The 288,358-nt window shown below is 41.6% G+C and overlaps 1 pseudogene; it reads right to left on the bottom strand.

The window, feature by feature from the left end:
• Nucleotides 1-95,949: 95,949 nt before the first annotated feature.
• LOC133772180 (glyceraldehyde-3-phosphate dehydrogenase-like) lies at nt 95,950-96,644 on the bottom strand (annotated as a pseudogene).
• Between the last annotated feature and the right edge of the window lie 191,714 nt (nt 96,645-288,358).

The raw sequence follows: 288,358 nt of genomic DNA on the forward strand, positions 1-288,358 counted from the left end.
AAACCAAAACCACAATGAAATATCACCTCATGCCTGCTAGAATAGCTAAGATCCAAAACACAGAGAGTAACAAGTGCAGGTGAGGATGTGGACAAAGGGAACACTTATACACTGCTGGTGGGAATGTAAATTAGTGCAGCCACCATGGAAAACAGTGTAGAGATTTCTTAGAAAACTGGAAATAGACTTGCCATATGATGCAGCAATCCCACTACTATGCATATACCCAAAAGACTTGAACACAGTGTGAAAAAACAGATACCTGCACCACCATGGTTATAGCAACACTGTTGAGAATAGTCAAAATTCGGAATCAACTGAGGTGTCCATCATCAGATGAAAGGGTAGAGAAAATATGTTATATACACACAATGGAATATTATTCAGTTATTAAAACAAAAAGAATGAAATTCTAGCATTTGCAGCAAAATGGACACAACTGGAGGACATCATGTTGAGTGAAATAAGCGAGACCCAGAAATACAAATACTGTATGTCCTCCCTTATATGTGGTATCAAATATTTAAAAAATAAACCAAAAATAAAGAAAGAAAAAAAAAGAAATGTTTGTGTGTATTAGTATTGCTGCAAATAGTTTTGTAAAACTTTGTTTTGTACTTTTGTGAAACCAGTGGTTAAGAGTGTTGTAGTACTATAGTTTCAATGATCTGTGATGACTTTAAAATTTACTGTATATGGGTGAAATGGTCATTTTTACATTCAATTATTATTTATAGCCATTGTCTATATTGTCACTGAACTAGGATCTTTCTGCTTGTTACTTGTTAAACTTCTTACATATGGAAATATTAAGTCTTTTTACTGTAATGTAAATTTAAAGTAACTCATCTCAAAAACTAAGAAAAAAAAGGAGAAAGAGGAAGGGTAGGAGGAAGAGGGGGGAGAGGTGGAAGGACGGAGGAAAGCAGTATCATTATGTTCTTAAAATTTTATCTACAAAGCACATTGAACCTGTAAAAACTAATTTAAAAAGAAAAATTAAATTTTGTGTATCTATAAGCACTATATTTGAGTTATTTTAAAAGTTGTCACTTTCCTTCCCTTTTTTGAAGGTTGGGGAGAAAAAATTGAATTATGATTAATCAAGCTTTTATGGGCCAGAGAAATTATTCTCTTTGGCTCTTGAATCAATGGATGACAGAATAAAAGAAAGAAGGGGAAATGTGGATATTTACGTTAATTTCTTCTAGAGAGGAAAAGAATTTTAGTGTTTGAGAGAGATTATTTTCTTTGATTGCTTGTTCTATTTGCTTGTAACATGAAATCCATGATTGAATTTAATGAACTGCTGGCTTGTTTAAGTTTAATTCAAAGAATATTTTGTTTCAGATTTTTATAGTTCAGCAGTATGAAAAATATGTATAAGGTCAATGCTAACTGAACCAAAGGATGGCACCAGACCTGAAATTTGGGGAAGGCTATTTCAATTGGTGACTTCACTGCAAATATTGACATTTTCCTTTGCTACATTTTGTCCTATTTTTGTATTCTTATTTGGGTAGATTTAACTTCTTCATAATAAATAGTAGGAATGTTGGCTGGCGCTGTGGCTCACTTGGCTAATCTTCTGCCTGTGGTGCCGGCACCCCAGGTTCTAGTCCCAATTGGGGTGCCGGATTCTGTCCTGGTTGCTCCTCTTCCAGTCCAGCTCTCTGATGTGGCCTGGGAGGGCAGTGGAGGATGGCCCAAGTGCTTGGGCCCTGCACCTGCATGGGAGACCAGGAGGAAGCACCTGGCTCCTGGCTTCAGATCAGCGCAGTGCGCCCGCGGTAGCGGCCATTTAGGGGGTGAACCAATGGAAGGAAGACCTTTCTCTCTGTCTAACTCTGCCTGCCCACCCCCCAAAAAAAAGTAGGAATGTTGAAAATATAAATATGAAGCTATAATACACATGGAATTTACTGTACCCTGAAGTAAATGGTTTTGCTTTTGTTGGTATTTATCACACATCCTTAGTGCATTGCCACCTGTGTTTGTCCTTGACCACATGAGGTAGTCCCAGGTTTATTGGGCTAATCAAATTCCTTCTTACTCTTTAACCAACAAGAACCTGGGGCACTGAGTGTCACCTCCTGGTGCACTAGCAGCTACCTTCTTCAGATGACAACAGGGTTGGGGATAAATTATGTCTACCTATGTGGCATGGAATCTAGAGTGAATAGTCGGATAATAACTCGATCAGATCCATACACTTGACTCTGAGTAGCTTCTACGTAAGTATCTCACGAAACAGTGAAAGCTGCGAAGTCTCCTGAGTTCAGGCCATTGTGCCTCAATGACACGGAGGGAGAAAATTTATTATTAAAAGCCCAGTGCAGGCTTCAGCCTCTTTTTCGAGGAGTGGCCTCATTTGTAGTGATGGGGACAGGAATGTTGACACCACATTTGTCTTCTATTGTAGCCTAATGGGGACCAGAAAGGATGAGGCCCAGAGCAGATGCTCAAGGATGTGTAGGAGGCGTTGGGTGTGAGCAGAACCTGGCCTAGGGGCAGGGATTGTAGGCAGTGGAATTAGTCTGCAAAATGAACTGGAAAAACTTGGGAGAGGAGACTTGACTTCAGGGATACTGAGTGGAGAGAGGAGAGCCAAGTAACATGGAAAAGCAGTGAAAAGCCCTTCCAAAAATAAGAATCCAACGGTAAGATGCACATTATTTGCAATGGTAAACATCCCACATCACTGTTGATCTTGTGAAATCTATAATACGTACAAATTCCCTGTGAGATTGGTTTCTGGTTTTGTTTTTAACTTTGTAGCAATCAAGACAGTGCTGAGTTCCTTACCAGGGCTGAAGTGTGGAGAAGCAACAGCCACAGACTTGGAACTGGGGGGAGAGATTGAGCAGGAGCAATGTATAGGAACAGATAGGCCAGAAGTGCCACACAAAACTAGGGTATTCAGATTCGTTGGGGAGGACAGGAAATAGAAGTCCTGAGCCCCAGGTGTGTGTGTGTGTATGTGTGTGTGTTATGGATAGCTAGATATATAGATAGAATTTCCACTAATATGTGACTACCACACATTAATTAAGAACCCTCATTGTCCTTAGTCCCATGCAGTGACAGAAAATGTTTAGCACTTAGGCCCTTTCCTGAAAAGACCATGAGTCAAGCTGACAAAATGGATTTATCACCTGTGACATGGTAGCAATATCACTTCATGTTTTCTTATACAGTAAAAATAAAGTATTGAATGAAAAGCAGCTTGGAAAAAATAAAGATGGTAGTATCTTCATGGTTTTCTTCCAAGTAGAATGAAAGCACAACGATGAAACTCTGTGTAGGCTCATGAATAAGGCTTTCTATCTCTGCAGGACTTGCTGCTTTGCTAACACCTCCTTGACTCTAGAAAGATTACAGTGCTCAGAATTAGTGGTAGCTTCAAATTGAAGAGTGATGACTGAGAGCAACTGCTGTCTGATACCAACTCCACAACAACACAGAAAACCAATCAATGCTTGTTTGCAGCTTGGTCATCTAAATATGTTGCAATTGTTGATATATTTAATTTTTACAAAATACCTATAACGTAGGTACCACTGTTTCCTCATTTTACAGACTGAAGGGCTCGAAGAGGTCAAGTAGATCACACAAAGTTACACAGCCAGTTGAAGAAGTCGTTGGTGCCTTTGGTTGGTGAGTCTGTCCGTTGGTCTTGTGTAGAGTTTTGTGGGAGCAGTTTTGGTTGTCGCGGTGGGATGCAATGTGAGGATAGTCCTATGAGGCAGTCTTGTGCTACGTGGAACTTTCCAGTATTCCGTCTGAGTTAGAAATGTCCTACTGTACATTCAAGTCGCTGAAATACTTGCTCTTGGCTGTATCTGAGTCACCATTCAGAATACCTATATCACTCTGCATGCATAGCTTTGGAGTTCTCAGCTCCTTGCTATAAAGAGGCAGGGATCTGATGATTTTCTTGCGTCTTCTAGGGTAGTTGTCTCCTGATGTTTACCCATGGAAATGCTTAAATATTTATCATAAATTACCCAACTGATGGTTCACCAAACTCAGTCCACAGAATATTTCAAAAAGTATTCAATTTTGTTGTCAATATTCAGAACCAGAAATGATTTTAGAAAACTTACGCATTTTTTTTAGTTCTCTTTTAAATGTTGACAACCCAGCAATGCCGGCCCCTGGGCAGGGGAGGTCTTCGTGGTCCCATCCCCTTTGGAGGGATATCAGATCTCCTACTCAGCATGGTTTTATTCTGGTGGACTTGACCCATTAGTTTCCCTCTGGTTCATGTGGGTAAGCAGGGTGACGTGTTTGGTAAAGGTGGCCTTGCTGCCAGTCACCTTCTTTTTCTTCAGCATGATTTAAGTGGTGCTGACTTCATCCGCAGTGCAAGGGTACTCTGCAACAAGGCTGGGTCCCCTGGTGAATCCACCCAGCTCCTCCCAGGAACTGCCACCCACTGAGATCTGGCTGTGTGCTTGGGGTTCAGACATGAGCGGTTTTGCTCTCCACACCTCATCCTCCCCACCAAGACATCAGAGTAAACGCATTTTATTACTACCTGTCCACTTTGCTTCCCTTTGACATGCTGATTTGGTGTCTGGATTTTGAAGTTAATGTTGCAAGAGATGAAGCCAAATAGTTGAGGACTTTTTTTTTTTAATTAAGGGAGGCAATGCTTCTGAGAAAGACAACGTGTGATACCCTAAAATCATTTGCCATAATTTCCTCCTGTACCAGCTTCAGTGATTATGTTTTCTAGCTATACAGAATGAAGAAGTAACTAGAGTCCAACAAATAGACTGGGAAGAATTATGAATGCTACATGTCTATGATGAAACCGTATAAGTAATGAAGTCAAATGCATAGAGTATAAAAAAAGGCTCTGAAAGTTGAGGAAGTGAATAGCAATGGTCTTGAGTATCTCAGTGATGTTTTGTTCTCTTGGTGGCAGGCCCAGCTAGGGGATAGCCTCTCCACCTGCCCAAATCACCAGACAGAGGGGCTGGTGCTGTGGCCTGAAGCGCTGGCATCCCATATGGGCGCCGGTTCTAGTCATGGCTGCTCCTTTTCCGATCCAATTCTCTGCTGTGGCCTGGAATAGCAGTAGAAGATGACTCAAGTCCTTGGGCCCCTGCACCCACGTGGGAGACCCGGAAGAAGCTCCTGGCTCCTGGCTTTGGATCGGCACAGCTCCGGCTGTTGTGGCCAATTGGGGAGTGAACCAGTAGAAGGAAGATCTCTCTCTCTCTCTCTCTCTCTCTCTCTCTCTCTCTCTCTCTCTCTCTTTCTCTCTCTGCTTCTCCTCTCTCTGTGTAACTCTGACTCTCAAATAAATAAATAAATCTTTTAAAAAAATTATCAGACAGAATGGAATTATGCCCAAATTATCAGACAGGCTTGAGTAAAGACTTTCCCTCTGGCTAAGGAGAGTCTTGGTTGGTGCAGTAACCCACACCCCATGTTTTGTTAAGTCTTGTGGCTTGATCACCCCTGGGAGCATACACACTCCACCATGGTGGAGTGGAGGGGAAAGTACAGGGAGGAAAACGCACAGTTAGAGATAAAGTTAAAACCTCACTTCCATAAATGTTATGGTAACTTCTCACATTCCAAAAGATGCCCCTCCCTAACCAAATCATTGTAGTGAGCAACTGTTTTTTCTTATCATCTATACTAACTTGAGGCCTTTTATAAAATAACCCTTGATAAAATCTATACAAGAAATGATTGAGCAATTGAATTTTTGGTTAGCTCTAATCTACTCTCAAGATATTAATTTCATTACAGCTTTACTCATTGACCATCCAACAGATGCTAACCACCCCCTCCATACCAGGCACTGTTCTAACTGCTGAGGGTGGAGTGGTGGGGGACAGCTACAGTTTAAGGAGATGGAATAGACCAGGAAGCAAATACACAGGGTGAATACAGATAGGAAGAGGGTATGGAGAGAAATAAGACAGTGGCTGTGGGAGCAAATGAGTGGGAGATAGGGCCAGTTTGGGCTGGGAGGTTAGGGAAGGCTGCTGAGGTGAGATGAGATTGGCGAAGACTTGAACGATAAAGCAGGAATGCAAACATCTGGGGATGGAGAGGTCCAGAGAGATCCCTGTTTGTGTCCTAGGATAGAAGTAAGGTTGATGTGCTCAAGGAATCTAGAGTAAGCCAGAGAGGACAGTGGGGTGAAATGAGATGAGAGAGAAACAAGGGTGGACGATGGGGAAGAGTCAGATTTACTAACTACAAGCGGTAGCAGTGGAAGGCTCTGGGCAGGAACCAATAGGATAGAATTTACTCTTTCCTATAATCAATCTAAATATAACTGTGTGGACAAATTATAGTGTATTCATAGAGTGGAAGGCACTACAATAAGGACACAAATGCACCACCAGTCTGTACTCAGAACAATGCGGAAGAATTCCCTAAACATAATTTGGAGTGAAAGATCTAAGTCACAGAAGAACACACAAAACATTCATCTATTTATGTCACATTCACAGTCAGTATGGAACATAAACTTTGGTGGAGCAACTCAGGTTTACTAAAACTTAAAATAAATGGCATCTGTCTTCAGTGCTTTTGTGTATATAAGTGTGTAGAAAAAGGATTGTGCTGATAAAAACTCAAAACTTATGAAAACGATTTACCCCCAGAGGAAGGGAATGGAATGAGGTGGGAGGAGAGAGGATGCTCACAAGGTATCTGATACTAATTTATAATTTTTAAAAACTATTTTTTGAGAGAGATGGTGGAGGGGAAGAGAGAGAGAGAGAGAGAGAGAGAGAGAGAGAGAGAGAGAGATCCCACCTCCTGGTTCACTTCCTTAGTGTTTGCAATAGCCCAGCTATGGCCAAAGCCAGGACCTAAGAACTCAATCCAGGTCTCCTACAGGGGTGTGGCAGGAACCTACTTAAGCCATCATGGATGCCTCACCTGGTCTGCATTAGTGGGAAGCTGGAGTTGGGACTCAAATCCAGGTACACCATACAGTGTACCTAAACCTGTAGCATAAGTGCTAGACCAATGCCTGCCTGAATGCTGTAATTTTGGACTTTTATATTGACTATGCCTGTGCTGATTTCTTGTGACTCTTGTAACAAATTATACCTTGTTGGCTTCAACCAGTACTGATTTCTTTTCTCATAGTTCTGGAAGCCAGACCTGGAATCAGTTTCACTGGGTTGAAATCAAGGTGTTGGTAGTGCTTTGTCTGTAAGGAGAATTGGTTCCTTGCCTCTTCCAGCTTCTTGGGCCTGCCAGTATACCTAGATGCGTGTCTATATCCCAGTCTCTACCTCTGTGATCACAGTGTCTCCTCCTCTTGTGTGTGGGTCGTATCCCTCTGCCCCTCTCTCATGAGCACTTGTGATAGTATATTTTGCCTACCCAGAGAAGAGGGGACCATCTTCCCAATACAAGATCCTTAACATTATATACAAAATAACAGCATACTAGCATTTACAGGCCCAGAGGTTAATACATGGATTATTAAAAATTTTTCATTATGTCATAGTGTGTTTATGAACTTTCTCTTTCTTCACTTATAGTATTTATTATTTATTTTTAATAGAAAGCTTTTATTTAATAAATGTAAATTTCTTAAGTACAGCTTTTGGATTATAGCGATTCTTCCCCCCATACCCACCCACTCATCCCCAAACCATCCCACCTCCTACTCCCTCTCCCATCCCATTCTTCATTAAGGTTCATTTTTAATTATCTTTATATACAGAAGACCAACTCTATACTAAGTAAAGATTTCAACAGTTTGCACCCCCCCACACACACACACAAAGTATAAAGTACTGTTTGAAGACTGTTTTACTGTTAATTCACATAGTACAACACATTAAGGACAGAGGTCCTACATGGGGAGCAAGTGCACAGTGACTCCTGTTGTTGATTTAACAATTGACACTCTTATTTATGTACTTTCTAACTAAAAATAACTTTTTGATCAGTGGGTAGAAAACAATGACTTTGGCTGCTGTGAGAAGACCAGAAAAGAAGGAGGTTATTGAACTTTTCAGGATGAGAGATGACAATAGCCTAGACTTGAGAGGTGACAATGGAGTTGAGAAGAATGGGAGGAATTGAGATGCAGTCTGGAGGGAGTTTAGGAACAACTAGTGGGTTAGATGTAGAGGAGGTAGGACAGAATGGGAGGCAAGGATAATTTTCCCTTTTATGACTTGAGAAGCTGAGAGATGTACTGAGATGGAAAATGAAAGGGGAAGAGAAGGGCTCTAGGCAGAGAACATGGGCGGGAGATTTGGGAACTTCAGCTTTGTCATGCTATAATACTGTAAATACGTTTTCACCCTTTGGTAAAATAATCCAAATTACTGAGCCAAGAGTGTTTAAAATTTTAAGAATGGAGTGTGGTTTCTCATTTGGGATTAACAAGGACTGGGAAAGAGGTGTGGTGGGATCACACGGAGACAAAACGTGGAGGAGATGGTTTGCAGAGCACCTGGGTCCTTCTGCAACTTGTAGGACACAAAGAAGAATTACAGGTGATGGCCGTCTGCGTGACACAGATGTGAATGAACTGGAGCTGGGCTCTGAGGTCTGGTATTGTGGTGGGGCTCCCCTGCAGCTGGCTGCTGACATTTGCTCTCTCCCTGGTGACTAGGGCTCCAGTCTCACAGCTTCCACCTGTGTATGTAACCACCAGACAAAGAAGGTTCTACATGCATCTTTTCACTTTTCCACCCAATAGCAACAACACTGTTTATGGAAAACCAGTAGTTGTTTTACAGAGTCTGTCCTGGTAGGGGTGTCCGAGTCAGACAGAGGCTGCCAGCTCTGTCCCCTACCATGTGACCCTGGGCCCGTTACCCGGTCTCTCCACGCCGGTGCTTCCTCCCGAGATTGCTGTGAATGTTGCGGTGTGCGCCAGCAAATGTCTGCTATGATCATGATGCCCAGTTCAGCTTCAGAGCTTTGGAAATGCTGAACTATACCATTTCCTCCATAACAAAAGCAAACCAAAAGTAATTCAATGGCCTTTTTTTTCCTCCACCCCAGCAGAGGCTGCCTCTAAAGACTGCTTCTGAGCTCACAGTTGTGATGTTCCTTCCAAGTCCTTCAAACAGCATTTACTGTTTTCTGTTCTAATAGTTATTAAAAAAAAAAAACAAAAAAAAACCAAAAAAAAACCCTGTCCAGATACTACTCAGCTGCAGTTATCTGGGAAATTATTGCAAAACAAACCACTGCTTCAGCCCAAGTTCTCAAGATCCCTGAGGCAAAAATGGGGGTAATAACAGAGGGAGATCACCAGAAGACAAGTGCTATCATCACCTCACCCTTCTCAGAGTTTCCTTAGTTCAGACTTCACAAATGAATCAGCAGAGACCCTGTGAAATTCCATCTGGTGCGAGCTGTCTTTGCTTCTAAAGTGGAAAAATGTCTTAAGAATGCTTTTGGTCCCCATTTACCCCCCAACTTTTTTAAAGAAAGCAAATTCAGCAAACAAATTCTACTCTACTATTGTTGTTATGTTAAATACCAAGCAAGATCTGGCCCAGCTTTGCCAATGAAGATAATCCAAACTGAATTTGGAAACCTCATCTTTGCAGCTTAGTTGTAAAAGTTAGATGGTTGGTTGAAATATGTAAATACCAAGGAATTGTTTATGGATAAAAGACTTGGTCATAGGAAAAACTTGAACCATCTTGAGCTTTTTGTTGATATTTTTAAAGACTTATTTGAAAGGCAGAGGGACAAAGTGAGAAAGGGGGAGACAAAGAGCTCTTCCATCCTCTGGTTCACTCCTCAAGTGACTGCAATGGCTGAGGCTGAGCTGGATTGAAGCCAGGGGCCTGGAACTCCATCCAGGCCTCCAAGATGAGTGGCAGGGGCCCCATACTTAAGCCGTCTTCTGCTGTGTTCCTGACACATTATCAGGGAGGTGGATCAGAAACAGAGCAGCTGGACTTGAACCAGGGATTGAGCTCTTATTTTCGTTTGTTTTTTACTGCTGCTGCTACTGTTGTTCTCCTAGTGAGATGAGACTTTATTTCCCCACAAATTGGTTGACCTTAGCAAGTTGGTGTCTTGAGCTCCCTGGCCCTAACATACCTCAGTAAGAGCAGAATTGCTTTCTCCTAGTCCTGTGGGTGGAGGGCTCCTCCAACAGGGGATTGGTTTCTCGAAGTGAACTCTACATTTGGCCTTGGAGAGACATATCCCTCTCCCCTGACTCCCTCACCCTTACTTTCTAAGATAGCCTGGATGAAGACCTAGGTCTCAGGCTTCAGGTCACAATTTAACAGTGCCTAAGGCAATGGAAGTCATAGATTGAGCTCATGGGTTCTCTTCATGGAGCCTGTGGCCCAGCAGCATCACAGCACCTGAGTACTTGGTGGAAAGGTTCCTTCTCAGCCTCCATTCCAGATCCTCTACATCTGCAGGGGATTCTGACAAATGCTGAGGTTTGAGAGCTGCATGTCGATTTCTTGCAAAAATTCACATACATTCAATCAAAAGTTATTTGTTCTCTCACCTCCTCTGAGGTCTACTTTCAGAGACACACAAATCAGACTTGTAGAGTCAAAAGCCAGGCCAAGCATTTTGTTCTGCCAGGTCAGCAGGAGCTGTCAGAAATGTCCTCGTGGGCTCTGACCTCTCAGGGAGACAAATCTCTGGGATCTTGATTTCTGTGTCTTCAGCCCAGGACAGTGGGTGGCAGAGGGGAAAGTAACTATTCCTTTGCTGTTTGAAAATAATTAGCTTGAGTGATGCGAAGAGTTCAGTAGATCTGTGACAAGATCAAAGACCATAAATTATTTAACAGTGGTTCTACTTTTGTAGAATTATTTAAAGTATCATAATTGCAGTTCAGCTTCCCAGCCTTCATTTTAGATTCTGGAATTCTGTTGGGAGCTATCATAATCACTGAAGGGTATAATATTACAGGCTGGGTATAAAAATATCTTTTTAATGACTAGCAAATTAGTGAAGTGTGTTGACCTGGGTGGGGACCAAATAGAAGATGGTGTTTTTATGAAGAAGGGGAGAGGGAGCCGAAATTGTCACCATGTTGTTATTCTTGTTGGATTCTCCACTCCTTAAAATGTCAGTTGATTAGATAAAATTTGTGACACGGTGCATCAGAGTAAGTGAGGAAGGGCTGTGTGGCATACAGAGCCATCTGGGAACTTGTGCAGTTGTGTTCTGGTTTTAATTTTAGCAAGCACAATCTAAAAGTCGACCTCCGGTGATTCACTGCATGGGTCCCGTAACAAACAGGTCTGAGGACTCTTCCTGCCTGACCAGGACAGTGGGGCCAAGGCTGGTAGGCCCAAAAGAAAAATAAAACTTTCTAAAACTCTGAGCGACCCAGTGGGTCCTCTTACATTTTTCCTCTGTAAATCAAATAATTACTTGCTACACATATTTTCCAGTTTGTTATAACTTCTTAAACATTTAACCTAAGGAGTCATAAATTCACTTGTGTGGATCAAAAATGAGTTGTGCTCATGTGCTTTTTATATTCCAAAACAGCACATGTTGACAGCAGAGGCAGAACAGGTTTTACCAAGGATGTAACCTCACAGGTTAAGAGTTTTGAAATCAAAACTTGAAATTCATGCACTATCGAGTCCATTTTGTGTTTTAAAAGATTTGTTTATTTATTTGAAAGAGTTACAGAGAGGGAGAAAGAGGCAGAGGCTAAGAGAGGTCTTCCATTCACTGTTTCATTCCCCAAACAGTGGCAGCAGCCAGGGCTAGACCAGGCTGAAGCCAGGAGCTTCATCCGGGTCTGCCACATAGATGCAGGGGTTTCAGGACTTGGGCTTGCTTTCCCAGGCACATTAGCAGGGAGATGGACTGGAAGTGCAGCAGCTGGAGATGGGGGCCTAGAGAGGTGTGGGGACTTGAACCAGCTCTCATATGGGATGCTGGCCCTGCAGGTGGTGGTCTTACCAACCACAGTACCGGCCCCTATGGAGTCCATTTTCAAAGGCATCTTAGAGATAAGTCTTTTAACGACCCATTGATTCTCTTTGAACTAGAGTCTTAGTGAATTAATTTAGAAACCCAACTACAGATGCACCAGTTTCTTTGGAATACACAAGTGCTTAAAGTGAAAGACCAAGCACACCTAATTAACTTATGCAGTGCATTTGAGGTTTTGTTGACTCTGAATTCACATAACTATATATATATATATATATGTGTGTGTATGTGTGTGTGTATATCTATGTATATATATAACTAGAAATAAAATATTTGAAGCATGTCTCATGCTCAGTGGGCCAATGACAAGAAAGCAAGACTTTATCATAGAGGTTAGAAAGCGCTGTCTGTATAATCTTTTAGCCCACTCTGCCCATATGCCCTGTGTATATTTATTCAAGGAAGATACTCAAGGCTGACAGCTGAAACATCTTCTAGATTCCCCCTCAGTCTTTAGCCGACTTCCCTGACGCCTGCCCTGGCCCTGCAGACAGCCTGACTCTGAGAATGAAGAAGGGCGTCTCCCCTCCCGGCCCGCTCTCTTCTCTGTCAGGTAGTAACTCCTCTGTTAGCTACAAGTGGCCCCCTCGAGTCCCTGCACAGGTGGGTCTTGTTAATCCTGAGGCAGTCAGAGTTGGTCACGTGACTCCACACCCTAGACTCCCAGGAGAGGTGGGGCCTGGGAGCTGGAAGTTCACCTGGGTCATTCAGCTTATTTGAACTAGCTTACACAGATTATCCTGAGAGGCTTACAAAACCTTTGGTGACTCATTCCTGAAGAAGGACTTGCTTTTTGCCCCTTCCCATTATAGAAAAGTTGCTCTAAGGACTAAGACACCTTAACCCACATCATCTCAGTAAAGCCTTCTATTTACATATTTCAGCCGGCTAATGGAGCCCAGCCTTAGACCTAGAGACTGGTTCCAGTTTGATCTCTCACTGTTTGCTGCTGCCTCTCACTAGGGCCTAAAGAAGCACAACTTTGAGGATGTCTCCAGGTCACAGGTCATCTTTCTCGTAGAACTTGCTGTAACCCTCCTACTGGTGTTACAATGTGGGTGTATTGGGTCCATTTTACAGATTACAAACTGGAGGCCTGAGAGACTGAATTATCTGTGCAGTATCACGTGGCTGTGGAGTGAATATTTGAATTCAGCTTATTCTCAGGACAATTTGCAAAAAACAATTTTTCTTCTCCTGTTTATAGAGGAATCTCTCGATGGTGACCCAAAGCTCATCTCCGTTATTGTTTATTCCTATCCTTTCTTGTACAGTTGCAAGTGTGTTTAGGATGCAAGTGTTGGGGGCTGAATGTGGACCATTTGTTCATTCAGTACTTTTCTAAATTAGTGAATTTAACCTATTTAGTTTTGCATATCCATTCATTAAATAAATTAATATGTCATAGATATGTTAATACACTCAAGCGCTTAGAACAGTGCCTGGTGCATAGTACTTGCTCAGTAAATGGTATTAGTTTCCAAGTATTTGTTCTTATATGATTTATTGAGTTTCTTGCTCTGCGCTGTTTCACTGAGCAGTTTCTACCAGGAAACCAAAGTAAACATTTTACACCACTTTTTGCTTCCCTGACATTGCACTTGTCTGTCCTGTCTCCTAGGTTGTAGTTTTTTGGGGTTGGGAACATATTTTTATCATTCACCTTTGGATCCTCAGTACCTAGCACAAGGCCTGATGTATTTTAAACACCTAAAACCTCTTTGTCATTGTTGTTAGATGAATAAAGAAATGCTTGGTTATTGTAAATGTGCGAAATTTCTTTAATCATTTCAAGTTAGAAATCAAATCATACCGTTCAGGTTGGGTTGTCATCATTTCTTTATTTTGTTGGCTGTCTAAATGGTACCTATTCACACTGTAGCTGGTGAAGAACCCCTTCCTTCTGTGGCGCCACAGTCGCATCCAGGCATTGCCCAGGGAGGTTGTCTCCAAGCCCAAGCCTTGGAGGGGCAGGTGCTGCCCTGGCCTCCCCAGCTCTGTACCCTGCCAACATCTTGTTTTGTTGCTGTAGGCCAACAACAAGTAACTTTCATACATCTTAGTTTGTACTCTTGGAAGGGGTGCTGGTGTTTCTGGTTCTTGCAGACTGGTGAGAGATGAGGGCATGGAGGAAGGGGTATTTTTGAATGTTTTGACTATTGAGTGCCCAGTGAAGGATGTCCTGCAGTTGGGGGCTGGGTGTTAGGTCGGCTGAACTCTAACTCTAGCTTGTGTGCAGTACTTCTTGCTGCAGGTGCTCCGGCTTGGGTAACCGTGTGTGTCTGTATGCATTCCGCAGAACGTAGGTGGCTGAGATTGAAATTCAGCTAGAGGTTCCTCATCATATGTTGTACACTACAAGGAGTGTGGTTAGACAAAGAAGGTTTAAAGGAAACCAGATTATGTGCTGCTGAGAGACTATTTATAGTGAGGATATTAAGTTCAAGTTTTCAGAATTTATAATGAAAAAAAGAGAGGGATCAATGCCGTGGCTCACTAGGTTAATCCTCCGCCTGCAGTGCCGGCATCTCATAGGGGCGCCGGGTTCTAGTCCCGGTCGGAGTGCCAGATTCTGTCCTCGTTGCTCCTCTTCCAGTCCAGCTCTCTGCTGTGGCCCGGGAATGCAGTGGAGGATGGCCCAAGTGCTTGGACCCCTGTACCCGCATGGGAGACCAGAAAGAAGCACCTGGCTCCTGGCTTCGGATCGGTGCAGCGCTGGCCATAGCGGCCATTTGGGGGGTGAACCAGCGGAGGGAAGACCTTTCTCTCTGTCTGTCTCTCTCTCTCTCACTGTCTATCTGTCAAATAAAAAAAATTTTTTTTAAATGTATTTGAATTCCAAGTGGAGGCTGGGTGAGTTGTGACAACACTTGATTTAATGCAAAGAGTTACCAGATTTCATCATGCTACCCCAGTCAATCAGTAACTGATGTTAACTCCCTTCTTATGGTTTAACCATTTTATCATCACACTGACAACCTCACCTTCTGCAGCTCAAACTCTGAGGAAAATTAGAAAACTCTCAATCTTGTTTGCTTTAAGAAAGAAAATTCTGGTTACAACTGAGCTGACTGAAAAATCATCATGGAACCAGAAAACAATGTCAAATTCAAAACATTCCCTTCTCTTGCATAGTTGATTTAGCTTCCAGGTAGTGGAATTGTAAGGGAATAATTTGATCAAGGTATTGAATTTCTATCAGGACAGTAGAAGAGAGCAGAAATCCTGAAATGTCTACAGGTGATATGTGAGCCCACTATAGGGGGCAGATGGATGGTGAGAAGAGGGGGGTGGGGACAGCAGGGGTCTTTAGAAACAGATGTGGTACAAAGCTGAGTTTTGCTCTTTGCTCCCTGCAGCAAATTGAAAAAGTTACTTAAATTCTTTGAGTTCAGTTTCTTTGTGATATAGACGTGATGCCTACTTTGTAGGGCTTTGATGAAGGTTAAATAACATCACAAGGTGTAGTTTTGAAGCAAAGTGGATTTAAGAAACATAGTTTTTCCTCCTTTTACTTTGCGGTTCTACAGGATAAGCCAGCTCTGTCTGCTGGAGGAGAACCCGTCCAGAACCTAAGGGTTGCCATAACAAAGCATCACAGACTAAATGGATTACACAATACATTTGTTGTCTCCCCATGTGAGACAAGTCCAAGGTCAAGGGGCAGCAGTGCTGGCTCCTCCTGAGGCTGTGAGGGCGGGTCTGCTCTGTGCTTTCCCTAGGCTTCTGTGCTCTGCTGGCCATCTTTGGTGTTTCTCAACTTACAGAAACATCACCCTGATCTCTGCCTTCATCTCCCCATGGCATTCTGCCTGTGGGTTTGTCTCCAGATTTCTCCTTTGAGTAAGGGCACCACTCGTGCTGAACTCAGGTCCGCCCTAATGACCTCGTTTAATATGGTAACTTCTGTAAACATACTGTCTCCAAATAAGTGCACCTTTTGAGGTATTGAGAGTAAGACTTCAAGCATAGGAATGCTGGTGGTGAGGGCACAATTCAGTCTCTAATCCATGGCAGTTGGGTATGGTGGTGACAGAAGTAGTGATGATGTAGTGGATTGGAATTTGAATGTTGGTCTGGGGATTTTGTGAGTTAGCTGCGGGCTGATTAAGCTGCATTGTGACTTCCTTTATATCATGATCCCTTTGGGAACAATGGAGTTATGGCAACAAGAGTGGGAAATAAGCTTCTGGTGACCACGGGGACAAGTCTTGTCCCGGCATTCAGAGCACGAAGGTTGACTTTATACACGTACCTGAAAACGGGACAGCCAGAAAGAAAACTGCACGGCTTAAGAAGTGATTGAATGTAGGAAACTATACTTCTAGATGGCGGAGTAGTTAAAAACAGTTGGGTATAATTTTTGGTTGGCATGATAAGCTCTTTCCAACTTGATTGTGAAGTTAGGGCATTTTATAGTTGACACTCTTTTGTTGCTTTTTATAGAGATGCTTATGCTATTTCGTTTGTTGCTTGAAACAAGCTGTAATGTAACTTTGCAGGCACTCATTTTACAAATAAGTGAACTGAGGCACAAGAGAAGAAACTTGTGAACTGTGGGTTCTGGTTCCAGGTGCTCTTTCTTCTACCGCCATTGCCTTCACTGAGGTATTTTCCTGATGAGGGTCTAGGAAAAGCATGGTCAGAGACAGTAGCACTGGAATTTAGCCTGTCTTGCTGCCTTGACAAAAATTCAAGGCCTTTTGCATGTGGCAGTTGATCCCACTGGAGACCAGTTGCAACTGAGCCAATCTTATCATTCATGGTTTGTCTACACAGTAGCACAATTGGCAGAAAAACAGGAGTATTGGTTTCTCTGATTACAGCAACTTTGGGGACCATGACTGATCAGTTTAGACCAAAATTCCAGCCATGATAGTTCTGGAAACTTGCACTGCCGTGGCGAATGTAGAAAAAGTCACAGTCAGAAATAGTATTCATCACACAGGTTTTGTTTGTTATTGGAACCTGAATGGGCTTGCTATGGGGGGAACCATCCCTTTGGCCTTAGTCATGGCTTTGTTTCTAAATAGGGTGATCATTGATGACAGGTGTGGTAGGTGTCCTTTAGATTTCTAACTGAAGTTGTGGAACAAACACCTCCTGTGTTTTAAAGTATACTGGGCAATGAGAACTCTTGTTGTGTCTTTCTAGAGATTTTTGGATTTCTCCATTGTTTTAAGACTTAAATCCATGAGGTTCCTTTGAGAGGTCCTCATGCTCTTGCGGGAGAACTCTACAAAAATTTATCCCTGTAAAAAATAAGCAAGGGAAAGGAAGAGGGAGTAGAAAGAATGGTGGGCGTATGGGCAGGAGGGAGGTAGAGGGGGAAGAATAATCATGTTTCCAAATCTGTATATATTAAATGCATAAAGCTGTATTCCCTAAATAAAATAATTTTTAAAAATTGTCAGCTGAAGTTTGTAAAACCGCATCATTGAGTACTGACATGTTCAGTCCAACCCATCTTGTCCATGTCCCTGGGTAGAAGAAGAAGAAAGGGTGACAGACAAACAGACCTAAAGTCATTTTCCCTTTCTCAGATTTTAATTTTTCTTTCTAAAACTTTAAAGGGAAAACATGGCCTTAAACTTGGATCTACCCACAGAACTTACTTATTCAATTTCACTAGGGCAACATTTTAGAGTTTAGTTCCCAAATGTGGCATGGTGGCATTTTGCAACATTGTTATAGCTCTGCTATATATTAAATGTGTTGAGATTTGACAAAAGGACCAGGTAGGGTGACTACCTGGGGTGACTCAGGTACCTCATGGAATCCTGCCACTCCTCCGTATTTTCACTCAGTCTCAGATCGAAGTTGACATTCCTGGCTACATGAGATCCTTGTGGCAACTGCAAAGCCCAGTTGCCCAGCTAAAGAAATGGGGTCTGGATCCTGTTCAACTGAAAGACACGTGAGCCAGGGACAGAAAAAGTTGGCAGCTGAGTTGTCATTCCTCATATTCCTTTGAGTTTGTCACAAGTGGGTATGATGGGAGTTTCCAGGCTGTTTCTTTAATATCAAGGAAGATAATAGAAATTTGAATTGTCTTTTCAAACCTAGAAATCATTTGAGATGGTTTGCAAAGTGTTTTCTATTGGGGCAAAGGCCAATGGTGAAAAACAGAAGGAAGGTAATTTTTCCAGTAATTACTCACCATTTAAATGAGAAAGGACAGCTTTTAAATTAATTAAAAATTAAAATTAATGAGCAAGTATGATAGGCAGTAGATCTACACATTTAGAAATGATCAAGTATTTCTTTTTTTTTTCTTTTTTTTCTTTAGTAAATATAGATTTCCAAAGTACAGTTTATGGATTACAGTGGCTCCCCCCCCAATAATTTCCCTCCCACTCGCACCCCTCCCATCTCCCGATCCCTCTCCCCTTCCATTCACATCAAGATTCATTTTCAATTATCTTTATATACAGAAGATCAATTTAGTATATATTAAGTAAAGATTGCATCAGTTTGCACCCACACAGAAACACAAAGTGTAAAATACTGTTTCAGTACTAGTTATAGCATTACTTCACATTGGACAACACATTAAGGACAGATCCCACATGAGAAGTAAGTACACAGTGACTCCTGTTGTTGACTTAACAATTTGACACTCTTGTTTATGGCGTCAGTAATGTCCCTTTCTTTTTTTAAAATTTATTTTATTTATTTATTTGACAGTTATGGTTAAAGAGAGAGGGAGAGACAGAGAAAAAGGTCTTCTTCCATCCACTAGTTCACTCCCCAAATGGCCGCAATGGCCAGAGCTGGGCTGATCTGAAGCTGGAGCCAGGAGCTTCTTCCAGGTCACCCACTTGGGTGCAGGGGCCCAAGCACCTTGGGCCATCCTCTACTGCTTTCCCAGGTGCATTAGTAGGGAGCTGGATTGGAAGAGGAGCAGCCAGGCCTAGAACTGGCACGTACATGGAATGTCAGTGGCACAGGCATAAGTTCACCCACTATGCCACAGTGCCAGCCTCCAAATATTTCTATATGAACTAAGTTAAAGACCCAATCTTTCTCTTTTTTTTTTTTTTAAGATTTATTTATTTACTTGAAAGTCAGAGTTACACAGAGAGAAAGATAGGCGGGGGGGGGGGGGGGCGGGGGGGGTGTCTTCCTTCTACTGGTTCACTCCCTAATTGGCCACAACAGCCAGAGCTGTGCCAATCCAAAGCCAGGAGCCAGGAGCTTCTTCTCTGTCTCCCACATGGGTGCAGTGGCCCAAGGACCTGGGCCATCTTCCACTGCCTTCCAAGGCCATAGCAGAGAGCTGGATTGGAAGTGGAGTAGCCAAGTCTTGAACCAGCGCCCATATGGGATGCTAGCACCGCAGGCAGTGGCTTTAGCTGCTATGCCACAGCGCCGGCCCCAAGACCCAATCTCTTAAAAGAGATTCACTGCCACAGAAGCCAGAGACACCCCCAAAGTGGGAATTTTTTTCAACATTTGAAGCCCAGTAACACCCTTTCACTTTACCAGATTTCACTGCCTTCACAATTTGGATTTCACGTGTTGATCAAAAGGCATTTTCCATTACTGATGCTAAATTTATTTAGGTGCCTTTTTAGAAAGTATTTTTGAGATCTTTATGAATTTTGAGTCTGCTGCTATCTCTTAGTTATGTTAAAGTGTTTACTCTCTTAATAAGGTTCTACTGTCTGAGCTAACAGTCAGGAGGACACAGGAATTCAGATTATGATTTATAATTGTTCTATCCAATATGGTAACTAGTAGAAATATGTATTTAAGTAGAAAATAATTAAAATTAAAAATTCAATTCAAGAATACTAAACAGAAGAAACATAGAATCTTTACATCACTGTAAAAAATTCTGCCAGACAGCTCTGATCTAGAAATATTCTTTGCTTTTTTTTTTTTTTTTTGAATCTAGAATCTGAAAGCTGCCTTCCTTTGCCAGCCAGACATGTAAGTGCTGTCTGATCAGTCTAAGAGAAAATGGGAAAACATGTCTGTATTGTTAAATAGGAAAATACCAAGTAGCTTTTTTTGGTGGAAAACATGATTCTTCACTGTGACTCAACATGTGAATGTGTGGTAACAACTATTTGTTCCAGTCTGTATTGATTTTGAGAACTGGCATCTCTGATTCTTATGTGTGATTCCTGCTATCCTAAACCACAAGCTGGCCGTGTTTTTCTAATGGGGTAGTTAGTAAATATTTAAGGTTTTGTGGAATATACACTGTCTATTGGAACGACTCACCTCTACTATTAACAACAGTAACTATTAACAACAGTTAGAGAAAGACAAACCTGTGTCCCAATAAGACTTTGACAAAAATAGCTACATTGATAGTTTACCCATGCCTATCCTAAAATAATTTTAACTACTCGCTATGTTTCAGAATTTGTTTGGCAATTAATAATATATTGGGGAGACTAATGTTTTCTTTCTGTAGTGTTTTGATTACAATGCAGACAGCCACCAATTTTAAATTTGCCTGTTTTGTGATCTATCCAGATAAATGCATACCACTAGCTTCCCTACAGTGTCCATCTTTTGCATTAGATAAATTGTTTTATTTTTAGTTTTATAGGCATCTTAGATTATAAATATCAGGAGATTAAGAAACATTTAAAATATGGGCTCTGGGGCTAGTGTTTTGGCATAGCAGGTTAAGCCTCCACCTGCAATGCCAACATCCTGTAATGGCACTTTTTCGAGTCCTAGCTGCTCCACTTTTGATCCAGCTTCCTGTTAATGTGCCTGGGAAAGCAGTAGAAGATGGCCCAAGTGTTTCAGCCTCTGCTCCCATGTGGGAGACCAAGCACAAGCTCCTGGCTCCTGGATTTAGCCTGATCCAACCCCAGGTGTGTGTCCGTTTGGGAAGTGAACCAGCGAAAGGAAGATTCTCATATTCTCTCGCTCTCTCTTCCTCTCCCTCTCTCTCTTTCCATCTCTTTCTTTCCCTCTCCCTCTCCCTCTCTCCCTCTCTCCCTCTCCCTCTCTCCCTCTCTCCCTCTCTCCTTCTTTCCCTCTCCCTTCCTGCTCTTCTCCCTTTCAAATAAATAAATAAAAAAAAATACATAAAAATGTTTTGGCCGGCGCCACAGCTCAATAAGCTAATCCTCCGCCTGTGGTGCTGGTACACCGGGTTCTAGTCTCGGTCGGGGTGCTGGATTCTGTCCCGGTTGCCCCTCTTCCAGGCCAGCTCTCTGCTATGGCCCGGGAGAGCAGTGGAGGATGGCCCAGGTCCTTGGGCCCTGCACCCGCATGGGAAACCAGGAGAATCACCTGGCTCCTGGCTTCAGATCAGCACGGTGCGCCAGCTGCAGTGTGCTGGCCGCAGCGGCCATTGGAGGGTGAACCAACAGCAAAAGGAAGACCTTTCTCTCTGTCTCTTTCTCTCTCACTGTCCACTCTGCCTGTCAAAAAATTTTAAAAAATGTTTTTTTTAAAAAGCTATAAAAACACGCATGAGTATCAGGCTGAGGTGGGTGTGTTTGCTTTTTTTCTTTCATTTTTGTGGTTATCAAGGCCTACATCACATGAAGATTGTGATGTGGAAGAGTCAGATTAATTCTACCCAAAATGCTTTTTGAGTAGGTGGGTGATTGCCTTGCAGTAGGCCCCATTGTGCTTTTACATCATGCCTCTGTGTCTCAGCAGTGCTTGATTCTGGGAATGATGTCCAAATCCCAGCTCAGAGAACCTGCTCCTCCAGCCCTTCCCATATTTCTGGAAGCAGCTGATTCCCTGCCAGGTTCCTGTATTGCCCCTCTGCCTGCTTAAAACACCTAGAATATCTATTTCCTACACTGAATGCTAATTGATGGATGCCATGGTGCATGTAATTTTTATAAGTTCTGAAATGCATCTAGGTTGGTCATCTTTTCTAGAAGGCTGCTGTATTGCCAAGTGAGCCTCTAGATCTCTTCATCTGAACTCTAGGTTTATCTTTTTTTTTTTTTTTTTTGACAGGCAGAGTGGATAGTGAGAGAGAGAGAGAGAGAGAGAGAGAGAGAAAGGTCTTCCTTTTTGCCGTTGGTTCACTTTCCAATGGCCGCTGCAGCCGGCGCATCTCGCTGATCTGAAGCCAGGAGCCAGGTGCTTCTTCTGGTCTCCCATGTGGGTGCAGGGCCCAAGGACTTGGACCATCCTCCACTGCCTTCCCGGGCCACAGCAGAGAGCTGGCCTGGAAGAGGGGCAACTGGGATAGAATCCAGCTCCCCAACCGGGACTAGAACCCGGTGTGCTGGCGCCGCAAGGCGGAGGATTAGCCTGTTAAGCCACGGCGCTGGCCTCTAGGTTTATCTTGTCATCATTTTTTTTAAGCTTGAATTTTTAAAAATTTGATTTATTGGTTTGAGAGGTAGAGTTAGAGAGAGAGAGAGACAGAAAGGTCTTCCATCTGCTGGTTCACTCCCCAAATGGCCACAATGGCTGGAGCTGAGCTAATCCGAAGCCAGGAGCCAGGAGCTTCCTCCAGGTCTCTCACACGGGTACAGGGACCCAAGCACTTGGGCCATCTTCTGTTGCTTTCCCAGGTGCATTAGTAGGAAGCTGGATCAGAATTGGAAAAGCTAGGGGTTGAACCAGTGTCCATATGGGATGCTGGTGCCACAGGTGGTGGCTTAACCTACTATGCCACAGTGCTGGCCCCCATCATTCTTTTTGAAGTGTCTTGGATAGTGTGATATTGTGATATAATGAGAAATACGTATTTGATCATTATCTTTGATTCCTGGCCCCCAAACTTCTAAAACTCTTGGAATTTCCTGAAAGAGAGGGGTGAAAGAGTATCTTGTTATTCATAACAGCTCCTTTATGTTTATGTCATCCCTGTGTTTATGTGAATGAGGTGACTCTCAGTGGGCCCCTAGCTAGCATCAGGATGGGGGTCTGTTTGCCAAAGGAACCAATGATGGGATTAGAAGGCTGAAACTTTCAGCCCTATCTCCTGACCTGTAGGAGGAAAGGGCTGGTGGTTGAGATAATCACCAATGACAATGATTTGGTCAGTCACATCTACATAATGGAACCAACATAGAATTCCTAAATGAAATGGTTCAGAAAGCTATGCTGGCAAACACTTCAAAATACCGGGAGGGCAGAGTGCCCAGAGAGGCCCTCATATCTTGCACTGTGCATCTCTTCCATTGGCTGTTCCTGATTTATATCCTTTAGAATAAGCCAGTAAATACACATAAGCTGAATTTCTGAGTTCTGTGAGCCATGCTAGCAAAACTAGAGAAGGGATCATGGAAATCCCCTATTTATAGCCAGTTGGTCAGAAGTATGTGTTGGGGGGCAGGTATAAGTTGCACTTGGTGTCTGAGTGAAAGCAGGCAGGCATTGTCAGAACTGAATGGAATGGAATTGTAGGACACCCAGCTGGTATCAAAGAAGTGGTAGGTATGGAGGAAAAAACTACGGACACATTTGGTGCCTGATGTGTTCTGTTGGCAGACTTGGATCACAATGGATGGTAATCCTTATTCCCTTCTTCATGGGAAGCTTTTCACTGAGGTTGGGAACCTGAATGCCAGTCTCCCTTCATGAGAATCATTGCATTCTGTTACATCCTGTGAATGCTAACCTTAGACTAGAGAGGAATGATGCAAGTGAGCATGAAGGTGGTGGGATCTGAGAATACTGTTAAAACTGGAGGAGACCGGGATCTGTTTAAAGGAAGCACCTATCAATCTTCTGTATCATGATCCGATGCAGTCTCGTGGCACAATTATATGGTGAGCTTCAAAGCCTTTGCTATGTTTGCAAAATGCATTAAAGAGACATCTCATCACCTGACTTTTATGTTTTCAAATTAGATTTTTTTCGGTGCCCTGGGACCCAGTCAGCTCATGTGGGCCTTTCCTTTGATCTGCTTAACATTTCCCGAAATGCCATCTTGACCCCCTTATTTGGACCCCTGAAAGAGCAGAGGTTTTCAATGTGCTCCTTGTGCAGCAAGGATCCCCAGTCTGAATGGATAAGTGATATCCACAATGCACGGAGGAAAGCTTTCCCTTTTTAATTGTGATTCAGTGAAATGCCAACCAGAAGTTTAAAAAAAACACATTACAAAGCATAAAGCTTTATGATTAATTACCTTGAGTTCAGATATAATTTAAACATATTGACTTGTCTGAAATAAGTGCCAGACAGTGGAGCTGGGGAGACAGGAAGTGCCTGGTGAGACTGCTGAAACAGGCTGTAAGGGCAGTGCAGAGGGCCACGGCCATCATCATTTAACTGTTCTCCTCAGCCAGCCAGCCAGAAAATGGCCACAACTGCTGATGGTCAGTGGAATCAAAGAGATAAATTATGACCACGTCCTGCCTTTGAAATGAACAGAAAGTTAGTCGATACTTCAACTTTGCACAGTCCTAAAAATTGGATCTGAGACAATCCATTGCAAATGAGTTTTTTTCTTTCACACACATGATCTGTCTAGAGATTTCACTGAGGGCCCAGAGCTGCTTTTCTACTTCCCGGCCTTGGGTGAACTGCTGGGATTTCAGGCTCCCTGCCCTGCTGTGGCTTGAGAGCTTGAGGTAGAACAGCACTCACAGGGGCGAGGTGGAGGGGGGTGTCTGAATTCTTTAGCTTGAATGAAGACCGCAGGATGGCCCTTTATTTGGGGAGCCAGGCTGCTCCTGTGCTTTTTCTGTAGCCAACCCCGGTAAAAGAAAGAAATCGATTTCTTTACGGCAAACTGGGACCAGATGCATTCCTCTGTGTAGAAAGTTTAAAAACTTCAACCAGCTGCTTTCAGTTTTTGATAATGGATTATGGTGTTGAGGGGCCTGCACTTACTTTGATACTCATGCATAGGAAAGCAAAATGGGAGCATGTGGGCGAACCTCGCTCGTGGATTCTAACACACCCCGCGTGCACGTGATACGGCATCTCCTTGAAGCTGAACCTGTTTCTTGCCGTGTAGGCCACAGAGACATCATCCTGTTCACAGACGCCTACTCATCCCCCTGGACTGGCTCCATGGTCCTCGGGAGGCTCCTCAGCTCAGCACGAAGAGCTGGATTCTGATTCCAAGCTCTGAAATTTCTGGAAGGCCTGGGATCCAGCCTGCTGCTTCTCTTCCTCAAACGGAGGCCTCTTGACGCCTGCAGCTGTGCAAAAATTTCACACATGCGGCGCGAGTAGCAGCAGTTGCTCCTTGGCAAGCTTTTCAAATAAACTCCCTGTCTCCTTTCGGATGCTGACATGCAGGCTGCAGGCGGTGAGCGAGAAGATATGCTTGTGGGGGAATTCACCTTTTAGAAGGGATGAGGCAAGAAAAGGTTCAAGCCAGAGAGCCCAGGAAATTGTATATAACTCAGCAAAGATTCCCAAGAGGTTTCAGGAACTGATTACACAATATAAAATAGGATCTGGCCATCTTATTTTATCAATTATCTGTTAGGGTTTTCCACGGAAACAGAGCCAATGTGTGTGTGTGTGTGTGTGTGTTTATGCACAAATGCTTAAATATGTGTGCATGTGTGTGACAGGAGGAGAAGGAAGTAGATAAAGAAAGGAGGGAGGAAGGAAGAGAGAGGGAGAAAGAAAGAGATGTTAGTTTAAGGGTTGGCTCACACAAGTTCAAAGACTGGCAAGTCTGAGATTGACAGGGTAGACCAGGGATGCGATGATGTGATAGTTTGAGTCTGAAGGCAGTCTGCAGCAGAATTCCCTCTTCCTTGGGAGAACTTTGATCTTTTTTTCTTTTAAGACCTTCAATTGATTGGATAAAGCCCATCCACGTTATGGACAGCAATGTGCTTTATTCAGAGTCTAGCCACTTAGATGTTAAAGTCATCCAAAAAATGCTTTCACTGCAACATCTAGACTGGTATTTGACCAAACGTTAGGACACTGTGGTCTAGCTAAGTAGACACAGAAAAATCAGCCACCAAACAATCTTAGCGTGAAAATATTTATATTTGTGAAAAGCAAAAGAACTGTGGTGCAAAGGAAAAAAAAAATCTCCATATCATAGGAGATAGAGAAACCAAACACATTCATCACACATGTGCATGTGCCTATTCAGGCATTTTCACACATGTGCACATACCTGTATCTGCTCCAGGCACATACATGTAAACGAGAAAATGAGCCTCCAGGCAAAGTAGCAATCAGTAAAGAAAGGACACCAGAAGTCCACAGCCCCCCTAGGTCCCATACATTTCCTGTCTGGATAAGAAATAGAAAAAGGGGTCCTGAAAACTCTCCATATGCTTGGCTCTTTCCTGTTGGAATTTCCTAAGGTGAAAGTCTGATTTTTTTTTAAAATTGTTGTAGATCAAATATCAAGATGTCCAGAGAAGAAATCTTTGCACAGTGATAGTCACTTATGTTTTTGAAAGTCCAAGAGGATGATGGATCACCATAATGGGAATTCTCTTCAAAGAATTTCAGCTTACTTTTAAAGTGCAGTAGTGATCTTCATTACAATTCCAAGGTTTTCCAAGAAAGAAATCCTTGGTCTGAGAAATGAGCCAGATTGTATTTTTGAAGACATGTACATTTTTGTGGCATTCAATATATGTTATAGTAAAGCTCAATAATGAACAAAACATTTTTTTCTTTTATCCAAGCACCTAGAAGAAAGTGTAGTAAACATTGGACATTGGTGATGTTTAAAAAAAAAAAAAGCTACATGACGTTTTGTTTTCTTATTCTGACTTTTTTCAAGTTGTAGACTGCTGTTTGGTAGGGAACAGCCTCTGTATACTTCTTTGTCCAGGAACAAGACACATGTATAGAGATCCCTGTCCAGCCCTTGGTGCAATGACACTTTTCCCATCCGGTTACTATGAGCCACTGCTTGGCCATTTCTGTAAGTTGCTTTCAGGGACTGAGACAAGATGTGTTGCAGGGCACTCTCTCAGCCTCTGAGCCACTAACTGTGTTCTTAGACAGTTAAACTTAAGTCTTTTGATGGTTACAATATCACATCAGTCTTCACCATCAGAGATAGGCCACTAATTAGGGCATCTAAACCACTAATTTCCTTCTTCTGCATTAGAAAAATAAAAAATTGCCACCAGTTCACTGACCACTCATCCCTTGAGTAAGAGTACCAGATTTAGCAAGTAATAATCAATAACACCCAGTAAAATTTAAATTTCAGATAAACAGTGAACCATTTCTTAGTTTAAGTATGTCCTACACAACACATGGAATATACTTAAGCTAAAAAAGTATTTCTTATTTATTTGAAATTCAGATTTAACTGAACATTATATATTTTATATGAAATTCTGTTATTTTATATGAAATTCTGTCCCATTTAGAAGGTATCACAGGGTCCAGTTGATCAGAGATCTCAGTTTATTGCTTATGGGTTATATTCCCATGACAACATTTCTACTCCCTATTATTCCACAGGTATAACTGGAGTCTCCCCTGTTTCCTGATCTTGGCAGGTACTTTCTTGTCCCTTAGTTACTTCCTGGGCTTATCTCCACTGGCATAGTCACCACTTCTGTTATTTCTTGGTTTCTCCTGAATGTCATTGGATTTTCCAAACATCCGGGATGTGTGGTATGAAAAGGGACTGTAAATGTGAATGTGTGCAAGAGCCACTGGGCAATATTTAAATATTTGAATGTTTGAAGCAGGACCAGTGACATCCAATAGATAGTGGTGGGATCTGTGACCAACAGCAGAATGCAGACTCTTCCTCCATTCTAGCAATGTTATCAACCAGCATGGTGGCCAGTGAGAGTTGTCATCTTGTACCTCCTGGTTTAAGAAAAAGTACATCTGTAGCTCTTTTCCTTGGAACCTTTGAGTGTTGCAAGATATTACAATAAATTTAAGAAAAATATCCCATGCAATATGGCAGTAGTCAGGTCTGTTACATTAACTGCTTTAGCTGCAAGAGACTAGCATATAGAAGAGTCTCAATAAATATTTGTTAGGTGAATAAATGAAGAATGAAATCATGATCATTACCTATCTTTGTTCTTTCATTCATTATGAGAAACCAACATTTTAACTATAAATTTTGGATGAAAACCAAACTGCACAAGATTGTTAAATCTTTTTTTGTGGTTGAGAAATTAATTTAACATATGATACCTAAACTTTGAACTTAGGTCTTGCTAGATGAATCTGGCCCTGGAATGTATTTTATTTGGCTAGCAGAGCATTTTAGAAAAATGGGAATGTTTATGCCTTGAGACAGACATGAGTTGATAGCTCACCAATGTCTTCACTAGTCCCAGTTGTCTCATTAACTTTCTCCCCTTACCTCACTTACCTTGCCCTCTGAAGGCATATGAGTTTCAATGTCTGCTAGGGAATGATTCATCAACTTTGAGGACACAGACTTTGATGTAAGGCAGTTTTAGGTTTGAGTCCTAGATCTCCCACTGGTTAACTGTATAATTTTGGACGAGTTATTTACCTCTCTAAGCCTAAAGTTCCTCACTTAAAAAAAATATATATATATATATATATATATATATGTAGCTGGTTTTAATAGTATGCATTTCATAGAACTGTTAGAGTATCAAATGATATAATGTATACTACTAAGCATATTGGCCAACACTTAGTAGATGTCCAACAAATGTCATTTATGTAATAAGAATTGTTGATGTTGTTGTTGTTGCTTTAGCTTCACAAATATGAAAGCCAGGGTCTGGAATTAGCAGACTAACTTCTAGGAAATCCAGAAATTAGAAGATGTCAAACTTGTGCTACAAAATCTATAAAGAGGACAGCTGATGACTAGACGTATGTCTTAATCTGTTTGTGCCACCATAGTAAAATATCTGAGACTGGGTAACAACATAAATTTATTGCACATAGTTCTGGAGGCTCAGAAGTCCAAGATCAAAGTACTGGCAGGTTCAGTTTCTGGTGAGAGCTGTTCTGTGATTTCAAGATGGTGCCTTGTTGCTGCATTGTTACATGGGGAAGGGAGAAGGGCAAATAGAGATGGTTACTCTTCTTCAACTTCTCTTAAGGTTACCATTCCCATTCATGAAGGCTCTGCACTCAGGACATCCTGAAGGACCAAACTCTTATTGCTATCACATTGGCAATTAAGTTTCAACATATGAATTTCGGGGTACACAATCAGGTGGTACCAAAATACTTAGCTATTGTGTGTTTTTTAACACTGATATATTACTTGCATGTCTGAAATTGCTTTGCATACAGTAGATGCTCAAAAAGTATTTTAGTGAAATACATAAAAGAATTGCAGACTTGTGGAAGGTTCTGATTATGATAACATCAAGGACTGAAGTCGTTTGACTTTTTCTAACCAATCCTTAGGTGTGGGCAATCAGCTGGGTGGAAAGACAGCACCCTACTTTACAACTGGAACTAGAGCTGAAGGGTGAATGTAAGATACCTAGGAAAGCCTCTAAGGTGATCTCTGTTGATCCTTGTAATCCCTTTCAAAGCCCTCCCTCTTTGAATCAGGCTTGATCTATGTGACCCACTAGAAGACAGAAGATGTGACAGTGTGTGATGTCCAAGGCTTGGTCAAAAAAGATATATAGCAGCTTATGCCTTTAACTGTGGAAATGCCTGTTGCAAAAGAAGTCAGTCACCACATTGTGAACATATCCTTGCAACTGTGTGCAGAAGCCCCAGGGAAGTGGCACCTTCTTCCAATAGCCATAACCATTTGCCAGCCAAAAATAGGGGCATCACCTTGGGATCAAATCCTGCAGCTCCAGTTATGCTTTCAGATGACTGCAACCTAGGCTGACATCAGATGCAGCCTCAGGAGGGACCTCTGAGCCAGACCTGCTCAGCCAAGCCACAGCTAAATTCCTGACCCCAAGAAACCGTGAGCAATGCCAAGAAAAAAAAGTGACTGTGTTTCAAGCCATTAAATCTTAGAATAAATTTTTATGCCATGATGGATAACTAATACAAAAAGAATTTGATTCTGACTGGTGTTTCAGTATATTTTTCAGGTGGGTTATCATTGAAGTACAATGAACACTGACATAAAATAGTTTTATGTTCATTATTGACAAGTATTTCATAGCCCTTGTTATATTTAGTGCTATCCCCAAGACATACCAAGAACAAATAGCTTATCAGGAGTAGCGCTGTCATGCTGATCCCAGTTCCTCAGGCCTGTTGTTTGGAAAATGGTGAACATAAGAGGCCCTAATGAACGTAAGAAAAGAAGTATCAAGGAATACCACTGAACACTCTATTTGCAAGGCAGTGGGGTAAAAGGAGCAGCCAGTCATTTGGAATGAAGAATCTTCTAGAATCCAGGGAGGGAACTAAGACATGTGTAAGGAATTAATTAGCAATTCATGGAGCTCAATCTGTGACCAGCCCACACCTGCGGTACTGTCAACCATTTTGCCTGTGACATTATTGGAGGGTCACTGACAAGTAAGAGGACAGACAGAGGATGTGGTCTCTGAGAAAGTAGCAGTGTTGAGCATGGGGGAGAGAAGTTCAAGGGAAATGAAGAGCCCGCCCACCTACCTGTGTCTAAAGGCCATCAAAAGGAGGATGAGTGAAGCCCTGTGAATGCTCTTGAGTACAGAACGAATATCAGTGAGTCACCTTGCAGGAGGATAGATCACAGCTCCACACTGAGCTCTGTGTCAGTGAGCAGAATGGGGCCACCATCACAGGTGGGCTGCAAACAGTGGAGTTAGCCATCTTCAGGGATACTGTAAATGGATCTGCTGTCTAATATACAGGATCAGCTGACCTCTGAGTTTCCTCATAACTCCGTGATCTGAGGAGGCTGTGACTGAAAACAGTAAATAGACAAAGGAGAAGATAAAAACCTCTCGTGTCACATGACATCATAGAAAAGGCATGGACTTCAGAGTCAGGAAGAAGAAATTTAACTCCCAAATTCTGCTCGCCCAGTGAAATGCAGTGTGAACCCAGGCACGTTGCATACTGCCACGGGCCTCGGTTTCTCATCTGTAGCCAGAAATATAATACTGCCAGCACCCTGAGCTCACTGTGGAAGCTGAGACAGTGAGATAGCACACGCTGAGCATGTGATACACTTAAAGAGTTCACTAGATGCTGCTCTTCATTTGGTGTCATGAGATGCATTGAACTTGGACACTGCAAAATCACAGCCAAGTTACCAAACAGGCTGGTCCTTGGGACAACTGGGGAAAGCTGTGATTTTAAAACTTCAAAAAAAAACTACTCTGTGTTCTCCCCAAGTCTGCCTGTTGGTGCCATGTTGGCAGAGACCACTGATTTCTTTCTTTTTTTTTTTCTATTTTTCTTTTATTCAGTTTAAAATTTTATTCATCAACTTAAAAGGTGAACAAATGTTTATTTCAAATCTCACTAAACTTATCTGAAACATGTTTACATAGAGGACAGACAGATACAGGGTTTCAAATAAGACATGGTATAATCCATCATTCATTTAAAAATATTCTTTTTTCCACAAAATCTTCATTGAAAGACAAAACACATTCTTTCTAGTATACTACATATCAGCTAGATACACACTTCTAAGATATATTTATATTTAATACAGTATCTGTAGTGGCTTTCTCATTTTATACGTTGTTCTTCTCGTAATTCCTAGCACATAAAAAGGGCTCTGGGGCTAGAATTTGCCTTACAATTAAGCCAGGATGCCCCCATTGCATACTGGAGTGTCTGGGTTTGATGTCTGACTCTGGCTCCTGGTTTCAACTTCCGACTAACATGAACACTGGGAGGTGGCAGCGATGGCTCAATTGGATTCCTGCAAACAACATGGAAGACCTGGATTCAGTCCCTGGCACAGCTTCAGCTATCATTGGCATTTGAAGAATAAACCAGCAGATGGGAGTTCTCTGTCTCTCAAGTCAAAAAAAAAAAAAAAAAAGTGGGTGGACATCCTGTACTGGAGCATGAGTTCAAGTCCCCACTGTTTTGCTTCTGACTCACCTCCCTGCTAATGTGCCTAGGAAAGCAGCAGAAGATGGCCCAAGTGTTTAGGACCCTGCCATTCATGAGGGAGACAAATATGGACAGACAGCTGTCGCAGGAATTTGGGGAGTGAATCAGCAGATGGAAGCTCTCTCTCTCCCTTTGAGACCACTGATTTCTTCCACAAGATTGCCTTGCAACCAACTACTCCCTTCACTGGTCCCTGGGCTGTGACAGGTGGCCAGTGAGATCCTTTCTTGCTGGATCCTTGAATAGAGTTTACAAGAGCCCTGGTGTGGTGGAGGAGGTGCAGGGGGTGAATCAATGGGCAGAGCAGCAGGTTCAGCTGTTGTCCAGTCAGAAATACGATCAGAGGAGTTGTTTTAGGCTCAATCGAGTTCCCTCCAAAATTCATATGTTGATGCCCTAACCCCGGGACCTTAGACTGTGTCAGTGTTTGGCCTTTGAAAAGCCAAAGTTCAATGAGCTCATGCTGATGGGCCCTGATCTAATCTGATTGGTGTCCTTATAAGACGGGGGCATTTGGACACAGAGAGACACTGGGGACGTAAGCACACAGAAGGCTATGTGAGGACGCCACGGGAAGGCTGCCATCTGCAAGCCAAGGAGAGGCCTCAGGAGAAACCTGACCTGTCAGCACCTTGATTTTCTGGTGTCTGTGACTGTGATAAAATAAATGTCTGTTGTTTAAGTCCCCCAGTCTATGGTATTTTGTTTCAGTGATCCTGGGAAACTAGCACAGGAATGCTCTTATTTCCCACCCGTGGGAATAGGCCCTGGGGTGAAATGGGCTCCATCATCTGACCTGAGTAGCAGAGGCTTGCAGGGCAGAAAATCTTGAGCCATTGGTTGTAAAGACAAGGCATGTACAGATGAGCATATGGGCCAGAGTGTCCCTAGTTACTCTGACCTGGTAGTGAAAAGACAATACAGTGGTGTTAGGGATTGTTGTGTTGAAAATCCTTAGTATATTCAACTATTTCTTGAGTTTGAACTGGTCGCTACTACGTCTAGTGCTCAGGTGTTATCCTAGGAGCCCCATTTTATCATATTCCTGACCTTCTTAGAAGCCTGTGGGATCTATTTCCTGGCCCTGGTGTGAAATTTTCCAGTAGTAGCCAGATGTGGATCTATTTCCCCCAGCCAGTAGGTGCTTGGGGAGTGTCTCAGCCTCACAGCTTAACCTGTGGTTGTGGAATTTTCCTAGGGGTGTTTCATTGATGTCTTCCTCCCATCTGTTTTCTTTTTTCTCTGTCTGAGATTCTTACTATTAACATGTTCAGTTCCCAGAATTGCCTGTGATTATTTTTTGTTTGCTTTCCAACTCATTTTCTTTTTGCTCTGTTTTCTTCAACTTAACATTCCAGATTTGACTTTGAATGTTTAAAATTTCTGCTTAGAAATTTTTAATTTTCAAGAGTACATTTTTTCAATTTTCTTTCTTTTTGTAAAGATAGATTTATTTATTTATTTGCAAGTCTGAGTTACAGAGAGAGAAGGAGAGATGGATAGAGATCTTCCATCTACTTTTCATTCCGTAGATGGCAATAACGGCCAAGGCTGGCCAGGCCAAAACAGAAGCCAGTTGCTTCTTCCGGGTCTTGCACATGGGTGGCAGCATCCAAGCACTTGACCAAACTCCTTCTGTTTTTCTAGCCCATTAGCAGGGAGCTCAATTGAAAGTGGAATCACTGGGACTTGAATTGGCCTGCATAGCATATGTCAGCTATGCCACAGTGCTGGCCACGCCACAAGGCTGGCCTCATTTTTTTCCTGTTTTCTAAATGACCTTTTTAAAAATAATAATAATAATAATAACTCTCAAGGGACAAGCACAGTGGCATAGTGGGTAAAGCCTCTGCCTGCAGTGCCAGCATCCAATATGGGCACCGGTTCTAGTCCCAGCTGTTCCACTTCCAATCCAGCTCTCTGTTATGGCCTGGGAAAGCAGTACAAGATAGCCTAAGTCCTTAGGCCCCTGCACCCATGTGGGAGACCCAGCAGAAGCTCCTGGCTCCTAGCTTTGGATCAGTGCAGCTCCAGCTGTTGTGGTCAATTAGGGAGTGAACCAGTGGATGGAAGACTTTTTCTCTCTCTCTCTCTGCCTCTCCTTCTCTCTCTGTGTAACTCTGACTTTCAAGTAAAAATAAATGAATCTTTTAAAAAATAACTTTCTGGTTTGGCTTCATAGATATGTTCTCTTATCTCTGTGAGGACATTAATGATTTATTAAAAGTGTGTGTGTGTGTGTGTGTGTTGTATGTTAGTGGCCATCTTTCATTGTTCAAGCTTTTCATTAGATGTCTTATAACTCTTGTTCATCTGCTTTTGTCTTGGATTGGGGAGCCAAACAGATGATAGGAATTCTGGCGTGAGGATGTAGCCTGTCTACTTGGAGCTCCACTGTGAAGATATGTGGCCTGCTTTGTGTGAAAGGCCTGAAGTCAACATTTGTAGCTGTTTCTCCTTAAGTTGATGGGATCGCCTGGAGATTTTCTAATCTTGAGCATGGAGGATGAGAGTCTGGTTACCAGGTTCTGGGATCCAATGAGGGAAAAAGCCAGGATTCTCAGCAACTACAGCAAGTGCTTCCTTTATCACAGTACTCATGCTCTTCGCTGCCAAGGCATCCTCCAACCCAGAGACCCTCTGTTTTACCTTCTCCAGAGAACAGTCTTCCAGGCATAGCATCTTTGAGTGTGGAAAACAAATTAAGAATTAAAATGCATCATAAAAAGTAAAACCAGGGCAGTACTTTGGCTTACTGGTTAAGTTGCCTATATACCATATTGGAGTACCTGGGTTTGATTCTCAACTTTGATTCTTTATTCCAGCTTACTGCTAATGCAGATCCTGGGAGGCAGCAGCCAAACACACAAATGCACAGAGGCCGGCGCTGTGGCTCAACAGGCTAATCCTCCGCCTTGCGGCGCTGGCACACTGGGTTCTAGTCCCGGTTGGGGTGCCGGATTCTATCCCGGTTGCCCCTCTTCCAGGCCAGCTCTCTGCTATGGCCTGGGAAGGCAGTGAAGGATGGCCCAAGTCCTTGGGTCCTGCACCCACATGGGAGACCAGGAGAAACACCTGGCTCCTGGCTTCAGATCAGCGCCATGCACCGGCCGCAGTGGCCATTGGAGGGTGAACCAATGGCAAAAAGGAAGACCATTCTCTCTGTCTCTCTCTCTCTCACTATCCACTCTGCCTGTCAAAAAAAAAAAAAAAAAAAGAAAGAAATGCACCAAAGGCATGCCTTTGATGTTTATTGCCTCTTGATATTATTATCCCCTTCTTCACAGTGTTCTTTTAAAGCATGAGGGTCAATTGAACATGTCAGGCAGCAGGTGAATGTAATGTGTTGCGCGGTATCAGGGTAACTTTGTGACTTAGCTGGGTGCTCCCTAATGAGGGCTGCAGAGTGCCTTTCACATAGTAGGTGGTGTCTGGGAATATTTGTTGAATTGAATAAAATATGGCAGATCTATGGCCATAGCACCCTGAACATGCCCCACCTCATCTGAATAAAACACGAAGGTGTTGAGGGAGACGTACTATGCACAGGCACAGAGGCCAACTCATGCATCCAGTGTTTTGGTTACTAGAGAGATTGGTACATTCCGTCTGCTCCAGAATATTGAGAAAAATTACTTTTCTGTCAGGTTTAGCCTGTTTCCTTCCAAAGACATTACAACTGTAGGCTTTTGACTCAAAGATGTTAGTCCTGCAGACCCAGGAAAAGCAAGAAGTAGGTTTTGGTATAATCACGTCCAGAGGGAGCATGATGTCCTCCTGTTGTTTTAGATGCTTTATAAGCCTTGAAACACTGCAGACCATTTGCAAGTCTAAAAAACACCCTGTTGAGTCATAATGATCATTCGCTCCCTCTCCTATCATGTGTGTGTAATGCTCGGTATTTGTGTTTGCCTGTTTACATGAACACAAGCATTTTGCTGCTTAAGAACGCATCTTCTCTTGCTGCATATCCTTTACCTGTGATCTTAATTCTCAGTTCATGAACTCGGAGTTGGTTGCCAGGGAAGCAGCCATATATCACAAGCCAAGCACGGTAAGTTCAGGTAGGTGACCCACGGAAGGAGCAGATGGACTTTTAAGCAACAAAGAATTGGTTATCACATAAATGTTCTTACAGACCAAAATTACACAAGGAGGGAACTATCAAAACATTTGCACCCTGGCATATCAGCCTCCACTGTGTGGCTTGATGCAATTGTTCTCAAATATTTCCATGGAAGATCTGTGTCTTGTTAACAAAGCAGGTAAAAAGTAGCCAAGAATCCATTACAAAATGACCTTTCTTTCACAGCAGCAGAAATCCAAACAATGTTTTTTAAGGGTCTGATTAGTGAGTTGTAAAATAGCTTAAACCTCTCAAGTTGTTAATTTTAACTGTTGGTTTTATTTGTATGTCTTTTCTTTTTCCTACCATGCCTTGACTCATTGGCTCTCAAACTGAAATGTACACTTGTGTCAATACCTGGGGTACAGTTAAAAATACAGATTCTGAAGCAGCAGGTGTGGTGTGGGGCAGAACTCTGTAGTTCTAACAAGCTCCTAAGGTCCTTGGACCACACTGAGGAAACATCTTTGAAGTCAGAATCCAATTTTTAAGTCAAAATAAGGATCATATGGCTCAAAAGGTACCGGAACACTTTACCGCTGCTTACCAATAATACTGTTTCCCAAATTCTATGTCACATATTTTTTCTCATTTTGACTTTCCTGAAATTGGTATATGGCAATCATATCACAAAATTTTACAGGTGCTAGGCCAAGGAGTATGCTGTGACATATGGGCTGTTATCTGAACATGTGTGAAGTATGGTGTGTTGAAGCTGTTCAGCCATTTGTCACTTCTGTTATCAGCATTGGTTGCACCACATGGGGGTCAAATTGTAACTTACATTTGTTCACTAATGCTTTCCTAGAACACTTGGTTCCACATTAAGTTCATCTGGTAGACTTTTAAAATATTGATACCTAGGCCCCATGCCAAGAGACTTTTTTAAAGAATTATTTTATTTGAAAGGGAGGGTGATATAGGAAGAGGCAGGAAGAGAGAGATAGAGGGAAAGAGAAAAAGAGAGGGCAAGAGAGCACTCTTTTACCCACTGGTTCACTTTCCAAATGGCCACAGTGGATGGGGCTGGCCCAGACTGAAGCCAGGAGCCTGAAACTCCATCCAGATCTCCTACATGGATGGCAGGGGCCTAAGTACTTGAGACATCCTTTGCTGCTTCCCTAGGAATATTAGCAGGGAGCTGGCTCGGAAGTGGAGCAGCTGGGATGCCAACCCCCTTCTGATATGGGGTGCCAGTGTCACAGGCAGCAACCTAACCCACTGTGCCAGAACACAGGCCCTATCCAGACATTTTAATGCAGTTGCTCTCCCCCAATGATTCTTACATGCAGCAAAGTTTGAGAATCTTTGTGTGTTAAAATATCCTAAAAAAGATTTTGCATAATAAACACTGGAGCCATGACAAGGGTGAGAAACATCTGGCCTGTGGGCCATATAACAATCATGAAATTATTTGGTCTGGCCCTGCCAAGGCAATCATAGGTGACACTCAAAATTCGATAAATCTTTAGCAGGCTGATTTTTAAGTTGATAATTTTGTATGGCCCAGGAATGGTCCTTGGCAAAGTTTCCCCACTCCTGCAACATAGCATGGAATAAATCACCACTTGCTTTAGAAGATACCATAGACTTCTCAAAGTTTGGAGATCTTGGTGAGTTGGTCTGTGGGTTGAGCTGTCCTAGCAGTTGCCTCTCAATGGAGAACTTCCTGACTACTGAATGTGTCTTCACATCCATTGAGATATACTCTACTTAAATTGAGTGTACCCTATTTTTAAAACTACAGGTGAAATCTGAATTTCATTCAGTATGCCTCCAAATCATGACAACTCTGAGGAGTCAAAGGTCAAGTTGAAATACTAAGCATGGTTCCATATGTCTAAGAGTGCATCCTAAATGATAAAGTTGCATGTTATGATACAGAACTATATATATGTTAACATTTGTTAATAAAGCATTTCCTTTAAAAAAAATATGTTGAGAGGGGTATGTATGTGGGAATGCAAACAGAGGGAGACAGTGATCTCCCATCCAGTGGTTCACTCCCCAAATGCCCATAACACCACTGGCTAAGACTGAAGCTGGAATGAGACTGGGTGGCAAGGACTCAGTCACTTGAGCTATCACCAGTGGCTCAAAGGTCTGCATTAGCTGGGACCTGTAGTCAAGAGCGAAGCTGGGAATCAAACCCAGACATTCTAAAGTGGGATGCAGGCGTCTTAACTAGCATCTTAACTGCCAGGCCAAATGCTCACACCAAACATTTACTTTTTCTTAATCAACAGTATGTCTGAATAATCCTAGTATCTTAGATTTGAGGACAAAGCAAGGAATATAATGCAGCAACCGCAACATTTACTGTAGGGACCACGATAGTAATTTTATACTAAGGTATCTCATTTGAGTTCCATGATACCTCTGTAATATAAGTAAAATCCCTATTTCATAGATGCAAAAATCAGGACTCTGGGGATTCATTACCTTTCCTGTAAAACCTCTGGAAGCAAGCCATGTAGAAATTGTCTTTTCAGGGTCTGGGATTGACCAGCTGATCCCTAGAAATCTCACTAGGGTAAAAGCACTAGTAAAATCAGTGCTTTGCACATGATGTTCCCCTGGACTCTGAGATGTGGAGGAATCCCCTGGCATACGGAGAAGGGGCACATGGAATAGAGAAAGGGCATAGTTGCAAGTAGAGAGAGGAGAGCTTGCTTGCAATCACTTGAGAGTCACTGTCAGTGACTTAATCAACAGTGTCTGAATCCAGTAGTGATCCAGTCCAATCCAACAGTGGTCAATCCTCAGAAACCATTAGGCTTTTTCCAAGGCCGAGGATAATCAGTGCCTGGCATCTGTTAGCACTGTAATTGTTTTGAATGTGACCAGTTCAACTTGGTAAGTGTAAGAGAGGTTATCTTGGAACATATGCTTATAAAATTAATGCAAATAATTAATGATTTTAAAAGTATAGTATATGGAGCCAACAGGTATTTAACCTTGTTTTGAAATTTAATGCATATTTCAAACAACTCCTAGGTAGGATCCTGACAGACAAAAGCCATAAATCTGGTGGGATGCTTAACTCTTCTCTATTTCCACCTTACCATCTGTTTCCTCTATCTGAGTAGAGGAGGAGGATTCTTTCCCAAAGCACAGGTCTCCTTTCCTATTCTTGCTTGGTTCCCAAGGATTAAAAAATCTCTGTCACTTCTTCATGAAGCAAAAGTAACCATCCACCCACCTGATGAACCATAGAAAGTGTGGTCTCACTTATCACCAAAGAGCCCTGTTGCAGGAGGTATGCTTTGCGAGACAGCTGAAGACAAGGTTTTGACTGCTGCTTGAGGCATTAACTGAACACCCCTAGGCCCTGCCTCTCCATCCTTGTGATGCAAGCTGTGACAGTTTAGCCTCCAACCTCCAGAGAACAGCAAAGAAAAGGCAGTATAGGCTGGAGCTCCAGTGAGATAGCAGGCAAAGCTGGGTTCTCTGACCTTAGCAATCATAGTTTTTTTGGGTGATCAGGATTCTCTCTCTCTCTCTCTCTCTCTCTCTCTCTCTCTCTCTCTCTCTCTTTGTGTGTGTGTGTGTCTCTGTCTCTCTCCCCCTTACAAATAAATGACTAAATAAACACTTAAAAATAATAGTGTTGGTAGACACTAAGCCACTGATTCCATGGTCAATCTGAGCCTATGATACTGGGAGATGTCCTACCAGAAGGAACTGTCCACAACATAAATTAGGTCACCTCGTTCCTTTCTTTTAAGTCTCATGACCTGAAAGCCCTATACAATCCAATCTCTGTCATGTGTTAGACTTTACATAACCTGATTTTTGTTGGCATCTTGGTTTTGTTTTTGTTTTTTTTTTTTTTTTTTGTCTCCGCTTTTGGAGATTAATTGTCTAGAAGAACTTTTTCTGTTCCACTTAAACATTTTTATGCCATTATATTTTAGGGAGTATCTTGAAAATGGCACATATTGGATTTTTTTTTTTTTTGACAGGCAGAGTTAGACAGTGAGAGAGAGAGAGACAGAGAGAAAGGTCATCCTCTTCCGTTGGTTCACCCCCCAAATGGCCGCTATGGCTGGCGCACTGCGTCAGTCCGAAGCCAGGAGCCAGATGCCTCCTCCTGGTCTCCCATGCAGGTGCAGGGCCCAAGCACTTGGGCTATCCTCCACTGCCTTCCCAGGCCACAGCAGAGAGCTGAACTGGAAGAGGAGCAACCGGGACAGAATCCGGCACCCCAACCAGGACTAGAACCCAGAGTGCCAGCGCCGCAGGTGGAGGATTAGCCAAGTGAGCCACGGCACCGGCCGGATTTTGTTCTCTTTTAAACATTCAGTCTGCCACAGTCTATTTAAAACTGATTCATTTAATCTATTTCTTGCCATTATAAATGTACTTGTATTAATTTTCTACAGTCTTATGTTTGGCTTTTCATTTGTTCGATTTTCTTATGCATGGTTTTTGCCTTAGATTGCTTGAGTTGTTTTTGCTTGATTGTTTCATTTGGCCCTTAATAGTTTGGAAGCTAACCATTCAATGTCTGGATCACCTTAACATGTATTAGCAGTAAAATTTTTTGAGGTAAAATTTACCACTTGAAGGTATGCAGCTCTATGAATTTGGGTAAGGGTAGATAGTTGTGTAATGTCCTCTAAAATAAAGATGTGAAATAGTTTGCATTTCCATCCACAAATGGACCCTTTGTAGGTTCCATCCATTCCCCCTAGCTGTAACAGATCCATTTCTTTCACCTATAATTTTGCCTGTTCCAAAACATCACTTAAATGGAATCACAGAGAATGTTGCCATTTCATTCTGGCTTCTTTTACTTAGCAAGATAAATTTGAGATTCAGTCCTGTTGTTGCATGTGTCCATAACTTGTTCCTTGTTACCATTGTATAGTATTCCATTGTATAGTTGTACCACTGCTACGACCTAAATGTTTGGGTCTCTCTAAAATTCATATGTTGACATCCTAACTCTCAAAGTGATGGAATTAGGAGGTGGGGCCTTTGGGAGGTCAGTAGGTCATAGGAGCAGAACACTCATGACTGAGATGTGTTATTTTATTTATTTGAGAGAGAGACAGGGCAGACAGGGATCTCCTATTTGTTGGTTCATTTACCAAATGCCCCAATGGCAGGAGCTGGGCCAGGCCGATGCCAACAGCCAGAAACTCATAATAGGTCTCTTTGAGGGCAGAAATCCAATTAATTGAGCTGTCATCTGCTGTCTCCCAGGGTCTGCCTTGGCGGAAAACTAGAGTTGGGATCTGAACCAGAACTTGAACCCAGGTACTCTAAATGGCATGGTGGGAGGTCTCAAATAGCATCTTATTTTCTACATTAAATATCTGCCCCTAGAGCCTCTTTGAAAGAGGCCTGAAGAGTGGGCACTTGGCGGAATGGTTCAGCTGCTGCTTGGGATGCACACGTCCCACCTCAGAGAGCCTGCATTATGTTTTATTTAATTCAAGTCTGAATACTTCCTAGTTTCCCTTGTGCTTTCCACTTGGAATCATGATTTGGTTGGAAGTATATTGCTTAATGCCCAAACATTTGAGAATTTTCTCAATATCCGTCTTCTGTTAGTTTCTAGCTTAATTTCATTGATGTTGGAGAACAAATGTTATATAGCTTCAACTGTACAGTTAAATTTGTTGAGGTCTGTTTTATTGCTCAGAATATGGTCTATCTTGGTGAGTGTCCCACATTCACTGGAAAAGAATGTTTGTTCTGGCTCTTATATTTGAAAATTCATTTCTGCTGTTAATCATAACATGTTTTTCTCTTCCAAAATTTATTCTCTCACATCTACCAGAATATCTATAACCAAAAAGCTTGATAATAATAAGTATTGGCAAGGAGATAGGGAAATTGGAACCCTCTTTTATATCTGATGGTGCTGTAAAATGGTGTAGCATCTTTGGAAAATAGTTGAGCAGTTCCTCAAGTGATTAAACATAGAGCCACAGTATGACTCAGTAATTCCACTTGTGGATATATGCTCAAGAGAAATTAAATAATAAATCTACACCAAAAAGTGTATGTGAATTTTTGTAAGAGCATTAATCATAACAGCCCTCAAGAATGAAAGTGTCTATCAACTGATTTGTAGATAAATGAAATCTGGTATATTCAAACAATGGAATATTATTTGCCCATAAAAAGGAATGAAGTCCTAATACATGACACCATATAGATGAATCTTGAAAGCTTGCTTGTCTACAGGGATAGAAATTAGATTAGTGGTTGCTTAGGACTGGAGGAAGGGGGCAGCAGGGAATAGGGTGATAGCTAAAGTGTATGAGGCTTCTTTTTGAGATAATAAACAATAAAATGTCCTAAAATTGACTGTAGTCATGGGTTACATAGAACTGTGACTATACTAAAAACCATCAAGTGTACAGTTTAAACAGTTAAGTCATGTGGTATTCAAGCTGTATTTCAAAAAGCTGTTCCAGAAAATTATTCTCCCCTCTTTTTCTCTCCATCTGAAACTACAAATAGATATACTTGGTGAGGAATTAGTTTCATCATCTTAGTGGTTGTATCTTTCTAATAAGAGTGTTAAGAATATTTAATACTCTAATTTATAGTCCTTATTCTTAACTTCCTTTTGTCAGCATTTTTGAAATCCAGGATTCAATCAAGTTTCAAAAATTGTACTTGGTTATCATGTCTTTTTAGACTCAATCTAAAACAATCTCCTCTTTTTTTATTTTTTTTTGAAGATTTATTTATTTATTCAAAAGTCAGAATTACACACAGAGAAAAGGAGAGGCAGAGAGAGGGAGAGATATCTTCCATCTGCTGGTTCATGCTCCAACTGGCTGCAATGGCTGGAGATAACACCAAGCTGAAGCCAGGAGCTTCTTCCCAATCTCCAACACGGGTGCAGGGACCCAAGCATTTGTGCCATCTTCTACTGCTTTCCCAGGCCATGGCAGAGAGCTGGATCAGAAGTGGAGCAGCTGGGACATCAAATGGTGCTCATATGGGATGCTGGCACTGCAGCCCATGGCTTTACCTGCTGTGCCACAGCACTGCCCCCTGCCCTTTGTTTTATGTGTTATTAACCTTTCTGGAATTACACAGGCTGCTTGTTAATGGGCAATCATCTATTGAGCTCTGAATGTGGGCATTCAATTTTAATTTTTAGAAATTCTGTTTATTTTTTGTTTAATCGTTTGAAATGTGTGTTCTTTACTCCATTTTTCTAATATGTTTTTAGCTATTTAAATATTGTATACTCAGCTGTTTCATACTCTGTCTAGGAAGCCCATTGTCTGAAGTTCTTGGAAGTCTAAATGTTTGTTCTTTCGGGTGGCTCTTTCAGTCACTTGCTTCCTTGAGAATTTAGTAATTCTAAATCAAGAGCTCCTTACTCGCTGAAGTAGGACCCTGAGGGAATAGAGGGTACACTGCTCTAAGCAAGCTTGTGTTTCTGTTTATTGGGATCCAAAGCGACAGATACAGGGCCACTTTAATTTAATTTCTCATTTTGAGGCTTTCTTCCTATCCGAGATAAAATACATTTCAATGCAAACTATTCTTTTCTTCAACTGGAATTATAATTGGGAAATACAGATATCCGTTAGGGATGCTTTTTGTAGCACATTTTTTCACCCCAGCTCTGGGGGCCTCATGGTATTCTCCTCACACTGTCTGTGCCCAGTCTGTCTCCTGTTCCCCTATGGGGCCGTTTGTCCCCAGAGCTCTCTGACTCCTAACAGCATTTGCTCCAGGGCAGACCCATCTTTCCCATTAGCTCACCATTCTGGTTTCAGTTCACCAGGCAGCTTTTCACCCATGTGGATCTACCTTACTCTCATGCAGTTTCAGCTATGCATTAAAAAATATGTTGTAATTGATTCTGCACTAGGGGTCCTGCGGCAGGAGGCTTTTCAGAGCAGCTAATCTGCCACGCTGCTGGAAGCAAAACCCCTACCTAACTGGATGACCTCACCTCCCTGGAGCTTTAGCTTCTTCACTCTCCTCCAGCCACGCTGGCCTCCTTCTGTAACTCACGCACATAAAAGCCCACAACTGTCTCCGAGTCTTTTCACCTGTTATTTGTTTTCCTTAAAAGGCTCTTTCCTCCAATTCTTCACATGGTTGCCCTTGATCACCACTCAGGTCTCAGCTTGAATGTCCCACCCTTAGAGGCTTCCCTGATCACTCTCTGTTACTTTCTCTTATGTTAGCTTAATATGTCATTTTACATAGAGATTCCTAGAACCCAAACTTGTTTTGTTTATTGATTTGTTTGCGTTTCATCCTCTGGAATGTAAACCAGTTAAAAGAAAGGATCCTGGGGCTGGTGCTGTGGTGTAGCGGGTAAAGTTGCTGCCTGCAGTGCCAGCATCCCATATCGGCACCTATTCAAGTCCCAGCTGCTCCTCTTCCCATCCAGCTCTCTGCTATGGCCTGGGAAAGCAGTAGAAGATGGCCCAAGTCCTTGGGCCCCTGCACCCGCACGGGAGACCCAGAAGAAGCTCCTGGCTCCTGGCTTCGGATCAGCACAGCTCTGGCCATTGTAACCATTTGGGGAGTGAACCAGTAGATGCAAGACCTCTCTCTCTTATTCTCTCTCTCTCTCTCTGCCTCTGCCTCTTTGTAACTCTACCTTTCAAATAAAAGAATAAATCGTATTTTAAAAAAAGGAAGGAAGAAAGGGAGAGAGGGAGAAAGAGGAAGGAAGGAAAGAAGGAAGGAAGGATGGATAGATCCTCCTCTGGAAAAATGTTTGGCACACAGGGGCACTCTAAAAGTAAATATTCATTGAGTGGTGGGATAATATTCCTGCTCTTTATCTCCTGCTGGGACACTTCCCTGTTATCTCTTGGGGACTGGAAATAAGATCATGTTCACAGCCATAACAGCCAGCCTACTATAGAAGGGTCACCACAGAAGAGCTGTGATGTGTATTCTGAGGGGAGATACTCAACCTATGTGTAGGCGTGCCTGTGTGTAGGTGTGCCTGTGCATAGGTGTGCATGTAACTGTATTACAAGGCTAGAAATCACATCTGGTCGCACACCCCACACTGATGCCCCTTGAATCACCAAAACACAAACAAAAACTGTAATTTAATTTCTACCTTGACACTCCAGACTAACTTTAGGGAGAGCATGCAGTGGAATGATCTCTTCTTTAATTCATGGTTCAATACTACTCTATAGTGTGTTTCCCCCCAAAGAGACCTTTTATTTAAGGAATACAAACTTCATGCATTTCATGAATACAACTTTAAGAATATAGTTTTTTTAAATTCTGCAGCTACATCTGCAAAGGAATGTCCAAATTTCTCCCAATGCTCAAAATACTGGAAAGGATCTTTCTGGCTGTAGGCAAGCAATTAATTCACTTATGGAAGTCTCTTTGAAACTTAGAAATTTTATTTTTGACTATGAGTGAATAAGTGGTTACCCTTTCACTGAAAGTGCTAAATATTTTTGTAGGTTTGTAATATGACACCAATGATGTTGGTGATCAAAAGGCTGTTTGACTCTTATCTTATACAAGGCAATATTAAAAACATTTAACGTTCATCATGATGTGGGTGCTGGCCATCACATGGAAACAAGACTCTTCCTGCCATACCAGATCAGTTTGGTGTGGAGGCATTGGTAGATTCTAAGCAGTAACTGGCCAAAATCTGATACAGACATGTTTCTGAATTTTAAAAGAGCAATATATATTGGCAAAACAGCAGCCTTGATATTGTGGCGTCATGGCTGGTCTGAGCTTCGAGGGACCTTAGAAAGCACATAGCCCTGAGGTTTCCATCTTTATTCTTTTTTTTTTTTTGAGATTGTATTTATTTATTTGAGAGGTAGAGTGACAGACAGTGAGAGGGGGAGACATAGAGAAAGGTCTTTCTGTTGGTTCACTCCCCAGATGGCCGCAATGGCTGGAGCTGCACCCATCCAAAGCCAGGAGCCAGGAGCATCTTCTGGGTCTCCCACATGGGTGCAGGGGCCCAAGGACTTGAGCCATCTTCTACTGCTTTCCCAGGCCATAGCGGAGAGCTGGATTGGAAGAGGAGCAGCCAGGACTAGAACCGGCGCCCTTATGGGATACTAGCTCCCCAGTCGGAAGATTAACCTACTATGCCACAGCGCCGGCCCCTACCTCTATATTCTTTAACTGTGGAAGCTAACAAATTAGTGTTTATTTGTAAGTACTCTTAAACTTTGTCAATTCATGCCTATTATTCCCTTTCACACACAGTACAGTTGATTTCATCTCTGTATGACCGTGAATTTTAGAAGGCTGTTATAAACATTTTTCTCAGAAACCTGTTTCCCAAAAACCTTTCAAAAATGCCTGGCCATGGAAAACCCTGCAAAGGGTCTCCTATATTAAGTGGATTTTACTCCCCCTTTTGGGTGAACATAAGGCCTAGATAGTCCAAAAGCTTCATTTGAGTTTTTTTTTCTTTTTAATTATTTTTTTATTTTTTATTTCATAAATGTGAATTTACAAAGTGCAACTTTTGTATTGTTGTGGCTTCCCCCCACAACCTCCCTCCCTCCCGTGGCCCTCCCCTGTCCCTCTCCCATCCTGCCCTTTATCGAGTTTCATTTTCAATTACCTTCATATACTGAAGATCAACTTAGTATATACTAAGCAAGGATTTCAACAGGCTGCATTCACACAACCACACAAGGAATAGGGTATTGTTCGACTAGTAGTGTTTTTTAAGTTTCATAGTAAAATACATTAAGGACAGAGATCCTGCGTGGGGAGCATGTACCCAGTGACTCCCGTTGTTGATTTAACAATTGGCACTCTTATTTATGATGTCATCAATCACCCGAGACTCTTGCTATGAGCTGTCTAGGCTATGGAAGTCCCTTGAGTTCACCGATTCTGAACTTGTTTAGTCATTTGAGTTTTAATTTTCATTGTTCAAGACTTTGGCCAAAAGTGCACCTACATTCCTGGGAGGGTCATTCTGTTTCATCCTTTCTCTGACCATCTGGGCAAGGGTTGCTCTGATATGGTAGAAAAGAGATTGACTTTTAGAATCTGAAGACTTTTGAGGAAGCAAAGGGGGCAGTTCCTCGCAAGTATTTGCATTATAGGTGGTTGCTCAAAAATGTTTGTCGGGACTGAGGGATCAGTGAGTGGAGAAAGGTCAGCCAAGAGGAAATGAAAGAAGGCGGAAGCTCTCAGCAGCTCACCAGCTGAATGATGAGACACACACTCTGTCTACAAACTGGCTCTGTCTTTAGATGGTCTGCAGGTACATAGTAGGCCTACTGTAAGACTAGGTATATCAAATTGAGATACCTTTCCTGGGGACCTCTGGAGATCTTCCCCTAAATACTTTGAGGATTCCAATGATAGTTTCCATGAATAGTTGACCCCCAAATGATGCTAGAATTTGAACTTGCTTAACAGCCCTATGAAAGGGAAATAGATAGAAATATATTATAATTTAATTGGCCCTTCCGTTTAAAAGAGAAAGCGATGTTTCCACTTCATCAAGAAGCAAACTGTGTGTTGAGCAAAGGGGGTGAGGATACAGTTGGCATCTTGCAGCAGGAGACAAAGCATGAGCACAAATGTTACATTGGTGGTCAAATGTGCAAGGGTTGAAGTTGGGGAGCAGGTGTGCTAAGAAAAGGGCACGGAAAAAAACTGTTTTACAAGTGAGATTTCTGTAGCTTCCAGAAATAGAGAAAGTAGTTTACATACTCCTGCACATCTGTGTAGACTGGCAAGATGTGCTTTGCCTAATTCTTAGGTTGTACTGTTTATGCTATCAGTATGCAGGAGGCCAATGCTGTTTTAATATTTATGCTGTGAAGAAACCCCTCCCATCCCAGCCTCTGCTTTTCTTGGGGGTGGGGACAAGCACCCACATATAAAAAAATAGCACATTTAGAGTCAGAAAGGACATTAGTTACTAATTCCTATTCTTTGGGGTCAAGAGAGGGTACCTCTTCTAGCTTCTGCAGAAAATGCTTATAACTTTCTAGATTATGTCAGGAAAGTAGCTACAAATTGCATTGGTGGGAAAATTCTCTATTTGAAACTGCAGAATTCTGTAGTGGATGCTGAGCTTAGATATTCACATCCAGACACATGCCAGGTTATCACAGTGTATTCTGTGCAAGAAAAAGAAACTTCTAGATGAAAGATAGAGCCTATGTTTTTCCCACATTGTTTTTGTTATTGTTGGCATTTTCAAAGGTTTGAAATACTGCTGGCATTTCAAATTTTTCTTGAATTTCCCTCCTGCCTTTCATGATATCTTTTTTTAAAAAAAGAGAGATTTATTTATTCATTTGAAAGGTAGCTACAGAGAGACAAAGGCAGAGAGAAAGAGAGAGAGATCTTCCATCCACTGGTTCACTCCCCAATATGGCCACAACAGCCAGAACTTTGCTGATCTAGAGCCAGGAACTAGGAGTTTCTTCCAGGTCTCCCATGCAGGTGCAAGAGCCCCAAGGACTTGGGCCATCTTCTGCTTTCCCAGGCCATAGCAGAAAGCTGGATCAGAAATGGAGCAGCCGGGACTTGAACAGGCACCCAAATGGGATGCCAGCACTGCAGGTGGCAGCTTTTCCTGCTATGCCACAGCGCTGGCCTCTCAGGATAGCTAGACTGGGTACACACATCCAAGTACATGTGCACAGTCAGCTGTCATTAGTTGCTGTGTATGGAGGGGCTCTTTGCTCCATGTCTTCAGATCACAAAAGTTCTCTACCTTGACCTGCAGTTCCTTTGGTGGCAAAACCAGATCACCCAACTGCTGCCTCTGTGCACCCCAACGTGGATAAGGACCCCTCTGTGATACCTCCTGCCTCCTCTTCTTCTCCATTATCTCATGAGCCAACCAAATATTTGTATGATGATGCGGAGGCAAGGCTGCCACTCTCTTAAAAAAAGAGGACTGTGCAGATATGGTACCTGGATTTGATGCCTGCTTCTGACTCATAACTCCAGCCTCCTGTCAGTGCAGACCCTGGGAGGCAACAGGTAATGGCTTAAGTAGTTGAGTCCCTGTCCTGCACATGAAAGACCTGCATCAAGTTCCTGGCTCTTGGCTTCAACCTGGCCCAGTTTCTAATGCTACAGGTGTTTGGAGAGTGAGCAGCAGATAGGAGTCTCTCTTTCCCTCTGTCTCTAACTGCCTCTCAAATAATTTACAGAAAATGTAAACAAGAATTTTGCTCCATTTCTGAGTTTTTTTGGTGATTTCTTATGATATATGAGGGCTCCATTTCTTGTGAAAATAACTTGTGTGAAAAAGGAAAATATACTCAAATACTTTATGCATTTTACCAGTTCATTTCATTCTTGACCCAGCTATTCTCTGCACAATATAATGAGCCATATTACCTGTTCATAAAGAATTGTGTGGAGGGGAGGTTGCCTCTGGGTGTTGTGAGCCCAAGTTCTCAGCGCTGTGACCTAGAAGCCTTCATGGCATGCTCTCCCGCTACCGGCTGCCTCGGTAGTCCGAGCACCACACACTCTGCCTCCTTTGCATGGTTTCACTTGTTTCCCATTTTTGAGAAATGCACGTTTTCAGAGTTTCTCTTTCTAATCCTAATTCCCTTTCCCTGGAATCTCCCGCTAGTGTTCTACTTGGGAACAATTTTTAAATGAATAACAATAGCAGCAAGGCAAGGGTTTTCTTTTCCTTTTCTTCTTACCACTTCCCTCTCCTCTTGTTTCCTACTCCCTTTGCTTTTGCTTTATTTTATGTCTCCCTGTGTACAAAATGAAAAGCTCTGTAGGGCCATCAGTGGGAGGGAGACAGGAAACTGAGTTAGGAGGGTCCTTTTGCTGGGCCTAGGGCTCAAATGCAGGTGTTATATCCAAACTAGGCCAAATGCACACCACAGAGCCACACCAAAGGACTGAAAGAAGGCGTGACAGGTAATGACTCCTGCCCAGAGTGTGCTATTCCTCAATTTAAAAAACAAACAAACAAAAATCCCTAATTGCCTTGGAAAGAACATAGTTGAACTACAAATTTATAAAATACATGAAATTCTTGTGAACTTCCTTGGTATTTCTTCTTTTATTTATGTATTCCAAGCTCCCTGACCCCCTAGAAAAAGAAGGAAATGGAAGGAAAAAGAGCCAAGAGCCAAGTGCTGTCTGCTGTCTGCTCTGAGAGGCCCTGGCTGTGGAGTCAAAGGAACAAAAAGAGCTGGCCGACTCAGTGGTCCTCCTGGCTCTACACTGACCAGGCAGGGATGTTGGAGATGCGCCTCTCTGAGCCTTGCCGTACTCAGGTCTGCACTGAAGCGATGGACTGGAGGTCTTGATGGTCTCCTCCAGAGGTGGTGACTTTCCATAGTTCTGATGGACCCTGTGAGAAAGTGACATATGCAGAGCCAGGGCTTCGGGGAGCCAATGTTTAGCCTAGCAGTTAAGAAACCTACATCGCACATTGGAGTGCCTGGGTTTGGTTTCTAACTCTGGATCCTGTTTCCAGCTTTCCACCCATGCAGACCCTATAATTTCCCAAGTAATTGGGTTCCTGCCACCAGCGTGGGAGACATGGATTGAGTTCCCCATTCCTGGCTGCTGTGGGTATTTGGGGAGTGAACCTGTGGATAGGAGCACCCGCCTGTTTCTCTCTCTCGCTCGCTCGCTCTCTCTCTTCCTGACTCTCAAATAAATATAATTTTTAAATGTGAAAAAAACAAATGTATGGCTTCACACTCCAGAATTTTGTAGAAAAGGAAGAAAGGAATCAATGATTTTTCCATGCAGAACCCTGGAGAGAAAGCCCTTGTCAAACATCACTTGGCACAGCCAGTATAGCAATGTGGTAAAGTTAAGTGAAGAGTGAAGCCAAGCCATGGGTGGAGGACTTAACTGAATTCTCCAGCAGAGGCCAGGGAAACTTGGTCTTTTGAGAAGCATTGACTGTATCAGGAACTGAAATGAGCTGGAGAGGCTGGTGAAAGCAGGATTTTTCATGACAAATGCAGATGTGATCTGCAGGGGGTTTGCCTACAGGAAGAATACAGAAGCAGGTCCTTTGAGAGACATCCATCATACCCACAAATACTTCCTTAAAAGCTGCCTTTAAATAATGGAAAATGCATTTTAATATACGTAGACAGAGGAAACATGCAATGGACCTTCTACTTATAGTATGGAGGAAAAAAAAAGAAAAAAAAGGACTGAACCCAGTGTCCAATGAGAAGCCAGAAATCTGCAAGGACAGGTGCTTACTAGGAAATCCAGGTCCACTTTTCACTGTCCATCACAGCAGTTGTAACAATGAATCATTTCACATGGTCCCTCTAGGTTTTGGCAATTCTATACTTTTTATACATTCAACCAACAGTGGATTTCAGTATTCTGATCTGTCCTCAGCAGCCAGATGAGCTAGTCAAGCATCCTGGGACCAGGGCTACAAGAGGTGAACAGGTACAGGTGAAGGAGGTAGCAGTGGATGAGATGGTGTCATTTGAAATGCGTACTTTACTGCCGCATATTCCAGAGCGTTGATGCTGCCATACTACTTTATTATGTTGCCCATCCAGATATCCTGAAGTCAGAGCAAAACTTGATAACCAGAAAAAATTAGTGCCAAAGCAAGGGGTGATGTTGGTAGTCACTGTATCATCATAATCACCATGGGAGAGCTTCCTCTCTGATGGAAAACAGGAGCTGGGCTGGTGCTGTGGCGTAACAGGTAAAGCCACCACCTGCAGTGCTGGCATCCCATATGGGCTCTGGTTCAAGTCTCGGCTGCTCCACTCCCAATTCAGCTCTCTGCTATGGCCTGGGAAAGCAGTGAAAGATGGCCCAAATTGTTGGGCTCCTGCACTCGCATGGGAGACCTAGAAGAAGCTCCTGGCTCCTGGCTTCATATCAATGTAGCTCTGGCCATTGCAGCCATCTGGGGAGTGAACCACCAGATGGGAAACACCTCTCTCTCTATCTCTCTCTTTCTGTCCCTCCCTCCCTCCCTCTGCCTCTGCCTCTGCCTCTGCCTCTGCCTCTCTGTAACTCTGCCTATCAAATAAATAAAAATCTTTTTTTAAAAAAGAGCTGAGCTGGAAGGTATGCTGTGGTCCCTTAAAGATGATGATGTAAACATTCACCTCTATTCTTGAGCCAACCAGTGCAGAAGGACATTCATGTTTCATTTATCTAGGACTTCCCATGTGCCAAGTAAATTTTCCCATTTATCCCCCCTCATTCCTCAAAATAACTTTATAAACTAGAGTCAAGGGCACATCAAAAACTATGGTGGAAATGAGATTAAAAATTTTATTGGGGTGTAAAAATATTTTGAAATCCATGCATAGAGAGATCTTCAAAGAGTTCATGCAAAATGTATATTATGAAATAGCTATGTATAAGTTTCAAAAATTTTGCACCAAAATGTCTTTTAATTCCATCATTCCATGAATTTTAGAAGCATTCTTAAAGCTATTCTCTCCATCTGCAGGAGAGAATACTGAAGGTTTCTCACAGAGTTAGTAAGGGACAGACTCAGAATTCAGATTTGGGCCTGACCACAGGACTCTTGTTTCAACTGTCATGTATTCCCATCCAACCTGGAAATCTGGGTATTCTATCAGAGGAAAAGTGTGGAGAACAATCCAGAAGATTGACCGGTGCTGTGGCTCAATAGGCTAATCCTCTGCCTTGGGCACCAGCATACCAGGTTCTAGTCCCGTTCAGGGTGCTGGATTCTGTCCCGGTTGCTCCTCTTCCAGGCCAGCTCTCTGCTGTGGCCTGGGAGTGCAGTGGAGGATGGCCCAGGTCCTTGGGCCCTGCACCCGCATGGGGGACCAGGAAAAGCACCGGGCTCCTGGCTTCAGATCAGTGTGGTGTGCCAGTCACGGCGGCCATTGGGGGGTGAACCAACGGCAAAGGAAGACCTTTCTCTCTGTCTCTCTCTCTCACTGTCCACTCTGCCTGTCAAAAAAAAAAAAAAAAAAAAGAGAGAGAGAGAGAGAGACTATATTTCCAAAGTGTTGTGTTGTAATTAAATTTCATCTCTGGGATATCTGAGAAGGGAATGAAATGGCTCATTGGTCTTTTGTGGTTTTGATTCCATTCTCCAGAGTCTGTCTGTGGGAGTGACCATGCCATCAAGCCATCCTGAGGAGCTCGATCTTTAGAGCAGATAATCAGATGAACTGTCCACACTGGGCTTAGCTTTTCTGATGGCAACAAACATCAGAAAAGCATATAGCTGAAGTATCTCTGTGAGTGAGATCCCAGGGGAAAGAATGGGCCATCAAAGAAGGATGTACTTTTCTCTGAAGGGAGGAGAGAACTTTCACTTTGCTTATGGACCTGTCTAAATACTGATGGAGTGGACACCATAGCCTTGGTGACTCATGGCAAGAGCCTCGGGTGATCACTGATGTCATAAATAAGAGTGTCAATTGTTAAATCAACGAGTCACTGTGCACTTGTTCCCCATGTGGGACCTCTGTCTTTAATGAGTTGTATTATGAGAATTAACAGTAAAATTAATCTTCAAACAGTACTTTACACTTTGTGTGGGGGGGTTACAAACTGTTGAAATCTTTACTTAGTATAGAGTTGATCTTCTGTATATAAAGATAATTAAAAATGAATCTTAATGAAGAATGGGATGGGAGAGGGAGTAGGGGTGGGATGGTTTGGGGATGGGAGGGCAGGTATTGGGGGATGAACTGCTGTATTGATAAAGCTGTACCTATGAAATTTGTATTCATTAAATAAAAGCTTTCAAGAAAGAGAAAGGAAAAGGAAGGAAGGAAGGAAGAAAAGAAGGAAGGAAGGAAGGATGGAAGGGAGGGGGGAGGGAGGACGAATGAATGTAGCAATCACCCATCTAGATTCAGTCAATGTTTCAGAGGCTTCAAGTGGATGGCAGGAAGGAATTCATGGGTTGGGACTTATGGATGTGGACTCTCTGACTTAAAGTCTTTAAAAGGGGTAAGCTACTGCTGTGGTGTGAATGTGCCTCCACATTTGATGTGCTGGGAAGTTAATCCCTAAATCCATGTATTAATAGTGTCTGGAGGTGGGTCTCTTGGAAGGTGATTGCATCATGTAGGTTCTGCCCTAATGAGTAAATGAGCCCATTCCTGGATGAAGAGGTTATCTACAGAGTGGCTTTGTGATAATACTGCCCTCTCTGGCATCCTGGCTGTATCTGACACATGATGCCCTTCCCCATGCTGTGATGCAGCCAGAAAGCCCTTGGCAGGTGCCAGTGCAAGGCTCTTGGACTTCCTAGCCACCAAAAGCATGAGCTCCATAAACACCCATTCTTTTTAAATCATCCAATCTGTAGTGTTTAGTTACAGCAACAGAAAACAGACTAAGACCAATACCATCTCTTTGGAAGTTTATTGGGTCAGACATGCAAGTTCCCTTGGAGGTCAAGTGTTTTGTCAAAAAAAAAAAATGATAATAACAAAAAACAAAAACAAAACCTCCCTTTTGTGCTCTGAGATCTTCAGCAAAGTTTATTCTTCCCAAACACCTCTTAACTTGCTATTCATTGTTGAAGAGCCAGCAACAGTTGTTCATAATAACCTCATTTGTGAGACATTATCTTGACTGTTTTGTGAGGGGATCTTTGGTTTCACATACATTGTGAAAGGGCTATTTCTTAAATTACTTTGTAAATATTCCCCCATAACTAGCATTCATTCATTCAACAGATATTTATTGTCAACTAAGTGGCAGGCATTGGGCTTATAAAGCAGAACAAGTTTTGGTGAGTGGGAAACGGTGTGATTAGCATGATGAATGGAAAGTCCTTACAGGCGAGAGAGGAGGGAGTTTTGTATTGCGCAGAGAATAGATAGTCAATGAAATATTGGCTTTAGAAATAGAATCAGTAATGAAAGATGTGTTGTATTAGGGACGGGATTATTTTCTCAGAAAGTGTTCCTTTTGCATAGAGGATAAAAGGCTCTGAGCATGCTCATAACCCAGGTATCCTGTGCTGTATAGGATCTCATAAAGTTAGGAAGGGCTTTATAGTGTTTAGTTGGACTCCATTTTTACCAAGAAGCGAACTAAGACCCAGAGAGGTTGCGTGCCTCAGTTGACCACATCATCACAGCGTCAGTTGCATTTTTTCCATTCTCTCTAGCTCTTCTCTCCAGACAAGACTAACTCACAGGACCCCAGGCTAGTGCAGCATCCTTAATAACCCTGGTTATTGCCTTGATTGAGCTTTCCCTAATCAAAGCACAGCCCTCAGAGAAGGGAATTTCCAAAAAGCTGCCTGAGGCTGCTGATCAACAATTCATTTTTAGCATTTCTTTTTACATCGCTCTAAGTCGTTGCACCTGGGTCACAGTGACAGCTGAAAAAGGGAGCTGTGCAGCAACATTGCGGGCACCAGGTTGGTGAGCCCCCTCTGCCATGTATATGCATGAGCTCTCCATTTGCATAAAGTGAAAAAGCGTTGCTCCCATTAATCACTGCATTCATCTTAATAATTAGTGGCAATAATGTTGAAGAGCGGTGGTCTCCACATTGATCTCGGAGGCTCCATGGGCTATTTCTGCTGCAGATGAATGATCATCGAGAGTGACAAGTTGATGTCTTTGGATCGACCACCCCCGTTCCATGTGCTTTACTGTCTGGCAGCTGGTCAGGAAGTTCGGGTGATCTGTGGGGCCAATGCTGTGCCTCTAACAAGACCAGTGAAAAGGAGTGATGTGACACCTGGGAGAGGGATCGGGAAAAAGCCCCTGACCACTTTAAGGGGCCCTCTCAGCTCTATGCATAGTAAACTCACCATAACTGCAAAGCAAGAGGCTATTTGTCATAAAGATTATGACTCCATGGTTAAGCACTTGAAAGGCTACCACTTGCTCCCAGACCTTCTCCATAAAAGATTGGCTTGGGGTCTGTAATTTGCCAATACTTCTGGGTCAGGAGAAAGCCGTTTCAGATCAGGAATATAATAGAATGTTTTAAGGCCCCTGGTACAGTGCCAGAGAGGATGGAAGTATTAATAATTTTCATGAGGTTTTTAAAAAGGCCCTATCAGGAACAGAGAATGAGAGAGAGAGAGAGAGAGAGAGAGAGAGAGAGAGAGAGAGAGAGAGACTGAGAAGGAGAGAGAAAGAGAAGTCACAAAGGAATCCACTTGAAGATTTGAAGGGAAACTACAAAGGACTTCATTAATACAAAAGAAAAGATTAGAGAACAAAAGAATAAGGAAGGAGGCAGCTAATGGAAAGCCAGGGAAAGAATTATAATAATGTAAGACAGAGGGGACTGGCGAGAAAAACTCGGGAGGAATTAAAACAAAGACTCCTCAACTTTGTAGATCCACACCATCATCCTAGATATCTCCCCTCTGAGAGTGACAAGGAAATGTGGGTTTTAGGTGTAAATGTTTTTAAAAATGCAACAATTAAATTTCTCTTCAATCTGAGTTAGCTGAGAGCCATCAGCCCAGATATTGGGTTGATTTGAGAAGTTTAATAAGACTTCTTATGTTTTCTCAGTTTACATTCATCAGTAAAAGACTGAACTTACCGTGTGATCACTCATTCTGTCTTCATTAGAAGGTGAGGTTTATAGTGTCTATGTAAAATTGATTAAAAGCTCCTAAAGGGTGTACAGGTGTCGTAGGGGCATCATCAAACACAATCCCCTACCAATATGAGGTAGAGAGAATTCCCTATACTTCCTCCGGTGTTTGTTGAGTTTCTATTCTTTCCTTTGTTAAAATTTTGTGTATTTGTTTTAGAAGCAGGCAGAGAGAGAGAACTACCATCAGCTAGTACACTCCACAAATGCCCAGAACAGCCAGAGCTGGGCTGGAGCTGAAGCTGGAAGGCAGGAATGTGGTGGCCTCCCACGTGGGTGGCAGGAACCCAAGGATCGGAACGATGGCTCACCAGTGCCTTGGAGGATCCACATTAGTAGGAAGCTGGAGTCAGGAGCCAGAGCTGGGCCCAAACCCAGGCACTCCCGATGAGACATGGGCATCCTCACCCCTAGGCTAAATATGCTCACTCCCTGGGTTTTATGCTTGTACCTTCTCAGTGACTGGGGCAACACATTAAATCCCAGCCGTGTCTGCACGTACATCAGTCAGCTGGGGGAAAGTAAATGTTCAATTTACTTAAGCAAGTGGCTGTTTTGTCCACAATGAGTTGACCTCAGCAGTTCTTTTCCCGAGATCTGAATGGAGTGTTTGTGTCATGAACTGTTTTGTATCAAACAGCTGCTTTGACTTTCGTAACAAGCCTATGACTCTCAAAATTGAGCGCTTTGGGGGTTTTGTTTGTTGCTGCCATTCTTTTCTCCTCTTTGCAGCATTTTCTGGTTTGGGGCTATAGAGAATAGTTTCGTTAGACCCCTGTGCTGGGTTGGAAGGAACAGGGAGAGAACACTTCTGAAACACCTAATAAACATGTGCAACTCTTGTCTTCTTAAAGGAAGTCCCTATAGCATGGGCCTTGCATAAGCCTCTGAACAAGTTCCTGTTCCTCTGTGGAGATAAAAGATGCTGAAAGAAAGGGTCCCTTATGCACAGGTTTGGTCACAGGACACGGATGCTGGGATGAGAATAGCATATTCAGGAACCCTTGCTATGCGGTAGCAGGAAGGGAAAGGAAAAGTGTTAAGAATGGCCAGATCTGACATCTTTGACCTCAAGAATTACAGCATTTGAACCAATAAAGGAGGAATACAGTAGACCCCAACTGGGGGTCACTGGCCTGTCCTTGCGGATCTTAGAGTAGGTTGACCCTGATCATTCCAAATAGCCACATCCCCAGGGTGTGGAGGTGTGGAGGTGTGGATCCATGTGTGAACCACTAGACTTGTGTCTCCTCGGTGAGCTCTGGGCACGTTATAAGGCTAGATTTTCCCTTGTCACCTCCTTCCTAATGTCTGTCTGTGCGTGGCTCCTCTGTCCTATGCTCAGTGCCTGGCATGTGTGTGGGTGCTTTTAATCGGATCCTCTGAAACATTTCTAAGACTGATTTGGTTACATTATATCCTATTCTGTTATCAAACAAATTTGCTGTCAAACAAAAGATCAATGTTATTGTAATGTCCTACTTGATGGATTAAATAGGGTATTATTCAACTCTTATTAAACAATCAAGAAAAACACACTGGGACAAGCTTTCATTCCCGGCTGCTGACAAATACAGTGTATCTGATCTGTGATTAAGAAACAAAGCAGGAGCAGTTATTTTCAGATTAATTAAACAAACAAGTAGGATTTAGGGACCGGGATTTTTAAAACCCAGTACAATTCTTTGAAGCCTGTTTGGAAAGGGACATAATTTACTTTAACTACATGAGTGAACACTTAAGAATATAAAATCTTTCAGTGACGCAATTCTGGATTAATTGCCCAGAACTATCAGAGTGCCATAAACAAGACCGTCTCAGGGATGGACCTTTCAGAGGAGTGTTTTTTTTTTTTTTCCTTGTGAGTAAATGTCCATTTGGAGAGCTTTTCTAAATTTAGAAGCTATGTTCATCCATCATTTATAATAAGCACCAAACAACTGCGCTTGCCTGCCTGAGATGCTACTCCCCTTGAGAGAGTGCTCCCCACCGAGTGGTTTTGCTGCTGGACTGGCACCCACTCCATTACCAGAGTCTGACCTCTGTGTTTCTCCCACTTCACTCCCAGATGCCCAGGAAAGCAAATATTAAATCAGGAGAAATCTCTCTCTTATCTCAGCCTGCCTTCCTCTATATTATCTTTAGGCTCCCCTTCCATCCCCACCACCCAGCTTTACATACAGTCGGCTGCATTTTGGCTCCTTCTGTCTGATGCTGTTTCCGCTAATGGCTGAAGAAATGGAACATTACACCATTTAACGTGTGTGGGTCACATTAATCACCGAAAATTCTTTTAATGTCTCAGAAGGAACTGTCAAACTGGACATACTGAATCTATTTAAACTAAAGCATGCCATTTTTTATCTACAGTGATCTTTAATTCCCATAAAAGGGTCAAGAAAATGTGATTAAGTGACAGTTTTAAAATGTACTATAATATTAAATAGCTTGATTAAGTGACAACTATAAAATGTAATACAATATTAAGTATCTGGCTATGTCCCAAAAGAACTTTAAAGTATTTTTGAACGGTTTGGGAATTCACTAACCCATAATGGGTTACTAAAGAATGTGTGTGTGTGTTGGGGTGGGGGGAATATGGGACATGTTTAAGTTGAACTTAAGACACACTAAAAGCAAGAAAACAAAATAAACTGAAAAAAGCCCTCAGATTTACAGATAATGTAGGGTTGCTGACTTGCTTTTTGGAGCACCACAAACTAGGTTGGAATAACATGGAGGGGTCATTCTAGAATTTGCCAGTGCTTGACACAAAGAATAGAATCAAAGGTGTTGTGGTAGCTGAATGGGAAAGCCACAGACTGTTCAAGGAGCTCTCAGGTTATTTACAAGGAACTGGTCAACTCCACACGTGCCTGGCTTGCTTTGCGTATTACGTCTCATCTCCAGTGGAAGACAGAATAGACGTACCACCATGGCTGAGCTTAACACCTCCAGCTTGCCAGCCCTGTCCAGCAGAATAAGCCAGTGGAGACACTGAAATATAAGATCAAGTCTATACCTTCATGGGGGCCATCAGGGGGCCCCCACTGGGGGACTGCAGTTGGGAGGAGACAATTCCACACAATGCCTAAGATAAATGTCTGGTGCCCAGGACAAATGACTAAGACAATCATGCTTTTTTAGAGATAATTTAGTAACTCTTCTTTGGTCATATTTTAGCCTGGACTCCTGCAGAAAGTAGAGCTTGAAGCAAAGGTTCTGGTACCAGACTCTGGGGGATGGTTAGGAAGTGGGGTGTGTGCTTGTTTGGCTCTTGAGCATTCTGCTTCTCTGTGGCAATGGGGATGCTGTGGGTCAGGAGGAGATACAGTTCAAGTGGGAGCCAAGGAATGTGTGTTGGAGCCTTTGGAAAACTGGTCATTGTGGTGGCACCTGGATCCAGAAGAATCTGAGAGGACCCAAGTGGCACATAAGAGATTCCCTATTCGTGCAGAAGCAGATGGAGGCACTTGGAAGGAAGCATCACTAGAAGGTTTCTGCATGCCCCTGCTCGAAGTGTCTTCCTGGACTTTGTCCCAAATATTAGTCCTTCTGCCCCCCCTGCCCTGGGAAGACCTGGGTGGGTTACAGAATCTGTCTCTTCTAAAAATTGCCAAGTCGGTAGCAAGTTTTGGTGATGGTTAGCCTGGAATTTCAGTCGTGGGCTCCATGCCCTTTATGAGCGTCCCAGAGTCTTGCAGAGATCTCAGGAAAGGGTTGACTCTGATGTACAAGGACACTCTTCAAGAGAAATACGGAAAGCTGAGCTAGACGTCCGGACCAGTCCCATCGTGACAGAGACAAATGGCCTTGGTGCATTTATGTCGGCTCACTCTTTCTCAGAGTACACTTGAAGTCTCATTTGGAAGATTGGCTCATCTGTCTAATAAATCAGTGCACAAAGTTTCCCTGATATTTGCTCCGGACTTTCTTTCCCATTTTCATTTCATTCCCTGCCTGGAATTGCTCACCCTCAAACCAGGCTACATAAATCTCTTCTCTTTCTTCTGCCCCTTGGTCAACCATTAGCCTGCTCCCCCTCTGTCATTGTTTCACCAGACTATAGATGTAACTCTTCTAATCTTCCCTGATAAATCAGGCTCTCGGAATCACTCCTTGTTGCTCCCTCAAACTCCCTGGAGCCGGGATATAGGGCTCCGAGGGCCCAGTGCAGACGTTTCTTTTATGATGGGCCCTGAAAGGTTGTCAGCTGCAGATAATTAGGATCTCACTTCCCGCCATCATGCTGCATATATCTTTCATGCAAAGAACCCCCATCACCTTCAGAAGAATTAACACATGCACAGGAGATATATGAGGGGGCTGGGTGACCAGAGGATGCAGCCAGTTCTGCACAAGACCAAAGCTCTTCATGCTACATTCAAAACAGGGGCATTCTCCCTGAAGAGGAACCTAACCCTTTTCCTGCCACTCATGGCAAAAATCTCAGGCTGTGTGTCTGGATCGTTGCATCATGGAGTAGTGAGAAAAATATCTTTCTAAGGAAGCTATTTGATCATAGTGCTCCCTTTATACTTTAATCTCTCTGTGTTGAGATGATATTCAGTCTTACAGCGAGAACAGAAGTGTATGTACTTCCCTTTGGTTTCTATTTCCTAACTGTGATGATAATTGATGCATACCACTTCTAGACATCCCAATCTATTTTTTCTTTAACAATTTTTCAGAAATATCAGTGATGGTTGCTCCTGGAACAGGGTGAGCTCTCAAATGGATATGGCATTGGAACACCACGTGGGCCCCACATTCAGCCTGGTACAGAGAATTCTTCAGGCAGGTGATCTGTGAGAGCTCAAGGTCTGCCTACTTGAAGGAAGGGAGGGAGAGAGCAAGTAGAAAGGATCAGAGTCTCACAATTGGAGCAGAACAATTTTATTTTTTATCCATGTTACATATGGAATTCCATGTAAGATTGTATATTTTAAAAGAAGGGAATAAGTGTAAAAAGCGTAGAAATCATTACTTTGTACATGGGGAAAGAAGCCCAGAGACGTAAAGGTCACATTGCTTATTAGTGCTGAGCCAAGTGAAAATACAGGCCCTCCAATCTCGGTTTTGTCATTGATCTCTACCACTGTGCTGCAGCATAATCTTCATACTAATGTTCTTGGGTGTTGTATTGAAATCATTAGGACACAGGCTCAGACAAGCCCAAGGGCTGGTGTTAATGATCAAGGCATCTTCATGGGCTAGAAGCTCCCACTGACCTTTGCACTTGGAGCAATTTCTCTGGTGGTGGGGATGGATGTGCACTGACTGACTCTCACAGTTGCCATCATCTGGGAGATGATTGGTGAGTCTCAGGGTGTGATCTTTTGCGCCTCAAGGGAAAAAGCACAAATTAGCCTGGGCCTCATCTTGGTCATCACTGGGGCTGACCATAGAATTCCAGAGATAGATCAGCTCATAGCCATTCCCAGGCTAATTCCTTGTCTTAAAGATGAGGACACCGAAGCCCACAAAGGTCAAGCGCCTTTCCCACACACAGGAGGATGGAGTTCAAGACTGGAGGAAAACAAGCATTAGTTCTTGTTCACGGCTGGTTGGAGCTTAGCTTGTCTACTTTCCTTCTTCCCTGTCTGGTTGGACTAATACAAGACAGTGGTGTGGTAAAGGCATCTGTTGTGCAGAATAAAATGTCGCTTGGGCCAACAGTTCCAGTGTCAACATAGGTGACAAAAGGAGCCTGCAGGAAGTTATCAAGTCTGTGTCATACTCATTCTTTGTCTTCCTTTGGATAGTTTCAGCAATAAGGATGATCCCTCTGCCTTAATATGTTAAGTGTTTATTTGGTTTGGGACTGGTGATGGAGGGGGATGTTATTTATTGGGTGCCTCCATACTTCAAGTCTCAACATCCCACTTTCCAGAACTTACAGCAGTCTGCCTGCTGGCATCTCCATGGATCTAAACCAACTTCCCCGTGGAGCCAGTTGGAGTCATTCCTAATAAGAAACCTGGCAGTTGGCGTGACTCCTTGAGATGGGTGAAGACCAAAGTCTTAGTGTGTTTGAATGAGATTCCTTTCCTAAGTAGGGTTTTTATAAACATTTCTTAAGAGTAAAACTTGAAACAAATGGGATGCCTTGTTCCCACCAGGACTTAAAATACCAACATATGTATCAAGGAATCTACTCAATTTGATAAGTCAGTTCAAAGTGACCAGGAAATAGCAACAAGAAGCCAGGCATGAAAACCAGCATTTGGTGTTTAGAGAACATTAAACACCATCTGTATGTGGCTTGTTCTCCAAAATCCTCAAATTCTGGGACATTTCTCCTCCCCTTCTGTTTTGTGTTTCTTTCTTGTAAGACATTCATTTATTTTTAGAGATCTGAAGGATTTTCTCTGATCACATCAAGGTGTCACACCAACAAAGCACAACAGAGTGCACCTAACAAGAAAGCTTCCTGCCCATGGTTGGGCTGGCAAGGCAGGGATGGCCAGGAGGACAGGAGAGGAGGGAACGGTTAACCAGGAGGTTCAAGGTCTCTCTCTGAGAAAGCCATGCTGTGATGAAAAAAGAGTCACAGTTGAGAAAGGTAATGATTTAAATAAGTTTTCTTATCTGGGAGGATGTCGATAATACTTAACTCACAGAAGTGATGTCAGCGTAGCATGAGATGATCATGATTTAGCACTTTGTGAACTGGAAAATGCTTTAAAAACAAAGCATCGCATTGAGAGAGGTTGTACAAAACCCCACGGATAGTGCAGTAGCCCAGGAAGGAGGTTAATAGATGCTTGGCACGTAACAGGGAATTCTATTAGCTGATTTGCCACAAGTTTCTTGATCTGCTTTGCTTTTCAAACTTTTGAGAAAATACAAATCACCAATATAGCCCCCAGAAAGCAGGCACCAACTCTGATAGCTGTTATCTAAAAATAGTAACAGAGCACACAGTGTACCTGTCACTCACTGCCCAGTGCCTCACCTTCCACCATCCTCAGAGGAGCATTTCTAGGCCTGAAGGTGGGAAGGACCCCCTGTGCACCTGAATGGGCTGAAAGGTTCCAGCACCTCCTGTGCTGACTTCTTTCTCCAGGCAAGGAAAACTCAAAGAAGCAGAAGCTGAGAGATGGACAGAATAAGTGAGGAACGTTTCACTTGACTTGATGCCCCCATCAGATCAAAGCAGGCTGGGGAAGAGAGATTTCAGGGTTTTTGTCTAAAGACTAAAAATGGTGTTGGTTATAAGTGAGTTAAAATATGATTCACATTTAACAAAGATAAGGCACCTTCCAGAATACAGGTGTTTGTTCATTCCACAAACTTTCATGTTTTCTGTGATAGGAGCTGGGACAGACACAGCTATGGGTGAGGGCAGGAAGCATTGTCCCCTTCCCCCACCCCTAGTGGGCTTATTTCCCAGTAGGAAGACAAGAAGACAGACACTGCCTCAAACCAGGGCATGATTTGAGCTGCCCACAAACCCTAAAGGAAATTGTTCCCGGGTTCCGCTTAGGTCACATAGTCTGTGTGACTTGATTCTGAGATCTAAGGCAAATAAGATTTTTCACTTTTTCCTCTCATCCATTTGTTCTCTGTGTTCTTTTTGTTTGTTTGTTTTTAAAATCAAAGAAAATTGTTTACTTTCCAGTGCCATTTAGACTTGTTACTAGTGAGCATCTGGCCTGGGTGTTTTCCATTATCATGAAAATTCAGGAGTCTACAGAAGGAAATACCTACAACTGAGCAGCCTGGGAGCCACTTCTTTCCCTCCCAGGCAATGTGTCTTGCATTTCTCTAGTGTAAATAAAATGATGATTCAAAGAACGGTCCCTATTAATGAGTATCTGATTTAGAATAAGATAAAATCCATGCTGGGAAGTAGATGAGCTTGATTTTGCTGAATTGCTTCTAGCATGCAGTTCATATTTATTGGTCTTTTCTCTTGCACAATTGTCACCAGTTGTCTGCTGTTCTTTCTGCTGAGTGCAAAGGGAGAGGGCCTGCAGGTTGATTTTAGTTCCCCATAACTGGAGGTGACATTTGAAAGCACAAGGCTATTGAAAAGGTAGGTGATTATTGAAACGTAATGTGTTTCTATTTTCTTGATTGTGACCTCTTGGTCTTGCAATTTGCTGCCAAGCACGTGCCAAAGTGGGAACACAGGTGGCTATGCACAGGTCTTCCTGGTGTAGGCAGGGTTTTAGACCACATTCACCACCACCTTGCTCACCTTCCCTAATCCTTTTCCACAGTAGACGTGCTAGAAAATTAAGATACTTGGGGAGAGAGAGAGATACAAGCTGACTCTGGTGTCTTTAGTGAAGAGGGAGGAAAGGGTGGGGAGGAAAGGAAAAGAGGAAGAAAAGGAGGGAGGGAAAGAGGGTGGCAAAGATGGGAGGTAGAAAAAGAGACAAAATAATAAATAATCGGAAACAAAACATAAGACAACCCGTGTGGAAGGGCATTTTCCAGCAAAGCAATAGAGAGCCCTTTCTGAGCACATACTCCCCTTGTGTTAACACACATTATAATTAGGAGCAATTTGCTTCTGCACTGTCTCTCTTGGTTTCTTGTTAGGCTTCAACATACCACTCCAACGTGCTTGTTCAGATGAGAATAACTGGAGGAGGCGGCTCTGGCAGTACTGAGTGTCATATGTCACAGAGATCAGGAATCACAGTCAAGTGAGAAAACAGTTTGGAGATGAATTATGGGTCAAGGATTGGGGGTTGGGATCCTTAAGACATGGAACACAGTGCCTTCTAAAGAGCTGATAGAAACCAGCAGTGAATCAGAGGACTGTTAGAATTAGGCCAGCTGGGGCAATTAAATGATGGGGATCCATTGGTAGTTAGCGATGTGTGATGTTTCTTTGCCCTTGGAAGCCTTTGTTTTCTCATCTAGAAACTGGGACTAATACTTATGTGGAAGGGATAAATAAATAATATTCTCAGTACTATGTGAATTAATGGCCTAACTAGTACTCAAATAGTACTTTATACTTTGTGTTTCTGTATGGGTGCAAACTGTTGAAATCCTTACTTAATATATACTAAATTGATCTTCTGTGTATAAAGATAATTGAAAATGAATCTTGATGTGAATAGGATGGGAAAGGAAGTGGGAGATGGGATGGTTGCGGGTTGGTGGGAGGTTATGGGGGGAAAAACTGCTGTAATTCAAAAGTTTACTTTGGAAATTTAAATTTATTAAATAAAAGTTAAAAAAAATAATGTTCCCAGTTACTCCCAATAGTTCCTAGCACACTGCATGGGTGTAGAAAGCTGGTATTCATTAGGGGGTTCTCTCTGAGGAATATTTTTAAGGATATTTCATCAGTAGATAATTCAGATTTTGAAATTAAGGCAGATTCCAAGAGGGAAGGTGTAAGTTGTATCTGTAGAGACCAAACAAAAGAATTCATATTCCAACCTCTTGCTTCCTATTCTTATTCTTAGTCATCTGATGATTCATTTGGGTACATAAATCCCAGGCCCACCACCCCCTCCTAACCACCCAGCAAAGTAATATCACATTAAAAGCAAACAACTCATGATCTCTTCTTTGGAAGTGGACAAAGTGTATGAGGAACAAAGCCCTTTGTATAAGTGCACACAGAGAGCAAGGCCAAAATGACCTCATACTTTATCCACGTTGCTTCTTCCCATTTCAGGGACAGATGCTCTTCTCACGAGGAGCATGTGTGGCCCTTTAGGAGCCTGTTCTGCAGACCCGGGCATGGAGAAGTCTGCCCAGGTCCCTCAGTCCTCTCCACTGGCCACGGGGACTGTGCTGCAGGCTGGGCTGGAATCCCAGGAAAACAGCTTCACATAGGGCTCCAGGAGGAGAGACTCACACAACAAAAGCCATCCTCTCTTTTGAAATCAGAGCCAGCTCTGCCCCTCGGGGGCCAAGCCGCAGTTGAACATGCTTAGAGCATTTGCAGAAGCACAAGAAACAATATAGATTGAAAATAGCTGACAAGGTTTCACCTCCTTGCATGTTTACATCTTATCATTGCAATTTTAAGTTTCAAAAAAGAAAGGATTAAAATTGTTTCAGGCACCTAGTTTCAAGGAAGAGCCCCCCCTTAGCTATGGCATCTGTTTCATATGCTGAGCAATTTGAATACTCACAGGTTTGCCTTCTTAAAATAAATGTATATACCTACTCCACCCAGCATTAATAGATCCTCTGAGAGGTCAACCTTTAGATCAGGACAATGGGCTGCTCTAGAGAAAGATACATGGATAGTTGGATGGATTTGCAGATAGACTTTCCAAAAATGTCTTCCAGAAGGAAAACAGGATAGCAAGAGAGAAGACTTTCCATGTCTCTTTAAATCCATCCACAGCCCTGTGGCTGTGACTCGGCCACGGTCCAACATATGAAAATGTTGAGGGCTGAGAGCATTTCATTTTCCAAAGTATATGCTAAGAGTCATTCTCATTTTTTTTAAAAGGGCAAAAACTTTTTTATAATTATAGGAGCAATATAAATTTGCAGAAGGAAATTTGGAAATATAAACAGCAGTTTACACTAAGTCACTTTTAGGTCTACTTCCTGACATTTAAAAAAATTATGTATTTTTAAAATTTTATTTGGAAGGAAGAGAGAGACTGAGAGAGAGAGAGACTGAAGTCAGTAGTCTGGAGCTCAGGACTCCCACGTGGATGGCAGGGACCCAAGTACTTGAGCCATCACCTACTGTCTCCCAGGATGTACATTAGCAGAGAGCTGGTTCAGAAGCAGAGCCAGGACTCAAATCAGGCATTACAATATGGGATGTGGGTGTCCCAAGCAGCATCTTAACAATATGCCAAATACCTGGCCCTACTCCTTGACATCTGATACATTTCTTTCCAGCTGGAAAAGCCTCTGACACCACTGCAGTATGGAGGAAGCAGGAAGTGGGTTGCAACTTTCGGAGGACTGAGTGAGGCTCGGGATCCCAGGGCCCTTCTTCCTGTTACCCAGTTGAGCTTCCTCAAGGCTGGAGCCCAGGGTCTCAACACTGTTCATTTCTTCATCCAAAAGAGGATGCTTAAGTCACGTTCCACTCCAAGCCCTTAGGTTGTGCAGGTTTTTATAAGCAGTTGCCCTAGAGGTAGGGGAAAGCTGAATCCAATACTCAGTCTTTGGTTCGTTGATTTCCTCTCTATTTGTCATTACTTGCAAGTTCCTGTCTTATGATATGAGGAATGCCGTGGCAGAAAAAGTATGTTCAGTGTGCTCAGTTCCCCTCCATATCAGCTGTGTGAGATCTGAGCAAACTTTTCTGGGGGGTGAGCTGGGGTTGCAAGTAGAAGGTAGGTCGTGGCTCTTCTGTGCGGATGAAAGGTCAATGGCACTGAGCCCCCCGGCGAACTGTTTGCCAACTAAAAAGACGACATGATTTGTAAATGCTCTTCCAGGTCAAGCCCTTTGTGACTCATTGTGGGTGTGGAGAAATGGAGTGGAGAGGTAGCAGCAGGTGGAGCATGGCTGTGGAAACCACGAGCTTCAGGGGAAGGGCTCTTCTGAGACTGTCGAGTAACTATGTCACCAGGCACCCCTGAGTGCCAGCCAACTGAGAGGCACCTGGGGGAAGACAAGGAGTGACGATGCTGCTGTGAATCACTTAGGTGGGGGCAAAAGCCGGCTCTTATTCTGCTTTCTGTCTCTGTGCTGTCTACTGTAGAGACATGGACCATGAGGGAAGATGTGTGTCTTTTTCTCTCTCCTCTGGCTTTAGTGTCCATCAGGACAAACTATTTCTTGAGTCTGGTTTTTGAATTTCCTAGAAAAAAAGGAAGGCAGATCTCTGGAGTTTTCTTATTATTGTTGTTATCATTTCCTTGTGCTCTCCTAAGTTTTTAGAAGTCCTCCCTCTCCTTTCCTTATTCAGTAGAGTTGGCAGGATCTAAGTTTTGCAGAGCCTCCATAGCAAGCCAGATGAAAGCCCATGTGACATTACTTGATGTCCAGCCTTTGGGATGTAAGAAAGCCAGGAACACATGCATCATTGCCCACATTATTTGGAGGCCCAGTTGTAAAAGTCTAGGCCAGCTCAAGCTTCACAGTTAGTGTTCCATTTAAAAATATGAGATGCCTTCTATGTTCACAAGATATAACCTTATCACTTTCACTCAAATAATCACATCCTACCATTTAGTAGGTCTGTAAGAAAGGAGAAGAAACTTTTGGAACCTGTCTTGATTTTCATGGACATTTATGCTTTTTCTTCTTTGAGCCAGAAGAGTTCTTATTCTTTCAGCTCAGCAATAGGAATTGAGTACCTAGTGGCTACTTGGTGATATTCTGCCTGGAAATTTTATATTTGAATAAGAAATCTTTAACGTAGTTACTTACCTACATACCTTGTAATTGAAACCTCCCAATCCAGCAATTTGCATCAACAGTTACACAGGTAGAAATGTGAAATTGTGGTAAAAGCATCTAAACAGCTTCAAGATCTCCCTAAGCCAAGATACTGAGGTAATGTGAATGGCTCTGGTGAGTGAATGAATGAATGCCCTGTCCTTAGCATCAACGAAGAACAGACTTTTAAAGTGGATTTAGTAAGCCATTCATCACATTGTGCCGTCATAGTTCAAAAATGGAATGGAGATGTGTAAGGAACCAAATGAGTGTCAATTGAGCATGGGGGCTCCAACCCTATGTCTACCTCTGTTTGATCTTGAGCAAGTTACCTATCTGTGTTGAGATTAATATTCACCTACGAAGTGGTAATGCCTGCCTTAAAGAATGCCCTGAAGATAAAGTGGAATGACCAATGTTCTGCACTTGCCATCAAGTCTGGTCAACAGGTGCTCAATCAAGGCATCTATTATTGCTGTGGTTGCCACTGCTGATACCTGAGCTGCTCTTATTCTTCATTCCCAAAGGAGGATAGATGTTAATCATGATAGTCTTGCTTCAGAGAACTGGAAGAGTTTCAAGATTTCTTCTTTCCCAAACTGATAGAATTCCTTCCTGCCTTGTCTTCTACAAATGTAATGCTTCCAAAGATAGCTAAAAACCCCGTGCCAGCATGTTCCAGGTGCTGTGCATGCTTCCTTGCATGTTAAGTGAGTGTTGACTCCCAAGTCTTTGCTAATGTGTGAAGGGTATTCATATTATTCATGGAGGATGAATATTATGGAAGAACAATGAATGGATTTCAAAAATTTTTGCATCAATATTAACATGTTTTAGTTCTATTCCACAAACTTTTTGAAGTACCCTCATTCTATAGAAAACCTAAGTCCCTTTGTTTAATATGGTGAGAGCTGAATGTAGTCCCCAAGTAGAACGTAGCCTTGAAGGCTGGTTGCTTACTGTGTCTCAGAATGTCATCCACAAAAGGGAGCTATGTTAAAAGCAGTAAAGAAGCTCCACCTTTTCTTAAGCAGCTGTCAGTGTTTCATCACCTCCTGGGATGGTGTCTTTAGGAGTTGAACATCTAGAGTAAGTTTTTTAATATGTTTGTTTTGCTTTGCTTTGTTTGAATGATTTTTCTTAAGAGAAAGCTTTTCATTTTTTAAAATAATTTTTTAAAGATTTATTTATTTATTTCAATGGCAGAGTTACACAGGGGGAGAGACAGAGAGCGCAAGCTTCCTTTCACTTATTCACTTCCCAAATGGCCACAATGACCAGGGTTGGGCTAGGTCAAAGCCAGGAGCTTCATCCAGGTTTCCTCCATGGTGCAAGGGCCCAAGCCCTTGGGCCATCTTCTGCTGCTTTCCTAGGCACATTAGCAGAAAGCTGGATCAGAAGTGGAGCAGCTGTGACATGAACCGGCATCCCTATGGGATGCCTGTGTCACAGGCAGTGGCTTAACTGACTGTACCACAATGCCAGCCCTGAGAAAGCTCTCCTTTTTAGTTTTTCACTGTGGACTGGATGTTACGTGTCTTTTGCTGGTAAATAAACTTATCTTAGCCATATTTGTTCTTCTTTGGGATGGAAACAGTGGTTAATTTTACAGACTTTACATTATAATCACTTTTAAGAAAAGTGACTGAGAAGTCTACTTTAAATGTTCATACCAATTCTTCAAGGCATCTCAAGGAACATAAATTTTTATTATGGTAGAAATGTTTTACAACATGGCTTTAAGAAATCCTAGTTGGGGCAAGCATTTGGAACAGCAGGTAGGATGCTACTTGGAATGTCTGTATCTCATATCAGAATACCTGGTTTCAAGTCCTGGTTCTATTCCCAATTGCGGCTGCTTGCTAATGAACACCGGGGGTGGCAGCAATCATTGCTCAAGTATTTGGGTTCCTGCCACCAATGTGGGAGACTCAGATTGAGTTCCTAGATCCTGGCTTTAGTGTAGCACAACCACAGCTATTGGTGGGCACTGGGAAATGAGCCAGCAACTGGAAGAATGATTCTTTCTCTCTCTCCCTCCCTCCCTCCCTCCCTCCCTCCTTCCTTCCCTCCCTCCCTCCTTCCCTCCATTCCTCTCTCCTTCCCTCCCTTCCTCCCTCCTTCTCCCCCACCTCATCTCTCAAATATATAAAATCAATCAGAAAAATTAGGAACTGCTGGTTGCATCACATTGAGCCTGGAGTAGACTTTGGCTCATGCTTGATTTGCATTTGTCTCATTGAACTTAGGAGATTTGTAGTTAGGGACCTTATCTAAGTTTTCACTACCACACCTCATCGACTTCAGGAAGATGGACAATTTGAAGGGGAAAAATAATGTTTCGGTAATCAGGTTCCAAAAGAGAGCTAATTGACAAAACATTTTGCCCAAGTGTCTTGTCATCAACATTCTAGATTCCATGAAATGAATCAGTTCTGTCAAATTAACGCTGACTTATGACTTCTCTTGACCATCTCTCATCAGATAGGATGAGGACTTAAAAACAAAGGGTGTTTTTAGAATGAGCTTTAGACCTAGTGCATATATGTGTGTGTGCAGATTTTTTACAAATAATCTGTCAGAACAAGGTCCTGCTACTTGGAGCAAGGTGAATGTGTCTGAGATATGCCTGGCAGACAGAGTAGTCTATTCCTATTGGTCACCATTAAACCTCTTTATCCTAAGGTGGCAGGGTAGGCACACAGTCATGAGAGGAGCCCATTGGCATTGCTTGCACAGCTATACAGTCTACAAGTCCTTTGGGGTCAAAAAGAAAAGGAAATAGAAATCTAATCTGACCTCCACAAATGCTACAGTGCTGTCACTTGCTGTTTTGACATGCATTCATCAAGTAGTTCTGAACCTAAGAGGGAATCAGAGTCTTTGGGGTGACACATTGATAACAGGAGAGTCCGTGTGCTCCCCAGGAGAGATTTCAACATAGCAAGCCTGAGATAGAGCCTAGGAACTTGGAATTTTAATAAGACCCAGGAGTATTTTTTTATGCATGTAGCACATGGACCATGCTTTTGGAACCCTCAGCCCAGCACAGTGTTTCTCAAATCTGAGGGTGCATCACTGGCTTGTAAAACACAGATTTCTGGGTCTACCTTCAGAATGTCTCCTTGGGTAGGTCTGGAGTGTGCCCAAGAATTTGTATTTTGAACAAGCTGCTGCCAGTTGTTGCTGTTGACCTGAAGACCATGCTTTGAGAAGCACCAAACTAATAAAACAGAGAAGGCATGCCTCTTCAAAAAGACTGCTGGCTAAGAAGCCAGGATAGTCTTTGAGAAATGCAGAAAAGCAAACAGCCATTGCTGAGTATCTACTTGGAGAAAGTAGCTGGTACTGTGCAATAATATTTATTTTCCTGGTAACTGTTTTTTCATGGTTTTTAAAGAAAAAAAGCCCAAAGTTTGGAGCAGTTATTACCTTGTTAAAGATCACAGGGCCAGCTAAAAAATTTTTTTCCTTTGAGTTCTTTTAGTTAAACATGCATCAGTTGAGATTAGCCTTTGGCCCAGTTAGGAGGCTGCTTTTTATTATTGCTTGACTCAGGCCAGACATAGCCAGTCTTGCCCTGTGGAAGGCAAGTGGCATTCTTGCTACACATTCCCCATACTCAGGGAACATCCCTTCTGGAAGGATGGCTGGATTGCATTGCTTACATTTACCATTGCAGGGGCCCGGGAGCTCCCTCAGGGCAGAGCCACCATACAACTGGAAAGTCAAGCCATAGGCATTGACTTCATTAGTTTATCATTTATTTGTTTATTGGTTTACTTAAATATTTACTGAGAATAACTGTATTTGCTGGGTATTGTGCAAGGCACTACTAATAGAGTTCTGGAGTGAATACAGGACATTGGAATGGTGGTGCTGTGCCCTATGATTGTAAGCTGTGTTCCTGGACAAGTCCCCTTAGCTTCTAGTTCTCAATCATCTATCTCCCTATTAACAAACTTGCTGATTGAGATAGATGATCTTTTATATACTCCTCAATTTATGATTTACCTCTCACAATGTTCTTAACCTCTGTGCTGTGGGATGGATGTGTGTGGTATACAGAGGAAGCAAAAGAAGGAAGAGTCCCTGTCTTTGAGAACTAAAAATTGAAAACATGTGCACACAATATCATTGAAGAAAGTTGCAGCTAGGCATCTATCCCCACAGGAAGTCAGAGAGCACAGCTTCCACTGGTTAAGGATGGTAGGATAGGAACTAGGGAGTGAAGAATGGTGAGGAGGTGGATAAGTGGGAAGGGAAAGGGAGTAAATACAGCAAGTGCAAGAGTGCAGAAGCAGGGATGGCCATGATGGTGCTCCCCTTCGTGGGTTGGATTCCTCTTCTCTTTGCTGGGCACATCATCCATTGTGTTTGGGGTTGGGTGTGTATCTGCTGGTGGTTAAGGCTGCCAGATTTAGTACATAAGAAAATGCAGAGGGCCTAGTGAAATCTCAATGTCAGATCAACAGCACATTTTTAAAGTGTAAGTATATGCCAAATATTATTTGTATTATTGTATGGAACATACTTATACATAACAATTGTGAGTAACTGACCTGTAATTCAAATTTCAAAACTGAGTGTCCTCTGTTTTATCTGGCGACTCTATAAGAAAGATCTTTATTTTTATTTTTATTTTTTGACAGGCAGAGTTAGACAGTGAGAGAGACAGAGAGGAAGGTCTTCCTTCATTGGTTCAGTCCCCAAATGGCCGCTATGGCCAATGCGCTGTGGCCAGCGCACTGCGCTGATCTGAAGCCAGGAGCCAAATTCTTCTCCTGGTCCCCATGCGGGTGCAGGGCCCAAGCACCTGGGCCATCCTACACTGCCTTCCTGGGCCACAGCAGAGAGTTGGACTGGAAGAGGAGCAACCGGAACAGAATCCGGCACCCCAACCAGGACTAGAACCCGGTGTGCCAGCACCGCAGGTGGAGGATTAGCCAAGTGGGCCGCGGTGCCGGCCAAGAAAGATATTATAACTTGGGTATGGACAGTGAGAGGACAGCAGCCCCATCTGTTATTACACTTTGTATTTTCCTTACTTCTTGACAGGTGGCTGACTGAATCCCCAAAAAGAGTGTGTAGGCCAAACAGGCAAGGACCTCAAGTAGTGATGGAACAAAATGCCAGCAGGTGCTTCTCTCTTCTGAACTCCTGGAGTCAGCAGCAAAGAGCCAGCTGTGTCCCTGTGATGAGTGGCTATCACCAAGTACTCCAGAGCATGGAGTTATCTGAGCGGAAAGATCAGTCTATAGTTGAGTGCAGGTGAAGCACAATTGTAGGGTGACCAGTAATAGCTTGTAGGCCTGTGTTAAGGCCAAACAGGAAGGATGGTAGATGTCTGCAGTTTCTTTCTGAAAGGAGAGAGAGGATAACAGGGCTGGAGGAAACTCCTTGGCTTCAAAGGCCATGGACAGCAAGAAGGCTTGCAAACATGTTTATGAAGACAGTCCTTGGTATCCTCTGGTTGTGCTCTGCCTACTCTGACCCAGTCACAGGGTCCTGGGTCAGACGAGTCCCTAAGCTTTTACACCCTTTTAAGACTCCTAAATTAATGCTTAAGGCAAAGTTTTCCTTTAGGTCCAGGATTACAACCAACCTGGTTCAGAAAGATTCTGAAAATGTATCCTGAGTGTTCTATACACTCATTCCACATCCTGGGAAGAAGAGCTACACCAGATAAACACCCTCGCTCAGCCTGGCCCGTGCCATGCTCAGGGCTGTGTTCTGCAGCTCCAGGATTGGGAGGCAACAGACTCTTCAGTGTGAAATTCTGGAAGGCCGGCCCACTCCTCTTCATCCTCTCATGCTGAACTACCTCCATGCTCCAGGCTGGAAAATGTTAATGTGCAATGTCAAAAGATGCTTAGACTGGGAGAAGATAATAAGGTAATAATCCGGAACACCTGTGTAAAGTCTTCTGCCTTTTTAAAACTATAATGACACCTAATAGCTGCACTTGAATCCCACAACAATCCCATGGAGGAAGTTGAGTCGTTATTATCTTAATCATTGGAGTGAGGGAACTGAGACCCAGAGGGGTTTAGTGGCTTGCCTGAGGCCACACAGCTAACACAGTTCAGTGCTCCTCTCTGCTCACTGGGGAGGCTCCTAAGACAAGGCATGCATCTGACACCTGGTCCAGGGCTTGTTTGGTTTGTTCTGTGCATTCTCTCCTGTGGTCATTAACTGAGGCAAGCAAGACTGTCTGCCTAGTTGCCTGGATTGAAGCGCTCATTCTAATTCTCCCCAAGGATTTTATTTTCTTGGTGCTGCAAGTCTAGGATTGTATGTGCCTGAGTCTCTTCTTTACTTCACTCCCAGCTCTAATCCTCAGCAAGAGCCTTCATTTTTCTTTAAGCTCTCACTCTCTTTAAGATGCTGTTATTATATTCAGTACTAATTGGAACACATTCATTCCTTATAATAACCCTAGGAGGGGAAAACTACTGTCATCACCCCTTCATAAATATAAACCAAGACCCAGGGCATTAAGCCATTGTCCAAGATCACACAGCCAGGAAATGGCACAGGTGGGATTTGAATTAAATTATTGGGCTTCAGAGTCTGCCATCTTAATCACTACACTGTCACCTTCTTTAATGCAAAACAGTGGTTCTCCAGTCATGGTGTGCATTAGGTTTCTGGAGGGCTTGTTACAGCCTAGATTCTTCACAGATCGCGATTTGGAGTGAGGCATTTCTAACAGGTGCTTCTGCTGATGCTGCTGTGTGGAGCCCACACTGAGAACCAGTGACTTAGGAGTTCTCTGTGTTGCTGCTTGTGAATCAACTGGGAGAATTCCTGAAAAGGGAGACCCCATGGCCCCGTTCCTGGATATTTTGATTTAATAGGAGAGTCTGTGTGGTGAGTGTGGCCAGGGAGCTCTGGTTAGTGCTCCGGGGCAGGGGAGGGGAGCAAGTATCCAAGGTTGGGGTGGTAGATCTCTGTTGTCAGCAGGAGATAGGGTATGATCACCTCTGTTGGCATAATCACACCCTCACCTCCTCTCTTCCTAGGTGATCAGTGTCCAGAGTTAGCCCACAGGGGATGCAGCACTCACCCGCACTGTTGCATGAACCAAACAAGGATCTGTGCAGTCCTCAGTGTAAGCTCAGATCTCTCTGCAATGACCTACCCAGGCAATCAGGAAGCTCGGAGCCACTCACATTGATTGCCCCAAGTCCCAGCTGCACCCTGGCACAGAGTTCCCACAGTCACAGCACGCAGGGCTCCTAGAGTCACGGGGTGCGGAGGATCTGCTCTGCTCCCTAGCCTGTCCATGGGGAGAGCAGAGATGTCCCCAGAGCCGGTTGCCTGTGTGTGTTTTGCCTTGACAGTTGAGCCCTGGAGTGTGTGCTATGTTGAGAGGGATGGAGGCAGCTCACAGTTCTACATGGGTGTCCAGCCACCTGTCAGCCCTCCCAGCCACTCAAATTCAGTGGAGAAGGTGGATTTTCCTATCTGGTAAACCCTTGATCACATGTGTGCACAAGAGCCGCTGCAGCTTCTACTGGTGTCAAAATGGTGCCTTCTCCCTGCCAGTTGCCAGGCTTTGGGGGGATGGGTTGAAAGAAGTGGGCTTTTCTTTCACTGGGTTAGATGGGTACCCCATCCTCATTAGGGCTCCAGGCTGTACCCAAAGACAGTGTTGTCTGCAAGGCTCTCCCCACTGACAACGTCACCAGTGGCACAGGCTGCCACAGTCTGCTCTCACCTGGCTATCCAAAGCTGGTGTATCCTCCAGCTCTCGGCTGCAGGGTCATGTGTGGAGTCCAGGTGTCTGCTCATTCCACGCTGCTCCATAGCATCTCTCTTCCTTCTGTAGAATTTCTACGGTAAGTTTCTCTCCAACTCTCCCCTGGGAAATGCACGTTCTCTGCTTTTTTTTCCTGCTAGTGTCCTCTCATCTAAAGCAGCAGGTCTTTCCCCTATTCAGCCATCTTGGAATCTCTCTACAATAATTCAGACTAAACTATTACTTTATTGCTCTGATGTGGCTACTTCAGTAAAATCTGAGACAATGAGAAACTTGGATTAAGTTTTTTCTTTTCTTTTAAGATTTTATTTATTTATTTGAGAGGCAGAGCCACAGACAGAACTGTCTTCCATCTGCTGGTTCACTCCCCAGATGGCCACAATGGCCAGAGCTGAGCCAATCCAAAGCCAGAAGCCAGGAGCTTCTTCTGGGTCTCTCACATGGGTGCAGGGGCCCAAAGACTTGGGCCATCTTCCACTGCCTTCCCAGGCCACATCAGAGAGCTGGATCGGAAGAGGAGCAGCTAGGACATGAACTGGCACCCATATGGGATTCCAGTGCTGCAGACAGAGGCCTAGCCCACTACACCACAGCACTGGCTCCTATTTTTCTTTTTTAAAAAAGGCTTATTTTGGTTTTTTTGGAAGGCAAATGGCAAAGAGAGACAGAGGAAGAGAAAGATCTTCCACCCTACGGTTCACTCCCCATATGGTCACAAGCCAGGAGTTAAGAATGCCATCCTTGTTTCCATTGTCAGTGGCAGGGGCCCAAGCACTTGAGCCATATTCTGCTGCTTTCCCAGGTGCATTAGCAGGGAGCTGGATTGGAAATGGAGCAGCTGGGATCAAACAAGCACTCTGATATAGTTTGCTAGTATAGCAGTGACTTAACCCGCTATGCCACAATGCTGCCCCTAGGTTTATTTTTTATTGGCAAAACCAGTCCTGTTTAGCTCCTAAGTTTAAGGCACATGAATAGACTTAAGCTTCATATGTTATTGACTGTCTTTAAAGCAAGAATTTTGGAAAGTTATCATTTAATTGATGTCTAAGTATATGATTTCTTAAGTTTAGTCAATATTAAGCAGCAAACAAAGCAATTTCTAGGTTTAGGTAGCCAGTTGTGTGGCTTGATTGCAGGAAAACTAGCAACAGTCATTTCTGGAAGCACCAAAATAAATTTCACCAAGTGAACTGAATTTACTAACTGAAAATAAATTCACTAACAGTGAATATGATTGAGTTTTCCTGTTCTTTTGCATTGATAATAATCAGTACATTTTTGTGAATGACTGTGTAGCATTTTGTTTTTCACATTCATTGGTACCAGACTTATGACAGCCCAACTTATTTCTTTTTTTTAATTTTTAAAATTTATTTATTTATTTATTTTTTATTTCATAAATGTGAATTTACAAAGTGCAACGTTTGTATTGTTGTGGCTTCCCCCCCAACCTCCCTCCTTCCCATGGCCCCCCCCCTCCCTCTCCCTCTCCCATCCCGCCCTTTATCGAGTTTCATTTTCAATTACCTTCATATACTGAAGATCAACTTAGTATATACTAAGCAAGGATTTCAACAGGGACAGCCCAACTTATAAAAGAATCATTAAGTTTGTTGATAAGAAATATCTATGTATATAAAGTATTAATGAATATAAAAGTAGAAGTTTAGTACTTGAAAGGTTAGCGTTTACATGAGGAACTGAGGCCTAGCTAGAGAGCTGAAATAACTTACAAGTTCACCTAAGCAGAAGTAGTAGCAGAGCAGAACTAAAAACCAGATTTCTAGACTCTCTAAATTTATCCATATTTGGATAATTTCTGAAGCATGCCTTGTTGATAATTGCCATTTTTATATACATTTGAAGTATGGTCAATTGCACGAATCATCATTGATACTCCCCAGTCTTGCTGAATCCTCATGACCTCAAGCTGCCAGTATTTCATAGATCATTGTGCTTAGAATTACATTTGAGTTGCCAGGGTGAACTTCAGGAGGAAACTTCAGCCTCTGTTCTTCGGATCATACAGGTGCACATCTCTTCCTCTCAGGGGTCACGATGCAGGAAAGTCTATCCCCATTAATCTTAGGACAAATATGATGGTGTAGGAGGAACCACCCTTCTCCCCAAGTCACAGCTGGGAACCGTCTATAGGTCAGTTCATCTTGCCTGTCTTTGAGAAGAACACAATAGTGTTGTAAGTGTGATTACTAGCTACCTTTCAGAAACACTGTATTAATCTCAGAGAAAGAAGCCAAAGGTTTTCTACTTTTACTTTAGATCAATAAGTAGCTTCCAGATATGCATTTTATTTAATAATTCTTACAGCAGACATGGTTGGTTAGATCAATCAACACCTACTCCAACTTTTTTTTAGTTTGTTCTTTTCTACCATCACCACCCCCACTATGTGGGGGAGCTGGAAAGCTAACAACTTGCATTTAAGATATGGGCACATAGCCATGGCTGTGCCGATTAGACCCAACCCACCTATGATTTAGAGAAATGAGAGGAAGTAGCTGGGAAAAGGGAGATTGGCTCTTCTGAGGCAGCAGCAGCAAAACTCAGGGAGCCAATCTCAGAGGTGATCAGCGCCTAGAGGTGGGCAGAGATGCTTTGCTGTCACAGTCCTAAGTGTCCTTCCTGGCTGTTGTGGTTCTTGCTGATCACAAATGAGCCTAGGTCTTTGATTATTCTGAAGTCTGTGATCTTCTTAATAAGCTTTAATTTCCCTTTCTACTTAAATTGGCTAGGCTAGACTCCCTTGACTTTAAGAAATATAATTTATATAATCTTAGCAGGTAGAAATAATGGCTAACATTACAATATAAAATATAATGTTCCTCTGTAGCATTATTATATATACAAAACAGTAGTAACATGATTGTAATGTAACTGTGTACTAGGTATTCTGCTAAATATTTTACATGCATTCATTTATTTAATCCTCACTTCCATCCTTAGGAGTTGAGAACTGTAAGTCTCATTAGAAGATGAGAAACACAAACGTAGTGATAAGAAGGTGCCTAAGGTCACAGAGCAAACTAGGAGGGAAGTTTGATTTAAATCTAGGCAATTTGTCTCTGCAGTCCATGACTTGATGCCCCAGGGCTCTGCTGCCTGCCAGGCTTATGAAATAGGTATTATCATTATTGCTATTTTATCGAAGCAGAGGTGAGGTATATTCAGAGCGGTTCAATGACGACGTTTGTACAGCTAGTAAGTGACAGGGCGTAAGTAGACCCAAGATCTCCGGAGTCAACATCCAGGGCTGTTTCTGCCACACCTCACTGCTGGTCACTCAGAGTTCCACTCTATTATTTGTCCATTCATTTATTCATACTTTCAATTATTCATGCATCTCTCCATTCATTCAGCTGTATTATTCCTTTGAAAGTACTCTGGTCTTTTCTATTTGTGGAAGAATATGGGGCTCATGGTCCCAAGGCTGCTTCTTTATAATATGCTGAGACCCACACCTCATTTCCTTTGGGGTCCTATAGAGGTGTAGCATGGCCCATAAAAACACCATCTCTGCTCATATCTCATGATTTTTGCAAATTAATGATCTAAGTAAAATGGACCATTGCCTTTAAAAGTGTGCAATAAAAAATCATAATAAATGCCAGGCTGAGGATAATAATGGAAAAACAACTGTTTGGTGTATTTTGCTATGGTACAGTTCCCCAGCCTGAGTGCTTTCGGTAGAGCTGGCAGGGTCTTTTGGCGAGGGGGGTCGGGGGGAGGGGAGTGGTTCGTGTTCAATGCCTCAAGTCTTCACACATGGCCGAGTACAGAATAAGAAATGTCTGTGAAGTCAGAAGAGGCTTAAATCTGAGGCCTGCCAATAGGCCTATCAATTAGACAGTGACCCAGAAATTCTTGAAAGAGTGATTTTTTTAGTTTCCCTCAGTCTCCGTAAGGGTTTCTTCCGTTCCTTCCTCCCTGCCATAACTCCTCCGTAGAAAGTAAGAAGAGCTGGGATTTTTGCCAAGAGAGGTTTAGGAAAACAAAAGTTAACTGCTGTAGATTTGAGAAATAAATTGTTCCATGAAGCAAAGGGAAAATGAAAGATCTTAGGAGAAAATGAAGACACAGTTTCAATTATAACTGTTACCAGGTTGAGATCCGACTTAAGGCCAAAGTGTCAACCAGACAGATGTTCTTGTGATTTAGTTTCCATAATAAATGTTGTACTTGTGAAAATATTTTAATGACATCTCGGCACTCTCCTAGCCCTCAAATTCTAGAAGATTTTCCAGGTCAGGCAAGGACCATTTGCTGCTTCCCACCCAGTGACCTCTTTCATTCTGCTGGGGCTCTCGTTGAGAACATTAAACTTGCAGATGCAATTATTGCATAATAAAGTATTGATTTCCTAAGAAACACTACTATAACGTTTTCTCCTTCATAATTAGCATTTACAAGGAATACATCCAAGCACTTTTATAGAGGATTAGCCACCTATGGCCACTTCAATGAGACACTTGCTACTTTAGTTAAAGGATAAACACCATTAGAAAGTAGCTTCGATTGCAGAACTGAACATCAGAAGCAAATCATATGTAACAGTTTTTACAATGTCCTAGCTCATATTTTAAAATAGTTTCATATATGATATAAGCCATTCTGAAAATGTCACTTAAAGGCAAATTTAATTGTCACACCTGATAGGGACTTTAGTTTTAATTGGTAGGAAATAACTTATTCACTTCTCATGTGACATTTCCAGTTATTTATAAGACAACAAAAAATACAAAATTTGAAATGAAAGTCTCCCTAAAATCAAAGAAAATTTCGAGTAAATTCAAAGATAATTCCTGCTCTGTAGATAACTGAGGTTATGTAATATCTCAAATGAATGAAAGCTATGACGACTGAATACATTTGTGGAAGGACAGAGAAGATTCATAAATAAGCCATCTGGACAAGATGTTTTCCACGTGTTTCTGGTTTGCCTCTGTTGAAGTTAGAGGAGTATTTTCGTGTCCTTCAAATGCTGTGGTGAAATTGTCTCTTGAATGTGTTGAAGTTAGTGATGGGGGAACCTCCGACACTACTGTATCTTGAGAAATGTGACTTAACATTATGGGAACAAGAGCCAGCCTGGACTCGGTTTCCAATTACAGCAATAATGAGATCTGTTACTTAAAATATTGCCTGTCTTTAACACTGTGCTTCAACACCACCGGTGACAGGGCAGCAACTTGGCAGTGACCTTACTATCAGAGACACAGGGTGAAGATTTGAGTTCCTCCTATGTTCTCAGGACTGTATTAAATGGGGTTGGATAGGAAACAGATAGCTCTGTCCTCGGGTTACTGGCAGTAACAATATGACAAGTCTGTGTGCTCAGATGGCCAATTGCAGGACTGTGTAGGCAGAGATTCTGCTCATGTTGCTATCTTTGCCTGTAAGACCTCCTCTTATTTCTCCAATCAACAAACTTGAATCATATTTCAATATACAGCCCTAATCCTCTTCCCTCCAGGACTTTTTCTCAAAATCTAAGACTTAGAGCTTCAGTATTTTCCAGATTATGTTAAATTATCATTTCATAGGTCTGACTCAGTTATTAGAAACTGATTCCACCAAACCAGGATTAGTTATGCTCCTCTTCTTATCCCAGGGTCTAGAAACTATGTTTTAATGGTATTGGATAAACACCTGTCAGGAAGCCATGGTCATCTTCTCTGCATGCCTATAGAACACAGTTTTCCTAATGATAGGGCACACATAACTGCCTTGATTATGTACATCTGCTTGTATGTTACCCTTCCAATAGACTCACGGACTTGTGGTGCTTATCAGCCAAAGACGACACAAGTTTAAACACTGGCACTACCATTTATTAACCAAAGTACTTGGATATCTTATTGGAAGAATGGTATTTATTTCATAGGATTATGATGCCTAAATGATACTGAATGTTTCTAACAGTGTTTGACAAGTGATGTATATTCAACAGCTCTTATTCTCTATCCCCACATCCTCATGATAGAAGGAAAAATATCTAGACTATGTACCTTGTACTTAGTAGATATTTAAGAACAATGAACGAAAAGATCTGAGGCCAAATTAGTAATACAGACAGCTCGGAGCTCAGAGAAAGGCCAGCAATGTGGAGCTGAAGTACTTATCAAATATGTCATGCATGAGGAGAAAGCTGGGTAAACACTGAAGGCTGCACAGGATTTCCAATGGCAGTAAGCTAAGCAAAAGCACCACTGTGTATTGAGCACTAATTTTGTGCCAGGCAGTATGCAGACCACTATATAACTTATTTATTTTCACACATACACACACACAAACCTCATAAAACAAGTATTATTATAATTACTACCATTTTACAGAGAAGGGAACTGAAGCTTTGAGAAGTTAAATAATTTTTTCTGGTTTACATAGGTAATGTATTCATCAGTTAATGCCACAGTAATGCTGCCTAACAAACCACACCAAACTCAGTGGCACGAATAATGAGCATGTGTTTTCATGCTCATGGGTGTGTAACTTGCCTGGGCTGGGCTCCAGACTGTGGTCCCTGGGCTTCAGCTGCTGATCCTATCGTATCCTCCTTGGAGCAGCAACTGCATAGAGCATGCGGTCTGACCCACGGGATTCCTTCTGGGGTTGAGGCTGAAGGAATCACAATTAACTAGGGTGTGTTTTTCTTGTGGTGCAGCATGAAAGTACAAATGAGCAACCTGAACTATGCCAGTGTACGTCAAGTGTCTCCCATGTCACTTATGCTGATATGCCATTAGTCAAAGTGAGTCACCTAGCCGGCCCCAAGTTAGGGGGTGAGGAAGTTCATGCTACCTGCATGAGGTCATAGAAGGGGTGTAGTTGTATTTTTCTATTGCAAAAAGAATGGGGAATTGAAGCCCATAATTAAATTCCCCAGGTAATAACTAACAGTCAGTACATTGTCTCTATCTGTCTGACTTCAGAGCACATCTTAGTCTTTACCATCCACCATCTCCACAAACAGATCAAAGTAGTTTCAGTGGAGGAATAGCACACAAAAAGGGATATTAGGAGAGCAATGAGCTACTCAGCCCAGAGCCTGAAGTGAATGGTAAAATCAAAATCTAATAAACACTTGTGATTTTATCAGTGAGCCAGTCCTGAAATCTCAAGGATCCCTAAGTGACAAGGCAATATTTGCTCTGGTCCAAGTGCCATTTGCAGGCTCTCTGCTAGCCTGTATGGTTGATCTCTGCTGGTCTGCCAACGTCTACCAACCAGAAAGTGATGGCAGAGCTGAAAGGGTCTAACTGAAAACAAGTGAATAAAAGAATCATTTACAGAGGCATGTCCAGGGAAAAGGGGACCCCCAAAACATGACAAGGCATCTAGGGACTAGTGACAGTGAGGGCCATCATCACCACTGAGCTGGAAGGAACAAGGGGAGGCAACAGCCTTGCTTGAACCCAGGGAGAGCTATGGAGGGTGGGTGGGCTGTCTAGTGGGGCCACAGCCACTGCCGGAGCCAAAATGGGGCAGAGGGCATAGCAGCCGGGAGAGAGAAGAAATAACAGCCTGGCCCCTTTTTTCCTTCCCCCCCTTCTGTTGTCCTCTTAGAAATTCTACTTGGCTGAACCCAACTAGGGGCCAGAAGATAAGGCAGCCTCAGGTGTATAGACGATACCATCTGTGCACAAGGCAGATCACAGAAAAACAATGAATGTATCTGGGGAAGAGAAAATGGAGAATAATCAGTATATAACCCCTGCCCTGCCAGATGAGAACAGGAAACACTACCTCTAGGAAGTTACAGCTCCAAGTCAAGTAGCCTGGCACTAGGGAACCACATCACCAGCATGGGGGCCTGTGACTTTGTGAGTGGAGAGTACATTAGGTGGGAGATAGTGGGAAATCAGTCCCCAACCACCCTCTAGACTGAGTGCCATGGTATCAAGCTGCACAATGTTTGCAGTAGCTCTGTCTATACCAATCCTGGCCTGTGAGATATGACTATTAGCATAGGAAAGAAGTGACATCAAATATGGTTGAGCAGGAAGTTGATAAATAAGGTCCCCCAAGGGACCTCTGAAATAGCTGAGCTTCTGTCACTAGCAGAGTGAGATATACTTTGCTATCTTACCTCTCATTTTCCCAGGAAAGACCCTTGTTCCTTGAACTTCTCTGGAACCCATGTGACTCCACAGGTGATAGTCAAGCCCCTATGCCCACCACAGACCACAGCTCCAAGCACCTCCCAACACTGCATCTTCCCCTGATGGTTTTGTGCCTAAATCACATATAAATTCTCCTTGGTCTGGGAATGAGGAAATGTATCTTTCATCTGATATTATAGGGTCATCATTGATTTAAGAGGTTTGAAGAAGGAGAAGTCAGGTTCACACCTACAAAATGAGCATTTCAGATGACTTAAAGTCTTTGCTAATCTGCACAAACAGGACAACCTTGCTTTTCTGGGAGTGATTGCATACCTACCCACATTCCCATCTACCAAACCCTACGAAAGGTAGGAGTGTCCCCACCTGTCCTTTTTCTCACTGCTCCTAAAACTCTTGGCTGGGCCCCTTGGAATGCAGAACTGTCTGAATTGCATTCTTTAAAAAAATATTAATAATATAGCTACACTGCGAGTTATGTAAAAGAAAGATTTTCTTGAACAATATAATTATACTTACTTAATTATTTATTTAATTCAGCATGAATAAGTCTCTACATGTACCAAGTATTGAGGTTCCTGAAATAAAATCAAGGTCTTTGCCCTCAGGAACACACAAAAAGCACACTTGAACCATGGATCTTTGATCTGGGAATAACTTAATAGTCCTACAAGCTAGGCCCTTTTCATCAGCTGAACTGTTATATCCACTTCATAGATAACCTGGGGGAAGGGCAGAGACTTAGCAGTCTACCTAACCCAAAGACTCATAGCTGGTTAATGGTAGAAAGGAAACCAGAATACTGTTCTTTCTCCCTTGCCACAATGTCAGCGTTAGCAAGCAAAGGCATTGCCCTTGGATGTGCTAGAAATTCCTACTACCTGGAGGGCAGTTACTAGAGGCTGTATCACCTCATTCACAAGTGGAACCATGAACAGGCCATTCTTGTTTGACATTGCATTGAAGTGCCTGTAACACTTCGAGACTAAATGGGAAAATCTGAAAATCTGAACTTGGTAGTGACCTCATTTTCAAAGCCAGCCCTAAGGCCTGCAGTAAAAGGTTTTGACTTAGAAGTGCTTCATACACCTCACTTTTGGGGCTAGAGGGGAAATGGCTTTTGGCTCATGTGGTAGACAAGTTGTCTGTTGGCTGCCAGGCATGATTCACTTCTTGTCCAAGGAGAGGAACCTGACAACCACGGGCCTAGAATGAGACTCTGGGCTAAGTGTTACAGCCCTTACCCAGTGATAGCCAACAGAGTCTGGCCTCTCCACCCTACAGCCACGAGCTCATCCTCCCAGACCCCTGGGATGAGAGTAGAACCCTGATCTGAGACTGTGTGGTTATACTAAGTTACATAGCAGTGTAATTAATGCCACTTAATGTAAAGGAAAACAGAATTTCTGCAGCTGCCAACTTCCTCTGGCTCAGCAAGCACTATATGCTGACTTCATTTATAAGCAGTATTTTCTTTTTCATCATGCTGATTGCAGAAAGAAAATGAGTTCAAGAAAGAGAAACAGACATCAAACTTCAACTGACAACACACCAAATACAAATTTCAGATTGCATGTATTGATTTCCGTCTAGCATCATGCCAAGTGCTCCATAAACTGAAGCCCTGCTGACATCTTAGTCAATGGCCAATTTGAATGCATCAGGCTTCTGAGCTCTGGTGGACCCCAGATAGGAGTCTGGTTTGAGCATAGCGTTCCTTATTTCTTTGATTCATTCCTACCCTCATTCCAGATTCTCTGATAAATGTCTGGGAAAAGTTTTGTGAAAATAAATGGACTTTTGATTTCCTAGTCATTTAGTTATTGCCATGGTTTCATTACCAAAGGTCTGGCTGCCCCGAAGGCATTTTCCTGCATTCCTATTCTTGAGTTTGGGACTTGTGAGTCAGCAAGACCTGAATGGAACATGGTCTGCTGGGCCACCTGGAAGGCATTGCTGGCTGTGGGAGTCTTTGGCTTGAAAGCAAAGCCATTCAATGTTGGGAAAATAAAGGCTTTCCCTAATCTTGCTTGATGATAATAGAGAAGACATTAGCCTTTACATAACCTTATGATTTTTGTTCTTAGCCAAGCTGCTAACTAGTGTGTATAGTTTGGTAATAAAAGGATGGAAGGGAAAGGCTTCAAATTTGAAATATTTGTATAAAGCAATGCTGTTTCAAAAATAGGAGAGCTCTAATTACTCTGATTGGACCCTGTACAATGCATTCCACATTGAAACATGACATAAATATGTATAATTCACATTTACATGTTATAATTTTAATTAAAAGTAAATTATCAAAAATAAAAATGAGAAAGATTCTTTAAAAAATACTGTCTCAGAAAATAGATGAGATCTCATCAGACACCATGTTTAGCCATGAAATTCCTCTTGCAGTCAACATTGGAGACCCAAGTCTCATTCTTTTGAGCAATTCTTGATATATCAGTTGCCCAGAAGCAACTTGCTCTCTGCAGTGGTGACACAGACTTGGGGAAGATGATAAAAAAAAAAAATCACGAATCGTATTTGACTCTAGCCTTCAATATCTTTGCTCTACTCTCTATACCCTTTGAAGCCAGGAAGGGCATCCCAGTGGATTGGAAATCAGGCCCTCCCTGGAAATGAAATACCACCAACAATTAAATTAAATTCTTTGTCAATGCACATTTTCCAAAAGTACTGGAAATCTCTGAAGAGCGCAATTAGAGAACTCTGCTCTTCAGCAATTGAATTTCCCACATCTTGCTTTAACTTTCAAGACATATGAAAATGCTAATGTCTATTGTTATATATAGAGAGAAAGATGGGAAAATTCCAAAGCAGGCTTCAGAAAATAACAGCAAAAAATTCCCTCTGCCCTCTCGCTCAGCTCCTGGCACCCTAATTGGTGCATCATTAGAGTCGTACCGTTTACAGCCTCAGGAGTCAGTTACATTCCAGCCTTCATCATGTGCACCCCACACCCAGGCAGGGCAGAACCAGAACAGGCTCCCAGGACAGCTGAGACACGTGCAGGGGCAGCCACAGATTTCCTCGCAGTCGTCTCCAAATCAAAGCAGGATTTCCCTTCTCTTCTTAAATATGTGCTCCCGAGGATCCAACTACATACTCATGCTACACCTGAAATGAAGTCCTGCCCCAGGCAAAACAGACATATGCCCTCTCTAAGCTCTCCCATCCTCAGTATTGAGTTTTGCATTTTTCCTGTCCACCCATCCACCTTGTTTCATCTTCTTGTTGGATTGTATCGGCTTCACGTCCCTATCTCCCAAAAACTTCCCCCCTGTGCTTTCTCTTTGGCCTTCTCTCCCAACAAAACATGTTTTCCTTGTTTTGTGTTGCCTTGGTTCTTTCTCCTATCAACTCTTAATCTGATTAAGTGATTTAAGTTTAACTATCAGTGGATGAAAATGACTTAAAGTGATAATCCACCCAGATAATATGTGTATAGGAGAGTGAAAATTTTGTCATGTTAGCTACTGCCATAATTTCTCTTCTTAGGAAAGTTTTTTGTGGAAAGTGACATATTTAACCATTTGGAGTAGAAGGTGAGACTCTCTTGACAATAATTTCAACAATAGCACAAGTTTTGGAAAAGATCCTTAACATATTTTGCATGAGAGATTAAAAGAAACTTGTGTTTTGTTCCTGAGAGCAGTGGGAGAGAAGAGACAGAGAAGTTTGGTGGAGGAAAAAGGATAAGCATGAACTTGAACTCTTAGCAAGGTAAAGAAAAAAGAATTCCTCATGAGAATGGAGCAAAGCAATGCCATCTCACTAGTCCAAGTGATCAATTTCAGTTCTCAACTGATCACACCAATAAGTCTAAGAATCAAAGGGATCACACAAACAAGACTAGTGTCTGCTAATACTAACTGATGGAATCAAAAAGGGAGAGAACGATCCAACATGGGTAGTGGGATACACAGCAGACTCATAGAATGGCAGATGTCCTAAATAGCACTCTGGCCTCAGAATCAGCCCTTAAGGCATTTGGATCTGGCTGAAGGGCCCATGAGAGTATTTTAGGCATGGAAAGCCAAGACACTCTGGAAAAAAAAAAAAAGAAGACCTAAATGAAAGATCTCTGTGAGTGAGATCCCAGTGGAAAGAACAGGGCCATCAAAGAAGGAGGTACCTTTCTCTGAAGAGAGGAGAGAACTTCCACTTTGAATATGACCCTGTCTGAATAAGATCGAAATTGGCGAACTCAAAAAGCTTCCATAGCCTTGGCAACTCATGACTAGAGCCTAGGGAGATTACTGACGCCATAAACAAGAGTGTCAAATTGTTAAGTCAACAACAGGAGTCACTGTGTACTTACTCCTCGTGTGGGATCTGTCCTTAATGTGTTGTCCAATGTGAAGTAATGCTATAACTAGTACTGAAACAGTATTTTTCACTTTGTGTTTCTGTGTGGGTGCAAACTGATGAAATCTTTACTTAATATATGCTAAATCAATCTTATGTATATAAAGAGAATTGAAAATGAATCTTGATGTGAATGGAATGGGAGAGTGAGCAGGAGATGGGAGCGGTGAGAGTGGGGGGAAAGTTATGGGGAGGGAAAGCCATTGTAATCCATAAACTGTACTTTGGAAATTTATATTTACTAAATAAAAGTTAAAAAAAAGAATGAGACTCTAATACTCAAGCTGACATGTGCCATTGTTGCAATGAAACACTCTCCTCTGATATCTCCCAAAGTTTTATTTATATCTTTTCAAGATGCACAGTTAATTCTGTAAATGGATTTATATATGCATCTGTGTTTGTGTGTGTGTGACAAAAAAAACGGTAGTATTGCAAAAGTAGAGGCTTCTTCTAGGAGTTTGAATTTATGGCCTGAAGACAATAGATCGCAAATGGGCCTACAGATAAGCTTAGGGGTGGTCATTTCTCCAAAGTTATGAACTTTGCATGTAGAGCTGACCTGGGAAGAACATCGAGAGGCATCTCCCTGGGTGCCAAGCGAGGCCCTTTTCTCTGCTCAGTGCGTAGTTCTTCTCTAAACAGTCCCATCCACATCCATAGCTCCTTGCACGATCCAGATATATTCTCCTTTGATCCAGAGTCTACAGCCAATGCCCATCTTTGAAACTCCACTGGGATAGGTCAGCTTACCAAGTGCCCAGAGGAAGCTCTGTGTCTTTCCTCCATGCTTAGGTATATATATGTATATATACACACACATACAATGGAATATTATTCAGCTATAAAAAAGAGTGAAATTCTGCTATTTGCATCAAAATGAATGCAGCTGGAGGATATTATGTTGTATGAAATAGGCCAGACATGGAAAGACAAATACCACATGTTGTCCCTTATATGTGGGAACTAAAGTTTTTTAAAAAGGAAAAAGGAAAAATCAAGCAGAAAGAAAGAAATAATTGCTTATATGTATCAGTATTGCTGCAAACAAAACTTTGTTTCATACTTTTATCAATTAGTGGTTAATAATGTTATAGTACTATAGTTTAAATGATCTGTGACTATTTTAAAACTTACTGTATGTGGGTGAAATGATCATTTTTTCTATTCAAGTACTCTTTATAGCCACTGTCTATGTTCCCACTAAACTAGAATCTTTTGCTTTTTACTTGTTAAACTTCTTATTCGGTGAAGCATTAAGCTTTTTTACTGTAATGTAAATTAAAATTTTTTTTCTCAATAATTGAAAGAAAGGAAGAGGGAGGGAGGGTTGGAAAGAAGGAAGAAAGGAGAAAGTGAATACCATTAAATTCTTAGAACTGTATCTATGAACTTTATTGAATGTTAAAAACTAATCAAAGACTTAAAAAATAAGTCTTACAAACAGTCACTGAGTTGGGTCTCAAAGAAAAACTTCAAATAGATTGATGGATTAAATCTAATTAGGCAAGAGTTTTAAAAAGAATTTGAGCAATTCCCAGAGGTATCTATTAACTGTAGATTAAAAATAGTAAACTAGTAATAACTGTTTTATTAATATTTGAAAAAGAAAAATTGATAATGACTCAATTTTGATTTAAAAAATGCTATGAAATAGATTCATAAATTTTGAGGGATGTTAAATGTAACAAATTTCCTGGAAACAATTGGGAAATATGAATAAATAGACTTGAAATAGTCTCTCTTTCTTTTACATGCACACACACACACACAAAATCCTACATGATACCAAATAATCAGTTTACCAGGTGTCTTTTTTTATTTTATTTTATTTTTTTGCATTTCATGCAATTGCTTTAACATTATGGAGATGCAGTCTCTACTCCATCCAGATGTCCCCACCCCACCCCTGAGTCCACATTACATGGCAGAGAGAGTGAGAGAAAACATGCAGAAGAAAGGAGGTTGAGTCACAAGGTATATTTCCAGGCTTAAGTTCAGAGAACAATGACTTGGAATCCTGGGGCATAATTCAGCAATCAGGCAACACATGCAAATGAGAGTACCCTGACTTGTTCAAAAGAGTTCCGTAAATAATATTATTCATCTCCTAGAAGCAAGCCATATTTTTACTGGACTTTTTACTTCAGCCCTGCATTACTAATGAGAATATATATATTTAAACCCTGTTATTTATTTCCCTTCTACTTAATATTTCAATCAAACATGCACTTACTATATTAATCACAGAACACGATGGTTTTAAAACCTCAGAAATCATTTTAATTGAATACCTGAAGTCTGTTTAATCTAAAGTTAATAAAACTTTTTTTTTAAAAAATCATTGTATCCAATTTTAATTTCTAGTTGTAGGACATTGTCCCATCCCCTTCCTGAATCTTTTTTCAGAGTCAGTCTTAGAAGGAATTCATATTTTATTTTGAAATCAAGGTTAGATTCTTCTTACGTGAATAATGCTAACCTGTTATTTACTAAAAGCAAAGCAATGACCAGTAAAATACAGAATTGTCTCAATTATAAACTTTATGATATATTGACTCAAAGTATATTTTTGAAATAAAATCTCAGCTTATATCAATCATATTTAGATATGAAAACAATTAGAAGAAAAAATCCTGTTAAAAGACCTTGATGTGTCTGTACACTGATGGAAGTTCTGGAATGTAGGGAACTGGAGAATTGCACTTGGCACCAAATGGCATTTCTTTCATTAATTTGGCTAAAAATAGCACAGATGTGACAGTTTTGGATTTACATATTCAAGCAATGAAATTAATTTTCATACACATCTGCAGTGTCTCCAATTCTTACCATTTACTTTAGAGTTGTATATGGTTCTTTACCTACAGAGAAGAGGTAACTAATGGATGGCTCTCCAGATTTTCCTTTAGTGACAATTCCCTGGCTCCATGTGCATGTTATAAAATGAAGAGAAATGTACATCAAGAAAATTTTGTCTCCTTTGGCATGCATTTCCTAGTGCTTCAGATTTTGGGACCCAGTTAACAGGATTCAAATTGTCTCTCTTTTGTATTTTGTAATCAGTATTGCCTAATAGAGGGCTGTACTTAGGGCTCTTCCTACACAAACACATGCCTTGCCTGGCTAACCATGTGTGAGGCCGGTGAACCTATTCCTTTTGGAGAGTAATATCCAAATGGAACACTTTTTCAGCATGAAATGGGAAGTCCTAATAAGCTAGGCAGCAAGTCCAAACCGCGAGCATCCACAGAGAAAGAGCACAAATAGTCAATCTACCTATAGTTTACCTGCAGCACTGACATCTTTTTAAGCACAGAACCTACTTTGCTTGAAAACTCCTCTGCAAAACAAGTTTAATTCATCTGTGCCTTATAACCACAGCCTGACACAGATTCTTAAAATCACTTGAACCTATTAAATCATAAATGTGATATTGTGGGAAGTTCTGAAACTCCAATAAATGGCCTGATCTATAGTCGATATTGGGTTCACCTTAAAATCTCCCTGGGCTCACCATCTCAGAGACCCAGAACTCAGAGACTCAGAGACCTGCAGCTGTAGAACTGTGATGCTGACCAAATCATCGTTACCAACTTTCTGTATGGTGACACAGTGGCTCATTCTGGGGCTAGATCATCTTTGTTGCTCATTCTAGATATTTTCTGTTTTCCGGAGGCTAGAACTAACTTCCTCCAGGGATACAATGATCCCAAGGAAAGATATTACAAAGAAGTGTCAGATCTGTAACAATCTGACCCTTCCTCCCTAAGAGAATAGCAATGAGCCAACTTGAGGAAGGGCACAGCTGGTGGAGTATGTGCCTTACCTATCGCATTGTCATTCATCCAGTTCTTGAAGAGACAAATCTGGGAAAACAGATCTGCTCAAGGCTGTGTTTCCTAACGTGACACAATCTTGATATCTTTCCCAGAAGTCAAATAATATCATCTTGGTGTTTTTTTTTTTTTTTTTTGAGGGATACATTGTTTAGGAATTTTTCTTCCTGAGAGAATCCTTTGTTTGGAGGTGGCTAGAAAGGATGAGTTATTGAACAACTCTTCTGTTATGGTCCAATAAACAGAGAAAAAGCAGTGCTCTTATTACCAATGGACATTCGTGAAGGCAAGTGCAACGACTTGCAGATAATTAACTTGTTCATAATCCAAATACTGGAGACCAATCTCATCATCCTGGAGCCTTGGGGCAGAGGGAGTGCATTTTCCAAACAGCTCTGAAAAGAAAGTAGAAAATTAGAGAAGAAATGTCTTGGGCAATATTTTATGTGATTCTTCAACCAAGGAAACCTCAGGCCATCAACAGAACCTTTACATATTGAGCATGAGATAATTAAATTGCTTTGTCCTTGAACTGCTTCTGAGCAACAGGTACCAGGAGTGAGTTCCATGGTGTTATAAGAGGTGATATGGTGCAGTGCAAGGAGGCGTATTTATCATGTGGTACTTCAAGCAGGAAAGAACTCTTTGTATGAAGAGACTTGAGCTGTTCCTCCTCATATTGCTTAGCAGAGATGACATTGAATGGGGGGAAGGAGGCAGACTTCACAAGTTGGGGTTTGAGAGATGTAAGATATCATGCCACCATTTTTATTAACAAGTAGTCAGACTGTCACTAATCATTTGCAAAGTGTGTTGAAGGAAAGTAGAATTTCTCACAGGTGTAAATTGGTAAAGTTTTTGATCTTGAAAGTGGCAAGTGTAGACAGACCATTATTTTTCTTTAATTAATAAGAGATTCTGTAGCAAAAACCCATCCTCTTACTTCAGAAGGCTTGGAACAGTGAGATCTGGGACATGGAGAAGAACCTAACAGAAAATTCGTTTTGTTGTATTCATTAAAAGTTATCACTAGTTCTTTAATGATTACAAAGTGAAGATTAGATTCAGAATCCTTTTTAGTTCATTCTATATAAATATTTATATAATTCTCTCATTACTGATTATTATCTAATTATTCTCAGATGATTTTATTTTTTAGAGCCCTTTTAGATTCAATGCAAAATTGAGGGGAAAATGCAGAGAATCCCCATATACCTACTGCTTCCATGCATGCAATAGCCTTTTCCATTATCAGCATCCCTCACATTTGTTGAAACTGATAGACTTACATTGACACATCATTATTACTCAAAGTCCATAGTTTACATCAGGGTTCCCTCTCAGTGGTGTACATTCTGTGGATTTGGACAAATAGATAGTGACATGCAGTATGCTACAGAGTAGTTACCCTTCCCTAAACAAACCTCTGAGCACTACTGTTTGTCTCCCCTCAACACACACTGATCCCTAACCCATTGCAGCCACTTATCTTTTCAGTGTCATCATGTTTTTGCCTTTCCCAGAATATCACGTTGTTGGACTCATATAGTATGTAACTTTTCCAAATTGGTTTCTTCCACTTGGTAACATGCACCTACAATTCTTTTGATTATACAACCTAGATTTATTATCTTTAGATAACAATAGTTTAAAAGACAAAAGAGAGTCTCATAGGAATTTAAAAGAACTTCCACTTTGCTTATGGCCTTGTCTAAATACTGACAGAGTTTGTGGATTCAAAAGGCTTCCATAGCCTAGGCAGCTCATCTCAAGAGCCTCAGGTGGTCACTGATGTCATACATAAGAGTGTTAATTGTTAAATTAACAATAGGAGTCACTGTGCACTAACTCCCCATGCAGGACCTCTGTTCTCAATGAATTGTATTATGAGAGTTACCTGTGGTCCTTGTTCTCAAACATTTGCGTATGTGTGTGAAAGTTATTGAAATCTTTACTTAGTATAGAGTTAGTCTTCTGTGTGCAAAGTTAATTGAAAATGAATCTTAATAGATAATGGTACTAGGAAGAGGAGAGAGAGGAGGTGGGGTGGGAGTATGGATGGAATGGTAGGTATAGTGGGAAGAATCACTATATTCCTGAAGTTGTACATATAAAATTTGTATTCTTTAAAAAATAAATTAATTTTATAAAGGAACCATAAACTGAAATGAAAAAAGTCAATTATTTCTAGAGTAAATAATGAAGAAAACTGATCAGTGCTCAAGCAGCCAATATGTAGCACAATTAGTTAACCAGAGGGGCAAAAGTATCAGTGTATAGTATACATCATCTTCTATATAGCATTTTCCCAAGCATAAAGACAGATTAATTCAAACTAGCTGTGTCCCTACATGTCTTTTCATAGCTTGGAAAGTGAATTTTCCAATATTGGATATATTGTCTGGTTGTACCACAGTTTATTTATCTTTTTGCCTACCCAAGGACAATTATAAATAAAGCTGCTGCAAACATCCAAGTGCAGGTTTTTGTGTGGACATAAGTTTTCTCTTCTTTTGTCTGGGTATAGTGGACTTTATTGATGGTACATAATAAGGCATGGCTCCCTAAGACCTTCTCCTTCTCCAGGGGGTCTAGGATGGAAACTGTGAGGAGGGGAGATTCTCAGTGTGTTGGGGAATGAGTAGGGCAGAGACTTCTGTCTCTTTTCTGTGGTCCTCTTACTGGGGCTGGTGGTCCAGGGTTTCTTATTCCTTAGATTGTTACCATAGCTAAATTCGTTGTCATATCAGAAAATGAGCATGACAAAGTAATCGCTGAGGTCAATGCCAGCCCCAGCTTTGAAGGTGAAGGAGTGGGTTCCATAGTTAAAATCACAGGAGACAGCCTGGTCCTCAGTGTAGCTGAGGCTGCTCTTGTGGGGACCCTCTGATACCTGCCTCACCACCTTCTTGATGTCATCATATTTGGCAGCTTTCATCAGACAGACAGCAGGTCAGATCTATGACTGTCACAATGTGGGTGGGTGAGTACTCAAAAGGCCATATGTTTTAATTTCTCGTTAAACTCAGGAATGACCTTGCCCACAGCCTTGAAAGTAACAGTAGATGCAGGGATAATGATCTGAGCAGTCCAATGGCTGTCACATCACCATTTCCTGGAGGGGCTGCCCCTGGTCTTCTATTTGGAAATGATGGTATGGACAAAGAGTTATGAGTTCCTCCATGATGCCAAAGTTGTTATGGATGACCTTGGTCAGCAAGGCAAAGTGATTGGTGGTGCAAAAGGCATTGCTGATGATTGTGAGAGACTCATTGCCCTTCTTATGGTTCATGCCCATCACAAATATTGAGGCATCAACAGAAAGGGAAGAGATGATGACCCTCTTGGTTCTACCCTTCAAAAGTGAGCTACAGTCTTCTCCATAGCGGTGAAGACACTTGCAGATGCCACAACATATTCAGTACCAGCATCACTCAAATTGATGTTGGTGGGATCTTGCTCCTGGAAGATGGAGATGAGTTTCCCACTGGTTACCTTCTTCTTGTTCTCAGCCTTGAGTATGCCATTGAACTTGCTTTGAGTAGAATCATACCAGAGCATGCAGACCACGTAGTTGAGGTCAAAAAGTGATCGATAGTGACAACATCCAATTTGCCAGAGTTAAAAGCAGCCCTGTTGACTGGGCCCCCGGTATGGCCAAATCCATTTCCTCTGACCTTCACCATCGTGTCCTGGGGTTGTGCTGACACTGTATGAGAAGATGTGGCTCTCTGTCAAAGAGGGAGGAGCAGAGAGCCTGAATATAAGTTTCAACTCCTTTGGGTAAAGACCAAGGATGAGATGGTAAGGGTGTGTTTAGTTTTGTAAGAAACTGTCAGTCTTCCAAAGTGGCTGTCCTATTGCGTGCCGACCAATAGGAATGAGTGGTTCGTATGCTTGCCAGCAATTGGTGGTGTTGTGTTCCAGATTTTAGCCATTCTGACAGAAGGGTAGTAATAGGTGATTTTGGTTTTTATCTTCACTGAGATCCACGTTCAACTATTAATCTACATATTTCTAGGAATGGAGAAATCCTGTCTGATTCTGGTGCCCAGGACATATACTGGGAGGAAGTATTAGTGAATTGAGTCTAAATGTCTGTTAGAAAGGGATGAGGTTCCCTGCAGTGAAAGACAATATCCAATGTCTTTTTTCATTCCCATCTATGCCTTCCATCACACAACCACACAAAAGTGTAATGTGTACACTCACCAACATCTAGATATATAATCCTAATTTGTTTGACCCAAGATCATTATTGGAAAATTTCTTTATCTCTTACCCACCTTCTATATATACATTTAGTCTCAGTAAGGATTCTAAAAGGATTGACTTGGTAATATTTATATTATTCCAGAACTTAATTATTTGCTAATCTTTTACATATTTTTTGTTAATCTCAATCCTCTGGGGATGTCAGAGAGGCATCACAATTCCTGTTTGGTAGAAAACTACAGCCTGTAGCAGAATAACACCTTATCTTACATTTCATTTCTGGGGATTGATGGGACTGAAGTAGCAGCTCAGATGTCTGGACCCTTAGACATCTGTGCCTGTCACACTGCCTACCCTAGTGCAAAGGTAAGCACCTAGGAGAAAGAGGCATGCAAAACTCACATTAATGACATGGAAAATGGAAGAATTGAATAGCAAATACTGGTAACATGTTGGCTGTGCTTTTATTGGCAATACTTTCTAGATCACTGGCATGTTTCTTAATGAGATTGTTTTAGAAAATAAGAAATAAGAAAAATATAAAGAGAAAATATTTTAGCCCAGATGATATTCTGAGGGTTAATTTAAGATAGTCATCAACAAAGAGGAGATAGAAAGCAGAGGAGCACAGAGAACAGAGTGGCCTTGAGAGAGCCTGGGTTTATCTGTGACCACATCACTTCCTGTCTTCATGATCTTGAACAAGCACTTCATATCCCCATGTGTCAGACTGTTAACTTGCTTATCTTCCTCATCAGCTTCTGTCAGAATCAAATGACATCATGAACATGACTTGTAAAATTCTGTAGTGCTGGGCAAAGGTAGGGACTTGTAGAGCATTACACGTAGTAGGCACTTAATAAACATTTATTAAACTGAAAGTTATTTCAGCTGGAATTGATTACTGCTACACATGATGATTCCTAAGATTATATGCCAGTGATTATTGCTCTAATGGAAGTGACTAAGTGAATTAACCTGCTGCCAGAATTATGAATCCAAAACCATTTTGGAAAATCATTATTATTCTTCTGCCCTGTAATACCTGGGTATGGAACACAGGAACAAACATGTAAATTGTGGCCAACAGCTTGAGTGTTTTTGCTACTTGATAAAATTAGAGTACTTGAACAGAGTTTTGCCATTTGAAAGGCACATTACAAAAATCTACCAAGACGAGTTAAGTATGTGTCTCTGGCAAAGGAATTAAACAAATGTAGAGAGTGAGAAACATCAATGCAATGCTAGCTATTTTAGTGCTCTGTTATCATCCACATAGTCTTACTGTAGTACAAAAATTCCATAATTACAAATTCTAGATATATATCCTGCATAGTAAGCTTACTAAGTACTCATCACATACCTCCATTTAATATGTGTGTGTACAGTTATATGAGGTATTTCAAAAAGTTCTAGGAAAAAAGGACTTAAAAATAAGCTTAATTTGGTGCAAAAAATTTATAAATTCATGCACAGTTTTTTCTCAATATGCATTTTCCATGAACTTTTTTTTTTTTTAATTTTTGACAGGCAGAGTGGACAGTAGAGGGAGACAGAGAGAAAGGTCTTCCTTTTTGCCATTGGTTCACCCTCCAATGGCCGCCGCGGTAGGCGTGCTGCGGCCGGTGCACCGCGCTGTTCCGATGGCAGGAGCCAGGCGCTTATCCTGGTCTCCCATGGGGTGCAGGGCCCAAGCACTTGGGCCATCCTCCACTGCACTCCCTGGCCACAGCAGAGAGCTGGCCTGGAAGAGGGGCAACCGGGACAGGATTGGTGCCCCGACCGGGACTAGAACCCGCTGTGCTGGCGCCGCAAGGTGGAGGATTAGCCTGTTAAGCCACGGCGCCGGCCTTCCATGAACTTTTTGAAGGTCCTGCATAGATAGGTAGGTAGAACACAGGTATGTTAATGAGAAGCAACTACTACCGAAAATATTTTGTTAATCATATGGTTTCACCAGCTGTGAAACTCTCAACTCTGTCCAGAGAACTTCTCATCTGTAAAGAACTTCTGTGAGTACTGAATTGCTTTGTATTTAACCTCTGTGCAGTACTTTTCTACTTTGTTCTATTACCTTGGGAAGGAAAAGCAGGTACCACTCACTGCTACTGCTCACTCAGAAAAATCTTAGGGCCAATCTGACTTCCTGGAAAAATTTTTGGGTGCATCATACTCTGGCCATCTCTGGTTATAAAAAATAGCAAGCACTTTTAAAGCAAAGTTGACTTCTGGCTGGGATCACTTCTACACATTGGAGGGAATTCCTTTGATCTCTCCAGGCATATGGCTAATGGTATGTCTGACCTGGAAGTGCGTCTCTGTCACCCAGCCTGAGTTGGGTTGTTGAAGTCTCTGGAGGCAGCTTAGAAGGCATCCTAATGGGGTGGCGGTGGGGGTGGGGGAGAACAGCTCCTTAGGAAGTGGACATGGCCACCTGACTGAATGCACAAGCCTTGCTTTCTCTCTTTAAGCCAAAGACAGAGGTTTAGCAAAGTGGCTTTCAAATGATAATAGGCACAACAAAATGAGAAAAATAAAAGCAATGTTCCAATGTTTATGAAATAAAAGTAAAATTACCTAACATAAAACTTCACATTTTAGCTATTTTAAGTGTTCTGTTCAGGGTGCATTAAGGACATTTACTTTGTAGTGCAACCATCACCAACGCCTATTTCTCCAGAAATTTTTTAACACCAAAACTGACATTCTGCACCCATTAAACATCAACTGCCATTCTCCCCTCTTGTCAGCCTCGGGAAATCACCTTCTACTTTGTGTTTCTATGACTCTGACATCCCTGGAACCTCTACTAATTTGGAATTATACGAGGGGTCTGCAAACAGTTCATGGAAAACGCATATTGTGAGAAAACAAAGCATAGATTTCTAATTTTTTTTGCATTAAAATGCTGTTCTTTAAATTCCATTTTTACACAAATTATTTGAAGTCCCTTTGTATAGTGTTTGGGACTTTTATGACTGGCTTATTTCACTTATTTTAATTTATGTTGTTGCATATCAGAATTCTTTTCTAAGGTAGAATAATATTGCATCCTATGGCTATACCATATTTTTTTTAATCCACGGAACTATCAATGAATTGTTTCTATCTTTTGGGTGTTGTGAACAATACCAACATGGATACGGCAGTACGGTTAAGTTTTATAAAACTAAGCATGTTTAAAGATTGGTCCTTCCAGTTTCTCTTTGGTGTTGATCTGCCCTTTCCTGTACTAAACAATGCTGATAGCAGATGCTGTGGTCTGTTTGTGTCCCCTCCAGATTGATTTGTTGAAACCTAATCCCCAGTGGGATAGTATTAAGAGGCTTGGCTTTTAGAAGGTGAAGAGGTCAGGAAAGCAGAGCCCTCCTGAATGGGATTAGCTCTTCCATAAAAGAAGCCCTGGCGGCTTGTCTGCCCCTTACCTCTTGTAAGGGCTCGGCTACAAAGCATCCTCTATATGAGGAATAGGCCCTCTCCAGACACCAGCACTGCCAACACCTTGATCTTGCACTTCTCAGCCTCCCAAATTGTGTGAAACAAATTTCTGTTGTTTTTAATTTAAGGCCTTTTTGTTACAGCAGCCCAAGCAGAGTAAGATAGCGGATAATCAATCCTTCCTTACTTGGCAAAGTAAAATGTTGACAACCCTAAATTGATCTCTGTTTTTCAAAAAATTTATTTTCATCTGTGAAACACCAGAGTCTAGAAAATAGAAATTCTCCTAAAATGTGGTTGAGCACAAGAATTATCTGGAAAGCTTGGGAAAAATGCATTTTTTAGGAGCCCATACTAGACTGATTGAACCTGAATCTCCAGAGGTGAAGTTTAGGATGTGATGTTATCTTAAAGCTCCAGGAGTTAATCTGTCTTATGGCTAAATTGAAGAATCATTCATGGCTTTCCAGGACTACCCTACACATCAAGCATAGTACATCTGTTTGGCCAGTGGCTACGCCTTGGTCAGCACCAAACTTACCAGGTTTGACCCAGTCACAAACATGTCCACAACTACTAACAAGGAGATGCCTAGGTGGGACTGAGGCTGCAAAAGATTGAATCAGTTGTTCACAGGGCAATTTTTATCTCCAAATCAAAGCTGCAGTTAGCTTGTGTGCTTCCTCCACAGCTGCCTGCACCTGTTTGGTAAAGAAAGGAAAGAATCAATTTCCATGATTTCTCTCCTTTCTTTGACCTCCTCAGAGTTCTGAACTTGGTCACACCATGCTTCCAAAATGACATTTGACCCAAATCATACAATCTCTAACACCCCCGATTTTGCTCTTTTCTGAAACTATAGCTGAGGTTGAGGTGAGTTTGCTTTAATTACTACATTTATTGATTTTTTTCACAACTAAGTAGCTATGGAGTCTACCATATGTCCAAGGGGTCAATAAATCACATAGAGAAAGTTGAACAAGGCTAGAATCTTTCTAGTGCCATCCGTGGAACAAACCCATCCACCGCTGACTGTTGACCTTCGTTGACTTCCAAATACCAAGCATCAGTTGACAGCACACAGTTAGTGAACAAACAAGAGTTGATTCACTGCAGTGACATTTTGAGAAAAGCAGGACATTCCTCATTATCCGTAAATCCATGGGTATGAGAGTGCGTGCGCAATGGCCTATTAGCATTCCCACAGACGTCTCCCCTTCCTCTCTGCAACCTCTAGCAAGGCAGCTTGCCTTATTAGTAACATGTTTGGGATTAACAGCTTTGCTATTGTGTTAGCATCTCTGTCATTACCCAGGGAGGAAAACTGGCAAGTGCTAAGCCAGTTACTAACAGATCTAAACAGTGCCCAGGATGAGATTCTCATACAGCAACCAACCTCAGAGCCAAACCTGGCCCAGCTATGAGGGAGGTGTGTATGCTGCCTTTAATAAAAACAGGCCTTATAATTAGGGTAGGGGAATTTTAAACATGCTAAAACTCTCATGTCGCATTAAAAAGAAATGCCATTCAGGCATTTACCAAGTAATGGAATCCCATTCCCATCTGCTCAGACTTCCTTTCAACACCTCTCCCCCTTAGCAGTGCCAAAAGGAGAAAATTTGAGGCTAGTGGTGTGAATTGTAGGAGAGCCAGCCCAGAGTGTTGGATTGGGGGGTGGGGGTGGGCAGAGACTGAAAATGGCTGTAATTACTTTAAATATCTGGTGGGTACAAAGTGGATCCCTACGCTCAAGGGGTTGTAGAGCTGGCTTTCTGCAGCTGTGGACGCTAACCAAACTCTGGCCAGCCAGGAACTCAATGGAGGAAGCCCAAGAATCAAAGCTAGGCCAGATGTCTTTGCACCTGGGAACACAACAGGTGTGTCCAGATGTGTGGGGCCTCAGATTCTGTGCAGTTCACAGCTGGTTCTGAATGTAATTCACCTCGTGATGCCCGTGAGCAGGACAGGTGTCCACAGAGCACAGCCATGAGCACGTGGGTTCACTGTATGAAGAACTGGTCTGTGAATGAACCTCTTCTTCTAAAAGCATTACTTGTTATTTATCTGAGATTCAAGTTTAACAAGACCTCCTGTGTTCTTATTTACTAAATCTAACAACTATTCTGATGTGTGCATGCAAAATGGGAGAGATATTTTTGCCTGTCAAGCAAGGCTGAGCTGTACTTCCAGGGGCTAGGAATGGCAGGAATATGTAAAACAGGTCTAAAGGGTACTAAGGAACCTTGTTGGAGCCATCAGCAATAATACTCTTGGACTTTGAGGATAGTCCATAGCCACGGAAACACTGGGATTGCCTCTCCCTTTCTTTCTCCTCATGTTTGGTGAACACGTCATCTGTTATTCAAACAGGGATATTTTTTGAAGGACAAGTGTTTTGGGCAAATGATACAAAATAGGACAATCCCAGGAAAATCAGGCTGTGTCTTCACTCTAAGTAACCACCCAAGTCAATATACTGTTTCAAGAACCAACAATTACTTCAAGACAGGAATTCCTGAAAAATTCCTTGTCAAACTGAATTGAAGATATCCCCTTCCCCACTATGTTTTGTCCTGGGTTACTGGAGAGATCAATACTTGATGTGCCCATATGCAACTGGGGTGCAGGCCCAAACTTCCTTTGTACCCATGAGGATGGCTACAAAGAGAGGGCCAAGGAGAAATCAATGCTCACTTACTGGGTCTGATGGCTTCTGAACTGGAAACCAACTTCTGAGATGAACAAATACATCTGAAAAATTTAGCATTGTATTTAAGTTTCAGTGGAAGAAGGGTAAGCCTAAAGCTTTTTTATTTTTATTTTTTACATTTTCATGAGGGGTACAGTACACTATTTCAACACATATACATAGTGTAAACCAACTAAATCAGGCCTTTAGCCTTTCCAGCTCCCTATCTTTTCTTTGTGTTTGAAGCCTACCATCTCCTCTAGACTAGTTCTTCATACAGTGTATAATTCATAATTCATTGTTGTGATGCCAGGGAAGGATACCACTCCCCAGGATCTGATTATATTAACTAGCCAGTGATTGTGTGGGCAGAGATCCATACTCAGCCAGCAAGAGGTGGGTACTATTGAGCTCAGCAACTCTTCTGGAGGACAAGAAATGGAAACCAGTTTGCCAATCAATAATTTTTTGTGTGGGTGGTCATTTGGTACAGTGATGAAGACACTGCTTGGGGTGCCCATATGCCATTTCAAAGTACTTGGGTTCAAGTCTCAGCTTGCTTTGATTCCAGCTTCCTGTTAATACAAACCCTGGGAGGCAGCAGATGTTGCCTCAAGAACTTGAGTCACTGACACTCATGTGGAAGACCTGGATTGAGATCCAGGCTCCTGGCTTCAGCCTGGCCCAAACCAAGCTGCTCCAGGCAATTGAGGAGTGAGCCAGTGGACAGGAGATTGCTCTCTCTTTGTATTTCTGTCTGCCTGCCTTTCAAATAAAATGAAAATAAACTTAAAATAAAATTTCATTTTAATTTTAAATTAAAATTTTAAAAATTCATTTGCCCCTCTTTCCTGACAGCAATCCCCAGTCATTTGATTTTTAATCCCCAAACTGCTTGTTTTGTCTCTACAAATTCAATGAATTTAATGAACCATTCCCTACGAAACTCTCTTTCTGGTAGGGATTCAGAAAATAAGCAGCAGGAAATCAAACCATCACCACCTTTCAGTTTTGCTTTTGTCAACTTCCATCACCCATTCTGCAGTAGAGACCCCTTCTACTCTATAGGACAGTCCCAGGACCCTGGTGGGGTCCTAAAAGGGCATTGTCTACTTCTAGTTACACACACATGGGCTGTTTCCAGTACTTCTCACACAGACCACGTTTCCTTTTGATGCTCTATATGAGACCTGAAGGGCCAAACACCTTGTATTCTGGTACCCAGTGGATGGGGAATTCATATTGTTTTAAAGATTTGTTTGTTGAGGCTAACATTTTGAAGGTTCATTTGGCCCAGGTTACTTAAACCATTTCAGGTTGGATGAGTAATTTGTCTTTTTAAAAGATTTATTTATTTACTTCAAAGGTTGTATTAGAGAAGGGGGTGGCAAGAAATGCAGAGGGGGAGATAATTCCATCTGTTGGTTCACTCCCCAAATGTCCACAGTGGCTGGACCTGGGCCAGGCAGAAGCCAGGAGCTTCATCCAGGTCTCCCATGTGGGCACAGGGGCCCAAGCACTTGGGCCATCTTCAACTGCTTTCCCAGGAGTATTAACAGGGAGCTGGATTGGAAGTGGAACAGCCAGGACTCAACCTGGTACCCATATGGGATGCTGACATTGCTGGCTACAGCTTACCCTGTTATACCACAGCACTAGCCCTGAGTAAATTGTCTTAAGGAGGATAAAGTTGCTGAGTTTCAAGGTGAAAATCTGAGGAGGGCTGAAGGGAGACACCCAGAATGCTGATAAGGTCTAAAATTTAGACAATATATTCATACTTTTTCCAGGTGTTCTAAGCTTTAAAAATGATAGAATTGATGGTAGAAACTTGAATGCTTTGAAAAAAAGAAATCCATGATTTCTTTCCTCTGGTATAATTCAGCTTTTTAAAATAGTGACATCGGAAGTCACTAGTTGTATTGCACATGGACGGTGGTGGGTAAAGCTAGTCAGGGCTGAACGACGAGCCTTTCGTAGGCCAGCCAGAGTTTTTCGTATTGAAAATGAGTCTGCACTCATTTCCTTGAAGGTTTTATGGTGATTTAAAAAATCTGGTTTAAGTAGCTCGTGGGGGGACAGCAAGGAAGAAGAAAGATGAGTTTTATGGGTAGGCAGAGGAACAAACAATGCCACCCCATGGGCCAGCTTGGGCCCAAGGACAATCTGCACTTCCAGAAAGTAACAGCCCATGTTGGGCTTTGTTGTTGTTGCTGCTGTTATTGTATGAGCTTTATTTTCTTAATGAATTAGTTGCTAATGTAGAAAGGGAGGTGTGTTTATGCATAAAAATCCTCATTTCTGAATTGTTTCTCTTGAATGTGCAAAAGATCTATTAATATGGGGCCCATATCCTGCATGAGGTCTGCTTTGTTTATCTAGCTTCATCATCTTGTTGCAAACTGACATAAGGTACTTGGTGTCCCTGTCTGGTTTGCCTGAGCCCTTTTCACTTTCTATTTCTTCTTACTACTAATACCAAGCACTAATTATGAGTTATCATACTTGAGGTGGTGGTTTGCTTACACTCAGAAGCTTCAATCATCGGTGTCACCTGCCCATGCCCTAGGATCATTTAAGCTCTCCATTCCTAGTGAGAGCAGTTAGGTTTGGTACCAAAAATCTGCTTCAGGTAAGCCAGAACTTCCTTCATTACTATTTGTCATTTTGGGTTGCATAATTCCTCATGTGATCCTCTATGAACATCCAGGCAAACACTTCTGAAAGGGGTAACTGTTACCTAACATCAAATCAGTAAGAGTTTAATCAGGTTACTCCTGCCTACTTGTGTCCAAAAAGAGGCATTTCTCTGCTGAGAACTGGATTGGGTGACAAGCCAGCCACCAGAACCTCCAGGACTCATTGAACAATTCCATACCTGTGTTTAAGGAAAGTGACTCCAAGTAACTGCCACAGGAGACAGTCCTGGAGCACAGGGTGGATGGGTGGGGTAGGTACCATCTATAGAATGGGAGTTGGGTTTAGGGAACCCAAACATTAGTAATCTTCTTCCTTGCCCAAATTCAGAACCAGGCATAGAAGTCAGATGACTGGAAATCAAACTGTCTGCTTTTTACTGATTAAAGCTGTACTAAAGAACATATCCTCAATGTGGGCCCAAATGAGCTTGCTAACATTGTGCTGCATTGAACCTGACCGTCTGCACTGAGCTCCAATACTGCTCTAGAGGCAAACCCCTCATGCTCATGGTCCACAGTTAGACACATTCTTCTGCACACAGGTGGGCATAGAGACAGGAAAAAGCAAGTGCCTGAGCTGAGTATGCCATTTCTTCTTGCAAACGCTTGATGAATTGACTTATGACTTGTCAGGAGATGCGTGCAGGAATGGTCATTGAGTGAGAGGTGGAAGGAAACCACAGGGGTTGGTCTATGGGGAATCCTGCCTCATGAATTTACTAGGGTGGAGATTGAGTGAGTGCTCTCTCCAGTAACCTATTGGCTGCATAGTGCTGGAGCCACAGAAATATTGCCCTTGCCATCTGAATTTTCCCCTTGACAAATGGAAGCTCTGGATTCTGGTAAAGGTAAGAGTCTAAAAGAACAAGTCTGTGGCCATGAGATAAGAAGGCAGACTTGGGAAAGAAGCTGGGTACTGGCCACAGGAATAGTAGAAAGGTCCAGTGGACTCCGGAGAGCAAGGTGGAGTGGGACCAAGTCTGTTCCTTGAAATACTTAGAGAAATTTCTTGCTAGGAACCTGGATCTTCCTTCCAGAAAGCTGGTCAGTGGGATAGGATAGTTATTTTTTATATCATCCAGGTGAATATGGTTGTCTGTTTTACACTGAATAAGTTCTCATTAAAATATTTGATGATTGAGGGTGGGCGTTTGGATTAGTGGTTAGGCCACAAGTTGGAGTGACCATGTGCTATATTGAAATGCCTGAGTCCAAGTTCCATCTCTGCTCCCAATTCCAACTTCCTTCTAGTGCGGACTCTGGAATGCAGCAGGTGTACAGCTCAAGTGGTCGAATCCTGGCTGCCCACTTCAGTGTCCTGGATTGAGTTCTTGGTTCCCAGCTTCAGCTTGGCACAGCCTTGGCTGTTGGGAGGCATTTGGGAAATGATCTAGCAGACGTAAGTGCTCTCTTTCCCTGTCACTCTCCCCTGTCTCTCCCTCTCTCTTTCAGCCTGCCAAATAAGATAAAATAAATAAAATATTTGTCGATTTAGTTGAAGAGAATCTTCTAAAAATTATTAAAGAAAGGTGTGCCCCCCAAAATAATCCATAGACTTAATTAACCCTTCCAAGGAATATTTGCATTTCAAAATAGGATATTATTGGGGTCCACACGGTAGCATGGTGGATTAGGCCACTGCCTGTGGTGCTGGCATCCCACATGGGCACCAGTTCGAGTCCCAGCTGCTCCACTTCTGATCCAGCTTACTAATGTGCCTGAGAGGGCAGTAGAGGATGGCCAAAGAGGCATAGACCCTGCACCCATGTGGGAGACGCAGTGAAGCTCCTGGCTTCTGGCTTCAGCCTGGCCCAGCCCTGGCCATTGCAGCCATTTGGGGAGTGAACCAGCAGATGAAAAATCCCGTCCCCCCATCCCTGCCTTTCAAATAAATAAAATAAATCTTTAAAATAAAAAGAGAATCTTATATCAAATGAATGTATAACTAATAAAATACATAGAACATTTGAACCATAAGATCTTAGGCACAGCTCTAATTTCCTTTTTTTTTCTTCTTCTTTTTTCTTGACAGGCAGTGTTAGACAGTGAAAGAGAGAGACAGAGAGAAAGGTCTTCCTTCCGTTGGTTCACCCCCCAAATGGCCACTACGGCCAACACACTGCGCCGTTCCGAAGCCAGGAACCAGGTGCTTCTTCCTGGTCTCCCATGTGGGTGCAGGGCCTAAGCACTTGGGCCATCCTCCACTTCCTTCCCAGGTGACAGCAGAGTGCTGGACTAGAAGAGAAGCAACTGGGACAGAATCTGGCACTCTGACGGGGACTAGAACCCAGGGTGCCGGTGCCACGGGCGGAGTATTAGCCTAGTGAGCCGCAGCGCCAGCCAAAGCTCTAATTTCCAACACATTTATGTTCCCTGGAACTCCCAGCTGAGAAGTTGGCACCCTACTAAGTCAAGTCCCCTCCATGATCTGAATTTATGGCTTCTTCGGGGGAACACCAGCTTTCCTCTTGCTTTTGGCATTGTTCTGCCTGTAAATATGCATGGCTCGTATTGGGAATTAGAAATGTATAGTCATGACCATGGTTCCTACCTGTAAGATTCTTTAGAAAGTTTAATGTTTGATGTTTAAGTTTAATGTGATATATACCAAAGATGAAACCACCATCTGAAAACTTAAGTCTCCTTACATAACTAATAGAATCCATCTAAATCACTGAGTAACTGCCTTCTATGACAATAGTAAAGCCAATGGAATGTGATGCGGGAGGATGGATTTCATATTTATTTTGCCTTTTCTATCATGTAAGGGGAGAGTTAGTTGCTGATGTCTGGAAAGTCCCCAATTAAGAATCACAATACACAAAGTTCTGATGAGTGATAACCTCCACAGCCAGCGCCGACGACTGTGCTGGTTCCCACTTCATGACCAGGTCACGATGGAGACATTTCTCATCGGATCAACTTATTGTAAATATTAGATTTCAGGCTTTGAGCATATATTGCTGGTTTTCAGTTACTTGTAGCTTTAGACCATCTGCCTTTTCACAGCAAAAAGAAAAAAAAAGCAATGAAAAAGAGGAAAGAAAATAACAAAATCCCTTAAGGAAGTGTTTAAGAGTTGAATTGATAGATTTGGCAATTCTCATTTGTGATCAGAATAACAGGCTTCACAGAGGCAGTATGACTTCAATATTAGAGAAGAAATGCTTTAATATTATTAAATACATCATAGCAGGATTTATAGCAAAGTTCGTAATAAAGTTAAATGTTTCAGTATCAAAAAGGCACACACATTGCTTTAATGGTATCTACATGTTATGGATTGTAACGGCCTGTTATGACATCATCTGCTAGGAATTTACTATGAATGCTTGTGGAGGGGGATTCAAAAAGCTCCTTCTAATAAGATGCCACGGAGTGTAACTATATCTAATGACAATTGGTCAATTATAAATAAAGCGCTTTCAAAGGGGACCATTGCTTTAAGCTCTATTAAAACGTTAATGGGGCTTAGCAAGAAGTCTGTGTTTCTTGCTGGCTGTTCTCTCATCTGAAAAGCCACAATCCTATGTGACTCTCTGCAGCTCCCAGGGAATGCACAGTTCAGAAGGCATTTGGAGGTCATTCTGGGTGCAGACGAGATTTTCAGCTCAGCGGCAGGACCTACTCTGGGGTCAGTGCTTGGGACCTGGTTGTGCTTTGGATGGGTCCTAAGTTTTTGAGCTCCTGCCGCCGTTTTATCCCGTTTGTCTCTCTGCCTTTGGATGCCGTGGGAAGAATCTGATGGCAATAAAATCATTTTACTTGAAGCTCCTAAAAGAAAAAGTGTCTTGGCTGGTGATGGAGAAGTTGACTGTCCTCAGAAAAGGGCATCTAGAGATGGTGTCTTCGAGTATAACACAGTCCCTGGATTCATTTTATGTACTATACTGAAAAGATGAGAATTTGAGTGCCTTCAGGTGGAACGTCCCCTCTCCAGTTTACAGTGAGCCTCATCGTTTCCTAAGTCTATACCTGTGCTGAAGCAGATTTAGCAGAATGCATGACATACAATTGCCAGTCTCTGAAAACATACACGTGATGAGCCTGCTGGTCTACCATGCACAGTTCACCCCTGCACCCTGTGCTCTAGGTTGGACTTGATATTTCTCACCAGCACCTACCACAGCTGGGCCGTGTTCCTCACAAAGGGTTTCTGGTGAAACCAGAGTCATAAAGACCGGATTAAGAGCAAAGTCCAAAGAATCCCAGAATCTAAGAGCTTGCAGAAAACTTAAGAGTTTGGGATACTCCACCCCCTGGATGAGCAACCTGAGACACAGAAAAAGGGAAATGCTTTGGAAAGGTCAGCCCTGGAAAGAAAGAGCAGAGACAGAAAACCAGGACTTCTGACTCCCCAGACTGTGTGCTACAGCCACCACCTCACACAGCTGGCCTGGACGACAGTACTCTGTAAAGCCCTTGCCTGCATTCCTAGAGAGTGTGTCTTTTACAAAGCCATCATCCACTCATGCAAGATGGCACCAGCTGTGCAGCCAGACCCCTGTTAGGCTGCACCGCTGTGTCCGGGGATAGCAAAGTCAAGACCAGTGTGGTCACATGAAATCCACCAGGCTTGAAACAAAAGTGCTTCTCCATCGATGGCAGAGAACGTTGTGCTAGTGACAGATTAAGGTTTTTATTTTTTAAAGATTTATTTTTTTTTGAAAGGCAGAGTTACAGAGAGGCAGAGGCAGAGAGAGGTCTTCCATCCTCTGGTTCACTCCCCAGATGGCTGCAATAGCCAGAGCTGTGCCAATCCAAAGCTAGGAGCCAGGAGCCTCTTCCAGGTCTCCCAAGCAGGTGCAGGGGGCCAAGCACCTGGGCCGTCTTCCACTGCTTTCCCAGGCCATAGCAGAGAGCTGGATCAGAAGTGGAGCAGCCGGGACTTGAACCGGCACCCATATGGGATGCCGGCACTGCAGGTGGCGGCTTTACCCGCTGTACCACAGTGCAGGTCCCAGATTGAGATTTAAAACAAACCTGAAGAGTCAATTGTATACACAGCAAAGGTTGAGTCCAGTTCTTTTCTTGTTTAGAGTGTACTGAAACTATCCTTCTGGCCTGACCTTGGAAGTAAGCAAAAGAGTTGTTGACTCTTTGAGGTTTCTTGGGTCAGGAAGGCTTCCTCCAGGCAAAAATCACCCCAGACCTCAACCTTTCCATCCTCAACTAGACAAAAACATCTAAAATTCTATTCATAGCAATTTATTCCTGTGAACTCAATGTTATCTCTTGCAACTTTGTGCTTTGTTAAAAAAATTCCTGGAAAGGTGAAAGATTCTGGGTTTGACTGGCTTGAGTGGAAGGAACTGAGGACAGGAGGATCAGTGAAGGCAGGGGAGAAAATGAAAGAAATGCTGAGGGAAAGACATTGACTAGGGCCGGTGCCGTGGTGTAGTAGCTAAGCCTCCACTTCTGGCACCAAACAGCAGTTCATGTCCCAGCTGCTCCTCTTCCGATCCATCTCTCTGCTTTGGTCTGGGAAAGCAGTGGAAGATGGCTCAAGTCCTTGGGCCTCTGCACCCATGTGGGAGACCTGGAAGAAGCTCCTGGCTCCTGGCTCCTGGCTTCGGTTTGGCGCAGCTCCAGCCATTGCGGCCATCTGGGGAGTGAACCAGCAGATGGAAGACAGTCCTCTACCTCTGCCTCTCCTTCGCTCTCTGTGTAACTCTCACTTTCAAATAAATAAATGAATCTTTAAAAAAGAGTAGTTTCAAGAAAGAGAGAGAGAATGAGAGTTGGGAGTTGAGAGGGTAAACATCAGATGATCATTTGGCCACAATAAAAGAAGGAACTTATCATAAGTTTTAAGGACTATAAAAGATAAGAGATTTATCAACAGCAAAAACTGGGCAAGTTGAATGGAGAGAGTGAACTGAAAACGTCTTTGGATAATTTAGAACAAAATGAGCGTATCTTGTTTGATTTTTCTTTTTGCTTCGATCATGTGCCATGGTAGAACATTATATACATTCAATGGAATTTTATGTTAGGAAAGTGTTGAATGCATCAACATTCCCACATGGGCCAGTGCTTCATGCATTAGGGCATTTATGGGGTGAGGGTCAGAAATATGTATTTAAAAAATTCCTATTTCTTAGTTCATAGTTTTATCTTTCCCATCATTTCTGTTGTGGAGCCAATGTTTTCTCAGGTTTGGAATGCCTTCCTCACTTTGTGTGTGTGTGTGTGTGTGTGTATACATAAATTAATGAAACTCTTTCCAGACACATGATTCCAGGAACATTTTATGCTTTTGTTATTAGTCTTTTGATAAAAGTTTCTAATTAAGTCAATATGACACTCAGCCAGAGAACAGAATTACTTCAGAATATTCTTACATGTTCCTTTTTTGTAGTACAATTTACCCTGAACACAACACAAAGAAATTAGTTTCAGCTGCTATTAGCAGGATTTAGGTTGGACCGAGAGAATAACTCTGTGACTACAAGAACCTGGCTGAATTGCCATATGGGGAATTAAAAATCTTCATCTCTGGAGAATTCTAGAAAAAGTAAAACAGGCATTCACATATGGAGTCATCTCAGTGAAAATAATCATGTCCCGGAAAATCCTCTCTGCCTCACAAATTTTAATGACCTTCCAGCCTATATGCCTCTACTATCCCATGACTTGGCTCAGAGGGCATGAGCATTTATGTAGAGCAATGTAGGAGGTTTGGGGCTTCTCTGTCAAAACCTGATTCCCCAGCCCTTGAAAACCTATTCCTTACCATCATCGAAATGGACCCCAAAATTCATATTGTTCCATGTGCTCTTGTTTTGGCCCCATCACCACCCAGGCAAAGGTTCATGAGAATGAGATACCCACCCAATCCAAGAGATGCAATTGCATTCTCAATGGCATTGAGACTCAGCAGAACACCTGTGATTAAAAGCAGTCTTAAAGCCAGACTGTCTAACTTTAAAAGCCAAATCTACTAATTTGCTGATGTGAACTTAGACAAATAGGTTAATTTCTCTGCCTCAATTTAATCATCTGTAAGATGGATATAAACGTTGTAGGTTAGATGGGAGGATTAAATGAGTTAATACAGCATGTAAATTGCTTAGAGTCTGGAACGTGGTGAGCACTCTCTAAGAGTTGGCTAATTTGTGATCTTGACTAATCACTTGAATGTCTTAGACTGAAGGCATCACTGTGAAATGATTATCTGTGACCTTGGGCCTGAATGAGGAGAGAAAGTCAGTCTTCAGGATGGAATGAAAGAGGCAGATAGGTGGAGATGATAAAGCAGAAAAGCAACAAGGCAAACAGACATACAGAGCCACTGGGTTAGTTTATCATTGCTTTCTGGCTCCTGGTTCTGAGCTCTCCTAAGACTGACTTCACTTTGATTGGTTGCATTCAATGAGATTCTCCTGTGTCTTTATGAGACATGTTGCTTTTTGATTGACAATAGTCTCAGTAAGCTTCCATTACTTGCTAGGAGGATTAGGCATAGCCTCAGTTCACCTTGAACACAAATTTCCAAGAAACCAGAATAAAAAAGAAGACTTCAAGGGAAAGACATCGTGTATTCTATTTCTTTTATTTATTTATTTTTGACAGTCAGAGTGGACAGTGAGAAAGAGAGACAGAGAGAAAGGTCTTCCTTTGCCATTGGCTCACCCCCCAAGTGGCCACTATGGCCAGCGCGTTGCGGACGGCGCACTGTGCTGATCCGAAGCCAGGAGCCAGGTGCTTTCTCCTCTATTTCTTTTTGGGTGACTTCCTCCTTCTTAGAACAAGAGATGCCACCGTTTTTATTTATTTTATTTTTTTCAAAGAACGTTCATACTCTCCATCAACTTCCAAACTGAGGGACTTACTCAACAACAGAAACTCACTTTTCTTCAGTTGCATTTGGCAGTCTAAAAAATAGTGCCCTCTTCTGTCTCTGATGCTGAGAGTGCCCGGGCAGCCGTAGGATGCAAAGCTCACACATTATTTGGTATTTTCCACTGCCAAATCCAAGTCCACACACTCAACCTGTTAAATCCTTTGACTTCAGTCATGAAAAATGACACACATTACCATGCCTCATAACACATCTTCTAAAACCTTTCCAAATAACCAGCCGGCGGGCAGGGCTGCCAGCCTCGCCACAGACACCATCATTTTTTCCCTTCCCTGTCTGGCTCTGAGTTTTTGGAACAGAGATGAAACTTAACCTTCCCAAACAAAGACCGTTTACTAGGCAACTTAGCACCAGTAATTAGCTCACACACCATAAGGTGGCACAGAGCGGTTTGCAGATCTCTTCCAAGTTTAGACTTTTTTTCCTTCTAGAAATTCACCCTTTTCTCCAAGAACCCACAATCATTTACCACTGAATGAAGGAACTGCACTTATTATAAGAGTAAAATGTTTAAAACCTCTTTCAAGGATAGTCAGACAACCTCATAAATCGTGTTCTCCACACTGGCGATTTGGGGATGGGAAGGTCATGTGTTGACATATTTAGAAGCCATCGGGCGCTGTGGTTTCACAGTTAGGAGGGAGACTCAAGCTTGTTGAAGTTGGAGCTTACTTCTATTTTTATTTATTGAATTAATGAAATGTTGGCAACAAATGTTGTTTTACTCTAGACAAGATGTGATACTTTTTTCTTTGACCCACCCACCAAGTTTCCTTCTCTGCCCCTCCCAAAGGATACTTTTCTATTTTTTAATTAATTAATTAATTTTTTAAAGAATACAACTTTTATAAGTACAAATTTAGGAATATAGTGATTCTTCCCACCATACCTGCCCTCCCACCCATACTCCCACACCTCCTCCTTCTCCCTCTCCCCTTCCCAGTACCATTTTTCATTAAGATTCATTTTCAATGAACTTTGTACACAGAAGATCAACTCTATACTAAGTAAGGAGTTCAACAATTTGCACACACACATACACACACACAAAGTATTTGAGAACTATCTTTATAGTTAACTCATAATACAACTTATTGAGGACAGAGGTCCTTCATGGGTAGTTAGTGCACAGTGACTCCTGCTGTTAATTTAACACTTAAAACATTCTTATGTTGGATGTCAGTGACTACCTAAGGCTCTTGAGATGAGCTGCCTCGGCTATGGAAGCCTTTTGAGTCCACAAACTCCATCAGTATTTAGACAAGGCCATAAGCAAAGTAGAAGTTCTCCCTTTGGAGGAAAGTGCATCTTTCTTTGATGGCCACTTCTTTCCACTGCGGTCTCTCTCACAGAGATCCTTTATGTAGAATATTTTTTGCCACAGTGTCTTGGCTTTCTATGCCTGAAATTCTCTGACAGGCTTTTCAGCCAGACCAGGAAGACTTCAGGGCTGACTCTGGGGTTGGAGTGTTACTTTTCTACATGATCCAAACACTGGAAAAGCTTCCTGGGGGGCCACACTGAACCTTAATAAAATGAAGCTGAAACAATCAATACATAGAAGTGTGCCTTTCATGAAAACTAACATTTAGGTGTTAGAAGAGGAAAGAAATAGCCTTAAAGTAAATATTTTAAATGTGTTTACAAGGCTGCCGGATTTAAAGTATTTGCACATTTATCAGTCTATATGTCAGCCTGACTGGTAATTCTCAGAAGCCATAGAACAGCAAAATCCAAAATCCAGCTATCTTAGCTCAAGGTACTTCCTCACATTTGGTGAAATTCCTACCATTCTCACTGTAAGTGACGGTTTAGCATAGAGATTTTTTTTCAACCTTAACTATAAACTAGAATTACCTGCTTAGCTTTTGAATGTCCTCAGGTTTCTGTACTTCTGAAAAGCTTCCCACTGTGTGTCAGTTATTGTGCTATTAACACCTCCAGTTTGAAAATGGAAATAATAGAGTAGTCATCAGAACATGTCCAAAACAATGAAGAGAGAGAGAGAGAAGGAGGGAGGAAGGAAGAGAAGTATCATTGTATTGTTCAAATTGTATCTACAAACTAGATTGAATCTATTATCTTTGTATTAGTATCACATTAACATGAGAATTGTGTTGTAATTATCATGTGTTTGCTGTAACCATGAACATATAATGTATTAATGAATTGCTTAAAAATAAATTTCAAAATACAAAAAACAAAAACGAGCAGCTAGCATTGTGGCCTAGCAGATTAAGCCTCTGTCTGTGACACCAGCATCCCATATGGGTTTGAGACCTGGCTGCTGCTCTTCCAATCCAGCTCCCTGATAATGCCCCTGGAAAAGCAGCAGGAGATGGCCCAAATACTTGGGTTCCTGCACCCACATGGGATGTCTGGAATAATCTCTGGGCTCCTGGCTTCTGCCTGGCCTGGCCACAGCCGTTGTGGCCATTTGCAGGGTGAACCAGTGGATGGAATTTCTCTCTCTCTCTCTCTCTGTGTGTGTGTGTCTCCCCCTTGACCCCTTTCCCTCCCTCTCTCCTCCTCTCTCTGTACTCAAGTAAATCCTAAACACAACAAAAGAACTTGGGTTCGGAGGCCCCCTCACCAAAGCTGTAGCTTCAGGCTCTGGATGTGGCCCAACGCCTGTTAACCAATAGGAAGGCAGCCAGGGAAGAGTTCTCCCAACCACATTCTTTTCTCCATCACCTCCCTTCCTACTGGTGCAGCTCACTGGCCAAAACCAGATAAGCTGGAAGCTAAGGACTCTTTTTACTTTTAATGCAATCCATGGGGGTCAACTCTCCTCCTCCATCCCTAGAAGAACACAGGGTAGAAAGAGTGGAGATCAGATATGGGGAACAGGAGAAGTCCAGCCCCTCAAGAAAGTCTCCTATAATCTGATTTTCTGCTCTGCAGTGAAAGTCATTGCTGTGCAAGTCAGAAGCCTCAGGTTCTAGTTCTGGTTCTCGGTGACTTTGGACAAGTGCAGTCACTTATCTGAGTGTGTTTTCTCTGTTGAAATACCAGGCACTGGACTGGTTCAGTGTTTTCTGAAGTGTCTTTCTAGTGCTTCCTCAGAAACCTCAGGGGCTGTTGCGGATGGAAAGATTGAGAGACCACACAGTGAGTTCTAGTCTCATTCCCCAAAGTAGTCCATAGTAAGAAAATGAATTGTGAGCTATCTTTCTTTAGGAAATGTAAAGTTATTTCTCTCATGCTCACTGTATAGACTTTTTTGTTTTTAAGATTTATTTATTTATCTGAAAGTTGGAGTTACACAGAGAAAGAAGAGGCAGAGAGAAAGAGGTCTTCCATCCGCTGGTTCACTCCCCAACTGGTCGTAACGGCTGGAGCTGTGCCTATGCAAAGCCAGTGGCCAGGAGCTTCTTCTGGGTCTCCCATGCGGGTGCAGGGGCCCAACACTTGTACCATCTTCTACTGCTTTCCCAAGCCATAGCAGCAAGCTGGATCAGAAGTGGAGCAGCCAGGACTTGAACCAGCACCCATATGGGATGCTGGCACTGCAGGCAGCAGCTTTACCCACTTCGCCACAGCACCAGCCCTGTAATTGTATATACTTTTAAGACACTGAACATTTCTACCAGTGTGTACATTCATGACAAAGTAAGGAATGATAGGTGTGTATATTTCTAAATGTAAATAAATTGTAGGGTGTGTATATATTCTTACAAGCATATTAGAGAATAGAAAGGGGAACATATTTAGAGTTGAGAGCATTGGGGTTTAAAGAGATTAACTTTGATTTTCTCAAGCTTAAGAAGTAAATACAATGGTGTTGTCACAGTTCAAATCTAGGTTTTTTTCTTATTTCAAAACCAGTGTCATGAAAAAACATGAAAACTGAAAAATAAATACAAGCATACTTCAGAAAGTTCATGGAAAATGAATATAGAAGATAAGTATATCTTGGGGTAAAAATGTTGAAATCCATGTATAGGTTTTTTTCTCATACACATTTTCGATGATCCCTGTTATATACATCTATCTGCCTTGATACACGTGCACACATGTATTTGCATATTTATACATATATTTGTAGTATGGCTCAGATCTGCTTCATTCCCATTGCATTTCCCCGGGTTGGAGAGTCTGTCCTTCTGCGGACTGTCCTTGCCAGGCTTCAATTCATCTTCTGATATCTTTCAACAGAGTACAAAAGACAGACCATGTGGCAGATGAGCAAAACCAATTATGGTTGGATTTATGCAACATTTGAAACAGCTATCAGTCCCCGTTTTTCCCAATCCACAAAAGGAAAGGTTTTATTTTAATACTAGGTAAAGATGCAGCTTTTGAGGATTTATTCTCTCACCCCGCGACTCCCAGATTTTTCTCAATGGAAATCGAGCTTTTGAAGCCTCTTTCCGAGGTTCATATGTGCACAGTTCAGAGGAGACAGAGGTCAGGAAGGACAAGACATCACAGAGGCTGGGGGACTTGAAGGGGTCTTGCAGGATGGCGATGAGCATTTCCACATCCATTCTGCGTAAAGTTCTATAAGGCCAGTCCTCATTCCTCTCAGGAAATATCAAATATAACCTTAGAAATGGAGAGTTTGGGAGGTGTTTTTCCTGTGCCTTTAAATGACTGAATCCCAAATGCCTCATTCAACAAATATTGGTGCATGAATAAATATGTGTCATGCTAGGTGATTAGTGATGGGTACTTGTGATTGAAAAAATACATTTTATAAATAAATAATAAAACACAATGAGATGATTGGCACAATGTGGACTTGATATAAAGAATGCTAGGAGTAGAGAACAAATTCTTATTACTGCCTGGGGTGGTGACAGACATTTTCCTGAGAAGGAATGCTTTGACCCAAGACTTGAAAGACGAGTAAGATTTTGCCTCTTGGTTGATGAGGCAAAGGAAGTAGTATATGTAAAGGCACAGAGGTATGAAATGGGACAGGTGATCTAAAGAATAACAAGTGGCTTAATGTGTCTACAATGCAAGATACAAGTAGGGCAGCTGTGGGAGCAAGGCTGGCTCAGTAGGCAGCAGGCAGATCAGGATGGTTTTAATTGGCAAGTTGAGGAATCTATATTTTATCCAATATTTTCCATGGTTTTGAAATAATTTTACACGTATGCCCAAGGACACACAAATGCAACATCTACATGAGACTGTGCTAAACATAGCACATATTCTCAGAGTACCAATTTTATTGGAAATAATAGAGAGATTTTTAAAAATGTATTTATTGTTCCATGTGCCATCTTTTCAGGAAAGCTGGGAAATCAAAACATTTATATGTGGTGGTTAACTGGAAACTTTTATATCACAAAGAACTTAGCAGGATTAGTCCTATAGTTTAACCATGATAATGAGGTAAAAATGAAGTATACTAAAATCTATGCGTTTGTCCCAGGATGTCTTGGTTTGGGATTCCTTGGAGAACAGTTGAGACTTGCAGAGATAGTGTGTTCAATTAGGAATTAATTTTAATGTATTTACTTTATATTATTTTAAAGGCAGACAGACAGAGGTCACACACCCACTGGTTCACTTCTCAATAGCCTGCAGCTGCTGGGGCTTGACTAGACCAAAGAGAGAAGCCTGGACCTCAGTTCAAATCTCCCACATGGGTGGCAAGGGCCAACTACTTGAGCCATCACCCACTGCTTCCCAGGATGTGCATTAGCAGAAAATTGGAACAGGGAACAGAGCTGGGATTCAAACTCAGACATGGACTGTGGCCATCACAAGCATCAGGCCAAATGCCTGCCCTCAAATTAGCAATTTTAAAAGGAAATTTGTATAAAGAAAAATGCTTAGGCTTTTAAGTTACTCAATCTCTGTATTTGTATTTTACCAAAGATTTTATCAAAATGCAGTGACTTACAGTTCCACTTGAGTGAAAATGACTTCCCTAAGAATGCGGATGTCCCACAGGATGAATTAGCAGAAGTTGTGAGCAATTTTAATGACACTCTTTATATTTTTCAAGGATAGTAATTTCAAATAGTTTTTTAGCATAAAGTGTAAGTTGGAATCAAGGAAAAATGTGTAAAATAATGAGTGAAATTCATTTAGAATTATGAGAGACTTTCTGAAGCACTACACAAGGAATTTGACAATGAAGAAAATAACAGTAATCCAAAAAGTAGAATATGTACTTATATGATTTCTTAAAATGATGGATTTACTGTTGTGAAGATAAAGATTAACATACATCTTGATATTTCTTAAATAGAAAGACATCAGTTAGATATCAGGACAAAGTAGCTCTTGAAGAAATATAGAAAAAGAGATACTGAAGTGCATCAGGAAGCTCTGTCAGCAATGAGTGTATGTATCTCTAACACATACAAATGACACAGGACAGAATCGTAAGAGAATTAGATTGAGTAGTACTGAGAGATTTTCACTCATTCTGAGAGACAGATATATTAAGCATAATAAGAACAGGTAATAATATAGAACATGGAAAAACATTAATAACCTCAAATTTGGTATCTATATATCTTTATATAAAATGAATAAAGAAAGCACATTCTGTAAGGGAACATTCACATAAAACATTCACAAAAGTAGAATTCCTATGAAAATCAACCAAATGCTTGGGCACACACCCTCACAGAAACCTAAATTATAAAAGAGTAACATCATAATGACTTAAGTTTACAGTGTGATAATATTTAAGAAAAAACAATGAATAATGGGCATTTTAATAAAAAAGACTGACCTATCTTGACAATAAAAATACACAATTGACTATTCCTGCTGAAAATGTTATAAGGAAAATTGTAAGATATCTGAAACTGAATAAAATGAAAATACATATAACTTGGATATATTATCTAAAGTAATATTTGAAATAAAATGTGTAACTTCAAATATGTCTGCCAGATTCAAAGAAATTTAATTTAATTCAAGAATAGAGCCATTTCATTATAAAACATAGAAAACTGATTCATTTACAGAATCCATGAAAAACCTAAAGTGCAAAAATTGAAGACAAATATACATAAAATAAATTAGTAGTTAGAGATTTATATGTATCATACGTATATATCTATGTCCAAAGACATAGGTAACTTTTTAGGACATTTCTTTCATATTTTTGGGCAGTAAGTAGCTTTATTAATATATAGGAGTGAAGTTGATATTTTGAGATTCCATGATTTTTTACAGCCTTTGTCTCTACTGTTGAGGAACTGTGTTTTTTTCTTCTTCCTATGTGTTATTTACTTAATGTAGGGTTAATCTTATTAGTATAAAGTAAGCTGAAAGTAGATCATTGTAAAAATTAGGAGAGGGGATAAGAGAGGAAGGAGTAAGGGCGGAAGTGTGGGCAGGAGGGAGGGTGGGAGGGAAGTACCACTATGTTCCTAAATCTGTATCTATGAAGTACATGACATTTATTTACTTTAAATAAAAACAATTTAAAAAATAATAATAATTTAAAAATAATTTAAAAAGAAGGAGAGAAGGAAAACTGTCCAGTTCATTTTGGAGGCTAGTGTAATCTTAGTTCCACAAGAGAATTAAGAAAGCATTTCTTGCTGGCGCCATGGCTCAATAGGCTAATCCTCTGCCTTGTGGCGCAGGCACACCAGGTTCTAGTCCCGGTTGGGGTGCCGGATTCTGTCCCAGTTACCCCTCTTCCAGGCCAGCTCTCTGCTGTGGCCAGGGAGTGCAGTGGAGGATGGCCCAAGTGCTTGGGCCCTGCACCCCATGGGAGACCAGGAGAAGCACCTGGCTCCTGGCTTCGGATCAGCATGGTGTGCCGGCTGCAGCACACCGGCCACGGCGGCCATTGGAGAGTGAACCAACGGCAAAGGAAGAGCTTTCTCTCTGTCTCTCTCTCTCACTGTCCACTCTGCCTGTCAAAAAAAATAATAAATAAATAAATAAGAAAGCATTTCTTTACATTATATGTGAAATTTTCTTAAAAAAGAAAATAGTCAATTAAATCCAAGCATGTATTAAAAATAATTCATTTTGTTCAAATACATTCACCCATGAACGAACAATGATTTAGCCTAGAAAAATCTATCAATGTAATGTAATATAATAGTCAATTAAAGGAGAAAATTGCATGATTATGTCAACTGATGTAAAAAAAACATTTAATTAAATTCAACAACATATTTATGGCTATTTTTAATAAGTCCTTAAAAACTAACAGAAACTCCTACTTTGAGCTATGACAGAGTATGAGGAATTGAAAGCACCCTCCCACACTAAATGTCTAGTGAAATCAGACAAAACGTGAAACAGTGGTTTTTATGCAGTGGGAAAGAGGCAGTATGTACTTCTGATATCTGAGAGAAGAGGAAGAAGCGGTCTTTCCATGAGGTAGATTCCAGGCTTCCACATCGGGAGAGAAACTCAAAAGGAACCCAATAGTCTTCTTGAGTTGAAGAGACAGAAGTCATGGTTCAGGGGTGCTTAAAATATCTAGACTACTCATAGCAGAATAATGAAGAGGAGACAGCGTAGAGAGAGGGAGAAGAGAGAAATATCTGCAGAGGATGCCTTCAGGTTTGGATAACTGCTGGTCTGTGCATGTCAGAGCCGAAAGCGTCAGGGAAAGAACCACTAGAAACATGGAGGCAGAGCAAGCCCCAGAGCTCAGACAGAGCCCCATCAGTCTGCATGTCTAAACGAAGGATGGCAAGGTCTCATAGTGCATAGGGTATTGGGTGGAGCACTCAATAAGACATTGCTTTAGTAGTGGGGCTACATTAGCCTGAGATTAAAAAGTGCTCTAGGTCTGCCTTATCAAAGTTCTGAGAAAAAAAACTCAAAATAATCCAGCAGATTCCTATTAACTGCACACAAGAACAAAAACCAACATTATATAAAAGAAGTCAACAAAATTCAATAATCAACATTTAGAAACCAACAAAAATATTCTGTATGTATTTACCCAGGAAAAGTGAAAATGTATGTCTACACAGAATATTCAATGAACTTTACTTGTGATGGCTAAAAACTGAAGAAAGGAAAGATCCAAATATCCATTAATGTGGTCAATGTATAAACAGAGGAAAGTATGGCTATACAATGGACTGTTACATAGCAATAAAAAGCAATATAATATGGATACATACAGCAATAGTGAACACATTTCCAAAGCATTATGATGAAGGGAGCCAGACATAGGCTACATACCACATGATTTCATTTATATGAAATTCTAGAAAAGGCAAAAGCATAGTAACAAAAATATGACCAGTAGCTTCTGAGGCCCAACAGCTGTGGAAATGGATTGAGTGCAGAAAATACACCAAGAACTGCTAGGGGTACGCCAATGCTTCTATTTTGCAATTGTGATTATAGATACACTGCAGTGTGCATTTGTGGAAACTCATCAAAGTGTATAAATTTAAAGTTACTGTGTATGAAAAAGAAGCACAAAAAATGACCCTTATCCAGAAGAACAAATCCAGGAATAGTGGAGGTGATGGACCTAATAGACGAAGACTTTACAATAAAATGGATGCAAATGGAAACCATTATACTTAGTGAAATAAGTCAGTCCCAAAAAACAAATGCTATATGTTTTCCCTGATCTGCGGGAATTAATAAAGTATCTAAAAGATAATCTATAGGAGTGAAATTGAAACTTGGAGATTCAATGTTTTTTTTTTCCATTTCCCAGCTTTATTAACAATATACAACATTCAACAACCAGCATATGGCTACTTTATTTTTTTTAATTTTTTTGTTACCATTCTTTTTTTTAAACTTTTATTTAACAAATACAAATTTCCAAAGTACAGCTTATGGATTACAGTGGCTTTTCCCCTCCATAACTTCCCTCCCACCCACAACTCTCCCATCTCCTGCTCCCTCTACCTTTCCATTCACGTCAAGATTCATTTTCAATTATCTTTATATACAGAAGATCAATTTAGTATATATTAAGTAAAGCTTTCAACAGTTTGAACCCACACAGAAACACAAAGTGTAAAGTACTGTTTGAGTACTAGTTATAGCATTAATTCACATTGGACAACACATTAAGGACAGAGATCCCACATGAGGAGTAAGTGCACAGTGACTCCTGTTGTTGACTTAACAATTTGATACTCTTGTTTATGGTGTCAGTAGTTACCCTCGGCTCTTGTCATGAGTTGCCAAGGCTATGGAAGCCTTTTGAGTTCATCAACTTCGATCTTATTCCGACAGGGTCATAGTCAAAGTGGAAGTTCTCTCCTCTCTTCAGAGAAAGGTACCTCCTTTTTTGATGGCCCCTTCTTTCCATTGGGATCTCACTTGCAGAGATCTTTCATTTAGGTCTTTTCTCTTTTTTTTCCCAGAGTGTCTTGGCTTTCCATGCCTAGAATACTCTCATGGGCTCTTCAGCCAGATCTGAATGCCTTAAAGGCTGATTCTGAGGCCAAAGTGCTGTTTAGGACATCTGCCTGTATCTCTGATGAACATGGATGCAAAAGTCATCAACAAAATTCTAGATAATTGAGTGCAACAACACATCAGAACGATCATTCACCCAGAGCAAGTGGGATTTATCCTTGATATGCAGGGATGAGTCAACATACAGAAATCAATAAACCTTATCAAGCTGAAGAATAAAAACCATAGCATTATCTCAATAGATGCAGATAAATCAACTGATAAAATACAACATCCTTTCATGACAAAAACCTTAAGCAAATTGGATGTAAAAAGAACATCCCTCAATATAACCAAGGCAATTTATGACAAACCCTCAGCCAGTATCTTTTTGAATGGGGGAAAAATTGGAAGCATTCCCACTAAGATCTGAACCAAACAAGGATATACACTCTCACCATTGCTATTCAATATGGTCCTGGAAATTTTAGCCAGAGCCATTATGCAAGAAAAATAAATCAAAGGTATACAAATCAGAAAGGAGAAAGTCAAAGTATCCCTAGTTGCAGATGAAATGATTCTATTTATAGGGGAGCGAAAAGATTACACTGAGAGAATATTGGAACTCATAAGATTTTGGTAAAGTGGAAGGATATAAACTGGACTCACAAAAATCAGTAGCCTTTGTATACACAGACAATACCGTGGCTGAGAAAGAACTTTAAGATTGTTCCCATTCACAACAGTTACAAAAAGATTAAATACCTTGGAATAAATGTAACCAAGAGGTGAAAAATTTCTATGATTAAAATCACTAAACATCTTCCAACTTTGTGGATTGGAAGAATTAATATCATGTACACATCCACACTACTGAAAAGAATTTACAGATTCAGTGCAGTCTCAATCAAAGGACCAGCATCATTCTCAGATCTAGAAAAAAAAAAGTGCTAAAAGTCATACGGAAACACAAGGGACCCAGGATAGCTAAAGCAATCTTAAGCAAAAAACAACAACAACAACAAAAAAAGCCTTTCAAGACATACTACAGGCAGTTTTAACTAAAACAGCCTGGTACTGGCACAAAAGTAGACATGTAGACCACTGTAACAGATTAGAAACTCCAGAAATCAAGCCACACATCTACAGCTAAGTAATCTTTAACAATGGAGCTAAAATCAATTGCTGGAGAAAGGATGGTCTCTTCAAGAAATGGTGCTTTGAAAATCGGATCCCTGCATGCAGAAGTATGAAACAGGACCCCTACCTTGCAACTCATACAAAAATCAACTCAAAATGGATCAAGGATCTAAATCCATGACCTTATACCATCAAATTACTAAAGGAGAACATTGGTAAAACTCTGCAAGACATTGGCATAGGCAAAGATTTCTTGAAAAAGACCCCAGAAGCACAGGCAATTAAAATCAAAATAGACAAATGGATTACATCAAGCTGAGAAGCTTCTGCACTGCAAAGGAAACATTCAGCAAAGTGAAGTGGCAACTGATAAAATAAGAGAAAATATTGCAAACTATGCAACTGATAAAGAATTAATAACTAGAATCTTTAAAGAGCTCAAGAAACTCTACAACAGCAAAACAATCCAGTTAAGAAATCGTTAAAGGACTTAAACAGGCATTTTTCAAGAGAGAAAATCCAAATGACCAACAAACACATGAAAAACTGCTCAGGATCACCGGCCATCAGGGAAATGCAAATCAAAACCACAATGAGATTTCACCTCACCCCTGTTAGAATGGCTCTCATACACAAATCAACAAATAATAAATACTGGTGAGAATGTAAAGGAAAAAGGTACTTTAATCCACTGTTGGTGGAAATGTAAACTGGTACAGCCATTGTGGTAGACAGTATGGAAATACCTCAGAAAGCTGAAAATAGATCTCCCATATGACCCAGCCCTGAGAATTTACCCAAAGGAAATGAAATCAGCATATGAAAGAGTGATCTGGACCCTCGTGTTTATTGCAGTTCAATTCACAGTAGCTAAACAATGGAATCAACCCAGATGTCTATCAACCAATGACTGGATAAAGAAATTCATTATATATATTATATAATATATTAAGATATAAAATAAATATATAACATATATTTATATATATAAAATGAAATACCACTGAACTGTAAAAAGAATGAAAGCCTGTCTTATATATTTATTATAATATATATTATGTATTAATATATAATATTATATTAATATAATATATAAATGTATTATATCTTAATATGTTATGTATAATATATGTTATAATATATTATATATAATAAATATAAATATATATAGTAAATATAAAATGAAATACCACTCAGCTGGAAAAAAAATGAAAGCCTGTCTTGCAACAAAATGGATGTAACTGGAAACCATTATACTTAGTAAAATAAGGCAAATATTGTTTGTTTTCCCTGATCTGTGGTAACTAATAGAGCACCAAAAATATAATATATAGGAATGAAATTGTCATTTTGAGAGTCAATGGTTGTTTACAGCCCTTGTCTCTACTGTTGACGAACTGTTTTTTTCTTCTTACTATTTGTTGAACTGTTTACTTGGTATAGGATTAATCCTATGAGCATAAAGTAACTGAAAGTAGATCATTGTAAAAACTAAAAGAGGGAATAAGAGAGGAAGGAGGAATAAAGGTAGGAATCACTGTATTCCTGAATCTGTAAGTATGAAATACATGAAATTTGTTAACCTTAAATAATATTGGGGGAAGAAAGCTGCAAGTCAGGTTAAACATTGATCATTAGTGTAATTCACCATATCAATAGATTAAAGAATAAAAAAACGTATTTAGCAATTCAACATTAATTCATGATAAAATCTCTCAACAAACTAGTACAGAAGAGAACTTTCTTTTTAAATTATTTATTTATGATTTTATTTGAAAGGCAAAGAGATGGAGAGAGACAAAGAAAGATCTTTCATACTTTGGTTCATTCTCTAAATGCCAGCAACAGACAAGGCTGGTCCAAGCAGAAGCAAAGAGCTGGGAACCCCATCTGGGTCTCCCACCAAAAAAAAGGGAATCCAAGTACTTAAGTCATCACATGGTGCCTCCCAGGGTATGCATTAGTAAGAAGCTAGAATAGAGAGAGCCAGGACTTGCACCCAGGCATTTAATTATAGTATGCATGCATCCCCAACATCAGTTTAATTACTCTACCAAATATTTACCCCAGGGAACTTCTTCAACATGATAAAGAACATCTACCCAAAAACAAAATCACATCCCTATAGATAGTATGCTTGAATGCTTCATCCCTAAGATTGGCAACAAGGCACAAATTTCCTTTTTACAGCTTTATTTATGAGTGTGGAGGAGAGGTTCAAAATAGTAAAATTAGTAAGTAAAAATAAATTATATTGCAGAGGAGAATTACAATTGTATTTATCTGTAAGTGATATGATAGTCAATGTAGAAAATTCTAAAGAATCTTCAAAAATCTTCTTGAACCTAGTAAGTGTACAAAGTTCATCAGATAAAAAAGCAGTATACAAAAAATCAATTTGTATTTTAGATACTAATAATGAACAGTAAAATTGATATTGAAAGAACTATTTTAAATTGTAGTAAAACTATGAAACATTTTAGAATATATTCAATGAGATATCTTAAAAAATCTGTGTATTGAAAACTACAAAACATTGCTGAGAGATATTCAAGAATACCTAAGTAAATGCAATAAAATAGTATGTTCATGGGTTAGATGACCAATATCTTGAAGATATCAATTCTTTCTAAATTGACCCATAGATTTAACACAATCCCAATCAAAATCATGGTAGTTTCTTTGTACAAGTATAAATTCATCATATGTAAATGTAGAGAATCTAGAAGATTAAAAAAATTTTAAAGAAAAAAATATAGTATTTCAGGACTCTGTAAAGCAGCAGTAATAATAATAAAGAAAACTTGGAAATTGCCAAGGATAGATATTTAGAAAAATGCAACCAATAGTTACATTTTTAGAAATTTTAGAAATGAGCATATACATAAATGATTATCTGATTTTAGGAAAGAGCCTGAGGTAGTTTAATGAGGAAATGATTATCTTTTAAATCAATTGACTATACTTGTGAACAATTGAATATACATATGTAAAAATCCCAATTTTTCATAACACAAGCAAGAATTTAATAAAAATGGACTATATACCTAAATGTAACACCTAACATGTAAAGCTTACTGAGGAAAATACAGGCAAATTTATGTTTTTTTACTATCAGTTAGGCAAAGATCTATTTTAGATAGGACATTAAACCATGAGGCATAAAGGACAAAACTGATCAGCTGGGCTTCATAAAATTTAAAAAGCTATGGAAGAGAAGGAAACAGAAAAAAAGAATATTAAGGTTAAAATTTCAAATATGTAATATGGTCTGTAAGAATTCACTAAGAAGCCATTTAGGTAAAGACTTGGGGCAGATGAGTGGAGTTGACCACGGAGATATCTACAGGAGGAATGGTCCTTACAAAACAGCATGGAAAAGATTGCTGTAGCAGGGCATGCCAGGCACATTTTAAAAACTGTATTGAAGGAAAATGTAGCTGGAGCAGGGTGAGCAAGCAGAGGTGTCTTAGGTGATGACGTCAGAGAGGCAATGTGTGAGTGGCAGATCAGTATGGCCAATGTGGAGCCTTGGGCTTTTCTTCTGAAAAACATGGAAGTCATTGTTAAAGATTTGGCAAGAAAGAGTCAGGCTGCTGTGGTGAGCATGGACTGCAGGTGTCAAGGTCCAAGTCAGGGAGGTGACTTAGAGACTATGGCAATCACAGTCATCGAGACCAAAGATAATGGGACAAAGGGAGTTGCAGCGTAAGTGGTAAAAAGTGTTCACATTATGCATATATTTTGAAGGGAATTGTCAACAGGATTTCCTGCTCAAACAAAAGTGGCGATGAGAAAAAGAGAACATTGAGCATCAGGAAGATTGGAATTTCTGAGATGGGGGTTGTGGGGAGAACAGAAGTTCACTTGAGCTGTGAAAGCTGTATGTGTAGTAGATTTCCAGGTGGAGGTGTCAAGTAGGCAGTTCGATATATGAATCTGGAGTTCAGGGAAGAGGTCTGGGCTGGAGATGCACATTTTCCACTAGTTAGCACTTTCTGGTATTTAAAGCCATAATTCAGGATGAAATCACCAGAGGAGTGAGCAGAGATAGAAGATAAGGACTGAGCCTCCTTGGGTCCACAGCGAACAGTCCTCTGCAGGATCCTATTCACCCGTTACTTCTGTTCTGTCCTGAGTAACGCACTGTGCTCTTTGTTGATGGAAATGAGCACGGTGGATGATCCTGCAGATCCCGGACACCATGCTGCAGACTCAGTCCATTCCTGCTTTATGTTCTAACAATATCAAGGATGATCACAGAAGTGTGGTTTTATACTGTATCCTCTCTGCCATGTACCATGCTCTGCACACCTTTTTGTCTATAATGACTGACAAAGGAATGCAAGTGTTGACACCGGGCCTCCAGAAAAGAAACCAAGTCAGATTGTCATTCTGAGCATTAGATGCAAATTTTGAGGTTACTTCAGGGCCTCCCTTGAAGTCACTAAGGAAGTGGAGATAGAGGTTAGTAGAGGAAAGTAGAGTCCTTTGATATTATAAATATGCTATAAATAATACTGCAGCCTCTGGGAATCATCCAACCACTGTAATCAACAGTGACTCAAGATCACTGTGGGACCACATCTTCATCATCTCTAGAGAATTAAAGAGCAAAGAACAGCTATGTCCAAAGACAAATTTCCATAAAGACGATGGAGAGCTAGTGCAGTGAGTGCCGCCTCTTCCAAAACACAGGGTACATTTCCTCCCACGAACAAGGTAGTTAAAATTGTAAAAAATGGTAGTGTAGCCATTTGATGACAAATCACTTCACCAATTTGCAGTTGATCTTGCTGTTTCACACCACACAAATATTTTGCATTTTATGTAACCAAATTCATATATATTTTCCTTTTCATTTCTTCCATTGTTTCCATGCTTAAAAATATCTTGCTGGGGTTGGTGTTGTGGCACAGTGGGTTAAGCCACCTCCTGAAATGTCAGCATCCCATATGGGATCTGGGACTTCTTGGGCTCTGCACTCATGTGAGAGACCCAGATGAAGCTCCAGGCTTCTGGCTTTGGCCTATTCCAGCCCTGGCCATTGTGGCCATGTGGGTAGTGAACCAGCATGTGGAAAATCTCTTGCTCTCTGTCTCTCCCTCTTTCTGTAACTCTACCTTTCAAATACATAAATCTTTGTGTGTGTGTGTGTGTGTGTATCCATCCATTTTACTTTCCAGTTTTTTAAGGATCAGTCTCAGGGTATCATTTCTTTTTTTTTTTAAGATTTATTTATTTATTTGAAAGGCAGGGCTATAGAGAGGTACAGGCAGAGAGAGAGAGAGAGAGAGAGGGAGGGAGAGGAATAGAGAGAGAAAGGGAGGGAGGTCTTTCATCCACTGGTTCACTCCCCAGATGTCTGCAATGGCTGGGGCTGGGTCTATCCAAAGCCAGGAGCCAGGAGCCAGGAACTTCTTCTGGGTCTCCCATGTGGGTGCAGGGGGCTAAGGACTTGGGCCACCTTCTACTGCTTTCCCAGGCCATAGAAGAGAGCTGGAAGTAGAGCACCTGGGACTCAAACCAGTGCCCATATGGGATGCCGGCACTGCAGGTAGTGGCTTTACCACTATGCCACAGCACCGGCCCCAGGATATCATTTCTAATAGCTGTATAATATTCCATATTCCATCCATCAGGAGTTTCATTGTTGCTTTTGTTGGCATTGCCTTTTCATGTTGACTTCTCCTCTGGCTGTGAGGCGAATCCTTGTGCATGTGAGGGATTTGTTGTAGTCCCACTCCCAACCTTGGATTTCTCTACCCGACGTTCAGCCATTCTACGAGTGGACCTGTTTATAAATACCCTTCCAGAAACAGAATGACTGCTGGCACTTTGGCATTGGGAAGGTGACGTCTCACCTCAGGGACAAGTTTGCATACTTACGTACTCTGAAGGGGCTGCCAGTCCTCAATATACTAACACGTCCGCCTTTCAAGCAGCTTCCCCCTCTCTCCTAGGACAGGCCCAATTTCTATTTGGACTTTCTGGCTTGCTCATTATGCAAGTAATGGCTTCAGTGCATTTCAGAGTCCTGAGAGCATACTCTTCTCCAAGTGATAAACTCACATGCCCATGGTTAGGGATCTTCTGAATGGGACTGCCCTCCCCCTTCCTGAAGGGCTCTGGGTGATGGCAGAGCATGGAATCTGTTTGTAGCTCCCACAGTCCACAATGATTTGGAAAAATAGACTCTTGTTGGGTCTGAAGACTAGACCCGCACTCTTGGTCCATCCTGCTTCAGGTATCATCCATAGCAATGTGGATCACCGCACCCTGAGTCTTCCTGTCCGCACTGCCAAATAAGAAGACAAGGAGCTACACTGTGTATGAACTCATCCCAGGTCAAAATTCCGTCATTCTTTGACTCAATACCATACAGTAATTTGTATTCGCATTTAGAGAAGGTGACATAACATAAAAGTTACCGCCAGAAGAATGGGTTGTCTTAAGAATGTTATTAGGCCATTACTGTGCTCTGGTTCCAGGAAAAAACTATTCCCTAATGCTTGAAGTACTCATAGTAGGTAATGAATGAACTTCTCTCTTAAAAATCTCAAATGGCACTGATTGAACACCAGTTTGGAGAAAATGAGAAGCTAGTCATTCAATTTTCTGTGTTCAGTACTTCATGTAAAGAACACTGGTTGCAAAATGGGATTAAAGGTATGTATGCTTGCATGTACATGGATGCATTCATGTGTGTATATGTATGTTCATGTTGAAATGGGAGGAAATTGCCTTTGAAATCAGCCAAATGATCAGAAAGTCCCTGTAGCCAGACAAATCTTTTTCTGAGTGTCTCTAGAACCATGAGTTTGGCCCTAACATCATTTTCTCTGTAGGAAAAACCTGCTCTCGGAGGAAATTCACTCACTCTAAAGGAATATGACCCAAAGTTGTCCTCGTGGATGCTGGGTGTGATTAAGTGTCCCTTACCAGAAAAGGGCGGGGGGAGTGCTATATTGTGCAGGTAAATCTGAGAAGCCCAGGCTTCAGCAAGTTTCTTACCTCCAAGACATTTCAGCGCCTTTAGCATACTAGGTTCATTTTGCTATTTAGAAAAGAACTGTAGCAACATTTGCTAAATTTGTATTTCCTTGGAATCCTTGTCTTGATGGATACCTCACTGAGCAAATACTCCTGGGACAAAAATTGAAGAACAGTATGCTAAAGTTCCGGGGGAACTGTCCCCAGAGATTGTATTTTTAGTAGGAAGTGAAATCTTGAACTAAACATCCGAGAACAAGCCTAGAACATCTCTTGGCCAGAAAATGTCAGGCTGGCTGAAATCCCACTATGCCAGAAGATTGCTTCTCCACCTGTAGGTAAGATTGGTCCTTCTTTTGTCACTTAGAGTGTATATCAACTACCTTTTAATGGGTACCCTACAACCACTGGCTTCCACCAAGCAGAATCCAGTTGTGAAGATTTATTTCTTTATTACGTAGGCAGAGTTACAGAGATGGAGGGAGAGAGAGAGAGAGAGAGAGAGAGAGAGAGAGAGAGAAAGAAAGAGAATGATGTTCCTTCTGCTGGTTCACTTCCCAAATGGCTGCAACATCCAGGTTGGACCAAGCCAAAACCAGGAGATTGGATTTTCATCCGGGTCTCCCACATGGATGACAAGGGCTCAACTACTTGGGACATCTTATGCTGCTTTCCCAGGTACATTAGTGGAGTGCTGGGTTGGAAGTGGAACAGCTGAAACTCCAACCAGTGCTCATATGGGATGCCAGGATTGCAGATGGCTGCTTAACCCACTGAGTCACACACCAGCCCCAGAATCTATTTTTAATGTTTGCTTTGTGAGCAACTTCTACTGAGCACTGCTAAGGGCTTGTTGTTTCCTGAAGGAGGTATTGCCTCTGTCTTTCCTAAAGGTACAAAAAGACAGACATTTTACCAACATCCCAAGAGATAACCCCTACCCAAGGGCCAATGCTTTCGCTTAGAAGCAGCCTCCCTTCAACCATTGCTTCTCTTATAAAGTTGACCATCAACCCTAATCTTGCTGTATTATTCTCAAAAGCAATTAAAAATTACCAAAAAAAACACACACAAAAACAACAATGACAAAATAAACTGAGTGTGAATACCTAAGCACTTCTATAAGCAAATAAAAACAAAGCCATGAAATGATCTTTCATAAAAGCAAAAGCTGTATTTTCATGAACATAGTTTCTCTAAATGCATCCATGGTTCTTAGGAAAGTGAAAAACATATTTTAAGGTCAAAAGGAACAGAGAGATTATATCCTAATGCCCTAAGACTCCAAAACCTTAGTAGTCTTAACATTTTATTTGTAAGAAAATGTTTCTAGTTGCTTGATCTGTTGACTCAAGCTTCATATTTAAAATTTTTGTCTAATTATCAGATTTGAAAGCTAAGTCTCCAGAAGCAAAGACAGAAGCATTTTAAAAATATATATAATCGTCCTCCTCTTCCCCAGACCAACTCTGAAGGAGAACATTAAAAGAGGCCTTTGATGAACAATTGGGGACCCAACCAAGAGGCCCAATTTCAGTTTCAACAAGTCATCAAATCCTGTATGAGTCAATTACATAAACATTGGAATTTCCCAACATCTGATTCCAATAGCAGGAGAGCAGCCCAGGTTCACAATGGAGATTTCTCAATAGGCAATGCCGTTTTCCAGGTAATTAAAACTGTTTGTATAGGAGAGTAGATTTATCTTCTGAAACCATTTTAGCACTAGTGCTCTCCTGAGTGGTATCAGTTGACACACTGCATAATCTAGAACAGACTAATTGCCGCATGATTTCTAATTTTTCTGCAGCCATGTAAATGAGCTGAAGTCTGCACAGGTGGAGCCCATTAGGGTGAATGATTTCCCTCTCATGTTGTTATCTTCATTTGCCGTTGTCTTATCAACTCCAAGTAGGAAATCCGCTGTCATGAAAAGCAAGCGAGGGAACAATGTCTGGCTGAAAAGTCTTGTTTCATTATTTTTTAATTCATACAGTCCTACCTGTTTAATGCAGTTTTCTGATTAGCATGCTAGGCAGCCAGTAATGCAGTTTTATTCAAATAAGGAGGCAGGGCTTTAATTTAAACGAAGAAATCATCTCCATTTCTTATCAGGGAACAAGGATTCATGATTCAATAATACATGAATTTAATAATGCATAATGGAGACTTCACAGGTACTAAATAGCAATACCAGAGTGGGTTAGTATGCTCCGTGGGTTGCCATCTGAAACTCCCAATCTGGCTTATCCACACCCCCTCCCTTCATCTCTTCTATTATTTCCTTTCAGCAAAAGAGTTGTGCCGTTTGCCATATTCCTCTGACGCTGCCAAGAGCCCAGCTCGCAGGCTGCATCTTCACTTTACGACCGTGTTTAATAGCTGTTAAGCTGCTGGACTTTAGCCTTTGCAAGAATTCCCAAATTGGACCCAGGGGAGGTTTGAAAGGATTGGGAGGGAGAGAATGGGTAAGGAAAGGAAGGAACTTCATTCCTGACCAACTAATTGCTTTTTCCACTGAGGTATCTATCCAGTGCCTCATTTCAGTGAGGGGGAAAAAGTCTACAGTGTGTTTGCAATATCCAGGGCCACATAATCTCTTTCTAACTCTATTTGTGTTAACAGCCCATAGATCCCCCAAGCCTGGCACTCCAGTGATAGTTCAACACAGCATTCTTTCTTTTCACGGTGTGCAAGGGCTGCCCGGTGGATGGCATGCCATTCTGTCTGATCTTGAAAGGTAAATGTGCAAAGGATTTCAGGGGACCCAGCTGAATTACCTGAGTGGTTTGCTCAATAGGAAAGTCAAGTGAATCAGACATACATGGCTTTTCATCATCCATTTATTTGTTTTTCATTTTATTCAATTTGGGAAATTAGACAAAGCTGTTCCACTTCGTTTTCTACTTCTTTCATCTGAGCATAATGGGTTAAGCTTTTCCTTTCTTGTTCTTTTAAGAATCTGGAGAATTTTATTTAGGAGAAAATCAAAATGCACATATGGAATCTTGTTAGCTCAAGTACATGAGCACAAAAAGTGCTAAGTTTGTTAGAATGATTACACTTTTAAGGTTTGTGTCTGTGTGTGGGTGTGTATGCTACAAACTGTTTCTCAATAAACATAAATCTATTTGGGTGAAACTAAATGTGGAATGTGGTCACTGATACCATGGATTAATTCCACTTTTCTTGTCTCAGGTAAATAAGTACTGATACCTCCAAACTCTTATAACCTCTTTGCAACCAGGATGGTGTCTAGGACGTTGTACCCCTTATAGACTTAGTCATTAAAGAAAGGTCAAGCAAACACATACAGTGAGGCCTATTGTAGGTCAATCATCGCAGGAAACACTGGGCATTTAAAAGATAAATAAGACAAGTCTACTTTCAGGAAACTCAGAGTTTGTCATAAATGACGAGAGAAAGATTATGTATAAATACTGTACAGTAATGTAGGCAGCAGAGACTTGTGAGTAGAAGGAGTGCAAGAACATGGAACAGGACTACTCAGAGAACTAGGTCCTGAGTTGCTCCTCAAAAAATAACTTGTGAAATTATTATTTCAACAGTCTGTCTCCTAAGGCATTACTGAATTGGTGGCATGGTATTCTAGTTAATGATTTTTACTTTTTAATCAGTTGTGCAACCAGCAGTTAGTCTGGTTTTCAAAGATGTTGCATGGCTCCTTTGGCCAAAATTGGAGAACAAACTGGGCAAAGGACCAATACATGCAATTCTCAGTGTTTTAAAATCCAGTTCATCTTTTCTTAGAGTTTATGGGTTTGCAAATATATGCATGAAGTGAAATTATTCTGTGTTTACTTTTATGTCTTTATATGCTACAGGTATCCTTTAAGGTGAATTGTGATATACATATATACACAAGCATGCGTGTCGTACAACAGAAGTAAAAAAAATAAAATAAAATAAAATAGAAACTGATAGAAAGAAGGAGAGACTGTACCAGGATCAAGGCATGAGATAATTATAACTAAGCTTGAAGCATCCTGAAAGCTGAAGACATTCTGTGTAAATATTTGAGAAAATACAGCTTTAAGTATCATTCTTTTCACTGGTCTTTGGCCTGTTTCTCCTGCCTGGGTAGGGTAGGAAGGAGGGAAGTCACAGGACATAAAACCCACAAATCAACTCTAATCTCTAATGGTATTTCCCATGCAGAATCTTACGGAAGGTCATAGAGTATATTTTTCAACTTTAACAGAATTTAGATCCCCACGTTACCCCCACCTAAGAAGATGTGTCTTGGGAACTTTTCCTAGAAAATCGAAATGGGATGTCAAGTTCATTATCCCGCCCCCTGTTCGAGCACTGATTCAGATTCCTTAGCTACAGAAACTTGCTTCACAGGTGGCTGCTGAAGTTATAGTATTTTTCTTTATATTTAAAGTTAATCCAGTTCAGTATCAATAGCAAATCCTCTTAAAACATGTACATAGGAGGCCAAGCCAGTATTTTGACATTCCTGGCTGGGAACTATGCCATTAACACCTTCAATTAATCTCCATGCAAGGTCATTTGGCGGCCCAGATTCAAGACCATATGTTAAGATGTTATTAGTTTTCCTGCAAAGGGGATGTTTGGCCAGTTACAACTAGAAACAGATGCCCACCAATAGGATCCGAAGGGAACAGTTGCCTTAGTTACAACACCTCATGTCTCACCTGTCACTGGGATGGGTCAGGGAGCTCCCTAACTAATCATCAAACCGGAAATTCCACAATTTTAAACCTATATGAAAGTTATTAGTATCGGTTATAAACAGAGAGAGGAAAGAAAGACCTATAGAGAAAACTGATCAAGTTGTAAATCTTAGGAAATTGCCTAATATATTTCCTGGAACATCAGAAAAAACAGTGGACCTAGGTATTGTGGAGAACTGGATTCTAATATTCATTTTGCAACTATCTTTGTGATCTAGGAAGACTTACATTGCCTCTCTATTCTTGATTTTTTTTTTCACTACTAAAATTGTGAAGGGGGAGGTTACAGGGTGTCAGGATCTGAAGGAAGCGTTATGAAATAAGATAGTTTTGAAAACTAAAAATCTCTCTTTAAATTTAAGGTGTACTCTATTTTTTAACCCACAAACTTTTTTGGAATAGCATACTATTTGGGTGTAATCCCATTGCAACAGTTCAGGCTACTGGCCAAATCCATTGAAATAATCTATTGTGCAGATCAAAATCTTTTGATTCTAAGCCATTTGTCTAGAAGAACCACTATTTGAGTCATTTCCAGTTTAAGTTAAACTTAAGAGTTCTCTGCAATGCCACTAAAATATACAGAATTGAGGGAGACCTCTCCCAAGACAGGGCGCATGCTCCAAGAACTCGCAGAGATTTGTGAAGAGCTGTCCACTGAAACTGAGTGTTCCTGAAGGAGCCTGAGATGCTCACTGAAAGGCCCTAGAGGACTAGTTCTTAAGCTTGAGTGAGCACACATCACCTGCAGGGATTGGTACAGCACTGATTCCTGGACTCCTTCCAGCGGGGTCTGGGCTGGGCCCGAGAATTAGAAAGTCTAGCAAGCTCCCAGGTGAAGCTAATGCTAATCTCAGGAGACTGTGCTTAAGAATGCACTGTCTTCTCTAGTTATTTTGAAATATATCAGAAACGAAGAGACAGAAGCTTCCCAACGCGGAGACATGATAAGTGTTTGAGGAGATGGAAATGCTCGTTTCACTGATTCGATCATTACACATTGTATACATCTATCAAACTGTCAGCCTGTACCCTGTAAATACATACAAATATTAAGTGACAATTAAAAAAAAAAAAGATAGCATGGCCATGTTCTCACCTATTGGGAGAAAATTAACATTTCAAAGGTGTTTTGGATCCCAGAGTTTCCCAGAGCTATCTTGGGATTCTGCTCCATTGCAATTTAACTGTGCTTTTGTCAGCTGCATTTATTCGTGTCCTGTGCAGCAATTTATTTGATAAATCTTGCTCTAAACTCTTTCCAAGTAAGTTTGAAAGCCAAGTCACTCAGTTTGAGATTTCCTCGGATTCCTTCAAAGCTTAGCCACCTAGAAATGCCTGTAACTTGGTGGCCCCAGCGAACCTTGCTCATCTTTCCATCCTGATATCCTGGTACTGTGCAGACCCAATTTTATGCCAAGGACACCCAGAAGACCACGAACTTACTCCAAGTGTAAGGCCATCTCAAACAGAAATGAGGTTTTATAAGTCTAAGTGACCCCAAACCAGCATCAGATCCATTTCAGGAACTTGAACATGAGCAGTGCTCTGTGGAAGGAAATGACTCACGCCCAGGAGGGGAGCTGATATTTTTCAAGATTAAGTGGCCTCCGTCAGCCTTTCCCCTGCCACTTCAAACTTCACTAACCATTTGCTTTTTCTGGGGCTCCATGCATTTCTCCACATTGCCCCCCCCCCCCCCCCCCCAGTCAGGAACAAACCAATCCCTGTGTCAGTCTCCCTTGCTCACAGGAAGTGGAAGAGGGAGTTTTGGCGGGTGGTGATGGCAGTAGATGGCGAGCAGGCAGTGGCCTGGGAGGCTGCAGTCGTCCTCCAGGACGTAGTCTAGGTGGCCACAGTCCTCAGAGCCTTTCTCTGGGGAAACCACTAACCTGACTTTGGGACCTTGATGAATAATAGGCCATGTTGCTACTGTTGATACCATTGCTCTTCAGTTTCTGGGGGCACACATGTCGTTAGCACCATGTATCCTTTTCCTAGCACTTATTTCCTCATGCACATTTTTAAATTCTCTTCATAACACTCAGTGTAGACTCTTTTGGTTGCCCCCAGAAGAAACTGAGGCCCAGAGTTGTAAATTGTGCTGTCTGGGGCCTCTGGTTTGGTACCAGAGGAGTTAAGACACTGCTTAGGAATCCTGCGTCCCATATCAAAGTGCCTAGCTCCGGGTCTCATCTTCGCTTCTGATCCAGTTTTGTGCCAGTGAGCACCCTAGGAGGCAGTGCTAATGACTCAACTAGTTGGGTTCCTGCCACCCTCCTGGGAGACCTGGATGGCATTCCTAGCTCCTGGCTTTGGTGGAGCCCAGTCCTGGCTATTGCAGACATTTGGTGAGTCAACCAACAGATGCAAGGTCTTTCTATGTTTCCCTATGTCTCCTTATTTCAAATAAATAAAAATAAAATAAGCAAAAAGTGTTACTTGGAGCCTCTCAGTTATAGTGCTTATAGTTGAGATTTGTACCCCAGTATGTCTTAGTTCAAAGATCAGTTGCCCTAAGCATTATCAGTTAGCGAATGGTCTGCTAATAGAGATAGTCCCTTGTCCCTGGAGGGGTACAAAGATTTACACACTTCACATTTTGAAACTACTCCCACACCCAGGTTCCTTTTTGCTCCAGCCTAATTTCTTTCTTCAGGCCGAGGGTCCGGGTCATGGCAACCTTTCCAAGCAAGGCCGGGTGGACTCAGCCTCACAGACTGCTGCCAAGCAGAGATATCGCTCTTCCTAGTCCTCGGCACTCAGATGCAGGAATCAATTAGCTTTTAGGACAGGAAGAATAGATCACTGAGAATGCTGAAGCAGGAATCTCTTCTGTAGCCGCCATAAGAAACGAGTCCAGAGAGTGAAGTCTCTGCCACTCGGCTCAGGAGCTCTGTGCTTTGCTGAGCACAGCACACCCTGCCTGACAGAAGCTGCGATGTTTATGGACAGGCCTAGCCCATACAGGACACTGCACGTTGTTCAGAAGGCTTCAAAAGCTTGAGCCAGAGAGCTCACAGCTACCCCACCTGATTCTGGGGGTAATTCCTTAATGGCATTCAAAATGCAAAAAAAAGATCCCTTGTGAGCTGTTTCTAGACACTCTCAAAATGCCTCCTACACTGCTTGGGGTGCAAAGGAGAAACTGACATAGAACAATTGATGTTGTTCCATCAAAGAACCAAAAAGAGAGTCCTGGGAGTTCATTTTAAATTAGTTGCGAGTCAGGTTAGATCCATGAGGTAGATGGTGCAAGCATTTTATAAATGTATCATTGAATGTGCCAAAATTTCAGTATAAACCTGGCAGTAGGCATGGGAGTCAGAAATATCCGTGCCCACCCAGATGCCACGTTGATGTATTGACACATTCTACCAGATGCCCTGGAGACAGATGGCACATTCCAGGCAACAGAGAAATCAAAGACCATTTATGCAGATTTTGCTGTAAAATGTGGGATGCAGTGTGTGTTTCCATCTTGCTGTAAATCCTCACAAGATGCTACTTCATTCTAAATTGTGGCCACAATTCCCAGGCTAGACATAAGAATTTTTTAAATGATTTCCAAGTAGAGAGCTTATTGGGTAGCATGGCTGGGCCAGGCAGCACTTTAAACAATTAAAAATGAGCACAGATAGTAGTGAAAAAGAATCAGAGAGCTTTCCACATGCAAGAAGGGAAACATCTCAAAGATACAGTATTCAATGGAAAACATATTGCATATACATGTAGGGATACTGTTCACATTTTCTGGAGGGCAAACAAGAAGTTATTGCAACAATTACCATGGGGGATGGGGCCTCCAGAAAGGATAGGGCAGAAAAAGGAGACTTCCGTTTTTCACGTCACACGTTTCTGTACACTCTGAATCTTTTACTCCATGGTAGCCTTACTTTCAACTTTTCAAAATAAAACTGCTCTTCTCTACCTTCAAGAATTCCTAATACAAACAAAACTATATTTTTAAAAGTAGGAAGGTTGGGCCGGCCTTGTGGCACAGCGGGTTAAAGCCATGGCCTACAGTGCTGGTATCCCATATGGATGACTGGTCGATTCCCTATTACTCCACTTCCAATCTAGCTCCCTGATAACACGCCTGGGAAAGCAGTAGAAGATGGCCCAAGTCCTTGGGCCTCTGTACACATGTGGGAGACCTGACAGAAAATCCTGTCTCCTGGCTTTGGCCTGGCCCATCCCTGACTATTGAGGCCTTTTGGGGAGTGAACCAGTAGATGGAAGATCTCTCTCTCTCTCTCTCTCCTCTGTCTCTGTAATCTGCCTTTTCAAATAAATAAATCCTATTTTCTAAAAAAGTAGGAAGGACGTGGTCTTAATATAAAGGGCTATCCATCTTTTAATTGGCTAAAATCAAAACAACAAAGAGCAGTCCCCATATATTGTAATGCATATAGTGAAGTGTGTAAAGACCCATGTGTTAAAGATGATTCTCAGTGCTCTTCGAAAAAATTAACATAATCAAAGGACAGGCCTGTCACCCAAAATGTTATCCCAATGATGATTTACATATTCAAAACTGCCTACTTCAAGATGGCAATGGTTTTGCAGCCTGGCTGGGTATTCAAATAGGTGACATATGTAGACAGAAAGCAATGTTGGGATGTGATTTCCATGTGCTGACCTGAGTCACCTTCCTCCGTTGGAAGAGGTTGCACCTCACCTCCTGAGAAGGACAGCTACCCTCCCTGGGTGTTTGATGAAGACTACCTTTCTTAGCACATAATTGCTGGGGTGGGATGGCATGTGAGTCTGCACAAGTTTGCATGCACATGCATGCCTGCTAATTTCAGGAGAATCCTGCCAGGAAAAGGAGCATCAAAGGGTGACAAGGGATATGGAGATGCAGAATCAGAGATAAAAGGGAGCAGATTTTACTAGCAATCACGACAAATATCTAACTTGCATAAGTGAAGCCAATTACTGTATTATTGCCTCGTTTTGCACTGTGCACAGTAGGGATGTCACTGGGTAATGGTTTGCATGTAGAGTTAATCACTTTGATGCATTTCTGACTGATCCCAGCAAATTATGTTTTGGTTCCACTATATTAAACACAAGAGCCGGGGATTATCATTAATAAATCTAAGGCACAGCATGCATAAATCTTGAATAAATCAAATATCAATTACATAGGCAGTATCTGCTGACATCTGCTTTCATCAAATAATATATTTGAAATAGGTGTTATTCCAATTTGTTGAAGTCAAAGGGATCTTCATGTGGGGAGCCCAGACCCTGGACCCCAAAGAGGAATGCCGCTGAGCCTTGCAGGAGAGCCCTTTGGTGGCCTCCGTTTGAATCCACCAAGACCACGTTTAGACGGTTGCCAGCAGTCAGGAAAGAAGGCTGTCTTGCTGTGCTATGGGCTTCCTGCTGAATGCCATTTTCATCTGTGTATTTTTACAGTGGATCATGAGAAAAAAGAAAGCCATCTTAAGAACCTGGCTGTTAGGTATAGAAACAGGAAAGTGGGGGCTAGAAGGTGACTAGCACAATCCAAGAAGGCGAAATCCATTCGGATGTGAGGGCAATTTGCGACTGGAAGACTTTTGAAAATGAGAGGCCAGAGCACAGCATCTAGAACTTGTTCAAAGAGAGACGGAAGCAGGGGTGAGGGGAAGATGAGCTGGCATTTGCTCAGTCCTAAGCATTGGGCGAAACTCTAGATCAGAAATGTTGTCTTCTCTCTTAATCCCCACAACCTCCTATATGAGAGGTATTATTAACTCTCATCATCTGAGGACACTGAGGCTTATGAAGTTGAAGGACACGTCTAAGGCCACTCAACGCTCCAGTGGTGCAACAGGATTTAAGTCTGGGTCTATTTTATTAGAATACATGACAGTCATGCTGCTGGTGGTGGTGGTGATGGTAGTGGGGTTGGGGGGGGGGGGGGTAAAAAAGAGAAAAATGTATGCATGTGGGACAGGGGATGGGGCAGGAGGTATTGAGAATGTATGTTCATTTTTTGAAGGCATGATAATGTCCATAAGTCATACATCAAGGAAGAAGGGGGAGAGGGGTCTGTGCTACATCCCACTGCTTCCCTATGGGCTTCCATCAATAGCTTAGAATGCCTTCTCACTGAGGTGGTTTCTCGGAACTCCTTTGGGGGCCTCTTCAAGGAACTTCCTAGACTTAAACTCATTCTCAGGGCAGGTGGAGCTTAATTAGGAAATGTCCTTTAGGGCAGTGGCTCATCTTGACAGGAAGAGAATGATTGCTTCATGCATGTCCCCTGGGCAATGCAGAAGCGGAGACCAGGAATGAAATAGGCCGAAGTCACATACCTGAAGGAGTCCTGAGGCCTCTGCTCAGGGTGGGGATGGTGCCTCAGAGGGGCGGGTGGAGTATTCCACACACTGCTTGCCCCAACCTGAATAGGCGAGCCCGACAAAGAACCTAGGGTTCTTTTTACCGTCTCGTTTTATTGTGCTTGGCACCAAAGGAAAGTAGAAACCCAAAAAGCAGACTCCCAAATCTGGGCCATCTGGGAACCTTCCTTATAGGTGTGCATTTTCAAAGCAGAGGTGGGTGGGAGTCAAGGCCACCTCCTCTTAGACCAAGGATTCTGCTCTGAGTTGACTCAAAGAAAGCACTTTGAGGAAGCTGAGTAGCGGCATCTCTCAGATTTCATTAGGCCGCAACTCCCCTGCATACCGGGCTACACCACATCAGACCTACCAGGGCCCCTGACCACGCATTTCCCCCTTTCTGCACTCTGCCTCTGGTATCACAACTTGTCCTGGGATATTGAGAACACTTGATTGTCGACAGATAAGTAAAACCGTACGTGACATCACCATAGAGATGAGTGTATGTTGTCAGAGTAGTAAACTCGTTTGTATCCATATGATATATTGTGTATGGGTACTGTTCTGAATAGTTTAAAATATTTTCAGTGTTCCAAATTTATCTTTTGGATTATTTTTCTAAGTATACACTTAATCTTCATAACAGAGGGCCACAGGACATCCTCATGAAATGCACCTGATTCAGACTGGATAAATGGCATCATCTTTTTGGTGAAAGAGGCTTTCAGGCCACAAAATTAGTTTCTAACAATCACAAAAATTGGGCCCAAAGATTATCACATGTCAACAAATAATGAATAAGCTCAGTGGGGCCAGCGCTGTGGCGTAGCAGGTTAAGCCACCGTCTGTAGTGCCAGCATCCCATATGGGCACTGGTTCAAGTCTCAGCTGCTCCAATTCCAATCCAGCTCCCTGTTAATGCACCTGGAAAAGCAGTGGAAGATGGCCCAAGTTCCTCAGCTGCTGCTTCCACGTGGGAGACCTGGAGGAGGCTCCTGACCCAGCTCCGGTCGTTGCAGCCATCCTGGTCGTTGGGCCTATCTGAAGCCAGGAGCTTCCTCCAGGTCTTCCCACGCAGTGCAGGGGCACAAGGACCTGGGCCATCTTCCACTGCTTTCTCAGGCCATAACAGAGAGCTTTATTCGAAGAGGAGCAGCTGGGACTAGAACCAGCACCCATATGGGATGCCGACACTGCAGGCGACAGCTTTACCCGCTACACCATAGCACCAGCCCTGAAAGATTTCTCTCTCTGTCTCTGTCTCTGTCTCTCTCTCTCTGTAACTCTGCCTTTCAAATAGAAAAATATTTTTTAAAAACTAATAACCTCAAGCCTACCTCCATTTTGCTTCACTCCCTGGACAGAAATACACAAAACACATACACACACACACACAGGAGCACTTAAACTAATGGGTAATTGAGAGAGCCAGAAACCTTGACCTCAATTGTGCCCACTTTCCATGCAGTTTTGTTCTGTTTAGTTGGAAGTAGCACATGTGCTGAGCCATTAGGAAACCAAAAGAGAAGTATGAGAAACAGTCAATGAATTTCCAGCTCAATTCAAGATAAGCTGGATTAGCCTGGAAAAGAGTGAAGGATTTTGAAAGTATCTCCTTCTGCATTGGTTCCATGTTCCTGCTGGTGCTTCACTGAGCTCAGAAGAAAAGAAACTGCATTAATTGACTTCGTGTCTTGAAACTCTGCTTTGCACATTCACTGCTGAGGAAAATAAGGTGGGTCCTGTATTCTGAGATAGCCGGTACTGAAGGAAAAGAACTAGGGGCATTAGAAAGACAAGGAAAGGAAAGACAGAAATAACCATTCACGTTAAAACTATGTGTCATCTTTAAGGAGGAGAAAAAAACAGAAAAAGGGATTAAAAAACACACAGGTGTGCTTTGTGTTTGTGTGTATGCATGTGTGTGCGCATAAGACCAGTATGAGAAAGGAAGTTGGAAGATACCACATAGTTGTGGTTGTCGATTTTAGCCACAGCCAAAGGTAATCCAATCAGAAAGTCTATCTTTGGAGAAAAATAACTTCTAAGGTCTCTGTATAAATATTGCCCCATGAGGCATTATTTGGCATTTGGAACTGGCTCTCTTGAGAAGCTGATCCTTAGAAATTAGAGCTGGAGTGAAATGATTCTGAACATAGATTCTCCTGGCATTAAAGATGAGTCACCCCAATGGTATCATGGGTAGGGCATGGCCAGTTGCACTGAGTATAAAAGATGCAAATTTAAATGACAGTTTATATGGTTTTTTTTTAAAGAACTCACTTTATGTAAAAAGGATACACTGGCATAAAAATGTACTGGAAGTCTGAAAAGAGAACTGATAAATAAGATTAATTAACTCATACATCCATCCAGTCAACAAATATTGTAAGAAAAGTATTCTGATTGTTAGCAAACAATCCCAGGCTAGGGTCTGGGGATGCAGGAGATACAAGTTAGAAATATATCAACCAGGCCGGCGCTGCGGCTCACTAGGCTAATCCCCCTGGTTCTAGACCCAGTTGGGGTGCCAGGGTCTGTCCCAGTTGCTCCTCTTCCAGTCCAGCTCTCTGCTGTGGCCCCGGGAAGGCAGTGGAGGATGGCCCAAGTTCTTGGGCCCTGCACCCGCATGGGAGACCAGGAGAAGCACTTGGCTCCTGGCTTCGGATTGGCGCAGCGCGCCGGCTGCAGCAGCCATTTGGGGGGTGAACCAACGGAAGGAAAACCTTTCTCTCTGTCTCTCTCTCTCACTGTCTAACTCTGCCTGTCAAAAAAAAAAAAAAAAAAAAAAGAAAAGAAAGAAAGAAATATATCAACCAAATACATGTGTCAAGGTTAAGTAACCAGGTGACACAAATCCTGTCTATTCCGGTACTTAGAGGACAGGCAGAGCAAGACCAACGTAGAAGGCAACGATTTAGGGCCTGATTCTCAGCTTTCTGGTTCTGCAGTCAACAACTGTATATACTTTATGAACAGACCTCTTAGCCGCAGTTCTTAGTAATCTTAAACAGCAGGATTGGGCTACATGGTCCCAGAATGTCACTGATTTGAAGATCTTTTCTTAAGAAGGCAATTGATTCTCCCAAGACCAACGGAAATCAGTTAGTTTGAAAAAGGGGGATGAAGCCGCAGTCAGTAATCAAGGGGGCAAAGTTGGGCACGTTTTTGGTTGTTTACATCTGTGTCTTGTTACAGGAGTCTCCATGTCACCGTATGTTGTTATGTCTCCACGCAACGCTGAATGTTTGTCTGCTTTGGAAAGGTCAGAGGATGGCTGTGCCGAAAACTCCTTTGATCCTCTATCACCATATCCAATCAGCCTGCCTGGTCTGTGAGGATCTGGGAGTGGAGACAGGACAAACTCTGTGGACGTGTGGATGTGCATAGCATTTGCCAAAGATTCCTGCTTGTACATGAACATTTTGCAATAATTTTCCTAGCTATTTTTATTTTTGAGTATTAGTGGTGCATTGCTAGATATCCCCATAGCAAGAGTCTCATTGTTCCACCACAAAATCAGCACAAAAATGCACAAATACACAGAATTCACATTGAAAATATTTGTTTCCTCAGTGCCCCCTTCCTGGGCACCACAGATTTCATTTCATCATGTTCCTACCATCAGAGCAAATTTTCAACACAACGGAATCATTTAGGAAAAATTGTATGAGTACTTGCAAACGTGAATTCCAAGAACTCTGGAGATGTGTACATGATACAAGATTTAAAAAATTCACCTTCCCCTCATTCCCTTTACCTGGGTCATATTTGAGCTCCATAGCATTTTTGCCTTTTTGAGCAGGAAGCAAATTATATTACTGGTTTCCTAAGAAATATTCATGGCGAAAATCCTATCCATCTCCCAATATATTTAGAAATCAATACAAAGTTTCCTTGGTCTCAGCTCCTTTATGAAGAGTATGTATCTCACCAACGCCTCCATCCTGTTTCTCCCTGTCCTTACTGGAACCCATGGATAGTTTACAACAGGGCTAGTTAAGAATGTTGGCCTCACTTATTCATTCCCTTATATCCTTTGGGAAGAAAACATATTGGAAAAACAGAGTTCTGAGTTTGTAATCTTTGGATATTTTCAAGTATGGTGAAGATTCTTTAAGGCCATGTGGGAGTGGGATGATATTCTAGCCATCCACATTTAAATAAGAGTGCTGCTAATTTGGCATGGACCTTGTAGCATCATTTCATGTTGTGAAGATGTCATTCGTTAAGAGGCAGAATCCGGATAAATGGAGAGTTGGCTTAGCTAATTCAAAGAATAAGTGGTATCCATACATCCATGGTATCATGTGCTCTCCAAACAATATTTACTGAAGTTTGCTTTTAACAATGGCACATGAACTTGGTCCTCCTGTCAAGAAGACATTCTTGGGGCTGGTCCTAGAGACTAGTTTGACCGAAGTGTCACTCTGTCCCTTCATTTCCTACCTCTACAAAATACAGTCACCATTCAGTTGACATCCTTGAGTCTGATGATTAATGATGAGTGTAGAAAACTGGTGTTTTCACTTATTCATTCCAGGCAGGGGTTCCCAAGTCTGAACCAAAGGCCAGCTACACCCAAACCACACATCAGGACACCTGTGTTAAAAAAATTCAGACTTCTGGGCTTCACTCTAGATCTTCCAAATCAGCTGGTCTGAAAGACCAAAAATCTGAATTTTTGAAGAACCACTAAAGTTTGAGAAATCTTTCTGGCAAGCTAGTGAGTCAGCAAGAGTTCTTAAGTAAGCAGGACCAGGAGAATTTGTCCAAAGGCATAGCCTTGTGCCTTCTTAAATCCTGGATCTTTGCTATTCTCAGTGTGATTCCTGGATGAGTTGTATCAACATCAACTGGAACCTATTAGAAATTTGGAATCTCAAGCCCTATATGAGAAAAATTGACTCAGAATCTGTGTTTTAGCGAGATCTCCAGGAAATACCTTGCGCATTCAATTTAAATTTTGAACTGCACCATTCTAAGTGACTCTCAGATCCTATCGTGTTTGCTTTTTATCTGGACATCTCATCCTCCTCTTTCCTAGGTCCTCTAAACTCAACAAAATGAGATCCAGCAATAAAATATGGATACAGTAAGTAAAACCTAAAGATTGGTTCCTTTATGACAAAGAGATTAGTGTGTAATACTTTGTAAATAAATGAAAGAAAGGAAGCCAAAGTTAGCTTCCAGTGCTGTACTTTTCCTCCTACTAGAATCAGAGGGGAGATGCTCCAAGAAGTTAACAGAGTAAATTTAGAGTTCTAGTTACACTGCAGCTCAGTGTAAGAAGGGGTTCAACAATGAAGCCATTTTAACAATGAATAGGTTGCTCTGAAAGATGAGTACCCCATCCCTGGAAGAGTTCCATCCAAGATGAGAAAATTACTGTTAATGAATGCTTTGTGGAGAAGACACAAGCATGGGATTGGTGGTTGATCTGGATGACTTATACATTTGAGATTATTTTATTCCATCCTAATAATCTTAGGTTCCAAATTTCAAGGATATATACACTCATAGATACTAATATGTTGTACATATATATATATAATATTTTGAAATTAATATTGTTCATATCAAAAGACTTGTTCATCAAGAAATCAATCTTTTGTCAGACCAAGAATTAAAAAATGAAGTATCTCTATAACTATGTCTCATGCTCAATAAATAAATAAATAGTCTAAAACATTCTTTAGTAGAATTCATTTCAGGTCCCTGTCCCAGCCCATTCATTAGTTCATTTAAAAAAATCACTTGCTGACTCACTACTATGTGCTATAGTGCTTGAGAAAACAGACAAAGGTGTGAGTTTGTCCACCAGCAATCTCAACACTCAGAAACTGCATGACTGTGTTGTTTAACTTTAAATGGCCATTTTGATGATTCAGAGTTTCAGTTTTGTTCTTTGTAAAAATGAATGGAGAGGCTGGCATTGTGGCATAATGGATTAAGCCACCACCTGGGATGCTGGCATCCCATAGGGCACCAATTTGAGTCCCAGATGTTCCACTTCTGATCCAGCTCTCTACTAATGGCAAGAGAAAGCAGCAGAAGATGACCCAAATACTTGGACCCCTGCCACCCATGTGGGAGACCTGGATGAAGCTCCTGGATCCTGGCTTCAGATTGGCCCAGCCCTGGCCATTGCATTCATTTGGGGAGTGAATGAGCAGACGGGAGAGATCTCTTTCTCTCTCTTTCTCTCTCCTCTTCTCTCTTTATGCCTTTCCAATAGATAAAATATATATTGTTTTAAAAAGTGTGTTGAATAATAGATGCTGTTTCCCAAGATTTCTGTGAAGATTATGGAGTGGGTATTTGTGCAGCACTTGTATCAATGGTTGGCACATAGCACACACTAGATGAGTATTAATCTTAATCAGCATCATCATTTAACAACACTATTGTTCTTCTAAGCCTACAGAACAAAAATAAATTGAACAAGGCTTGTCTCCTCCAAAGGAACACAGTCTGGCTGGCAAACTGCAAGAGGAAGAGAGAATTATTCTCATGGGGAAAGGAGCCACCAGCACCAACTGAGAGAGTTTGGAGAGGGCTCCTGGAGAAGTAGAATGTTGAACTGAGTTTAACAACAGAGAAAGAGAAAGAGAAAGAGAAAGAGAAAGAGAAAGAGAGAGAGAGAGAGAGAGAGAGAGAGAGAAGAAGAAGAAGAAGAAGAAGAAGAAGAAGAAGAAGAAGAAGAAGAAGAGAAGAGAAATAGAAAAATATTCAACCCGAAAGAAGAGCACTTTGATTTGGCAATACCGAGGTGACCTTAAGTCTACTTCATTCCCTTCTCTGAAGTTGAAGCCTACATCTCCTGTGACACCCTCAGCTATCAGCTGCAGATAATTGGAGTCTTTAGCCAACTCAACAGTCCTTTTTTTTTCAAATATATATATTGAAATCAAATATATATATATATATATATTTGTTACTGGAGAAGCAAAAGGGTCCTTGTCTTTGTGCAAGGAAGAATTCAGGCGTCAGAGAGCAGTGGAAAGCAAAATAGCAAAGTTCATTAGGGTAATGACATCTGTAAGAACAGATGGGCACCTCTCCAGACAGAATCTGAGAGAGACTGCGTAGTTCACATTTAGGCTGGAGCTTTTAAGGGGATGGGTCTTGCCTTCCCACCTTTTCCCTCCCCCTCTCCTTCTTCTCCTGAACAAAGGACTTGTTGGGTGTAAATATGAAAAATTCCTTTCTGAGTTTTCCCCCTGAAGTTATCAGACAGGGGAAGCCTGGCTGGTGTCATCCCGCGTTAGAGGAAGGATGATTATCAGGCCAGGTAGAAGGGGCAGGACCCCCAGGAAGGTCATCAGGATCCGAGGACCTTGAAGTACAAGATGCTGGGCTTCTGAAGCTTCCACAGTGGGTGCTGGTCTTCAGGCTTTTCTCAGACACACATAGGCTCAATTTCTGACTTCCTACCTAACATATTGAAATCAAATATATATTTGAATATATATATGTATATACATATTTGAAAGGTAGGGTTACAGACAGGCAGAGAGAAACAGGTATTCCATTTACTGGTTCACTCCCCAGGCGGCTACAATGGCAGGAGCTGTGCCAATTCAAAGCCACGAGCCAGGACGTTCTTATGGGTCTCTCACATGGGTACAGGGGCCCAAGGACTTGGGCCATTTTCTGCTGCTTTCCGAGGCCATAGCAGAGAACTGGATCAGAAGTGGAGCAGCCAAAACTCGAACCAGCGCCCATATGGGATGCCAGCACTGCAGGCGGTGGCTTTACCCACTATGCCACAGCGCCTGGCCCCTCAACATCATTTAGAGCTGTCCTGAGGACATCCTGGGGCAACATAGCAGGCAGAGAGCAGAACTACTTTCCCAGCCTAAGGGAAAAGGGCAGTGGGGAGTGTTTTTCCAAGGTTGAAGTGAGCCAGTTTCTTTAGAGGGCGGGTTAGTTTCATCCAGGAAAGAAAATGAAAACAACAACAACAACAAAAGGGACACTTTTTCTTGTTTCTGCCCACTTGACTGCACCACCTATAAGTAAAGTGACTAATCCTGGTCCTCTGGCCAGATACTCAAATGTCTCAGAGATGAGGCCAAATGGTCACTTTTCCTTGGTCACTTCTGCTCATTATGATGCTACCAGCTTACCTGCAGCATGCCCCTAATTCATGACTTCTTTGTATCTACCAACTTTGTCTTTGGGAAGCAAAAGGAGCCTCATTTACTTGAGGCTCTGTTTGCAAAGCACTGGCTTTTATATCCTATTTTTTGCCTCCAGCCTGACTCATTTAGGTGAGAGTGAAAAGTGAGAGCTTTGGACCAGAGGGAGAGGAAGCAAGAGGGTAAGAGACAAGAGCAAGAACCCCGTCAACTGTCAGGGTGGTGCTACCAAAACCCACACTGCAGCCAACAGGCCCCACACTCCCCTTCCTCTTCATCCTCACTCTTGCAGCTCTTGGGTCTCTGGTGTCCTAAATAAAGAAGGGTGGGATGTTGGGAATCAGGAGGTTATCACCGTTTCAGGCCAGGTCCACATCAAGTTCACTGGCTTCTTGATGGCAGTGCCTTGCTTTGCATTTTGGATTCAGTTTAACACAAACTAAGCAAGCCCTGAGCTGGGAAATGGAGAAGTGCTTGGCTGACTGAGGTCAGGCAAGGGACAGACATGGAAGAGGGGGTGTAATTTTAATAAAAATGGACAATATTACAGCTGTGGTTTGGTCCCCTACTCTACCTGAACTGTGATCTCATTCTAGTCCAGAGGTGCATATAGGCTGTTGGAATCCAAGTTCCTGGAGCATTTTTGAAAACTGACTCAAATGGATAGTGAGCATCCCAGAGTAGAATTCCCTTTGGCATGTTTCTTTGGCAAAACTGTTAAGGGGAAAGATCTAAAAGAAAGGAAGAAAAGAAAAGAAAAATCTAGACACTGAAACATTGTGAGAGCCATTTCTATAGCAAACCAAATTCATTTGCTTCCTACTGTTCAGAATCACTGTCACATATTATTATTTGTTAAACATTTTCTGGATTCACTTCTCCCTTCTCCCTTAGGAATTGGTTTGTGTTTATTCTCTCTTTGTGCTGTAGACAAGTGAGCACTCATTTCATCCAAGACACAATTTAGGTGGAGACTCTGTACTACTCTTGCTCTCAGGAAGTTCCAAACTAAAGCATAAAAAGAATGACAAGCTTGGGCAAAAAGCCCATCCACTGCTATTGGAATACCATGTCTGGGCATATGAAATACCTGATTTTCAGCCCAACGAAACACCATCTGAGAGACATACACTAGCACAATCTGGCTATGTTTTATGCTTCCTTTCCGTCAGTCGGAGATAAATTGTGTGTGTCAAGTTTGGCAAGCCTGGGTGAGCTAAATGGAGCTGTTAGCTGTCTTTTCAACATATTTATCTGTTTCATTGCCTACTCTAGGATGTCTTTGTGATCATTATATAGGGATCATAGATAATAGACCGTTTGAAATCTTACTTCAATTAAAACTTAATCCTCAGATGTCAATAACAGTGTCTTATACAGAAGGTTACAATGAAAGCAGTGCCTTTTCTGCATATCATTAAGACAACAAAAAAGCAAGAATAGGAAATGGCCTGAACATTTTACAGAACAAGAGGTATGACACTGTGTCATGAACCTTTGTCACTGTGATAAAAATATGCTTCTATTTCAGTATTCTTGCAATTTAAAAAATTATAATAGATTTATAAGCAAAAAATAAAACATTTATTATCTTCCTGCTTGGATTCATTCACTATTATTAATTTTCATTTCATAGGAGAGAATTGGCTGCACAAAAATGTTTTAGCAAATACATCCACAATCAATGAGCCAGAGCAGATTTTCCTGGTTGCAAAGTACCCAAAGGAACATGGAGAATCTGCCAAAATTGGCAGAATTGGCGCTCATAGGAAGTCTAAGTGATTCCACTGAATTCCTTTGCACTAAGGAGGAATGAAGTTTAGTTGCCACCCCGATCATTTTGCTGTTTCTCAAACACTGTCTTGAACCACTACAAAGCATGTTGAACCACCCACTGAATTACTTGCCTCACCCATCATAAATGTTAACCATTTTGTGCCTGGGGTTATTTACACTGACCTACATAAGACATGGACTTGAATAATAGGTTCCAGGGTTCTCACAATTCAGCTCTAACCTGCTGCTGCGTATTAGGAATGGCCTTGCTAGCAAAGTGAGTTTGAGATTTCTTTTCTTTTTTACTTTTCATTCCCCAGGTAGTCTTGTAGGCTACCTTTTAGCTCAACCATGAACCACTAACTTTGAAGCAACCAAAGCATAACATGGGGAAAAAAGAAAGAAAACTCTGGGAAAATCTTCCATTTACTGAAAAAAAGTTAGGGAAAGGTACTTTTTATTGAGAGTATCTAATAGTGCCACAGAAAGTCTGGCTTTTCCAACCAGTGGGTTAAGCAGGAAATGGAAGGGTAGCCAGCAGCAGAATTGGATCTGAGAGCAAATCTTGTTGGGTGCTCATCACTTGCTTATGCTGCTAAAGCTTTGAAATCACCCTTGTTCAGGGTTTGTAAGGAAGGGGTATGAAGAATAGAAGCATTGAATGTACACCATTATGTTAAGTGGAATCACTTTTTTCCCTTCCTGTGGAGGCTATAGCAGCATGGAGTGCAAAAGCCTCAGTCAGCCTGTCTCTGTGCAGATAGAAATAACTGCCTTTATCCCATAGCTTCAGAGAACAGCAGGAAAATCACCGGGGGCATTGGTAAAATCATTCGAAGCGCAGAAGGGGTTTGCGTAAAAGGGTTTGTGGGGTTTGTAAGTTCAGGTGTCTGACTACCTGTGTTCAAATTCCAGCTCTATCACTTTCCAGCTACAAGACTCACTTGCTGTGTCTTAGAATGGATGTAATCATTGTGTCTACCTCGTAGTATTATTGTAAGATTAAATGGGATAATAAATTTAAAGTGCTACATTAGTAACCATTCATTTAAACTATCATCATTATTATAAAGAAAAAGTACGGGGCTCTCTGTTGAGAGAGTAGCAGTGGTTTCTAACTCTGTTCATCCTCACTGCACATGTTCCAGCATGTACCTTGAATCATCCAGAGCCCATTCTTCCGATCTTGCTTGAATCTTAAGGATTGCAATTTCACTTTATGAGCACAGGATATACTTAGATAATGCTTCTTCACTCAGTGACTAATTAAATCCTTCTCCCAGTAAGATTTCAAGGTCTCCTCAGTAAAGGTCATGAGTTTTGCCTCTGCTGGTCCACTCCTCCCTGCAGAGCACATACCTGGACTTAAAGCACTTTTTCATATTACAGTACATTTTCATGTCTGTGTCCCACTGAATTGCCATCTCATTAAGAGTAAAGACTGTCTTATGGACTAGCTTTAACTCTGGTGACTAACCTGATGTCCGTAGCATTGTAGGTGTTAGCTTATGTTTGGTGAGTGAGAATGTAACTAAATGAAGAGTAAGTGCTATCATTGCATAAGATATATTCCCTAGGATCTCCTTGTAGGAGTCCCATGTGCATCCTGAGGCCTTGGACGGTAGTCTGAGAGTCCACGGGGAATCAACCAGAGGGTACTGTAGCTGTGGATTCTGTCTGTAGTTGTAGATTCTGTGCTATAGCTGTAGATTCTGTCTCTGTCTCCTTATATTCCCAAATTCTTTCTCTTCCTTCCTCTCTCTCTTCCCATGTATGTGTGGGGTGTGTGTGTGATCACATTTTCAGAGATCTTGTGTAGACACTACAGGTGACACAGTAGGAGAAGACACAGGCTCCACGCCTGTCTCATCCTACCTCTCACAAATGCCTAAGGCCCCTTCCCTGTAAAAGGACTGCCAGCTAGAGAGGTCATCAGATTCTGCTGTTTGCCTGGGCTGGGCGACTGTGAGACGTCACTGGACAAGGCCATTCTCACAATAAGAGGTACAGTCTAGACCAGGATAGGTGGAGAACAGGTTATCAGGTGGCGTTTTTGTTTGTTTGTTTTTATTTTTGTTGTGTAACTTATAAGCTTTCTTCCTGGGTAGCCACACTTTCCTTCCTAAGTAAATGGAACAATTTCAGCCTTTGTCACAGCCATATTGTGAAACGTGCTCATCCACATCTCAAACCCAGTCTGCTCTGTTCTCTTCCCCCCAGAAGGATAGTACAAAGATATATTATGAATGAAGACACTGTCTAAATTCAAGTATATTTCTCTGCTTTCAAAGAGAGTGGTACAGTGGCACATCAGTAAGAATCAGCAATACATTTATGTCTTCTCCGTGCCTACCGTGCCTACCGTTGGCTGGTAGGGCTCAAGTGATGCAAAGAATGTTTATAAAAAGCTGTCCCAGATCACCTTCAGTTATTAACCCTTCTGCTGCCTATCCCAGGACCAATAAGGCCTCCTCTTGACCCAAGGCCTGATGACATTTGTGGGTCTTCCTTCCTTACTACGTCTTTCAAATCAATGCCTTGGGAACGCTTCCTCTTTCCTTCCCTGACCTCATTAATAATGAAAATATTTTAAAGGTGCATATACTGGGCATACTTTTTTTTTTTTTTTTACAAATCTGTCTAGTGGGAAGATCAGATCTCATATTCATTTGAGAATATCAAATTCTTGTGTTTGACAGTGTCTTCAAATGACTACTTAATGTCTTTTGTACACATAGTGTAAGCTGAGACATAAAGACAAGATTGAAAAAATACACAAAATCAAACTGGGTTCTTAATACTGGTCCGCACTGCCTTTAAGGTAGCATATATTAATACATATCTTGTTAATAAATCCTATAATTACCATCTGAAGAACACAATTATATTGCATTTTGTCTTAAAGGTGTTAATTTGTTAAATGTAAACATTTAAAAACCCACTGCAATTTTTTGTAACCTTGTTTTGACATATCTTCATTATACATGAAATTGCAAGGGAATAAAAAAATAAAGAAAGGAAAAGCGGTAGCCCTATCTTCTCTCACACTGAGAGACACTGAAAGTAGTTAAGGCCTCAGACCCCCATGAGGGCTCCCAAGCTTTGACCATGAAGGAGACGGAGCATCAATTTAGGCACAAAGGCCCACACAGTAAATAAGAGCCCCCATGGGCAGCAGCAGACCTGGTTCTGTTTCTCCTTTATATTCTGTCCTCAAAAGACTCATGAAAAGCAGACAGCTAAACATTTAAAATAAGTAACTTGAAGAATTATGTGATGTTGAGCCATTCTGGTTTTTTTTTTTTTAAAGAAAAAGATAATTCTATGAATTCTAAAAGCAAATGGTAGACTATAATATAGGGAATTAGGCACTCAATTTCTATTAATTCATAAAAACTAAAATAGAATCCATTAAGGGTGGTGGGGTATTGGTGCGAAAGGAGATGTAAATTATCTACGATCATGCTTGAAATGCAAAACCCGATCATGTTTGGCATCAGGCCAGCTCCCATTAAAGTCATTATTTTTAATCATCAGTACTTGGTGACATGAATACTCATATTTGTTGATTTACTAAGAAAAGCACTTTATGTTGTAAATAAAAAGGATGGAAAAATATACATTTGGATTTCAGAACCAATAACAATGATTATTCTTGTTTTATGAGGGCCTTTCCTTTGACAAAGCCATTTAAAAAAAAAAAAAAAAGGCCTGTTTCCATGTGGCTCAGATGTGACCCTGTTGTAAATGTCAGTGAGGGCAGGTGCAAGCTTATTTTTATGTTCCTCTTTCTAATGGGATAGATAGTTCTATTCTTAAATAAAGATCAGGGAATAGAGGATTTCTGGTGATTTCTTTAATGGTAACCAGAGAAGACATAGAAAAGGGCTATTAAGATGCACCCTAAGAACTGCCATGAGTACCCTCAGAAACCTTAGGTCAAATAATTACTTTTCTTTACCCTCTGTGTGCCAGCCTCTGCTGGGATTGGAGAGGTGGATCACATTCACTAAGGAGACAGGGGCCGGGGGGCAGGGGGCAGGGGGCATTCCAGGAGAGCAGAGACACAGGCAAAGAATCTGGGAAACAGCTCACGGGTGTCAGAGGCCTGAGAAGTGTTGGGGTAGAAGGGGAGCGACCTTGAAAGTGCACAGGCTGAGCGCATCTTAGACCTTACATCCTGACCGAGGGAGTGGGCGTCATCTCATCAGTCAGTGGTTTCCAAACAGAAGTACGTTTTAAAATAGTCACTCAGATTTGCTTAAAAATATGCATTTCTAAATCTTAGCTACTTGCCTTCTCCCAAAGACCCAGATTCTGCCTACCCAGGACAGGGCCCAGGAATCTGCACTTTAACACACACCATTTTGATGCCCCTGGCCTGAGCCTGCCTAGATTTGGAAACAGGTGGTCTCCCTTTGGGCAGCTCTGTTGTTAGTGATGGAGAGTCTCTGAAAGGATTTTTTAAAAGATGTACTTATTTATATGAAAGGCAGAATGATGTGGGGGGTGGGGAAGAGGTATCTCCCACTGCTGGTTCACTCTCCAGGTGGTAGCAACAGATAGGAACTCCATCCTGGTCTCCCACATGGATGGCAGAGGGCCAACGCTTGGCCATCTTCTGGGCCCTCCCAGGAGCATTAGTAGAAAGCTAGATTGGAAGCAGAGCAGCCAGGACTAGAACTGGTGCAACCATACAGGAGCCAGCACAACCATTTGTTTGTTAACAATCTGGAAAATACACTGAAAAGAGCGAGACAGACGGCAGTGTATTTTCCAGATTGCTCATCAGCTAATAATTAGTTAGTGAATATAAGGGTGAGGAAGAGGTCACTTGGGGAAAATCAGAGAGGGAACAGGAAAGGGTGTTGGTTTTCATAGAATGAGAAAATATTACATAAAGTCCACCATCTCCTCCTGTCTCAGGAAAGTCACTGCTGCTCTTTGTCTCTTCCTATCAACTTCCATTTGTGAGCTCCCAAAACTAGCCTGAATATTAATGATATGCAGTGCCAAAGAAAAGAAGATTCATTTGTTTAGTAGGAATGTAATTTAATAAAGATCAATGCCTCTAATTCTGTAACCCATAGTGCCTGGAACCCTTCATACAATCCTATATAATTTTTTTCCAATTTACCAATTTTTTAACTAATCATATTTATTTTATTTTTTAAAGGTTTATTTATTTTTCAAAGTTGAAGTTATAGAGAGACAAGAGGGAGATTTTTCATCTACTAGTTCACTCCCTAGGTGGCCACAAAGATGAGTGCTGGGCCAGGCCAGTGCCAGGAGTCAGGAGTTTCTGCCAGGTCTCTCACGTGGGTGCAGGGGCCCAAGCACTTGGGCCATCTTCTGCTGCTTTTCCAGCGCATTAGCAGGGGGTTGGATCAGAAGTGAAGCAGCCAGGACACAAACCAGTACACATATGGAATGCCAGCATCTCAGGTGGTGGCTTTACCTGCTGTGGCAAGATACTGGCCCTTACACATATTTAAGATAAATGATTCTTCAGGGTTTTGTTTGTTTTGATGTGTATTTTTTGTCTAATCTTTCTAGGCTGTGTTTCTTCCCTTGCATTGCTTTTTTTTTTTTCCTCAATAATTTCTTTTAAAAAGATTTATTTATTTTCAAAGAGAGAGAGAAAAATTTTCTATCAACTAGTTCACTCCCCCAGATGGCTGCAAAATGGGAATGGGCCAGGCTGAAGCCAAGAGCCAGGAACTCCATGCACATCTTCCACATGGCTGACAGGACCCAAGTACTTGGCAATCCTTACCTGATGTCCTGGACATGATAGCAGGGAGCTGGAAAAGAAGCAGAGCACCTACACTGGTGCCCCAGTATGGGATGCTAGTGTTGTTAAGTAGTAGCTTAACTTGCTCGCTACAACACTGGCCCTTCTCAGTCACTTCTAAAGCTCTCAGTTTTGTTTGTCTTGCATCATGACAGTAGTATTATTATTGACTCTTTACCTGTTTAATTAGACACAATTATATGAAGTAGCCTGGAAATATATCACATGTAGTAAATTCTAGGGGGAAGCATATCCCAAAAATGTGTCCTTGGAAAAGAAGTAAGTTGTCTTTGATAGCAGCCAGTATTTGGGAGTATCCACCATGGACTATTTTTAAAATAGTGTAGTGTTGTTGTACACAAACTGCTAGAGTTTGATAGAAGTGTTTCTTTTTTTTAAACAAAATATTAGTTTTGAGGCAAAGCAGCTTGATTTCACAGGAATATAATGCCACATTAGGAAAACATTGCTGGACAGAAGTGGCTGAGAAATGTAAGCATATGGTTGAACCAGAGGATGTTAAGACGAGAAAGAAAACCCTACCTACACTTCCCCATATGTAAAAACTGCATGGCCAAAGGCGGGGGATGGACCCCAGAGACCCAGTGGGGCCCTCCTTCTTACAACGCCCATTAAATCCTTATGATGCTGCCCTCAATCATTCGTTAAAAATACTGGACTCTAACTCTTTAATCTCCAGGGGAGTTCCTGGGCCTCTGTGAAAGAAGAAAGGTGTTTCAGGACTGAAAGAACATCAAGCTCACTTTTTATCCTCTCATTTTCATGTTCTTGGGCAGGAAGCCAGAACACTAGTGGGAAGTTTGGGGTGGGGGATGGGAGATAGGATTGAGGGAGCAAGGACTTTATACCATGAAGAGTTGGCCTTTCAAAAACTCAATGCAGAGAGGCACTGAGATGGCAGAATAGGGAGGGAGCTTACTGCTCTAGTCTAGGGGAATACAGTTAAAAAAAAAGTGGAGAGAGTATAATCTCAGAGAAGAGTTAGGGAGAAAACGGCAGAGGGAACTCCACACAAATTAGAGGGACACTGTGGATTTATGTGGAAGTTGTAGATGTGCACAACCCAGAACCCCAGCAGCTGAGAGGCTCAGCACCAGCTTTGGAGAGTGAGGTGAGGTAAGATACCTGACTGTAGCAGCCCAAACTACTGGCAATAAAAGCCACAGGAAGAGGCTGGCGTGAGTCTGGCTTAGAGCCCTGTGGGGGACAGTATACCTGCCAACCTAGAGGGAAAAAAGGGCATGTTTCTCCCCAATCACCCAGGTGACATTTTGGACATATGTAAAAGCTATGCCAATTCATGTCCACATCCAGCAACCAGATGAGAGGAGACACCTGATACTGGCTGGGAGAATTGACAGGGGTGCTCATAACTGTGGGAGCCTGTGTGCTAGGACTGTGAAAACATGGTAGCTGCGTGTGAGGGCACAAGGTGTGGCTGAGTCTTTGGGAAGTCACTGTTGGGGGGCTCTACATGCTTGGGGTTCCCTGATTCTCTAGTGAGGGTCATTGGTGTGGGATCTGTGCTAAAAGAGATTTACCACGTCCAATTTGGGTGTCACCTTGGACACTCCCCTCACCCTGGAGCACTGAACAGATCTCTCTGGCCACACCTAGCACATGCCTCAGAGTATTCACTGAAAGAGCAGATACCACTAATCCACAGAAGCATAATCCAAAGATAAAAGACATCACAGGGGGGAAAAATAAACACAGCAATTCAAGAAACAAGAATAAGGAAGACAACATGACACCCCCAACAGAACACAAGAATACTTCAGTACTAGAATGTGAAGATGAAGAGATTGAATAAATGCCAGAAATTGAATTAAAAAAATTGATTATAGGATTACTTAAAGTAATCAGAAGCAAATCCACAAACTAAAAATATCCATACATGACATGAAAGAAAGTTTTTCTCTTGAAATTGAGATTTCAAAGAGAAATCAAAATGAAATATTGGAAATAAAGAATTCAATAGAACAAACAAAAAAATGTGGTGGGAAACCTTAACAACAGAATTGGCGAGGCAGAAGAAAGAATATCTGAGTTAGAAGACAAATCTCTGGGATAGAAAAAAAAAAAGAAGAAGAAATTAGAAAACTAAAACACAGCATTGGAGATCTATGAGATACTATCAAATGACCCAACATATGTTTCTTAGGAGTTCCTGAAGGTGTGGAAAGAGAGACTGGGTTAGAAGACCTGTTTAGTGAAATAATTACAGAAAACTTTCCTAATTTGGAGAAAGAGAGGGACGTCCAAATACAGGAAGCACATAGAACTCCTAATAGGCATGACCAGGAAAGGTCTTCACTATGACACATCATAGCCAAACTCTCACAGTAAAACATAAAGAAAGATTCTAAAATGTGCACAAGTGAAACACCATATTACTTTCAAAGGATCTCCAATTAGACTCACAGCTGACTTCTCATCAGACACCCTACAGGCTATGAGAGAATGATGAGACATATTCTAAGTCTTAAGAGAAAAAAACTGAGGGCCAAGGACCTCAATAGACATTTTTCGAAAGAGGAAATCCAAATGGCAAACAGACACATGAAAAAATGTTCAAGATCACTAGCAATCAGAGAAATGCAAATCAAAACCACAATGAGGTTCCATCTCACCCCGGTGAGAATGGCTCACATTCAGAAATCTACCAACAACAGATGCTGGAGAGGATGTGGGGGAAAAGGGACACTAACCCACTGTTGGTGGGAATGCAAACTGGTTAAGCCACTATGGAAGTCTGTCTGGAGATTCCTCAGAAACCTGAACATAACCCTACCATACAACCCAGCCATCCCACTCCTTGGAATTTACCCAAAGGAAATTAATTTGGCAAATAAAAAAGCCATCTGCACATTAATGTTTATTGCAGCTCAATTCACAATAGCTAAGACCTGGAACCAACCCAAATGCCCATCAACAGTAGACTGGATAAAGAAATTATGGGACATGTACTCCATAGAATACTATACAGCAGTAAGAAACAACGAAACCCAGTCATTTGCAACAAGATGGAGCAATCTGGAAAACATCATGCTGAGTGAATTAAGCCAGTCCCAAAGAGAAAAATATCATTTGTTTTCCCTGATCGGTGACAACTGAGCGCCAAAGGGGAAACTTGTTAAGTGAAATGGACACTATAAGCAACAATGAACTGATCAGCTCCTGTCCTGACTTTAGATGTACAATGTAATACTTTATCCTTTTTAGTATTTGTTGTTGTTGTTGTGGTTCTAGTACTATTGGTTGAACTCAGTAATTAACACACAATTATTCTTAGGTGTTTAAATTTTAACTGAAAAGTGATCCCTGTTAAATCTAAGAGTGGAAAAAGAGAGGGAGGAGATGAACAATTTGGAACATGCTCAATCGGACTGGCCGCAAATGGTGGAGTTAGAAATGTGCCAGGGGATTCCAACACAATCCCATCAAGATGGCATGTACCAATGCCATCGCACTAGTCCAAGTGATCAATTTCAGCTCACAACTGATAGCTCTGATAGGTCTAAGAGTCAAAGAGATCACACAAACAAGACAAGTATCTGCTAATACTAACTGATAGAATCAAAAAGGGAGAGAAAGATCCAACATGGGAAGTGGGATACACAGCAGACTCATAGGATGGCAGATGTCCTAAACAACACTCTGGCCTCAGAATCAGCCCTCAAGGCATTCAGATCTGGCTGAAGAGCCCATGAGAGTATAGCAGGCATGGAAAGCCAAGATATCATGGAAAAAAAAAAAAAAGACCTAAATGAATGATCTCTGTGAGTGAGATCCCAGTGGAAAGAACGGGGCCATCAAAGAAGGAGGTACCCTTTTCCGAAGGGAGGAGAGAACTTCCACTTTGACTATGACCCTATCGGAATAAGATCAAAGTCAGCGAACTCTAAAGGCTTCCATAGCCCTGGCAACTCATGACTAGAGCCTAGGGAGATTACTGACGCCATGAACAGGAGTGTCAAATTGTTAAATCAGCAACAGGAGTCACTGTGTACTTACACCCCATGTGGGATCTGTCCCTAATGTGTCGTCTAAAGCCAAGTGATGCTATAACTAGTACTGAAACAGTATTTTTATACTTTGCGTTTCTGTGTGGGCACAAACTGATGAGGTCTTTACTAATTATATACTGAAGTGATCTTCTGTATATAAAGAGAATTGGAAATGAAAAAAAAAAAAAAACAACCTGGTGTTAAAATGGAAATGGCATAGAAAATTAATTAATTTGAAAAAAAAATTATGTAGGATCTCTGTCTTTAATGTGCTGTACATTGCTATTTAATGCTATAATTAGTAATCCAATGGTAGTTTTTTCACTTTATGTTGCTATATGGGCAAAATGTTGAAATCTTTACCTAATATATACTAAACTGATCTTCTGTATACAAAGAGAATTGAAAATGAATCTTTACATGAATGGAAGGGGAAAGGGAGCGGGAAAGGGGAGGGTTGCGGGCGGGAGGGAAGTTATGGGAGAGGGGAAGCCATTGTAACCCATAAGCTATACTTTGGAAATTTATATTCATTAAATAAAAGTTTAATAAAAAAAAAAAGAACCTCCAAAAAAAAAAAAGAGAGAGAAAAAAACTGTCAACCCAGAATATTGTACGTGGCAAAGCTCTCATTTATGAGTGAAGGTGAAATAAAGACCTCCCTTAACAAACAGAAATTTAAAGAATGTGTCACCACTCATCCAGCCTTACAAAAGATGCTTAAGGATGTGCTACACACAGAAACTTAGAAATCTGGTCATCACTATGAAAGAAGGTGAAGGCAGAAAATCTCTCAGTAAAAGTACAAAGGAAATCGAAAGTAAACAATAGGAATCTTTATGGAAAAATGAGAGGGCCAAGTCGTTACTTATCAATAGTCACCTTGAATGTAAGTGGCCTCAACTCTCCAGTTAAAAGATACAGACTAGCTGAATGGGGAAAAAAAGATATCTATTTGCTGCCTACAAGAAACACAGTTCACCAACAAAAATACAACCAGATTGAAAGAGAGAAGATGGAAAAGGTATTCCAAACTAACAAAAACCAAAAAAAAAAAAAAAAAAAGAGCTGGTATAGCCATCCTAATATCAGACAAAATAAATTTTAACAAAAAACTGTTAAAGGAGACAAGGGATCAATTCAACAGGATGATGTGACTATAGTAAATGTATATGCACCTTATTACAGGACACCTGGCTATTTAAAGGAAATATTAATGGATCTAGAGGGAGACATAAACTCATACACAATAGTAATGAGGGACTTCAATACCCCACTTCAGCATTGGACAGATCAATAAGACAGAAAATCAGCAAAGAAAGAACAACTAATTGACACTATAGACCAAAGGGACCTAACACATATCTACAGAATACACATATCTACAGAATACACATTCTTCTCACCAATGCATGGAGCTTTCCAGGATTAACCACATGCTAGGCCATAAAACAGGTCTTAGCAAATTCAAGAAAATCGAAATCATACCATGCATCTTCTCTGACCACAATGGAATGAAGCTGGAGATCAACAACTCAAGAATCTCTAGAACATATGCAAGCACATGGAGACTGAACAACATTCTCCTGAATGAACAGTGAATTATAGAAGAAATCAAAAGAGAAATAAAAAAAAACTGTTAAGGAACAGTTTTGTTCCTCAAAAATCTATTTGTTGAAATCTTTACTTAATACACAGTTAATCTTCTGTGTATAAAGTTAATTGAAAATAGATCTTAGTTAAAAAAAAAATGAATGAGACTAGGAGAGGGAGGAGGAAGAAGGGTGGGAGTATGGGTGGGAGAGGTGGGTATGGTGGGAATAATCACTATCACTGTGTTCCTAAAGTTTTATTTATGAAATGCATGAAGTTTGTATATGTTACATGAAAGGTTTCTGGAAAAAAAAAAAACGAACTCAACACTTCCCACAATCTTGCCAACCTCCTTCTATGCACTAAGTTACCTTTATCTGCTTCCATGCCAGTATTTTAGTGCTTTCTTTGGACCCATGTATACTAACTAGCTAAAATGTTTTATAAGTGTGGTTCTCCTGTCTGAGAAAAAGAAATCCAGCACCACATGTGGAGACTCTTCCATGTTAATGTTAGTCATACTTGCTAAATGGCAAAACACAAAGTCCTCTTTTCCACTGACCTGACCTGAACCAGACAATGCCTTTGTGAGGCTGTGTCTCTCCAGAGTTCAGTGCTGGGAACAGGGTTAGCTACTGCTGTCTCCTTACCTTTCAGGTGTGAGTCATTATCAAGATGCCTGTTATATTCTAAGGCAGTGGTGCATATAAACACGAGCCTGCTGGTCTGGAGGGTGTTCATAATAGAATTCTGGAATAGACAGGTGCAGGAGACATTTTCTGTGTGAAACTTTATATTGACATTTCTATCTATTAAGTATATTTCATTTACTCTTATTCTAAGGGACCTTCTCAAATTTTATTCTTCTAATATTCTTTTGACATCTGTCTGGCAATTTGGAGCAGCTAAATACCATGTTTCTTCTATAGTCAACTAGTAATTGCATTGCTTTCCCAAAGAATCAATAAAAACCTTCCCTTTTGTCATATCAGACTTTTTTTCTCTCCCCTAGTCTTCAGTTGTATTTTCCTTTCTCTTCTTTTATTTCTCGCTCTGTGTGTGTGTAGCAAAATAACTTGCCAGAAATTTTAAATGACCACATTTGTTGAGATATGATTTGCATACAACAAAACTCACCCTTTCTGGATTTGTAGATCATTGCATTTGTAGGAATGTAGACAGCCAATGGAAACACAGAGTATTTAAATCACTTTCAAATAATTTGCTCATAATACCTTGTAGTCAGTTCCCTCTCCCTACTACCAGCCCCTAGTACTACTTACCTGTTTTGCAATTCTAGTCTTGCTTTTCTAGTTTGGTCATATAAATAAAAGCCTCCAGTATATAACCCTTAGAATCTGACTTCTTTCACTCATAACAATGCATTTGAGACTTATTTATGTTGTCGCATGTATCAGTTCCTTTATATTGATGAGTAGAATTCTGTTGTGTAGATATACTTCCATTTGTTTATCTATTGGTGGACATTTGAGTTGTTTCCAATTTTTGGAATTTATGAATGAAGCTGCTATGCACATTCATATACAAATCCTTGTGTGCATGGCTTTTCAAAAACATGTACTATGTGAGCCTATGAGGATGTAAGAAAGCAAAGAAATATTGAAGGAGAAAAATCTATTGTATGTTTTTTGGAAGCTGATTGAGATTGAGAGCAAGGGAAAGAAGAGAGAGTTGGTACAGGAAGACACAAAAGAAAATGAGTGTTGGAAAGTTTGTCCATGTTTAGAGCCTGTACAGCTTAGCGAAAGCCAGAAATGTAAATAGACTGACAGTAATTGGTGGTACCGATCATCATCCTGTCTCATAGGTATATAGTCTTATGACAGAATGCTGTGTGTAAAAATACTTTTGAATAAACAGAAAGATAAAAATTAAATCATGACCATTGACACAGAAGTTGAATGTATTTAAAAGGATTGAATGGTGGGTTCTGATTTTGTGAGTGTTCTGATTAAAAGATATTTAGATACATGGCATCCTGGTTTTCAAAGGATACAACAAATATAGTACTAAATAAAATAATAAATAATAATAAAATCTTGAATCTAAACTCTGAACATTAATACTCAAAGAACAGGGTGAGAATGTAGTTGGAACTTATGAAATGCTGACCCACCTTGGAGGCCCGAGCTGCTTCTGCCCATCTCTAGGACTTTCTCCTCCCTGGCAGCCAGCCCTCTTGTGCCCAAGACTCAAATCCAGCCAAATCCCAGGTGCTCTGTGGCCTGCACTCCTGACTGCGAAGACCAAGATCATCTCTCAGGAGTTCCGTAACTAGTCACTGACATCTCTCCCCTTTGGGACAGAGTTGCCTTCCTCCCCTCATGGCTGTTGCTAGTGAAGCATTTTTCAATCACACCAGGATGCTTCTGAGAGCTAAACAAGACACACGTGGTACACAGGAACATAGTCCACCAGAACCGAACGTCCACAGTATACTAGAACTACCCAGGGCAAGCCAGAGCCTGTGGTCACCCAGGGGAGAATGGATTTTGTTTGCCAACGGTGCTGCCCTGTCTCTACTACTGATTATACTTTTTGCCTTTTCCAGGACTGGATTCCGTGATGTATTTTCTCTTTTTATTTTTTTTTTCACTTTGTTCCTCCATTAGTTGATTCACTTAACATTGAGATAGTGCCCACTATGTCAAAGTTGTCTTTGACAACCCATTTTTAATGGCAACTTTGGAGCTCATAATTTTATTCAGTACAAGCTCTCAGAATGAAGAGGCTTCCAAAGTTGTTACCGTTATAAACTCTCGCTGTCACAGCCTCATCATCTCCACGATGACACATATCTGATCCATCATCACCTCTCTCTCTCTCTTGGATTGGCTAATCACCTCCTGATCAGTTTTCCTACTCTCTTAACTCACCCTCCTTAAATCCATCCTCCACATAGCAACCAAAGCAGTTTCTTTACATCTGGACTAGATCGCAATGCTCACATGTGTAAAATTTTTCAGTGACTTTCCATTGTAGCTAGAACAAAACCCAAAGAACTCACTGTGCCCAGTAAAGTCTTGTAGGAGTCCCTGGTGCCTACCTCATGCCTTCAACACACCACCGCCACCTCTGCCCCCAACCTGCCATGCCACCTTTCCCCCTTGGGCTACTCTTCTCCAGTTCCCTGGACTTCCGTCAGTTTCTCAGATGTGCCAACCTCTTTTCTCCCCAAAGGCTTTTTTATTTGCTCTTTCCTTCACCTGACTTTGCAAAATAATCTTCTTCACAGCCTGCAGGTCTCAGTTTAAACACTGGCTCTCAAGAAGAGCCTTCCCCGCTCTCCTCTAACAGAGCTTTCCTGTTGATTGTCCTTGTAGCATATTGAAAAGTCCCTAATTCTTGTTATTTATTCATTTGGTTATTTCTTTACTATTTGTCTTCAATATGAGAATGCAGGCTCTGAGAGGACAGGGATAAAATCTGATTTGTTTATTCCTACAATTCATGGAACATGGTGCACTCTCAATAAACATTTCATGAATGAATGCAAGTCGTAAATGACTTAATTTATAAACCCTTTGTGTATAGTTTTAATTCATAGTCACTCCTGAAAAAATTTTCAACCTTTTTGCTTTCCTGCTTTTCTCAAGAAAATTTTCTAAAAATAGGATTTATATTTCAAAGGTGTAGACTTTTGACATTTAATTCCCACTAGCGAAGTCTTGGCAATTTAGATCATGTATCCCCCACACAGTATGGAGGTTATTTTATCATTTGTTTTCTTTTTTTTCCTCATTTGATTTATTTTATTTTTTATAGAAAACTTTTATTCAATATAAATTTCAAGAGTAAAACTATTTTATCATTTAATGTTAGTTTTGTCAGATAGGTGAGTGAAAATTGCATCTTGCTACTGATCTCATTTGCATTTCTTTGGAAACTAGTGAAATTAAACACTTCTAACGCTATAACAAGTCATCTGAATTTCTTATTGTGTGTGTTAATTGCCTAATTCTTATTGTCAGTTTTGGAGAAAGTTTGCATTTCCAAAAATTTAATTTTAAGGGCTTTTCCTCTATTAGGAAGATTAAAATTTGCCTATCTTAAGTGTTGCAAATATTTTTCTAGACTACCATTTTACTTAGACTTTTATTATAGTTGTTTAACAAAGAAATTTTAAATGTTTATATAGGTGAATATACCACTCTTCCTTTGGGATTTCTGTCTGCAGTGTCTTTATGGGAAGTACATTCCCACCCAAAAATCATATTGGTAACTTTACTTTTGTTTGCTATTTTGAATGCAGTACTTATCTCAACCCTTAGTTACAGTAGTACCAGGAACATGATTTGTTTTCAGTAAGTAGTTCATGAATAAATGCAAGTCAGAAATTTATAAACCATATAATGACTTAATTTATAAAATAGTATTACTATGATAGAAAGCTATCATTTTATTATACATATTCTTGAAAACAGTGAAATTATTTAACTTAGAGTTTAGTACACACATTGAGTTTTCCTGATAGAAAATCAGAGAATCTTAAGAGTTATCATTTTGCTGACTTTCTTTTCTGCTCTTCATTACAGAAACTTGGAAATACTTTTGCCTCACACACAGCCTCCAAATAGCTCTCCCCACCCTGTTACTCCTCTAACGTATACTGCTTACAGGTCTAACCACCCTCTATTAAAAAAAAATAGTCAGGATGTTCCCTTTGTCATTTTTTTTTTATTTTTAAGATTTATTTATTTATTTGAAAGACAGAGTTACAGAGAGAGCTAGAGACAGAGAGAGAGGTCTCCCATCCACTGGTTCACTCCCTAGATGGCTGCAATTGCTGGAGCTGCGCTGATCCGAAGCCAGGAGCCAGGAGCTTCTTTTGGGTCTCCCACGTGGGTGCAGGGGCCCAAGGACTGCATCTTCTACTGCTATCTCAGGCCACAGCAGAGAGCTGGATCAGAAGTGGAGCAGCCGGGTCTTGAACAAGCGCCCATATGGGATGCTGGCACCCCAGGCCAGGGCGTTAACCCGCTAAGCCACATAGCCGGCCCCCACTTTGTCATTTATTCACTGATTTTGTAAATCCTTTTTAAGCACTTAGAATGTGCCAAGCAATACCAATAGTGAACAAAACCAAATATGACCTCTGCCCTGTGAGAGTTCTATCCAGGTGGAAGAGTAACAGGTATCCAACAACACATCCTTCAACAGGTAAGCATACTAATAGTAGTGAGTATTGTAATGGAAAAGATCAAACTGTCAGAGGAGTGAATTCTAGGTCAAATAAGTCCCTAAAGGAACATAACCTTGAACTGTGATGGACAGGGTAAATAGGATTTGGTGAAGGGAAAAGTTGGGGGATATTCCTGAAGGATGGAAAGCAGGCACAAAGACCCCAGAGCAGGAAATAGAGTGGTGCTTTAGAGAAACTAGAGAAAGGTCAATGTGCCTGAAGTGTGACTGCCTGATTCAATTTGAGGATGGTCAACTCAAAGATGTTGAGTTTTATTGGTATTGAGGATGTGGATAACACAATGCTATTCGCTTTCAAAGGACTCTCTCTGCTTATGAACTAATTCATCATTTCATCAATTATAAATTTGTATTTACTACTTATGGCAAGATTGGTAGTTCTCCAGCAAATGTTATCAGTGAAAAATTAGTCTTTATTTGTTTAAGATTTACTGGTTTATAAGCAGCTTCAGAAACACACTGAACATTTATTGAGCCAGCTAGTCTTTGCCCGGCATTATAATAGCTACTAGAAATACAAATATATGAAAGAATCCTGGGGCAGGCACCATGGCACACTAGGTTAATCCTCCACCTGCGGTGCTGGCATCCCATATGGGGACCGGTTCTAGTCCCGGTTGCTCCTCTTCCAGTCCAGTTCTCTGCTATGGCCTGGGAAAGCAGTGGAAAATGGCCCAAGTGCTTGGGTCCCTGAACCCGCATGGGAGACCAGGAGGAAGTTTGGATTGGCCCAGCTTTGATTGTTGTGGCCATTTTGGGAGTGAACCAATGGAAGGAAGACCTTTCTCTCTGTCTCTCTCTATCACTGTCTGTAACTCTGCCTGTCAAATAAATAAACAAAACAAAATAAAATAAAAAGAAACCCTCATGGCATTTTCACCTAAAGAATAGAGAGAACTAAATATAGTTAGAACTCCATGGAATTTGAGATATACTCTAACAGTTTATAATAACACTACAGAATCAGAAGAATGGGGCCTAATTCTGGTAGGGACAAAGGTGCAAAGCAGAGGCAGAAGAGTTAAGACAGTGTCACAAAGGGAGTGGTGATGAAGTTGACTTTTGACAATTCAGGTCCTTAGATATAAAAACAAGAGATGAAAGTAGAACAGTGTGTATATCTCCCAGAGACAGGAAGGAGAGAATGATTCACTCAGGGCCATGCTAAGCATAGTCAGGCATCCTGTAACAACAGGGGTACATTCTGAGAAGTCTGTTTCTAGGGAGTTTTGTCATTGTGCAACCATTATACAGTATACTTACACAAACCTAGCTGACATAAGTCAATCATGTGGTGTGATATAATCAAGAGACACAGTAAGCACAAGATACACAGAAGAGGTTGTCCCTGAATAACATGACATTACTGTTTTATGCTAAATTTTTTCAGTATAAGGAGGATATTCTAAAATAACAACAAAATATATGGTAATATAATTATAGAACCCAAGAATATAGTCACTTATTACCATTATCAAGCATTATGTCTGTTTATAATTGTCTATGCTATAGAAGTACTTTTACATGACTGGAGTGAGTAGCTGTGTTCACACCAGCATCACCACAAACATGTGGCTAATGCATTGTACTATGACATTTCTGTGGTGACATCACTAGGGAATGGGAATTTTTCTGCTCTCTTATTATCTTATGGGACCACCTACATCTATACAGCGTGTCTTTGACCAAAATGTCTATGAGGTACATGACTGTACTTTATTTAATAAGGTAGATTCTAGAGAGCAAGTGAGAGAATAGAAGGAAATGAGGCTAAACATTTAGTTATGGGTATGAACTAGAAAATGAATAGTTCTCTTGAGATGTTTGTTTTATTGATTATGAAGTGGTCATCATTGACAGATTCTTAAATAGTATCATGATCAGATTTATATTTATAAAGATGTATATTGGATCCTAATATATAGATAAAAGAACCTGTTAAGAGAGGTGGGGGTGGGGGACAAGAAATGAGAATCATGTATGTGGTGGAGGAAACGTAGGGGTGGGGAAGAGGTACAAGCAGCATCAAATCTTGGGACAGGTCTTAGATGAGAAGGGCAGGCTAGTATAAGAAACCAGATAGGGTCCAAAATTAATGGATAGATGTCAACTTAGATGCACTGTGTGGTTGGGTTGGTTTCAAGGAGAAGAGGTTGAGTTAATCTGTGATTATGTTAGTGTAAGGAAGGGTTTGGCCTACTTTTTTTTTTTTATAAATGACCTGATAGTAAATATCTTAGTCTTTGCTGACCACACAGTCACAACTATTCAACTCTGTCTCTGTATAAAGCAGTCATAGATAATGTATTAATTAATAGGTGTGACTGTCTTCCAACATAATGAGCATGAGAAGTGGGTCAGATTTGGCCCTCAGGTTGCTATTTGCCAGCCTGTGGTTTAAGCTTTCTGATGAACTTCAGATGTATATGACTATTAGATATTTAGAAAAACCTATTGAAACTCAAGAGTTCAGGTTTAGAGAACAAAGTTTAAGAACTATCACTATGCTATAGATCATAGGTCACCCATTGACAACGCAAATTGGTGATTTGTTGAGGCAGAAAAGAGTATACGCACATTTACATTTAAATTTGAATGCCTTTAGACAAGAAAGAATTCTTCATTTTTGTCACAAGCTCCACCAACCCTGATCATATGCTATCTACTGACTCTTATATTTGTGTTGCCTTTCCATTATCTGTAGTCACTTGATTTTTTGACACATCAAATTGACAGAGTTTGGTTTCATGAGTAGAAAAGGAAGATGGTTTTGTATAAGAATTGAAGAATACCAGCACCAAAGGGGAAGTTGAAGAACCTATAGAAAAGAAGGATAAACAGATGCCTTGGTTTGAAAAAGAAATGACTTAACGTGAGAAAATTTTCCAACAGAAATTGGTGAGCAAAAATCTCCTTCAAGACCTAGGTCAAAAGCCATCTTCTTGTGAAGGCTTTGACAGCTTTCCCAAAGGTTGCATTAATGAGAACCCTGGCTTCATTACTGTGCTCATCCCCACAAAACTTGGTGTTTGTCCCTGATTATTAATTATCGCTTGATTGGACTGCTCCCTTAGAGCTCTTAATTTTATCTAACCCTTGGTTCTCCAGTGAGCTTATAAATCCCTTGAGATCTGAGACTCCTTGTTTTTCACACTTTAGTGTTTTCCATAAATCCTAACACAGTAATGAATGCATAACAGACATTCAACAAGGAAGTGTTGATTGACTATGACTTGATTCCAAGAGAGAAAAAGTGCTAGCTGATATTTTAAGGAAATATCATGTTTGGTTTTATATTCAGGCTTCTGGCACTCTATTGTTTAACCAGGTTCTCTCCAGCAACCTGCCCATTCTTTCCCCTCCCCACAAATCTATTTTCCTTTGACAATCTCATGTAACCCTAGAACCAATCCATCCTACCACAGGGAAGTTCCTGTCAACTGTCCTACTTTCCCTTCAATGACTTTTCTGATTTCCTACTTTTTTGTCTTAATGTATTGTCATTTTGACCCAAAGGATTATTTAATGTATTTACAAAATACATGCCTGAAAGTAACCATAAGAGTATTTACTGTATCTTCAAACTGCTTCTCAGGCAAGAACTAATTCACTACTTTTAAAAGAATCCTTGCAAAACAGTCAAGCAACTGAATATCTACCAGGAAGCCAAGCTGCCCTGAGGAAGTGACTGTCTCAGCCCATCTGATGCTCTTCCTATGCGGTTCCCATCATCCCTCACTGTCATTTGACTGACTCCAGATTAGGCCTAAGACTCAGTGCACAGAAAGTGGGTGCTAAAAGGCTTCTTTCAGTGGGATAATACCCTCCATTTTCAATGGCGAATTTACTCTTTCCAGAATATAAAGGCGGCCTTTGCCTAATGAGCCCTCTTAGAAGTAGACTTTCATGTCTAGTGACATGAAAATTAATGCACATGTCAGGAAGTATACTTACCATCATATAATTGTTTAATGATCTTCAGACATTCAAATTTTAGCATAGGAAGTAATGACTTCTCCTTTGTGAAGTTAACACAGTAACAAAATATTACTCCCTGATTCTACACCTTTCAAGAGTATAAGCATCTTGGCCGGCACCGTCGCTCACTAGGCTAATCCTCTGCCTGCGGCTCTGGCACCCCAGGTTCTAGTCCCAGTCGGGGCGCTGGATTCTGTCTCAGTTGCACCTCTTCCAGTCCAGCTTTCTGCTGTGGCCCGGGAAGGCAGTGGAGGATGGCCCAAGTCCTTGGGCCCTGCACCCACATAGGAGACCAGGAGGAAGCACCTGGCTCCTGGCTTCAGATCTGCACAGCACGCCAGCTCTGGTGGCCATTTAGCGGGTGAACCAATGGAAAGGAAGACCTTTCTCTCTGTCTTTCTCTCTCTCTCTCTCTCTCTCTCTCTCTTTCTGTCTAACTCTGCCTATCAAAAATAAATAAATAAATAAAATAAAAAGAGCACAAGCATCTTCTTACAGTATAAAGTATATTTCACATGAAACACCATGACACCTTTTGGAATACTGCATCCCACTCAAGGCTTAGCTGAAAAGACAGCTCTCCCTGTGAAGAATTTGTAATTCTAAAATATAATAGAAGAAGAGAAATTAATCAGCATAAGCCTAGCCATTCAAATAAACTATACTTTACTGTATGCCCATAGCAGCTTGTAACCTTCTGACATCCTTATCTCCTAAACTTTTTGTTTTCTACCCATCTGTTAAGTATTAAACGATGTCAATTCTGGACTCACAATTCTAGCTCTACCCCCATCAAACTAGACTAAATAGAACTAAATTCAATTACTACATTGAGATATATTCTGCCTCACTGAAAAACAAAATATCGCCTTTTACTTTAAATCAAAAGGCATGCTTGAGCTATGTCTCTCCTGATAACTTCGGCCTCTGGAAGGAAAGAGGTAAAGCTAGAGGCACATGCATTTGTCCTTATGTACTTTCTGTAAATTTTGCTTGTAGGTACTTAAATGCCTCCATCCAAGAGGTTATCAAAGGTAACCTAGGAATGTGTCTATTTGGTCACAGTTGCATCATGTGAAATCTGAGACAGCGAACTTGAGATGTGCTGGGATCAAATTTGGAGGTTCCCAATGGACAACTTAGGGTTAGAAGGTTTTTGAGGGAAGAGTACCACTCTTCGGGTTAGTGTAAGGATGCAAGTTGATGCATGTCCCAGGAGACAACGGCTGGAGGAGGGTAGAGAGATAAAGGAATGGACATCAGCTCCAGGGGGCTCCAGGCTGACATGAGAGAAGACCTTGCTTAGTGGGAGCCAAGGAGAGCTGAAAGTGTGTCCTGCTCCTAACGCTTCTGTCCTAGTCCACAGGCTTGTCTAGAGCCATTCGAGTGATTTCTCCAAGGAAGAGCATTATTGCTCCCAGGTAACAGAAATCTTAACAGTAATAAGCTGCAATTGCTCATTAGCTATAATCTCTAAATCCAATTAATACCATTCAGGAGCCATCAAGCTGCCCCAAATCATGACAGAAGCTAGACCAGTCTAGCAGAGGCACCAGAGGTATTCATCTGTGGGTTAACTTTGGAGGCTGAGTACTCGTTAGAGTGTGAATAAATGACCTTTTAGCACAGCCATTGCTTAAGGGGAGATATGAAACACTTGCATGCCACTCGAGGTACAAGATATAAAGTTTGGGACTGGTGCTGTAGCACAGCGGGTTAAAGCCGCAGTCTACAGCACAGCATCCCCTATGGGTACGGGCTCAAGTCCCGGCTGCCCCACTTCCCATCCAGCTTTCTGCTGTGGCCTGGGAAAGCAGTAGAAGTTTGGGCCCCTGAACCCGTGTGGGAGACCTGGAAGAAGCTCCTCGCTCCTGGCCTCGGATCGGCACAGCTCTGGCCATTGCGGCCATCTGGGGAGTGAACCAGTGGATGGAAGAGCTCTCTCTCTCTCTCTCTCTCTCTCTCTCTCTCTCTCTGCCTCTGCCTCTCTGTAACTCTGCCTTTCAAATAAATAAATAAATAAATATTTTTAAAAAAAGATATATAAAGTTTGATAATAATTCTTTAAAAATAAATATAGGATTGGACATAGCAAACATCATTAAAGTAGTACACACACACCCCTGAATATCAATGGGAGACACTGATATTAAGGAAAATGAGGTATTGAAAGGTAGCTTATATTGATCTTTAATTTCCTACCTAATGACCCTTTCATGTTTTTCTTTAGGGTCAGCCCCAGGCATGTGAGCTGGAACTGGAGCTTCTACTAAATTATGTGGAAACCAAGGAGATGTCCATCTCCTCCAATCCTCCCCTGGTCTCTGCACCCTTCTGTGTGTAGTCCAGAAGACAAGTGATTTGTTCAGCCACAGGATTCTGTGTTGTTGTGGCTTGGTCCTAATGATCAAACCCCATAACTATACCCAGAGGAAGTCAAGTAAGGTAGGAGTCATTTGACGGGAAAATGCCCGTCGTACTCGTGAGGCAGCTATGACTCCTAGTCCACGCAGTGTGTTTCAGGGCCACTGGGGTTGCCCTCCACTGGGAGCCTCAGAGAGGGCATTCACATATACAGGCGGGCAGGGAGGCAGGCACCCCCTGGGTTTCTGAATCGCCGGCCTCCTGATGGCGATCAGAGCGCCAAGAAGGGACTAATTTAAAAACCAAACAATGTGGTAATTGGCCCTGGTCACCAGGTTGCCTTGCTTTTGGAAGGCCGCTGTTTCCCATTAGTGGGGCCTGGACCTGATGAGGACTAACAAAGTGGAACGAATGATCAAAGCGACAGTTACAACAGCGCGAGGGCCCAGTGATTGATCTGGATGACATAATAATGATAACCAACGAGGGGAGGTGGGGGTGGTCCCCTCCAGGTAAGGATGGGGGTGGGCCTCAGACAGGTCAGGACTTTTCTCTGTGCAGGAAAACGAGGGTCATAGGGTGGGAACAGAGGAGGCACGTGGAGAACTCAGACCCAGAACTCTTGAATGGGAAGAAAGTGGGTGGCAGAAGTGAGAATGTACTCCTGGTTCAGAGATGGAGACACAGGTTACTAGTCCTGGACAGTTGGGGTCCAACTGTTAAATTAGTTATTTCTTTATTTTTATTTTATTGAAAGGCAAAGAGAGAGAAACAGACACAGAGAGATCTCCCAACTGCTGATCCACTCCGCAAATACCCTTGAACAGCTAGGGCTGGCCAGGCGGAAGCCAGGAACCCAGCCTTGTATCTGGGTCTCCCAGGTTGGTGCTAGTAACTCAAGTATTTGAGCCATTACCTGTTCTCTCCCAGGATGCTCATTAGCAAGAAGCTAGATCAGGAGCAGAGGAGACAGGACTCGAACCAGGCTCTCCTAGATAGGCTACAGGCATCCTAAGCCACAATTGAACTTACCATACTGAACAAAAGCATGAATTATGAGAAAAAAAAAATCAAACAGATTTCTGTAAGTAATTTAAATTTTAAAAGGGCTTAAAGTTATTTTTGATAGTCATGTTTTTCTGAACAGAAAAGGAATTACCCCCTTTAAAAACTAATAGATGTAGGCTCTGATGTTTGAACACAACAGCCCAAATTTCCAGTGACAGATAAGTAGATAAACCAAAGGTAGTATATCCATACAATGGGATATTATTCAGCCTTAAAAAGGAAAGAAATCACCCCATGTGCTACAAATGTAGATGGACCTTGAAGACATTATGCTAAGTGAAATGTTACAAAAAGACAAACATTCCACTTAAATGGCCACTAAAGAGATCAAATTCATAGAGACAAGCAACCTTCTTTCAAAACAAGTCAACCAATAAGGCTGGCTACTAGGGGCTGGGGGCAGTGGCGGGAGGAGATGGAAGAGGGTCATCGCTTCATTGATACAGAGTTTCAGCTTTACAAGGTGAAAAGTTCCTGAGATTGGTTGCCCCTCAGTGTTAATGAATTTACCATTACTGAAGAGACACTGACTAAAGGTAAGGTGGTAAGTTTCATGTTATACATTTCATAAACATAATTTTAAAAAATAAAGCTAATAAAAAGGATTTTAAAAATTTCATGGAAATGTGTATTATGAAAATACTATGCATAGATTTCAAAGTTTTTTAAACAAAATAATTTCCTCATTTAATTTTGTATTTCATGAACTTTTTAAAGTACTCAAAATTTTAAAAGTATTTGGATAAAACAGTGTATGCTGAAGCTCATTGGGCTCCTCCTTGTGTTCAGGTGGGTGATAGTGTTTGCCCCAGCCAGGATGGCCTCAGAATAATGACTACATTTAGTTCCTAACTCTGTGCCTTGTGCATTTTGTGTAACTTTTGATGTTAGACTCTCAACTATCTTTTCTGTGGGACGGTCTCTTGCCTCCTCCAAATTTGCTAAGGGAATGCTACACATATTAATTCAAGTTTTGCATAAAATAATGATAAAGGGATGCAAAATCAGGGGCAAAAGCTTTTGCTAGTCACCTGAGCTTTGGTATTCCCTTCTTTTTCCTTCCAGGAAGCCATTGTACTAACCATTGCTCACCTCTCAGTAGGATCCTGTGTGGGTAACATTGCCAGCTCTGGAGCCATGGATGGAGAAGGCAGAGGATTACTATAAACTTGGCTCAAGAATCAACAGGTGTGAATATGGTCAACTCTAAGTTTTTCTCTGAAGAAAATTAAGAGGCTGTGATGAAAGATAAATTCATCTAAGGAAAGACTGACCGGCTTTCATCATAGAATCAATGCTAAGGAAATGTTTTAGTCTTAATGCTATTTTTGCTTCCTTTTGGATAAAAAAGTGTTCATCAAATCCAATAAACAAACCTAGCATTGTTAAAGAAGGAATATTCTCAAGAAAAGTTTGCATGTGATGCTCTGTGGGGGAAAAATGAGGTATCTGCTGGTTCCTGATGCAATCTAGTGATGAGTCCACAAGTGGAGATTTTATGTTGAATTTTCTATTCTAGAAAGTTAATTCTGAAGCCCAGATGAAGCGTACTGTTTTACCCAGTGGGAGATTTAGAACCCCAGGAATCTTACACCAGTGGTTGAACGTACTTCTTCTCCAGGCGTGAAGGCATGTTCCTTGTGCTAGGGATCGATGCAGGGGAAGGAGTGGGGAGGGAAGGGAGCCCAAGGGACAGTGGATGTTAGTTTCTGCCTCATCTCCACATCCCTGTGACCAGGCTGCATGGCGCAAGCCCCCTGCTGGGCAGCTCAGGAGCCACACATGGGCAGGCACTGGCGTGAGGATTCACACCTGGTCCTCGATCTGCATTCCAGGGTCTGCCCCACACAGCGCTGCCTCCCCATGTGTGGTGTTTCTGCTGGTCACCATTTGGCAGATGCAAAGCCTTGTGCTGTTGACACAATTGTCCTTTATAGCACTTGGCAATTTGGACATTGCTGACCAACAGGGAAAAGGTGGGAACATTTGCCTCTAGCATCAGTTTGAAAATCAAGTTTGAAAGGTTTCTGACAAAGCTTGCCAAATGCAGGGGACGCCTGTTTTGCATCTCTCTTGTTGCATGCTGGCCCACCTCCCCTGAACACCTTCTTCTGCCTCCCTGACCCCTCCCTGACCTCTCTTTCCTGCTAGCTTTCTTTCAAAGCAAACAAACCAGTAAGTAAACCCACATCATTTCTCTTTTTAATCATTTAAATGCAGGTTCCAGGAGACTGGCGCATCTTGACAAAGAGAACATTCTAATGGCGGGGACAGCCTGTCACGCAAGAGTGCCTGTGCTCTGGTCTGGGACCACAGTGCTGCTGCCACACCTTAAAGAAGACGTGACACCAGGCTCACCTGCAGTCACCCAGGTCTACAGGTCACTTCTGATGTTGCTTCAGGCATTGCCCAAAACGGCCATTCATTGTTAGACTATTTTCCTGAAGGGTCTTGGAAAATCATTAGCAGTGACAAAATATTTTCCAGAGCTCCAAGATTTTTCTTCCTGGTGACTTTTAAGCCTCTCTGAGACTCCGTATTCCATCAGGGCCCATCCTTGGGGGCTCCAAGTAAATTCAACTTAATTAGTTTTAATATTTTAACCATTTAAATAGTTAACAGTGGAACCTAGACCTCACCACCCTCTCTCCCAATTGCCTATGTGTTTGAGGTTGTCAGATCAGGATGGAAAAAATACCTCTAATTGTTTCCAGACAATACATGCTGCTCTCTGGTGAGAGCCGGTGTAGCTTACATTTTCACAAAGGACCTGGGGCGGCCATGGGAGATCCCCGTGAGCCATGCTTCTTGGTACCTTCCAATCACCTGGGAAAGAAAACCCAGTTTCAAAACAAAGCCAGGAACTTTCACTTCCCTTTGATTATCCCTGGATGAGTAGCTAGAGCTGGTTTTATTTATGTGGTTTTTTTTTTTTTTTCCCCAACAGAAGGTCTTAATAGTTTTTGTTTGTTTGTTTTTTAATCTTGGCATTGTATGTCAGAAAGCACACCTTGGCCGAGAGGAAGTGACAGTTGATAACTGGAGTACAGCAAACATGGATTCTTCTGCGTCCCATATGGACCTAAAAAATAATCTATGTGGTGTTCTTTTTCTACCTCTAGGCATATCTCCCTCCTTAAGAATGTCTTGTCTGGACCTGGAATTCCATCACTTAGAGATTTATTCATTGAGGAGTAGAAGCTTCATTAATTTTCAAAACTGTGCGATTAGAATACAAATGCAATCATCAACAATTAAAGCCTTACCAAGACTTTGATGGACAAAGTCACCTAAATGAGACTCTGGATTAGGACCTGGGCTAGAGAATACTTGGGGAGGAAGAGAAGAACATGATAAAAGTAAATCCTAAAGGAACTTCAAAAAGCTTGTAGAAAATGGAATTAGAAAATGTTTTTGGTGCCAAGATCTTTTGAAATACATACATGGGGGTTTTTTTCTGTCACTCATTCTCTATGAACTTTTCAAAGATCTCCCCTCATATTCACAGCTGTTATGTGCCATAACACACGCTTCTTTCTACTGCATGTAATCTTCATGACATTCCAATGTGAAATGGATGAGCCCATTTCATTTTTTAATTATTTATTTGAAAGTCAGCATTACAGAGAGAGAATCTTCCATCCACTGGTTCACTCCCTAAATGGCTGCAAAGGCCAGGCCAAAGCCAGGAGCCAGGAGCTTCATCCAAGTATCCCACGTGGGTGCAGTGGCCCAAGCACTTGGGCCATCTTCCACTGCTTTGCCAGGGGCATTAGCAGAGAGCTGGACTGGAAGTGGAGCAGCTGGGACTTGAAGTGGCGCCCACATGGAATGGCTGCTTTACCCACTATGCCACAGCACCAGCCCTATGGGAAGACCAGGATCTGAAAAGGATAAGGAAATTGCCCAGGATCTCATAGAATGCTTACTTCACCTTCAAGAGTTTTCTATGTTGACACAAGCAAGTATGATTTCAAGTATGTTTTATTTCAATAACCCATTCCTTTTTTTAATTTTTTTTTTACAGGCAGAGTTAGACAGTGAGAGAGACAGAGAGAAAGGCCTTCCTTCTGTTGTTTTACCCCCCAAATGGCTGCTATAGCTGGCGTGCTGCGCTGATCCGAAGCCAGGAGCCAGGTACTTCCTCCTGGTTTTCCATGCAGGTACAGGGCCCAAGCACTTAGGCCATCCTCCACTGCCTTCCTGAGGCCACAGCAGAGAGCTGGACTGGAAGAGGAGCAACTGGGACAGAATCTGGCACCCCAACCGGGACTAGAACCCGGGGTGCCAGCGCCACAGGTGGAGGATGAGCCAAGTGAGCCACGGCGCCGGCCTCAATAACCCATTTCTTACATTAGATACCAAATGGGTTTTTTTTAAATCTTTTTCTCTGTCATAAATATTAAACCATAGATAATACATAACTTTTCATTGAGGAATGTTTCCCTGTGTGCCACCTCATCAATTCATCTGGCATGCTCCTGGAAACACCACTGACAATTTTGGGAACAGCCCCCCACCAAAGATGAACGTTCTCACGATCAAGAAGAGAGCAGGGCTTGCTGGTGTGAAGGAGCCTTCAGCAGAAGTGTGCACAGATGGATTCAGTAGCACCACTGGCTCCCTCTCTCCCACCCCCTCCCCAGGAGCCAGGGTGTGAGGGCAGCAAGTAACTCAGGTGACAAAAGCAATGAGCCACCCAGATTCTGGAATCCACAGCTATGGGTCTTTCAGTGTTTTGGAAAATGTACTTCTTTCCATCCTACCTGATGGAAAATGAGCTCATTTAATTTTGAGGCTAAGCAGTGGTTCCCCAATCAGATTCGTGCACCAGAGCTAACCCATTATGACAGTTTCACAGATCTGCAGTGAAAATATCTTTCCATCTATCTTTCCTAGGACTAGTCTGTCTTTGTGTGTGTGCTTTTTCTTTAATTATGTCCCTTTTAAAGTATGCGATTGTCCTTTTACATTTTTATTTTGGGAAATTGTGGGGAGAATGAATGGAAACTTGCTTTTCATTAAAATCCTTACTTGGAAAAAATCGCAAGCTGAATACATATCTCTGTGCATATGTAAGAGTGTTTCTCTAGGATACCCACACATGTGCAAAAACAGCACATTCAAGGAAATGGGGAATGTTAAATAAACCATGGGAGAGTCACACTATGGAATTCAAAAGAATGAAATAGAGCTGCATTGATACAGAAAAATCACCAAGTCTTACAAAAAAAGAAAATAAAAACTGAAGTATAATGAGTGTAGTGTACGCTGCCATCTATATAAATGATCTATCCAGAGTTTGCACCTAGGTATTTATGTAAATGTGTGGAAGGCGACCTGGCAAACTGATAACAGAAATTCCCTCTCTGGGAAACACAAATTAGGAAGATGTCACCAGTGACTTTTGCTTTATCTAATTTGTTTGACATTTTTAAATAAGGAGAATATATTTAGCTACTACATATGCAAATATAAAAGTTTTAAAATATTTTTCATTTATTTATTTGAAAAGTAGAGTGACAGAGAGAGGAAGACAGAGAGGTATTCCATCCCCTTCTTGACTCCTCAAATGCCCACAACTGCCAGGGCTGGGACAGGCTGAAGCCAGAAGCCAGGAACTCCATCTATCCTGGTCTAGCAAAGTTTAAGAACTTTGTGTTTGGAGCAACTGAGGAGGTAGTTTTGAAAAGGAAGCATGTGCACTGCGGCAGCACAGCATTCAGGTTTGCAGGAACACACATATAGAATATTCAGTTTGACTTTTCCCCTCACCATCCACTCAGTAGCTCAGACCTCTAAAGTAAAAGGCAACCCTCAGCTCTGCCACAGCCTTTCCTGAAAAGGGCACACGTCCAGTTTTCAAGCATTTGTCTCTTACATCATCATCAACTCTGTAAACCGGACTTGGAATCAACATCAAGGTAAGCCTTGGGGAGAGATCAGATTTGTAGAACTGGAAACTTCAGGCCAATACCATGGCAGATCCTGGGACACACAATCCCAAAACCCGGTTGGGGACTGGGGGTGAACTGGTGGATCTGTACCAGAGACCAGCCTGTCTCTGGAGTTGTTCCAGGCTCCAGTGTCAGAAAACAGCCGTGGATCTTGTAAAGAGCACATTCTACTGCTTAGTGTACATCAATCATAGCCGTAAACCAAACATGGACCAGGGGCCTGAAATCCTTAACACAAATGGGCAACCATTTCCTTTTCCTACAGCTTTTGGATTGCAGGTGATTTGGGGCGGGGGGAGGGAGTCATTTTGTTCCCATGGACCTCAAGCTGAGAGCCCACAGAGTTCTGTCATATTATCTCCTAAATGTCAAACTCTTGCCCTCATCTTTATTAACAAGTGAAAAATAGATGTCATCTGGGTCTCTTAGTTTAATATGACCTAGGGAGAACCAGCTCAGATCCCCATTCCAAGCCTTGCAGAAGTCCAAAATCCTCCCTAAGAGTTCTATAAATTAGATGTTAACAAGTCAAGATGATGGATTTGTGTCTGATCCCATTGAAAAACTGGTACCACCATCTCCTAGCTCTGTGATCTCTGATAAGTTATTTAACATTTGTTTACCTTGAAGTTTCCTTTCTGTGGAATACATATAATATTGGTATCTCATAGGTTATTGTTAAGATTAAAGGAGAAAATGTGGAACCAAATATAATTATTGCAAAATGAGAGATCCTTGGTGGCAAACAGCTATGACAAGAAGTAGTATTAAAATGTTCATCTTGGTTCCCAAACTTTTGACCAGAAAAGATAAGTGGACTTACCGGGTATCAACGCCTCATATTTAATGGCTGTGTTGATGGAATTTCTAGCAGCAATCAGTTGATGGAGCAATGATGAGCCACTCTTGAAGCCATTTCTGATTTTACCCCTAGCCTTTTTTAACTCCGATAAACTAACCTACAATATTTGGGGTGAGGTATCACAAATCCTTTCTTTAAAAATCATCAGCTGGACATCCAGTGGCTATTCCATAACAGTGTCTGGCCAGGCATGCCTCCTTGACATTGCTCCTTATACCCAACAGTGCTCTGGGCTCACCCGCTGAGCATCATAATTATGAACTTGACCCAAGCCTCCCATCAGAGACCTGGAGAGTCATGTTCTGGCCTGTACTGTTGTAAGTTGGCCTCATTTTTTTATAGTAAGCATCCAAATACTATCAAAGAAGGTGAAGGATTGATATTACTAAGGTAAAATGTCTAAAAGCAGCAATTCAAAATGATCTTTCATTTTCTAAGTTGCAAACTCCAGGTAAAAACCAATCTTCCAACTCTTGCTGACTGTAATGGTATTTCCCTCTATAGTAGTCAAAGGTTCAGTTGAGTCAGGTCAATACTTTCATACATTAATGTCTTCCTGTACCTTCTGGATCTTAAACCATCACACCATGGAGTGGAAGTCACCTAAATATTTGATAAGGGAATAAGCAGTTTCCAGGTAAATTTAAAATTGCTTCCCAAAAAAAGCTTATATATATTCTCAGTACACATATTATTAACTAAATATGATAACTGATTACAATAGCATTATTAACACATCACTGAATAGTATTTTTGCACTTAGAGTATAACAAGTCTCAGTTTTATTTCTTGACTGTTGCTGTTTAAAACAGAAATGAGAACTAGAAAAAAATGAGGGAAATGTTACAGGAAATGAAGTTGTTTTGGGAAATTCAAAAGTATAAAAAATAAAATCACAAAGACAAAATTCATTCTTCAGCCATTACCTACTTCTGGACAATAGCCATATATGTTAGGAAAATGCTGTAGGATAATGATTTCAAGGAGTCGACTTCTTATAACTCAAATTAGCATCATATCCCAGCAATACAATTTTTAGCTCATTGTCAAAGAAAAGAAAATGCTCCATCATTCATCATGTGCATTATTAAAAAGCACAAAAAACAAAATAAACAGAACTACTTCTAGCTCTCTGTTGTGGGCCCTGGCACCCCTCTTAGGCCATGAGATGCAGGAGGGTAGGGGAACCAAGAAGCAGTGGCTTGTGTGCAGGTGGACAGAACTTGAATGGTGGGTTCTGGTGTCCACCACATGTGTCCCAAGGTCGTCTGTTGTAAGACAGAGGGAGGTAGAAGAAGAAGAGAATATGTGTGGGGAAGGTAGTCACACTCATCGGAATTCCTAGGAGTACAGCTATTCTAAATGTAAACTAGCCTTTCTGTCTTTGTGAAGGCATGCTTGTCAAGGCAGGCAACAAATGTGAAATTTTTACTTACAAGTTTTTACAACTTTTAGAAATTTAGAAATATCATTTCTGGGCCTCCATTTATACTCTTGCCTCAAACTCTGCACAAATTAGGTGCAGGCTTAACAGTGACCTCTTGCTTGATGCAGAATTTTACAACTTATGAACCTCTTTCACAAATTATGTCATCAAACCTTTCCAACCACCCCCATCTCAGAAAATAAACAAAAGCACTGAGTCCCACAGGGGTTCAACAACATGCCCAAAATCACATTGACAATTGGAAGTGCTGGTATACATCTTCTAGGTAGGAGGAAATTTGAATATGAGTTGAAAAGTAAGTCAAGATCATGATGGAAGCCTTGAAGTCAGGGATGTGGTGTTGACCTTCTGTGCAACTATGGAAGTATAAAAGTCTGGTAGCAGTCCCCTACTTGTAAGATGCCCTGGTGGCAGGCAGAGAACACTGAACCAGGGAGGAGAAGGCCCAGGAACTTTGAAGGAAGTAAAAATCTGAATATCAAATTCATGATTTAAACACCATTGTCAAGGGCCAGCTCTGTGGTATAGTGGGTAAAGCCACCAACTGTAGTGCCAGCATCTCACATGGGCACCAGTTCAAGATGTACCTGCTTCACTTCCAATCCAGCTCTCTGCTATGGCCTGGGAAAGCAGTAGAGGATGGCCCAAGTGCTTGGGCCCCTGCACCCACGTGGGAGACCTGGAAGAAGCTCCTACCTCAGCACAGTATCAGCACAGCTCTGGCCATTGTGGCCATTTGGGGAATGAAGCAGCAGATGGAAGCACATCTCCCTCTGCCTCTACCTTTCTGTAACTTTCTGCCTTTCAAATAAATAAATAAAAATTTTAATATAAAGGTAAAAAACACCATTATCCTTAATTTGCTTAAGTGACCCAATAAGCAATTATATTCATTATTTACACATTAGATTCAAAATCACTGGACACTAGACTGGCTCTGGCTTTCAAAGTAGCCTCTTGCCTTCGTTTTTCTTGTCCAGAAAAGTACAGAAGGTACTGCAGATGACTCCAGAAGGCTCCAAACAAGTGCCCAATTACACCTTGGAGCAATGCTACCTTATTCATTATCAAAACCATTGGAACACCTGGTTGATTGCATATAGAGAGGGATTATAGAGGAGCAGACATTTTGCAGAGCAGTTGAGATTTGAGAGAGTGTCTGGGTTCAAGTCATCACTTGCCTTCTGATTCTAGCTTCTTGCTATTGCACATCCAGGGAAGGAGCAAGTGATGGCTCAACTACTTTCGTCCCTGTTACCCACATGGGACACCTGGATTGAGTTCCAGATTCCTGTCTTTGGCCTGGCCCAGGCCCAATTGTTGTGTCCATTTGAGGAGTGAACAAATGGATGAAACTCTCTCTCGCTCTCACTCTCTCTCAAATATAGATACATTAAAAAAAAATAATAATTATGGAATAGAAATTGGTGCTCTTCTCTGGCCTCATAATCAGCCCTTAAGGCATTCGGAGCTGGCTAAACAGCCCATGAGAGTATTTCAGTCATGGAAAGCCAAGACACTCTGGCCAAAAAAAAACAAAAAAAAAAAACAAAAACAAAAACAAAACTAAATGAAAGATCTCTGTGAGCTCTGTGAGATCCTAGTGGAAAGAACGGGCCATCAAACAAAGAGGTACCTTTCTCTGAAGGGAGGAGAGAACTTCCACTTTGACTATGGCCTTGTCTAAATAAGATTGGAGTTGGCAAATTCAAAAGGCTTCCATAGCCTTGGCAGCTCACAACAAGAGCCTCGGGTGATTACTGACGTCATAAATAAGAGTGTCAATTGTTAAATCAACAATAGGAGTCACTGTGCACTTACTCCCCATGTAGGATCTGTGTCCTTCATGTGTTGTACTAAGTGAATTAATGCTATAACTAGTACTCAAACAGTACTTTATACTTCGTGTTTCTATGTGGGTTCAAACTATTGAAATCTTTACTTAGTAAAGATTACTACTTAGTATATACTAAATTGATCTTCTGTATATAAAGATAATTGAAAATAAATCTTGATGTGAATGGGATGAGAGAGGGAGCAGTAGATGGGAGGGTTGCAGGTGGGAGGGAGGTTATGGGGGGAAAAAACTGCTATAATCCAAAAGTTGTACTTTGGAAATTTATATTTATTAAATAAAAGAAAAAATTTAAAAAAGAAATTGGTGCTCTTTTGTGTGTATATAATGAATTTGGATACCTTAGAAAACTATGTTTAAAACAAAGATGTCTCATAGCTATAATGAAGAATAATACTGCTATTTGGAATAAATCAGCCCTTTAGAGATAAGAGTTTCTTTAGAAACTTTGAAACAAACATTGACCTTGCTGGGCTCAGAAATGTCATAGACTTTAAAAGATTCTCCAAGATCAGTGATATATTTTAAAATTGCTTTCCTTATGCAAATCAGTCTTGTAATATGGCAGAAGCAAACCTATAGAAGTTACTCCAAAAAAAAAAAAGTGCCATTGTGGGTCAAGGATGAGATCACAATGGAGAATCAAGCACAACCTCATTTTCACCAGATTGAAATCAGCATCTGAAGAGCCAGGCTCTAAACTGAATGCCAGTGATGTCATTTCCAGATTGGTTATGCCCCACAATGTCTTGCCTGTATGTTCTAATTCAGTGTTAGAATCTACTTCTAGCCAGCGCCATGGCTTAACATGCTAATCCTCCGCCTTGTGGCACCGGCAAGTCCCAGTTGGGGCGCTGGATTCTATCCCGGCTGCCCCTCTTCCAGGCCAGCTCTCTGCTATGGCCTGGGAAGGCAGTGAAGGATGGCCCAAGTCCTTGGGCCCTGCACCCGCATGGGAGACCAGGAGAAGCACCTGGCTCCTGGCTTCGGATCAGTGCAATGCGCCGGCCGCAGCGGCCATTGGAGGGTGAACCAACGGCAAAGGAATACCTTTCTCTCTGTCTCTCTCTCTCACTATCCACTCTGCCTGTCAAAAAAAAAAAAAAAAAAAGAATCTACTTCTACATATCAGTCCGTCAGTCAATCAATCAATCAATAAATCAGCACTTGAGACAAAGATAATTTTAGGGTGCTCATTGTGATTCCAGTTAAGCAAAGTTGTGTGATCTAAGACATCACCTGAGTAAGTTTTCTTGCGCAATCCTATACACACCTCTCTTCACTATCTCAGTCACTTTAGTTTTTCAGGCTTCTTTCTTTCCTCTCCTCTGTGTTCTGTTGATCCTTTGCTTTTCATTTCATTATTTTACCTCATCCATTGTTCTCTGTTTTTGTTCTCTTTGTTTTCACAGAGAACTCATTGCCCTCTGGTTGACATTTCCGTCTCCCCATGGAATTACAAAATGCATCCTACCTTCCTATTTTCCCCTCCCTGGACTTCAGTACCAAAAGTTGCCCTGAACTCCATGTCTAAAGATTTCTCTGGTCATGATGATCGCTCTCAGGTACCTCCATTTAATGATTAGAAAATTCCAACCAAGAGCAACTCCTCAGAGGCCATTGCTGAGGTAGCTCAAGCCCTAGATTGTTGTAAACTGGTGTTCACCTTACTGAGTTGGAAGTTATTTTTGTGAACTCCAAGATCCTGTACATTTGCATCATTCTTGTGGCAAAATGGCTTCCACTGTTGACTTTAATAAGTGTCTCAAGGGCACATGGTCTTCACATTCATTGTTGGCTTATTAGCTGTGAAAAAGACCCCAGGGTATTTTGAAGTAACAGTCCTGAATGGTTTAAGGCTGACAGTAGGTCTCTAGATGCTAGAATTAAGAGTCTCAAAGTAACACAGGCATCTGAAAATTGTGGTAAAGTCTTGATAAGAAGGGAAGGCATCCCAGATGGAGAAAAGCACCTCTGTAAATGTAGAGTTTAATTGAAAATTGTGTGTACTATCCTGGGACACAAGTGGAGGGTTGGGGAGAAAAGCCAAGGGAAAGAGTGAAGGAGGACCAGTTAGCCCTGCCCCTTGAGGTAGTAAGCCAGGCACCCATCCACCACCCTAAAACTGCAGTCATTAGATAACAATGCCAAACACTTCCTGGGTGCCCACTACATGCTCCACTAAATGCAGATCACCTCACTGGGTCCTCAAAATGAGATGGGTGCTAACTTATTATCTCCAGTTTTCCAGACCTGGACATTGAGGCTCACACAGAGTTGCCTTAGGAAGTAGGATTTCAATCCACACATTCTGGCTCCAATATCTTAGCTGGTCATCGCTAACATCACTGGCTAAGGATGACTGAAACAAATGCTGCATGTGACAGCTCCCAGTGAGGCAGCTGGAGCCCTGGTAAGGTGAAATCCCCAGCCTCAGCGCCCACAGAGATACCTGTGGCAAACCAGGAGCAGCAACTCAGTAGGAGCAGCAGCCTACAGTGGCTGCAGTGTGAGGTGCTCTCAGGGAAAGCTATGATGGTGATGTCACCACCAGAAGCCACGTCACTTGGGAAAATGAGAGGCGACACATAGCCCCACTCGAAAGGTGACAGAACTGGCTATCTTACTGTGGTTGGCGATGTATTTGGGTGTTTTAGTAAGTGAAATAGTGACAAGACTCTGATGTCTTTGTTTTTCATCTCAGAGTGTAGACATCATGACTTCCCAGCTTGACTGCACACATGGTGAGAACGGGAGTGAGCTTTCCACTTTTTTGCTCTCTTTAAAATGAAGACAGTGGCCATTGGTTTATTTAAAAGTTTATGCGGTCACTCACAGTTTGGAGAGAAATTAGCACAACCTACTCCTTCTCTCTACCTGCTAAGAACTGATATTTCAGGGGCAGGCGCTGTGGCGCAGCGGGTAAACACCCTGGCCTGCAGCGCCGGCATCCCATATGAGCGCCGGTTCGAGTCCTGGCTGCTCCACTTCCGATCCAGCTCTGCTATGGCCTGGGATAGCAGTAGAAGATGGCCCAAGACCTTGGGCCCCTGTGCCCACGTGGGAGACCCAGAAGAAGCTCCTGGCTCCTGGCTCCTGGCTTCAGATCGGCGCAGCTCCGACTGTTGCGGCCATCTGGGGAGTGAACCATCGAACAGAAGACCTCTCTCTCTCTCTGACTCTCTTCTCTCTGTGTTACTCTGACTTTCAAATAAATAAATAAATCTTTTAAAAAATGAATTGATGTTTCAGAACAGAAATAATGGAACTTTGAGAAAAAACTCCCCTAAGGAATTACTCCACGTATGTGCATATGTGTATCTGAAAAAGGGAAACGTGGAGTTTGCTGTGCATCTACTATGAGCCACATACAATGTCAGCACACGAGACATGTTTTCTCATTTACTCCTCAAATGACTAGATATAAAAGGAGAAATAGTTAACATGCATGTTGCACAGATATAAAAATTTAAAAGGCTGAAATTTACACAGTTAATGAATCATATAAGCTGAGGTCATTCTGGTTCTAAAATTCATCCCCCCCCCCCCATGACACTGAGAGACTTGCCTAGTGCAGAACAGATCATTGGAATAAAAACTCCCAGCTACATGGAGTCCCTGTGGCTACTGGCTTTGGGTCTCCCTGGGGAGTTGTTCAAATCTGGGGACTCCTACCCTAACACTGAGGCTGCTATTGGCAGGGCAGAGAGACATGAACTTGATGCTAACACATACGTGCAATGAATGAAATAGGTGCCAAGGGTACAGTGACCCCTTTTCCATATCTGAATCATTAATATGCCTCAGCTATGTTTTCACAGTACTCTCCTGTCCGGCAATTCAATAGGATTTTAAGACACTTCAACAGCTCCTTCCCCTTACATAAAGTGTGTTTGCTGACAACCCTCGCGGTCCCTTCCATCCTGTGTTACTCCAAAGGGGTCTCCACGCATTCTTCAGAGTCTGGCCGCAAGTCGTGTGGCAGGATATCCTCAACTTTCACAGAAGAGGGGAATGGAGCTTCCTGTCCATAAAATTACATCATGGCAATGGAGATTTCTCTGGGGTCCCTCAGCTCTGACCCCAAGTGCTACAAAAAAAGAAAGAAAATTTTGGCAATAAATAAATCAAGAAAAAAGAGAACTCTCTTCCCCACTTTCAGGAAAACTCCAAGGAAACATTAAACCGAGTTCACTCGGCCTGTGTTTCTAACGTCTTAACCAAAGGACTGCAGCGAGCCTAATGGAACACGGGTTTTACAGCCAGCTGTGTTGAGGACTGCGAGATTCTAGTTAGTAGAGAGTCCAAGGTGAGACTCTGCCAAATATGCTTTCCATACGTGAAGAGTGAGGGGAAGAGGAGTCCCCAGCAGGAAGGAACCTTGGGAGGTTGCCCAGGCCAGCTCTCTGCTTCGAGGTACCTACAGAGTGAGTGCAGGCTTATCTCTCATCAGTGCCCAGGGGCCCCCAACACTGACATTCAGAGCTAAGGGAGCACCAATAGTTAGCATATGAGTGCCTCTCCGTCAGCCCTCTCTCCACCCAGGCGGCTGGCAGGGAACACTCCGCTTTCAGAGTTCACCTCCAGCTCTGTGAGGTCAGTCCCACCTCCTGAAAGGAGACTTGGGGGTCTCTGAGGAGAGAGATGGATCCAAAAAAGAAAAAACAAATGTGCAGGAGACAAGGACCCCAGTGGCTTAGAGGCAACAGCTGGAAGGAGCCCAGGAGGGTGTTGTGGGAAGCAGTCAGCACGTGGGAGCAATAGATGAGGGAAGAAAAAGGGAGAATGTGAGAAGTGTTGGGGCCCCAGTTTCCCATTCACACATGGAGTTGGAGAAGTGAGGACTTGATTTATTTTGAAATTACTTCTGATTGCATGGGCTGTGTTCTTTCAGCCGTAACACTTCTCCAAGACCAAACCTCATGGGGCGTGACTTCATAAGCATTACGCTGGTGTTTCCAAAACTAGGTCTTGTGGGGTTGAGGGCAGTGTGCCGGCGTTTCGCGAGGGCCCGGAAAGCAAGCAGCATTCTTACCCCCACCTGAGCAAGTCCCCATGCCACACTCATGACTGAGAGGACCAGAGGGTCACTTGTCTCTGTGGTGATCTCAAGGCAACCCAACTTGTTTTCATTTCTCTGTCTTTGAAGAGTGATGAAGAGGCTGGGGGAGTCTGTGCCAGGAAGTGAGGAGAAAAAATGACAGAATAAAGAGAAGGTGTGCTTAATGAAAGCTGTGTTAGTTCAATGTCTGTCTCTTTGCACTTAGACTCACAGGCTTTAGCGTCAACCAGGGCTTAAAAATCAGAGAGCTGGGCTTCATAACTTCAGATAGATAAACCACAGCCATGGGGTAACAGTGAGGCCAGTGCTACGGGTGACACAGCTGCCAATGCTGGCTGACACCAGGCTCCAAGCATTTGCAGCTGGGCACAGGGGCAGGCCTTTCCTCTCACCCAGGGTTCTTGACCATGGCCACCACTGGAATCCCCTGGGAGCCTTGGTACCTGCTATGGTTTGAGCAAGATTTAGCTCCAACATCATGTGGATGTTAAACTCCAAGGTCATAAGCGGATAGTACTAAGAAGGTGGAAACTTAGTCTGATGAAGGTGTTTGGGAGGGGGGCCTGGTAGAGGGTTCTTGGGTCCTGGGGGCTTGCCCTCAGAATGTGGCCCTTGGGATAGGGTTGGGTATAGAGGCCGAGTTGGGCCTGGTCCATCTGTCTCCTTCCTGGCTCACCAAGTGATGCTGCTTCTGCACACGCTCTGCCATTGCTGTCCTCTAGTCTCACCAGTGGGTGAGGCTGAGCCAGAGGGGCCCACCCGATCTTACATTGTGAACTCCAAAACCGTACGCCAAAATAAATCTATCAGAAGTAGCTCATCTTAGGTAGCTTGTTGAACAAGAAGCTAACAAGGCGCCGTGGCACTGGTATCCAGGTCCTGATGGGTATTTAAAAGCCCAGCAGGATAACGCGCTTGTAACACTGAAGCCCCCTCCTGAGAGCTTTCTCTGTGGAACAGTTTGTGAGCATGGCCCCCTCCTTCAAAGCACTCGTGGTCTTCAAGGCCTGAATGCAGTTGGCTGAGGCTGTGGAAGGAGCCCCGCCAGGTGCTCCTCCTGCCCGTAGGCCTCTGCTTCAGCGTTGGCTCAGACTGACCCCCTGCATGGCTCTGGAGCAGTGACAATTCCCCCAGGCCACATTGTCTCCCCTGTAAAATGCAGGGGTCAAAGTTGAACTCCCCCAGTGTTCCCTGTAGCCTGCAGATCCTGTAATTCTAAGTAACGCGTCTCGGCTCCAGGTTTAGATTTGCATGGCTTCACTTCCCCCTGTAATCACATTTTCCCCCTTTGCTCAGTTTCTGCTCAATTTTCTGTTCCTCACTGAATAGGGCCCTGCTTGTATGAAAGCCAACAGCTCTCAGCTCAGCCAGGCTGTGGGCATATAAAGTCACATTAGCAGTAAAATGCACCTCTCACCAGCGAAGTTCCCGCGGGCTCAAACAGAAGGTCCAGTCTCTGCAGCAACCCTAACGGATTTTGTTTCTGGGCTCACCACCTCCCAAAGAGGTCTCCCACAAGTGCCTGCAAACCAGTCTGCCGGGAGCACTCGCTGCTGGCGTCTGCTCTGTGCACGTCTCTCTGCAAGGGCTGCCTTCTTTTCTGGAACGCCATTCTCGAAGCCGCCCAGGAAGCTTTGCAGTTCTCACTATTGCCAGCGCTAACCGTGAAAACAGCCGTGTCTAGGCAGAGTGCTGAAAGCTGTCAGTCCTCCAGGGGCGAGTGCAGTGTGAGGTTCCAAGCAGAGGTGGGGAGATGCGCTCTCCTCCGCTGTGCTGCTCTGGTCTCCCGGTCGGGAGGACGCCTGCTCCTGCTCCTGCCGCCTGCTGCCTGCATCACTAAGTCCGCCTGGAAGGCAGCATCTTCATCTTCCAGCCTCCCTCGCTCCATGCTGGGGACCAGAACCAGCACAAAGTGAGTGGGGTGGGGGTGGAAGAGAAGCAGAAATGTCTTCCTTTCCCTCCGTGTTCAACATGCATATCTGCTCAGCCACACACATATGCCCTCATGTAACAGCCATATACACACTAGTGTACAGGTACATATATAGACTCTGAATGCATGTAGTGTATAGAGATAGTACATACATACATGTAGTATATACACATACTTGTAGCTCATGCATCTACTTACAGTAGGGATGGGGCTCCGGGGCGTCAGTTCTGCAAGAAGTCACTTCAAGCCTGGCATCCCGTAACAATGCTGGTTCCAGACATGGCTGCTCCTCTTCTGGTCCAGCTCTCTGCTGTGGCCTGGAAAAGCAGTAGAAGATGGCCCAAGTGCTTTGGGCCCCTGCACCTGCATGGGAGACATGGAAGAAGCTCCTGGCTTCAGATCGCTTCAGCTCTAGCCATTGCAGCCATTTGGGGAGTGAACCAGAGGGTGGAAGACCTCTCTCTCTCTGTCTCTCCTTCTCTCTGTCTATAACTCTACCTCTCAAATAAAATCTTTAAAAAAAAAGTGAAAAGAAAGAGGAAGGGGACCAGCAATGTGGCACGGGAAGTTAAGCTGCCACTTGGGATGCTGCCATCCTGTAGAGTGCCTGGCTCAAATCCTAACTCCGTCTCTTCCATTCCAGTTCATGTTCATGTGCTTGGGAAGCAGAAGAGGCTTGCTGACGTGTCCAAGTGCCTGCCACACATGTGAGAGACCTGAGTGAAGTTCCTGTTGTGGACATTTGGGTGTGAATCAGTAAAAGGAAGATTCTCTCTCTCTCCTCTCTCTCTCTCTCTCTCTCTCACTCTCTCCTTTCCTCTTCTCTCTCTCTCTCTCTCTCTCTCCCTCTCTCTGTATATGTGTATGCATCCCCCTTTCTGTCACTATGCCCTCCTCTCTGTCACTAAATAAAATCTTTTTAAAAAAGAGAAAAATCCTGAACTCCGGTAAGAATGTCCCTACAATAGACTGTTCTAAGACCCTTTAAAATAACATCTTTAAAACATTAGAAAAATATTTAATGTACTGTAACATGTTTATAAAATTACGTGTAAAATTTAATGATTTAAACTTAATAAACCAATTTAATGTTAAAGCAAAACTTTAGAAAAAAGACTGGAAGGAAGTAGGTGCATCTTTATAGGTGGTGAATTAAAGGCGGTTCTTTCATGTTTCCTTTCTCCCCTGAAAAGCCTATAAAATAAACGTTTAATCATTTTACAATCAGCAAATAAGGGCTGCATACTTTCGTACTTTTTAAAATAAAGCAGTCTCAGAGCTGGTAGTATTCTGCTCTAAAAAGAACAAATGCAAGCAGAGAAAGCCAAAAGCATTTCCACCTCCTGGGGAAAATCAGAGCGTGGCCCTTCCCATGCCATGGCAGCCAGTGAGCAGCCCGGGGTTTGCTGTTCAGTTATTTACTCTTCTCCACTGATCGAGGTAGGTGCCGTTATCAGGACTCATCAACAGAGGAAGAAACCTCAGGGAAGAGAGAGTCATCTCGGTGAGAAGCCAGGGCCAGAAGTCCCCATCCCCACTCCATCACTGCAGTGCACTGCTGGCTTCCTCAGCGGTCCCCCAAGAGAAAACAGTTTGAAATTATAATCAAGACATTCTGCAAAGATTAAACCAGTCACGAAGCCCAGGGAAGAGAGAACTGTGACCAGAGAGAAACCACCTCATGAGAAGGAAGACAGGAGCCAGTTACCTCTTACATGCTCCTGGTCCCCAGTGGCAGGTGCTCACAAGCTCCCTCGGGTACGGTGCACGCTCTGTTGGATGACCTTCAAGGAATGCTCCACGTCCTGCTCCCACTACTCAAGAAGCCGAGGGAGCTGGATATGTGTATTCAGTCTCGACTGGGTGGCAAGAACTAAAACCAGGTGTTCCTCTCCTGAAATCCTAAACCCAAAACTGCAAGCTGAATCCCCCAGTGTAGAACCAGAACCAAAGGAGCCCCGTGGCCACTGCCAGCTGGAAGACGCCCTACAAGCCCCAGGAGCACCATTGCCCCAGCATCTTCGCCTCCAATCAACACATCCCAGGGTTCCCTGCAGCTCCAATGGACAGAAGCACAATGCTCTTCTTCCCAGATGCCCCGGGTTAATTTCTTTATTTTTTTTCTGGCCCACAGTTTGAAGTCTTTCCAAACTGATGGACTAGAGTAGAAATTACAATCCAATCGGCTATGTCCAAAACAGATGCCACATAATCACAATCATATTAATAAAGCTGGCAACAGGGACTATGAAGAATTTGAAGGGGGCAGGGGAGTGGAAACTAACAATTTCCAGAGTGTGTCTAACCCATGGAGCACTCTTGCCTAGAAACAGGCTTCCCCGAGAAACCCAAGGTCGGCGTTTCCCCATCTCAACTCCCAATAAATCTCTTTCTTTAATATTTTTTGTACAGTTTGGGTGAAGGCAGAGAAAAAGGCAGGGGAGAAGGTTTGTTGGAATCTTTTCAGTCTTCACAGCACTCGAGGTCTTATTTATGCGTGGGTTTCCAGCTGTGCATGACATAAGTCATTGAAAACTGGCACATCTTTCCATCAGCAAGCACAGCACAACCACAAGCTTGGCAAGCAGTTCGTGTTGCCAGATGCCTTCACTGTTTCTGAAACTATGTATTCAAGGCACTCTACTTTTTTCTTGCTAGAAATCCTTTCAAAGAAGAACACAATGTTTTGGGTTGCCTGGCCAAAGTTTAGCTGTACTTTTGCATCTTTGCCAAACTTCCTGTTTTTAGCAAAACAATTTATTATCTTGCTGGTTCTTTGGACCCAAAAGGATTTACAGGCACAAATAACTACTTGGTTTTCATGCCTTTTCAAAGAAGAAACTCTTTCCCTCTTCCATAATTATCTTGTAGATGCTAGAATAGAAATGTATTTAACCTTTGGGAGTGCTCCCAAGGTGAAGAAAAGGTTTTAATTACTTAAAACCTTTACAGTCTGAACTTTAAAGAACTGACAATTATTTTTTGCGTGCAAAGAAAATAATTCTTTTCAGGTGGTTTGGCAAGATCACAGATCTGTCACATGTGGTGTTGTAGAAGCAAGTTTGGAATGAGTTTGGGTTTGTAGTCCAAGGATAGACTAAAGAGATTTGATTAATCAGTAGCAATCAATGAATGTATTCAACACAGACACTTTTGGGAATAGTTCATCTCTGATTACTAAGCCATACAGTCACCCGTTTGATGTTACCAGAAAAGAAACCAAAACCAAACATTAACAGCCTTCCCTATCCCCACCCATAAACTACCAACCTGATTACCAACCAGTAAACAGATTGAAAAGAAATTTCAGTTCTCAACTAGATTAGATCGAAGTGGCCACACATAGTCTCAGTTTGCTTCTGCACACATACCCTAGCTCTGAGCAGAACATGTGTTACCTGCAGTAGTACAATGTACAGACACAAGTGGTTATCCAGATAGGCTTTTCTAGTAGTGATCTATACTATAACAGAGTGGCGTTGATAACAATATGGTCAATTTGAATGGACTTCAACTTATATAGAGGGACCCAACTATAATTTCTCCAGGCCTTAGAAAAATTACTTCACACTACCTGCAAAGGCCAAGGGACTGATAATGTTGATTTCCTGTATGCTTCAAAGATCCTAGAATTCTTTGATGGTGACTTAGAAACCATTATAAAAATAACAGCTCCTTAAAGCACGGTGAGTCAAAGGGTAAGACACTTTAGAGGAAATGGTTAATATTAATGAGAGAGTGCAGGAGAGTCTGACAATACTCCAGAATCAGCACTTTGGGAAAGATGGCATCTAAATTAAGTAAGAGAGGGCCAATTTCTGTCTTTCCATTGTGAATTATTCCCCCAGATTAAAGCAAAAAAAGAGAGAAAATATCTATTAGATTGAAGGACAGACTGTTTGATCAACACTTGATAGATAAGTAGATGGATAAGTATGTGTGTCTCTGTGTTGTTTCCGTGTTCTCTTTTCATACCTTCTTCATCATTTTGTTAAATTTTAAGATTAATGGTTTGGTGATTCTCTTGAGCAAAGGCTGGCCAAGAAGACAGTCAAAATAGCATTTCATGGTCTAGAGCACATATGTATAGGAGAAAGTTGAGAGGGAAGGTTTTCATCAGGAATTATCACTCGATTCAAGCCCTCTCGGGCATTGCAGCTGAGTATATGGCTACAGAAGGTGGCCCTAGACGTCATGCAAACTTGTCTAAAAGGTGAGAATTTGCCTTTATTATTAACCTTAGGGCATATAGCTTTAAAAGTTATTTTTAACATTTAAACATAAACAATATCAGCACTAAATATAGGATCAAAGAAGCAGTGTTTCCATGTGGGGCTGCCAAGGCACAGAAGCATGACTGGAAAGTACAACTTTTCTTTGAAGGGGATGCTGCTATCAATACTGCTTACTCAGCAGTCTATTAATATAAAAATAAAGTGCACACATACACATAGAGTCATTATATCCTGCCTGGTGTAAAACAGGTTTCACTGTTCCAGCCTTTAAAAACAAAACCCAGGGGCTGCCATTGTGGCATAGTGGGTAAAGCCGCTATCTGCGGTGCCGGCTTCCCATATGAGTGCTGGTTTGAGTCCCAGTAGCTCCATTTCTGACCCAGCGCATTGTTATGGCCTGGGAAAGCAGTTGAAGATGGCCCCTGCACCTGCGTGGGAGACCCAAAAGAAGCTCCTGGCTCCTGGCTTTGGATCAGCTCAGCTCCGGCCGTTGTGACAATCTGGGGAGTGAACTAGTGAATGGAAGACCCCCCTCTCTCTCTGCCTCTGCCTGTTGTAGTGTAACTCTGCCTTTCAAATAAATAAATAAATCTTAAAAAAAAAAAACAACATCACAAACCAAAGCCTTAAGGATCCCTCCACTAACTTCTCTCAAAACGAATACATATTTGAAGCCTGTGGTATCAGAATTTATTTCTACAAAGTTAACTCTATTTAATATCCTTGGCTCTAAGCTTAATTTGATAAATTGTGCTGTTTTTGAAATTTATTGCAAAATTATTGTTCTCCAGGGAAATAATTACCCTTCCTCTTACTTCTATGGTATTGCTTTCTTCTGCATGTGACTTTAAGCACAGAGATTTAAAAAGCAACCAGGTTTTGGGTATCAATCAAGAGAGGCTGACTCTGGTATTACACTTGAATTTAAGAGAACATATTCTCTTCATTCAAATACTAAATTTTTCTGAATAAGAACAATAGGACATTAAAATTAGAAAAGAATCCTAAGGGGGCCAGTGCTGTGGCATAGTTCACTGGGCCTCCACCTGCAGCACCAGTGTCCCATATGAGCACCAGTTCATTGTCCCAGCTACTCGTCTTCAGATAAAGCTCTCTGCCTGTTGCCTGGGAAAGCAGTGGAAGACAGTCCAAGTGCTTGGGCCCCTGTACCTGCTTGGGAGGCCCAGAAGAACTCCTGGTTCCTGGCTACGGATCAGCTCAGCTCCAGCTGTTGTAGCCATCTGGGGAGCGAACCAGCAGATGGAAGACCTTTCTCTCTGTCTCTCCCTCTCTATATCTGTAACGCTACCTCTCAAATAAAGAAGTAAAATCTTTTAAAAAATCCTAAAAATGATTGCATTCGTCTATTTATTTATACATGGGCTTTTTGCAAAAAGGATTCTGGGCAACTTAGAAATATACATAAATTAGAAGTCAACATAAAGCAAAAAGAAAATCACAAGATAAAGATATAAAACAGAACCAGGTAATAAAAGCTCACAGATTTTAAAGATGAAGCACAAATTTAACTCTTAAACTTTTTAGTTTTACAATAGAAACAAAACTTGCTGAAGGTCATGTGACTCAACAAATAACCGAGATCCTCAGAACTACATCATAGAAGTTCAAAACACTTTACCAGTTATTCTTGGTGACATAGAACATGGTTCTTAGTCTTGTCCATTGAGTGCTGTAGTGTAACTATGGAGGCAGAGGTTGACCACTCTATGTCCATTTTTCAATCCTGATTCCCTTGAGGGGAGTTGCCTCTGCCTTCTTTAATGTTAAGGTGCTTTGTCCTTATAATCCCCAATCTCCCAGCTGGCTGCATCTGACTTAGTCCCCCCAGAACACTGACTCTTCAACAGACAGTGCAATAACAGGAGGGGATAAGTGGATGGCTTTCGTGGATTTCTTCCCAGTAGTTGTATACCACCAAAAAAGTGTCTGATTTGTGCTAGCACCTGGATGCCAGTACTTAGTGCTTTGTTCTCCCACTTTCCCATCACTTCTTTGAGCCATGCAATAATAATCAAGTAAATGTCTTTCCTGTCTAAGTGACAGTCTGTTGCCTACAACCTACAACCACAGAACCCTAAATGAAAAAATGTGGGTTAGCTAGGCAACAAAAATGCTGATGGATTAACTGATGTGTCTGGAGTCTGCAGGTAATTTTATGTCAATTTAAGCATAGAACCCTGAGAATCCAATGCCCAATTTCAGCCATTTTAATTCTATTCAGTGAAGAGTGTGTCTGTCCACAGTAATAATTTCTACAAATTGCATTAACATTTTTAATATCTGTCTTCTCTGAGATGAACCTGATCTCTATAAACACATGGGTAATAGAAGTCTCTTTTCTACTCCAAATCTTCCTCTGGAAAATTAGAGGAAACAGAAATGATTTATCATGAATAGATTTAATATATAGAGAGCATCCCATTGTTTGTATTCAAGATAATATTTCCCTTTAAAGACAACATGTTATGCTTTAGTTGCCAAAACAAAAAAATAGTTGAATAAAGCTTATGGGGTTTTTCCCAGGAAAAAAACACCTTACAACTCAAAGTCAAAGTGTCCAAAAGTATAGCATAAAGCAGAGTAATGTGATGTTGAAGGAGCTGACCCCTAAATCCGCAGTCTGGATTTGAACACTGGCTCAGCTTCTTACCAGGGCCAACTGCCCTTGGGCAAGTGATTGAAATTTTAGAGCCCCAATTTACTCTTCTGTAAAATGAAAGGACAACAGAACTTCCAAGGTCTTATACAATATGATGCAAGTAAAGAACTTAGGACAGAGCCTGGCGCATGGTGAGTTCTTACGCCATTGCCATTTGATTGTGCAGTGCCCTTTCACAGGGCTCAGAGTATTCGAGTTTCCTTTTCTAAGATGCAGCAGCTGCTGATAGAGTCTATTCACCCCAGAATAAGGTCTAGGCAATGGACTATTTGAAGAAAGCCAGGCCTAGCAGGGTGCTTTCGATGGGCAAAAGGACACGATGACAGGCACTGACGAGGCATTCTTCCCTACCTCGTGGGAAAGAGCAGAAGCCTGGAGCAGGTGCAGTCACAGAGGCCCCAGGAGGCGATGGCCAAGAGGATGAAACTCCCATTATCAGGGTTTGGCTGAAAGCGATCAGAGCCCCACTTCCAATGGAACTTGTAACTGCTTACTCATCTCCAGTAACTGAAAGCATGTCATCACATTCCTGGCTTCAGAAATGAATTCTGCCACAGAGAGGAGATCTGTTTTCTTCCTTAAAACCCTCAGTGTGTTCTGCTTCAATTCCCTGTATGGGATGTAGATATATTAAATACAAAAAAAAAAAAATGACTGTAAAGTGAACATTAAGGTTGAGAAATGAGGTCCAAGGATGCCAGGAAATTCAAAAATAAGTGTTCCCCCAGCACTTCTAATTCAACCACCTTTGCAGTAATGCATCCTTTCCGATTTCTGAATCCTCGGTGGAATTTTTGTTGCATATGGACTCTGGATCCTTCAACTAAGCCAGCAGAGGTAAGTGTGGATCCCTCCCTTCCTCCTCACTTCCCCAGGTCATGGGAAAATCCTGTCTAGGACCCTTCCACCAACCCCTTGAATGAGGCCAGGCATGGCAAACCACTTCAGGAACCCAGGGGAGCAACTCAGCCCCAGGAAGCTGGACCAGTTCCTTTCCCCGACCCCTCCATGAGAGTCAGGAGGCTACTCCTGGCTCCACGTAGCAAATGTATCCATGTAGATATCCAGGATGCATTAGTGGTTCGACACAACTGATGTGCTCAGACACCTCCGGGGTACATTAGTTGAAGTGGCTACGGCAGCTGGTGGCTCCTCTTCAGGCATAATTTATCTATTGCACTTTACTTAATGTGCAAAATTAAATTTATGCTGAATCCATGTGTATTACCTACTGTGCATGAACAGCATGAAATATACCATAAAGCAAATCAGCACAGAGCCATGCTCTTAATTGCTAATGGCTTTCAGCACACTTCATTGTGGTCTAACCCAACTTGGAATCCATTCTACATTGATAATCCTGCTCAGAACAAGGTTGAAAGTATCCCGAGGACCTCTTGAAGAATGGAGTGTTTTATGTGTTTTATGTCAATCTTTCTAGAGCATATGTTCTTTACATCACAGACTCCGCACTTTTCACTAGTATTGTGATCCATAGTTTCTACAAAGGCCATGAGTTTGCTGAAAAATAAGGACATCAATGCAAAAATTTTGAAAAAGTGGAATATAGGAAATAACCCATGATTTAGTCATTGTGCCCCCACTGCCAATCTGACACTTGCTCTGAGTGTCTACTTCCATATCTTAAATCATAAATCATAGGATTTGGAATAATTGATTTCTGCCCTTAACTAGAAAAAAAAATCTATGTTACTAAGTAAAATAGATTTTACAAAAACAAATCTCTCAAAAGAAGCTTTAAAAAATCTGGTGCAACATGCACTCAGACACACCTCACACATCTAAGTTCACACAGAGCAGAAATTAAGTCAAGTCTGAAACCTGATTCCCCCCAAAAAAACTGAGTTGAGGAAACAGAAAATAAGTACTCTGGGAGTAGAGAAACGTACATGATTGTATCTCTATCAACAATACCCGCTCAGTGTTTTCCGTGTTCCTGGTGATTGTAAAGTGTGCTTTGTACAACTAGAGATCATTTCTCATGAAAAGAAAAAGTTATGTGCTCTGCAATTTACATTTGTGCTGGAAAGGTCATATTCCTCTCCTGAAAATAATCTGTAACTTTTCTCACGTGAAGGACAGAGGAGAAATAAGAAAACCAGTGACGATATTACTTCTCATGTATCAACTTTACATATTTTTCAGTATGGTGACTATTAGTATAAAAAATTAGGAATTACATTTGCCCTTTGAGGCACAGATTTTTACAAAAATTAGAAGCAGAGTGATCATTTCACTTCTTGTTCTATTCCTCTTTATTTTGTTTTCCATATGAAAATCTGGACATTATTCACCAAGGACTTCAATCTGACATTTGAAATGTTTTGTTCAGTCTAGTGGTTCTTGATTTTATGTGGTTTGCGGTTAAAAAGAACTAAAATGAAGACAAGAATTGTTAGCATTGTACATAAATATATATATATATATATATATACATGCATGTGCATACATGTACATGTGTTCTTTCAGTCATTGTCCTATTGAATTATAATTGTTTGAATAATACACATGTAGAACGGGTTTCCCATCACTCCTATTTTTGAATGTGTAAGTTATATTGTTTTATGGATTCATTTGTGATTCTAAATATGCTTCCAGAAATGAGATGCACTAGTAGCATCTGGATTGTTTCCTTCTCCTGGAGTAGATGTGTTAAATCAAATCCAACTCAGAAGAAAACAATAACTGGGCATCTACTGGTTATTAGGCTCATATTTGGAGAACAAAACAAGCAAACCTTGGCCTCTGCCCTATGGGAGCCCAAAGTTAAATGGCAAAAGTGAACATTAGGTACAGAGAAGTCTATACAAGGAAAGTAGCATTAAGTCTTATGATAGGGTGATGGGAGGAGTAAGTGATACGCTGGGCTCCAGGGGTATAGAAGCTATGAGAACTGGGTCTTGGAAAGTGAGTGAAACTTTGGTGAGAAGACTGCTGGAGAAAAGGGGAGTGAAGAACACAGCAGGCAGAGGTAGCTGCTTGAAGAACAATCTGGAAAAATGAAGGGAAGATGAAACTCACACCTGTGAAGCTCCTTGATGTAACCCAAAGCCTCTCGCAGAGGCTGCCACTGAGCGGCGTAGAACAGGGCTGAAACACACAGCAGCAGCAGCAGCAACATCGCTCGTTTTAGCCACAGAGACTTACTCATATCTTCATGGTCACACGTTTGCTCTGCCCAGGAACGAAAACATTTCTTTTCTAATCCACCAGGGTGATAAGCCTTTACTCAGCAGCTTGCCCTTACCTTTGTTATTTTAGTTAGCTTAGCTTCAGGGGTGGTTAGAAGAAATAAGGACACTGTCATCCTCATTTTAACATTCCATCTGTGATATTTTACCATGCGTCTTTTGGAAAGATGCTTTGCTATGTTAACTCTTTGATTTCCAAAACCAGAAATTCCTTCTCTGTCCTCTGTCTCTCTCTCATTAAGGGGCATGAGTCTGAGCCTTTCGTTTAATTGAGTATTTGCATGAGATGGATGTTAAAAATCAGAGAGGTTTATTGTCTGGAAGCTTCCATGAAATTCTCCTACTTTCCTCCTCTCTGGGACAGGGTACTTATTCATCATGTTGCCCCAGGCCTGGTCTTCCCAACTCATTCAACACCAAGGCTTTGTCAAAAGAGAGGTCAGTAGCCTCTTGGAATCTTTTGGAGATAGATAGAGCCTGGTAATCATTTCCCACAATGGGGTTATCTGCTATCTGCCAGGGTTGTTTTCCTGAATGATATCTGATCAAATTACCCTGCAGCCTCTAAAAGTACCCAAGGAGGTCTTCACTAACTTCTTTCTCTGCTTTCTATCAATCAGCCCAAGCCAAGATAATATGGGATCCAAATATTTTTAAGTGTCAACAGAGACCATGGTGACTGAGTCTGCATTTAGATAAAATCTCATTTATAGCCATTCCACTGATTTTTACTGTGTTGTCCCTAATGTCAGTCAGGATCCAACAGGAGGAGCCCCCAGCACATTTTCATTCTTTCCTTCCTCTTATGTTGGCCCATGCACATGATTCATTGAAATTCAAGTGATCAGCAAAGGAAACAAACTACCTTGCAATCTGGTGGTTCTCTGACCCAGGCAGGGAAACTTCTCACCTCTAATCTCCAGAATGCAAGATGGCTTTGAAACTGAAAACAGTGAAATTCCACTAACTTTGCAAGAGGAAAAAAGCAACCACACATGTGAAAATCAAGAGTGCCCATGATCCTCATACTGCCATTCAGAGGTTCTGGTATTGTCCTTTCATGACATTAAGGATTGAATTTTCCTTTTGTTTCATTTTTTGTGCAGAAATGTCTGCATCTAATATTTGATCCTTTCCAGGGTCCACTTGACTTAACTCAGTCCGTGTAATTCCTTTTCTTATTGTTCCTAGACATTGAGGAAGATTCGGCAGGAACCTAGGACCCAATCCTTGTGAATCGGACCTGCAACAGACTCCTCCAGCCATCAGTCATTTCCCATATGATTTGGGATCACCACTAGCCATGAAGCAAAACCTCTGGCTTTGCCACACGGACCTAACCTGAGACTGGCAAGCATGTCACTATCCAAAGCGTTCACAGCAAATCACTAGGGTTCCTTTCATCACGTTAATTATAGAACCAAGGGACTAGAAGGGGAGCCCAGGACATCATCTGGTGCATCCCCCCACCCCCTTTCTGGTACAGCCACATTTAAATCATCCCAGACAGATGGAAATCAATCCTGCTTTAAAAGACCTCCGGAGGGGGAGATTCCACCAGCCCGGTCAGTCACCCGCTCTGCTGTTTAACAACCCCTGTCAGAGAATCCCTCTTTATCTCCAGTTTCAATCTCACTCACTGCACTTTAAGCCAATTTCTTCTTGCTCTGTCCATCAACCCTTCACATACCTGAAGATCATTATTAAGGCATCTCTCCAACTTCTCTTCTCTGGACTGATCAATCTCAATTCCTTCTACTTCTCATAAATCTAACTTTCTGACTTTTAATCATCTCTCTGACTTTCCACTGAACTTTGGTATACTCAAGGATTAATTGGAGAGAGAGCCAGTCGTCCATGTCTTTGAGGCAGTGTTTCTGAAACTTTTGCTCTCAGGATCCTTTTTCTACTTTTAAAGGTTGAGGACCCCCAAAGAGCTTTTGTACATGAACTGGCTTCGAAAAGCTTATGGGAAATTTGAAGTAAAGATAATGCACACTTTCCATGAAACCTCCTGGTGTTAGAAATTAAGACAGAAAACTTTGAGACTCAGAATATGTAAGCACACAGCCCATTATCCATCAGTATGATGATGTCATCGTGTGTTATACAACCTCTAGAAGACACCACTGTATGTGAGAGAATGAAAGTGAGAAGGAAAATAATGTATTCATTTTGTTACAAAGTTGTGCAGACTCTGGAGACCTCCCAGGAGCACACATTGAGAGCCATGGCTTTATGGGAAGCATGCTGGGAGTCTCAGGGTAGACCTAGGTGCAAAACAAGTCAGCAAGACGTCCACGTAGAGAAGGAGAGCCAGATCAAGTCGTATCTTACAATAGAGTGGATTAAAGTCTTCAACTGACAACACAACCATTTTATTGAATGGGAAAAAATGAGAAACTGATCCTGAGTGTCATAACCTGATTTTGTTGATTTTTATTTTATGAGGAACCACGGTAGTGTCAGAGGAAGCAAGGAGGTGGAAGGAGTCACTGTTAATTGTGTCTTAATAGCAAAAGCAGATTCGCTGACGTTCAATTGTCTTAATCACACACAAAAGCATTCTGTTTATACATTGTTGATTTGGGCACAAATGAGTTGTTTGTTGTGAAACAACTGAGCTCCTCAAAACCTTTGCTTTACCACTGTTCTCACAACTGAAACCAGCTCTGGCTGTTAGATCTCCCTCAGACTGCCTGCCAATTTGTTTCTAAATTTTTATTTCTTTATTTATTTGAAAGACAGAGCAACAGAGAGAGAAGGAGAGAGAAAGAAAGAGAGAGAAAAAGACAGACAGAGAGAGAGAGAGAGACAGAGAGATCTTCCATCCACTGGTTAACTTCCCAAATAGCCTCAACAACCAGATCTATGCCAGGCCAAAGCCTAGAGCCAGGAACTCCATCCATGTCTCCCACGTGGGTGGCAGGGACCCAACTCTTGGACCATCTTCCACAGCTTTCCCAGGCACCTTTGTGCAGGGAGCTGGACTGGAAGTGGAGCTTCAGAACTCAAACCAGTGCTCAGATATGCCAGCTTCCTATGCAGTGGCTTAACCCATTGTGCCACAATGCCAGTCCCTCCGATCAGTTCTTAAAGACTCCGCAGTGACGGAGGACGAGGAAAAGCAGAAGCCCAGCGTGAACTCCTGTCTCCAGTTGAAGCTCAGGTGCCTTCTTTTGTCTTTATACTCCCTTCCCCAATTTCGCATCATTTCCTTGTGCACCTGAGACACTCTTTTTCTCGATAACTGTAGATTTTCAAATTGTTAGTCAAAGTCTGTTTAACATATTTATAAGACATTAGAGGTGTATCGGTCCAGCAGTATTTAAAATCTACTCTGTATTAAAAATTCCTCTAGTCATAGTAGGTACGTACCACAGAAGCATAAGTCTTATTTTCCATCTCTGGGGACTTGCAGTCTAGTTGGAGACAAAATAAAATAAAATAAAACCCACATAAAACAAAAGCCCACTGTACATGACAGAACATAATTAAATTCTAAACTGCACAGCCAGACTAAGTATTATAGGAGTTGTCAGAAACAGTATCTCTGTGAAAATGTGAAATGCACCACACAAATTTTAAAAATCAAAATATTGCAATTGTGGCAATGGTTAATATATTTCTTCTGAAAACTTGCAGGGTCATACAAGCAGGCTGGCTCTGATGTTGGTGTGGTCTGTGACTAGAGTATAAACGTTCCCCACCTTCAACCTGAGAGCTTGCACGAAAGAGAAACTCCGATATGCAACGCAAATCAGTCCACAGCCATGCCTGCCAAAGCATGGCACCCCTTAGGCCTAGCAGTGAGTCTACCAGAAGCCTGCTCAGTCTTGGGGAAGATGAAAGAGGGACTGAGGAAGAGGCCCATCTGGTCCTAGAAGTGAGCTCAGTCCATCCGAACAAGGAATTCCAGATCTCTGAAAACTGGGTTGTACCACATGAGGGATAGTATAGTACAAAGTCCATGTGGACATTCACCTTGACCCCTTGGAACCTTCTTATCAAAGGAAGGGAAGCATCTGAACCTGGGTCAAAGCAGGGTCCTTAAAACTCATCACCCAAAGCAGGAATCTCACACACCAATATCTGATAAGGAAAGCTTTAACATAAAGAAATGCAAATACACAAATATTTCAAAATATATACTCTTCATATTAACATTCTTTCAATATTCCTTCACCTGTTTTCTTAAAGACTTACTTATTGAGTTATTTGAAAGGCAGATCAACAGAGAGAGAGAAGAGAGGGAGAGAGAAAAAGAGACATTTCATTTGCTAGCTCACTCCCGAAATGCCAACAGACAGGGCTGGACTAGGCTGAAGCCAGGAGCCTAGGAATCCATCCGGGTATCCCATGTGGATGACAGGGACCCAGGCACATGGGCCATTATCTGATGTCATCCCAGGTACATTAGCAGGAAACTGGATTGGCAGCAGAGTAGCTGGGACTTGGTCTGACACTGTGATATAGCATCCAGGTATCCCAAGCAGCAGCTTAGCATGCTGTGCCACAATGCTGAACCCTCCTTCAACTTCTTAATTTACACATTTTTTTCCTCAATTAAAGAAAATGTATGCTTTGATCATATTTTCAAAACAAGCTGTCATAAATCTTATGTAGATAAATTTAAGTTTTTTAGTATTTATACACATGAAGTTTTTATATGTACTTTCCTAGGAATTTTCAGATCTGTCTTGATTTAAGAAAAAGATATTGACCTGGAAAAGAAAGCTTTTCAAGTCAAGTAATATTTTTAAATATACAGTAAAACTGATGAAATATTCCTTTTTTATATAACAAATTCTCTATTTTTAGTGGCAATTAATCATGTTTAAATCATTACATTGTATTTAATATGTACACATCAAATTTTTAAAATTTCTTTATTGGAGCTACATTTATTTATTTTCTATTAAGATTTATTTTATTTATTAGAAAGAGTTACAGAGAGAGGTAGAGACACAAAGAGAGGTCTTCCATCTGCTGGCTCACTCCCCAGATGGCCACAACGGCCGGAGCTGTGCCGATCCAAAGGCAGGAGTCAGGAGATTCTTCCAGGTCTCCCACATGGGTGCAGGGGCCCAAACACTTGGTCCATCTTCTAATGCTATCCCAGGCCATAGCAGAGCACTGAATTGGAAGAGGAGCAGCCGGGACTAGAACCGCGCCCATGTGGATTGTCAGCGCCTCAGGCCAGGGCTTTAATCTGCTGCGCCACAGTGCCAGCCCCTGGAGCTACATTTTAAAAATTGAATAGCTACATTAAAAACATCTTCCCAGGGCCAGCACTGTGGCATAGAGGGCAAAGCCACTGCCTGCGACACTGGCATCCCATATGAGCACCAATTCGAGTCCTGGCTGCTCCATTTCCAATCCAGTTCCCTGCCAATGGCCTGGGAAAGCAGCAGAAAATGGTGCAACTCTTTGGGTCCCTGCCACCCATGTGGGAGACCCAGAAGAAGCTCCTGGATTCTGGCTTCGGACCAGCTCAGCTCCTGTGTGTGGCCTCTTGGGGAGTGAACCAGCAGATGGAAGATTCCTCTCTCTCTCTCTCTCCCTCTCTCTCTCTCTCTCTCCCTGTAACTCTGACTTTCAAATAAATAAGGATTTTTTTTAAAGTTTTTAAATAATCTTCCCATGTGTATTTTTCATTGGCCTCTCTGTATTCTCCGTTAGAGACATCATTCTGAATTAATGATATTTCCCTGACTCAGTGGGGAAAAAAGTAAAGAAAGCAATATTGCTAGAATAGAAACATGGGACATGGAACTAGAAAAGATGTTTCAGAAGAACATACAGAATTTTTTTCATGAATACTGACTTGTGACTCATCACAAGATGGGCGACATCACAGTAGTTGGTAAGATATTTAAATCATTACCATAGCTCCAATGAACATACCATAGGGAGAGTATATAGTAACACAGAGAAAACATCTTCAAAACCCATTTTCTAGTAAAAAATGGGTCAATGACCTGAACAGACACATCACACAAAAGAGAATATATAGATGGAAAATAATACATGAAAAAGTATTTATCATTAGCAAAGTTGTGAAATCTGCCAAAAATAAGAGACATCAAGGGAGAAACCCTAGTAATTAAGGTGCTACTTGGGATACTCATTTCCCATATTGGAGTGCCTGGCATCAAGTCCTGCTTCTGCTCCTAGTTCCAGCTTCCTACAAATACACAACTTAGGAAGTAGCAGATGATGACTCAAACTGTTGGATCTCTGCTACCCACCTGAGAGACCTGGATTGAGTTCTTGACTCCCAGCTTGAGAATAACCCATCCCTAGCCATAGCGGGCATCTGGGGAAAGAACTCAAAGAACTCAAGATCACGTGGGATCTCTCTCTCAGTCTCTGCCTCTCTCTTGCATTCTCTCTCTCTCTCCTTCTCAAGTAAATAAAATGAATAACCAAATTTTTTTTAAAAAAGAATAGGCATAAAATATTGGCCTGCACAGGCCTTTCCCAAAAGGCAGACATAACTTGAGTACGTGCATTTCATCATTCATCTGTTCTCTGCAATGCAGTCATTGCACTCATTCTCAGTGCAGCCTTCTGGGGATGCGAGGACGTTGTCCATCCTTCTCATTGGTGGGAGAGTTTAACCATCACCTAGGTAATTATGGCAATGGGCAAATGGAGACTGCCCAGTCTCCCAGGTTTTTAGTTTTTTGTTTTTTTTTTTCTCCTCACATTGCTTCTCAACCAGACTCCAGGTAGGGAAGAGAAAGGGGCAAGGGTGAACCCTGCTAGGAAGGTAATCATCCTGAGACCCCCTAGAGCTGGCTGTTCCAAGTGGGCCCTCCTATGGTGAGTACAGGCTGTCCTATTCATGAGTTGGACCGTTCATCTGCTCCTTATATTATTTTGGCATAAATAGATCTGCATTTACAAAACTTGTAACTCCTTCAAAAGAGTTGACAGTAATGCATGTTTTATCTTCATAGTTTCAACGCATCTGCTATTTTCCTTCAATTCCTGCCATATCTACCTTAAGTCCAAACAAAAAGCTATCAGCAGATCTGGGTGGCCTCCCCTAAAGGATGCTTCTCTTTGTCTATTTAAAGTGTCCTTGTTGTTTAAAAAAAAAACTAAATTCTATTAATAACAGATGCATGGAATCATACTTCTGTAATATACTGTAATTAACAATGCAAATGTGAAATAAAAATCTCATTATTTATCAGATAGACTTGAGCAGGTGATTATGTACTTGGAGGTATAAAATGCATAATGAAAATGCACAGTGATAATTGTTCCAAAAGGGCTTCTACTTGTTGGCCACAGACAGTTTTTAAAGTTAAATAGAAAGACTGCCTGCTGCTCTCCTGGTCTCTAGTCTAGCTTTGTGCATAGTATCATTTCTTCTCCATCCATTCAAGCTCCATTTAAATAATTTAAATTTTATAGCATCGTGTTAAGACTCAAGGCCAACCGAGAGAAAGTGTTGGAAAATCTATACAAATCATACATTTCTGTTTTTCCAAAATACTCATATAACTCAGGAAAATTAGACAGACCAATTTTATTAACCATTTTTAAAAATTCTATTTGAAAGGAAAGCACTGCTGCATGGAGGGCTTGTATATCACATTTCAGACCTAAGTAAACTTTTATAGCGGAGCTGTAAAAATAGTCATTTACTGTACAAACACTGCCAAAATGTTAACTATAGCCCTGCCAATGGGTAACTGCAATAATCCAACAATAATCGTCGTCATTATAATAAATCACCTGAAAGAGAGCCTCCTACCCTCTCCAGCTGGGCAAAGGCTTTCTGCTCGAGCCAGGGCGTGCTCACACAGCAAGAACCCAAACCAGGTTCACACAGTCAAGCTACGAAGCACTCTTCCTTTCCAGCACGGCAATGCAAATGTGGGGAGACCACCCTGCCCCCACTGATATGATGACCTAAAAATGCAATTATCAAAGGTGATTGTGTTACCCCATAACTGAATTATCTTCCTCTTTGTCCCATAACACCACGAAGCTTTAGCCCTGAAATAAGAAGCCCAGTTCAGTTTTTAACATTTGCAAATGTTCTGTGTAAAAGGAAAAAAAGAGGGGGGAATTTCTCAGAGCCAATTTAACTCAAACCAGAGCTGCATTCTACTCCTGGGCACCGGATGGGTTCCCATACAAGCCAATCTTAAAGGGCCAGCACCTCAAGACAGCGTCTTAGGCCTTTCTGCCCCTCTAAGTCTCTTAGTGTCTCTACAGAATGAATGGTTTTGCTCAAGACAGGATGGAGTAGAGACTCCTCCCCCTCTCCAGGGAACAGGCAGCTCAGTGATAACAACCATAAAAGTCCTAGGGTAGCCACTCGTCTCTCCCTGTGCCACTTGCCTGCAAGTGCTAATATAGTGAGGTAACCCTAATTCAAGCAAATAGAGAGACATAGGGAATCCTGATTGTATTCATTGCCATTAGAATCATGAATCAGAAATTACTTTCAATAAATGCCTGACTCTACTTCCAAAAACATATAGAACCCTGGGCAGGTCGGTGCGCTTTAGCCACGTAGACACCCTAGGAAATTTTCATGTTAGAAAAAAGTGTGCTCTTAACATATCCATTGTTTTATATGCAACTAAGGTCATTTTGAAAGTTCTCAAAAATAAGCTTGCTGTCTTCATAAATGACTGAGAAAAAAATTAGCTAGCAAATGCTCTTTAAGGAAGGTATTTTTGACGCTTAAAAATGCTTCTCAATCATTAGAAAGGAAAGCTGTGATATTTTACTTCTTGATGCCATCGGGTCTCAAACCACAAGCACCTGTTCAGTTATTTGGTTAGTAGGCGGACACTTGCTCCTTACTCCCCATGTTCTCATGTGAGGCATTGTCACGGCACGACAGCTGTTTTCTTAGCGTCTCCTTCGCCCCGCGGATTGGTGAGCAGGAGGGGAGTACTAAGCAGGAATGGCTGAGCACATGCTGGTTCTCCTCTCCGGAGATAACTACCTGCCACTGCTGACCTCTGCATGCCTTGGGAGACGCCCCAGCCCAAGGACATGACTCTAACACAGAGTGAAGATATTAGCAAGCCAAGTAGCCTCATTCTCAAAGTTAATATTTTGATTCCGATCTGTCTGACGTGTACACAGAACCTCCTTCAATTGATACCAAATTGGAACAGGAATAAAAAAGAGAGGAAAATACCTCTTCCAACTGTAACTTATGCCAAGAACTATTCAAGTTGTGGCCCGAGAGAAACCTACCAGGTAGAAGTACTTAAGGGAGCTCGCACTGTGGTGCAGCAGGTTAAGCTGCTGTGCATAATACTGGCATCCCACAGGAACACCAGTTCAAGTGTGGGCGCCTCCACTTCTAATCCAGCTCCCTGGGAAAACAGTGGAACATGCCCGAGTTCTTGGGCCCCTGCCACCCACCTGGGAGACCTAGATGGAATTCCAGGCTCCTGGCTGTTGTGGGCATCTGGGGAGTGAATCAGCCGACAGAAAATATCTCTCTCTCCCTGTCTCTCTTTGTAACTATGCCTTTCAAATAAATAAATAGGTACACACATCCTTTTAAAAAAGGAAAACATTTTAGAGAGGTCTTATGATATAGTATTTGAAGTTTTGCTTCTTACATAGTAGAAATAAATCAAAACTTCCTGGGCCCGGCACTGTGGCGCAGTAGGTTAATCCTCCACTTGCGGCACTGGCCTCCCATATGGGCGCCGGTTCTAGTCCTGGCTGCTTCTCTTCCGATCCAGCTCTCGCTATTGGCCTGGGAAAGCAGTAGAAGATGGCCCAAATCCTTGGGCACCTGCACCCACATGGGAGACCTGGAAGAAGCTCCTGGTTCTGGATCAGCACAGTTCCAGCCATTGCGGCCATTTGAGGAGTGAACCAGCAGAAGGAAGATCTCTCTCTGTCTCTCCCTCTCACTGTCTGTAACTCTACCTCTCAAATAAATAGATAAATAAAATTTTTAAAAAACTTCCTGGTAGGAGTGAACATTTAACCTAGAATTCCCTGCTCCAGCTCTGGCACATGGCTCTATCTTCCTGCTGATTGCAGACTCTTGAAGGTAGCACTGATGGCTGAAATGATTGGGCTCCTGCCACTGGATTTTAACTGGAAATTAACTAGAAAATAACTGGATTTAACTAGAAACCATTTGATCATATGGTGATCCTATCCAAGGAAAACTTGATACAGAGCTATATGCCTTCCCATATTAAATACTCCTGTTGTGCTCGGGACTTGACGTCATCATTGACGGTAAGAAAAGCCCCATTTCTGGCTGTGCTCTGCAAGACCTTTGTCTGGAGATTTCCCTTGCCATTTTACTTCTCCTGGGGTATTCCTGTTTCTCTGACTTGCGTTTTCTTTCCGTTTCTGCATGTACACATAGTGAGAGGCAGACTCACAAATTCTGAACCGTCTCAAAGCAAGTAGCTAAGCAGAAAACATTGTTTTGTGTTTAGTCAATGGTTTTTCCCTCTTTGCCTCGGCTTGTCAACCAGTATATTTCAGCTACATCCAAGCCTTAAATAAAGCACACGGGAAGCATCAATCTAGCAGTTCACTTTGGTTTTCCCTTTCCATGGCAATGCATGGGGTTTTTCAGATTCAGTAGCATTCGTGAAGTCTTCTGTAGGCGCAGGTGTATAAAGCTTACTTGCGTGAATGCACAAGTGCAAACCAATGGCTCTGGTGGTGTAAAAACCTCACCTTCACCTTCCTGCAGCCACGTCCACAGATGGGCATCTTTTATGTTTTTAATTAATTTGTTTATTTGAGAGACAGAAAGAGAGAAAATTCAGAGAGACAGAGAGAGAGAGCTCCCATGTACTGGCTCATTCCCTAAATCCCCAAATGCCCACAATAGCCGAGACTGAACCGGGCCACAGCTTGGAGCTGGCAACTCAGTCCACTGGTCCACCTGGGTAGCAGGTAGCTTTCACTACTGCTTCCCTGAGGCTGAGTCAGGACTTGAACTCAGCTCTTCCAATATGGGGCACAGGTGTCTTAACTGCTAGGCCAAATACCTGCCTCTAGAGTTACATGTTTTAAATCCTATCACTGGTTGTAGATGAGCACTGGTGATGAGTACCTGGAGATTCCTTATATTATTGTATTTTTGTGTATGCTTGAAATTTTTCACAGTAAAAATTAAATTTGAGAAAAAAAGGAATAAAGCTGACAAAACACAGTGTATCTATGCTGCTTTTTATTTCCAGCTAGCAATATCTCATCAAGAACACTGATGGCAGAATAAAACCTATATGGCTCATGACAAGATCCTCGGGTGATCACTGACGTCATAAATAAGAGTATCATTTGTTAAATCAACAACAGGAGTCACAGTGCACTTTGCTCCCCATATAGGACCTTTGTCCTTAATGAGTTGTACTATGAGAATTAATGGTAAAACTAGTCTTCAAACAGTACTTTATACTTTGTGTGTCTCTGTAGGTGCAAACTGTTGAAATCTTTACTTAGTATAGAGTTGATCTTCTGTATATAAAGTTAATTAAAAATGAACCTTAATGAAGAATAGGATGGGAGAGGGAGTAGGAGGTGGGATGGTTTGGGGGGGGGAGGGCAGGTATGGGGGGAAGATGGCTATAATCTAAAACCTGTACCTATGAAATTTTTATTTATTAAATAAAAGCTTTTAGTTAAAAAAAGAATAAAGCCTATGGTCCACCAGGTAACTCAGAGCCGCTTGCCCCTTTCTTCTTCCTCGTGAACAGGTAGCAGGATGTCACAGGTCAAGTGGCCTCCCTTTCCCGACTAGATCACATCTTCTCTACATTGCCGGCAACTGCAAAGCAAGACTTTCACTCGAGTTTTTTCATCATTGGTAAACACTGCCCTAAGACCACCTTCCAAGTTCAGGTCCAAATAAAATGGAAAATAATGACAGCAGGGAGGAGAAAGAAGCTAACATGTTTTTGAGCTGCATTGCCAGCCCCACCATAGCTACCTGACCCACCAGGCTACTGTTGGCTCTCCCCTGCAGTGGATGCTAAAGATACACATTGCCTACTCAAGGACAGGCATGTGTCTGAGGTATGGAGCTTGCCAGGCGGGAGGCGGCTGGGAATGAGCTATTTGTCCCATGGCTCACATTCATGAAAGCCTCCAATTTGGGCTTTTGATCTTCTCTGCAAATGAATTTAAACATATGGTCATTGTATTTCTGTTTGGTTTACAATTATTAGTTTGCTACATGCAAATATTTGGAATATTCCGCAGTGTATTAATCCATGTTGGGACTGTACTTGCCCTTAATATATTAAAGTTCTCAAAAGAAAAACAAAACAAATAAAAAAAAACATAAAAGTAAATGGCCTGGGCCACTTTGCCTCCCAGAGGCTCTGCCCAGAGAAAACAGAGTTGCTTTTCCCTGTAAATGGAGATCACTAACATTTTCTTCTTTTTACTTCTACCATTCCCTCCTGCTTTTGTCCATTTTTCCATTTTCCTGGGGTTGCAGAACTCTTTCAAAATAAATAACAGGAAAATATATAAATACCAACAAAACCTGCTTTGGGAAAACTAGGCAATGCTAGGAGAAATAATTTTCAAAATTCCAGAAAAGAGCAAATGAGACCTTAATAGCTTTAATATTTACCAAATGTGATGAAATTGGAGCCTTGCAGAGGGTGATGGCTCAGTAACTGCGCTTCAGCCATGTCTGGGACAGACCTCATTCCTTGTTAACTGCCCTAGCACCGCCATTTTCTCCAGGTAACCCTCATGTGCACCTTTCATACACCTGCTCCACTTCCTTCCGCTTCCCACTGAATTTTCCTTTGTATCCCATCTCTTGTAGTCTTCTTGGTAAGAGCAGAGAGAAAAATTATCCGTTAAAAAATCCATTTTCTACTTACCGCATGTTGGTAAAGGAGGAGCTGAGAGAAAATTTAAAAATACATCTACTACCAAATAAGTCACATTTCAGGTTTGTTTTTGCTTAGTTGTTTAAGCTTTCCTTGTATTTGAAAACTTGCTCTCTCTTGACTGACCAGTAGTCAGTCTGAATGGGAGAAATTTTCAGGAAATCCCAAGTGCTCCATTAGTTCGAAAGCCTCCAGGAGCATTGCTGAAAGGGATACAAGTGGTTTAACATCAAGTCCAGGGATCCCATCCTGGAACTATATCATGAGAGGTTCTCAAGTGGAAGAGGCAATGAACTAGGATGAGATCATGAATGAGAAGGCAGCGAGAAGAGTCAGTTGAGGTGGCTCACCTCCTTCTCCACAGAGGTGTGAGCCGAAAAGTCAGGGCTCACCTCAGAAGCACGCCCAAACCACGCCCCACCTTTGAGGATGATCCTCTACTGTGAGCATGGACCCTGAGAATCAGACTCAGATTTCAAACTTCAGAGGGACTCCAAGTGCCTCATTGGGACTCCTTGGGTATGAAATACAATGATGACAAACTTAGAAATTCAAGGACGTATTCTTACATTGTGGTCAAAAACAGCAAAATAAAACCCAATTGTCACTTTACCCAGAATAATGCAGGCTCTCTAGGTCAGTCTCCACTTCCCTGAAATCTTGACCAAAGCCAAAGTCAAGGATGATTTTGCATAATTGAGAATGAGTTAAAAATAAAAATAATAATGAAATTCACCCTCCTCCATTGCTGAGTTTGGTCCTCATTATAGATTAGTACTTTACTGAGCTGATGTGCAAATGTTCCTTATTATCACAGTTTTATTGCCTACCTCAGTACATCTGTTCCAAAATTCATACAGAAATGGCCAGACACTTCAATAAACCAGTATGTCTTGGAATTTTCATATAGTTCCCACTGCACTAAAGTCTGGATGGAAAGCTGGTACTTTTAAAATTTACAATCGCACAGACTGAGCAACATCTGGATAGCTTTGCTCTATTGCTTTTCCTGCTCCCTTAGATTTAGACTCAAATTATGATGTGCATGAAAGGCCAACGAAGCTTGTGTGTGGCAGGTGTGATTTCAGGCCGACAAAGACCTAATACTATGTCCACTGCACTTTGATGCAGCTTTTTACAAAACACATGGGACACTGCTTCCGCCCTTTACCCAATAACTTACCAACAGGGAGGAAGATGCAGTAAAGGGAAGGGAAGTCTTTAGAGACAGAGAGAAAGAACTTCTTTTCTAAACTGGGTCCCTGAATTCATTATCTCCCATCACATGCCTTATTACATTGTGCAGCTTGTGTGCCTTTGTGTGTTCGAGTGTGCCATTGCAGGAGACTGACTTTAATGCAAGGAGAGAAACAACCTCTAGTGCTGCCAACGAAAGAACCCCTATCCAATCTGATCAGTCTCCACCTTGAATCTCAGAATTTCCTTCTCAGCAATCTGTGTTAACAAGAGACATAAAAAAGAAGGGAAGAGAAAATAGAAAAACAGAGACAAAGAAAAAGATATGCTTAGAAAGATGTGTATGGGCAAATGTAATCGTAACTAAACACTTACTAATGACAACTTTGCAATTCCTATGAATCTATAAAACAGTTACTGTAAAGCTGCTAAAGACTTTCCTTCCATGAAACATGATTAAAGTCATGCCGGAATAACCTCGCATGGGTGCTGTGCTCTAGGTTTAAGGTAGGTAAAGTGCTCTTTTGCGAGAATAGGTTAGATCAATCTGAATTTTCGACCTGACCTTCCCCTCACCCCTAATAACTTCCTGGTTCCTTGGTCACAGAGTGATTTATGAGCAAGAACAAAGAATGATGTGTCTATCCCAGCAGCGAGGGAAACTAGAAAACTTATTAAGGGGGAAAAAAAAAAAAGGCGGAGGGGAAAGAAGGGAAGGAGCCAAAGAGAAAACACCGGTTTGAGAATGAAGTCCATCAGCTGCTGGGCCGCTGTAATTACCCAGTCACTGAGGAAATAAAATGTGGACATCCATTTTATAAAAAATCAATGTTTTAAACAATTTGAAGAGCTCTCATAATTTTAAATCGCTCCACCTTCCCTGTGTGCAGGGCTCTGATCACCTTTAAAGGGGAGAGCTCCAATAATTTCCCATTGTTCTTCTCTAGGAAGACTTCAAGTCCCCGTTCTCTTCCAAATGGAAGCAATCTTAAAACTATAACGCACACCAATGATTTTAAATAATTCTCCACCCCACCCCTCTTCTCTTTTGTGTCCCTTCTTTGTCTTTTCTCAACTTTTTAGGCAATGACTTTCTCAGTTTTAAATAAAAAGTATTTGTAATTCACAGTTGCCAATTAACCTGCAATAACCATTGATTCTTTTGGTGCTTTTTTATTTAAATAAGTACACATAGCTTTTCCTCAAGTTAACTGTAACAAAAGTATAGGGCTTTATTCAGGAAACCCTCCTAAGAATATTTTTATTTAGCACTTGCAAAAAATTATGTGAAATTAATGAATAAGGATTTGATTATTTCTAATCTACAATTCCATAAGGAATACAATTTTATATTGAACTCCAATCTCATTTACAAAGACCTTCTGTAATTAAAATGCCTCAATCTTCTTCAAATTAGAAAAGCAAATTGTTACATATCATAAGTAGGCGCTTCTCTGTTTAATGACAGTCACTCGGATGATTTATGACACACATTATTTTATATCAAAGTACAATGAAATAGGCATTACCAAAGGTAATCTCTGTAATGTCTGGAAAGGGATCAGAAACCGCAGTGCAACAATGAACGCAGTATTTAAAATGCAAAACCCAAAGACATTATTATGGTTTTGATTTCTTATGGCACAGCTTCGCCTGATCAGTTATATTACCAGTGCCGCACAAAGGGTGTTTGCGTATGAATGCCGCTAAGATAACAGACGGGAAAAATGAAATATAAAGTCAATTTTCATGCAGAAATTGTTATCAAAGGGATGATAAAGTAAAACTGTATAATCACAAGAAAAAAAAAAAAACAATTGATGAAGAACAAGCTAAAATAGACCAAGCTGACTTTGTTCTGATTCCAGCTTTTAAACACTTATCCTATTAAAATATATAAATCGCTTTTCGGCCTTTTGGCTAAGATCGAGTGTAAAATATATAATAACGTATTAAGATAATGTGCAAACAAATACAACTAGAGCACTGTGTTGATTATTATTTAGCCCCTGCCTTCCAAGATCTCTCTTTACGAAGGGAATGGAGCAGCAGCTTAAGTGTGCACATCATGAATGGGGATGAGTTTTCAGCATGCTCAGACTCCCAACTTCAAAGAAAAAGCAATGATGGTGAGTTTTTAAACTCATTGTTGCTTCTGTGTAGAATGGAACACACACACACACACACACACCCCAGAAGTGTGCAGAAGTAGAAAGTCATAATGTTGGGGAGAACGTACCTCCCTATACTTCATCTTCCTGAAATTAGATGTAAATAATGCCAGGCACACCCTGCACTGAATGGCTGCCTATTAGAATAAAGTCTTCTCCCCACTTGATTGCTGTTTATTATGTAGTTTGCAAGCAGAAAGGTGGATCTTTCTCATTCTTTTCGAGACATTGCTTGGGGGCCTCAGAAATGGAGAACAGCAGGGAAGGGGTTTACTATTTAATGCTCTTGGTTGTAATTTTTTAATTAGCCATTAGGAAGATGAAGGCTGGTTCAGACAGGGATGAAAAGAAAGCCTTAGAAGAAATGGTGCTGTCCGCAAAGGGCCCACGGAGATTACAGGGAAGACTTGGCTCTCCAGAGAGCCCCCAGCACAAAAGGCGCTCCAGGGCTACTTCCTCATGTCCCTCGGGCAAAAATAAAGGCACTTGGTTTTGAGCTTGGGGTTTAACTGGATTTCCTAAAAGACGTCACATCTCAGCTCAAATTCTTACAGCCGGGGAAAAAAGGGAAATGACTGGAAAAAAGATGAAAATGTTGAGCGCACAGATATGGCTGATTCTGGGGTCCCTGAGCTGCTGGGTGTGTTCACACCACACGTCCAGGTGGGTTCTGAGGAAGGGAGGACACAGATTTGGTAATGAAGAGCCTTGGCTCCTTGCTTAGTTTGACAAGACCTGGTGGGGTAGTGGAAAAGACAGAGAGGAAAAGGCAAAAGACAGGAGATCAAGGGTATGTGCCTTTGTATATAGTGAAGCAAATTAATTCCAACACAGATGTACTGAAAACTCTGAATTAATACACATTTCTGGCAGATGGAATGGAAAAGCGATTATTTGCATAGACTTCAAGTCTTGAGGTGACATCAAGTAACAAGAAATGTGACAAAAATATTGAAATGATATTAACAGAGGATATCAATATTATTAATACTTGAAAAAAAAACCTAAATTGTGACTTCTCAGGTTTTTACTATCCATGCCTGCTTCTTCTGTATACTTCCCATTTCAGTAACATCACCATCCGATCAGTCACAGAAGAGTCCCCTCCCACCTTATCTTTTCCAGCTAATCAGAAAGTTGTTCTTCTCTGCCAAATTCCAAGATTCAGCTCACGCCCATCTTCCTCTTCCCACCTCCGCTGCCCTGGCTCAACTTTTCATTGTCTTCCTCCTGGACAATTGTCCTGTTTAATGTGATAGTCCCTCTGCTTCCAATCTGTCTCCTGCTAACAAACCCTGAATCCAGTAGCTACATCACAACAACAGGGAATTTTGCTAAAACCCAATCCTACTACAGAGATTCTGATTCAGTAGGTCCAGGTAAGACCCAGGGAGTACACATTTTATTATTTTTAACTTCTTGCTATGAAAATTTCTAGATATATTCAAAGGTAGAAATAAAAAGAAATAAATCCCCTTATGCCTTTCAAATTCAACAACCGTAAACCTTTTCCTGTGCACATCTCTCCTTTCCTTTCTGGATGATCCCAACTCTCCCCTTTTTCATACTGGAATAGTTTAAAGGAATTTCCAAACATTGTATAATTTGATCTCTATAAATGTAATGACCCTTCTTTAATGTAATTAATATGTAATCCATATTTACATTTTCTTAATTGTATAAAAATATTTTTGCAATAGGTTGGGAATGAGTCCACATTTAAAACTTTTTCCAGGTTTTTCTGAAGCCCTGCCAGCTCTGAGTTCTTGTGCCCTAAATAAGATGAAGTTGAAACTCCAGCAAGTCACGGAGAGCCTCATGTGATCTGGAAGCTGCCTCACCCTCCAGCCTCTTGTCTTACAAGTCATCCATTCAACCTTCTTCCTGCACTTGGGCCATTCTCATCAGCTTTCAACTCCGCAAAGGTTTTCTGTTCTGAGCATTCTTTTTAAATCAGTGCATATTGCTTTCTCTAATTTTAATGAGCAAATAGTGTTACCTAATACGGAATTACTTTATTGATGAGTCATTCCACAATTGTATTGTTGCATTCTTCCTTATTTTTACTATCACAAACAACGGTGTGATGAATATGTTGCATGTATACTTTCATGTACACTTATTATTATTCCTGTAGGATTGAGTCCCAGAAATGACTCTGGGCCAGTTCCATGCTAAACTCTGAAATTCTTTTTTTCCTGAAAAGAAAGTGCAGGTGACTTTCATAAGAAAGTAGAAGTTTCATTCCATGGGATAAAGATTGTAGGACTCTACTCTTCATGCTAAATACATCATTACATAAATAATTATAACTTTTGAAGCTACTTTTGTAATTGTAGGGACTGGAAAATGAGAAAAAAATATAGTTCAGAATCATCATAAATAAGAGTGTCAATTGTGAAACCAACAACAGGAGTCACTGTGCACTTGCTCCGCGTGTAGGACCTTTGTCCTTAATGAGTTGTACTATGAGAATTAATGGTAAAACTTGTCTTCAAAAAGTACTTTATGCTTTGTGTGTCTGTGTGGGTGCAAATTGTTAAATTTTTACTTAGTATAGAGTTGGTCTTCTGTATATAAAGATAATTAAAAATGAATCTTAATGAAGAATGGGATGGGAGAGGGAGTAGGAGGTGGGACAGGAGAGGGGGTGGGAGGGCAGGTATAGGGAGAAGAATTGCTATATTCCAAAAGCTATACCTATGAAATATATATTTACTAAATAATAGCTTTCTAAATATATAAATATATGTATATTTATATATAGTTCAGGAATGGGCAAAAAAAGTTTCATATTATGGCCTATACTGACCCATTGCTAGTGGTTGCTTGGGCTGCTGTGTTGAGAAAAATTTAATGGGCATAATCTGGTTCAAAAGTTTCACTTGATGAGCAATAACTGATCTTGCTTTATATGAGGAGAGCAGTGGTAAAGTACTAGCTATTCTTGGAGTAGAAAATGAGATTAGCCTTCAATTTGGAGAATACTTTAGTGACATAATTTTTTTAAAATTATGAGGCACTATCAATAATCCCATCTCATGGGCTATTTCAAAGTTGACTATGGAAGTCAGTCTGGAGGTTCCTCAGAAACCTGAATATAACCCTACCATACAACCCAGCCATCCCACTCCTTGGAATTTACCCAAAGGAAATTAAATTGGCAAACAAAAAAGTTGTCTGCACCTTAATGATTATTGCAGCTCAATTCACAATAGCTAAGACCTAGAATCAACCTAAATGCCCATCAACAGTAGACTGGATAAAGAAATTATGGGACATGTACTCTATAGAATATTATACAGCAGTAAAAAAAAATGGAGGAACCTGGAAAACATCATGCTGAGTGAAATAAGCCAGTCCCAAAGGGACAAATATCATATGTTCTCCCTGATCGGTGACAACCAACTGAGCACCAAAAAGGAAACCTGTTGAAGTGAAATGGACACTATGAGAAACAGTGACTTGATCAGCCCTTGTCCTGACTGTTGATGTACAACTTAATACTTTATCCCTTTTAGTATTTTTTTGTTCTTTTTTTTTTAATACTGTTGGTGGAACTCTGTAATTAACATACAATTATTCTTAGGTGTTTAAATTGTAACTGAAAAGGGATCTCTGTTAAATATAAGACTGGGAATAAGAGAGGGAGGAGATGTACAATTTGGGACATGCTCAAGCTGACTTGCCCCAAATGGTAGAGTTAGAAACGTGCCAGGGGATTCCAATACAATCCCATCAAGGTGGCATGCACCAATGCCATCTCACTAGTCAAAGTGATCAATTTCAGCTCACAACTGATCACACTGATAGCTCTAAGAGTCAAAGGGATCACACAAACAAGACTAGTGTCTGCAAATAACAACTGATAGAATCAAAAAGGGAGAGAACCATCCAACATGGGAAGCAGGATACACAGCAGACTCATAGAATGGCAGATGTCCTAAACAGCACTTTGGCCTCAGAATCACCCCTTAAGGCATTCGGATCTGGCTGAAGAACCCATCAGAGTATTTTAAGCATGGAAAGCCAAGAAACTCTGGCAAAAAAAAAAAAAAAAAAAGAGGACCTAAATGAAAGATCTCTGTGAGTGAGATCCCAATAGAAAGAACAGGCCATCAAAGAAGGAGGTACCTTTCTCTGCAGGGAGAAGAGAACTTCCACTTTGACTATGACCTTGTCTAAATAAGGTGGGAGTCAGCGAACTCAAAAGGCTTCCATAGCCTTGGAAACTCATGACAAGAGGCTAGGGAGATTACTGACTCCATAAACAAGAGTGTCAATTTGTTAAGTAAACAACAGGAGTCACTGTGCACTTACTCCTCATGTGGGATCTCTGTCCTTAATGTGTTGTACAATGTGAATTAATGCTATAACTAATAATCAAACAGTATTTTACACTTTATGTTCTGTGTGGGTGCAAACTGTTGAAATCTTTACTTAATATATACTAAACTGATCTTCTGTATATAAAGGTAATTGAAAATGAATCTTGATGCAAATGGAATGGGAGAGGGAGTGGGAGATGGGACAGTTGCGGGTGGGAGGGAAGTTATGGGGTGGGGGGAAGCCATTGTAATCCATAAGCTGTACTTTGGAAATTTATATTCATTAAATAAAAGTTAAAAAAAAAAGTTGACCAATGAGGTGTCTGGGGTAGAGTCATCTTGTTTCCTAAAGAAAGCATATCTGGTCCCACTTCTGAATTTATTCTTTTACTTTTAAATACAAATAAATCCATGATATTTTCAGATGCCAGTCAAATTGGTTCTGGCAAGAATGGGATCTGAGGTTGATCAATTCTGAACAATTTAGGAATTAAAAGTTGAATTAAACTAGTGGCCTCAAGGGAAGTAGGTGACCTTGATCTCAATTTTTGAGCATTTTTTCAGTCCAAGTAACCACTAGCAAGTTACCCAATGTTGTTCAAAGAGCTTATTGAAAGACTGCCATGAGAAGAGAGAGAATAAGGATTTGGGAAATATTCTGAGATCTCAGAGAAGTTCTTTGATGTCAGGATAGATATTGAACACAAATCTTAATGGTATTTCATTCCTCTTCTAAGAGAAGAGGTAAAGAGACAAATGTGCTTGGAAGTTTAAACAAGTTGGCATCAACTGAAAAATCCCCAAACCAAAAACTGCTGTTTCTGGAAAAACGGAGCAAAATAACATGCCTTCCACCAACCAGACATTGACTGCCACGTGGCATTGTAACTCAGGTATCTAGTGTTTTGACTAGCATAACTTTGGCCTTCCACATGGGACATGTTTTGCTGCTAACATAAAAGGAAGGGCATGCAAAGAATTGATCTAAACTAAATAGTTGGTTCTGTTATGGGCAGTGTGGCACAACAGGTTAACCTGATGCTTTGGACACCCATATCTCCTGTCAGAGTGCTGGTTCCAGTCCTAGCTACTCTGCTTCTGACCCAGCTTCCTACTAGTGTGCTTAGGAAGGCAGTGAATGATGGCCCAAGTCCTTGCATCCCTGCCACTCAGGTGGGAGACACAGATGGCATTCAGGGCTTCCTGCTCAGTCTGTCTCAGCCTTGGCTGCTGTGGTCATTTTGGGAACCAGTGGATAAAAGATTCTCTCTCTCTCTCTCTCTCTGTCTCTGTCTCTGTCTCTTTCTCTCCCCAACCCTCCTCCATATATTCCTCTCCCTCTGCCATTCTGCCTTTCAAATAAATAATTAAATCTGAAAAGCTTAGTCCTCTCATTTTTTGACAAACAAGATCACGGCCAGATGTGATGCCCAAGCTGGGCATCAGAGCCTGTACCACTGTGAGTTGACCAAAGCCAGCTCTTTGTGGGTAGGAGGTGAAGAAATAAAAAATCTGAGAAGAAAACACTATGAGCACCTGTTCTTCCTCAGAGTCTGTTTGGGAATGTACATGCTAATTTATGTACCTGCTGCAAGAGAGCTTGAAACCACTAGAGCCTACCAGGGGGTCCTGTGCAATTCCTCCTGTAGCTGCATACTTTTCAAACTCAGGAGTCAGTCAGCAATAGCCAGAGATTCATATCTGATCCTCTACTTGTTTTTATACATAGACTAAATCCGGCTTTTGCATTTTTAAATGACTTCAGAAAATCAAAGAATATATCATTTCTTTTTTTAAAGCATATACAATTTAAATTTCTGTGTCTATCAATCAAATTTTATCAGAACATAGCACATTCTTTTTTTACATATTGTCTGTGGTTGATTTTTTGCTATCATAGTGGACTTGAGTAGTTGCCATGGAGATCAAATAATCCTCAACCCCCCAAATTAATTACTAATTGACCCTTTAATGGGTAGGGTTTCCAGTTGTCCTGCTATGAGCACTGTCTTGATTGCCAGCTATAGTGAGGTTGGGTTTGAGGTATAATGCCTAGGACCCATCCTAAGATTGCTTCACCCAGGGCTCACAGGTGCTAAGCCTTTCAGTCCTTTCTCCTCTAAGGCATGCATCTGGAAATGTAGTGATCTGCATTCTTATTCTAACATAACATTAAAATGTCTTTATATTAGCAACTGTATATTTTATGGAATTTGAATAGTATTAGTGTCATATATGTACCAGATTTCAATATAACAATATGAAAAGTGCACATGTAATTTTACTTTTTTATCACATTATTACTAAGTTACACGATGGCAATATTAAACTAATGTGACAAAACGATGCCAGTATAAGATGTAAAACTGCTAATATCACAGCAAGTTATTAATGCCTTGCAATGGGCTCCAAAGAACAGTGTGATTAAAGTTTCTCAATCTTCTCCAGCCTCAGTGGGAACTCCAGTGACAAAAGAGGATAAATGAGCCTGGCAAATGTTCATGCCTGGCTACAAGTTTGACCTTCTCGTTAGAGTGTCAGATCTTTTCAGAGAAACCAGAGGCATTTCAGGAAAAGAAAATCTATGACTAAATGGGGGACCTGCTTTCGTCTTGGCTTTGGCAATAATTAACTGTTTCATCTCTGAAGTCTTAAGCTCTCGTACTCCACACACTGACATCCGATTCATGTCCTTCTGTGAGTTGCTGTTTGTCTTAGAATTCCCATTTTCTGATTTCCCTCTCCCCAGAGTTTCCCACCCAAATCCCTCTCCTTTTCTCCCATCGAGGGACTGCCATTCTAACTAATTTCACCTCTTTGAAGCCTAAATAAGTCCATCTTTCTTTTACCATCATGCTGAACTTCTGGGCCCTTTTGCTTCTGCATCAATTCTGTCCTATACCCTCCAGTCTTCAGGTTGTACCCTTTGTAATCAGGATGTGGACATCTGCTGGAGAGATCAGACCACCACATGGATGGGTGCCACCATACACCAGTGGTTTCTAAATTCAGCTGGGCCTAAATGGCCCTGAAATCCCATTCGCACCTGCTCAGACCCTCTCCTGGCCCTTGCAGTGGTTTTTCTCCAACATTCTTCTTTTTCCTCCAAACTCCTTGCAACATGGCATTTCCTCCCATTCTCAGAAGATGTCTGTGCTTCTTCCTTCACTAATAAAGCAAATCATTCAAATACAATCTGCTTCACCTTGCTGAATACTTAACTACAAACTTACATAGTCTGGACTGGCCTCCATCCTTCCCTCCACTCCTGCTATTGCCATGGAAGCCTTGTCCCTCATGCTGTCCAAGGCTGAGCCTTATGCATGTGCCTGGGATCACGTATTCTCCTGCCCCTTCAACAGAGAACTTGTTCCATCAGGCCTCTGTTTTCTGTGTCTCTAACTTCTTCTTTTCTTTTTTATTATTTTTTAAATTTATTTTTCCTCCTAAATAAATCTTTTATTTAAGGAGTACAGCCTTCATGCAATTCATAAGTACAACTTGAGGAGTATAGTAATTCTTCCCATCATATCTGCCTTCCCATCCATTCTCCCACCCCTCCTCCTCTCCTCCTTCTCCCATTCCCAGTCCCATGTTCCACTAAGATCCATTTTCAATGAACTTTATACACAGAAGACCAACTCTATAGTAAGTAAAGAGTTCAATAATTTGCACGATAAAAAAAGAAACCCAGGAAATAAAAATCAAAACAAACAAGCAAACAAAAACTGTTCCTCAACAGTTGAGACAAGGGCTGTTGTGGTTTTGATTTGTGTTTTCCTGACAGCTAGTGATCCTGAGCATTTTTCTTGTGTCTGTTGGCCATTTGGATTTCCTCTTTTGAAAAATGTTTAATTCCTTTGCCCATTTCTTAACTTGGTTGTTTGTTTTGTTGTTGTGGAGTTTCTTGATCTCTTTCTTTATATATTCTGGTGTTAATCCTTTGTCAGTTGATTAGTTTGCAAATAATCCCTCCCATTCTGTTGGTTGCCTCTTCACTTTCCTGAGTGTTTCTTTTGCAGTGCAGAAGCTTCTTAATTTGATGTAATCCCATTTGTGAATTTTGGCTTTAAGTGCTTGTGCCTCTGGTGTCTTTTCCAAGAAGTCTTTGCCTATGCCAGTGTCTTGAAGGGTTTCCCCAACATTCTCTAATAATTTGATGGTGTCAGGTTGTAGATTTAAGTCTTTAATCCATTTAGAGTGGGTTTTTGGGGTCTTGCTTCATACTTGTGCATGTGGGAATCCAGTTTTCACAGCACCATTTGTTGAAGAGACTATCCTTGCTCCAGGGATTGGTTTTAGTTCCTTTGTCAAATATAAGTTGCTAGTAGATGCTTGGATTGATTTCTGGCATTTCTATTCTGTTCCATTGGTCTATCCAATGGTTTTTGTATCAGTGCCAGGCTGTTTTGATTATAACTTCTTTGTAGTATGTCTTGGAATCTGGTTTTGTAATTCTTCCAGCTTTGTTTTTGTTGTATAAGATTGCTTTAGTTATTCAGGGTCTCCTGTGTTTCCATATAAACCTCAACATCATTTTTTCTCTATCTGAGAAAAATGTCCTTGGTATTTTGACTGGTATCACATTGAATCTGTAAATTGCTTTAAGAAGTATGGACATTTTGATGATATTGATTCTTCTAATCTATGAACATGGAAGATTTTTCCATTTTTAAATATCTTCTTCTATTTCTTTAAGATTTTGTGATTCTCATCATAGAGATCTTTGACATTCTTGGTTAAATTTATTCAAAACAACACAAAATATCAGCAAAATGAAGAGCTGGTATTTTGAAAAAATAAATAAATTGACACACCAAAAACCAAAAAAAGGAGAGAGAAGACCCAAATTAATAAATTGGAAAAGAAAAAGGAAATGTAACAACAGACACCACAGACATAAAAAGAGTCATCAGATTACTACAAAGAGCTTTATGCCAACAAACTGGGATACCTAGAAGAAATGGATAGATTCCTGGACACATACAACCCACCTAAACTGAGCCATGAGGACATAGAAAGCCTAAACAGACCCATAACCAAATGGAAATTGAATCAGTAATAAAGACCCTCCCATCAAAGAAAAGTCCAGGACTGGATGGATTCACTGCTGAATTCTATCAGACAGTTAAAGAAGAACTAATTCCAATTCTTCTCAAGCTATTCAAAAACAATTGAAAGGGAGGGAATCCTCCTAAATTCTTTCAATGAAGCCAGTATCACCTTAATTCCTAAACCTGAAAAAGGTACAACTGAGAAAGAGAACAACAGACTAAGCTCCCTGATGAACATAGACACAAAAATCCTCAACAAAATTCTAGCCAATCAAATCCAACAACACATCAGAAAGATCACTCACCCCATCCAAGTGGGATTTATACCCAATATGCAGGGTTGGTTCAATATTTGCAAATCAATCAATGAGCTAACTAAAGAACAAAAACCATATTATTATCTCAATAGATGCAGAGAAAGTATTTGATAAAATACAATACCTTTTCATGATGAAAACTCTAAGCAAATTGGGTATGGAAGGAACATTCCTCAAAATAATCAAGGCAATTTATGAAAAACCCATGGCCAGCATCCTATTGAATGGGGAAAAGTTGGAAGCATTCCCACGGAGATCCAGAGCCAGACAAGGATGCCCACTGTCAACATTGCTATTTAATATAGTCCTGGACGTTTTAGCCAGAGCCATTATACAATAAAAAGAAATCAAAGGGATACAAATTGGGAAGGAGGAAGTCATATTTGCAGATGACATGATTCTATATATAGAGGATCCAAAAGACTCCACTAAGAGACTACTGGAACTCATAGAAGAGTTTGATAAAGTAGCAAGAAATAAAATCAATACACAAAAATCAACAGCCTTTGTATACACAGACAATGCTGAGGCTGAGAAAGAACTTCTAAAATCAATTTATTTGATTTAGCTCATTGACATGTAACATCTCTTCTGTATTAAATAGGAAAAACAATCATCTTTATTTGATCCAACAATATCTTCAGTTTTCTTTCATTTATAGTTTATAGTCAGTCATTTGTTTACTTTCTTCTTTTATTTTCCCTGTCCTTCACACTTTCACTTATCATCTTTATTTTGTTCACACACTTTTACCTTAGGCCTCAAAAATTACCTGTATGCATTACATTTAATGGACATTTCTGTACTCTTATCTTACATGAACTTTCTTCTGTACTTGACATTACCAAATACTCTTCATCTAGAAAGTTCTCCCCTTCTTGATTGGTAAGGCCTCACTCACATGCTCTTTCCTGGGCCTTTTCAATCTCTCTGTCCATCTTTTCCTGGTCTCTTGGAGAGGCCCCTCTGCTTGCCTCTTCCATGCTGATATCCCTCAATCCATAATCTTGGCCCTCTCTTATCAATATTTACATTCACCCTAAAGACATCAACCAAATCCCTAATCTGAACTACCAATTTTATCCTGTAGACTCCTTAAAATCTGTCATCATAGAATCTCTAAGGGCTCCATAAATATATATCCAAATGCATATTCTGGTTTCTCTTCAAAATGCATAAATCTTTCACCTTTTACATATATTCAAATGCAATTAGGACATCTTCACTTGGATTTCCAACAGATGCCTCAAACTCAGCATAGAAAAGGCAAGCATCTCAGTTTCTACCCCAAACTATGTTTTCTAGTTGACATGTCCAAACATTCAGGTCAAAAATGTTACCTAGGCTTTAGCTGCTTCCTCTTCCCCATAGCAAGTCACCAGGTTCTTAATATAACTGTTATTCTTTTTATTTCAACCATCATTACCTAAGCAGGTTCTGATTTGTTTTAGCCTAGTTGATGCTCAAAACTCTTCCCTAGACTCCCTCCTTTAGTTGCTTTAACCCTTCAGATTTATCATTGATTTTGTGGCTTGGGTGACCTTGCAGAACTGATGGCCTCTGATCAGACATGGCTCGCCTAGCTTAGAGCCTTCAGTTTCTTCCAGTAGCTTTCAGCAGGAGAACTAGACCCACTTTGGCACACTGGGCCTTTCACGGTTGGCATCTTCCTATATCCCAGTGTCATCCTCTCCTCTTCCCCCCTGACACACAGCATCTGCCTCACAGAACTGTCTGTTAACATTTAGTAGCTTCTTCTGATTGTAAGGATCTGAGACTCATTCCAGTTGTCTCTAAGGAAAGGTTTAGCGAGAAGGGGTTTTTTTTGTTTTTCTTTTTTACTCTGATGTAGGCATTCAGAGGTTTTGGGAATTGAAGGTGTATATATCTGCATGTTTGTACATGTGCATGTGTGCATGTATGTGTGTGTGCACCCACATGTGTGTTCCATTTGCCTCTCTCAACCAATTGGCTACCTCAGAAATCCATAATCCTGTTATCCACTTGGGACCATAATGTTTGCCCTACCTCTGAGTCTTTATAATCAGCTTTTTGCTCAGCCTCTTGGTTAATTAGCCCAAGTCTTTGGTTGCCCATTTCATAATCCCTCATGACCTTACTCTGATGGTCCAATTTATCCCTTCAAATCTAGGCCATGTAAGTTACAGGGCACTGGCTGCTTGACAGATGCTCTACCTGGGGCAATTGCCCAACTTTGTCTGATCTGCTGAGGCCAGGAGACCTAGTTCATATGGAAGAGTTTACCACTTACTAATATTAACATAACTAGTACCGAAGCAACTTTTTATACTTTAATACCCATACATCTTCAAAACAACCCTAAGAAGTAAGATCTACAAGGAGTATTCAAAAAGTTCACAGAAAATGCATATCATGAAAATACTGTGCATGGATTTCAAAACGTTTTGCACCAAAATAAACTAATCTATTAATTCCATTCTTTCCAGAGCTATATGAAGTACCCTCATATTACTACCACCATCATTTTATTGTTGGAGAAAATAAATCAGAGAAACAAGTAAACTGCCTAAGATTCAATGCTATTACAAAGAAGAGTCAGGATTTAGTCTGCCTTGGTATAGATTCTCTTAAAAGTATACTGGGTGTAGGAATAGGAAATCACATGGCGCCTACTTACTGATCAGTCTCAAACAACAGATTCTTGGTCCAAGCTGCTTAACTGGACTGGTCCGATTACATCAAAAACCTTTGAGAGCAAAATTCTGCAGCATTTCTGAGAGGAATTGAATAGATAGAAACTTGTGGGTGACCTGACTTAATCATGGATTCTGGTAAAATTGGTTCTGAAGACAAGGAATGTAAAACTGGGGTACAAATGACATGAAACAGCTACAGAATATGAAGTAGACAGACTTGTTCCACAAGTGTCCAGATTTCTACATGAGGCACACCTACAGCTCAGGGAACAAGAATGCATAGTGTCACCTGAGAAGCTGGGTCAAGCAAACTTGGACATCTGAGGAAGGCCTGCCAGGTGTGTGGTGTGTGACTAACTGCTCTGCAGAGGATTCCTGTGATCTGTGACAGAGTCCCAGAAGCAGCAGCAAAGGAAAGACTGTCCCAGCTGCCATGAGCCTCTGAAACTAACTCGTTGGCCAGCAAGCTATGGGAGTTCCCCAGTTTCCAACCTCTAGGGGCATAAAGGAAAATCCACATTTTTCTGGATGAAGGGAGAGCAAGCCAGAAGCCAAGGCGAGAAGAGCAATGAGGGAGAGCATTTACTGCACCAATTAAGAGCTCATTTGAGATACCTACATCCCATTTCAGAGTGCATGAGTTTGAATCCCAGCTCTGCTCCTAACTTCTGCTTCCTGATAACGAGTGCCCTGGGAGGCAGTAGATAATGGCTCCAAAGTACTTGGGCGCCTGACACCCACATGGGAGTACATGGATTGAGTTCCTAGCTCCTGGCTTTGGCATGGCCAAGAGTTGGCTGTTGCAGGCATTTGGAGATTGAAACTTTAGATGGAAGATCCTTCTCTCAGTCTCTCTCACTGTGTTCCTCTTCTTTTCAAATAAATAATTAAAATTTAAAAAGAGAGCACAATGGCTAGTGCTAGGCGAGGGCAAAGTCAGTGCTGGCCAATGCTGAGCCAGTATCCCATATGTATGGCAGGGACCCAAACACTTGAACCATCTTCTGCTGCTTCTCTCAGTTCATTAGAAGGGAACTGCATCAGACACATGGGCACCTATATGGGTTGCTGATGTTGTGGGTGGTGTCTTTACCAACTATACCACAATGCCAGCCCTCATAGATAAAATTCTAAGAAAATAATGATATTTCCATCCCTCCATCCCTCCCTCCCTCTTTTCTTTCTTTTTTCTTCCATTTCTTCTTTTTTAAATTTTTAGATAGCATTTTAAATTTACATTATAGTGAAATGCTTAATGTTCCATTAAATAAAGAGCTCAATAAGTAAAAAGACCATAGTTCAGCAGGAATATAGGCAAGGTCTATAGACAATAATCAAATGAAAAGATGTCCATTTCACTAATATACAGAAAATTTTGAGATAATCACAGATCATTAACACCATAGTAGTACATCATTCTTAAGTACTGGTTTGACAAAGATACAAAACACAGTCTGACAAAACTATATTTGCAGCAATACTGATACACATAGGCATGTGGTATTTGTCTTTGTTTCTGCCTGATTTCTCTCAACATGACATCCCCCAGATGCATCCATTTTGTAGAATTTCATTGATTTTGTAGAAAAATAATATTCTGTTGTATACATATACCACATTTTAAAAAATGATTTATTTATTTATTTGAGAGGTAGAGTTACAGACAGAGAGGGAGATTTAGAGAGAGAGGTCTTCTATCTGTTGATTCACTACCCAAATGACTGCAACTGCCAGAGCTGGGCCGATCCAAAACTAGGAGCCAGGAGCTTCTCCCAGGTCTCCTTCATAGGTGCAGGGACCCAGGCACTAGGGCCATCTTCCACTGCTTTTTCAGGCCATCAACAGGGAGCAGCCAGGACTAGAACTGGCACCCATATGAGATCCTGATACTGTAGGGAACACTTAACTTACTACACCATAGCACTGGCCCCCTACATTTTCTTTATCCACTCATCTGAGGACGGACACCTTGGTTGATTACATACTTTGGCTATTATGAACAGTGCTGCTATAAGCATCGTGGTACAGGTATTTCTTTGATACAATGTGTTCATGTTTTTTGGATATATTCCCAGTAGTGGAATTCCCAGCTGTATCATATGGCAAGTCTAGTTCTAGCTTTTAAAGAAATCATACTGTTTTCTACAGTGGCTGTACTCATTCAGCCAACAGCATGTAAGTGCTCCCCTTTCTCCACATCCTTGCCAGCATTTGTTACTCTCTGTCATTTGGATTTTAGCCATTCTGACAGGAGTGAGGTGATACCTCATCATGGTTTTGATTTGTGTTTCCCTGATGGCTAGTGATGTTGAGCATATTTTCACATATTTGTTGTATCTCTTCTTTTGAAGACTGTCAATTACAGTCCTTTGCCATTTCTTAATGATTGCTTTTGTGTTATTGAGTTTTTTGAGTTGCTAATATATTCTAGATATTAATCCTTTATCAGATAGACGGCTTGCAAATATTTCTTCCATTCTGTTGGAAGTCTCTTCACTCTATTGATTGTTTCCCAAAACAAACATACAAAAAAGTAGCTTTTTAAATATGCTAATGATGAACTCACACAAGAGAAATCAAGAAAGAAGTCTCATTCACAACAGTCATACACAAAAAAATCAAATACTTAGGAATAAATTTAAACAGAGAAGTGAAAGATCTCTACAATAAAATTATAAAACATTGATGAGAGAAATAAGCATGGACATAAAAAATGGAAAGATACTGCTTAATCATGGATTGGAAGAATTAATATAATTAAAATTTCTATACTACCTAGGCCCATCTACAGATTCAATGCAATCCTTATCAAAATACAATGACATTCTTTACAGGATTAGAAAAAACAATTCCAAAACTCATATGGAATCACAAAAAAACCCAGAATAGCCAAAGCAATCCTGAGCCAAAAGAAATTAAGCTGGCACATATATCAATGGAACAGACTAGAGAGCCCAGAAATTAATCCATGTACATACAGCCAACTGATTTTTGGCAAAAGAATCCAAACCATACATTGAAGAAAGGATAATCTCTTCAACAAATGGTACTGGCAAAACTGGATGTACATATGTAGAAGAATGAAATTAGATCCCTGCCTCTCACCATATACAAAAATGAACTCAAGATGGATCAAAGACATAAATATAAGCCCTGAGACTATGAAGTTGCTGGGAGAAAATGTAGGAGAAACACTTCAAGGTATTGGTGTGGGTGACGACTTCTTAGATAAGACCACCAAAGTACAGGGGACAAAAGCCAAGCTAGACAAGTGGGACTATGTAAACTTTCATGTCTTTAAAGTAAAAGTCTTTTCCTGATGAATCACACAGTCAGAGAAGTCAGGTTACCTTGACCTTGCTATTTCCAGAAAGACATTCTGTTGCTTGGCGGTTATAGTGGACATTTAATAGTCAATAACCCCACCCAGCACAACTGCCTGAATGATTGCTTATCCTTCTCCAAGGTAATACACCAATCCAGCAGACTTGGCTTCCACTCTAAACATGACTAAACTCTTTGTAAAAGACAAATTAACCAGTAATAAGATCTATAATAGTGGAGGCTTGCTTCAGTCCTAATGCCCCTGGAGACTAAACAGATTGTGACAATTTTCTTTTGTCAAAAATTTTTATTTAAGTTACACAAGTTTTATATGTTTCATATGTACAGATTTAGGAACATAGTGGCACTTCCCTCCCACCCTTTATCCTGTCCATGCTCCAACTCTTCTCCCCCTTCCTCTCGGTTTCTCATTCTTAATTTTTACAATGATACATTTTAAATATTTTTAATGATCTTATAGTTAACCCTACTATAGTTAAAGGAATTCAACAAACAGTATGAAGAGAAATAAAACACTGTTCTTCATTCTCAAAATGTCTATTTCACTCCAAGACATTACATTTCAGGCATTCTATTAGTTATATCAGAACAGGGAAAACATATGATATCTGTCTTTTGGAGACTGGCTTATTTCACTAAGTATAATGGTTTCCAGTTGTGACCATCTTGTTACAAAAGATAGGATTTCAATTTTTTTATAGCTGAGTAATACTCCATATTTATATACACCATAATTTCTTTATCCAATCAACAGTTGGTGGACATTTAAGTTGATTCCATATCTTAGCTATTGTGACTTGTGCTGCAATGAACATGGGTGTATAGATAACTCTTTCATATACTGATTTCTTGTGGTTTGGGTAAATTCACAGGAGTGGGATGACTGGATCATATGATAGGTCTATATTCAGATTTCTGAGGTGTCTCCATATTGTTTCCCACAGTGGCTGCACCAGTTTACATTCCCACCAACAGTGGATGAGGGTACCTTTTTCCCTACATCTTCCCCAGCATGCGTCATTTGTTGATTTCTGTGCGCAAGTCATTCTAATTGGATTGAAGTGAAAACTCATTGTGATTTTGATTTGCATTTCCCTGACAGCTAGTGATCCTGAGCATTTTCTCAAGTGTCTGTTGGCCATTTGAATTTCCTCTCTTGAAAAATGCCTGTTTAAAGATTGTGCCAATTTTCAGACTTAGAATATAAATGCTGCTTTAGGGAGAAATGCTCTTAATGACAACTGCTATCCCAGCTATCCTTTTCCACTGACCAGCTGGCTTGTGGCTTCTTTCCTATTAAAACCTCTTTAAAATCCTTTCCCTACCATGTTCCATTGGAACCACTTGCAGCCTAAACTACCCCTATTACACCCAAATCCAAAAGTGATCATAAGTTTTTATTCAAGAGGGAGACAGAGAGAAAGGAAGAATGCACTCTCATCTTATGGCTCACTCTCTACATGTACACAATGGCCAGGTCTGTGCTAGGTCAAAGCCAGGAGCTAGGAACTCAATCTGGTCAACATGAGTGACAGGAGCTCAACTACTTAAAGCACTACCTCCTGCCTCCTAAGATCTGCAGTTGACAGGAATCTGGGACGGGGAGCTGAACCAGGGCTGAAGCTAGGTACTCTGATATGGGTCTCAGGTGTCTTAACTCTTAGGCCAATGCCCGTCCTACAGGGGGTGATCTTTATAGAGAATGTACCTGTGGATTTTGTCAGCTATGTCCCTTCCTTCACAAATCATTCACCCAAGGAAGACCCTTTCTCCTCACCTACACCCCTCAACCTCACTGGCAACACTGACTGCCCAGCAAGAGCAGCAGGTGAGATTTTGATGGGAAAATGGAAAGCAAGGGTTTGGATCTCTGTAACTATGAAATGCTTCTATGCTCTGATCCTTTAAAGTGACCCAAACCTTCTACAATCTCCTGTCCCCTGTCCTGAGAAAACAGTTTCCAAAATGCAACCATAGGTAAATGGAAGTCACAAAGTGATAGAGGTAAGACTCTTTTCTTGACATAAGTAACCTTGACTTTGGCTCCTCTTCCACCCTGGTACCTCCATCCTTAGGAAGAACCAGAAACTTGTCTCATCTGTGTGTGAAATCCCTCCCTCTCCACCTTGTTTGGAGTTCTCAGCAATTGAGCTGTATTTACTGCTTGATTTGTGTTGTCATTGATGCACAGCAAACCAAGCAGAGATGATGTGAAAAGCCCACCACCCTAGGATTACATCCATGCTTTCTTGGGAACTAAGAATGAAGAAATAGACATAGCAGGTAGAAGAGCTGTAGAAGCTAAGATTATACCACAGAAAGATTTAATACTTTTCTAGCCATGGGATTAGTTTACAAAATATGTGCTTCCTAGCTGACTTCTAAGACTTCTCAAGACAAGAAAGATGACCTTACCTCACTGCGTGAAGATAAAGAACAGAAAAATTAAATGACCTACAGTGAAAAATTCAACTGGTTGCCTCTGTTTCTGCTTTCCTTCTTCCTGTCCCTCACTGACTTCCTCTCCACAAGGGCTTGGACTTTGCCCCATTTACCTTTATCTTTTATGTTGCCTGACTCAGGCACAGGTTCATAACAGAAATATTTGCTTAGAAAAGTCTTTATGGAGGCCGGTGCCGTGGCTCAATAGGCTAATCCTCTGCCTATGGCGCTGACACACCGGGTTCTAGTCCCAGTCGCTTCTCTTCCTGTCCAGCTCTCTGCTGTGGGAGTGCAGTGGAGGATGGCTCAAGTCCTTGGGCCCTGCACCTGCATGGGAGACCAGGAGAAGCACCTGGCTCCTGGCTTCGGATCAGCGCAGTGCACCAGCTGCAGTGCGCGGGCCGTAGCGGCCATTGGGGGGCCTTTTCCAACGGCAAAGGAAGACCTTTCTCTCTGTCTCTCTCTCTCTCACTGTCCACTCTGCCTGTCAAAAAAATAAAATAAAATAAAAATAAAAATCTTTAAAAATAATAAAAAAAGTCTTTATGGAGCAGGCATCTGGCCTAGTGGCTATGACACCTGCATCCCATATTGGAGTGTCTACACTCAAGTTCCAGATCAGCTCCTAACTCCAGCTTCCTAGTAATGTGGATGCTGGGAGGTAGCAGTGATGGCTCAGGGAATCGCTGCCACCCATCTGGGAGACTTGGACCTCAGTTCCTGGCTCTCAGTTTCAGCTACAGTTCATGGTCATTGTGGGTATTTAGGGAGTGAACCAGTGGGTAAAATATGTTCTTCTCTCTCTCCCTCTGTATTTCTCCTCTCTCTCTCACTTTCTGTCTCTTTGCCTCTCAAATAAGTTAAATTTATTTTTTTTTAAAAAAGTGGAAAGTCTTTGTGCAATTAACTTGACCATAATGTTTGAATGCCAGGTCGTCTTCTTTGTTGAAGCACTTCAATATAAAGGTAGCATACAGCTAAATCTCGAAAGAGCCATATAATAACTAGTATTTTCAAAAATAAACAAAATTAAAAAAAAATCAGTGTAGTGAGAGGTGAGGGGAGCAGCCATAGTTAGCATCTCTTGCTTCCCAAGGCATCGTGACAATTCCCACCTTCTCACCTTTGTGTAGGGCTGTTTCTCCTCTTGGAAATGCTTTCTTTCTCTCTCTAGATGTAGAAACGTTTGGGAGTGAATGAGCAAATACCGTGGAGCATAGCCTTGAGCGCGTCTTTTCACCTCTCTGGGTGAAGGAGTTTAACTGTAGTCTGCAAACTCTACAATTATATAACTTCAAGAAAACAACAAAGGCGGCTCAGAAATCAAAGGTGACAAAGGTACTATTTTGATATTCCTGTCATCTTGCAGCAGTCAGAGTCTCTGCTGTTATGCTGAAAGGGAACGTGAGTGTCTTCGTGAATCTGTAAATATTTAATGACATGAGAAGCTCCTGAAGTACAAACCCCTGGCAAAGGGGCAACCACTTGTTCCAATGAAGGCGTGCTGAGTGGGTGCTGAGCCCCTTGCCACCACAGATAGGAGCTTGTCTCTCAGCCTGAAGCATCTCCTTTTAACTCCATAACTTCAGAATACCGATGAGGCCAAGACATGACTCTTTTCAGTCACGATGTGCATTTTCCTTGTTGAATCAGATCACTCAAGGCTGCCAGCAAGCACTTATTGTGGTACATGGAAAACCAACTTTTATATGAAATTAAGTGACAGTTTACAGGGGCTAAGGCCTTCACTGGAAGCTCTCTTTTGTGGCTTTTCTTTTAGTGTATTATTTGTCAGATTTTTATAAGAACATTATTGCTTTAAGAAAAAAAAATTAAACCCTGAGAAATTACTCTCAGTCTAACGAGTTCTTTTCACTGACTTCAGACATCATTAAGGGGAGGCTATAGCCTAGGGCTGTGCATGAACTTTTTCTTCTAACTGTACACTTTATGTATAATTTAGCTTTCTTGCCTAAATTATTCAAGCAAATAGTGAGTGAAAATAATGGAGTTCACTGAAACCTTCCAGAGTATTAAAATAAAACAGTTTTTTACGTTGGTTTGAATTTTTAAGCTTTTTAATCATGGATTTCAAATGGAATACACATGTCTGGCTTTTCTTCACTTGTCCCCTGCATCTTTTTCAGAAGGAGAGAAGAAAGGAAATGAATTTTAGTAAATAATCCATTAATTAATCACTCGTGCTGATAACAGCTCAAAGTTGAACACAGTATTTGGAAATGGTCTATTGTGGGCCTGAGGAAATGGCAGACACATTTTTTTAACAAAGGGCATATAGCTCTCGTCCCCATTTCTTGTGACCAGTGCAAGGTCAAAATCGAGTGGCACATTTGAAAAGGAGAAGTCATCTTCTTACTTTAAATAAGAACCTACAGTAACCAGATTTGTACTCAAATCGGCCCCCTTTTTTGTTGAGAACCCAAACACATTTTCTGAGCATTACTGTTTCATCTTTGATGAGCATGGTCTAAAATCCTTTATTTATCCTGGATAACTCTCAGAGAAATTCGAAACTCAATGGAAGAATTTGGGGAGTTTGGTGCTCATGTAATAATGTTCCCTAAGCTGGCAATGTGGCCCACGGTTAGGAATCTTATCGGAATAATTTGGCGTTCCCTCCTTTGTCCATCAGTGATCAACAGTGGCATGCATCTCTTTCCACTGAAGAAAAGGAAGTTGCTGGAAACAGCAAAGGCAAGAATAGCAACAACAATAGAAGAGAGATAACAATAGCAAAGATGGAAAGGAAGTCACCCATGTGCAGCCAGAGCTTCAGATGTTGCATTCTGAATAGGAAAATGAAAGCTTGAGAGAAATATATGGGCGGGGCAATGACTAAAGCTCTTTGTAGGAAGAAAAGCGTGACCTAGAATAACAGGACCGTAAGTTTAATTTATTGACCTGATTAGACACAGGGAAGAATTATCACCAAATCAATTCTTGAACACATAAATGAGGACAGGATATTAGGTAGCAACACTATGATATTACAAAGACTGTTAAAGTCTCTTTCATGCCTCTTAACTACTCCTATAATGGTACCAAATACAGGAAACTCAGGGAAATTGGGAAATGCTACCTGTATTGGTTTTAATAATACATTTAGTTCCCGCCAACATGACATTTCAAACAATTATCTGAAGAAATCCAATTATTTTATTTTAAGCATGGATAAAAGAGTCATGAGACCTAGGTTCAAATATTAACTCTCCCATTGGTGAATTGAGGCAAGTCAATTTACCTCTCAGGGTACTGAATATCTGCTCTGTAATATGAGGGAGTTGGACATAATTACCTCTAAGATCTGAGCTTATTTGATTATTCACCTAGAAATGTGACTCAATGCATATGTCTGCATAAAGAACAAGTTACTTAGCTCTCAAAGCATTTCCTTATCCAAAAAGTAGGCTTGTTAACAAGTATTAGAGCTTGTGACACCTGCTACCCAGCACTTTCAGCCTTCAGAGTCTTCACCTCTGCTGCTTAACAGCAGGAACCGGGACACCTGTGTTCCACTGTCAGCGCTTCCCCGGAGCAGCTGGCCCAAGACGAATCCTTTCACCTTTCTTTTTTTCTTTTTTTTTTTAATTTTTGACAGGCAGAGTGGACAGTAGAGGGAGACAGAGAGAAAGGTCTTCCTTTTTGCCGTTGGTTCACCCTCCAATGGCCGCCGCGGTAGGCGCGCTGCAACCAGCGCACCACGCTGTTCCTATGGCAGGAGCCAGGTGCTTCTCCTGGTCTCCCATGGGGTGCAGGGCCCAAGCACTTGGGCCATCCTCCACTGCACTCCCTGGCCACAGCAGAGAGCTGGCCTGGAAGAGGGGCAACCGGGACAGGATTGATGCCCGGACCGGGACTAGAACCCGCTGTGCCGGCGCCGCAAGGCGGAGGATTAGCCTAGTGAGCCGCGGCGCCGGCCCCTTTCACCTTTCTAAGCCAAGATCCATCCTCAGCTTGGATGTTGCAGTGGCTGTGATGAGCTGAATGAGCTTCCCAACCCTGCATGGTCTTTCCATCCCCCACTTTCTATTTTCTTCCTTTGGGAAGATGTCTCTTATCCATTCTTCTCATGGTGCCTTTGGTCTCCACTCCATTCCTAAGCTTTTACTATTTTTTAAATTAATTTTTTTTTATTTTCAGATTACGAATTCCTATGTTGTTCTAAGAAACCATAGAGATCCCATATATCCTTTAGCAAGTTTTCTCTCGTGGTTACATCTTGCAAAATATGGTATTCTATCACTGCCAAGATATCAACATTGATGTAATTATGGTACAGATTATTCCAATCACATAGGATCCTTTGTACTGCTCTATCACAGCCATTCTTGACTCACTTCCATCTGCACTCCTTCTTTAACCCACAGCAACCACTGACCTGTTTTCCAATTCTATATTTTTTATGATTTCAAGAATATAATGTAAGTAGAAGGTTGCACCACATAACTTAGAACTTAGAACTGGCTTTTTCCACTCAGCCTAACTTTCTGCAGGTTCATTCGTGTTTGTGTATCACGAGTTCATCCTTTTGTATGTGTGGGTAGTACTCCACAGAAGGGAGGGACCACAGTTTATTTGATCACTTACCCACTGAAGAACAATTGGCCTTTGTATATAAAGATAATTGAAAATGAATCTTGATGTGAATGGAATGGGAGAGGGAGCAGGAGATGAGAGGGTTGCAGGTGGGAGGGAAGTTATGGGGGGCGGAGAGCCACTGTAATCCAAAAACTGTACTTTGGAAATTTATATTTATTAAATAAAAGTTAATAAATAAATAAAAGAATTCCTCATGTTGTACTCTCCCAGTCCACCTTGCTCTAGGCTCCCCACTGAGTGCTCTCCACAGCTCAGCCATTGCAGATGGTTCTTAACTTTGAGCTATGTTCATTACCCCCTTTCAACCTATCCTCAGGACTTCACTTTGCTTTCCATGTAATTTGTTCACAAGTCTTCAAATTTTTCCATTTCCATTTCTTCATATCTCACCTTCTATCTTCCTTCCTTCCACTATCACTTCTTGCAGCTAAAACTGTGCTTACCTCCAATATTCTCCTATTATCCTCTAATTTTATGATTCTAAGCTAATATTGGCAGAAATACTTACTAGGTAAATTAGTTGGAATTTCATCCAGGACAGGTCAATGAATCCCACAGTGACTTCGGAACTTCAGCTGTGGTTGCTTGGTGACTCTGCAGAGCCTGCTTGCTCTCTGCTTCTTGAGTAGGCTTCAAATCTGCAAGTCTCAAAGTGTTTTTCTTACAGCAATTCCTGGGCATGATGATATATACTGCATAAAAAAGAGTTCTGTGGACAAATAAGTTTGGAAAAGTCTGGGGGAAGCCAAGTTAAAGGGAGTCTTTCTTGGGGAATTTCTTAGGCTCCACTGCCCTCACTGTGTATCCTTAATGGGGGATGTACTCAACAGGTTCTCAATGGACTTGATCATCCAAATACCCTACCCAGGTGACCAAACACCATTCTACCCCATGTTGAGAGCCAGTCCATTGATTTGGACAGTAGTACTTCTACATACCACTTTGAGTAAGAGTATTAGAGAAGTACATACCTTCTAACACCAGACTGCCTGACTTGGAATCTCAAATTCTCCCCTTGCCAGCTGTGGAATCTGGGACAAGTTGCTTCACTTGCCTGTGTGTGACTTACCTCCTCTTCAAAATGAGTCTAATAATACTTTCTGTCTCGATGGGGTGATCGAGAGGATTACATCAATTCATGTGTAAAACACATTTAGAACAGTGCTCTACACAGAGTGAACGTTTTGGTAGCTATATTTTCGTAATATCATTCCAAAACAGATTCACAGCTCCTTAGAAAAATAATGTCATTATTGGACATCCCATTCTGCTCCCTCTGGAGAAGCAGAGAGCGCTCATCCAACTGAACAAGCTCTCCGCGAGGAGGTGGATCGAGGTGAGTGAGGCAGGTTTCCGTCTTTCTTGACTGAGCCTCTCCAGGCTTCCAGGCTTAGCGCCTGCTTTTCAGATTCCTTCATGCTTGTTCTCTCAGTTCCTCCCTCCACCCCACTCACCCCTTCCCTTTTCTGGGCAACCTTTTCCACCTCCACCTTTACTCTGGATCAACCTGGAACAAAGTCCTTCCCTGAGGCCCACTGATCATGCTAAAGCTCTTCTCAGCACCACTTGGATGATGCCTAACCACACCATTTCTCGTAAACCTTTTCAGTGGAGAGAACGCTCTTCAAGACCAGGACTGAACAAAGGGCTTGGAATACATTTAGCATTCTACTGCCACTCACGCTCCTGCAACAAACCTTCCTAACAGGTCCATGTAAAGGTCTATGCTCCTCAGTTTTATCATTTTCTATACTTGTCATTCATTCATTAATTCAGCAGGTATTTATTCAATACCTACTACACGCCAGCAGCACAGATCTCAGCAGCAGGAGTGTAGCCTGGCTTCCTAGTTCTTCTATGTCTTTATCCCCATGATTTCAACATCCAAATGCAAGGTTCCAAAAATGCTTTCCCAAACACCTCTGTTCCATCCGTTTTCTCCATGTTGGCTGTGGGCAAGCCATAATGACTCACCATCCCTCAGAAATATTCCAAATGCCTACAGCAACAGTCATCTTCCCTTTCTTCCTCTCACAGCAGCTGTGCCTACACCTCAGTCTTATCTTCACCCTCACCCCATCTTTCTTCTCTTGTCTGTCTTTCTACTCAGCGTAGATTGACTGACAATTTTCATTCTACCTTATCTGATTTCTTATTCATCTCCGTTTTTGCCGTGGCACTTAGAATGAGGTCTTCCATCCACTAGGTACTTAGTAAATATTTGTTTAATTGAACGGAATTGAATGAACTTGGAAAAAGAAATCCATTAAAAGGCACAGCTAGTGGAATACCAAACATAGAACTTGGCATCCAATAGCTCTTCTTTATTGTGCTATGGAGAATATGTTTACAATACGTTCTTTATTTTGTCCATTTTTAAGTTTCACGTCTTAAGAAATACATATGCCAATTCTGGAATATGAGTTTCATTCTCTCTGCCTCTCATCTAAGTTCTCCATGCAGTTTCTTTTTTACTTCACAAGCATTTTATAAAGTCTTTAAATATTCTTTTATAATTTGATTTTAGTGATCTCATGGAATTCTGCCGTGCAGCTATACACAGAAGTACTTAACCAATTTCTTTTTTACAAAGACCACACAGTTTATTTCCAGTTTTTCAATGGACACACTCAATACAAAAAGTGTAGAGGAGGAATGTGTAGGCAGTTGACTATATTGAAAAGCAAATATTCATACTAGGTGAGAGGATAAGCATTTTAGGGACTATTACTACATATAAGAAAATATCCTTTATAACTCCTAGTAAGAATAATTGTCAACACTATTAAATTTCTTTTTAACTGTCTATCTGATTGGCCAAAATTAATGTATCTCATAGGGTATCTTTTAAATAACAGATTTATTGAAATAAAATTTCCATGTCAAAAAAAATTGTCCTTTTAAAATGTACAGTTAACAATCTTTAATATATTCACAGAGTTGTACAACCCTCATCACTGTCTAATTTCAGAACATTTCCACCATGACCCCCAAATAAATTCTGTACCCATTGAAAGTCACTCCCTTATGCCCTGCTTTCTACCCTCTGACAACCACTAAACTATTTTCTCTATATAGATTTTTCAATTTAGGACATTTCTTGTAAGCGGAAACCTGTACTACTTGCCCTTGTGTGCCGGGCTTCTTTCTTTCTTTCTTTCTTTCTTTCTTTCTTTCTTTCTTTCTTTCTTTCTTTCTTTCTTTCTTTTTTTTGACAGGAAGAGTGGACAGTGAGAGAGAGAGACAGAGAGAAAGGTCTTCCTTTTCCGTTGGTTCACCCTCCAATGGCTGCTGTGGCCGCACCACGCTGATCCGAAGCCAGGAGCCACGTGCTTCTCCTGGTCTCCCATGTGGGTGCAGGGCCCAAGGACCTGGGCCATCCTCCACTGCCTTCCTGGGCCACAGCAGAGAGCTGGCCTGGAACAGGGGCAACCGGGACAGAATCCAGTGCCCCTGACCGGGACTAGAACCCGGGGTGCCGGCGCCGCAGGGGAGGATTAGCCTATTGAGCCGCCGGCGCCAGCCTGTGCCTGGCTTCTTTCAATGAGAATAATATTTCCAAGGTTTATCCATATTGTGGCAGGTATTAGCAATTCGTTCCTTTTTATACCTGAGTAATATTCTACTGTATACTCATGTAATGTTCCATTGTATGGATATATCACATTTTGTTTATCCATTTACCATTGCATGGACATTTGTGTTGTTCCCATGTTGAGTATTGAGAATTATGCCACTCTGAACATTTCTTGCACAAGATTTTTTATGGGTTTATGTTTTCAATTTTTTGTATATATATTTATACTCAAGAGTAGAATTACTACATCATACAGGAAATTTATGTTTAATTTGTTGAGAACCTGCCAAATTGTTTTCCAATGTGACTGCAACATCTTACATTTTCTTTTTTTTCTCATCAATCTTCTATGAACTTTTTTTCTTTTCAACTATTATTTAATAAATATAAATTTCCAAAGTACAACTTTTGAATTATAGCAGTTTTTCCCCCCATAACCTCTCTCCTACCCACAACCATCCCATCTCCCACTCCCTCTCCCATCCCATTCTTTATCATGATTCATTTTCAATTATCTTTATATGCAGAAGATCAACTTAGTATATACTAAATAAAGATTTCAATAGCCTGCATCCACAAAGACACACAAAGTATAGAGTACTGTTTGAGTAGTGGTTTTATCATTAATTCTCATAGTACAACACATTAAGGGCAGAGGTCCTACATGGGGAGCAGGTGCACAGTGACTCCCGTTGTTGATTTACAATTGACACTCTTATTTGTGATGTCAGTAATCACCTGAGGCTCTTGTCATGAGCTGCCAAGGCTATGGAAGCCTCTTGATTTCACCAACTCCAATCTTATTTAGACAAGGCCATATTCAAAGTTCTTTCCTCCCTTCAGAGAAAGGTACTGCCTTATTTGATGGCCCATTCTTTCCGCTGGGATCTCACTCACAGAGATCTTTCATTTAGGGTTTTCTTCTTTTCTTTTTTTTTCTTTTTTCTTTTGCCAGAGTGTCTTGGCTTTTCATGCCTGCAAAACTCTCATGGGCTTTTTAGCCAGATCTGAATGTCTTAAGGGCTGAATCTGAGGCCACAGTGCTGTTTAGGGCTTTTGCCATTCTATGAGTCTGCTGTGTATCCTGCTTCCCATGTAGGATCATTCTCTCCTTTTTAATTCTATCAAATATTTGCAGACACTGGTCTTATTTATCTAATCCTTTTGACACTTAATCCTATCTTTTTGATCAATTATGAACTTAAACTGATCACTTTAACAAGTAAGATGGCTTTGGCACCTGCCACCTTGATGGGATTGAATTGGAATCTCCTGGTACATTTCTAGCTCATTTCCTTTCTTTTTTTAAAAAAAGATTTATTTAGTTATTTGAAAGTCAGAATTACAGAGAAGGAAGGAGAGACAGAGATATCTTCCATCTGCTGGTTCACTTCCCAAATGGCCACAATAACTAGGGCTGGGTCAGGGTGAATCCAGGAGCCAGGAGCTTCACCCAGATTTCCCATATGGGTAAAGCGGCCCAAGCACTTACGCCATCTTCTGCTCTTTTCCAGGTGCATTAGCAGAGAACTATATCAGAAGTGGAGCAACTGGGACTCAAACTGGCACCCATATGGGATGCTGGCACTGCAGATGGCAGTTTAATCACTATGCCATAGCACCAGCCCCAACATTTTACATTTTCATTAGCAATATTCCAATTTCTCCACACTTTTCAGTAGTACCTGCCATTTTTCATCTTTATTCAATATTGTATTATTTATATTACACCCATCTTAGTGGGTATAAAGTGATATCTTACTGTGCTTTTATTTGCATATTGCAATGACTAATATTGTTTTTCATCTTTTATGTGTTTATTGGTCATTTGTATATATTCTTGGACAAAAAATGTATTTAAATCTTCTGCCTATTTTTAAATTGTATTACTTGTGCTTTTTATTGAAATATTGAATGAGCTTGGGGCCAGTGCTGTGGTGCAGTAGGTTAATCCTCCACCCATGGCACTGGCATCTCATATGGGCACCGGCTCTAGTCCCAGCTGCTCCTCTTTTGATTCAGCTCTCTGCTATGGCCTGGGATTGCAGTGGAGGATGGCCCAAGTCCTTGGGCCCCTGCACCCGCTTGGGGGACCCGAAAGAAGCTCCTGGCTCCTGGCGCAGCTCCGGCCATTGTGGCCATCTGGGGAGTAAACCAGCGGATGGAAGACTTCTCTCTCTCTGCTGCTCATCTCTCTGTGTAACTCTGCCTTTCAAATAATTAAAATAAATCTTTTAAAAAACGAAATATTGAATGAGCTCCTTACATATTATTAATTCAAGTCTCTGATCAGATATATGATTTGCAAATATTTTCTCCCATGCTGTTGATTGTCTTGTCACTTTATGATGCAATCTTTTTTTTTTTTTAAGATTTATTTTATTTATTTGAAAGACAGAGTTACAGAGAGAGGTAGAGACACAGAGAGAGGTTTTCCATCCACTGGTTCACTCCCCAGATGGCCACAACGGCTGGAGCTGCGCAGATCCGAAGCCAGGAGCCAGAAGCTTCTTCCGGGTCTCCCACGTGGGTGCAGGGGCCCAAGGACTTGGGCCATCTTCTACTGTTATCCCAGGTCATAGCAGAGAGCTGAATTGGAAGAGGAGCAGCCAGGACTAGAACCGATGCCCATATGGGATGCCGGGGCTTCAGGCCAGTCAGGGCGTTAACCCTCTGCGCCTTAGCTCCAGCCCCTATGATGGTATCTTTTAAAACACAAAACTCTTGGGTCTGACGTGGCACAGTGGGTTAAACCACCGCTTGAGATGCTGGCATCCCAAACTGGAACACCAGTTCAAGTCACAGCTGCTCTGCTTCCTATCGAGCTCCTGGGAAGGCAGCAGAAGATGGTCCAAGTACCTGGGCATCTACCACCCCCATGAAAGACCAATATGGGGTTCCTGGCTGCTGGCTTTAGCTTGGTTCAGAATTGACTGTTGTGGATATTTGGGGAGTGAACCAGCAGATGGATGATCTCGTTCAGATGTAAGATCTGGCTCTCTTTCTCCCTCTCTCTGTGCCCCTGGCTTTCAAATAAGTAAATTTTTTAAACACAAAAATCTCAAGTTTGGATGAAATCTGTTTTATCTATATTTTTCTCTTGTTGCTTATGCTTTTGATGTATATCTAAGAAACCATTGCATAATCAAAGGTCATGAAGATTTTAGCCTATGTTTTCTTATAAGCATCCAACAATTTTTATCTCTTACATTTTTATCTGTAATCCAAATTAAAGTATCATTTATTAATGATAATAAAATTATCATTGATTTTGAAATATTCTTTCAAATAGTTAATTCACTATTTGAGAACCATTCTGTATAAAGCTGTTTCCCTACTAATTTGAAATGCCACCTTTCTCAATAATAATTTTTGAAATCTTTATTTTCTTCTGGAGATCTCTTTGCCAATACATGCATCAGTATAAAAGCATTTATTACTTTACAACTAAAATATTTTAATATTGTGCAACACAAATTCTGCACTCCATTTCTTATTTTTTCAAAATTTATTGAAGATTTTTCTTCATCAAATGCCTCTAAAATAAAACATGAGTGAGAATTTGGATTCTTTCTGTAATTGTGTTATACCTACATGTAACTGAAGGAAATTGAAAATTTTAATGTTGAATCAATAAATACATGGATATGATATATGATTCCATGTATGCATATCCTTTTAAAACACTCAGTGAAGTTTTATAATTTTTTAGGATTTATTTTTATTTATTTGAAAAACAGAATGACACACAGAGAGACAGAGATGCAAAGAGAAACAGAAAGAGATCTTTCGTCTGCTAGTTCTCTCCTCATATGGCTACAATAGCTGGGGCTGGGTTAGGCTACAGCCAGAAGCCAGGAACTCCATCAGGGTCTCCCACATGGGTAACAAGGACACAAGTATTTCAGTTGTTTTCTCAGGTACATCAGCAGGGAGCTGTATTAGAAGCAGAGCAGCTGGGACTCAAATCAGCACTCTGATTTGGGACACCAGCATCTCAAGCAGCAACTTAACCTGCTATGCCACAACACTGTCCCCTTATAGTTTTTTTTAAGTTATCCTGTAAATTTATTCCTGAGTAATTTGTATTTTGTTATTATCATCATTACTGTGAATAAAATCTTTTCACTGTATCATTTCTAAGTATTTTCCATAATTAATGCCATGTATGCAATTTTTATTATAAATTCAATTATAAATGCAATTTTACTTAATACTCATCTTGAATTTGTGGAGTTGTTCTTGATAAGTATTTCTATAATCCACAGATAATGATATCTCTTATACCTTCCCAATAAGTATATTTATTCTTTATTGCCAACGTAATTTGCCAGAATCTCCAGGATATTAAACACCAGTGGTGACAACAGATCTGCTCCTTGGTTCCTGGCTTTAATAAGAGTATCTTTCCCAACTTACACTAACAAATGGCATTGTTTTCCAGTTTGTGTTGTATTTTCCATATCAAATTAAGAACAATTCCCTCTATTTATAGAATCTTAGGGTTCTATCATTCCTAAGAATCATTCATGAATATTCAATTTTTGTAAATTCTTTTCAGGCTTGGTAAACCTTGCCATATCGCATTTTCTTCTTCTTTGAGCTATTCTATTAGATTTGCTATAGTAAAGTTTCTTAATTAGTTTAATAAGCTCTTTGTTCACAGTTCTTCCTTAATATACTACAAGAGTTTTTCTTAGAATTATTACTTCTCACTGCTTATGAATGAGATTGATTGGTGACTTTTTATGACATCTTTTTTTTTTATCATGTTGTGGCCTCAAGAATGTGATAGCTTTGAAAAATCCATTTCTTCCCTTGCTTTAGGGTGGCTTTTATATAATGGAATTTTCATTAAAACTTTGGGGAAAATCCCTTAGAATAATTCATCTGGGATGAAGTTTCTTACAGAAGTAATTTTTGATGGCAATTTAAGTTTGTTCCTTATTTATGACTCCATTTTGGTTTACTGTTAATCTTGAGTCAGTTTTAGTTGTTTGTATTTTCCAAGAATCTGAGGGACCATAGGATAATTTCACTCTGGGAATAGTAACAATTTACCAATAAAATTCCCTTTTCTGATAGATTCTAAAACAACATGAGTCAATGGGATTCCTTATTAAATATAGATTTAATCAGCTTGAACTCTGTGTTGATTAGGATGACAAATTGCTGTGTGACTATGTAATAGCCACTGTCTCTGAGCCCACGTTTTAATGTTCTCCACGGTGGCTCAGTAAACAAAAATGATCCTAGAACAGCCTGTAAATGCACTGTGCTAAACAAGCACCTCACACTAAATAATGCATGGATGACAAAGAGTACAGTAGATTTTTTTACCCAGAAGAAATTACTGACCTGACAAACAGCAAATCTATGTGTGAAGTGTGAGGCATAGGAAGAGGAATGCAGGCAGCCAACACTTGCCTGGTTTAACTCACATTCTCTTTATCACCCCCTTGCATCGGTCCCACCCTTCCTAGAGATTCACCCAAATGAAATATTAAAGCTTCTATTGAATTTCTGACAAGAACAAACTCTCCATACCCAGTATGGCTCTAGGCAATGGGAAAAAAATAACAACGATAAACCATGTTTTCCCACACAGCCAAGAATGTTCATTTGGGGGGAAAAAACCGACTCTGCTGCTCCAGTTGATCAGAAATCCACTCAGAGTTCCGGGCGCTCATTTGTCTGAATGATTTCCTTCACTCAACCCCTTGTCCTTTCTCCCACTTTACAGCTCCAGCCTGCTTCAGTCAAAAAATCAAACTCCATTGTTTCCTTGCACTGCCTTCTTTGTAAACAAAGAGAACAAAATGTGTGGCCACAAGCAACTGAGCGAAACAGGAGTTGAGACTGGGAGGCTTCAGGCTGGGATCCACAGGACCCAGCTGGGGTAGTTTGTATGACCAGTTTAAACTGTGGTCCTCAGTTTCCAATAGAATGGAAGACACTGAATGTCGAAGCCCTTCGGAGGTTGACAATCTTGGCTTTAAGAAAGAAAGTCTTATTTAAGAGTTTCAGTCTGGAGACACGGACCCACCCCACACTCTACTACCCACACTGATAGATCAGTGTGGTCTTGACTTTCTCCAAACCCCCTCTTGGGGTTAAGTCGCCCGCTGAGTAACCCAGCTGAATTCACTAACAAGCGCTAACTTGTAAGCTTTGCATTGAAGAATTCCTGTAAACTGCCTGGAAGTCTTTCTTCCTCCTTTTAACAGGTTTGTTTGCTGTGAAAAGCTCAAGGGTTAACAAAAGGTGAGTGGATGTTTGATATAGGTAGGCTCCTGAGGGGACAGGTGGGGGAATGGGAGGGTGGCAGAGAAAGCAAATGCCTGTTTCTCACCCACCCCCTTCCCAGTGACCTGGGATGGAGTTCATCTGGGGGGCGGGGGACTTTTCTAAATCTCCCTGTCTTGCAGTCAATCAGGGAGGAAAGGAAAAGCAGGTGTGCTTTCTGGCGCCTCCAGGGCAGCAAAAGGAGAGCTGCTCTCAGAAGTCCGCCTGGCAGAGCTCTCTCCAGGACTCTGCTGTGCTGCTGACCATACGGGGCTCCAGTGGTTTTTTTCTGCAGGTATAATCGATCATCTCTTTTAAAGAAAACTCAACAGTTTAAAATTCAAAACTGGACAGGAAGGGAGATCAGACTTTTTTGAAGGTGCTAAGACTCCCATTTTCATTTATAGAAGACTTTCTGGATAGCAGACACTGTTTTAGGTGCTGGGAACACAGAACAGACCAGAGCCCTGTCATGAGAGTGCTTGTTAACAATTAAGAATACAAACGATTTCAGATCTTTTTATATGCCACCTTGAGAATATAACCATGCGATATGGCAGACAGGCCAGTGGGGTCAGAGTGCAGACAAATGAAACAGAGTGGATTCTCAGAGACGATCTCTTTGAGAACAATAGCTGTCATTTTTTTGAATACCTACTCATGGAAGCGAGAGGAAGTTGTTCAACGTGTAAGGTGGGGTAACATTGTTCTATGACAGTGGGTATTCGGCCCAGTGGTTCAGCTGCCAGCTGCGATGCCTCAACCCATATGGGAGTATCCAGGTTCGAGTCCCAGCTCCTCTCCCAATTCCAGCTTCCTGCTATGTGGACCCTGGAATGCAACAGGTGATGACTCAAGTACATAGGTCCCTGTCACTCATATGAGAGTCTCAGACAAAGCTCCTGGCAGTTGTGGGCTTTGGGGAAGTGAATGAATAGATGAGAGCATTCCCCGTCAGTCTCTGTCTCTCAAAATAATAAACACATTTAAAAAAAAAATTTAAAAAGGCTCTGTAAGTCTTGGCGCACATTTCTTCCATGTCATTCACTTTCAACAATTACCAAGCAATCATTCAATTACTTTTAAACCCCAAGCTTTGCTTCTTTTTAAAAGCACAATTTCTGAGGCAAGAGCAAATATTCAGCTTCTACTATTATGTACTTAAAAAGGTTTGATTTCCTTGATGCTAAAAAATCAGAAGGCTTTTATAGGAGTTTGGGTTTCTTTACAACTTATTACAAAAGTCACTGTCGGCTTAAGAAACCCCACAAATGTCTAAACTATGTAAGACCTAAGAAGTTGGGGTTCTTGAGAAACACATGCATGTCTCTGCTGCTAGTTGTATGTCCTGTTTATAGCTCTAGGACTGGCCCTGTTATTAAGCTTTTGTTAAGAAGAGAAAAATGGGTCTGTAGGGCTTCCATCTGGGACCCTACTAGGCTGTCTTCAGTGGACAAACATTTTTCCAGTATCCCAGTTCCCACAGATAAAAGTCCAAGCTACATAGCTTTTGCCCCATGCAGTGGAGAGGATTACTATGGCTTATAAAGGAGTTACCACCAAGCCAGTCATCAGAGCTCACACAGACGCACTCTTGATGTTCACCCTGTGTTTGTATCCAGAGGTAGAAAACCCAGAAAGGAATGCAGTGAAAAATGTAAGCTACTTTGCAGCCCCAAGTTTGAATTATCTAAGAAGAAGGGGTGACCCAATAACACCTGAAGGGCTACCACCTCTTGTTTTCCAAAACACTGAAAAAAAGGCAGAAAGTCTGCTCTCCTGAAAGCCCAAGGCAATGGCCAAAACCAGCAAAACAAAAGACAATGTGAACTGAGTTGCATTATTAAATTAATTGTATAATTGTATTATACCTTATAATTAATTACATTAAAGTTCATAACACATTGGAAACTACCAAAAATATAGAAGCATTTAAGTTATTCTTGTGTTAGGTGATGAAATGGAAATTGCAACATATTGGGTGGCAACCTAAAAAAAAAATACCAGGGAGAGAGGAAGGGTTTTTCATGGTTATGTCTCCAAATATGGACAGCTGGGTTAAATACTCACAGGACTCTTGCCTTCCTTTTCCTAATTATAGCAGCTAATATATACTGAATGTTTCCATGGCAGGCATTGTATTAAATGTTCTATCTGTATTATATTATAAAGCTTCCACTATTAAACTGTGAAGAATTATTATTATTATTATTAATCTCATTCTATAAAATAGAAAACTGCAGCCTAATGAGATTAATATCTATGAAATCAGGTGGTAAGTAACAGTCTGATTCCAAATCACGCCATCCACGTGTTGCCACACACAGGATTCTCTGCAAGAGGAGAATCTACCTGACTGAGCCAAGTGCACCTTGTGTCCCAGAAAGCAGAGACGAAATGACATCTGTGATGTGTCCTCTATGGTCAAGGGCTTTCTTATTCTACTTATCTCATTCCACCGCTGTGAAATGGTTATAGTTATCTTTGTATTATAGAGGAAGGAGCCAAGACACAAAGATATGAAGGAGTTGGCCCAGGGTCAGTTGCTGAAGAAGGGCAAGGCTGGGATTTGTACCATGTTTTCTCTGAGCCCTTGACCTTTGCCAAGGCCAATGTGATTCCAGTAGGGAACAGCATAGACACTCCTAGTTACTCCACACTGAGTGTGTTCTTAAGATGGTCAAGTTTCTACCAAAGGAAAAATTCTCATTAATTCTTTTTTTAAAGATTATATTTGTTTATTTGAGAGGTAGAGTTATAAATACAGAGAGGGAGAGACAGAGAGAAAGGTCTTCCATCTACTATTTTACTCCCCAAATGGCCACAACAGCCAGAGCTGCGCCAATCCAAAGCCAGGAGCCAGGAGCAAGGAGCCAGGAGCCAGGAGCTTCTTCATGGTCTCGCACGCAGGTGCAGGGGTCCAAGCACTTGAACCATCTTCTACTGCTTTCCCAGGTCATAGCAGAGAGCAGAAATGGAAGAGGTGCAGCTGGGACATGAACCAGTGCCTTATGGGGTGCTGGCACTGCTGGCGGAGGCTTAACCTACTATGCCTGGCCCCCAAAATCGCATTATTTCTAAGTTGAAAACCCTGCTCCATTCCTTACCCTGGAACAATACTACCTGAGAACTGAGAAATCAAATGCCTATTTCCTCATACACCATCTAAGGCTGGCACTGAGGGGAGTATGGAGGGTCAGGGGCCGCAGTCCTGACTAAGCAGCCTCTCTTTATATAAGGTAAGGAGAGGACCAGGAAGGCGCACAAGGGCTAAACCCAGAAAGTTGCAGGCCAGGGCGAGGCTGGTCCACAGTGGTTTGGGAACACAGAGCAGGGAGTATCCCTAGCCGTGAAAGGTTTCCCCCAGGAGATGAGAGCGCTAGCTTTGGGTACACACTTGGAGAAACTATACCCTTCCAATAACCATGCTGCAACAAAGATCATGCGACACAGAAAGGAGTGAAACACCTTTCTGACAGTGGGCAAGGTACCAGGAAGTTTCCTACTCAAAAAAAAAAAAAAGACAAATCATGATTAGGGTTCATATTTGAATATATAGGTGAAAGAGGCAGCTGACATTTTAAAGCAAGGAAGGATACGACTGGATGTCTATCAAGAAAGCACCTCGGACTATCGTGGGTAGGAGGAAGTCAGGGGTTGGGGCAAGCCTAGGTGAAGCCAGGGTCTCCTGCATTGCTTCTCTGCCCGGTTGCATTTCCAACCCCCACCCCCGCCAAGCTTCAACAAGACAGTGGGCTGACCTCAATCCAGACACTGACTCACAACCTAAACATACAGAAGGCGTGTGTTTTAGAGGTGTCTTGATGATTCTGATATCTAGAGTGGTGAAGAGGGAGAATTAAGACGTACTGAAAGGGTAGATCAGTATGCAACAAGGGCTGGGGGCCAAGGAGGAGGAGGCGACAGGAATGATGCTAGGACTTCTTCTGAGCCCATTGGTGAAGGGCTAGATCATTAGTGGCCTAGAATCTCCTGCAGAAGGAAAGAAGACAAGCCTGGCTGTGGATATGAAGCCCACCTCTTCTCACAGACACCCAGAAACATGCATGCTTGATAGTTAGGCGTGAGGTTCAGAGCTGGAAACAAAACACAGCTGAAGTCACACGCCCAGGATTAGATTACACTGGGGAGTGTGGAGCACTCAAGTCAGAAGGCAAGAGAGAAAAGGAGCGAGCACCAGGGGGTACCCAGCAAGGGAAGTATGGTAGAAACCAGGGCAACAGGGAGCAGTTTTGAGAAGAGAGTGGTCTACAGAGTTTAGACTTCAAAGAGGTCAAGGAGTTGAGGAAGAAGAAGAGGCTTTGGAGTTGTCAGTGTTGAAGCGTCCGTGCAGCAGTTATGTGTCAAAAGCTAATTTCTCTGAATTAGTGCTGAGGGCACCAGAGGTGAGAGGTGAGGGGTGAGGGAGAGGAGCAAAGCTTTCGCTCATCTGTCTCTAGTCCCAGAGTTCATGTCACCTGTTTGGGGGGCTGATGAAAAGCCAGAGAGGATGTGTTTAGAAATACTTAGTCTTGGAGCAGGTGTTCAGCCTGGTGGTTAGATGCCCACATTGTATATTAGATTGGCTGAGTTTGAGTCCTTGCTCTGCTCTCAATTACTTCCAGCTTCCCACTAATGAACGCCCTGTGAGGCAGCAGTAATGGTTCAAGTGATTGGGTTCCAATGTGGGAGACCTAGACTGGGTTCTCAGCTTCTGGCTTTGGCCCCCAGCTCTTGCAGACATTTGAATAGTGAAGGAGCAGATGGGAGATAGCTCTTGCTCACTCTTTCTTTCCCCACCCCCAATCTCTGCCTGCCACATAAATAAAGTTAAAAAAAAAAGTTACTCTTGCACTGGAGTCTAGAAGGGGGCTTGTGAGGCCAGGAGATGCCTTTGTGTAGCACAATGTCTTCCAGAGTTGACTTAGCACACGACCAAGCAGCGAAAAATGCATGGGGATTGCAGGGAAGGAGAGAGAAGAAGGAGACAACAGGAGACTGCCAGAATGAAAGAATGAAAGTCTCTGTTTTTTTTTTTTTTAATATCTGGAATGCTAATCATGGACTAAGTTAGGGGAGTTATCACAAACCCACCTCTATCAGGAAATATTAAGATTTACAAAATTGACATAACAGTTCTCATAGGAATCCACCCTAGATGTCAACCTAGTATGCGAGCGGTCATCTTAAAACGCTTTTCCATGTTTTCTGATAAATGTTAAAAGCAGCTTGTGTCTCTGGAGAAGATCAGTGGCTCCCGTCGGGACTAATTGCACAGTCCTCCTGAATGACGGAGAGGGTGCTACCAGGGAATAAGGAGAGGGGCTTAATGAATCACAAAGGTGCATAATTTATCAAATAAAAAGAGTATGACATTTCAGAGTAAATTCCATGGAAAATGAATGTGCTGTGTTTCGATGAATCAGGCACTGAGAATATTTCCTTAGAAACCAAGTCCATATTTTCATTAAGAGAGAGAGCAGGCGTGTGCACACTCGAGCAAGAGGGAGAGAGAGAGAGAGTGGAGTGAAGCTATGGGATTCGAGTGCACCAGTGAATTAACATCTTGTGGTAAAAATGCTGCCTGAGAAATTAAAATGATATTTGAAACATAAATCCCGCGTGCTAACAACTCTCGTTACAAGCACCCGCCAGAGTCAACAGGCAGAGTTTGTTTGCTAGGAGGTTGTTTCTGGAGGCCAATTCTTGCGTTCTCAAAAAACATCTGTGCAAATGCAGGGGGAAAAGCCACAGCAATAGAAGCCGTCAGTGGTTAGGTGTGTTATAAATACATTATTACTTCATTGTAATGGCACACGGGCCTTGGCGAGACTGCGCAATGACCTCACCAGCTGTCAGCCCTTGAGTTACTCTCCTCGAATGAGCATTCAAGATACAGCAGCGACTCTGAGCCGGGACAGTGTAAACACGGGAGTAATCATGAGAGAGGAACCAGGCCCAAATTCATCCGCAGCCCGCAAGGAAGCGGGAGCCTTGGCCAGAGGCAGAAAGACTGACGGGTTCTTCTGTCACACAAAAACACCGTTCAGGCCAGCCCTGAAGAAGGTTTTTCATGCAACCTCCAAGCCGGCGATCCCTTGGGCTTTCTCACTCTGTCTTCCCTCTCCGAAAGGAGGCCACAGGGCCCAAAAGAAGCAAGTCTCCTTCCAAGGAATCTATTCCCGTAGTGGAAACTCGGAAACGCGGACCGAGGCTGGGTGGCAGGGGTCCGAGAGCAGCTGGGCTCCTGGCAGCCTCTGCCGCGCTCACGGAGAACCAAGGACTTTATTCAGGGCTAGGCTTTCCTTTGCGAGCGAAGGCAAACTCTTTGAAGATAAGAAGGCTGCCCGCAACTAAATGGAAAGTGATGGGTGGCCAAGAAGTGTCTGGAGTCGTGGAAAAAAAAAAAAAAAAAAAAAACGGGAAGAAGAGGAGAGCAGGAGCTGCTGGAGGTGAGCTGTCCTCGCTCAGCTCATGTTTCCTCCGAGTTCTGGGCAGCTGGAGCGATCGCTGCGGACCAGGGACGGCGCACCAAGTGTGTGCCCAGGCCTGGAGTCGCGAGGTCTGCTGAGGGCCTGGGTCCTCCCGCCACAGACCGGGGTGCCCATCCCTCACCTCAGTACCATTGGCAGTTCCTTTCTAATGCACACCAGCGCGTGTCAGCAGTGGCAGTGGAAGAAGCCCTGCTGATGAGGGCTGCCCCTAGAGCTTTTAAACTCTGGGGACGGTGGGAGTGGGGGACGAAGGTAGAAGCAGGATTTTTAATTTTCTTTAAATGCAAAAAGTACCGGAAGCTTCCTTGTGACTTTTTGACTGGCAGAAGCGTGCGCATGTCACTGGATGTAGAAACCCAGAGGGGGCCAGCGCTGAGGCTCACTAGGCTAATCCCCCGCCTTGCGGCGCCGGCACACCGGGTTCTAGTCCTGGTCGGGGCGTCAGATTCTGTCCCGGTTGCTCCTCTTCCAGGCCAGCTCTCTGCTGTGGGAGACCAGGATAAGCACCTGGCTCCTGCCATCGGATCAGCGCGGTGCGCGGGCTGCAGCGCGCCAACCGCGGCGGCCATTGGAGGGTGAACCAACGGCAAAGGAAGACCTTTCTCTCTGTCTCTCTCTCTCTCACTGTCCACTCTGCCTGTCAAAAAAAAAAAAAAAAAAAAAAAAAAGAAAGAAACCCAGAGGGGCCAGCGGCGTGGCTCACTTGGTTAATCCTCCGCCAGCAGCGCCGGCATCCCATATGGGTGCCAGTTCTAGTCCTGGTTGCTCCTCTTCCAGGCCAGCTCTCTGCTGTGGCCCGGGAGTGCAGTGGAGGATGGCCCAGGTCCTTGGGCCCTGCACCCACATGGGAGACCAGGAGAAGCACCTGGCTCCTGGCTTCAGATCCGCACAGCGCGCCGGATGTAGCGGCCATTTGGGGAGTGAACCAACGGAGGGAAGACCTTTCTGTCTCTCTCTCTCTCTCACTGTCTAACTCTGCCTGTCAAAAAAAAAAAAAAAAAAAAAAAAGAAATTTCATCCGGTTTTGTACCCAGGGTTCTGAAGGAAGTAACCCGACAGCAAGTTCCTCAAGCAAAGCATACTTTTGGACTTTGAATCATTGATGTCTCCCCAGTGCCTACTGTAGGTCTCAGCAAATGCTGGGGACTCAAACAGTGTCTGGTGAATAAATGAATGGGTGAATGAATGGCCATAGCAGCCATGACTGCCCTGTGCCCTTTGTGGCACAAAGCACACCTGCCTACGGGTCACACTCTCCCAGCAAGCCTCTGCTGTCCTGTCCGTCAGCCTTTGGCTGTAAAGTCTTGTTACAAATCAAGGCAAGTTCTCCATAGAAAGCGTTGTTGGCCTTGGAATCACATGGGCAAGCAAACATTTTATTCAATGAAAATGTTGTGCTAAAGACTTAGGGAAATCTACAGTCAAAAAATTCAATTCAACAAGTATTTTATTCATTTGTTAACCACCCACTCATTCAAGGAACACCGTGTGCAGCACTGAAGGGTAGAAACAAACAGCCCCTGCTTTCATGGAACTTAGATTTTAATGGGATGGGTGGATCATGAAAAGAAAACCAGCATATCTCTAGCTCTCTCTCTTATTTCTGAGGGAAGAATGCATTCTTAAAGAAAAATTAAGTATGGCAAGAGGCTGGTGAGGGACAGAGTATGCTGCCTTGCAAGGACAGTCGGGGAATTCCTCTATCAGAAGAGGATATGGGAACCAGTGCTAGAAGAAAATGATACATTAAACCTTTAAGATGTATTAGGGCCGGCGCCGCGGCTCACTAGGCTAATCCTCTGCCTTGCGGCGCCGGCACACTGGGTTCTAGTCCCGGTCGGGGTGCCGAATTCTGTCCCGGTTGCCCCTCTTCCAGGCCAGCTCTCTGCTGTAGCCCGGGAGTGCAGTGGAGGATGGCTCAAGTGCTTGGGCCCTGTACCCGATGGGAGACCAGGATAAGCACCTGGCTCCTGCCATCGGATCAGTGCAGTGCGCCAGCCGCAGCATGCCAGCCGTGGCGGCCATTGGAGGGTGAACCAACGGCAAAAGGAAGACCTTTCTCTCTGTCTCTCTCTCTCTCACTGTCCACTCTGCCTGTCAAAAAATTTTAAAAAAAGATGTATTAGGGAAGAAAATTCCAGAAGGAAGGGATTCAAAGACCCCAAGTTGAGTAGCAAGTCACCCAGACACAGAGGGACACTGCTTATGCTTCCTCCCTACCCATCCTCTTATTCCCTCCACCCCAGTCCAGGTTTGCTGGCCAGGTGACAAAAGCTGCACTTGTCCCTGCATTTATTTCCTTCCCCCACCCTCTACACACACACACACACACACACAACCCTTCTGAAGCCAACAGCAAACTCACACATGAATATCATATCATCAGGTGCTGGGGAGGTAAAGCAGAAGAATTCCAGTTCTAGGGGCCAGCACTGTGGCATAGTGAGTAAAGCCATTGCCTGGGGTGCCAGCATCCATATGGGCACTGGTTCATGTCCCAGCTGCCCCACTTCTGATCTAGCTTCCTGCAAATAGCCTGGGGAAAGCCACAGCAGATGGCCTAAATTCTTGGGCCCCTGCAGCCCGGATGGGAGACTGGGAGGAAGCTCCTGGCTCCTGGCTCTGGCCTGACTCCACGCTGACAGTTGCCACTACTTGAGGACTAACCAGTAGATGGAAGACCTCTATCTCTCCATTTCCCTCTCTCTCTCTCTCTCTCTCTGTAACTTTGACTTTCAAAAATTAATCTTTAAAAAAAGGAACTCTAGTTCTGGTTTTGGAGTGAACGTTGAGGGTGGTGGTTAAAACACTGCTTGCAACGTTAGCATCCCATATCAGAGTGCCCAAATTCCAGTCACTGCTGTGTTTAAGATTCTGTCTTCCTACTAATATGCACCCTGAGAGGCAGCAGGTAATGGCTCAAGAAGTGGTTGAGTCTCTGCCACCTATGTGAGAGAACCAGATAGAATTCCAGGCTCCTGGCTTAGGCCTGCCTGAGCCCTGGCTGTTATAGGCATTTGGGAGGTAAACCAATGGAGGGAAGATCTCTCTATCTATCTCTGTCTCTGTCTCTATTTCTATTTGTATCTCTATCTTTCTCTTTCACTCCCTCCCATGACTTTCAGATAAAATCAAGAAAGAATTATTATAAAAAATTCCAGCTCTAGCCCAAAAAAGACATCCAATTCCAGAAGGCAAGTATCTAGCCTACAAGAGAAGCCCCCCAAATGTTAGCCCCCTTTCTCCTCCTTTTCCTTTCATTAGAACTCTGGAGTTTTTGCTAGTAAGTGAAGCACCTTTCATCTGGAAAGAACTGGGCTCTTGGCTAGTGCTTTGAAGCCATGGTCTCATCCTTCTTTACAAACACTCTGTGGGGTGTAGAGGGCAAAGGTTTTTACCCCCATTTCACACAAGGTGAAATTGAGGCAGAAGTGTTAAAGTCATACAGCACCTCAGTGGGCAAGTTGAGATTGGCAGGTGAACTCCTGACTGCAGGCCGTGTGCACTAAGTAGTTACTAAGTAGTTACTTGTAGAACTGTTTCAGAGGATGTCTTAGAGAGGCTATGGTGATAAAGTACAATGCTGAATCTGAAGAGCCTTTTAAAATTCAAGACACTGTGTGGAAGCATTGCCATCAGGATTATGGCTTTGAATTTGAATAAGAAATTAGTCCCTATACATACAAAAATGTTTGCCATTGTCACCAGCAGTCTTCGTCTTGGCAAACAAGTAATGTTAACTATAATATCTGGAGTATATGTGAGTTGGTGGAGTTGGATATGTTGACCTCTGGACTGGAGCTGCTGATAGCCCTATTGGTCAGTATACTTGAACAGAGTGAACCCAAGTGCAGGAGGACCCCTTGATCTCCTGTGTTCATAGGCAGCAGAGGAGATGGAAGGAGCCATGGATGAAGGAAAGGGTGGCAGGATTCTAAACCATCTGATACTTAGCAACACGTGAGTGAAGCACAGATAAAGAAGGGCACGTCCTACCAGGCCTAGCACCTAGTGGACAATGTGATGTCAGTGCCATTTGCCTTGCATTTCACAAGAAGACTGAAATCCACTCCCAGGCAGCACAGGCCCTGAAGGAGAGACTCTTAAACAAAGGAACGGATTTTCTCTTGGCCCAAAGACCTTCATAGCTACCAAGGGACAGTTTTGCCTTTAGTATCACAAACTGTGCTGTGTAAGGAATGACAGAGCACAGAGAACTGAGGAAAATAATGGTTTTCTTCACTTCTTGGGACCTTGGCTATGGTCATATTTTCAGCAGGTTGCCTATAAAATACTAACCATTTCTCAAAATAGACATGCGTTGCCTGAATTTAACTCTAACAGAAAACTTAATGCAGATGGTAGGATTGGTTTTATTCCCTCTAGCTGATGGGTGAACTAACTGAGGAGGTTGGCAGTAGAGACAGGACAAGGAATAGGACATCTGACATCTCATTTGGTTAGAGATTGCTCTGGAGCTGGCACTGTGGCATAGCAGGTGAAGCTGTGACCTGCAGTGCAGGCATCCCATATAGGTGCCGGTTTGAGTCCTGCCTGCTCCACTTCCGAACCAGCTCCCTGTTGATGTACCTGGGAAAGCAGTGGAAGATGACCCAAGTCCCTGGGCCTCTGTTCCCACATGAGCGATCTAAATGAAGCTCCTGGCTCCTGGTTTCGGCCTGGCCCAGCCCTGGCTGTTTGTTGTGTGAACCAGTGGACAGAAGATCTCTTTCTCTGTATCTCTCCCCGCCCCTCTCTCTATCTCTGCCTTTCAAATAAACAAAATAAATCTTAAAAAATAGATATTCCTCCATTATATTGGACAAAATGAGCTTGGACAGTCTTAAATGTGTAGTAGCGTGCTGGCCAAAATGGTCTTGATGAGCCACAGGTGACTAATAAACACTTGAAGTGTAGCTGCATCAGATTGACTTGCACTGTCTAAGTATAAAATAGACACCGACTTTGAAGATTCAGAATTAAAAAAAAAGATATAAAATATCTCATTACTTTGATATGGACTATATGCTGAAACAATATTATCTTGGATATGGAGGGTTAAATAAACATATCAAAATTAATTTTATCTGCTTCTTTTGACCTCTTGAATTTGGCTACTAGAAAATTTAAAGTCACAAATGTGGCTGACATTTTATTTCTGTTTTTGAAGTTTTCATTAATTGATTATTTTTACATATTTCTATTTTTGTGAATGAGCAATTATTTTAAATGGAAGGAAAGACAACATGAGAAGCAATAGTTCTGTGTTCCAAACAACTGAGTTATGCATCAGTTACTATGTCTCTAAAAGCAGAGAGAGAGAAAGACGGAGTGGAGGAGAAAGAAAGAAAGATACCTTCCATTTACTAGTTCACTCCCCAAATGTCCAAGACAGCTAGAGCTAGACTAGGTCAAAGCTGGGAGCCAAGTCTCCCTGGTGGGTGGCAGGGATCCAACTACTGAGCCATCCCTACTGCCCCCCAGGACGCACATCAGCAGGAGACGGGAACAGAAGCAGAGTCAGAATTTGAACCCAGCACTCTGATACAGGATGCGGGCATCCCAAGTGAATCTCCACCACTGCACCAAATGCTTGCCCCTTGCCTGTCATTTCTATGGTAAAGTACTCATTTCCAGAGTACTGTGAGATTTGTTTGGAGGGACTGTTTAGGATCTAACTATTGGTTTTCCGGTTGCAGTGAAACTTCCCTAGCAACTACATAGCTTCATTCCCAGCATTCTTCTTTTTTTGATAGGACTGGAAGCAGGAGAATGATGACGCCAATTTTCAAAGGTTCCTGTGACCCTGTCTGTTGAAAGAAACAACAGACAAGGACCCGAGGCTACAGTTTATTTGATAAGATTAAGTAAAAATTATGAAAATAATGATCCCCAATTCTTCCTTTGATGTCTATACTTTAAAAACCCAGGGATCTTGTTGCAGTTCATTTCCAGACCCTATACTAGAATATTCTCCCATTTCATTTATGTTTTTTACCTCAACGAGAGTATGAATCCCTATGTCCTACTTCTTGGCCATCCGTGATCTTCCTGAGTTACCTACTGTCTTGGAAGGCACCCCTTGCAGAGGAGCACAAAATTAAAGACAAGGAGGATCACTGGGAGTTTGGATGTTAAAATCTGACTCCCAGCTCTGGCTTCTGATGGGCAGTGGTCTAATGTGGTATTTACAGATTGAGTTTAAAAAAAAAAGGAAAGAAACGGAAAGCAGATTGCTTCCAGAAGCTGTGCATCTGCCGCCCGGTAAGCCTGCTGGTTTGACGCGCTCAGCAAAGTGCATGAAGAACTCCTGAACGTCACAGTGATTTGGTTAATTGGGTAAAGATAAGGGTTTCTGAATAGCAGAGTCAGTTTGCCATATTGGCCTGGCACCCAGGGATGTGTGATGGAAAAAAGCTCGGCTGTCTGGATGCCTCTGAACGCTCCGTTATTTCATAAAGCCTGCACTGTGCATTTGGAATGCACATTTGCTCTTATGAATAACAGTAATTGTTTGGCTTGGCCTGCCTTTGTGTGACCGCCAGCTGGCAGTGACTGGAACCGTGACACATGACACTCCAGCTGTGTCCACATGTTTCTGCCTCGCAGTATCCACTTATATAATTTGCTTTTTTGATCAACATTTGAACCATTTAAGGGAACTCATCATATTACACATGCCAGCTACTTCTCTGCAAATACTTCTATTGCAATTTCAAAAAAGGATTTTCATTATTCCTTGCTTATTATGGTGATGTTGCGACTTCATTAAACATAGTGCAGTAAAAGATACATTCCTAATTGAACTTGAGTATTTTTCCCTTGAATACACATAATTACAAGACAATAGCTTAGCATTTAATCAAATGAACCATTAAAATAGTAACTAATGATGGTCTTACTATGACTGACAGACCTGACCCAACTATCTTTAACTTCCCTCCTCCCTCCCATTTTATTAGGCTTGCTGTATTAGTCATTGTAATTAGGTTTGTATTGGGAAACTGATAACTACCTGGGTTGTGGTAAAGAATCTTATCTGCTTTGGTGTTAAAGTTCCTGTTGTGCTACAATCTATTTTCTTCACAGAGATTTGGAAGAAGCAAGTAGAAATTGAACTTGACCCAAAATATACTTGTATTTTTATTACCTTTTCCTGTGAAACTGAAAACATTCACTTAATCCCTCCTTCCTGATACTGAAGAGTAGGGAACACACGCAGTCCTTTCAGCTCTTGGGAAAATTCTGAATTATGCAACCTTGGTAACTTATGGCCCATCCAGTGAAATGAGGCCATTATTGTTGCCTGAAATTCCTCTTGCATGTCTTCCCCTACCACAGTTTGGGCTTCATCAAATTACTGGTTGATTAACGGGGATGAAACTTTTGAATAGCTGACCAGAGAATCACATGTTGACAGTCATTACAGCCCAGAGAGACAGGTACCTTGCGAAAATGATTCATGCTGGCTACTAGAGACGTTTTACTTGTAGGAAGGAAGAATTTATTTCGTCCATGACTCTAGGACTCAGACCGGCCTGGCTCATGTAAGCAGGCAGTCTTAGCAACATTGCAGAAATGAAACAGAGTGACTGCTTTTTACAGCTCAGTGTGAGCAGAGAACAAGCCTAAGTCAGAAGTTTATTGAACTAGTTATCAGGAGACCTGAATTCTAGTTCAGGATCTGTCACTACCTAGTTACACTGCCTTGGGGAAATAACTATTGTTCTTCCTTATACAATTAATTTGTTTATTTTAAATTTATTTTCAATTGACAAATAATAATTATGTTTCTTATGTGGTACAATGTGATGCTTTAATCTATGTATATACATTATAGAAAGATTCAGTCAAGATAAGTACCATATCCATCATCTCACTAATTTATCATTTTTTGTGTGCTGAGAACATGAAAAATCTATTTTAGCAATTTTAAAATATACATTATTATTGACTATGGTTGCCATACAGTGTAAGAAGTCATTAAAATTCATTCTTCCAATTTTTGTACCCTTTGATCAGTATCTTCTATTTTCCCCACATCTCCTCCTGTCCAGCCACTGGTAACCACTCTTCTACTTTCTACCTCTGTGTGACCAATGCTTTTAGATTCCACATGTAAGAGAACATATAGTATTAGTCTTTCTGGGTCTGGCTTATTTTGCTTAGTCATTTAGAAAAATGTTCTCTAGTTCCATTCATGTTGTTGCAAATGACATAACTTTGCTTTTAAAGGCTGCATAGTATTCCATTATGAATGTGTGGGTTGCTTTTATGTCTTATCTGTTGTAAATAATGCTGAAATGAACATGAAGTACATATATCTTGACAATATACCAATTTCAAATGCCTTTGGATATATGTATATCCAAAGTGAGACTGCTAGATCATGTGGCAGTTCTGCGTTTAGTGTTTTAAGGAATCACCATACTTTTTTATAAAATGGCTATACTAATGTATATGCTTACTGAAAGTATAAAATGTTCTTGTTTTCTCCCCACTCTCAATAACACATGTTATCTTCCATACTTTTTACTAACATTGATTTGTGTTTCCCTGATAATTTGAGATGTTGTACACTTTTTCACATATCTGTCAGTCATTTTTATCTCTTCTTGAAAAATATGTCCAGATCCTGACTTTTAACACATTGAATGCCTGATACAAGAAGACGAAAAGGAGAAGGAAGAGGGGAAGGGGAGAGATAGTAGCCTTATCCTTCAAAGATCATTATGAAGACCCAGTCAGGTAATAATCACAAAGGGACTTGGATAAGTAGAAAACATTCTATAAACTCAAAAATGTTGATATTGAAAATATAATGGACTTAGAAGTCAAAACTACGAGTATACATATCTTACTTAGGAATATACGTCATCAAAGGCTGGGAAAAAGTAAGCAGTGTTAGCTGAGTGGGCTCTATTTTCTGAGGGGTATTTGAAAAAAAATCAAGTTGAGAGTTGCTTGGAAAAATAAAACATTCTCAGCTAATTTAATGTCAACAAATTTGTGAACTGGGTGGAACTAAGAGCCTTTTAGCCAACTCACTTTATTTTACTACTGGAAACTGGGTCATAGCAAAGAGAAGTTACCTATCCAGGACCACAGATGCAAAAGTAGAGCAAGGGAGCCCAGGTCTACTGAATGTACTGCTTCCAACCCTCTCTGCCAAACCCTGGGAGAAAGCACTCTGTCAAAAATACCCAACGAGAATTCAGCGAAGTCCTATGGAAAATTGTGCTGCTGTGGGAAATTAAGAAGAAATCAATGGATAAAGTGCCAGACATTGGCACATGAGATCATAAGACAATAAAAACCAGGATTAACAACCAGGAACAAAAGCTTGTCACATCCCTGGAGGGCTTTGGCGAGAGGCACGCCAGGACTTAGTAACCGGCTATCTGAGAGAGTGAAGAAGTAGAAAAAAGGCAGGACTGATGTTGGAAGCTTTACCCAATCTGAAGGGGTGATCTCATGGGACAGTGGCCAGCAGCACAAAGAAGTTCGAGAAACAGTCTCCCATCCACCACTTGCTAACATGTGGGGATATTCAGAGCTGGAGGACATAGCACCACAGCAGCAATATCCAGACAGTGATGATGCCTGAAGTCAGGAAGCCGACAATGTCATGGTTCTGGGTGGTCCATCTGTTTTGGAATAAGACCCCAGCCAGCAGCTGGAGTTACCAGAAACAGGGTTCAGCTCTTAGGAGAAGAAGCTTGTGAGAACCAGAACCATCCCTGGCATGTACTGAATGCAACAGTGAAGAACAAGGTAAGATACCCATCTCTCAGCCAACTGAGCTAAGATTCAGAACAGATTTGACCTCAGCAGAGTGGCTAGAATGCAGATCACAGTGGGTGGGCCAACAAAGTTCAAAGGGAAGAAGGCGCCATAGGGCTGAGATTGTTCAAAATCCCACTAGAAACTCTTAAGTTCAGGATTGGAGATGAGTTCCACTGATGTGGTTTGAGTTTCCTGAGGGACTAGTGTGTTGATCAGATTAGTTGACTAAAAGACAAAATTTGAAGGTTAAATCACTGCTTGAGATGCCCAGATTCTGTATCAGAGTACCTCTGCTTCTGATTCAGTTTCCTGCTAATGCTCCTAGAAGGCAGAACATGATGGCCCAAATCCTTGGGTTCCTGCAACCCACATGAGAAACCTGAATGGAGTTTCTGATGCCTGACCACAGCCCAGAGCAGCCCTGGCTGTTGCAGACATCTGGGGAGTGAACCAGCAGATGGAAGGTATCTCTCCCTGTGTATGTGTGTGTGTGTGTATCTGTCTCTCTTTCAAGCAAATAAGGAAAGATTAAAGCTTGCAATCTACAGTGGCTGCTACTAAAATGTGAAAAATTCAGGATGTGATGTAACTGCAATCATTTTTCTCAGTTATGTAAATACCTGATCTTTGATTATTCTCTAAGCTGTAAGTACTGTGAGGGAAGAGATCGTCTCCATTGGCCATTATACACCACACATCCAGCATAAGGTCAGCTCCATACCAATCAATCAGTATTTGGGGGGAGAGGGGGAGAGATGAAATATCCAGACTACTCCTTCCCTCTACTGACCATTCCAATGTTAATTCCCTGCCATTAAGAATTTGGACTGTCTGCTTTATAGAGTTGTCTGGCTCTGGCTTATAGCCATGGCAGACTGAAAAAGTGCAGTCTTAACAGACAACCTTAACTAGAGTGGGTGTGTTAACTCCATGTTTTCCACATGTACTTAAGAAAGCAAGCGTATATTGCACGTTTCCTCCTTAGCATTATCAAGAGAGAGGTATCAGGAGCAAAAGGATGGTTCAGACTCTGAAGAACACCCTGTGTTAGTCAGCTTGTTCTTACTTCTGCTAAAATACCTGAGGGGAGCTACCTAAGGATGAAGATTCATTTCAGATTGCAGTTCGGAAAGTTCACGGCCCAAGACCAAGAGGCCCGAGAGGGATGATCACATGGCCAGCCAGGAGGCAGAGAAAGAAGCTGGGCTAACCTTGGTCCAATAACCCACCATCTCTTGAGAACTACCTTCTGAGGGCACGTCCCCAGTGACCTAAGAAACTCCCACAGAGCCCAGGTCCCGGATGTCATGATTGCATTGTCTTCACCCCTCATCTACTTGGGGACCAAACTCCCAACATAGAAGTTTTTGGGGGTATCCAAACTATTCTCTATATTCTAAATTATAACATATCCCCAAATGCCAGTGCCTTACTTAATGTGGCTAAATTGTTCAGGTAGAAAAACTGATTTGCCCACATCCCAGCTCCACACCTGATTCCATCTTCCTGTTAATGCACACCTTAGGAAGCAGAGTTTAGGACTTGAGTGGTTGGGTTCTTGCCCTCACATGGGAGACCTGGATTGAATTCCCAGCTCCCAGCTTCAGCCTGGCCTAACTCTGTCTATTGTAGGCATTTGGGGAGTGAACCAGCAGGTAGGAGTAATTCATTCTCTCTCCCTCTCTCTCTTTCTCTCTCTCTCTCTCTCTCTCTCTCTCTCTCAATTGTAAAACTAACATGATTTGGGAGCACCCCAGTCACTGATTTCACTGTGTGACAGGCCATTTACTTAAAATGAAAGTCTTTTGGCTTAAAATTCATTACTGTTCATTAGAACAGAAGATGACTATCTTAATTTTTAAAAAAAAAAAAATAGAATCAAGGCCGGCGCCGCGGCTCAATAGGCTAATCCTCCGCCTAGCGGCGCCGGCACACCGGGTTCTAGTCCCGGTCGGGGCACCGGATTCTGTCCCGGTTGCTCCTCTTCCAGGCCAGCTCTCTGCTGTGGCCAGGGAGTGCAGTGGAGGATGGCCCAAGTACTTGGGTCCTGCACCCCATGGGAGACTAGGATAAGCACCTGGCTCCTGCCATCGGATCAGCGCGGTGCGCCGGCCGCAGTGCACCAGCCGCGGCGGCCATTGGAGGGTGAACCAACGGCAAAGGAAGACCTTTCTCTCTGTCTCTCTCTCACTGTCCACTCTGCCTGTCCAAAAAAAAAAAAATAGAATCAGCCTCCAGGTTTTTGTCTGCATGTAGGAAGCTGGAAAGGCCATTGCTTCTGCAATAGTAACAAGAAGAAGATGGATAATCTACAAAATCATAACTTTTCTTGAGCCTATGGGAGAGCTGAGGTGGTAGGACAAACATCTAAAGGAAGATAAATCTATGGAGATACGAAGATACAAACATTGACACACCTATAGGAGGTCACAGGGAAAGATTGCAATCATACAAGTAGATAAGACGCTTTTAGCTAATGCTGTATTTTTAATGAGTTGATGAAAGCTAAAGTTGGCCCCATGAAAATAGAGAACCACCGTGAGCCACAGACACAGGTTGGTTTCACCCAGGAACTTAGCTAGGTGCCGGTGGGAGAGAAGGAGGATGGGAAGGAGACCAAAGAGAGCCTTAAAGAGAGGCGAGCAGAAGTGACTGTAGGTAGGCAACAATCTTTCCAAACCTCTCTCCTTTCTGGAATAAAAGTCTTCTGTTTTTTTATTTGAAAGTCGGAGTTACACACAGAGAGAAACAGAGGCAGACACACACACACACACACAGAGAGAGAGAGAGAGACAGAGACAGAGACAGAGAGCGGGGTCTTCTATCTACTGGTTCACTCCCCAGTTGGCCTCAATGGATGGAGCTGCACCGATCTGAAGCCAGGAGCCAGGAGCTTCTTCCAGGTCTCCCACACAGTTTCAGGGGGCCCAGGACTTGGGGCATCTTCCACTGCTTTCCCAGGCCATAGCAGAGAGCTGGACAGGAAGTGGAGCAGCACCCATCTGGGATGCTGGCACTGCAGGCGGTGGCTTAACCCACTATGCCACAGTGATGGGGGCCACAAAAGTCTTAAAACGTCTTATAGCATAAGAAAGGAAAACCATTGTACAAAAGAAAATAATGATGTAATGATGAAAACAGTAAAAATTGCTTCTCGGCCTTTTGGCTAAGATCAAGTGAAAACAGTAAAAATCAAAGTAATCATAAATTCATTTTTCCTAATTAAGACAGTGTTTTATGGGTGAAGAATAGACACATTAATCAATGGAATAGGAGAACGAGTTCAAAAATAAATTCATACACATATAGCAAATCAATTTTTGAACCAGTTACAAAGGCAATTCAGAGATAACACAAGCCTACCACAAAGTCCCTCCAGGACGATTATAATAGCCCCCATTCCAAGCTTGTCCTAAGAAAACTGCTAAATAGCAAAATCAAAGACAAAAATCTTAGAACTAGCTGGAGGGGAAATAAAAGATGTATTACCTTCAAAGTGCAACAATGAAGACTCATGTTTGACTTTGAAACAGAAAATCAGGAAGCCAAAAAATAATGGAAAGCATCTTCAAAGTGCTCAGAGAAAATAACTGGAAATCTAGTATTGTATGCCAGTAAACATACTTTTCAATACAAATAGAAGAAACTTCTTATTTTGTTTGAGATCTAGAAGGAAAAAATATATTTGTTCCTATGGTAATAATAAGAATAATCCAGACTAAATTAAAATCACTTGTTTATTTTTAGCCAGCTTGGAATCCTTGATCAACTGAATTCCAGAGGGAAATGATTCCTTCATAAGTAAGGAGAAAGTCATAGAAGCTTTCATTCCTAAGACTGTCCACTCTGGGTACTAGTGAGTAAGTAGATGAGCCAGCTTCCAATAATCAGATAGATTCTATAAGAATGAGGAAAAATCAGATACCCTTTAGAACATCATGCAAGCCATAGAATGATCAGATTATTGAAACATCCCAATGCAAAAGAAAAATTGGTACATCTGGAAATAGTTCCCCTTACCATATCCCTGAATTTTTGCAAAGAAAGCAATAGTAGAGAGGATCTGGAAGTCAAACATGGGTTGTTTTTACAGTAATTGGATTCTTGGGCCTTGTTGAATTGAATCCAAAGGTACACCAAAGATATCTTGAACTGCACAAATTCTTCTCTGCTTAAATATTGATAAGATTAAAAAATGTAATGAGAAGAGAAGCTAGAATTATTCACAAATGAACTCAATACACTCATATAAACTTGCAGTCAATTATATTCTCAGAGGAATGATTGGTGCTCAACCCTAACCATCAAACAAAGGAAAGTAATTCTAACTTATGGTAAATGAGAGAACAAAAGAATATTATAATTTAGCCTTGACTATTCTGTTATCCACAAAGTATAGAGTAATAAAAGTCTTAGAGTATAAAACTTATGAATAGCAGGAAAATTTAACCATGATTGAAACAGAATATAGTCAATAAAAGTATAACCACAAATTACTTTCTTGAAATGAAATGGAAAAGATCTCCAAAAACAGATGAGTATGTTAAAGAATTTACAGGAGAAGATGAAGATAATGGGTGAGGAAATAAAATATTTCAGAAAGCAATAGAAACTATAAAGAATAAATATGCAAATTTTACAAATAAAAATATTTAATTTCTGGAATAAAAATCCATGGAGTAGTAGCATATTGGACTTCTAGATTAACTAACTTGAAGGCAGAGCCACAGAAATTACCAAAGTAAAGAAGAATGATAAAAAGGGTTAGGAAAGAAGAAAGGAGCAGAGTAGCAGTGAGTTTGGATATAATCTGGTATCTAACATACACCTCATGCTGAGAGTCCCAGAGGAAGAGGAGAAAAAGAGTAGAGGAGAAAAATATATTTAGAAGAAATAATTGCCAAAGTTTTCATTAAGAAACAACATCCAGACCCAAGAACTTCAATAAACTCCAAATAGAAACAATAAAAATCACATCATACCTAGGTGCACTATTACCAAATTGCTGGTGGGGGTGAGAGAGAGAGGAGAATTGTAAAATCAAAATAGAGGGAAAGAATACGCATCATGTACTAGAAAATAATGATTAGTAAAGTGGTTGACTTCTCATCAGAAATACCCAACCAAAAGACATTATCAAAATACTAAAAATAGTAATGATAAAAACTACATATACAGAGAAAATATCCTTCAAAAATAAAAACAGAATAAAATGGTATAAAACCATTATCACATAAACAAAAACTAAGAGAATTTGTCACTGGAACCGCATCAAGAAAAATGTGAAAGAAAGTTCTTCAGGCAAAACTAAACATGAATTCTAAATGGGAAGTAGATCTACAGAAAGGGCTGCTGAGCACCAGAAATAATAGCTGTAACAAATAAAAGCATGTGGCCAGCACTGCAGCTCAATAGGCTAATCCTCCACCTGCGGCGCTGGCACCCCGGGTTCTAGTCCCCGGGTTGTGGCGCTGGTTCTGTCCCGGTGGCTCCTCTTCCAGGCCAGCTCTCTGCTGTGGCCCGGGAGTGCAGTGGAGGATGGCCCAAGTCCTTGGGCCCTGCACCGCATGGGAGACCAGGAGGAGGCACTTGGCTCCTGGCTTCGGATCAGCGCGGTGCGCCAGCCCCAGCACGCTGGCCGCGGCGGCCGTTGGGGGGTGAACCAATGGAAAAGGAAGACCTTTCTCTCTGTCTCTCTCTCTCTCACTGTCCACTCTGCCTGTCAAAAATAAATAAATAAATAAATAAATGAAAACATGATTTCTCTCTTCTGAATTTCTTTATAAGATGATTATTTAAAAAATAAATAATAGGGGCTGGTGCTCTGGCATAGCAGGTAAAGCAGCCGCATGCAGGACTGACATCCCATATGGGCGCCAGTTCAAGTTTCAACTGGTCTACTCCCCACCCAGCTCCCCGCTATGGCCTGGGGAGGCAGTGGAAAATGGCTCAAGTCCTTGGGCCTCTGCACCTGTGTGAGAGACTTAGAAGAAGTTCCTTGCTCCTGGCTTCTGATTGGCCCAGCTCCGCCATTGCAGCCATTTAGGGAGTGAACCAGTGGATGGAAGACCTCTCTCTGTGTCTCTGACTCTGCCTCTTTGTAACTCTTTCAAATCAATAAATAAATCTTTTTTAAAAACATACATAATTGTAATATATTGTAGGATTTATAATATGTAGAAGCAAAATATAATACAACACATTTAAAAATGTGATAGAGGCCTGCACAGTGGCTCAATAGGCTAATCCTCCACCTGTTTTGCCAGCACACTAGGTTCTAGTCCCGGTCAGGGCACCAGATTCTGTCCTGGTTGCCCCTCTTCCAGGCCAGCTCTCTGCGGTGGCCCAGGAGTGCAGTGGAGGATGGCCCAAGTGCTTGGGCCCTGCACCCTCATGGGAGACCAGGAGAAGCACGTGGCTCCTGGCTTTGGATCAGCGCCCAGCCGCAGCAGCCATTGGAGGGTGAACTAACGGCAAAAGGAAGACCTTTCTCTCTCTCTCTCTCACTGTCCACTCTGCCTGTCAAAAAAAAAAAAAAAATGTGATAGAAATAAATGTTTATTGATGTAAAGTTGTTACACTTGAAGCAACATAATATTAATTCAAGGATACATATTTAAATTCTAGAGATTTTAAAAACAAAGCAAAACAAGTGTAGCCAGAAGAAGGCAGAAAAGGAGAAACTAAGGAAGAGAAACAGGACTACAGGACTGATCTTCCTTGAAGTGGCCTTAGGTGATCAGTGAAAATGCTTCACTACCCGCATGACCCAGAAAACCCCGCCAAATCATGCACATCAAGAGGTTCAACTCTTCGTGTTTACTGTAAGGGCATGCATAACAGAAAAGCCACCAAGTATCTGAAAGACGCCACATTAAAGAAGCAGTATTGCCATTCCATTGTTGAATGATGGAGTTGGTAGGTGTGCCCAAGCCAAGCAGTGGGGTGACCCAAAAAGAGTGCTGAGTTTCTGTGACACATGCTTAAAAATGTAGAGAATAAAACTGAACTTCAGGGATTGGATGTAGATGCTCTGCTAACTGAACGTTCCGGGTGAACAAAGCACCCAAGATGCACGGCCCTATACCTAGAGCCCATGGTTGGATTAACCCACACACAAGCTCCTCATGCCTCATTGAGATGATCCTCACTGAAAAAGGAACAAATGGTTCCTAAACTAGGAGAGGAGGTGGCACACAAGAAAGAAGATATCCCAGAAAAAAACCTGAAGAAACAGAAACTCATGGCTTGGGAATAAATTCAAAGTAAAGGGGAAAAAAGAAACAGAACTAATAGAAGAGAAAAAAAATAGCAAGACAATCGACACAACTATATGAATACTTATAATAAATATATAAATGAAATAGACACTGTAATTAACAACTATAAGTTTTTAGGCTGAGTAAAAAAACCTCAGCCATATGCTGCTTGGAAGAAATGCACTTTATTTTTAAATTTTTAAAAGATTCATTTGTTTATTTGAAACTCAGAGTTACATAGAGAGGGAAAGACAGAGAGAGAGAAAGATCATCCATCAGTGGTTCACACCCCAGATGGCTGCAATAGCTAGGGCTTGACCAGACAGAAGCCAGGAGCTTCTTGCACATCTCTCAGTTGGGTGTCAGGGGCCCAAGTGCTTGGGTCATCTTCCACTGCTTCTCCATTATTAGGGAGCTGAATCAGAAGTGGAGCAGCCAGGACTTGACCCAGTGCCCATATGGGATGCCAGCACTGCAGATGGCAGCTTTACCCACTATACCACAATGCTTGCTCCAGAAATGTACTTTAAACACAAACAAAAACAGATTTTTTTTTTACGTGAAAGCATTGGAAAGATTTACCATGCAAATGTTAATCATAAAAAACTGGGAAGATTGTTAACATCAGACAAAGTAGTACATTTAACAATGACAATGGGTATCATTTTAGATGCTCATTTAGTTGCCATAGATCAGGGAGAACAGGGCGGGATGGGAGAGGGAGAAGGAGAGGGAGAGGGGAGAGCTACAGGAGGGAGGGAGGTTGGGGGGGGAAGCCACAGCAATACAAAAGTTGCACTTTGTAAATTCACATTTATTAAATTAAAAAAAATAATAATAAATGGAAAGTGAACTTTTGAAGAAAAAAAAAAAAACAATGACAAGTGGTTGACTTACCAGGAAGATAAAGATAAGTATGACCCTAGAAACAGAACTTCAAATTATGTAAGGCAGAATTCAGAGGGAAAAAAAAGGTGAGAAATAAATAAATCCACAATTAGAATTAGAGTAAACAGAAATTATAATAATAATTATAGTTAACAATTTTAACATTCTTCTAATACTTATTGGAGTAAGTAAGTACTCTACAGACCTAGAAGTTGTGTACGACACTATGAGCCATTTACACCTGAGATTGACAGAACACTACAATCAATAATTGCAAAATCCAGATTCTTTCCAAGTGTAAATGGAGCCATCAACAATATGCATCATATGCTGAGCTAAAAACTATCTCAAAAAATGTCAAAGAATTCTTGTCATGAGAAGTGTATTCCTTGACTGGAGTGACAGTAGTCCTATAGGCTTTTCTTGGGTGAAGAAGATGGTATGACCAAGTGGAAAATGCTCAATGAACTTCCTTGGTGGTCAGAAAATCCATGCAACTTGTTTATTTTAGGACTCTATTTCCTACAGTATCAGGAAATAGTAGAAAAAAAATTCTACTATGGTCAAAGGAAATTTCTGTACAATTCAGGATATGATGTGAGCAGAAATCTTATTAGCAAGTGTGAGCTTCACATCCTTAGAGGAAAAAAAAAAATCACTGGAGCTGAAACAAAAAACCTTAAGTCCTACAGGTAGCCATCAATTACAGATGACCTTGCTCAGGTCCTTGGCAAGTTTGTGGAAGCAAAATGCAGAACAGCAGATGAGGCAGTGCTCATTGGGAGTGCTTTCCCATCCAGTGGGCAGCATGTTCAGTTCTGGGAGAGACATTGACAAACAAGGAGAGCTTCACAGTAACATGACCAGAAGGCAATGAGTCAAAAACTCACAATGTTGAAAAAAATTAGAGAAAAAGTCATGAATTTTTAACCTGGAATACATAGGCCAAAAGTAAGATGTATATTTTGTTACTGGAACATATATACATTTTTCTGCTTCTCACCAGCAGAGAAAGTACCTTAAACAAAGGAGTAGTCTACCCAACTTGAGATGGAGATGTTGGCCAGATTTCTTGTTTTCAAATATTAAGGAGCAACATTGTATAAAACGATCAGACTTAACTTTGGCAATATGCTCTGGTAGAGTAAGTCAGAGCTTGGTTCAAATCTTAGCTTAGCCACTGATTAAGTATGTCATTTCACATTTACTTTAATCTCCCTAGTCACCTGTTTCCTTGTTTTTAAAGCCTGGAAGATAGTATCCATTCCAATAGGATTGGAAGTAATGTATGCAATACTTGGTGCATGGTAAACACTTCACACATGATAGCTAATATTATTACCCTATTCACACTCACTTGAGTCAGGACTAATGAACAAAAGCCACAAAAGGATAAATCTGACATGGCAGATTTTTAAAAATCTAACAAGAGGTAGATTTTAATGGAATTAACTGCCTTGTAGGATTTTAAGCCAGCATCTCCAAGACATTCATGTACAAAATAGATGTCTGTGGTTCTGAGATATCTTTAAATAATTACTGTTAATGTCAGGGGAGTGAGACATAAGCAAACAATGGCTGAGGTCTTTTTCAAAGTAAAAATCATGCAATACAGGCTTCAGTCTCGGATATGTGCCTCTCGCATCTCTGGTCAACATTGCTTGCAATTCCGTGTGTTGCTTGTACCTCTAGATAGATCTCTATTCTGCAAATGAAGAAACCATGACGCAAAAGTGTTTTGTAAACCATGAAGCATCATTTACATATAAAGGATTGTTTCCTAGATTTAAACTCAGTAGTCCATATAATCTCTTATGGTAGGTTGGTAGGTCTTCAGCTTCTTCCTGCAGATCCATATCCTTTCTTTTCAATAAGAGAGAACTGGGTGCCTTCCAAACACAGATTATCTCAACAGGGTTTGTTTTGCATATTTAATGGGTTCAACTCCATAAGCTGAAAAGTTGAAATCATGGTTGTCTGCTATTTCTGATTCACTCACAGTCATTTTTCTTTTTTCTTTCTGCATGATTTAAATGGAAAAATCTTTGTAGTCCAATTGTATCAGGTGAGTGCCAAGTCATCCTTCAATGCCTCACATCCAGCTTCTATTCACAAGGTGGATCTGAATGTATAATTTAGACACTATCATGAAGAGAAACAAATAGCCCAGATGAGAATAACCAGAAGAGAATTGGATCAGGAGAGTATTAGAGATGCAGGCCTGGGTGAACAGCCACTGATTCTTGTTGGATAATTTAGCAGGCTACTCACCTAGGAAAGCACTTTGATTCTAGCTATTTGTATAACTGATATGTGAGCCAATAGCCTGGACCATGGCTAAGTGCTGCTGATAATCTTGGAAGCAAGGGACTGGAGACTCTCAGCTCTGATGTGAATAAGCCACTGTGCCACCTCAGCTTTGCTTTTCCAAGTTCTGTGCTCTACAGGATCTTCCACTGCAAAATGAAGATTGGGAGATAAATGACAGGTGTTTCCATTCTTTAACCTATTTTGCCTCCTGATGTTACCTAACAACACGCTTGTTGCTACCTAAATTCATGGATTTGACCTGAGCTATCAAGGTTTGCTATTCTAAGCCCTTTTGTGATACACAATCCCAGAATATGGACAACTGCCCCAGGCTCCAAATAGTGGGTGCTCTTCGACCCAGAAAAGACCATCCCTAGCAAAAAGAGAGTTTTCCACCCTCTGACATTTGAGGCTCTTGTACCAGCAGCCTGGAGCCACTGTTTCTGTCCTTCCTCAGATCCCCAGCACAAAGAAGATGGACCAGTTTCTCTCTTCTAATCATATGTACCTCCTCTTGTACCTGACTTTCTTAGGCTGCATCTTGGCCCTCAAGTTTGTCTTTGATGTATGGAAATGTCTGCTGTGTGGTAGGTGTGGGATTGGTGACACCCACTGTGATATGCTCCAAAGATGGCTCCAAGTACCCAAACTTTAGAGTGAGTCTACCTTAAAAGCAGTTCTCACTTTCCTCCTATCACTTACTACTTTGTGACATTATATTGTATATCTATTTGTCTATTGTCTGTCTTCCCTACTAGTACGTAAACTACATAAAGTTACAGATTTTATCTTTTTTGTTTGCCAGTGTATATCTAGGGCCTGAAATTTTGCAAACCACGGTTGCAGATTCCAGTCCAATAGGATTCTGAGCCCTCTAGTCTGCCCTCCTCCTTTCTCCTCCTTTCCTCCACAGGCTAAGGACTCCAAGGGAATCTGAAAACTGCTCACAGGTGCCATCTTCTCGTCTCACAGAACGGAAAACAGAAAACCAGAAATGTGCGATGTTTGTCTAAGGCCACAAAACCAGATAGCGGCAGAGACACTGGGGCTCTGTGCCTGCTGCCTTCTACTCTGCCAAACCACCAAGAAGCATTCCTGGCGGATAAATTCACTCCTCAAAGACTCTCCCCATTTGCTTGTACATCGAACAGGTATTAGCATATTTTTAACCTTTTGGTCACTTGGGCCCAGCCCCGAATTCCTAATTCCCAGCCCCATGGAGAGATCGGGGGAGAGATGCTCTCTTGGTTTTCCACCCAGGGCTATTTCTTCTCCCGAAGAGCTGGAAGCCCACTGCTCCACTGCTGCCCTACAGATTGGGCTGTGCCAGAGATTCCCAGCCCCTGCCCACTGCCTCTGGCTCTCTTTGGGACACCGGAGACAGAGGGATGGCAGGGCAGAGCCTGTGGCATCCCTGCGGATGAGGAAATCTCCCGGAGTGCAAGGCCAGCTGTTAACACCAAGGACAGTCAACAGGAGGAACTACAGAGACAGATGCCTCCAGGCCTCAGTTACGTTGATTTTGAAAGGGTGTTGAGTGCCGGGGTCCACAACTCACCCTTTGCTTCACTGAGTAAGCCCTACAGTCTGAGGATTCAGTGGAGACTGAAAAGATGGGCATCTTCACATCAGGAAATTGTCAGACTCAAAAGGCCCCTACAGAAGAAACGACGCTCAACTGAGAGGAGGAGGGAAGACGCAGAGGGAGGAGGGTTGTTGGGTCCTTACCAGGCAAGCTGGTTCCTATTTAAAGCATAAAAGATGAGAAACATGGGCATGACAACAATGACTGTCGTGACTGTTTTAATTAGAGAAAAATCAATAATACGTGTTATGGATGAAAGCGGGTTCGGCTTTGCTTGCTTCCACCGTCTGTTGTTCGTGAACATGCAGACACAGTGCTGTCAGTTTATGGTGTGCTGCCTACATGTCCTTTATCAATAGGCCAGCCACGGAGGGGAGCCTGGGGACCCACTGTGGCAAGGGTGGGAGGGAATGGCTGCAGTACAGTCAGGGTAAGAAGCCAAATGCCTTTCCTACCACCCACTGGGAGCCCTCCTTTCATTTCCCTCAGCTCCCTCTTTAAAGAGGTAACATAAAGAGAACAACTGGGGATGAGGGAGGAGGACATGCAGAAGGGAAAAAGAAAACTTGGGAACAGGGGAGTAACAAAAAAGAAGCAAAAACAAGGCAAACCCACAAGCAGTTCAAGACTCCCACACGTAAGTTTGCTCCTGCTTAGACATTTTGTAGCTCAAAGCAAGTGTATCTTGATCAAAAGAGATCATTGGGGCTATTTATTTTGGAATGACAGTTAACATATTCTTTTTTCTTCATTTTCCAATTTTTCTGCAATAAGAATGGATTAGCTAAATAAATAAGTGGCTCTGTCACTTATTAGCTGTGCTTCCTTGGAAAACTCTCTTAACTTCTCTGCCTTCACGCCTCATTCTCATGGAATGGGAGATTAGTATACCATGGTAGATTTTCCATAAACTAAGCACAGTTTCAAGCTTATATTAAATATTCCATAAAGGATTACTGGTATAGGATCACAAAATGTCATTTTATTTTTCCAAGAATGGAGAAGAAAGTAGTTCATTAAAAGATGTGGTGGGGCTGGCACTTTGGCGTAGTGGGTAAAGCCACTGCCTGCAGTGCCAGCATCCCATATGGATGTTGGTTCGTGTCCCAGCTGCTCCACTTTTGATGCAGCTCCCTGCTATAGCCTGGGAAAGCAGTAGAAGATGGCCCAAGTCCTTGTGCCCCTGTACCCACATGGGAGGCCTGGAAGAAGCTCCTGGCTCCTGGCTTCAGATCTGCGCAGCTCAGGCTGTTGCAGCCAATTGGGGAGTGAACCAGCAGATAGAAGACCGACCTCTCTCTCTCTCTGCCTCTCCTTCTCTCTCTATGACCCTGACTTTCAACTAATTAAATAAATCTTTAAAAAAAGATGTAGCCTGCAAAAAAGCCCTTCCAACTGACTGGGACCTCCCCCTAACTTGTGGTGTTACCAAACTTTAATTTCTTTGTTTTTTCTGGGAAAAAAAAAAATCAAAAGAAGCACCAGCCACTCATGTGTCACTCAGCACCTCTGAGCTTGGAAACTGCATCTAGATCTTCTGATGTCACTGTGTGCACAGGTGAGCAGTCTTGCCTTCAGCATACACAGCTTTTCCACAGCAAAGCTCTGCTAAGACTTAAAATGGGCAGCTCACTGCATAGAGCTGCCTGCAGCCACATGAGTTGGCACACTGACCTCTGACTTTATATCTTCCTCATTTCTCCTTCTCTCGCTCCCTTCCTCCCTCCCTCTCTCTTCTGGAAAACATGATACATTAGCCAGATAATAGCAATTGTAGAAAGCATGAAGTACTCCAACTCTGGGTCCCATTTCCTCAGTGAAACCAGGAGATTGATTGTTGTAAACTTATTTCCCCCTGGAAAATTCTATGTTGTGGTCAGAGTCATTTTGTTTTCCCCAAAAGCTAGTACATTACTTCTTTCAGCAATGTTAGAAGTCTACATTATTAAGCTTGAATTTTTTTTTTTTTACTATAAAGGAGATTTTAACCTTTATGGATAATCACAGTCATTATTGACTTACAGGAGATGAGATGTTTGACTCATGCCTTCCTGGTGGGCTGACCACAGGGACGAAGATGATCTGATGGTAACAAAACCAAAGCTGTCTCAGGCGTGTCCATGCAGAGGTGAGTAGAGAATACAGAGCTGTGTCGAAGTCATGTCTGTTGCAGAACTTCATGATGCATGGCCAGGAAACTTTTATTCAGCATTGGATCCGTTTACTAAACCCAGCATAGGAACCAAGATGCACCCAAGTTGTCTGTCAATACAGAGAACGGAAGGAATTATTGCAGGAGAAATATTACAACATAGTTGATTCTCCAGACAGCCATCAGCATTGCAGACTTCTAGTGATGGGCACCATCACTAGATGTTCCTTTGAAGCCATTCAAGGATGTAACCTGGTGTGGTGCTGAAAGAAAACTCAGATATGTACCTCTTTTTAAACAGATTTATTCATTTATTTGAAAGGCAGTGTTATAGAGAGAGAGAAGGAGAAACAGAGAGAAAGAGATTTTCCATCTGCTGATTCACTCCCCAAATGGCCACAATGGCCAGGGCTGGGCCAGGCCAAAGCCAGAAGCCAGGAGCTTCTTCTGGGTCTCTCACAGGGGTGCAGGGGCCCAAAGACTTGGGCCATCTCCCACTGCTTCCCAGGTGCATTAGCAGGGAGCTGAATCGGAAGTGAAGCAGCAGGACTCGAATCAATGCCCATGTGGGATGCCAGCACTGCAGACAGCAGCTTTAACCCACTGAGCCGCAGCGCCTGCCCTGATATGTAGCTTAAGTAACAGAAAGTCAACAGCCCTCAAAGCCACTCCTTATCAAGGATCACTTGAGAATTAACACAAAAAACATAAGAACAGAAAAAGCATCTCTAATGAAGAAGTGTTGATTGATCATAAGTCTTTAAGGGGGCAAGGAAAAAATTTTTAATGATATTTTTAACGATATTTTTTGGAGGTATTTTCAGGTTTTAGGTCTGAAGACTTCACAGGAAAGTAAAGGAAGAGTGAAAGGTAAAGACCTGGATTATAGGCTTATCATGATAGGATCATCAAGAGAACTGGTAGAAAGGAGGAGGACTCACATTCACCAATTTCAAAACCGACTTCAGGCCGGCGCCGCTGCTCAATAAGCTAATCCTCCGCCTAGCGGCGCCGGCACCCCAGGTTCTAGTCCCGGTCGGGGCGCCGGATTCTGTCCCGGTTGCCCCTCTTCCAGGCCAGCTCTCTGCTGTGGCCCGGGGGTGCAGTGGAGGATGGCCCAAGTGCTTGGGCCCTGCCCCTGCATGGGAGACCAGGAGCGCACCTGACTTCGGATCGGCGCAGCGCACCGGCCCTAGCGGCCATTGGAGGGTGAACCAACGGAAAAGGAAGACCTTTCTCTCTCTCTCACTGTCCACTCTGCCTATCCAAAAAAAAAAAACATCGACTTCAAAGCTAGCAGGAAAAGGTGGTAAGGGAGGTGTTTGGCCAGGCAATTAAGAAGCTGATCAAGATGCTGGTTAAGATACTGGTGTCGCAGGAAGAAGCACCTGGCTCCTGGCTTCGGATTGGCACAGCGTGCCAGCCACATAATGTGCCGGCCGTAGCGGCCATTTAGGGGGTGAACCAATGGAAGGAAGACCTTTCTCTCTCTCTTTCTCTCTCTCTCTCACTAACTTCCTGTCAAAAAAAAAAAAAAAAAAGATACTGGTGTCCCATATCAGGGTGCCTGGACTAGATTCCTCGCTCCAGTTCCTGATTCCAGCTTCCTGCTGATGTGGATCCTGAGACAAGAAGGTGATTGAGTAGTTGAGTCTACACCACCCAGGTGGGAAACCTAAATTGAGTTCCTAGCTCCTGACTTCAGAGCAGCCTTGCCCTGGCCATTGAGGGCATTTAGGGAGTCAAAAAACAAATAGGAAATCTGTCTCTGTCACTCTACCTTGCAAATAAATTTTTTAAAGTGTGGTACAGCATAAGGGTAGGCATATAGGCTGGAATTGAGAATCCACACATCCATGGCCAGCTGATTTTTCAATGAAAATGCCAGAATCATTCAAAAAGGAAATAACAGAATTTTCAACAGTGTTCTATGACAGCTAGATATCTGTATGCAATAAAATAAAGCTGGATTCCTGTCCTACATCATTAAAAATTTTAACTCAATGGATCAAAAGTGATTACTAGAGGCTGGAAAGGGTGAGAGGGAGGGGGAATGGAGGGAATTTGAACTACAGGTAGCAAAGCACACTAGATTTCCATGATGCAGTGCAGTGGGGCAACTGTAGTTCTCAATAAGCTATCTTATAGTCTATAAATAGAAGAGAGGCGCTCAAACACTCCAAAAGTAAACTAATTATAAGGAGAGAAACGTTAATTACCTTAGTTTCATAGTATATATTATCTATATGCATTGAAGTATCACAATGTACATATGGACAATTATTATGCATTAATCAAATAATTTTTAAGTTTAATGAGATGAAGATGCTGGCTACCTTGTCGATCACTACACACTGCATACATGTATCAACTTATCAACCTCTTAGAAGAAAACACAGAGATAAATCTTCATGACTTCCAGTTTGGTGACAGATTCTTAAATATGATACCTCCGAAGTAGGCGCAAAAGTAGGTAAACTGGACTTAATGAAAAAATTTTAAATGTTATTTGTTTGTTTTGCTTATTGGGGATACAGACAGACATACTCTCTCCAAAGTGCCCACAAGGCCAGGGCTGGGCTAGGCCCAAGCAGGAGCTGGGAACTCAGTGCAGTTCTCCCATTGTGGGTGGCAGGGATCCAACTACTGGAGCCATCACATGCTGCTTCCCAGGGTGTGCACTAGCATAATACTGGAGTTGGGAGTGAGGGAGTGAAACAGAGCCTGGAACTCAGGGACCCATGGGGTGCCACAAGTACATCTTAACTATCAGGTCAAATGCCCACCATTGAAACTGTAAAAAGTTTTATGCTTAAAATGACATTATTAATAAAAGTAAAAGTCAAGCTACAGTGTGGATGAAAATACTTACAAATCATATAGCTGACAAGAGTCTAGTAACCAGAATACATAAAGAACTCTTATAAGTGAACAACAAAAAGACAAACAACTTAGTTGAAAAATAAGTGAAGGGTTTAAATAGATATTTCTCTCAAAAAGATATACAAACGATCAAGTACATGAAAAGTTACTCAACATCATTAGTCATTATGAAAATGCAGCTCAAAACCACAATGATACCACTTCATGCCCATTAAGATGGCTATAATAGTGATAATGAATTTTAAGTGGAAAACACAAATATCAATGAGATTGTGGAGAAAGTAGAACCTTTGTGCCTTGTTAGTAGCAATGTAACACGATTCAGCCACTGTAGAAAGACTCTGGCAATCCCTCCAAAAATGAAACATGGAATTAGCATATTACCAAAAATTCTACTCCCAGATATATCCTCCCAAAAGAATTGAAAACATATACTCAAACGAATACATGTATATGAATATTCACATAACACTATTCACAATCATAAGTCCAGATTCCCATCAATGGATGAATGAGCAAACAAATTATGGCACATCCATCTTATGGAATATTATTCAATCATCAAAAGGGATGAAGTACTGATATGTGCTGCAACATAGGTGAACCTCCAAAGTTGATGCTAAGTGAAAGACATAAAAAGTTGCATACTATACAGTCCATCTGCTGTCTATGAAACATCAAAGCAGGTGAATTCATAGAAGCAGAAAGTGGATTGGTAGTTTCTCCAGCCTGGCAGCAGAGGAGGCAATGAGGGCTAACTGTTTAATGGGTGTGATGTTCTTCCTTGTGGGAAATGAAAGTGTTTTGGAGTTAGAAGTGATGGTTGTACAACATTAGGAACGTACTCAATGTGGTTCAATTGTTCATCTTAAAATGGTGAACTCCATGTTATAAGAATGCCATGTATAAAAATACTGTTTCAGTACTAGTTATAGCATCACTTCGCTTTAGACGACACATTAGGGACAGATCCCACATGGGGTGTAAGTACACAGTGACTCCTGTTGCTGATTTAACAATTTGACACTCCTGTTCATGGCGTCAGTAATCTCCCTAGGCTCTAGTCATGAGTTGCCAGGGCTATGGAAGCCTTTAGAGTTCGCTGACTTTGATCTTATTCCGATAGGGTCATAGTCAAAGTGGAAGTTCTCTCCTCCCTTCGGAGAAGGGTACCTCCTTCTTTGATGGCCCCGTTCTTTCCACTGGGATCTCACTCACAGAGATCATTCATTTAGGTCTTTTTTTTTTTTTCCATGATATCTTGGCTTTCCATGCCTGCTATACTCTCATGGGCTCTTCCACCAGATCTGAATGCCTTGAGGGCTGATTCTGAGGCCAGAGTGTTGTTTAGGACATCTGCCATTCTATGAGTCTGCTGTGTATCCCACTTCCCATGTTGGATCTTTCTCTCCCTTTTTGATTCTATCAGTTAGTATTAGCAGATACTTGTCTTGTTTGTGTGATCTCTTTGACTCTTAGACCTATCAGAGCTATCAATTGTGAGCTGAAATTGATCACTT

This window comes from Lepus europaeus, chromosome 13 (assembly GCF_033115175.1).
Source record: "Lepus europaeus isolate LE1 chromosome 13, mLepTim1.pri, whole genome shotgun sequence".
NCBI lineage: Eukaryota > Metazoa > Chordata > Mammalia > Lagomorpha > Leporidae > Lepus > Lepus europaeus.